General features: G+C 40.4%; 23 protein-coding genes, 3 long non-coding RNA genes and 4 pseudogenes across 41 annotated transcripts; 28 read left to right on the top strand and 2 right to left on the bottom strand.

Annotated features, from left to right (window-relative positions):
* The first annotated feature begins 412 nt into the window (after positions 1-412).
* LOC117487709 (cornifelin homolog A-like) lies at positions 413-3,045 on the top strand. Its single transcript, XM_034136357.1, is given in 5 exon segments — positions 413-532; positions 1,531-1,614; positions 1,617-1,695; positions 1,897-2,051; positions 2,665-3,045. Coding segments are annotated over 4 exon segments (357 nt in total). The 5' UTR covers positions 413-532; positions 1,531-1,584; the 3' UTR covers positions 2,758-3,045.
* Positions 3,046-3,122: 77 nt separating this feature from the next.
* On the top strand, positions 3,123-7,679 carry ugt5g1 (UDP glucuronosyltransferase 5 family, polypeptide G1). The gene is made up of 2 exons (XM_034136347.1): positions 3,123-4,641; positions 5,643-7,679. The coding sequence occupies exon 2, from the start codon at positions 5,646-5,648 to the stop codon at positions 7,227-7,229; it is 1,584 nt and encodes a 527-aa protein (XP_033992238.1). The 5' UTR covers positions 3,123-4,641; positions 5,643-5,645; the 3' UTR covers positions 7,230-7,679.
* Positions 7,680-8,238: 559 nt separating this feature from the next.
* Positions 8,239-12,484, top strand: si:dkey-165a24.9 (G-protein coupled receptor 4). Its single transcript, XM_034136356.1, has 3 exons — positions 8,239-9,099; positions 9,183-9,997; positions 11,072-12,484. The coding sequence occupies exons 2-3, from the start codon at positions 9,417-9,419 to the stop codon at positions 11,493-11,495; spliced, it is 1,005 nt and encodes a 334-aa protein (XP_033992247.1). The 5' UTR covers positions 8,239-9,099; positions 9,183-9,416; the 3' UTR covers positions 11,496-12,484.
* On the bottom strand, positions 11,592-36,860 carry LOC117487704 (prostaglandin D2 receptor 2-like). 5 transcript variants are annotated; one of them, XM_034136349.1, is made up of 3 exons: positions 36,284-36,860; positions 15,068-15,200; positions 11,592-14,460 (listed from the first exon to the last, which is right to left on the bottom strand). In XM_034136349.1, the coding sequence occupies exon 3, from the start codon at positions 14,384-14,386 to the stop codon at positions 13,289-13,291; it is 1,098 nt and encodes a 365-aa protein (XP_033992240.1). In that variant the 5' UTR covers positions 14,387-14,460; positions 15,068-15,200; positions 36,284-36,860; the 3' UTR covers positions 11,592-13,288. The 5 variants fall into 5 exon arrangements, with proteins under 5 accessions (XP_033992240.1, XP_033992241.1, XP_033992242.1 ...); XM_034136350.1 differs by lacking the exon at positions 36,284-36,860 and adding an exon at positions 18,289-18,304; XM_034136351.1 differs by lacking the exon at positions 15,068-15,200.
* On the top strand, positions 27,026-28,949 carry LOC117487707. The gene is made up of 6 exons (XM_034136355.1): positions 27,026-27,109; positions 27,222-27,539; positions 27,627-27,980; positions 28,055-28,186; positions 28,601-28,650; positions 28,765-28,949. The coding sequence occupies exons 1-6, from the start codon at positions 27,067-27,069 to the stop codon at positions 28,891-28,893; spliced, it is 1,026 nt and encodes a 341-aa protein (XP_033992246.1). The 5' UTR covers positions 27,026-27,066; the 3' UTR covers positions 28,894-28,949.
* LOC117487706 lies at positions 34,407-36,290 on the top strand. Its single transcript, XM_034136354.1, has 5 exons — positions 34,407-34,462; positions 34,576-35,274; positions 35,394-35,525; positions 35,608-35,648; positions 35,736-36,290. Exons 1-5 carry the CDS (start codon positions 34,423-34,425, stop codon positions 35,859-35,861), a joined length of 1,038 nt encoding a protein of 345 aa, XP_033992245.1. The 5' UTR covers positions 34,407-34,422; the 3' UTR covers positions 35,862-36,290.
* A 5,079-nt stretch (positions 36,861-41,939) lies between the features above and the next one.
* Positions 41,940-43,945, top strand: LOC117487730. The gene is made up of 5 exons (XM_034136387.1): positions 41,940-42,002; positions 42,116-42,814; positions 42,934-43,065; positions 43,148-43,188; positions 43,276-43,945. Exons 1-5 carry the CDS (start codon positions 41,963-41,965, stop codon positions 43,399-43,401), a joined length of 1,038 nt encoding a protein of 345 aa, XP_033992278.1. The 5' UTR covers positions 41,940-41,962; the 3' UTR covers positions 43,402-43,945.
* A 3,304-nt stretch (positions 43,946-47,249) lies between these two features.
* Positions 47,250-48,683, top strand: LOC117487695 (annotated as a pseudogene).
* A 2,326-nt stretch (positions 48,684-51,009) lies between these two features.
* Positions 51,010-52,813, top strand: LOC117487770. The gene is made up of 5 exons (XM_034136430.1): positions 51,010-51,119; positions 51,247-51,948; positions 52,057-52,176; positions 52,271-52,314; positions 52,408-52,813. Exons 1-5 carry the CDS (start codon positions 51,065-51,067, stop codon positions 52,525-52,527), a joined length of 1,041 nt encoding a protein of 346 aa, XP_033992321.1. The 5' UTR covers positions 51,010-51,064; the 3' UTR covers positions 52,528-52,813.
* Positions 52,814-57,969: 5,156 nt separating this feature from the next.
* LOC117487778 lies at positions 57,970-59,774 on the top strand (annotated as a pseudogene).
* Positions 59,775-66,979: 7,205 nt separating this feature from the next.
* LOC117487768 lies at positions 66,980-68,638 on the top strand. 2 transcript variants are annotated; one of them, XM_034136428.1, is made up of 5 exons: positions 66,980-67,043; positions 67,174-67,878; positions 67,987-68,106; positions 68,201-68,244; positions 68,338-68,638. In XM_034136428.1, exons 1-5 carry the CDS (start codon positions 66,989-66,991, stop codon positions 68,455-68,457), a joined length of 1,044 nt encoding a protein of 347 aa, XP_033992319.1. In that variant the 5' UTR covers positions 66,980-66,988; the 3' UTR covers positions 68,458-68,638. The 2 variants fall into 2 exon arrangements, with proteins under 2 accessions (XP_033992319.1, XP_033992320.1); XM_034136429.1 differs by lacking the exon at positions 67,987-68,106.
* Positions 68,639-71,070: 2,432 nt separating this feature from the next.
* On the top strand, positions 71,071-73,100 carry LOC117487773. Its single transcript, XM_034136433.1, has 5 exons — positions 71,071-71,514; positions 71,654-72,352; positions 72,462-72,581; positions 72,676-72,719; positions 72,813-73,100. Exons 1-5 carry the CDS (start codon positions 71,460-71,462, stop codon positions 72,930-72,932), a joined length of 1,038 nt encoding a protein of 345 aa, XP_033992324.1. The 5' UTR covers positions 71,071-71,459; the 3' UTR covers positions 72,933-73,100.
* Positions 73,101-74,650: 1,550 nt separating this feature from the next.
* On the top strand, positions 74,651-76,498 carry LOC117487772. The gene is made up of 5 exons (XM_034136432.1): positions 74,651-74,738; positions 74,869-75,567; positions 75,686-75,805; positions 75,887-75,930; positions 76,065-76,498. Exons 1-5 carry the CDS (start codon positions 74,684-74,686, stop codon positions 76,182-76,184), a joined length of 1,038 nt encoding a protein of 345 aa, XP_033992323.1. The 5' UTR covers positions 74,651-74,683; the 3' UTR covers positions 76,185-76,498.
* Positions 76,499-81,509: 5,011 nt separating this feature from the next.
* LOC117487776 lies at positions 81,510-83,328 on the top strand. Its single transcript, XM_034136440.1, has 5 exons — positions 81,510-81,570; positions 81,704-82,399; positions 82,518-82,637; positions 82,719-82,762; positions 82,897-83,328. Exons 1-5 carry the CDS (start codon positions 81,516-81,518, stop codon positions 83,014-83,016), a joined length of 1,035 nt encoding a protein of 344 aa, XP_033992331.1. The 5' UTR covers positions 81,510-81,515; the 3' UTR covers positions 83,017-83,328.
* Positions 83,329-85,224: 1,896 nt separating this feature from the next.
* LOC117487775 lies at positions 85,225-140,179 on the top strand. Of its 5 annotated transcripts, none has more exons than XM_034136436.1 (5): positions 85,225-85,285; positions 85,419-86,114; positions 86,223-86,342; positions 86,437-86,480; positions 86,573-87,148. In XM_034136436.1, exons 1-5 carry the CDS (start codon positions 85,231-85,233, stop codon positions 86,690-86,692), a joined length of 1,035 nt encoding a protein of 344 aa, XP_033992327.1. In that variant the 5' UTR covers positions 85,225-85,230; the 3' UTR covers positions 86,693-87,148. The 5 variants fall into 5 exon arrangements, with proteins under 5 accessions (XP_033992327.1, XP_033992330.1, XP_033992328.1 ...); XM_034136439.1 differs by lacking the exons at positions 85,419-86,114; positions 86,223-86,342; positions 86,437-86,480; positions 86,573-87,148 and adding exons at positions 95,260-95,964; positions 96,077-96,196; positions 96,289-96,323; positions 96,412-97,288 and having other exon boundaries at positions 85,226-85,285; XM_034136437.1 differs by lacking the exons at positions 85,225-85,285; positions 85,419-86,114; positions 86,223-86,342; positions 86,437-86,480; positions 86,573-87,148 and adding exons at positions 95,067-95,126; positions 95,260-95,964; positions 96,077-96,196; positions 96,289-96,323; positions 96,412-97,288.
* LOC117487779 lies at positions 100,146-101,300 on the top strand. The gene is made up of 3 exons (XM_034136442.1): positions 100,146-100,153; positions 100,276-100,980; positions 101,079-101,300. The coding sequence occupies exons 1-3, from the start codon at positions 100,150-100,152 to the stop codon at positions 101,234-101,236; spliced, it is 867 nt and encodes a 288-aa protein (XP_033992333.1). The 5' UTR covers positions 100,146-100,149; the 3' UTR covers positions 101,237-101,300.
* LOC117487777 lies at positions 130,776-133,387 on the top strand. Its single transcript, XM_034136441.1, has 5 exons — positions 130,776-130,896; positions 131,024-131,719; positions 132,633-132,752; positions 132,847-132,890; positions 132,984-133,387. Exons 1-5 carry the CDS (start codon positions 130,842-130,844, stop codon positions 133,101-133,103), a joined length of 1,035 nt encoding a protein of 344 aa, XP_033992332.1. The 5' UTR covers positions 130,776-130,841; the 3' UTR covers positions 133,104-133,387.
* LOC117487769 lies at positions 134,883-136,702 on the top strand (annotated as a pseudogene).
* Positions 140,180-144,822: 4,643 nt separating the features above from the next.
* On the top strand, positions 144,823-146,798 carry LOC117487771 (immunoglobulin kappa light chain-like). Its single transcript, XM_034136431.1, has 5 exons — positions 144,823-144,895; positions 145,026-145,727; positions 145,840-145,959; positions 146,054-146,097; positions 146,189-146,798. The coding sequence occupies exons 1-5, from the start codon at positions 144,841-144,843 to the stop codon at positions 146,306-146,308; spliced, it is 1,041 nt and encodes a 346-aa protein (XP_033992322.1). The 5' UTR covers positions 144,823-144,840; the 3' UTR covers positions 146,309-146,798.
* A 3,314-nt stretch (positions 146,799-150,112) lies between these two features.
* Positions 150,113-156,068, top strand: LOC117487780 (annotated as a pseudogene).
* A 1,050-nt stretch (positions 156,069-157,118) lies between these two features.
* Positions 157,119-159,088, top strand: LOC117487781. Its single transcript, XM_034136444.1, has 5 exons — positions 157,119-157,317; positions 157,440-158,144; positions 158,243-158,365; positions 158,449-158,471; positions 158,596-159,088. The coding sequence occupies exons 1-5, from the start codon at positions 157,221-157,223 to the stop codon at positions 158,713-158,715; spliced, it is 1,068 nt and encodes a 355-aa protein (XP_033992335.1). The 5' UTR covers positions 157,119-157,220; the 3' UTR covers positions 158,716-159,088.
* A 2,061-nt stretch (positions 159,089-161,149) lies between these two features.
* On the top strand, positions 161,150-165,745 carry LOC117487696. The gene is made up of 12 exons (XM_034136340.1): positions 161,150-161,227; positions 161,356-162,051; positions 162,130-162,255; positions 162,347-162,390; positions 162,486-162,601; positions 162,779-162,795; positions 163,866-163,943; positions 164,018-164,362; positions 164,445-164,777; positions 164,876-165,001; positions 165,085-165,107; positions 165,248-165,745. Exons 1-12 carry the CDS (start codon positions 161,173-161,175, stop codon positions 165,365-165,367), a joined length of 2,079 nt encoding a protein of 692 aa, XP_033992231.1. The 5' UTR covers positions 161,150-161,172; the 3' UTR covers positions 165,368-165,745.
* A 3,310-nt stretch (positions 165,746-169,055) lies between these two features.
* On the top strand, positions 169,056-171,834 carry LOC117487748. 3 transcript variants are annotated; one of them, XM_034136402.1, is made up of 6 exons: positions 169,056-169,248; positions 169,323-169,667; positions 169,750-170,082; positions 170,708-170,833; positions 170,919-170,950; positions 171,073-171,834. In XM_034136402.1, exons 1-6 carry the CDS (start codon positions 169,206-169,208, stop codon positions 171,202-171,204), a joined length of 1,011 nt encoding a protein of 336 aa, XP_033992293.1. In that variant the 5' UTR covers positions 169,056-169,205; the 3' UTR covers positions 171,205-171,834. The 3 variants fall into 3 exon arrangements, with proteins under 3 accessions (XP_033992293.1, XP_033992294.1, XP_033992295.1); XM_034136403.1 differs by having other exon boundaries at positions 170,919-170,984; positions 171,073-171,156; XM_034136404.1 differs by lacking the exon at positions 170,919-170,950 and having other exon boundaries at positions 171,073-171,151.
* Positions 171,835-174,744: 2,910 nt separating this feature from the next.
* Positions 174,745-184,708, top strand: LOC117487697. The gene is made up of 13 exons (XM_034136341.1): positions 174,745-174,803; positions 174,935-175,627; positions 176,894-177,016; positions 177,100-177,143; positions 177,636-177,757; positions 179,678-179,768; positions 179,856-179,925; positions 182,386-182,517; positions 182,688-183,026; positions 183,176-183,220; positions 183,338-183,448; positions 183,559-183,593; positions 184,473-184,708. Exons 1-13 carry the CDS (start codon positions 174,749-174,751, stop codon positions 184,593-184,595), a joined length of 1,983 nt encoding a protein of 660 aa, XP_033992232.1. The 5' UTR covers positions 174,745-174,748; the 3' UTR covers positions 184,596-184,708.
* On the bottom strand, positions 179,481-181,074 carry LOC117487750 (immunoglobulin kappa light chain-like). The gene is made up of 3 exons (XM_034136405.1): positions 181,043-181,074; positions 180,577-180,942; positions 179,481-180,004 (listed from the first exon to the last, which is right to left on the bottom strand). The coding sequence occupies exons 1-3, from the start codon at positions 181,071-181,073 to the stop codon at positions 179,556-179,558; spliced, it is 846 nt and encodes a 281-aa protein (XP_033992296.1). The 5' UTR covers position 181,074; the 3' UTR covers positions 179,481-179,555.
* Positions 184,709-186,377: 1,669 nt separating the features above from the next.
* On the top strand, positions 186,378-187,315 carry LOC117487752. Its single transcript, XR_004556437.1, has 3 exons — positions 186,378-186,709; positions 187,157-187,191; positions 187,290-187,315. It is a non-coding gene; the product is annotated as an uncharacterized LOC117487752 (long non-coding RNA).
* A 24,246-nt stretch (positions 187,316-211,561) lies between these two features.
* LOC117487751 lies at positions 211,562-230,822 on the top strand. 3 transcript variants are annotated; one of them, XM_034136408.1, is made up of 7 exons: positions 211,562-211,597; positions 212,599-212,721; positions 228,801-229,139; positions 229,289-229,333; positions 229,451-229,561; positions 229,673-229,707; positions 230,587-230,822. In XM_034136408.1, exons 2-7 carry the CDS (start codon positions 212,694-212,696, stop codon positions 230,707-230,709), a joined length of 681 nt encoding a protein of 226 aa, XP_033992299.1. In that variant the 5' UTR covers positions 211,562-211,597; positions 212,599-212,693; the 3' UTR covers positions 230,710-230,822. The 3 variants fall into 3 exon arrangements, with proteins under 3 accessions (XP_033992299.1, XP_033992298.1, XP_033992300.1); XM_034136407.1 differs by lacking the exons at positions 211,562-211,597; positions 212,599-212,721 and adding an exon at positions 228,523-228,630; XM_034136409.1 differs by lacking the exons at positions 211,562-211,597; positions 212,599-212,721; positions 229,289-229,333 and adding an exon at positions 228,523-228,630 and having other exon boundaries at positions 229,520-229,561.
* Positions 230,823-232,489: 1,667 nt separating this feature from the next.
* Positions 232,490-233,428, top strand: LOC117487675. Its single transcript, XR_004556427.1, has 3 exons — positions 232,490-232,822; positions 233,270-233,304; positions 233,403-233,428. It is a non-coding gene; the product is annotated as an uncharacterized LOC117487675 (long non-coding RNA).
* Positions 233,429-247,234: 13,806 nt separating this feature from the next.
* On the top strand, positions 247,235-248,394 carry LOC117487674. Its single transcript, XR_004556426.1, has 3 exons — positions 247,235-247,279; positions 247,388-247,723; positions 248,361-248,394. It is a non-coding gene; the product is annotated as an uncharacterized LOC117487674 (long non-coding RNA).
* Positions 248,395-263,400: 15,006 nt separating this feature from the next.
* On the top strand, positions 263,401-279,613 carry LOC117487733. 3 transcript variants are annotated; one of them, XM_034136391.1, is made up of 7 exons: positions 263,401-263,426; positions 265,580-265,702; positions 277,968-278,306; positions 278,456-278,500; positions 278,618-278,728; positions 278,840-278,874; positions 279,433-279,613. In XM_034136391.1, exons 2-7 carry the CDS (start codon positions 265,675-265,677, stop codon positions 279,553-279,555), a joined length of 681 nt encoding a protein of 226 aa, XP_033992282.1. In that variant the 5' UTR covers positions 263,401-263,426; positions 265,580-265,674; the 3' UTR covers positions 279,556-279,613. The 3 variants fall into 3 exon arrangements, with proteins under 3 accessions (XP_033992282.1, XP_033992283.1, XP_033992281.1); XM_034136392.1 differs by lacking the exons at positions 263,401-263,426; positions 265,580-265,702 and adding an exon at positions 277,655-277,797 and having other exon boundaries at positions 278,821-278,874; positions 279,433-279,493; XM_034136390.1 differs by lacking the exons at positions 263,401-263,426; positions 265,580-265,702 and adding an exon at positions 277,659-277,797.
* The last annotated feature ends 4,480 nt before the right edge of the window (positions 279,614-284,093 follow it).

Below are 284,093 nucleotides of genomic sequence, written 5' to 3' on the forward strand. Positions count from 1 at the left end.
AATACCTGGTGAATACACATACTATACAGATGCTGTATGAGAAACCAATGTGATTTTGGAAAATTGCACAATTTAAATCTATTCTAGTAGACCTCAACAATGGAAATATGATCAGTAAATGGCCATGACATGGGACCTTTAACAAAGAGGGCATAACACATAAACGTACGCTAACTATTCAATAAGTTAGTACTGTTCCGACAAAGGCATTGAGCCAAATCAGGATAAGTACGAGACATTCCCTTCTGTCCTAATCACATACCTGGTCTAAGAACAGAGATGCACACTTTAAATGAGGTAATCTGCATTTTGTGGCACAATGACGTCTGAGGTTTTAAAAGATGCGTGACCGACAGATATCCAGATGTTTGACTTTCAAAGGTGTCGACAAACATTTAGGACTGGACGGACTGGTCGGTGACATGCTGTGCTGCCCTGTCACGTTCACCGTTCTGAGGCCGGTATATAAGATGCCACGCTTAACCGTTAAATCCATCACTTCACTGCCGCCTCTTTATCCCGGGACAATAAGGTAAGACAATCCACTTTAAAGTGATTGTAGTGATGTAGGTATAGAAATAATGCAAATATGCAGCTCAAAACCTATCCCCATCGTTTTAAATGTATATTAAGTCCTATTGTATCCACTGAGAAAAACTGAAACGTTGACTTCAATTAATCTATTATGTCGACAGATTTCATATATCTGAATTAGGTTAGTTAAAAGCAATAATATTACGTTTAAATAAAATATATTTGGTTCAACTAACCTAATACAGTTATGTGAAATGTGTTGACGTAATACATTTAATTTATGTCAATGTTTGAGTTTTTCAGTGTGTGTATTAATTGGGAAACTAAATGACGTGTGAAGTTTGTATTTCATTTATTTGTATTTTATTTAAATGTTATTTTAGAATTGATTGTCATTCAGGTGGAGGGTTGTGTGACTCCCCAAAGATGTTCAGGACATTTTGCAACTTGTTGATTTGGGAAATCTTCCAAAAAAATAAGTAGTTGAACTCTAACCTACAGACATTTTCATGTGCTTATCTTGTTTTGGAATGTTAAAGATATGAAGTGTGTGCGTCATAACAGCAATGTGTCCCTCTTATGACCCGCATGTTCAGTATACTGCATTATACTTGACTGTATGCACTTCCCTTTCCTTGACCACTTTTTCTTTCCTAGAAACTTCAACAGCTTTACATTTTGTGTCATTCCCAGTAATGTAATACTGCACCTGCTTATTGGAATCAAGTTTTGGAAATAAAACTTTGAAATGTACAATTTCACAATCTACCTCACTGTTCTCTCAGATTTAAAAAAAATAAAAAATAAAAATTACGGAATGAACTTCACCAAATATATGATGTCTTAATATGTATTTAATTCCCCATAGGGTGGAAAAAGGTTCTCTAAATAAATAAATCCACAAAACATTAAAGTAGTCAGAACAGAGTTTAACATCTCTAATGAGGACATGAAGTAGTAAGAGGTAAAGGACAGAACATGACAACATGTTTACAGGCACTACATGGATTTCACCACATTGTTATCAATTTCTTACTGGAAGCTGAAATCATGTCTGAAAAGACGGTTGTGACCCAGCCCAGGGCAGGCCCTACATCATGAACAGTAGATCCGGCCAGTGGACCTCTGACATCTGTGACTGCTTGGACGACCTGCCTCAATGTGAGTGCAGTTTGTCAGATAAAATGGGTTAACCTTTTCTTAAACTGCTTTGAAAAACATTCAGACTTGTTCGTGCAACAGTATAAAACATAAAGAAACTTAAATGTTCCAAAAACGTGTTTTTATTTGACCTCAGTGACTAAGAGAAAATCGGAATTTGCAAGTTACACCTTTGAGCATTATGTGATTTCTTTTTTTTAGGTTGTCTGGCCTTTTGGTGTTTACCCTGCTTCGAATGTAAGACAGCACATGAGGCCGGGGAGTGTGTATGTCTACCTCTGCTGGATGGTTTTGGATTGATCCCTCCTATAGGCACCTCCCTCAGAGTGTCAATACGTCAACGATATGTCATTGAGGTACACACGCTATGCTAATCTAGTTTTAATATTCTAACCTTAATGGCATCTGCAATTATAAGCATACTGCAGTGATGTGAGTCACTGCTTATCTGATACCGATCAGTCTTTAACATACTTTGCTATTTGAATGTTTAATTGTGTCAATATAGCTGTGTTATGCAAATCCCATTACAAGTCTAGTCTTGCAAGCTGTTCAGCAAAAATACAGACACTTATAGTACATGCTAATGCACCTGGTTCCCAAAAAAGGCATAGCTGTCAAACTATTAAGCAGTGCGGTGTTTTGATGCCAATAAGCACAAGTGTAATTAAGTCAACAAACCAGCATTTAAAGGGTTAAAATGCCATAAAAATGCATGGATATTCGGAAGTGCAGGGCGAAGTTGGTTTAAGATTGAATGAGAAATTGGAAAATAACAATATATCATTTTATGGCAGATTTGACGTTTTAATACTTTCTTTTTTAAGGGATGCATAAAGGTTAGAGTTAGTATCCGGAAAGATATTTACTGGTAGCTGTAGTGTCCTGTTAATAAATATCGGACCCTTGAATCAATTGTCCCCCCTTCCCCCCTTATCTTCTCGCCCCTAACTGTGTCTGTGTTCACAGGGTACCATCTGCAATGACTGCGTGTACGCCTGCTGCTGCGGGCCCTGCAGCTGGTGTCAAATTGCACAAGAGATCAAAACTCTAACATGCTAACATGCTAAACTGAAAAGGAAAACATGGAAAACATTAGCTGGTTAAAGTCAGCCTTGTGACAGCATTGGCACTGAGCATGTTGATGTTAGCATTTAGTTCAAAGTTCACTTATATTGTAGTTATATTGTAGAATATATTGTAATTTGCAGTTTAAGTTTTCATAGTTATAGCTACTGTAAATGCATTCATAATTCTTTATTACACATGCTTCGTATTTGAATTATGTCAAAGTTTTGCATGATATGTGAGTTTTCTTGAAGCGTGCAATACAACTCTGTTTAAAGTTCAGTTGTGAGTCTGTGTGCTCTATCCAATGCAAACCATGCCTTGGAGTGGTGCCAACATCAGGTAAGTGCATATCAAAATAATATTTAAATAAAACCAATATTGTAACAGAGACCATTGCAAAACAATAGGCCTGTATATGAAGAGGATTATAGATGGAATGCAACCGTAATGATATGTATGCATGAGTTTGCAAGTTGTTTTGATTTATGGTGATGTTAAGCGTGTGAGTAAATGGCATGTCATGAGGATTGAAATGAGCCGTATCATGACGCAGAACAATTGAAGGAAGGAAAGCTTTTGAACCAGCAATCGTTCCAGGAGCTTTGTTCAGATATGTGGGCTTGGGGTCAACCTTGAAAGGTGCAATGAATGTAAAAGGACTCCCGTGAGAAAACAACTTTAGTAATGAGTGTTTTTTATTCTCAGGCCTTCTTATTTTGTAAACACGTGTTGATAGCAACCACTCAATTTCCATGTGAGCTACCAGAGCATATGAGTTCTACAGTTGCGGCCAAAAGCCATTTTATTTTAGGTCACAGTGACCTTGATTGTTGATCTTTTACAACCATTTCAAAACGGTAAACCTTTAGGCACATTATCAAATCTGATTTAATAACTGTCAATCAAGTTTGAGGGTTGTGGGTTGCCCTTTTTCAGTGTGCAATAATAATTCGAACAATTTGAAGTGAAGTGAAGTCTTGTTTTTTGTACGATACGGCCCTCGCTATATGCAATCTTCCCAACTATAAAGGACCTGTTACTGCTTCTCAGATAAGACCAGTTGTAATTATAAACCCATTTGAACCTTTGATATATGCTGTGGGCCAGATGGTGTTTGTCCCGGTTTGCACTATACCTCTATCGCAACAAATTCCAGGTGATATTGACCTGCGGAAAATTTCATTATTGCGGCAAGACGCACATTATTGCTGACTATTTTCCGCAATACGTCTGCTTGTCTTCACCTCTGCTGTTACCTCGAGCAGATTGTTCCCTGGCTCAGGTTTATATAAGTCCACAGAGGCAGAGGAGTGGAAGGCTGCAACTCGCTGATATGACTGTTGAATAGTGACTCGTGCTGTTATTGTAATCACCAGTGCTTACTTTATTTTCCCTCCGCTGCCTGACCTTGCTGCTTCCTCTTTCCCTCGTTCCCTGCCACTCCCGTCTCACACACACTTTTTTCCCTTTTTTCTCCCAAAGTTGCCTCAACAATCAGATTAAAAACGGTGCATTTAACTAACATGTCAGTCTGTTTACCCTTTTAACAGGCTGTCTACATTTTTTATGTGAAGATTAAAACAGGAACCTGAAACATTAGACAAATGTTGGATAACTCAAATTACAAAGTGAAGTTATATGCAATATCCTTCTTGTTTATATAATGCTTTTATGTCATCCACAATGCACAGACCTTTGAGATGAACCCTTAACCCACATTCTGGACTTAGACCTGGTCTTGTATATTCATTATAACACAGGGTAGTGTGTGTTAAAGTGAAGCTGTGTGCAGGTGCAGTTATCACATAGTATCCTGGCTCACTGAGGACCTGGAGCTCATGCCACACTCTTGGATTTTGAGACAACAAAAACCAGGTGAGGCATTAGATTAACTTTACATTTCAACAACTGAACATTTAACTAAACATCTGTTATGCTGTTGGACTGTGGACTATGTTTTTGATACAGGACAATATACTGTTCCAATAGTATGAACAGTGACAAAAACTGTGTAATATGCGTTCTGTAAATCTCACCACAAGTGGGTTCGAAGACTAAAGGCTCACTTTGATCCAAGTTGTGTTCATGCCTAATCTATGCAATATCATAATGCCTATATGTGCTAGTGTTTCAGTTTACTGTGCGTCGTCGGAAAATGCAGAAAATGATATATGTCATTATGACAAGTCCACGTTCAGCTGTAATTAAGACCCAATGCCTGTTTTTTTAATAATAATCAAGGTAGCTTAACACTTGACCGTTTACCAACCAGCTGCTGAGGAGTTAGTGTTAGGGCTACTAAGCTATAGTATTTCAAAGTAGAGGCAAATTGGTATTTACATCTCACGTATCAGTCTGTATAAGGTCCACATTGGTACATAAAGACCCTTGTGAACCTGTATAAGAAAAAACTAAAGATAGCCTACAGCTAGCAAAAGCACTAGACCACATGGTGAGTGGCAGTAAGGAATAAGGGACATACATTGATGGATCCAAAAAGATACAATTTGATCCTTCAGTGATATGTTTGCTGAACTTCTTTGCATTTTCATTGTCAGTTTTATGGTAACTCATTGCAGAGGACATTGAACTCAGTAATGAAGATAACCTTTTGACCCCCCCTTTCTCTTGTGGTGCTGGATATCCCCTGCTCCCCACAATGACTTGGCAAGCATTTAGCTTGCGTTCCAGTAAATCAGAACTTCACATTTAAGCTACATATTTCTGCTACCTTGAACCACTGTTTAATTGTACCACAATTTACAGCACATATAAGACATGCCGTTTTCTTTTGTTTGTCATATTTATGTTTAGATGGACGTGTGCTTCTACTGAGTTTAACAATTATCTTTATTTCTGTCTGTTGTTTCTCCAAGGAAATGTCCAGCATGATTGCTATAATCCTGTCAGGAATCTTCTTCCTGTTGCTCAGTCCCACTTGTAGTGGCAGCAAGATCCTAGTAGTGCCCGTTGATGGCAGCCACTGGATCAACATGGAGGTGATACTCCAAGAACTGCACTCCAGAGGCCACGAAATCACTGTGTTGCGCTCTGCTAAGAGCTGGTTCATCCCTAGCAACTCCCCAATTTTTACTTCTATTAATGTGACCATGCTGCAAGATGAATCAGATTTGGACTACTACAATAAAATGCTACTAAATGTTATGGAACGTCGCAGGTTGCCAACCTTTTTACGCAGCTTCTACCAACAACACTTGATCACATCCATGTTGTCACAAGGCCATGAGATCCTTTCCAGAGCCTCTGCTACAATGTTAGATGACCCTGTTTTTATGAAGAAAATGCAAGATGCCAAGTTTGACTTAATGTTAACAGATCCCGCTCTGACTATAGGGGTTATTCTGGGTAGTTACCTCAAGCTGCCAATGGTTTTCAATGTGCGCTGGATTAATAATGGGGAGGGCCATTTAACCATAGCTCCCTCTCCTGTCTCCTATGTCCCTGTGTCAGGAAGTGAACTTGATGATCAGATGGACTTCCTGGACAGAACCAAGAACATGTTGCATTATATCTATAGTTCAGTAGAACAGCACTTTTTCATCAACCCTTACTACTCAGATCTGTTCCAGAGGCATTTCCCTCCCGGAACCGACTTACTGTCTTTAGAGCTTGCAGCCGATATGTGGCTCATGAGGACTGATTTTGTCTTTGAGTTCCCACGGCCTACCATGCCCAACGTAGTCTACATTGGAGGGTTCCAGTGCAAAAAGCCCCGTCCCCTCTCTGATGAGCTGGAGGGCTTCATGCAGAGCTCTGGGGAGCACGGGGTGGTGGTCATGTCTCTGGGGACGCTGGTGTCAGCACTGCATCGCGAGGCCACAGAGGCCATCGCTGCTGCTTTTGCTCAACTACCTCAGAAGGTGGTGTGGAGGTTTATTGGTGAAAAGCCGTCATCCTTGGGGAACAACACCCTGCTGGTGAATTGGCTGCCTCAGAGAGACCTCCTGGGTCACCCCAAAACTCGTGCCTTTGTAGCCCACGGCGGCACCAACGGCATGTATGAAGCCATTTACCACGGCGTTCCCGTTCTGGGCCTGCCCCTCCTCTTTGACCAGTTTGACAACGTACTCCGGCTGAAGGTACGTGGGGCAGCTAGGTTGTTGGAGGCCAATTCACTCACCAAAGAAGACTTCCTAGAGGCTATAACAGACATTCTAGAGACTCCCTCATACCGTGAGAACATACAGCGTCTCTCACGGCTACACCACGATCAGCCAATGTCACCCATGGACACCGCCATTTTTTGGATTGAGTACGTGATCAGGAATAAAGGAGCCGCCCATTTGCAGTCAGTAGGTTTTAGTCTGCCTTGGTATACCTACTTCAGCCTGGATGTGGCTCTTTTATTAATGGCTCTCATTGCAGCCTTTGTCTGGGCTTCAGTCTCTGTGTGTAAGATGCTCTGCTGTCGAAGGTCCAGGAGGAAGACAAAGGCAGAGTAACTGATTGTAACAGGAAATACATATATATATAATCTGATATAAACTGAGTTTTATATTACATCAAACATATTAATCATATTTATCAAGATTTCACAGACAGATTAGGTGACAGCTTCCATCTGACTACTGTGAGTTTAGCATCAGTTACACCTACTTCCTGTGTGACACAAACTCTTTGCACAAAAAGGAACTTGCTCACATGGACTGCTGAGACATATCTTCAAGAAAAGACACTGGAACACCATATTATGCTTTATTAGAGCAATATCTGTACAGGGCTCCTACCTTGCTGAAGAAATGCATGTTATTACAAACACTCTACAATGTATTTCATGTGCTCATATACCAAATTAGCATCAATATAATATGTGCATTTTGTCATCGTTCTATAAATGTAAAAATGTATGAATGCTATACTGTACATTTAAACATATTGTAATGGCAAACACACTTGAGTCTTATCATGAGATCACTTCCACACACACACCACACACACAAATGTGAGATTGGGGTCTACACAATTGTTTTTGAAACAGCTACTTTTGGAAAAGGAACTAAATACCAGGTCAAGCAATGACCCGAGCACTGAGGAGAAAGAATACTCACTGGTATTCTTTAACTATAGCATACCATATACTTGTCACTAAACTATAGCAGAGATGAAGATGTTTCACCGTAATATAGTCAAAATAATACAAGCCTGTTTGGAAACATTGTTGTTGGGTGATTTGGCTAAATAGGGTTGTTTTTCCGAGAAAAGGTTAGAAAAATCGAAGAGGTGATAACTTTCCATGTATAAAGGGTTGCATAATAACATATAGGTAGAAGGATGAAGCAATAAGGTTGTCAGTTTTCACTGTGGCGTCCTGTTTGATATTCGTTATGATTGGTTATGATTGGTCGTACTTTTTACAGTACTACGGCTTCCACAGATGACATTTTTTTATGGATCTTTTGTCAAAGCACTTAAGATATTCATTGCTATCGGGATGTTAAGAGCATTCCATGGAATATAACAAAAGTGTATCTCGAGCCGGTTTCTCAAACTTACCTACCCCACCTTTAATCAGAACAACAACAGTCCAATGGATTTGATTCTAAGAGTACTGTTTAGTTACAATTTTGTATTATTCAATTAATCAGAGATTGGTGACATTTTAAAGGTAACAAAGTGAGTGATTACACCCTCCTCCCTTTAGAACCACAGGGTAAAAATACTGCCTAGCTCCCATTGTCTCAACATAGCCATTCTTACCCAAAACAATTTCAATTGTGTAGAATTGTTTTTGTTCTAGTTGTGCATGAGCAAAGTTCACCCTGGGTCAATTTTAACCCACTCACTTTCCATAAATTCACCACTCATTCACTTTTACAAGAATAAATGTGTTTGTTCTAGCAGGCTGTTTTTGTGTGCTCTATTTCTGTGGTCTTAATCTCGTCCGTCAATCAACTCTCCTGCAAGATGCACAAGATAAACATGAAAAACTGAACTCTCTATTCAGGAAAATAAATGAAGACAGCATAGCAGAAGAGTTAATGTGTTTGATGGCACATAGTCAGCGAACGACAATCTAAAGGGCATTAGTGGACACCGTACATCAGTTCCTTTCCTCACAGCTTATGTCCACCGTAATCATCCTGTCTGGAATAAAATAACTGAGACATGGAGAAAGAGAGAGTATATGTTTTTGTTCTCGGGCAGAAAGGCGTGCTCCTGCCTCAGGATGTTGCTTTTAAAGCTGAAGAAGTAGGTTTCCTGTGGAGGAAACGATCACAGAATAGACTTGGTCCAGACACCGTGTTCCCAGCATTTCTTGATCAAGGTCACCCAGCTGCAGATCAGGCAGCAAGCTTTTATGGAACTAAAGAGGTGAGTGTAAAGTCTTTGTTGGAATTGCACGGTTTAGCTGCTCATGCTGCTGCTGATTTGAGAATGCTCTCTTCTATCTGCAGGTGTTTTATCCCCTGATGGATCCTGGACGCTTTGGAGAATGATTTACTGATACCACGTAAGCTGACCTTTTCCACAGGAGAATGCGTTCATGAAAAGTATGCAATTGTCACATACCACATGCAACTGAGACTTTAGCTAGAACAAATGAATGGGTATTTCTACACCAACTCATCATCCATGTTTGAGTAAGGTCAACTCCAGTTTCCTATGTCAGGTCCTTGACCAACAAAGACATGTCCAACGACAGCTGCGACCTCCCGTTAAACACGGACACATTTGGCCTGACCTGTATCTACGGCCTGATCTTCTCTTTGGGTCTCCCGAGCAACTTGCTATCTCTATGGGGACTGTACCACCTGGGTCGTTCAGGCGGAGGAGGCTGCCAACTGGTCTACATCCTCAACCTGTTGCTGTCAGACCTCCTGCAGCTGCTCACCCTGCCACTCTGGATCCTTTATCTCCAAGGTGGGCACCAATGGCCCTATGGCCAGCTAACCTGCGAGCTGGTGGGATACGCGTTTTACGTAAACGTCTACGCCAGCGTCATGTTCCTGTGCCTGATAGCGCTGGACCGCTGCCTGGCCATCGTGTACCCGTTGAGCAGCCGCAGGATACGGACTGTTAGGGTGGCAGCGGTGTCCGGTGTGGTGGTTTGGACCCTGACCTTTCTGTACTGTCTGAGCGGGCTGCTCCCGTCAGTGTTTGACTCTGACAAACTGCTGTGTCTGGAGAAGTATCCCGTCAGCCCCAGATACGCCCACTTCAAGATCACCACCATGGCCCTGGGCTTCATGCTGCCATGTGCTATACTTGGGTGAGTAAACCCTATGTTTTGTAATGTTGTGTTTCAAAACCTGTTCACGTAAATGTTTTGTAGTCAAAAGAGTTTACCGTTTCCAAAGCACAATAACTTCTTGGTGTCTGCACAGTTCAAGTGGTCAAATCTGTGCTTCATCAAAAGGGAAGCTAGCTATTTGTCATCTTCAAATTGTATTAATACAATAAAAAGTAGTTTCAACTGAAATGAAAACTGATACAATTAACCCAAACCCTAACTCGTTTTAGGCAATTGGTACGCTACATGTAGTCTACAAAGTATTTTTAAACATCATCCGAGGCGTGTCCCATGTCTCACCTGCACCACCTCTCGGCCTGGGTTTTAAACACTGTAGGGACACTTGGTTGACTTTACTTTAAAATATTTTCCCTCCCCGTGTGCCTACTAACCCGTGTGTATTTTACATTTTACATATTTGTTTTATATGTTACATATTTTATATTTTTTACCTTATATATTATATTTCATAGTTCTATATATTATGTTTTATATATTTTATACTTTATGCTATCTTGGAACATTTGGGTTGATATGATTTTTATTACCAGCACTTGTTTTTAAAGCACTTATTTCACTAAGCACTTTTATGTATTTATTTATCATGAATCTTTTCACACAAATTTTATCTGCATGCCGATTTTAAACAAAGTCAACCTCTGTACTTTTAGCCAGATGTTTTTAACTTACTTACCAGGTCTTTTACCAGATGTTGTGGGACACAACCTCGGACACACCACCGGGGGACACCCCCTCGGGGGGGCAGGAGCACAGGTTTTAACCCCGCCACACACGCTCTGTGCTTCAGCCGCTGGTCTCTTCTATCACTTTTATTGCATTTTCTTTTTTTAACACAGACCAAACAGGGCTTTTATGAAGTTGTATTGGTTTTATTACAGGAGTTTTTAAATAGGTTTTTAAACAAAAATATTTATGGGTTCCCCAAAACCCTAACCCTAACTCGTTTTAGGCAATTGGTACAATGTCCATGGGGAACATAAAATCATTTTGTGAATTCTAAGTCTTTTAATATGCAACTCTGCTTCCCTTTAGCTACACATCAGCCCACATTGGGGTGACACTCCGACGATCTCCTTCCCTGTCTGACCATGAGCGGCACAAAATCGTGGGCATCCTAGTCGTGATCACCATCAACTTCATTGTTGTGTTTGGACCCTATCACCTCGTGGGCGGATACAGATTTGTATCCTTTCTGCTGACAGATGAGCCATGTGGATTTGAGCGTTCCATATTCCTCGTCTATCGTCTGTGCTACGGTCTGACCAGCCTCAACACCCTGCTGGATCCCCTCTTCTACATCTTCCTGTGCCCTGATGCCCGGCTAGAGCTGCAGAGATCCCTGCCCTGTTTGGGAAGGGGGCAAAACTCCCGCAAAAAGATTATCCTCAGTACCAGAGCTCAACCAGACAACAAGATAGAGACTGCAACTGGACATATTAATCTTCTAGGAGTATAGCTTGGATTCAACTATAGAGCTGACTCAAAGCAAGTGTGCCACCCAGTGGAAGAGCATGATCACAGTGATGTTACTTTTTAATTTAGTCTTATTTTATTCAGTTCAGTTAAGAGTTTCAAATCCAGTCTTTTGTGATTTTCCATACCCATTGTCACCTTACATTAAACATATAAGGCCATAATAAATACAGTTTCTGATTAATCTATGAACTACATTTCCTTTCTAGCCAGTGTATGGAAATAGACCAATGCAGTCATTTCACATATTTGTTAATGTCATTTAAACAACGAATAAATATTCATGCTTCGTGACATGTTTACGCTCAGGCCTTTCAAAAAAAGAATTGGTGTGAATCACTACGGAAACACGAGCATGGCTGTGGGTATATCATTACAACATCTGTCTTTTCTCTTTTTTATTTAAGTTTATATGTCAAAGCATTAAAACAAAGGAATTGCATGTGCAGAATGCAATAATGGACAATTAAGATATATTTTCCTTATTATAAACACAATTTGCAAATGTATGAAAACAAGAAGAGCATAGTCTAACTCTAAAATGTTGCTTGTGTCATTTCCTGCTGCTACTGATAACATCTAGCAGGAGACACCTTATGTTTCCGTGACCCATAGTACAAACTGTTTTTACCAAGTGATAAAGTGATACAAATGAACATATTTAGCAAGCATTCAAGTAAAAATAAGAAAATCATTCAGAACCCTGTATGTAAATGTGGAGGTTAAGAAATGCCCTATAATCACAAGTGTACGTATTCAGTACTGACTAGAGTAATGCTTAATAAATCCTTATACTTTCTGTATTATAAAGATGTATTTATCAGTCAGATAAGGCTAAAAGTTTGAACAAATTGTTCACACACTTGAAGTACCATGCATTTGTAGACTAAAAGCCAGTATTCATAAATTGTTAAATATAGCAGTGTATGTTGCCATTGCATACAAATAAATCTACAAAAACTTGGTAGAAAGTATTGAGGACGGATTGAATGATTTACAATGTAAAAGCACATGTTACACTTCTTATAATGTAAATTGCAACATCACTTAATCAGAACAACAACAGTCCAATGGATTTGATTCTACCTTTTGAAAAATAATGATAATTTAATCAGCACTTTCTGCTGATTTTTCTAAATAAAAGCCTGCCAAGAGCAGAAGCATTTATACCAAGTAAGCTTCCAGGTCAATTGGTTAATTACATTTCAATTTAATGATGATCTATTGATATTTATTTGATTTATTATGGGTATTTGTTCATTATTCATTAACTTTTCATTTAATTCCAGCATATTGTCTTGACTTGTGAATAAATGTCAGTATTTGTGGTAAAATAAAACCTGCTTGCTATCCATCTCGACAAGGGTAGCTAAAAAAATTCAGTTTCTAGATTATGTTTTAATTTGAGACATTTGTGCAAAAGAATCGACTGTAGTTTAACCTTGACAAAAAAAAAAACTATCCAAGTGGAAGTTACGTAATTAGGCATCGACTTGAGGTGAAAGGAAACTGTATTACCAGCGGAAGTTTGGTGAGTATAAAGGACTCTTTTGTTGTACTGACGAGAGTGATTCTTTGTAATGAAAATGATTAACAATTAAGAGGTATAAGAAACAGCATCAAAAGGAATTTTAAACTATAGCACACGAAAAACAACAAATAAAAGGTCTGTCTATAGGCCTCATTCAAAAAAGTTAGAAAAATGAGTAGGGCAACTATAAGAACATTTACGGTACACTTTCAGACCGTTCTGGGCAGTTTAGCAGGATTCCTATTCTACTTCGGATCCTCTGCTTTCAGACACAAGGCTGTAAGAGCATTTGGCTTCAACAAAATCTCGGTGGTGCTGATGGAGGTGCGAGCGGTGCTGCGGCGTCGGGCCAGTTCTGCCAGATCCTCAGCCAGAACAGTCTCCATCACTGCGCTCAGAGAGTGTCTAATCTTCTTGCATAGGTCAGGGCAGCTGAACACATACAGGATCGGGTTGAGGACACTGTTAAGGAAGCCGATGGTTGCTGAAATTGGGAGGGCCTTGCCTGCGAATATCTGCGCAGGATGCCCAGTGGGTGCCATCACCTCTACGATGATGAAGATGTGGTACGGAGCCCAGCAGAGGACGAAGCTAACCACCACGGCAATGACCAGCCGAACAAAACGGAAAGGACGTCGGGAGCCTCTGCGCACCAAGCCGATGTTGACGGCAGTATAGCTCAGGATGATGATCAGTAAAGGGATCAGGAAGGACAGAAAGAGCCTCATAAAGGCCAAGGCCTCCTTGCGCTGATTACACAAATGTACAAGATCAAAAGGTTCAGCAGGTAGGAGTCGAGCGAAATTGTAGTAACACAGGACCTTGCCGTTAGGGAGGGCATAGGTGTCACGGAATATGTAGAAGGGAATCGTGAAGAGCACAGCCAAGGCCCAAATCACCCCACAGACCTTCCCCACGAGCTGGACGTTCCTGTAGTTCTGCGCCCAGACCGGTCTCAGCACAACCAGGCAGCGGTCCATAGAAATGGCCGCCAGCAGGAAGCCACTGACAAACATGTTGAGGAAGAACACGGCGGAATGGATGCGGCAGAAGGTCGTGCCCAATGTCCAGGTGTTTCCGCGGGCCATGTAGAGGGTGAAGAAGGGTAGACAGGCGGTGGCCAGCAGGTCGGAGGCTGCCAGGTTCAGGATCCAGATGCTGATGACAGAGCGGCGGACCTGGAAGCCCACTACTGCGAGGATGAGGACGTTCTCTATGATGCCGATGGAAGAGAACAAGCCATGGAGTGAAATGGTGAACATGTTCAAAGAGGTCATTGAGGACGTTTGGTTTGATAGGGTAAGAAGGCTGAGGTTTGCATCCTGGCTGACATGACAGTGCATCTTGAAGGAAAATGTCTTGGTCTTTTGATGAGCTGATGTCCTTTAGCTTGGGCTTTTGACTTCACACTGGTGATCTAAAACAGAGAGAGACATTATGAGACTCAGAGGTTATAGGGAAGTTTGAGCTCTTGGAGACTTAGTTCAAGGTAGTTCTATAAGAATACATTATCAGTTTCATTGAGTTGCGAAATCAGTTGAAGTTGTTCCTGACAAGAGAAGTATGCATTCTCCAACCCAGCAGTTCTTCATGCTTCAACACATTTACATATGCTTCTCTAACACAAGCAGAAGTGAGAGGAACTTGAATGTGTGAAGTTTTGCAGCTGGCTGTTGCATGCAAATGAGGTTTCATTTGAATCGGTTGTGAAACCTATAAAATGAATCCTGTATTTAATCAAAGGTTAATCAACAATCCATTAAGGCTTTATTGATCAGTAATAAGAGTTTAATTAGAAAGGAATTTTTGTTGTTACTTTAAAATCAAAGCTGAGCTTATAGCATTATTACTTGGCTATAGTGCATTAATACATTATTAATTAAATATATATTTATGTTAAATTAATATAACCAAACAAACAGCAAAACAAAATTAAAATATAAAATAAACATGTGCACAAGACAAGTTTTCTTGTAAAACTATAAATTCACTTTTTATGTGTGAATCTTAAGTTGAAGAGATACCTTTTGTTTCCTGTTAAAACCCAGTTGTGTTTGCAGTCTGTGTTGCATCTGTATTTCTTTGCATTCTTATCTTTTCCATTGCCCACATCTAGGGATGGGTATCATCTGAAATTGATCGATTCCGATTCCGATTCTGCTTATCGATTCCGGTTCATATCGATTCCCCGTTTCGATTCCAAAATTGTAAAAGAAAGAGTTCAAATGTTTAGATAACAAAAATATCTTTATTCTTTTAAGCTTTAACTGACATTTTTACAAATAAAAAAAATACATGCAATACAAAAGTAATAGCTGTGCTTTATTTTAACTGAGGTAGCAGCAGGAAACCTACTGACGTAAGTGATATAAGTCCTGTTCGAGAAAAGAAAAAGTGAGTCCGAGCAACAATAGGGGCCAAATGCTTGAACTGAAGTGCATTCAGTGCACAACACCTGGCTATTTTAAAGATGCATCTCAACAGTTCTTGTTAAGAAAAATCAGCATATCAGCCTTTTCTGGTAGTATGCCTAAGTTTTATAACAGTAACTGGTTTTTACAGTACAAGTACCCTACTATTGGCACACTTTTTTTTAACCTTGCATACCTAAATGACGGAGCTTCGACAACCGATAAGGGATGTAGCCCTTTGACAACAAATGCTGTTACCGCTCTGTGACACTCCTCCGTTTTTTCTTTGGTCAGCTTTCCTTTTAATGCCAAAGAGAACGGTGTGTCGCGGCTAGCTGTACCTGGCACTTCTGGACATGCAGGCGGCGGGGTACTAGTGCTGGCTATTGATGCCATACTTGGGCTCGGAGACCACAAGCCATCAAAGACTGTACATTCTTTTATCTCGATGCCATGCTGTCTTAAATGTTTGCTTAAAGGTCCCATGTCATGGCCATTTCTACTGATCATAATTCCATTGTTGAGGTATAATAAAATAGATTTATATTGTGCAATTTTCCAAAATCACATTGTTTTCTCATATAGCATCTCTGTATAGTATGTGTATTCACTCTCTGTCCTAAACGGCTTGTTGGAGCTCCTGCCCCCCCCTCCCTATGAGCCCAGTGAGACACAGCGAAACCCAGCCTGAACACACACACACACCCGCAGCCTGGCTGGGAGTTTGTGTGTGTGCTCACACACCGACTCACAGCCTCGCCGCGTCCCGCCGTCTCAGGGAGGAGAAATCAGCGAAGCTGCAGCTGAGAAAAGATTGAGTGTGTGTGTTTGAGGAAGTCCGCAGATTTATCCATTTGGACCAATCCACGGACTTAACGTAACGGTTCCGCGGACGTAACGGTTCCGCGGACGTAACATAACGGCTCCACGGATTGGTCCATTTGGGTATGGGCACGTCACTGTACCCAGGAAGAAAACAATGGAAAAATTAAAATCTCCAACGAGGCGTTCTGGGGCAGCATGGACAGGTCTTTTCTGTGTTAGAGTTTTACTCGCTACAGGGTGTACTTTGAGGGTTTGTGACTTTTCAGACCGTTTACATGCATAAAAACCTTCATAACACACAAGGGGACGAGTAATAACCGGAAAAGCATGACATGGGACCTTTAAATTAGAAGTGCAACCTGACGTACAAGCTATTAACTTGCCAAAGGCATTGCACTTCTTTTTTAGTGTAGTGGAGCCACACTTTAGAGCGTTTACCGCGATCCATCTTTGGTGTTATGAAGTGACTGAGCCGTGCATGCTGGTATCTAAACAAATAAAATCACACGCTGCTGTTCCGTTGATGCGTGACGTCGTCACGTTACTACAGGTCCTTACAGATAGCTACGTAGCCTTATGGCGCGTTTCCACTTCACGGCCTCGCTCGGCCCCGCTCGGTATGGCTGGGCCTCGTTAGGACTGGCTCACTTTATGGCGCATTTCCATTACAGTTTAGGAACTGGGGCAGTATCTATAGTAACGCAGTGTACTGTAGGCGGAGCCGTGACGTGATCTTCAGAGGACCCCAGAAAAACAACAGAGCCGTTAGCTGTTAGCACTCAGAGCTCACAGCTCCTCATATATGTTCAGAAACTAGACAAAAGTTAAACAAGTACAAACCACAGACTGCCTGTGTCATGGTGAATACAGTCGCTGCTTTATTTATGTCTGTATAGGCCGTTGTTGTGAGTGTGGACGGTCGGAGCATATACTGCGTTAGCTTAGCCAATCTCCATTTAGAAAACAAGCATTTTAAAAGGTTTTTCCCCTGCCGTCTGTCTGCAGACTTGACAAAGCATTAATTCATGGTTTTTACTAACCGGTATCAGTATGTTGTTACTTCGGCATCATTTTGAAACGTGTATTACAATTAAATCACGGTCAAATATGTCCATCTTGTTGTAGTTGTTGCCCCCTTGCCAGCGACGCTCTCTCTAGTTTAGCATACTCAGCCCGACTCAGCCTCGTTGTCTCTGGCCCTGGACCCACGATTTTATGAGGCCAGAAAAACTGTGAATTAGGACCCGCCGGCCGGTACTAGGCCAAGTGGAAACGCAACCAAAGACGGGCCGCTGACGTCACAGCCCTCTTAAACCGGGCTGCGGGCTGTAGTGGAAACGCGCCATTAGCCTACGTCCATGCAGATATGTAGGCTTTCTTTGCAATACTAAAGGGTTAGTTTACCGCGTTTAGGAACCGTTAATCAGAACCGTTAATCAGAACATAATACGAAAATAATGTACTTTTTATGGGTACCCGGTACCCAGCATTTTCTTATCGGTTCTCATCTGGAACCGAATTTCGGTTCCCAACCCTACCCACATCCCCCCCCAGATCCTGTTAAATGTACCTGTTAGTCTTTGTAATCGGATCATACAACCCAACATGCAAAGATTTATGAAATATAAAGCAATACACTCAAACATCATTTCTGATATACTCTTCTTTTAGGTTACTAAGCATGGTCTATATGGAATATCCTGTTAAACACAGCCTTCACATTGGAAAAAAAGTGTAATGGTGAAAACACATTACACTAACTGCCTGGCCCTTAGTGGTTTCTGCTACTGACTCAAACTCTGCAAATGCGAAAAAAAACAAGCATTGCAAAGAGAATTAAAAGCTTGTCATTATATATATATTTTTTTTAATTGTCCTTTGTCTATAAGAAAGAATAATCAAGCTTTTGCAATGTTCATCCATTTGACACATCACTCTTTCGAGACACTAAGGCTTCTCCCTTTCCCCTTGTGTTGAGATTTTCCTGCAATAAATAAATAAATTCTTACCTATTCCTATGTCTCTGGCAGGTCCGATGAGATCTCTTTCATGTTGTGTTACTACATGACACAACACCCAGCACTGGCCTCATGGGCGTACATGTACAGTAATAGGAAGTCACAAACCTCAAAAGGAACCTAAAGTTCTTAGAAGATGAAGTTGAGCTAAGTGTGAAACCAACTTAATTTGACTCAACCTCTAAGAGTTTGTTATAAATAAAGCCCTGTGGTCTCTAAGAAAACTGATGAAGAAAATTATTAATTCATAGTTTTATTTGGTTTATTTGGTTTTCAGCCTCATAAAAGTGTCTCATGGCCTTTAACCTACCGCTACCAAAATCACCTAAATGACATGATGTAAGAACAACAAAGGATTCTACTGTGAACAGAACACACTGACCTGGATATGCTAAAATAACAGGAAAGCAACACAATTGTGATCATACGGCACATATTGAAGATTAAACAATTACCATCTAGTCTATAAATAGTTAGCAATTAACATAGCAAGGTATCAAAAGCGTTAGATAATACTTTTCTTTTCTATTTCTCATTATTTGGGTTCAGGAACGGCATGTAAAATATAGCTTCTATACAGCAACTGTGTAAAGACAAGTCTTAATTTAATTTTGTATAGTTGGGATGTCAACTTCAAGTGTTGGTCAAAGATGAAGAGAGAGCACAGTTTATGACAACAGATGATAATAGAAGCAGGATCTTTTCAGAGTGGTTCATTTTTCTTAAATGTGTTACCTAAATAACACATTTTTAGTTCCATCTTTCAAAGTTGTTTACAATCTTAGATTTAGGTTGTTGCAATATTACTTTAAAGTAAATTCATTTTTTTAACCTTCCCATCATCAAAAACATAATCTTCTTAGCAACGAAATATAGAGAAGTAAAAAGTAGAAGAAAACGGAAATACTCATTCGTTTAAAATGTATACGTGCATGACTTGTCTAAATGTTACTGTCAACCACTGAGGTAAACACACTCACTTTTAAAAGTATCAATCTATTCTAAATAAATCTTGCTATGACGAAGAGTTGACACTTCTGTGAAATTCTAATTAAAGCAGACCGTTTGAAATAAAAATCTGGTCTTGATATTCTCTGTGTGTATAATGAACCTGGATTTTATTTTTGCAAGATATAAGTAATTATAAGATTAACTATATTAGGAGTTGTCTACTACAGTGCTCTTACACACAGTGTTAACATAATGCTCAATACCCAAAGGCAAGCAAAGCAGAAGTTACCAAACATAAGAGCGAGAGAAGCTGTCGCATGATGAAACGCGAGAAAACATGTGCCAATCATTCCTTTACAACGGTACCAACAAATACACCCATCAGGCTTCATTGTGTTGCATTTGAGGTTTACACTGACATCTGCTGACCCACTGGGGTATTGATACAGTTCTCCTTTTTCTAGGCTTCCTCATTGATAAAAGCATCAAAGCTATTACCTATGTGCATTTTCACATCCTCTTGCTCTCTCCTATTCCGTTTCTTTTTTTCTTGTCTCATTTTCTTTCTAAATACGTGATACAGACTTGTTTATATGGTGATTGTGCAAGTTACAAAGCCACATGCACTTCTGCTTTTTGTCCCACTGATGTTTGTTGTTATGTGTCTGTGTGTGTGAGATAAAGGAAAGAGACTTGACATACTACTTAGTCATTGATAGTACAAACAAAAACATCTCTCTGGTGTTTTTGTAATGTGGAAACTTGCAATTTATTAATTCAGTTGATTCCACATGCCACCAAGGGCTTGGCCTTGGCTATAAAGAGCAAAATTATAGAGGGGAAAAATCACATTCCTTAGCAAATTTGGAAAACTAGCAGTGGCGACTGGCAGGCTTGGATTTTCGTCATTTTAGGGGCAAGGCCATTTGGCCTTTGGTGTCACACATTTTTTCAGGGTGCAAAGGCCACATGCCAGGGCACAAAGGCCATTGAGGGAAACATTTGGATTTGGAGCTTACAAATAAATAACTTTCTGATAAGAAAAACACACGAATGACATGGAAAACAAATCACTTTTTTAATATCAATAATGTCAAACATTATATCATCATATAGGCCTATGCCTCCTTAGTATTACCGTATATAAAATGAAATACTCTACTTTGAATAATTAGTGTTTGGTATTTTTTCCATCTACTTCTCCCATTCACAAATCCAAAATCCAAAATCAAATCAAAAAATCTAAAATTCTATTAATATGTAACAAATATATTCCATTTCAGAGCAGAAGAAACAGCCTTCAAGGGTCAAACTCTGCACATACATCATTCAGCAGTGCACAGTGAAGCTCAAACATTCAACTGTACAGTGGCGGTTCTACGGGGTGGCAGCTGCCACCTCAGAAAAATGCCTTGCCACCCTAGTTGCCACCCCAGTTGGCAGCTTTGTTTTGAAAGAAAAGTTGTGGCTCATCGGACATTTATGAGAGAAAGTCTCTAATGTCCGAGTGCAAGTGAATGCAGCACAAGACGCGAGCCTTGTAACTTGTAACCCCTCCCCCGGCCCTGGCGCGAGCGTGAAAATATGATTGGCGGCGATTTCATCTGAACGGGGGGACAGCGCAAAACGAGAAGCATTTCGGATCCAAGCAGACGGAAGGAATGAGGTATTTGCGGTCTGCAATGACAGAGAAGAGACTGTCAAGTTTGGCTGTACTCAGCATTGAATCAAAACGGACTAAAGCTTTGGATGTTAATCAGTTTGTGAGGCGTTTTGCTGAACAAGATGGTAATCGCCGCATTCAGCTGTTATAGGCATGCCAACTTGATGCTCTGCTCACGGATGACTCGATGAGCATACACAACTGTTAAGATGATGACCTTATGTGTGTATATTATTTTTTTCTTTGAGGGGGTCTGCCCCCAAAAAACAGTTTTAAGTCCTGAGAAAGTCAAATAAGACGGTGTGTAAAACTACACTGCCCAGCGAAAAAAAAGTAACCACTTTGATTTAACTAGGCCAGTAGGTAAGGACTTTCCACTGGATAATAACTTACTGCAGCGATGTATATGTTTTAGCTGAATACACGTTTTTTAACCCTAACTGATGCAGTTAGTCACTTCTTTAATGTTTGTTCTTTCTGATGTAAAGTCAAGGTTGTAACTGTTTGCAATGAAGTCGTGGGGCGCTGAACTGTTCCTTTGATTCTTTTGATATATGATAGTAATTACTTGTCTTTCAAATTTGAAGGAGGGTGAGCAGTGGCGGCGCCAGGGTATGGCTGGGGTAGGCTACAGCCATACCAAGAAATGGCTTAGCCCCACCTTAGCCCCACCATGAAAAGTGATGTTAAAGTAAGCAAATTCAATTAAATAATAAGCTAAATGCAAAATGTTGAGAACACGGATTGCGAAAATATACGGGTCGTGTCCACAACACACAAACTGATCCTGCTGTAACAACAAGTGCACGTTACTGATGCAATATGGTTGAGACCATTCGGGCTTATAGAAGAGGGGTGCAAGGAATAGTCTAAGTAGTGGGGGAGTTTTATACACTAAAGGTGTGGAAATTCTCTGGCGTTATAATATCAGCGCGGCCGCGGTCAGATCAAAATGCCTCCGAATGCAATTTGAATAGACCTTCAGCCAATCAGAGCAACGCAACGTTGGATCTGCGTCATGCCTTATTGATTGAGATCAATCGGAACCGCCATTCAGTATCCCTATTGGATCTTCAACATGTACTATCATACGTCCGTTCACAGTGATCCCTTTTTATTTACTATAAGACAAATGTGCCGTTTTATTTCATACAGTTCCATTTTGATTGAGAAAGGGAAATAATCTAAACCTCACGTGTGGCATTTCACTGTTTCACGGGGTGCGATATAGCGTGTATGTAATTAAATTGCAAATACTGACTTGAGCACCACCACTGTATGGGTTAGCCCTACCATAGATTACCCAACAAAAATACCCTGGCGCCGCCACTGAGGGTGAGCAAGCATCTTGAGGAACATTCATCATTAACTCCTCCAAAAAATATAGTTTATTTAATAATTACACTGAATATGTGAATCATAAAAGTGATTGACAGCTGATAGGAATAATATGATTGTTAATAGTATCATATTAATTTAGACAAACATCGACGAGACAGTTAATTAATGTACTTATTGTAGCAGTCTGCATAGATTTGGTACCCCCTTCGGCGTTTTTATATGTACAAAAGTGGTGGGGCACAAAAAACTTAGATGTCTATAAGCTTCTGCAGTGACGTGCAGTGAGGTTCATGTCTGGTGAGGCACTGGCACTGAGTCTTCAGGTTTACAAATTTATATTTTGATCTAAATCAAAATATAATATCATTTTCAAAAGCTTTTTTAGTCTGATGCTTCGATTACTTTTAAACAGACAGTTCAACAAAAGGATACCCAAAAAATGTAATTTTATCATTTAAATATTGAATTGTTCTCTCTCAGTAAGATCCCATTTTCAATAAAATTGCGGTCTTACCTTGACTTGAAGATGAAGTCCATTTGCCTATCCTTCTGGACAAAAATCTCTATTACTTTTTTGTAAAAGTCCTCCTTATCTTCTTGTAGTTTCAAAAGTCTATCATAAATCTAATCGATAGATTTATGATTAGAAAATTATAAAAGTAGGGTAGACATGTAGATATTATCCGGCTGAACAAAATGTGCATTTATCTAACAGGTACGTTTCCCACAGATCTTATTTGGAGCTATTTTCTAAAATCCTATGGAGAAACCTCATTGCTTTTTTGTCGAGGGAAGCCATGCGCAGCTTACTTCCGGGTTTTAGGACGCGTCACTGCACCTCTCTCGTCTCCTCTTCACACACCAGACTTTTCGCGGCACACATACTTACAGCCAATCAGCTCTGAATTATGTGAGATGACGTATGGTGGGGATGGCAGCTCAGTGCCCCTATGGTCATTATTTTTTTGCCACACAAATTAAATTGAAAAATACTCTGAGCATGCGCAGTGTCATTTTTAAAGTCACCATTCACTTAGACAGTGAGAGGGAGGGGCATGATCGGGTTTTGTCCCACATGGCTCAAAATGGCTCAATAGGCACACACTGTAGACACTAATTAGAAGAACACAGACTAAAACAGCAATATACAGACGAATCAGTTTTTTTTGCAGTTTTTTGTAATCATTATTTGTAATACTTTCTGCTGACACTGGTGGGGCTGCCACCTAATGACCAGTCGCCACTGGGTACCCCTGCTGGTCTAAGAGTCAAACTCATTCAGTTATTGTTCAGTTAAAATTCATTCAATTATGTCTGCCACCTTATATATTTATTAGGGCTGTCAAGTTAACGCGTTAATAACGCGTTAACGCAAAAAAAAATTAACGCCACTAATTATTTTAACGCGATTAACGCATGTGTATTTTTTGTCCTCGGCCGCCGTAGTTTCAGAGCGCATCGAGTGTAAAATACCATCTACAAGCTGATGCTGACAGCCTCGCTCCTGCCGCCCGCTTGTGGCAGAGTCAGACCACACTTCCACGCTCACTGGCAGGCCCGGACTGGCCATCGGGAGGACCGGGAGGGTGTGTGTATGTGTGGCGCGACTCGCGCAAGCGAGGCACACCTTACGTGTTGATGTTGTTGTTAGCATCTGGTGCTAGCTAGCTGCGCTAACGGATATAAGGAGCTGTTTCAATGACATTTCGCCGACAACTGCGCCGAGCACTTGACTTTATGCAGGTAGCCAGCCAGTGGGACATTGTACGAAAAGTCAGCACACTCAGCACGGATAGTACGCGCAACATGATTGCAGCGTCCAGGCAGCTCCCATTCGAGCATATATGCCTTGAGCTGCACATAGCTCCAACGATCCATCACAGTGTCTCCACACACACACACACACACACACACACACACACACACACACACACACACACACACACACACACACACACACACACACACACACACACACACACACACACACACACACACACACACACACACACACACACACACACACACACACACACACACACACACACACACACACACACACACAGTATTATTGTATGAGAGAGGTTCCAGGTTGAATTGAGGCGAATATTTGTAATGTTCAGAGGTTGTTGTGTTTAATATTCATGAGAATATTTGTCATTATTCAAATGATAATAAACAAACATATAAAGCATATTTGTCCACTCATATGTTGATAAGAGTATTAAAAACTTGAAAAATATCCCTCTAAGGTACATTTAGAACAGATAAAAAATGTGCGATTAATTTGCGATTAATCGCGATTAACTATGGACAATCATGCGATTAATCGCGATTAAATATTTTAATCGACTGACAGCCCTAATATTTATATGTAAGGCTTTACTGATGTGCCACAATAATGTCACCTATGTTATTCAGTTAAAATATCAATATTGTGGCTTTCCAAGTTAACATTAATTGATATGACTGCGATTAAATCAACATATACTTCTGCCAGGGGATGCCACCCCTGAAATTCTCCTGCCACCCCATGAATATTTTTCTAGATCCGCCCCTGCAACTGAATGAACAAGCAATACTTTGAAATGCAAAAGTGTGTGTATGTGTATGTGTATGTGTGTGTGTGTGTGTGTGTGTGTGTGTGTGTGTGTGTGTCTCTTTAATCAACTCCTCACAGCTCCTCATATCTGTTCAGAAACTAGACAAAAGTTAAACATGTACAAACCACAGACTGTCTGTGTTATGGTGAATACAGTCGCTGCTTTAATTATGTCTTTAGGACGTTGTGAGTTTGGACGGAGTTGATACAGGTTAGTTTCTGATCTGATCGAATGGAGATCGCTCCATTCAGAGAACACGCATTTTAAAAGTTTTTCGCCTGCCGTCTTGTCTGCACACTTGTCAAAGCATGGTTTTTACTAACCGTTATCAGTATTTAGTTACTTCGGCATCATTTTTGAAACGTGTATTACAATTAAATCACGGTAAAATAGGTTAATTTTGTCGTAGTTGGTTTCCACCACAGTATTTACATGGATATAAGCCCCGCCCCCTCTCGAGCGCGTCCCGTTTGAATGACAGGAGTAAACACAGCTGAAAGCCGCGGTGAAACTCCAGCGGTTAGAGCGATGAGAATATTCGCATCGCGTCCGTTGTGAACGCAGCATAATGCAGTTTAGAAACCACTGTTCTGACGCTTTTAAAGCAACTTCGAGATTTTAACAGTATCAGGTGCACACAAGCCATGGTGGCCGTAGGACGTACAATTATTTTCGGGGCTTCACGGCCAGACCTAGGGGCAATGACGGCATGGCCGCCGGTGAAAATCCTACCCTGGCGACTGGTCATTAGTGGCAGGTGCCCCACTTAGTGTCAGCAGAAAGTAATTCAAATAATAATTAAAAAAAAATGCAAATAAATGCAAAAGAAATACATCTTAAAATATATTTTAAGAGCATGTTTAATCATCTGATTCGTCTGTACATTGCTGTTTTAGTCTGTGTTCTTCTAATTAGTGTCTACAGTGTGCCTATTGAGCAGTTTTGAGCGACGTGGGTCAAGCCGTCTAAGTGAATGGGTGCTGTAAAAACGACACTGCGCATGCTCAGAGTATTTTTCTATTCAATGTGTGCAGCAAAAACATAATCACCATAGGGGCACTGTGCTGACATACCTACCAAACGTCATCTCATAATTCAGAGAGATGATTGGCTGTAAGTAAGTGTGCCGCAAAAATAGTAGTTGTTTTTGAAGAGGAGACGAGAGAGATCAGCGTATTGCGATTCAAATCAGTAAAATGGAAAGAAAATGAATGAAGTTGACCATCTACTTCAGCTTTGGTAAGTTCATTTTATGTCATATCTTTTGTTGATCTTTTGGGTTTTGCTTATAGGCTATTGCTCTGCTGGATCGATTTATATTGTGACCCCGGTGATGAGAGTCTGTGTTTTCTTGTTTTTTATACCCCCCCCCCCTCTCTCTCTATCGGAACCATGGATAGCCTACAGCTATTTGTTTACATGTTTAAAAAGGCACCAGAAGCTCAGACACATCTAGGTTGTTTGTGACCCTCCACTTTTGTACATATAAAAACGCCACTGAAAACTGGGGATATGGTACAAAAAAAGAATAATAATAAATGAATCTATCGGTTTCAGATACTCATAACTGACAATGGGTCACAACAAACCTACAACTGAACCACTTTTCAAGCTAGATATCAAAAACAATATGGACATGGGGTCTTTGAATGCAACTTCAAAACCTAATTTCTGTAATTGTAAGGTAGTCAAAATATAGGGAAGAGTGAGTGCATATCCAGGTCACAAAAAAATATTTAAATTCTACTGTATGTTGCCAAATGTTTCCATTTGTGATGCATTTGTTATCTTCAGAACAAATTAAGAATAGGGATGACTACATATTTGGTAATTACAAAAATGACGTGGAGTTCCTCAAGGCTCTGTTCTCGACAGTATGAAGCCTCATTTCATGCACACAACTGGCAAATGAGTGCACCAGCCTGATGCCCCTTATACATCTAAAACACATCAAAACCACTGTGTGACATATTTAGCCGAAAAGGAAAGATGTTCTAAAAAGATTTGCTGTTAGCAAGGGTTAAAGGACCAATACAAATAACAATCTAAACGTTTTCACTTCCGTTAGAAGAAGTATTGACAACCACAATTCTGCAACACCTGGGTCACTCAAACGCGCCTTTTTTCCGCTGACAGCATTACAATTTAACCTCGACACTTTTACTGAAACCTCCATCACACTGGAAGAGTCTGAACAACGGAGCGTAAAGGATGTTCAAGATTTATGTGCTCTTAGTTACTCTCTTCAGAGCCTGTAAGTGTTCTTTTAGTAAATCTTACATAGGCATTTTGAAATTGTGATGCATGAGATTTTAAAATGTGTTTAAAGTGACGCATTCAATGGTAATTAACTGTCTGTATTTCAGATGGCGCTCTGCTCTACGCTGAACCCGGACAAAATGTGACTTTGAAGTGTTTCTATACCTCCATTGACAAAAACCTGTGTTGGTACAAGCAGGTACCAGGGAGGCAACCTAGAATGATGTCCTCTGTCTACATATATTCAAAGAACACCTTTTATAACGAGTTTAAAGACAACCAACGCTTTGCAGTTCACACTGGATTGGGGTTCAACCATCTTAACATTTTTAATGTCCAGGACTCGGATTCAGCTATATACTACTGTGGAAAAACCAGTGGCGCAGTCACTGAATTTGACAATGGAACTTTTTTGGTTTTGAAAGGTATTTTGTTTCTGATTAAGGACAGTAAACAACTTTTTTTCTGTGTCCTCAATTTCATAACCCTTTCTGTCAATTTCTATATTTCAGAGTCCAGTCTCAGGTATTTACTCCAGCAGCCGGAGTCCAACTCTGTGAAGCCTGGAGGCTCTGTTACTCTGAACTGCACGGTGCACACTGGAACCAATGACACAGAACACAGAAGTGTTTACTGGTTCAAAAAGGAGAATTCAACAAACTCCAAAAATGTGGGAACTATGTACATCCACACAAACGGCAGCAGTCAGTGTGTGCAGAGCCTGGGGTCCGAGTTTCCTGCGTGGAGCTGTGTGCACAGTTTATCAAAGCAGAATGTAAGCCTGTCTGACGCTGGGACGTATTACTGTGCTGTGGCTTTATGTGGAGAGATAATCTTCGGGAAAGGAACAAGACTGGAGGTTGGAGGTGAGTGCCATTAAAAAAAAAATATGAATCAAAGCCATTTCTTTTTACACTTTTAATTATTTTATGTTTTACAGAGAAACGGCAAGACATCTTCCCTCTCTTGGTGCATTGTGTGGTTGCAGCTCTGATTGTGTCTGTTATCTTGAACATCATCGTAATCGGTATCCTCTGCAAAGTGTCAAGGAGAGAAAACCTTCATTCTGGAGGTACATTTTATTATTATTCAGTTTTTCATTTTGTCTGTTTTCAGAAAAAAAAGAGGAAAGATTTTTGCTAAATAACTAAAATGACTAAAGTATATTTTCTTAGTTTTATCTAGCCACGCAGATATTTTTGGTGTTTTCCCTGGTTTTGAGGTATCCGTTTTGAGGCACTCTAAGAATTGTATTTGTGTTGTTCATAGCATTTAAAAAATAACGTTTCTCTTTTTCAACTAGTTCAATATTAATACTGTCAATTTGTAGGGGTACAAGAAAATAAAGTTAGTTAAATATATATTTTTCAGAAACAATGTCAAATTGTCATTGGATAATCCACACACCTCATCATTTAGGTCAAGGGTCCAATTAATTACATTGTTTGGAATGTAATGACTATAACATTGGATTTTTTTATTACAGGGGTGTCTCCCCCCCACACTTCGGTCGCAGAATACACTCCTAACATTGAGGTAAGCTCTAAAGATTTTCCAAACATCGATCATATTTTATTATAAACAGCCACATTCCATAACTATAAAGGTATAGTATCTGTTTTCTATAATTGAGTTCCTTATTGTCTACAGAATCAGGAATCTAAAGATTTGGAGTACGAAGCTCTGGATTTCAAAACGATGCGAAGCAAGAGCAAAAGAAAGAGAAGCACAGAGGATGAGACGGTTTACTCTACAGTAAGACTGTCAGACCTAAAGTGACCACACTTTCTACACCAGGGGTGTCAAACTCAATTTCATCACGGGCCACATCAGCATTATGGTTGCACTCAAAGGGCCGGTTGTAACTTTAAGACTATATCATTAATTAATATAACTTCATAATTAACTACGTCTGAAAGCAGAAGTCTAGAGCAAATAATTGCAAGTCTCTTCAGTAAGAATGTCACAATATGATTTTAAAAGAAAAGCCACATTCTGGAAAAACATTGATTGTGACATTTTGAAAAAGAGAAGTGACATTTTGAAAAAAAAATCTATTTATGAGAAAAAGGCTAATTCTAAGAAAAAAGGCATATTTGGACAAAAAAAGTCAAATTCTGAGAAAAAGTCAAATTTGAGATGCATTGTGGGACATGTCGTTTATGGGCAACGTGCTTCTGTAAAGTAGCATGTAACCGTATAATAAACATATTATATTCTTTGCAAGCTCTTGTGGGGCCACATAAAATGAAGTCGCGGGCCGGATTTGGCCCCCGGGCCTTGAGTTTGACACCCCTGTTCTACACCTTTCACCGACTCCTGCCATCATGAATTTTATTACATTTTGTGTTTTAAACATTCTTTAAATCCTGTTTATTCATTACTGTGAAGTTTAAAGTGTCCTCATAACCCTAACCCTATCCCTCTTATGTGTATCAGGAATTGAAATGAAATAAGTGAAAAATAGTAATAGCATAATTTTTATGCAGTGGATTCAATTGTTTTCTATATTTTCTCTTTTTGTAAATAAACGTTTTTATTACCGCTTTACTTGTATGCATTTGATATTGTATAACCATTGATGGAAAAATACTGAATGTACTCTTCTAATATCAGAGTAGCACATGATAACAAAGGCCCTACGTAGCTGTGTACGTAACCGGATGTATGATTAACTAGAAGAGCATCAGGACTGTTTTAGGCATATGATAGCTATGTGATTAACATGATGATTCAGCCTCTATGGAGATAGACATATGACTGACATGTGTATTGCTTACGCAGGCCTTAGCTAATCTGAAATAAGGCTCAGTATACTGCTTTGAACCAGTATACCTCCATCGGGTGACTGTAACACCCTCTTGTATATAAGCATGTGAAGGACACTGTTCTGGGAACTATTTAGTCCCATGCAGCTCTGTGTGTGATGACTACTTCCATTCTTAAGGATAATAAATACATGTATCCTGATATTGAAGACCAAGAAGGTGACGAGTGATATTTTTCTAACAACCATAATAGTTGGTCTTCCATGACTTGAGTTTGTCTTACCCTGTTTAAATCTCTGAATGTGGCTAAAGAGGTATCCAAAAAAATGAAGCATTGCATTTTCATAAAGTAAGGATGCTCAAAAGAGAAAAGAATTACAGTCAATGTGAAACAACAGTCGGAAATACTGAAACTTTAAGACCCAATTGTATTTCTTTCAGAATTTGAAAAGCTCCAGAGTGACAGAAGACATTATCCAACTTTTTCCCCAGATGTTTTTACATTTAAACTAAACTCGGTGGATTCCACGTTTAAATTCAACATTAGGCCTGTTGCTTCATTTCAGTTTGATGTCTGCAGTTAAGCTTTTGGTCTGTAGGGAGCAGCATTCCTCCTACTGTATGATTCTTACACTGTTCCACCATTTTGCTTATCTGGTCAAACAACAGTTACAGATCGGCGTGACCACAAGATAGATAAGATCTGAAAGTTAAGTTATTTAAAGTGCACACACCACAAAGACAGTGCATTTTCAAAGACCCATTGATTTGTGTGTTCCCCCCACAGACTGATATATTTAGAGGTATTGTTGTGGTAACCAGACATACTTTTTGTTTAGACCCAGTGCACCATATTTAACATGACAGCAACACGTTGAGTCACTATGCAATCAGAAATCCTCACTTTGATGGTTTTTAGAGATAAGTTTGGTAAAAATAAACATTTCGTTTTGAATTTTAGCTGCCAAATGTCCTCAAGCTTGAATGATCTAACTATGCATAATTATTATTTATCATATTATAATGACTAAGTTTAGAACTGTTGTAGAAGTTTGCCGTTTTGTCCAACCTTTGACTTTTTTGTCTCAAACACTCATATATTTAGTGATGTGTTTCTAAGTACTGCTACTCACTGAGAAAAAAGAGAAGAAAGGAAAAGAAAGTTCCCGCTCTGGTCTGCTCGCTCACATCGAGTTCAATCTAAGGGGTTTTGTTGCCCTCCCCCCCCGACAAGAAATGTGGTTGTATTCACAATGACGCCTTTACTTCTTACCAAAAGCCAATACTTACAGCCGCAGTTCATACACATAACTAGATACAGATGAAAAGGCGCTGGTACATCTAACTCAAAGGTTAGATGTACCAGGTTGGTCGCCTTTACTTTCTCTTTTCTACAAACACGTGTTCTTTTATTCTAACTAAAGGTTGTCTTGGTGTCTCTACTTTTGATATATGTTTTGATAAATATAAAGAAATATACATGCAATGTGTATATAGTCAAATGCCACTTTTGTTAAACAGTGCAGAAGTACAAAGGAAGTATATCTGTTAACTGACCTGGTTTACTTTTAATGCCAGTATTGAAGTGGTGGAAAAATGAAGTATTGCTACACAATGCTTTGGCTGCCCAATGTGGTGCTTTAGTAACCAGCTCATATTGTTTCTGACCTATTTCAAGAGTTACGACAAACAAACAAATAAATGTAACTCTACTGAATCCTAAATTCCTTCAGCACAAACACACAACAGGACTGAGCACTTAACTCCAAATGACAAAGAAATGCAATGAAGACTGAAGAGTTTGACAAGCTCAACCTGCCAAAACCACATTGAACAATTATTCTCAATAAAGCAGTTCCACCTCGTGTTGCTTGTACTAAATACGTGTTATTAACTTTAAGATGTTTAACAAACACTGTTGCTTCCTCTTTGCATTGTTGCCACATGGTCTGACTCATATTCTCTTGAAATAAGAATGGGAGGATCTATTTTCCATTTCAGCTTTGACTTGTTTGTGAAACATTAGGCCGTCACTTTGCACAACTCAGGAAGCGAGTTGGTCAGTCGGTTTTGTTAAAGCTTGTGCATACAGACCACAAACATCAAAGGACATTTCAGTCACACGCAGAGGGGCTGCTTTGGTAGATCGACTGCAGGAGTTGACAGTGCTGTGAAATCTGCAAGGTAGATTAAGAGGGACCTAAACAAAACTATATTATTTTCTTCAGAGTAACGTACAACAACTATGTTGTCTTTTTTACCTAAGCAGAAAGTCAAGCTCCAAAACCCCTGAACCCATTTCCATTGAGATTTTTAGCCAAGTGTTAAGATTCAAGCACAATTTAAGCAAATCCTCATTTCCTCTAGCCAGCTACTGTCATATAAATTGATAAAGCTAATTGTTGACTTTAGTGAAATGTACATACAATTTTCTGGGAATTGCATGTTGATTTTACCTTACTAAAGTGAAGGGAAACCAACAGCTGTCAACTACAATACATCTGTCAGTCTAAAATGGCAGGAAATGAGTACAACTGTTTATGTTACGCTAGCCAGCACAACACTTTCTAAGTGTAGAATGAACACAGCTATAAGCCAGAGACTCAGATGTACAAAATCTAGTGGGAACCGATGCTAATGTTCCAAAGCTAGGCTAACTAGCTTTGACTTTCCTGCACACTTAAAGACATAATGGCTGCTTCTTTAAAGGGGACCTATCATGCAAAATGCACTTTTGTACGTCTTTTATACATGAATATGTGTCCCCGGTGTGTCAGGGAACTCACCAAGTGTCAGAAAACACAACCCTCTCTATTTTCCTCCATACCCAAATCTCTAAAAACGGGGCTGCAACGGATCTGATAAAAACGGATCCAGATTTGAACACGTTACTGACGTCAGGAACGAGGAGCTCCGCCTATATGGCCAACTCTCCACCTATCAGGGGAATGTGGGGTTGGGCCACGGCCGGCCATTGCCGCTCGAAAGCGCTGGAGACGCTGTAGTACATATGCCAGGCCTGTAAGTGGCGCTGGAGTCTGCCACAAAAGCAGCGAAGAAGACTTCCCGCGCATGGTTGCCATGGTTGCCCTTCTGTTTATTCTCCGCTGTGGCGTTCTTTCTCCCTCCCCGAGGCAAGCGTTTGCTCCCGCTGCTTTAATTCAATGCAATCCCTCCCCGTCGAGGCAAGCACTGTAATTCTCTCCGGTTAGTCCACCAGCAGATGACAAACACCCACCTCTCCGCCTCTTCCAAGGAACGAGGGGACCGTGCGGCAGAGTTTCAGTTAGATTTTTTTTCGCCGGTCAACATGTCCGTTAAAGTTTAAATCTTCCGGACAAAATTAGAAAAATGCCGGTCAAAGGTTTTCTTTGTTATTTATTGAGCTTTAAAACAAATGAATAATGACTCTATATAATCATATACTGTAAGAATAAAACACGGAGGACGGAGATCTCTTTTTCTCCCCCTCTCCTGCAAGGGGGCGTGGTCAGCTGCAGCTCATTTGCATTAAAGCTACGTCACAGAATCAGCCCCCTGCAAAAACAGGGCTGGAAAGAGCAAATAGAGCGAAATGAGGCATGGCTAAAATGCAGGATCTGTTTGGTATTTTGAAAAAAAAACTATATTTATATACTTTATATAGGTATGGCCCAAATATAGCATGATAGGTCCACTTTAAGTAAACCACTGATAGTTGTTTGTTTCAAAAACAAGGAGACAGTCCAATATAAAATAGGTATCATTCCTCAGTTTTACCATGTTCCCATGTGCAGCAGATGCTAATGTAGCATAGGGTGGTACACATATTATTTAAACTTGACTTCCCAATTAACACATCATCATCTTTGAATAACTTAAAAGATTAGAGGGCCAAAATGCAACATTGAATTGAAGTACAAAAACAATGGCTCGGACCATCTTGTTGCAAGTCTTCATGCGTGGTTTCCTCTAAACAAGATTTGAGATAATGGGTACGTAGGCTATTGTCCCATTAATAAAAGTGATTGCCAAATGCCAGATCTGACCAGGCCTCACTGGCATGATGGGTACAACAAAGAAGACCAACCTGTAACCACAGCCATTAACAGTAAGCATTCAACATTAACTTTAAAGTAGCACTAAAATGGGTTAAATCACCTCCCACACACTGCCTTTCAACTTCCTTAACAACACACATCCCCTAAATCTAATCTTGAAAGAAATCATACAAAGCGTAAAAGCACATCTAAATTGAACAAATAGAATGACATGGCTGAAAATTACAGCATATTGCTCTAAATAAAATCAAAACACAGTGCATGTTGTGAAAAGAACACAACACCAACCTCCACACATACATTTGAAAAATAATTATATGCATGTTGTCACATTTACTGTCCTGCAACAACGATTCACACACCTATAGCCACCTGATCGGAACGTTTTGCAAAAGAACAAACCAGTGAGTTCAGCCAATCACAAACAGCCTTCGTCTCCTATAAGAGTAAAGAGAGCGTCCGTCAACACACAAGACACAAACTGCAGAGCTTCAGGGAAGATGCTACTTTGGATTTTTCTTGTGCTTCTTGGTGAAATCTGTGAGTCTTTTACAACCTTTTTGACTTTTTCCGTGTGCATGAATGTAATTTGGAGTGAAAAAAGATAAGGTTTTGGAAGATTAATAATACTTTTATGCATTTCTCTTATGCAGGTCAGGTGCCAGCTGTAGGAAAAAACTCAAGTATAACTCAGGATAGTGGGATCATAACAGCTAACGTTGGGGAGAAAGTGACTTTGAAATGTAATTGCAAGGACGAATCGGTAATTTTCCTTTCCTGGTACCAACAAATCTTGGGAGGTAAACCTGTCATCATATCAACTCGAATGCGGAACTCAGATGCTACCATCTCCCCCGGGTATAAAGAAAGGTTTGACGTCTTTGGAAATCGTAATGAGGGCAACAACGATCTCACAATCAAAGATCTTCACCTGTTGGATTCAGCAACTTATTACTGTGGGGTTTTAGTTTTCAACGCAAATGAATTCGGAAAAGGAGCTTTCCTTCATGTCAAAGCATCGAAGTCCAACATCAACGTGGTCGTCCATCAGCCGGCGTTGGAGCCACTTCGGGCGGGAGACTCTGTGAATTTGAGCTGTTCAGTGTATGCTACAGAATGTGAAGGGGAGCAGAGCCTCTACTGGTTCAGACATGGTGCGGCTCAGCCTGCAATCGTGTATCCCAGTGATGGACAGTGTGAAAATATCCTTAAAGAAGGGACTGGCATGAAAGATTGCACTTTAAAACTGGCTTTAAAGTCTGTGAGCTCTCCGGATGCAGGGATGTATTACTGTGCGCTGGCCTCCTGTGGGGAGATCGTGTTTGGAAATGGAACCAGAGTGGAGATTTTAAGTAAGTGATTCAAGCTTATATTGCATATTTTGCAAAGAATATTGCCATTTTATATTCTATACCAAAATAGATATACAAAAAAAAGGCATATGACATGTTTTCTTCACAATATGTGTTAGGAGATTCTACCAATCAACGATTTCTCCTGGTGTATTGCCTCAGTTTGGCATTGGCTGTTTCCATTATTGTGATCCTCGCCTTGGCTTGCATTATGTACAAGTTGAAAAAAAAGTCATGCACCGTCTGCAAAGGTAGGACTTTCAGAATAAAAGCTCTTAAACATTTTTAGCTGATTTGACCTAGCTTGATCAGTTGTGTATTTTTGATTTTCAGGAACTGTTTCTCATCAGGCGTGTTCAGCTTCTGATACTGTGGTAGGTGAACTTTAAAACTGAAGCCAAACATCTACTTTCTTCTAGGACTATATTTCACACATAATTTGTATTTTTTGTCACTAACAGAGCCAAGATGCAGACATTCTCCATTATGCTGCTCTGAGTCTGAACCGATCCAGAGAACGACCTCACCATGAAGACAACGTGGAAAGTGTTTGTGTCTACTCTAAAGTAAAGAGCAGGAAAGTTTGAAGTACAAAACGATCTATTCTTCCTGTCAATCCATCGCAAGACTACACTTGACTATGTTCAGTATTAAATAATGTTGAATGAATTGAACATGTGAAATATGTTCTAAGATGCCATTTGCCAAGACTATAAATCCCTTTAGAGATATATACAAAGCAAGCTCATAAAAAAAACCTTTAGTCTATTAATATCTTCCTTTGCCAGAAACAGAAGCATTGGTTGCACCTTTCAATCTAAAGCCGCCCCTCTTCGTTTACTTTTCACTCCTGCGGTAAAGGTGGTGTGAACAACAGAGTAGAAGTTTCCATCAGTGGAAACAACAGTTCTAGCAGCGCATGAGCACAGGAAGACTGGCCTTTGTGCAACTAGGGTTAGGGTTAACACCAATGACTTGTCAAAGATTATGTTAAAGAATTGTCACATACCTATAACTCCAACGGTCCAGATATATTTCTTAGCTCATGTGAAGTCTGGTTTGATTGAAGCTTTCAAGTCATTCTATTAAACTTAGTTTTAGTCATCTGTCACAGCTAAGTTTCACAGTTTCATTTCCCCAAAACTCATCTGTCCAAGTTTGACCCCAAGACAAGCTTTTCTAGGAAATTTGTAAAGAATGGAATTTCCAGAACTCTTGTCGTTGATAGAGATACAAAAACATCGGTATTCTCAGATAAAAATACTAAACAACATTTTATTTTTCCCATTTGGCTGGGCAATATGGCTCCAAATACAAAGAGCATATTATGTAATACATTATATGCAAGATATATGATAGTGTCAGTCTGGATACAATGAACAGTATGTGAAATTGCAAACAATAAATAAAGAGCATCATAAATGTAAATAAGAATACTTGAGTAAATGATATCTTTACAGTGTTATTGGCCCATCTTTCAGTCACTTATTCTTTTCAAATGACCTAACTAGCATTTTCCTTGTTTCAATTAAAGCATAGTGTGTCTTTATCTATACCAATGATATGACAAATGTCTGGACAAAATAAATAAGATGTTACTTTCAGCTAAAATCTACGTTTCAGTTTTTGGCTAAAATGTGTCTTTTGGAATATTACTGGTTTTGACTGATGAAAACACGTCTAACACTAGAGAGAACGGTCAAGAACTAACAGGCTAGATGCATCAAACAGTCATGGAAAGTCAAGAGGATGCTGTCTGATCTGAGTCCCTCCTCGTCACAACCTCAAACCACATCCATTTTGCACATTGTCATCTTAAGATAGTCTCCTTATCTATTAAGATTACACTCTTCCTAAATATAGCAAATTCATTTTGTGTCCAATTTCCAAAGATATCTCGGAAAACACGCCAAATGTTTATTAATTAGTTTAGATGTATGATTACCTAGAAGAGCATCAGGACTGTTTTAGGCATATGATAGCTATGTGACAACGATTAACATGATGATTCAGCCTCTATGGAGATAGACATATGTGTATCGCTTACGCAGGCCTTAGCTAATCTGAACTAAGCAAAAACTACTGCTTTGAACCAGTATACCTCCATCGGATGACTGTAACACTCTCTTGTATATAAGCTTGAGTTGGTCTTACCCTGTTTAAAGCTCTGAATGTGGCTAAAGAGGTATCCAAAAAAATGAAGCATTGCATTTTCATAAAGTAAGGATGCTCAAAAGAGAAAAGAATTACAGTCAATGTGAAACAACAGTCGGAAATACTGAAACTTTAAGACCCAATTGTATTTCTTTCAGAATTTGAAAAGCTCCAGAGTGACAGAAGACATTATCCAACTTTTTCCCCAGATGTTTTTACATTTAAACTAAACTCGGTGGATTCCACGTTTAAATTCAACATTAGGCCTGTTGCTTCATTTCAGTTTGATGTCTGCAGTTAAGCTTTTGGTCTGTAGGGAGCAGCATTCCTCCTACTGTATGATTCTTACACTGTTCCACCATTTTGCTTATCTGGTCAAACAACAGTTACAGATCGGCGTGACCACAAGATAGATAAGATCTGAAAGTTAAGTTATTTAAAGTGCACACCACAAAGACAGTGCATTTTCAAAGACACATTGATTTTGTGTGTTCCCCCCACAGACTTAATATATTTAGAGGTATTGTTGTGGTAACCAGACATACTTTTTGTTTAGACCCAGTGCACCATATTTAACATGAAGGCAACACGTTGAGTCACTATGCAATCAGAAATCCTCACTTTGATGGTTTTTAGAAGATAAGTTTGGTCAAAATAAACATTTTGTTTTGAATTTCAGCTGCGAAATGTCCTCAAGCTTTGAATGATCTAACTATGCATAATTATTATTTATCATATTATAATTACTAAGTTTAGAACTGTTGTAGAAGTTTGCCGTTTTGTCCAACCTTTGACTTTTTTGTCTCAAACACTCATATATTTAGTGATGTGTTTCTAAGTACTGCTACTCACTGAGAAAAAAGAGAAGAAAGGAAAAGAAAGTTCCCGCTCTGGTCTGCTCGCTCACATCAAGTTCAATCTAAGGGGTTTTGTTGCCCTCCCCTCCCGACAACAAATGTGGTTGTATTCACAATGACGCCTTTACTTCTTACTAAAAGCCAATACTTACAGCCGCAGTTCATACACATAACTAGATACAGATGAAAAGGCGCTGGTACATCTAACTCAAAGGTTAGATGTACCAGGTTGGTCGCCTTTACTTTCTCTTTTCTACAAACACGTGTTCTTTTATTCTAACTAAAGGTTGTCTTGGTGTCTCTTCTTTTGATATATGTTTTGATAAATATAAATAAATATACATGCAATGTGTATATAGTCAAATGCCACTTTTGTTAAACAATGCAGAAGTACAAAGGAAGTATATCTGTTAACTGACCTGGTTTACTTTTAATGCCAGTATTGAAGTGGTGGAAAAATGAAGTATTGCCACAATGGCTGCCCAATGTGGTGCTTTAGTAACCAGCTCATATTGTTTCTGACCTATTTCAAGAGTTACGACAAACAAACAAATAAATGTAACTCTACTGTTTTTATCGCTTCAACATTTGGTGTAAAACCACAGTCAAAAAATATATATGAAGAGTGAAAACTGTGCTGGTCAGATTAGATCAGTATTGTACTAAACTACTCTATATCTTCTTATAGAATAGAAAGTAGGCTAAATAGAAAGTATGAAAATATATTTGGTTTGAATGTGTTGTAATGAACTACTTGACCAAATGTTCAAGTTGTTCAAAGTTCATCAGGAGGAATCCTAAATTCCTTCAGCACAAACACACAACAGGACTGAGCACTTAACTCCAAATGACAAAGAAATGCAATGAAGACTGAAGAGTTTGACAAGCTCAACCTGCCAAAACCACGTTGAACAATTATTCTCAATAAAGCAGTTCCACCTCGTGTTGTTTGTACTAAATAAGTGTTAACTTTAAGATGTTTAACAAACACTGTTGCTTCCTCTTTGCATTGTTGCCACATGGTCTGACTCATATTCTCTTGAAATAAGAATGGGAGGATCTATTTTCCATTTCAGCTTTGACTTGTTTGTGAAACATTAGGCCGTCACTTTGCACAACTCAGGAAGCGAGTTGGTCAGTCGGTTTTGTTAAAGCTTGTGCATACAGACCACAAACATCAAAGGACATTTCAGTCACACGCAGAGGGGCTGCTTTGGTAGATCGACTGCAGGAGTTGACAGTGCTGTGAAATCTGCAAGGTAGATTAAGAGGGACCTAAACAAAACTATATTATTTTCTTCAGAGTAACGTACAACAACTATGTTGTCTTTTTTACCTAAGCAGAAAGTCAAGCTCCAAAACCCCTGAACCCATTTCCATTGAGATTTTTAGCCAAGTGTTAAGAGTCAAGCACAATTTAAGCAAATCCTCATTTCCTCTAGCCAGCTACTGTCATATAAATTGATAAAGCTAATTGTTGACTTTAGTGAAATGTACATACCATTTTCTGGGAATTGCATGTTGATTTTACCTTACTAAAGTGAAGGGAAACCAACAGCTGTCAACTACAATACATCTGTCAGTCTAAAATGGCAGGAAATGAGTACAACTGTTTATGTTACGCTAGCCAGCACAACACTTTCTAAGTGTAGAATGAACACAGCTATAAGCCAGAGACTCAGATGTACAAAATCTAGTGGGAACCGATGCTAATGTTCCAAAGCTAGGCTAACTAGCTTTGACTTCCCTGCACACTTAAAGACATAATGGCTGCTTCTTTAAAGGGGACCTATCATGCAAAATGCACTTTTGTACGTCTTTTATACATGAATATGTGTCCCCGGTGTTCCAGGGAACTCACCAAGTGTCAGAAAACACAACCCTCTCTCTTTTCCTCCATACCCAAATCTCTAAAAACGGGGCTGCAACGGATCTGATAAAAACTGATACAGATTTGAAAATCCTCTGACGTCAGGAACGAGGAGCTCCGCCTATATGGCCAACTCTCCACCTATCAGGGGAATGAGAGGTTGGGCCACGGCCGGCCATTGCCGCTCGAAAGTGCTGGAGACGCTGTAGTACATATGCCAGGCCTGTAAGTGGCGCTGTAGTCTGCCACAAAAGCAGCGAAGAAGACTTCCCGCGCATGGTTGCCATGGTTGCCATGGTTGCCCTTCTATTTATTCTCCGCTGTGGCTTTTTTTCTCCCTCCCCGAGGCAAGCGTTTGCTCCTGCTGCTTTAATTCAATGCAATCCCTCCCCGTCGAGGCAAGCACTGTAATTCTCTCCGGTTAGTCCACCAGCAGATGACAAACACCCACCTCTCCGCCTCTTCCAAGGAACGAGGGGACCGTGCGGCAGAGTTTCAGTTTCAGTTACTTTCGCCGGTCAAGATGTCCGTTAAAGTTTAAATCTTCCGGACAAAATTTGAAAAGTGCCGGTCAAAGGTCTTCTTTGTTATTTATTGAGCTTTAAAACAAATGAATAATGACTCTATATAATCATATATAAGAATAAAACACGGAGGACGGAGATCTCTTTTTCTCCCCCTCTTCTGACAGCCCAGCAGCTGATCTCAAAGCACGCTCCCCTCTCCTGCAGGGGGGCGTGGTCAGCTGCAGCTCATTTGCATTAAAGCTACGTCACAGAATCAGCCCCTGCAAAAACAGGGCTGGAAAGAGCAAATAGAGCGAAATGAGGCATGGCTAAAATGCATGATCAGTTTGGTATTTTGAAAAAAAAACTAAACAGACATGTTTTATATAGGTATGGCCCTACAATATATTGTTCAAATATAGCATGATAGGTCCACTTTAAGTAAACCACTGATAGTTGTTTGTTTAAAAAATAAGGAGACAGTCCAATATAAAACAGGTATCATTCCTCAGTTTTACCATGTTCCCATGTGCAGCAGATGCTAATGGGAAGCATAGGGTGGTACACATATTATTTAAACTTGACTTCCCAATTAACACATCATCATCTTTGAATAACTTAAAAGATTAGAGGGCCAAAATGCAACATTGAATTGAAGTACAAAAACAATGGCTCGGACCATCTTGTTGCTAGTCTTCATGTGTGGTTTCCTCTAAACAAGATTTGAGATAATGGGTACGTAGGCTATTGTCCCATTAATAAAAGTGATTGCCAAATGCCAGATCTGACCAGGCCTCACTGGCATGATGGGTACAACAAAGAAGACCAACCTGTAACCACAGCCATTAACAGTAAGCATTCAACATTAACTTTAAAGTAGCACTAAAATGGGTTAAATCACCTCCCACACACTGCCTTTCAACTTCCTTAACAACACACATCCCCTAAATCTAATCTTGAAAGAAATCATACAAAGCGTAAAAGCACATCTAAATTGAACAAATAGAATGACATGGCTGAAAATTACAGCATATTGCTCTAAATAAAATCAAAACACAGTGCATGTTGTGAAAAGAACACAACACCAACCTCCACACATACATTTGAAAAATAATTATATGCATGTTGTCACATGTACTGTCCTGCAACAACGATTCACACACCTATAGCCACCTGATCGGAACGTTTTGCAAAAGAACAAACCAGTGAGTGCAGCCAATCACAAACAGCCTTCGTCTCCTATAAGAGTAAAGAGAGCGTCCGTCAACACACAGGACATAAACTGCAGAGCTTCAGGGAAGATGCTACTTTGGATTTTTCTTGTGATTCTTGGTGAAATTTGTGAGTCTTTTACAACCTTTTTGACTTTTTCCGTGTGCATGAATGTAATTTGGAGTGAAAAAAGATAAGGTTTTGGAAGATTAATAATACTTTTATGCATTTCTCTTATGCAGGTCAGGTGCCAGCTGTAGGAAAAAACTCAAGTATAACTCAGGATAGTGGGATCATAACAACTAACGTTGGGGAGAAAGTGACTTTGAAATGTAATTGCGAGGACAAATCGGTAACTTTCCTTTCCTGGTACCAACAAATCTTGGGAGGCAAACCTGTCATCATATCAACTCGAATGCAGAACTCAGATGCTACCATCTCCCCCGGGTATAAAGAAAGGTTTGACGTCTTTGGAAATCATAATGGAGGCAACAACGATCTCACAATCAAAGATCTTCACCTGTTGGATTCAGCAACTTATTACTGTGGGGTTTTAGTTTTCAACGCAATTGAATTCGGAAAAGGAGCTTTCCTTCATGTCAAAGCATCGAAGTCCAACATCAACGCGGTCGTCCATCAGCCAGCGTTGGAGCCACTTCGGGCAGGAGACTCTATGAATTTGAGCTGTTCAGTGTATGCTACAGAATGTGAAGGGGAGCAGAGCCTCTACTGGTTCAGACATGGTGCAGCTCAGCCTGCAATCGTGTATCCCAGTGACGGACAGTGTGAAAATATCCTTAAAGAAGGGACTGGCATGAGAAATTGCACTTTAAAACTGGCTTTAAAGTCTGTGAGCTCTCCGGATGCAGGGATGTATTACTGCGCGCTGGCCTCCTGTGGGGAGATCGTGTTTGGAAATGGAACCAGAGTGGAGATTTTAAGTAAGTGATTCAAGCTTATATTGCATATTTTGCAAAGAATATTGCCATTTTATATTCTATACCAAAATAGATATACAAAAAAAAGGCATATGACATGTTTTCTTCACAATATGTGTTAGGAGATTCTACCAATCAACGATTTCTCCTGGTGTATTGCCTCAGTTTGGCATTGGCTGTTTCCATTATTGTGATCCTCGCCTTGGCTTGCATTATGTACAAGTTGAAAACAAAGTCTTGCACCGTCTGCAAAGGTAGGACTTTCAGAATAAAAGCTCTTAAACATTTTTAGCTGATTTAACCTAGCTTGATCAGTTGTGTATTTTTGATTTTCAGGAACTGTTTCTCATCAGGCGTGTTCAGCTTCTGATACTGTGGTAGGTGAACTTTAAATCAGAAGCCAAACATCTACTTTCTTCTAGGACTATATTTCAAACATAATTTGTATTTTTTGTTACTAACAGAGCCAAGATGCAGACATTCTCCATTATGCTGCTCTGAGTCTGAACCGATCCAGAGAACGACCTCACCATGAAGACAACGTGGAAAGTGTTTGTGTCTACTCTAAAGTAAAAAGCAGGAAAGTTTGAAGTACAAAACGATCTATTCCTGTCAATCCATCGCAAGACAACTACACTTGACTATGTTCAGTAATAAATAATGTTGAATGAATTGAACATGTGAAATATGTTCTAAGATGCCATTTGCCAAGACTATAAATCCCTTTACAGATATATACAAAGCAAGCTCATAAAAAACCCTTTAGTCTATTAATATCTTCCTTTGCCAGAAACAGAAGCATTGGTTGCACCTTTCAATCTAAAGCCGCCCCTCTTCGTTTACTTTTCACTCCTGCGGTAAAGGTGGTGTGAACAACAGAGTAGAAGTTTCCATCAGTGGAAACAACAGTTCTAGCAGTGCATGAGCACAGGAAGACTGGCCTTTGTGCAACTAGGGTTAGGGTTAACAACAATGACTTGTCAAAGATTATGTTAAAGAAGAGTAAATTATATCTTTAGTGTTATTGGCCCATCTTTCAGTCATCTTTTTTTTTCAAATGACCTAACTAGCATTTTTCCTTGTTTCAAGTCAAGCATATTGTGTCTTCATCTATACCAATGATATAACAAATGTCTGGACAAAATAAATAAAGCTAAAATCTAAGTTTCAATTTTTGGCTAAAATGTGTCTTTTGGAATATTACTGGTTTTGACTGATGAAAACACGTCTAACACTAGAGAGAATGGTCAAGAACTAACAGGCTAGATGCATCAAACAGTAATGGAAAGTCAAGAGGATGCTGTCTGATCTGAGTCCCTCCTCTTCACAACCTCAAACCACATCCATTTTGCCCATTGTCATCTTAAGATAGTCTCCTTATCTATTAAGATTACACTCTCCCTAAATATAACAAATTCATTTTGTGTCCAATTTCCAAAGATATCTCGGAAAACACGCCAAATGTTTTCAAATTAGTTTAGATCTTCATAAAAAATCGTTCTCACAGACTACATTAACACTGTAGGGGAAACTGACCATGTGATCATCAAGCGTCATCTCTGGCTATGTTTGGTTAGCCAATCAAATGAATGTAAAGATGTACCTTGCAAACGACCAATTAAAACCGTTCCTTCAGCTACGGTTAAGCCAGGTCCCTTTGAAGTGACTGAGGTGACATATTTCCACTCTCATACACAACCAACATAACTGATGTCTGTAGCGAGTGAGAAACAGAAAGAAGATTTGCACGCCTGTCAAATGGATATTTACCAAAGTTAATGCTAAATCTAAAAACGCCACTGTGAAATGTTCCCCTTTGGTGTTTAGCATGTGGTTACTTTGTAAATCAGAAGCTCATAAAACTCTCTATGTCAAAGTCAATTGGACACAATTGTTACAGCTCCTTCAAGGTGTGGGAGCGAACAGCGGGGTGACCACATGACAACATGTGATTTATAAAAGACACGCTGCATGTGTGCCCACTCTAAGCGTATTCATGATGCCAGTATACTTCCCAGGTTGTTTACTGTAAATGCGCCGATTTCACTGCACATACCAAGACGTGCAAGAATATTTTTTTAGCCTTGTGTGGCCAATCAAACATGAGCTCTCAGTATACCCTGGTCGTGCATTTCTCTAGGACCCTATGCTTGCTTCGTCTTTGTGGTTTCGAACAGGAAGTCTCTGCAGTGTGTTCATGCACAGCATCCGCACTAAAGCCCAGACCCTTTTTCAGAAGATCAGAGGATTGTTTTAGAAATCAAACTAATAAAGTAGTTTGATAAAGTATACCAATACTCTTGACAACTATCCAATTGTCATTTAAATATCAGCCCGGTATGACAGTACACTCAGTATAAGTTACTGTCACCATCATCCTTTTGGGATAAACAATTTATTTTGCTTACTCTTATAACAATTGTTTAAGCCACCTGTTGAATTGCATCAATTATGGGTATAATCAGGGATGCACATAACTGGTACGCAGGTACGCATGCGCGGCAACAATCTGAAATGCGTAACGTCACTTGTGTCACAACGCGCCTTTGCGTACCTGATAGGTCATCAAAACAAAACACATATTTCGCCTACACATGTTTTTTGTCAATACTCAGTGGAGTAAATTATTAGACATGTCCAAAAAAAACAAAGACATTAAGCAGCCACTTTGCCGTTTCGCTCCCTGCTAAAATCTTCAGACTTTCTATGACTGATTGAACTGGGTGCTGGCCGTGCTGCGCAGGACATAACCGACGGACCTGTGAAGCTTCACAGGAGGCAGAGGCTTAGATCACTGGACGACAGAGTTGGTCGCCGTGTGCACAGACGGAGCTGCTGTTAACGTCGGTGTGTACAACAGAATTGTACCAAAACTACGTCAACTGGCTGCGGTGGGAGACTCCCCTGTGCACATTCTGTGCCCCGCGCACACACTGGAGAACTGCGCAAAATCAGCTGATCACAACGTTCACGCTCTGTGGTCAAGCTGCTGCAGTTTTATTTACAACAAAGTGGAGTAAAACACACAGCTGCAAACTTACTCAGGCTGTTAATGGAAGAGTTTGAAATCAGACAGAGGTGGAAGAAGTGTTACTCAAGTAAAATTAGAAAAGTATTATCATCAAAATCTAGTTAAAGTAGCGACAGTAAAAGTAGTCATTTTGCAGATTGGTCCATTTCATAATAATGTATATGATATGTTTTATAATTATTGATCATTAAAGTGTTTAAAAATTAGTTTGAATGACTTTGTATACTGCAGGGTAGCTTGTGGATTTACTCCAGGTGGAACTAAAGTCTGATTTAACACTTGATTATATTTTCACATTATTCATCCACATCTGTAAAGTAACTAAAGGTATTAAATAAATGTAGTGGAAGAAAAGTACATGATTTACCTCTGAACTGTAGTGGAGTAGAAGTACAAAGTAGCATAAAATAGAAATACTCAAGTAAACTACAAGTATCTTAAATTGTACCTAAGTACAGTACTTGAATAAGTGTACTTTGTTACTTCCCACCTCTGAAATCAGATATGACTTCAAGTCATGTGATAATTTCTTAGTATTTGATCCTTCAACTTGGCCTCAGGAAATGCAAGGATTTGCAAGGACAGTTTTGGCAACAAGTTTTGGAGAAAGCAAATCGGAGGCTTACAAAGAGACAGGGAGGTGCATCTTCATCATCTTCATCCTCTAGCATGCAAGAAGTGTAAATAGAGGACAGTGAAGGAGACACTGAGGAGGACAGTGAGGAAGACTGCACTTATTAACACCACGCTTCATGTGGGGTGAGTACCAAACGCTGTCTCCTGGTACTCATCTGAGTAACTCACTAAAAAAGTTATGTGCACACCTGGGTATAATATAAAACCTTAATACTTTATACAGAACCATAGCAATCGATGATAAAAAGTAAAATAATTGCCATTATGGAGATTGATTGCAAGTACGGAATGAAAACTAAAAATCAGATGAGTGGAACATGTCATAAGAAATCATGGGTCTGTCTAAATGCAATGTATTCGGTCAAGCATTGAACATGTGTCCAAATCAGGATTTTAGGCGTCACATCTCGTTAGCCAATCAAACACATAGTCTTCTTTCTGAAGAGAGGAGAGCGTGTTCAGATTAATTCATTCAGTGTAGCATTTTGAATCTCCGTTGTTTGCTTTGTTTCTGACATTCCTGGGAGCCACAGGTGAGTTGTCTGTTGTGCATGCATTTTATATATATTTAATATGATTACCAATTTAGCATGCAGGCATTATGAGGCGTTTATAATTGAATTAAATGTGCTCTTTCTGGATCTTTTTCAGCCTCTTCAGCTCAGATGACTAGTCTTGAATCGTCCATATATGTGCGTCAAGAGTGGTTTTTATTCGGCCACTGTTGGCGACAGCTTGATTTTGCGATGTTTCTATGAAGGTGTTGGAGTGATGTTTTACTGGTACAAGCAAACTCTGGGACAAAGGCCAAAGCTGGTGTCTAAATTCTATAAACATGAACGAAACGCCACCTTTCGCAATGAATTTAAGAACGATCCACGTCTCACACTAGACACAGGCAATGGTAAAAAATCACTGAACAATCTCAGATTTACGCATTTCAGAGTCAGCATCTTACTACTGTACAGGTAGCTATGCAAACCTTTTAGAATTTGTAGATGGTGTTTCTGTCAGTGTGAGGGGTTCAGGCTATATCATCCCAGCTTTGGTCCACCAGTCAGCATCTGAGATCATCCAGCCAGGAGACTGTGAATCTGAACTGTACAGTACACACTGACAGCTGTGATGGAGAACACAGTGTTTACTGGTTCAAAAACTCTAAAGAAAGTCATCCAGGACTCATTTACATCCATGGAGATAACCAGTGTGAGAGGAAACCCAACACACAAACCCACACCTGTGAATACAACCTGCCAATGGAGAACCTGAATCCTTCTCATGCTTTGACCTACTACTGTGCTGTTGCCTCATGTGGACACATACTGTTTGGAGACCAGAAAAAGTTGGATTTAGAACGTAAGTAACATTAAGTAACCACCTTCTCAATATCCTACAGCTTTGTAATCTCTTCTTTTATCTTAAACTACAGATGAACTATACTCTTTTGCCTGGGAAGATTTCTTGATCGGAGCCTTGGTATTCTCAACCATCCTGGTTGCTTTTCTGGTGTATGCAGCGTATAAGATGAACAACAGCAACAGCTGCCAATGTACAGGTGGGCCATCTGTCATTGTGTTCCTTTGATAGAGTGTACTGTATGTATGTAGCCCTATGACTAGTGGAGGGACGACCAGTTACATTTAATTTGAAGAATAAAGTCTACCAAATGAATTCAAGCTATCTACATGTTCTGATAGTGCGCCCCACTTACTAAGGACGCTGGAAACGTTTAAGTGGTCTTGATGTTACAATATGAATTGGCTTTAGCTATGTGTGGTGGTTTATTTTCTTTATGTCTTTTTACAGATTCAGGATGTTCAGCTGCTTTAACCCCAAATGTTCTGGTGAGTATTGTCAAGTATTGCACTACAACAACAATGCATATTTCAGCAACAAGGTAACTTATATTGGCTGAAAATAGCAACACCTTTGCAAATAAAAATGAAAAACATACTGCTTTCAGTAGCTGTTTGGCCTTTTACATTACTGGAACTTATCAACCCATAACCTCGACTTTGGGTCTAAGTTCTTCCTCCAATTTGAACTGTTTTGACTTTTTGGAAAATGTAATACTAAATAACATTTTATCACCAGGATTATCAAGATCCAGACAACCTCCATTACGCAGCTTTGAAGGTCAACAGATCCACAAGACAGAGGGACACCGCACAAAGTGAATGCGTGTACTCCGGTGTAAGGCAGTAAAGCTAATGATATTTCATTTGCACTTTAAAGTGTCTATTATTAAATAATAATAATAATAATAATAGCTTGGATTTATATAGCGCCTTTCATGGGACCCAAGGTCGCTTAACAAAGAAGAATAGGGCAGAAACAAACATAACAAAACAAAAGGCAGTCGGACAACCAGTCAGACAGACAAAACAACAGATAGATTTAGGGGCCAAAGGCCTTAGTAAACAAATGGGTCTTGAGGGCCCTTTTGAAGGCGTCAAGTGTGGGGATGTTGCAGATGTCCGCAGGGAGAGCGTTCCAGAGGGATGCCTTTCTTTGTCAAATTCAACCTTAATATATTTGATGTAAAGTCTAGCCTTGCAATAAACTAATAAAACAAGTGCTCTTAATGGCGAGGTTCAGCTTTATCATTAAGAGTTTGTACATGATAACAGAAAATGACCACGCCCATCTGTTTAACACCCTGTACTGACAAGGGGACACCAAAGTTATATCTAATTTTCAAGGCATCATTTAAGCCTTGACACTAGTACAATGAGCACGATGAGGGGTGAGTTGATGTCATGAGGCAGAAGCAGCACATTGTTTGCTTAGATTTGTTTGTTAAAAAAGATCTGTAAGGTCTTTCTTTGAGCCTCTGTGTGGTTGACACTCAGAAATTATCACTCAATCTACTCTGGTCACGTGCTTCACTAGGACCCTCAGCTCTTTTTTGTATGTGGTTTCAAACAGGAAGTCTCTGCAGTGTTCTCATGCACAGCAGCCGATCAGTATGACTCTTAAGGGCAGACTGTTCATCTGTCTCAAAAGCCTTTGGGGTTTGATACAATCATAAGTACAGAAGCAATATACAAACAACAACTCTTTAACATTTATGTATATGCAGTCAATCGTGAAATAGTTTTTTTCTGTATCTTTTAGCACTGTAACTCTATTGCCAACAACCTTTGAAGGCAGCTTTACGGAGTAGCACTTTGCTGAACGATGTCATAAGCAACGTTACACTGGAAGCAAAACATATCAGTTTTAGCCATGCTAATGACATGGCTCTAGATATGTCCATGTCGATTGGTCAACTGGTCCAACACTTTGATCTATCTCAACAACTATTGGACAGTTTGAAATTAGATGTAGTGCATGCACCCATCATGCCCACACGATGAATCCTACTGACTCTGGTAATAAAGTGATCTTTCCTACAGCACCACCATGACATTGACCTTTTTATTTTATGCAACAACTCAAAAACACTAAAAATGGTTCTTATAAAGTCACATTAAAACGTAGTTGAAATACCATTTAGAGTAGTACAACAAAACAATAGATGGAAAATTGCAAATGGCATTTTGAAACATCAGAAACCAACAATAGTAGTAGTAGTCGAAGTAGTAGTAGTAATCAAGGTAGAAATAAATACAAATATGTCTAAGCTGGTAGGCAGGTAATACAAGTATTTACGTTTTCAGCTAAATTCTCAACAGAACAGAAGGATTTGTTAAAAAATATTATGATGCATGTAAAAGTATATCAGCTTGACATAACATAACGTCAGTTCCTTGCCCTATGTTGAACATAATAGACTTCACTTTACATCATTGCTGGTGAAAGCTGTATGTATCCGTAGTTTATCCTCCCCAATTTCAAATATGATACAAAAAAAGAGCCATTGTGTTCTTCATATACCTTTTTGTTGGGGAATAATTTGCTTAGGTATTTAACCTTTGACATAGTTCATCGTTTTCTCCTCTCACTGTCTCTTTTCCCATGGCATAGGTCTACGGCCTTGGGTATTGCTGCTATCTCTCTTACGGAGGGGCAGCTTGGGTGCATTGTTGTTGCAGTTTATGACCAAGCTGCCATAAGATAGTTTATTGTTCAGGGACATCTAGAGGCCCTTCTTTTCTGGAACGTAGGTTCCCTGGCGCGTTCTTTTCTATGGACGACAGCTTTAGTTGGATTCAGGGTCCATATTTGTTTAGTCTCGCTGATGAGGAATGTTGATTATTACACTCTAAACTAGTTAAAACCTTGATCTGCAGAAGATATCTTTAGAATTGATCTGGCAACCGCAGTGTCACCTCATGGCGACACATTGTCAAATGGCCGTAACTCCATAATAAACCATCAGTGTTTGCCATCAAAGTTCCAGCTCTCCCCGTGTCTCTATGACTTTCGTCTCCATTACTTCAGAAGTTTCCGTCACACCTTTCACGAGTGAATCTTCTAAAGAACCAAATCTGATTCCCTAGATGGCAGTGAACATGTGGTCAGGTTTTTTATAAGTAGGATGTACAATGTCACTTCAGGCTGGCCAATCAAACGCAGTCTTGTGTCTTAAGAGTGGAGAGAGTATCAAGATCATTTTCACTCAATGCAAGAATTCGAACAAGATGACGTCTCCAAAGTTGGTCTTATATCTGACGTGTTTGTTCTTGGGAAAAATCGGTGAGTTGTGCGGATTCAAGTTCTATCTTTTCCCCTTTTTGCAACTCTTAATAGAAATACTTCCAATATTTTTGTATTTAAACATTCTGCAAATCGGAACTAATTGTGTCCATTCATTTAATTTCAGCACAGACTACTGACCCGAAATTACCCTCAAGTGTTCGTCAAGAGAAACATTTTGTATCAGCTAATGCTGGAGAAAATGTGACTTTGCAATGCTTCTATGAAGTTGGTGATACCACTTGGCTTTACTGGTGCAAACACAATCTGGGACCGAAACCAACTCTCCTTTCTTCCATCAATTTGCCTCAAACAAAAAATACTTTTTATGAAAAACTCAAGAACAATTTACGCATCACACTGGATAGTGGAAAAAGTACCTTGACAATTTTGGACTTGCACATTTCAGACTCAGCTACTTACTACTGTGCAACTCTCTCTAACATTGGCTTGACATTTGAGGAGGGCTCTATTATCAGTGTCAAAGGTTCTGGTTTGAACATCCCACTTTCGGTCCATCAGTCAGCATCTGAGATCATCCAGCCAGGAGACTCTGTGACTCTGAACTGTACAGTACACACTGGCAGCTGTGATGGAGAACACAGTGTTTACTGGTTCAAAAACTCTAAGGACTCTCATTTCGAACTCATTTACACCCGTGGAGGCAGTAATGATCAGTGTGAGAGGAAACCCAACACACAGACACACACCTGTGTGTACAACCTTCCAATGGAGAACCTGAATCTTTCTCATACTGGGACCTACTACTGTGCTGTTGCCTCATGTGGACACATACTGTTTGGAGACGGGACCAAGCTGGACTTTGAAGGTAAGCAAATCTCTAAATTATTTAAAGAAAAATAATGTATGTCTAATTTCCGATCACCCACTTTAAACACAAAGCTAACTTTCCGTTTTTGGTGTTTACTCTCTACAGATGGGGTCGACTCTCTTGTGTATTTCTTAAGTGGAGCTTTGGCATTCAACTCCATTCTGGTCGTTTTATTGGCTTTCTTAGTGTACAAGATGAAAAAGAGAAACAACTGTCAATCAATGGGTAACTTGTAATTATTGTATACGTCTGAAAGATTGTTTGCAACCAAAGAAACGTGTTGAGAAATACAAATTCTGTCTTTCCAATGTCTTTCCAGAGTCTGAAGCAAGATTTTCAACTCCCTCTACAGCAAATGCAGAGGTATCATTTATGTAAATAAGTTACATTTTGTAATCAAATACATGTTCACTCCTGTTCAATATCTTTTTCCATTTCTATATATTTTGTTACCAGGGTTACCAGGATGCAGGCAGCCTCCATTATGCTGCTGTAAGTGTCAATGTGCCCAACAGATCAAGACGACAGAGGAACATCCCCAATGATGAATGTGTGTACTCTGGTGTCAAGCTGTAGACAAACCATGTTTCATTACTTTAGTTAAACAGAATTTGATTTAGTAATGTTTTTAAAATGATATAGATTTAGAAGTAGATTTTATAATGTTGTGCTTCAAATGCTTTCTTATGTCCATTGTATTAAAAACTTGCTCAAATATTAAATGGACACTTTGATCTTGAGACAATACATCATGTATATTCACTTCCTCATAGCAATATCTATTTTTTACAATATTCAGACCTCTTTTTAAACATTTTAATCTTGTTCTAAACCACAATAAAGAAATGTGCATTTTACAAGAGTATGTAGCTTTGATGTACCTTCTCTGATCCACACACTTATGGAAATCTAATAGATTTAATATAGCCGTTTGACTACTTAGGACAGGGGTGTCCACACTTTTTTCTGTGAGGGCCACATACAGAAAAAGATACAAAGGGCTGGGCCGCTCACTAGAGGTGAGGCATATTGCCTTATCAGTGAAGTTATAAGTTAGCAAAATCAATCAAATGTAGGTAAATCACGCTTGATACTTGAAAATGCTGTAAGAAACACAACAGCCTACATCACAGCTCTCCATAGGGTTTCATTTATTTTCTTTGCAGCTCATTCCTTAAAACAGAAGCTTCAGATTAGTTATAAAAGGAGGAAATATAAAGGGTAGATTTCAACTTGTTATGTAATTAAGTAATTGGGCTTTTCTTTATCAACTAAGATTTGTTTGAAAATGTTCCCAACTTTAATTGACAGAATTTATTTGAAAAGTGGGCTTATTAAAACATGAATACTGTGTAATATCTTTGTACATATACATTTCAGAAGTAAGATATATGACTAGCACAAGTTTAATTTGTGGGCCATATTTCATTATACTTTTTGAATTAGCTGGGGGACGTTTCAAAATGGGCCGCGGGCCAAACATGGCCGTAGTTTGTACACCCCTGATTTAGGAGTTTAGTTATATTGCATATTGACAGACAAAATGGAGACTGAACAGAAAACCAGTGTTCTGTACTCCAAAGCAGGATTTGGGGTTAGAGAGGTAACTCGAGGGTTAACTCTGGCTTTTCCATCCTACAACACTGGTTCACTTCTTACCAGGGTAGATTGTAAATACGTTTTTTTCTGCTGTAAAGTTGGGCATTTTACCATGGAGGTCAAAGCGGATTCATTTGCTTTTTAAGCCAGCATCAAGAGGCCATTCAATGAACTGCAGTTTTCTTTCTCCCTTGTGTTACCTTAATTTTTCAGCACAAGAAGATGATGCTTGTCTACGACATACAAGACACAAAAAGGATGTGCAATGCATATTCACTGGGTAACAGACAACAGTTTCCATTTGTACTTAGGATTGCTCACACAAAACAAATATATGTGTATATAAACAGGGGTGCACATAACTGGTACGCAGGTACGCATGCGCGGCAACAATCTGAAATGCGTACCGTCACTTGTGTCACAAAGCGCATTTGCGTACCGACGTAAATGTGAAGCTTTTCCTGAAGGCGGTTAGATCACCGGACGACAGAGTCGGTCTCCGTGTGCACAGACAGGGCTGCTGTTAACGTCGGTCTGTACAGCAGCCCTGCGCTAAAACAACTGATCACAACTCTCACACGCTCCGCGGTCACAAAGCGCTGTACTCCACTGTCGCCACCCCACACCCCCCCCGTTGACAATCGCGAAGCGCTGTACTCCACTGTCGCCACCCCACCCCGTTGACAATCGCCAGAAGTTGGAGTACCAAACACTGACTCCAGGAGTGGAGTGCACCAGCTGGGCGTAAAAAAGTAGGTCTTAACTCTAACGTCGGGCTTAGCTACGTCCGACTTAGTGATTAGAATTTACACCGAGTGCACCAAACCTGACTAGTCTCGGTCGTAGCTGCGCCTGGTCTTAAGATGCGCGTCCACGTGAATACACGCGAAACAGTAATTGTTGCCAAGCAACACACGTCTATATAAAACAAACACGACAAACAAACACAAACTCACAGCCTGGAAGTCGATCACTGGTGCGATAAATGACTTGGGTGATGGAGGGATACGGACGGTGGAAGAGTGTAGGAAAAAGTGGAAGGACCTACTATCCAGAGCCAAAAAAGATGCTTCGGTTCTCAAAAACCCTCCGACCGGCGGAGGCCCTGCACCAAAAACCTCTCCATACAGCGATATCATTATAGCTATTTTTGGAGAGGATTCCCCCACTTTCACCGGGTTGAATGGGATTGACAGCTCAGAGCCGTCAACCTCAACATTTGAAGAGGTTGACGCAGACGTGTCAGCTGTCACTAGTGGTAAGTCATTAATAGAGTAACATCACCCTACATTATCTATATAAACATTACCCCCGTGAGACATCACGGCTAGCAAGATAACAATTAGCAATCGCGGCAGTTGATAGCAACTGACAATAACTGACAGTAACTGACAGTAACTTGCCATTTTACAGACTCAGAGGACCGCAGAGAAGAGGGAATTCCCACACCCACAGCGTCAGCGATGACTCAAGAGGAATCCCAAATGGCCACACCCCGAAAGAGAAAGAAGGATTTGTCAGAGCTACAGCGGGAACTGACGGAGAAAGAAATCGTTCGTGTGGAGGTGGAGACCGTAAAATTGAGAGCGGAACACGAGAAAATTGAGCTGGAGAAGGAGAAATTGAGACTCCAAATTATAATCCTTAATAATCAAATAATCACTGAAGAAGACACTGTGTTCACCATTCTGTAATCATATCTGTTGTACTTGTTTTTTATCTCAATTTCATGTTAATAGTTCTCCAAAATGTTGTTATTTAATGTTCTTGTGTGTGTTCTTTGAATAAAATAGACCTAATGAAAATATATGGTCACAATGGGAGCTTATTGAAATGCAATTGCAAAAAAACAGCGTTCATATTCCAAATATATAGGTCTATAGGTTGTTTATTATATGATTGCGGGTAAGTCGTCCACCGATATCTTCACGGATGCCAGCAGGAGCCACAGGGTTCTCATCCGCCTCCAGTACCAATTCTCCTTGCATCGGAAGGGGGATTCTCTTTTTCACACAGATGTTGTGCAGCACCGCAGTGGCAGCAATGATCACGCAGACGCGCTCAGGGTGCATTCGCATTTCACTGTGGAGGCAGTGAAACCTACGAAAAAAAGCAAAAAACTATTTAGCCTATATCTACATTAAAAGGCTGGCCTTTTATATATTATAAAAATGACTTACTAACCTACGTTTGAGCACTCCAATGCAGTGCTCTACAATGTTCCTCGTTTGCGTATGCTTCTCATTATAGCGGCGCTCTTGTGCAGTTCTCTCTGCGATGACAGGTGTCATTAGCCATCGCTTCAGAGGGTATCCACTGTCTCCGAGAAGAAGACCATTAATTCTCCCTGCCTCAAATTCCCGTTGAAGGGCGCTCTCTCTCAGGATGCGAGCATCATGGGTCGACCCAGGCCATCTTGCAACGAGGTTGACAATGCCCATGTCCGAGTTGCAAACAATTTGGACATTTATTGAGTGGTAACCCTTTCTGTTAACATACAAATACTCATGTTCAGAGGGGGCCTGAATGCGAACATGAGTACCGTCGATGCATCCGACAATACCAGGTATACCTGATTTTAACAAAACCTCTTGCCTGGATTTCGCTGATTCTTCTTGTGTGGGTAGGTGAATATAGTTCCTAAGGCGGCGCTGGAGGGCCAATGAAACTTGTCTTATAGCTGTTGTGCGATGAACATTAATCATGTCTCCCACAAGGGCCCGTTCACGTAGAATCTGAGCACTATCAGCACCTGCAAGGTTGGGGAGAGCGCAGCGTTTCGGTTTGATCCGTGCTGGAGTTGAGGGGAGATCTCCTCGATTAAATCAAAAAGGGCTTGTCTGCCGAAACGAAACCTCTCTATCAGTTCACTGTCTGAATAGATGTCCAGTGGGTTTGTTCGATCACGGACGACTCTTTCTCTTCTTAATGCCCTTTCATTGTTAAACCTGTAAACAAGACGCCCTGCCATCGTTAATATCCTTCTTGCCTGTTTTACGTTACTATGGATACTAGTCTGTCTTTCCGATTTACGCCTGCTCCATACTAGGCGTAAAAGTTACACCCGGGCGCAACGCATACAGGGCTTAAGTCTAAGTGGTGCACTAGTCATAACTTTAGTTTGGTCTTAACCTTCGGTTCTACGTCGGACGTAGAGTTACGACCAGCTTACGCCCAGCTGGTGCACTCCACTCCTGGTACTCATCTGAGTACCTCACTGAGAAAGTTGTGTGCACCCCTGTATATAAAGTATAAATGAGAGGCCTGCTAACAGCATTGCTCCATTCTCTTGATTTAATGGGGTGCTTTTAGTGCAGAAAGGTAGACGTAAAGTAGAGGGACTTTTTCTGTTCCATAGGGATGTCACAGAGGGTTGCTCTGGTTCAAAACTCAGCCCTTTCAGACCTTTTTTATGTAGTATCTCTCTTAGTGCAGCAGCCTTTGTGGTTTTAGCAGGATGTAAGTGTTTGCAATTTTACATAGATGCTCCTTCACAGTGGCGGACTGGGACTACAAATCAGCCCGGGACTCCCGACCGGCCCACTTCGTTACCGCCGGCCCACCTCGGTACCGCAAGTAATTACCGCTAGTAAATTATCACCAGCGATGCTAGTGACTTATCCGACCGGCCCACATCAGTACTGGGATTTGTCCAGAACGTCCCGATGGCCAGTCCGCCCCTGCTCCTTCATCCAAAGACCACTTGCAGTGCCATTAAATAACTTGGAACATTCTATTTGTTTGGAATATTGCTGAATAAAATGTATTTAAATGCAATTGAATCCATTGGTTTCATATAAAGGAATGGCTAAAATCAGTTTCTCCTTTTTCACGACTCAATTATCACTAAGACCTTGGCCTATAGTAATAGGCGAATGGTAGATAAAGTTTATTTTTGAACAACTTCACTCATACTTCTGAGCCATGTAGACAAAGGGACAGTGTACTGTATGAGAGAAGATTTGTTAACTTACATATATGCATAAACATATACATGGATTTCTGTGTCACAATCCAATAAGTACCATTCATTTTCAAATAACACCAAACCTGTTGCACTAACTTAGCTTCAGCCGAAGCCTAAACAACAAATGCAACTAACTTGTTACCCTTTCATATTATATTCACAACATTACTGGAGCTACAGGCAAAAGCTGTGTGTGTACCCACAGTTTATTCTCCCTACTTTTAAACATAGCGCAAGATAAAGAGCCATTGTGTTCTTCATTTACCTTTCACCAAGTGATTCTTCTCAAGAACTAAACTTGATACTATAGATGTCAGTGAACATGTGATCAAGTTTTTTTTTAAGTAGGATGTACAAAGTCACTTCAGGCTGGCCAATGAAACGCAGTCTTGCGTCTTAAGAATGGAGAGAGTATCGAGATCATTTTCACTCAACTCAAGAATTCGAACAAGATGACGTCTCCAAAGTTGGTCTTTTATCTGACGTGTTTGTTCTTGGGAACAATCGGTGAGTTGTATTTTTATGCCGCTCACCTTTTTAGCTACTTTTCATTTAAATGCTTTTAATATGTTTTTATTTAAACAATGTGCTGAAATAACCTATTGTAATTATTAAAGTATGTCTTTCACTCTAATTTCAGCTCTGACGACTAATCCGAAAATATCTTTAAGTGTTCGTCAAGAGAAACGTTTTATATCTGCTAATGCTGGAGGAAATGTGACTTTGCCATGCTACATTGAAGATGATGATACAACTTGGCTTTACCTGTTTCAAACAAACTCTGGGACAGAAACCAAAGCTCATCTCTACCACCTATAAGTATAACGGAAAACCCACTTTTTTATCATGAATTCAACAAGTCACGCTTCACACTTGATCACGGAAAAAGTACAAATCACTTGACAATTTTAAATTTGCACATTTCAGACTCAGCTACTTACTACTGTGTATCTGCCGTTAAATATGAGTTGAATTTTGAAGAAGGCACTACAATCAGTGTCAAAGGTTCAGGTTTGAGCATCCCACCTTCGGTCAATCAGTCAGCATCTGAGATCATCCAGTCAGGAGACTCTGTGACTCTGAACTGTACAGTACACACTGGCAGCTGTGATGGAGAACACAGTGTTTACTGGTTCAAAAACTCTGAGGACTCTCCAGGACTCCTTTACACCCGTGGAGGCAGTCAGTGTGAGAGGAAACCCAACACACAAACACACACCTGTGAATACAACCTGCCAATGGAGAACCTGAATATTTCTCATGCTGGGACCTACTACTGTGCTGTTGCCTCATGTGGACATATACTGTTTGGAAATGGGACCAAGCTGGAATTAGAAGGTAAGCAAATCTCTAAAGGATTTATTGAAAAGTAATGAATGTCTAATTTCCGATCACACACTTTAATCACAAAGCTAAGTTTCTGTTTGTGGTGTTTACTCTCTACAGATGAGGTTGACTCTCTTGTGCATTTCTTGAGTGGATCTTTGGCAATCAACGCCATCCTGGTTGTTCTCCTGGCTTTCATAATAAACAAGATGAAGAAAATGAACAGCTGCCAGTCAACAGGTAACTGGTCATGTTTTTATTGTTTAGTTTGATGATAAAGAATATGGCTTTAGAATTAAAACTTATATTTCTGTTTTGCAGAGTCTTCAACAAGATTTCCAGCTCCGTCCACAGCAGATTCAGAGGTGAGTAAAACAAGTTCACTGGAAATAAAATGCTAAATTAACATTCAGAACCTTTTGTTGCACAATAAACTGTTTCCTGGAAATTATTATTGTCAAGATAAAAATAAGGATCAACTGGTATATTGTGTTACCAGGGTTACCAGCGAGCAGAGAAGATCTACTATGGTGCTTTGGTTGTCAACCTGACAAACAGATCAGGACGACAGAGGGAGCCGACCTGGAGTGAATGTGTGTATTACAGCGTAAAGCAGTAGAACATGAAGTAGTACATTTGTATTTTTGAGTCAGACAAGTTGTTCCTTTTTTATTCCTTCTCTGTGTGCAGCCCAAAAAAAAAGAAGATCATTCTGTTCTTTGCTAATGTGTATTTTAAGGATAGTAACCAGAAACCTATCTTTAGAAGCTAAGATTTATTGATGATGCAAAAGTCACTTATATGCTTTTAGGTTTAACCTCATTTGATTATTTTTGATATCCTCCTTGTATTTTAACCAGATCCAACATGTATGTTTGTATTTGGAAGTTATTGCATTTATGATCAATAAAAATCAACATTTGGAGCTATATAGTATGTGTTTACTTGTCCAATCCAACAGCTTTTTTCTTTATTTGCTATTTAAGCTTACCTCAAGAGGCCATTCAATGAACTGCAGTTTTTTTTTCCACTTCTGCATGAGCATACTTCTTCTGAACCGGTAGTTGCTGCTTGGCTATGACATCCAATACAAAAAGGATATGCAATGCAATTCTACTGGGTAACAGCAAACAGCTTCAAATTTCAAAGATTTCAGAGGTTTAATGTCATATGTAAACATATAGTTTCCACTTGTACTTACTCACAAAATCAATCTTAAAGGTCCCATATTATACTATATTTGAACAATATATTATAGGGCCAAATCTATACAAAACATGTCTCTGAAGTGTTTTGCTCAAAATACCAAACAGATCCCCGATTATTGCCATGCCTCTATTTCAGCCGTGTTACAAAAGTGTTGATTCTGGGACTGGCCCTTTAAATGTAACAGAGCTGCTGCTGGCCACGCCCCTTTAGAGCGTCCGCATGCAAGCGGTGAGCTCTGTGAAAAGAAGGCTGTCTACCAGCAGAAACTCAGCTAAACACTGCCGTGATTAAATGCCATATTATGTTCCAAACCACATCAAGCATTATTTCTGAAACAGTATGGAGCTCAAACGCTTTCTCTCTCGCGGGTTTACCACAGGGACATTAACTTTTATATCCGGCTTCTTTACACATATTCTCTCCAGGACAGCGTTAGCTCTGAGTGTTAGCGATGCTTGCTAATGTAAATACAGACCATATTACTTCCAGAACACGTTACGCATTTCCGATATGACGTCAAGTCCGCAGCAAATCTGGATCAGCTCCGTTGTACCCCTGTTTTTAGAGATGTGGGTAAGGAGGAAAAGAGAGAGGGTTGTATTTTCTGACACTTTGTGAGTCTCCTTACACACCGGGGACACATATTTATGTATAAAAGACAGAAAAAAGTGCATTTTGCATAATAGGTGACCTTTAATAAACCTTGCATAATGTATAAATGAGAGGCAGGCTGACATCATTCATCTATTCTCTTGATTTAATGGGGGGCTTTTAGTGCAGACAGGTAAAGGTAAAGCAGAGACACTGTTTCTGCTTCAAAGGGATGTCACAGTCGGTTGCTCTGGTTCAAAAGACACTACTCTCAGACCTTTTTTTGTAGTATCTCTGTTAGTGCAGCAGCTTTTGTGGTTTTTAGCAGGATGTAAGGGTGTTGGCAATCTTATATAGATGCTCCTTAATCCAAAAACCACTTGCAGTGCCATTAAATAAGAAGAATATGTATCAGGTCAGATTTAACAATACTTAAACTACAAATATTTGTGTAGTTCATTTTTTTACTTTTTTATATTGCTGAATAAAAGTATTTAAAAGTGTTTGAATAGTTTAATCTCGGATGTAAAATCAATTCCTACTTTTTCACAGCAAAATTATCCTTAAGACCTTGGCCTTTAGTAATAGGCCTATTGTAGAAACTGTTTTTCTTTTTTGAAACACTTCACTAAACCCGGAATGATTTACATTAGATGATTACACCATTGTTTTATTGACTAGCCAAGGCATATTTTCCACTTACTTCTGACCCATGTAGACACAGGGACAGTATATGAGAATAATTTGGAAACTTGACACTGACATATTCATAAACATTTTATTACAGTATATTCTCCCTACTTTTAAATATAGCACAAGATAAAGAGCCATTGCGTTCTTCATTCAACTTTCACCAAGTGAACCCTCTCAAGAACTAAACTTGATACTATAGATGTCAGTAAACATGTGATCAAGTTTTTTTTAAGTAGGATGTACAAAGTCACTTCAGGCTGGCCAATGAAACGCAGTCTTGTGTCTTAACCTGTTCCACTCTGAGCCTGTTTTTCAGGTCTCAGGCTCGAAAATGACATTCCCAGAACAAATGACCATATCTTGCCTTCTAAAAGGGTTAAATTAATAATCTTTGTTCTCAAAGTAATGATAAACCTGTGAGTTGGATGTAGAAGTGTCAGATTCAATATAAATGTTTTTTATTTTAAAGAAAATTCAGATTTTACATAGTAAAAAACTGTAAATTATAGTGTCCGTCCAAAAATTATTTTTGGCAGATAGTGAAAACTACCCTTGGATGATGGGTTAGTAGACTAAAAGCTTTAGGAATCCAAAGTACAACATATAATAAGTACTCTGTATCAAGATTGATGCAAAACAAGTGAAATTTGACCTTTTTAGAGAGATTTAGCCAAAAACCCCCACTTCTGGGGTAATTTGGGTGGATTTGACCTATCTCTGGCCCCCCTTGGTCGATTTGGTTGGTTGACATACCCTTGTGACCGTTAGAGCCAATAGAATCGAAGGGGGAGGCACACACCCACACACGTTGTAAAGAAAAAATGTGGGCGCTTCGCGTGTGGAAAACGAAAGCAAAGTGGAGGAATGTCTCCTTCTGGAGTTTGGAAACTAAAACGCAGTTGTATTGCTTATGGATTATCAGAAATAATTTCAAAGAAGGCACAGACACATAGGATGAACCTATGGATTAACTGCAGCATCGTTTTTTTATCGTTTTAATGCCATTGAAGACCACTTTTGACCAAGGTAAGCCATGTTTACGTGTTTAGCTACTTAGCTCCACATGTGATGATGTACGCTTTCGTTTATAGCGTCGCGAATGTTTATCAGTGAGTGTTGAGGAGGGCACCGTTAGATTCAGTGTCTCCAGGACACCAAAAAAGAGTGTTTGGTTGTGCATCTAGGATAAGTAATAAGGGAGTTCTGAGTGAGTTTAAGTGCCGCATTACGTTCCATGTTTTCGCTCGTGGCTAATTCAGAGGCTGAGTGCTAGCATTGTGGGTTTTTTTTGAAAAAAAAAATTAAAAAGATCAGTTAGCTGAGTTTCTTCCCGTTACATGGATATAACACATTCATAGTTTTATTCAATATTAAGATTCCTTAGACGTTGTTTCCTGCAAATGACGCGTTTATCCGCCCGGTACCGGGCGGAAGGTGCGTAACAGGTTAAGAGAGGAGAGAGTATCGAGATCATTTTCACTCAACTCAAGAATTCAAACCAGATGACATCTCCAAAGTTGGTCTTTTATCTGACGTGTTTGTTCTTGGGAAAAATCGGTGAGTTGTATTTTGATGCCGCTCACCTTTTTAGCTACTTTTCATTGAAATGCTTTTAATATGTTTTTATTTAAACAATGTGCTGAAATAACCTATTGTAATTATTAAAGTATGTCTTTCACTCTAATTTCAGCTCTGACGACTAATCGGAAAATATCTTTAAGTGTTCAACAAGAGAAACGTTTTATATCTGCTAATGCTGGAGGAAATGTGACTTTGCCATGCTACATTGAAGATGATGATACAACTTGACTTTACCTGTTTCAAACAAACTCTGGGACAGAAACCAAAGCTCATCTCTACCACCTATAAGTATAACGCAAAACCCACTTTTTTATCATGAATTCAACAAGTCACGCTTCACACTTGATCACGGAAAAAGTACAAATCACTTGACAATTTTAAATTTGCACATTTCAGACTCAGCTACTTACTACTGTGTATCTGCCGTTCAATATGAGTTGAATTTTGCAGAAGGCACTACAATCAGTGTCAAAGGTTCTGGTTTGAGCATCCCACCTTCGGTCCATCAGTCAGAATCTGAGATCATCCAGCCAGGAGACTCTGTGACTCTGAACTGTACAGTACACACTGGCAGCTGTGATGGAGAACACAGTGTTTACTGGTTCAACAACTCTGAGGACTCTCCAGGACTCCTTTACACCCGTGGAGGCAGTCAGTGTGAGAGGAAACCCAACACACAGACACACACCTGTGTGTACAACCTGCCAATGGAGAGCCTGAATCTTTCTCATGCTGGGACCTACTACTGTGCTGTTGCCTCATGTGGACACATACTGTTTGGAAACGGGACCAAGCTGGACTTTGAAGGTAAGCAAATCTCTATGTCTTTCTTATGTCCATTGTATTAAAAACTTGCTCAAATATTAAATGGACACGTTGATCTTGAGACAATACATCATGTATATTCACTTCCTCATAGCAATATCTATTTTTTACAATATTCAGATCTCTTTTTAAACATTTTAATCTTGTTCTAAACCACAATAAAGAAATGTGCATTGTACAAGAGTATGTAGCTTTGATGTACCTTCTCTGATCCACACACTTATGGAAATCTAATAGATTTAATATAGCCGTTTGACTACTTAGGACAGGGGTGTCCACACTTTTTTCTGTGAGGGCCACATACAGAAAAAGATACAAAGGGCTGGGCCGCTCACTAGAGGTGAGGCATATTGCCTTATCAGTGAAGTTATAAGTTAGCAAAATCAATCAAATGTAGGTAAATCACGCTTGATACTTGAAAATGCTGTAAGAAACACAACAGCCTACATCACAGCTCTCCATAGGGTTTCATTTATTTTCTTTGCAGCTCATTCCTTAAAACAGAAGCTTCAGATTAGTTATAAAAGGAGGAAATATAAAGGGTAGATTTCAACTTGTTATGTAATTAAGTAATTGGGCTTTTCTTTATCAACTAAGATTTGTTTGAAAATGTTCCCAACTTTAATTGACAGAATTTATTTGAAAAGTGGGCTTATTAAAACATGAATACTGTGTAATATCTTTGTACATATACATTTCAGAAGTAAGATATATGACTAGCACAAGTTTAATTTGTGGGCCATATTTCATTATACTTTTTGAATTAGCTGGGGGCTGTTTCAAAATGTTTGGCCCGCGGGCCGTAGTTTGTACACCCCTGACTTAGGAGTTTAGTTATATTGAATATATTGACAGACAAAATGGAGACTGAACAGAAAACCAGTGTTCTGTACTCCAAAGCAGGATTTGGGGTTAGAGAGGTAACTCGAGGGTTAACTCTGGCTTTTCCATCCTACAACACTGGTTCACTTCTTACCAGGGTAGATTGTAAATACGTTTTTTTCTGCTGTAAAGTTGGGCATTTTACCATGGAGGTCAAAGCGGATTCATTTGCTTTTTAAGCCAGCATCAAGAGGCCATTCAATGAACTGCAGTTTTCTTTCTCCCTTGCGTTACCTTAATTTTTCAGCACAAGAAGATGATGCTTGTCTACGACATACAAGACACAAAAAGGATGTGCAATGCATATTCACTGGGTAACAGACAACAGTTTCCATTTGTACTTAGGATTGCTCACACAAAACAAATATATAGTGTGTATAAAGCAGTGACGTGCGGTGAGGTTCATGGCTGGTGAGGCACTGACTCTTTCAGAGTCAGATTTACAAATATTATATTTTGACCTTAATCGAAATATTCTGTTATTTTCAAAAGCTTTTTTAGTCTGATGCTATGATTAATTTTAAACAGACCGTTCAACAAAAGGATACCCAAAATCTAAATATTGGATTGTTCTTTCTAAGTAAGATCCCATTTTCATTACAGTTGTGGTCTTACCTTGACTTGAAGATGAATAGAAGTCCATGCTATCCTTCTGGACAACAATCTCTATTACTGTTTTGTAAAAGTCCTCCTTATCTTCCTCTAGTTTCAAAAGTCTAGTTTGTTGTTTGCAGATTTACCGTCTCTGCGTAGAATAGTAGCAACAAGAACCTGTGGGCTCACGTGCGCCCCCTTCAGTGCGGCAGAGGTTATGGCTGCCTCTCCTGGTGCTTTTTTCATTGCCGTTGTATGATGAGACCAGCGAGCCTGAATATCATATATACGTGAAATAAGTTATTTAGAGACTATGGATGGCGAGGATAAATGTAATAAAGGGATCTACAAACATTACATTGGTGACCTACAGTGAGATGGTAACAGGTATGCGCTTAGTGCCCGCTTTCCAGCCAGTTTCTGTGGGGTGACGCATTCTGAAGTGAGGCAGAGCTCATCTGTGCCTCACCTTACCCCACAGTAACTGGCTTGAGCGCGCTCACAAAATAAGTGGCCGCGCTAAATTAGTGCCCGCGCTCCAGCAAGTTACTGTGGGCTTACGAGAGGCAGAGCTCGTCCCTGCCTCACTTCTCATCGCTCCCGTAGCGGAGCTCGGCAAATTTGCTGATTTTGACTATAAAAAGCGATTGGAATCATACAGAAATCACATTTACAACACAGATCAGTGGAGACATTTTATTATTATTAGTATTTAGTTTTTCTTTAATTATTTTTCCGTTACATTGGAGTATGACAGGTGAGGCCTCCCCTGACTGCACGTCGCTGGTATAAAGTATAAATGAGAGGCCTGCTAACAGCATTGCTCCATTCTCTTGATTTAATGGGGTGCTTTTAGTGCAGAAAGGTAGACGTAAAGTAGAGGGACTTTTTCTGCTTCGATGGGATGTCACAGAGGGTTGCTCTGGTTCAAAAGTCAGTCCACTCAGACCTTTTTTATGTAGTATCTCTCTTAGTGCAGCAGCCTTTGTGGTTTTAGCAGTATGTAAGGGTTTGCAATTTTACATAGATGCTCCTTCATCCAAAGACCACTTGCAGTCCCATTAAATAACTTGGAACATTCTATTTGTTTGGAATATTGCTGAATAAAATGTATTTAAATGCAATTGAATCCATTGGTTTCATATAAAGGAATGGCTAAAATCAGTTTCTCCTTTTTCACGACTCAATTATCACTAAGACCTTGGCCAATACTAATAGGTGAATGGTAGATAAAGTTTATTTTTGAACAACTTCACTCATACTTCTGAGCCATGTAGACAAAGGGACAGTGTACTGTATGAGAGAAGATTTGTTAACTTACATATATGCATAAACCTATACAGTACATGGATTTATGTGTCACAATCCAATAAGTACCATTCATTTTCAAATAACACCAAACCTGTTGCACTAACTTAGCTTCAGCCGAAGCCTAAACAACAAATGCAACTAACTTGTTACCCTTTCATATTATATTCACAACATTACTGTAGCTACAGGCAAAAGCTGTGTGTGTACCCACAGTTTATTCTCCTTACTTTTAAACATAGCGCAAGATAAAGAGCCATTGTGTTCTTCATTTACCTTTCACCAAGTGATTCTTCTCAAGAACCAAACTTGATACTATAAATGGCAGTGAACATGTGATCAAGTTTTTTTTTAAGTAGGATGTACAAAGTCACTTCAGGCTGGCCAATCAAACGCAGTCTTGTGTCTTAAGAGTGGAGAGAGTATCAAGATCATTTTCACTCAACTCAAGAATTCAACAAGATGACGTCTCCAAAGTTGGTCTTATATTTGACGTGTTTGTTCTTGGGAACAATCGGTGAGTTGTATTTTTATCTAGCTTTTAATTTTCAGCTACTTTTATGGAAATGCTTTCAAATTTTTTTCATTCAAACTTCTCTACTTGCTGAATATAATTAATTGTATATTTCCTTTGACTCTTATTTCAGGTCAGACGACTGATCGGAAAATATCTTCAAGTGTTCGTCAAGAGAAACGTTTTATATCTGCTAATGCTGGAGAAAATGTGACTTTGCCATGCTACATTGAAGATGGTGATAAAGATTGGTTTTACTGGTACAAACAAACTCTGGGACAGAAACCAAAGCTCATCTCTACCGCCTATACGTATAATCCAAGACCCACTTTTTATCATGAGTTTAAGAACAATTCACGCTTCACACTTGATCACGGAAAAAGTAGAAATCACTTGACAATTTTGAACTTGCACATATTGGACTCAGCTACTTACTACTGTGCATTTGCCCCTCGAATTATTTTGAATTTTGAAGAAGGCACTACAATCAGTGTCAAAGCTTCTGGTTTGAGCACCCCACCTTCGGTCCATCAGTCAGCATCTGAGATCATCCAGTCAAGAGACTCTGTGACTCTGAACTGTACAGTACACACTGGCAGCTGTGATGGAGAACACAGTGTTTACTGGTTCAAAAACTCTGAAGACTCTCCAGGACTCCTTTACACCCGTGGAGGCAGTAATGATCAGTGTGAGAGGAAACCCAACACACAAACACACACCTGTGAATACAACCTGCCAATGGAGAACCTGAATATTTCTCATGCTGGGACCTACTACTGTGCTGTTGCCTCATGTGGACATATACTGTTTGGAAATGGGACCAAGCTGGAATTAGAAGGTAAGCAAATCTCTAAATGATTTAATGAAAAGTAATGAATGTCTAATTTCCGATCACACACTTTAATCACAAAGCTAAGTTTCCGTTTTTGGTGTTTACTCTCTACAGATGAGGTCGACTCTCTTGTGTATTTCTTGAGTGGAGCTTTAGCGTTCAACTCCATTCTGGTTGTTTTACTGGCTTTCTTAGTGTACACGATGAAAAAGAGAAACAACTGTCAATCAATGGGTAACTTGTAATTATTGTATACGTCCGAAAGATTGTTTGCAACCAAAGAAACGTGTTGAGAAATACAAATTCTGTCTTTCCAATGTCTTTCCAGAGTCTGAAGCAAGATTATCAACTCCCCCTACAGCAAATGCAGAGGTATCATTTAACTAAATAAGTTACATTTTGTAATCAAAGACATGTTTACTCCTGTTCAATATCTTTTTCCATTTCTATATATTTTGTTACCAGGGTTACCAGGATGCAAGCAGCCTCCATTATGCTGCTGTAAGTGTCAATGTGCCCAACAGATCAAGACGACAGAGGAACATCCCCAACGATGAATGTGTGTACTCTGGTGTCAAGCTGTAGACAAACCATGTTTCATTACTTTTGTTAATCAAAATTGGATTAGTGATGTTTGAAAAGTGATATAGATTTTAAAGTAGATTTTATAATGTTGTGCTTTATATGTTTTCTTATGTCCATTGTATCTCCTCAGTATTCAAAACTGACTCAAATATTAAATGGACACTTTGGTCTTGATACAATACATCGTGTGCATTTGCTCACTTCCTCATAGCAATATCTCTTTTTACAATCTTCAAACCTCTTTTTAATCATTTGAATGTAGTTCTAAACCAATAAAATAAAATGTGTGTATTTTACAAGAGTAGCTCTGATGTTACTTCTCTGATCCACAGTATTGTGGAAATCTAATAGATAGAGTATAGCATATGACTTAGGAGTTTAGTTATATTGCATATTGACAGACTTTTGTCAGAGACTGAAAAGAAAACCAATGGTCTGTACTACGAAGCAGGATTTGGGGTTAGGTAACTCGAGGGTTTTCAGACCTACAACGCTGGTTCACTTCTTACCAGGACAGATTGCAATGATTACTTGCCTAACAACTCACCTTCTGAGAAACCCTGGGTTGACTTAGCAATTTGACAACCAAAGTCGTAGGACAGCTTAGTGAGCCACACACATAAAGGATGTGCAATGCATTTTTACTGGGTAACAGCCAACAGTTTCCTTTTGTACTTAGGCATTCTTGAAAAACAGATCTTAATAAATATTTTATAAAGTATAAATGAGAGGCCTGCTAACAGCATTGCTCCATTGTCCATTCTCTTGATTTAACCTGTTAAGCCATGAGCCTGTTTTTCAGGTCTCAGGCTCGAAAATGACATTCCCTGAACAAATGACCATATCTTCCCTTCTAAAAGGGTTAAATTAATAATCTTTTTTCTCAAAGTAATGATAAACCTGTGAGTTGGATGTAGAAGAGTCAGAATCAATATAGATGTTTTTTATTTTAAAGAAAATTCAGATTTTACATAGTAAAAAACTGTAAATAATAGTGTCCGTCCAAATATTCTTTTTTACTTATAGTGAAAACCACCCTTGGATGATGGGTTAGTAGACTAAAAGCTTTACGAATCCAAAGTACAACATATAATAAGTACCCTGTATCAAGATTGATGCAAAACAAGTGACATTTGACCTTTTTAGAGAGGTTTAGCCAAAACCACACCACCTCTGAGGTGATTTGGGTGAAAATGTTTTTTTTTCCATATCTCTGGCCCCCCTTGGTCGATTTTGATGGTTGACACCTCTTTCTGACCCTTAGAGCCAATAGAATCGAAGGGGGAGGCCCCCCCACACACACGTTGTGAAGAGAAAAAAGGTGGGGGCTGCGCGCATGTACATTTGCAGCAGAGTGGACCTAGCTCTGGCATTTGGAAACGAAAAAGCAGTTTTATTGCTTATGGATTATCAGAAATAATTTCAAAGAGGACACAGACACATTGGATTAACCTATGGATTAACTGCAGCATCGTTTTTTTATCGTTTTAATGCCATTGAAGACCAGTTTTGACCAAGGTAAGCCATGTTAGCGTTTCTAGCTACCTAGCTCCACATGTTATGATGTACACTTTCGTTTATAGCGTCGCAAATGTTTCTCACTGAGTGTTGAGGTGGGCACCCCCAGATTCTGTGTCTCCAGGAGACCCAAAACGAGGGTTTGGCTGTGCATCTAGGATAAGTAATAACGGAGTTAGAGTGAGTTTAGGTGCAGAGATAGGTTAAATTTTTTCGCTCGTGGCTAATTCAGAGGCTGAGTGTTAGCATTGTGGGGTTTTTTTGGAGAAAAAAAATTAAAAAGATCAGTTAGCGGAGTTTCTTCCCGTTACATGGATATAAAACATTCATAGTTTATTAAATATTAAGATTCCTTAGACGTTGTTTCCTGCAAATGACACGTTTATCCGCCCGGTACCGGGGGGGCCGTGCGTAACAGGTTAAATTAACATGCCCTCAGACACTATTTCCTGCAAGATGTTGCGGCAGTACCCCGGTACCGGGGTCTCTCGGGCTTAACAGGTTAATGGGGGGACTTTTGGCACAGAAAGGTAAAGGTAAAGCAGAGGGACTTTTTCTGCTTCATATGGATGTCACAGTGGGCCCACTGGTTCAAAAAACAGTCCTCTCAGACCTTTTTTGTAGTATCTATTTTAGTGCAGCAGCCTTTGTGGTTTTAGCAGGATGTAAGGGTGTTGCAATCTTATATAGATGCTCCTTAATCCAAGGATTAAGCACTTGCAGTGCCATTAAATTAGAAGAATATTTATCAGGTCACATTTAACAATAATACAACTTGAAATAATCTTGTAGTTACAAAAATGTGTTTGGAATAGTGTTGAATATAGGTATTTAAAAGCAATTTAATCCATTAGTTTCATATAAAGGCATGGCTACAATCAATTTCTCATTTTTCCAGCTCAATTATCACTAAGACCTTTTTGAACAACATCACTAATCCCAAAGTGATTAATGTTAGATTGTTATACAATTGTTTTCTTTATTAGCTAATGCATTGTTTCCAAAGTAAAATAGAGTAATTTGGTAATTTACATATATGTGTAAACATAGATTAGGGCAGCATGGATTTCTGTGTCACAATCCAGTAAGTACCATTAATTTTCAAATAACACCAAACCTGTTGCACTAATTTAGCTTCAGTCGAAGCCGAAAGAACATATGCAACTAACTTGTTACCCTTTCATATTATATTCACAGCATTACTGTGGCTACAGGCAAAGCTGTGTGTGTACCCACAGTTTATTCTCCCTACTTTTAAACATAGCACAAGATAAAGAGCCATTGTGTTCTTCATTTACCTTTCACCAAGTGAATCTTCTCAAGAACCAAACTTGAAACTGTAGATGGCTGTACATGTGTTCAAGTTTTTTTTTTAAGTAGGATGTACAATGTCACTTCAGGCTGGCCAATGAAACGCAGTCTTGTGTCTTAAGAGTGGAGAGAGTATCAAGATCATTTTCACTCAACTCAAGAATTCGAACAAGATGACGTCTCCAAAGTTGGTCTTTTATCTGACGTGTTTGTTCTTAGGAACAATCGGTGAGTTGTATTTTTATCCTGCTTTTCCTTTTCAGCTACTTTCATGGAAATGCTTTCAATATTTTTCCATTCAAACTTCTGTACTTGCTGAATATATCCAATGTAATTAATTGTATATTTCCTTTGACTCTTATTTCAGCTCAGACGACTGATCGGAAACTATCCTCAAGTGTTCGCCAAGAGAAACGTTATATATCTGCTATTGTTGGAGTAAATGTGACTTTGCCATGCTACAAAGAAGATGATGATACAAATCGGCTTTACTGGTTCAAACAAACTCTGGGACAGAAACCAAGGCTCATCTCATCCGTCACTCCTTATGATGCAAGACCCACTTTTTATGATGAATTCAACAACAAGTTACGCTTCACACTTGATCACGGAAAAAGTACAAATCACCTGACGATTTTAAATGTGCACATTTCAGACTCAGCCATTTACTACTGTGCATTTACCAATCGATATGTGGTGAATTTTGCCGAAGGCACTACTATCAGTGTCAAGGGTTCTGGTTTGAACCCCCCACCTTCGGTCCATCAGTCAGCATCTGAGATCATCCAGCCAGGAGACTCTGTGACTCTGAACTGTACAGTACACACTGGCAGCTGTGATGGAGAACACAGTGTTTACTGGTTCAAAAACTCTGAGGACTCTCCAGGACTCCTTTACACCCGTGGAGGCAGTCAGTGTGAGAGGAAACCCAACACACAAACACACACCTGTGTGTACAACCTGCCAATGGAGAGCCTGAATCTTTCTCATGCTGGGACCTACTACTGTGCTGTTGCCTCATGTGGACACATACTGTTTGGAAATGGGACCAAGCTGGAATTAGAAGGTAAACAAATCTCTAAATGATTTATTGAAAAGTAATGAATGTCTAATTTCCGATCACACACTTTAATCACAAAGCTAAGTTTCTGTTTTTTGGTGTTTACTGTCTACAGATGAGGTCGACTCTCTTGTGTATTTCTTGAGTGGAGCTTTAGCGTTCAACTCCATTCTGGTCGTTTTACTGGCTTTCTTATTGTACAAGATGAAAAAGAGAAACATCTGTCAATCAATGGGTAACTTGTAATTATTGTATACGTCCGAAAGATTGTTTACAACCAAAGAAACGTGTTGAGAAATACAAATTCTGTCTTTCCAATGTCTTTCCAGAGTCTGAAGCAAGATTATCAACTCCCTCTCCAGCAAATGCAGAGGTATCATTTAAGTAAATAAGTTAAATGTTTTAATCAGATACATTTTTACTTCTGTTCAATATCTTTATCCATTTCTATATATTTTGTTACCAGGGTTACCAGGATGCAGGCAGCCTCCATTATGCTGCTGTAAGTGTCAATGTGCCCAACAGATCAAGACGACAGAGGAACATCCCCAACGATGAATGTGTGTACTCTGGTGTCAAGCTGTAGACAAACCATGTTTCATTACTTTAGTTAATCAAAATTGGATTAGTGATGTTTGAAATGTGATATAGATTTTAAAGTAGATTTTAGAATGTTGTGCTTTATATGTTTTCTTATGTCCATTGTATCTCCTCAGTATTCAAAACTGACTCAAATATTAAATGGACACTTTGGTCTTGATACAATACATTGTGTGCATGTGTTCACTTCCTCATAGCAATATCTCTTTTTACAATCTTCAGACCTCTTTTTAATCATTTTAATGTAGTTCTAAACCAATAAAATAAAATGTGTGCATTTTACAAGAGTAGCTCAGATGTTACTTCTCTGATCCACAGTATTGTGGAAATCTAATAGATAGAGTATAGCATATTACTTAGGAGTTTAGTTATATTGCATATTGACAGACAAAACAGAGACTGAAAAGAAAACCAATGGTCTGTACTACGAAGCAGGATTTGGGGTTAGGTAACTCGAGGGTTTTCAGTCCTACAACGCTGGTTCACTTCTTACCAGGACAGATTGCAATGATTACTTGCCTAACAACTCACCTTCTGAGAAACCCTGGGTTGACTTGGCAATTTGACAACCAAAGTCGTAGGACAGCTTAGTGAGACACACACATAAAGGATGTGCAATGCATTTTTACTGGGTAACAGCCAACAGTTTCCTTTTGTACTTAGGCATTCTTGAAAAACAGATCTTAATAATTATTTTATAAAGTATAAATGAGAGGCCTGCTAACAGCATTGCTCCATTGTCCATTCTCTTGATTTAATGGGGGGACTTTTGGCACAGAAAGGTAAAGGTAAAGCAGAGGGACTTTTTCTGCTTCATATGGATGTCACAGTGGGCCCACTGGTTCAAAAAACAGTCTTCTCAGACCTTTTCTTATAGTATCTATTTTAGTGCGGCAGCCTTTGTGGTTTTAGCAGGATGTAAGGGTGTTGCAATCTTATATAGATGCTCCTTAATCCAAGGATGAAGCACTTGCAGTGCCATTAAATTAGAAGAATATGTATCAGGTCACATTTAACAATAATACAACTTGAAATAATCTTGTAGTTAAAAAAATGTGTTTGTTATAGTGTTGAATATAGGTATTTAAAAGCAATTTAATCCATTAGTTTCATATAAAGGCATGGCTACAATCAATTTCAAATTTTTCCAGCTCAATTATCACTAAGACCTTTTTGAACAACATCACTAATCCCAAAGTGATTAACGTTAGATTGTTATACAATTGTTTTCTTTATTAGCTAATGCATTGTTTCCAAAGTAAAATAGAGTAATTTGGTAATTTACATATATGCGTTAACATAGATTGGGGCAGCATGGATTTCTGTGTCACAATCCAGTAAGTACCATTAATTTTCAAATAACACCAAACCTGTTGCACTAACTTAGCTTCAGCCGAAGCCTAAACAACAAATACAACTAACTTGTTACCCTTTCATATTATATTCACAGCATTACTGTGGCTACAGGCAAAGCTGTGTGTGTACCCACAGTTTATTCTCCCTACTTTTAAACATAGCACAAGATAAAGAGCCATTGTGTTCTTCATTTACCTTTCACCAAGTGAATCTTCTCAAGAACCAAACTTGAAACTGTAGATGGCTGTACATGTGTTCAAGTTTTTTTTTTAAGTAGGATGTACAATGTCACTTCAGGCTGGCCAATGAAACGCAGTCTTGTGTCTTAAGAGTGGAGAGAGTATCGAGATCATTTTCACTCAACTCAAGAATTCGAACAAGATGACGTCTCCAAAGTTGGTCTTTTATCTGACGTGTTTGTTCTTAGGAACAATCGGTGAGTTGTATTTTTATCCTGTTTTTACTTTTCAGCTACTTTCATGGAAATGCTTTCAATATTATTTCATTCGAACTTCTGTACTTGCTGAATATAATTAATTGTATATTTCCTTTGACTCTTATTTCAGCTCAGACGACTGATCGGAAACTATCCTCAAGTGTTCGCCAAGAGAAACGTTATATATCTGCTAATGTTGGAGTAAATGTGACTTTGCCATGCTCCAATGAAGACGATGATACAAATCGGCTTTACTGGTTCAAACAAACTCTGGGACAGAAACCAAGGCTCATCTCATCCGTCACTCCTTATGATGCAAGACCCACTTTTTATGATGAATTCAACAACAAGTCACGCTTCACACTTGATCACGGAAAAAGTACAAATCACCTGACGATTTTAAATGTGCACATTTCAGACTCAGCCACTTACTACTGTGCATTTACCAATCGATATGTGGTGAATTTTGCCGAAGGCACTACTATCAGTGTCACAGGTTCAGGTTTGAACCCCCCACCTTCGGTCCATCAGTCAGCATCTGAGATCATCCAGTCAGGAGACTCTGTGACTCTGAACTGTACAGTACACACTGGCAGCTGTGATGGAGAACACAGTGTTTACTGGTTCAAAAACTCTGAGGACTCTCCAGGACTCCTTTACACCCGTGGAGGCAGTCAGTGTGAGAGGAAACCCAACACACAAACACACACCTGTGTGTACAACCTGCCAATGGAGAGCCTGAATCTTTCTCATGCTGGGACCTACTACTGTGCTGTTGCCTCATGTGGACACATACTGTTTGGAGACGGGACCAAGCTGGACTTCGAAGGTAAGTAATTTACTAGATTATTTAATGAAGAGTAAATGATGGCTAATTCCAAATCAAAGTTAACATCAAAACAAAGACAAAAGCTGAATGCTCTGTTTGTGGTGTTTACTCTCTACAGATGAGGTTGACTCTCTTGTGTATTTCTTGAGTGGATCTTTGGCAATCAACGCCATCCTGGTTGTTCTACTGGCTTTCATAATAAACAAGATGAAGAAAATGAACAGCTGCCAGTCAACAGGTAACTGGTCATGTGTTTATTGTTTAGTTTGATGATAAAGAATATGGCTTTAGAATTAAAACTTATATTTCTGTTTTGCAGAGTCTTCAACAAGATTTCCAGCTCCGTCCACAGCAGATTCAGAGGTGAGTAAAACAAGTTCACTGGAAATAAAATGCTAAATTAACATTCAGAACCTTTTGTTGCACAATAAATTGTTTCCTGGAAATTATTATTGTCAAGATAAAAATAAGGATCAACTGGTATATTGTGTTACCAGGGTTACCAGCGAGCAGAGAAGATCTACTATGGTGCTTTGGGTGTCAACCTGACAAACAGATCAGGAAGACAGAAGGAGCCGACCTGGAGTGAATGTGTGTATTACAGCGTAAAGCAGTAGAACAGGAAGTAGTACATTTGTACTTTTGAGTCAGACAAGTTGTTCCTTTTTTATTCCTTCTCTGTGTGCAGCCCAAAAAAAAAGAAGAGATCATTCTGTTCTTTGCTAATGTGTATTTTAAGGATAGTAACCAGAAGCCTATCTTTAGAAGCTAAGATTTATTGATGATGCAAAAGTCACTTATATGCTTTTAGGTTTAACCTCATTTGATTATTTTTGATATCCTCCTTGTATTTTAACCAGATCCAACATGTATGTTTGTATTTGGAATTTATTGCATTTATGATCAATAAAAATCAACATTTGGAGCTATATAGTATGTGTTTACTTGACAATCCAACAGCTTTTTTCTTTATTTGCTATTTAAGCTTACCTCAAGAGGCCATTCAATGAACTGCGTTTTTTTTTTTCACTTCTGCATTAGCATACTTCTTCTGAACCGGTAGTTGCTGCTTGGCTATGACATCCAATACAAAAAGGATGTGCAATGCAATTCTACTGGGTAACAGCAAACAGCTTCAAATTTAAAAGATTTCAGAGGTTTAATGTCATATGTAAACATATAGTTTCCACTTGTACTTACTCACAATATCAATCTTAAAGGTCCCATATTATACTATATTTGAACAATATATTATAGGGCCAAATCTATACAAAACATGTCTCTGAAGTGTTTTGCTCAAAATACCAAACAGATCCCCGATTATTGCCATGCCTCTATTTCAGCCGTGTTACAAAAGTGTTGATTCTGGGTCTGGCCCTTTAAATGTAACAGAGCTGCTGCTGGCCACGCCCCTTTAGAGCATCCGCATGCAAGCAGTGAGCTCTGTGAAGAGAAGGCTGTCTATCAGCAGAAACTCAGCTAAACGCTGCCGTGATTAAACGCCATATTATGTTCCAAACCACATCAAGCATTATTTCTGAAACAGTATGGAGCTCAAACGCTTTCTCTCTCGCGGGTTTACCACAGGGACATTAACTTTTATATCCGGCTTCTTTACACATATTCTCTCCAGGACAGCGTTAGCTCTGAGTGTTAGCGATGCTTGCCAATGTAAATACAGACCATATTACTTCCAGAACACGTTACGCATTTCCGATATGACGTCAAGTCCGCAGCAAATCTGGATCAGCTCCGATGTACCCCGGTTTTTAGAGATGTGAGTAAGGAGGAAAAGAGAGAGGGTTGCATTTTCTGACACTTTGTGAGTCTCCTTACACACCGGGGACACATATTTATGTATAAAAGACATAAAAAAGTGCATTTTGCATAATAGGTGACCTTTAATAAAGCTTGTATAATGTATAAATTAGAGGCCTGCTCACATGATTAATCTATTCTCTTGATTTAATGGGGGGCTTTTAGTGCAGACAGGTAAAGGTAAAGCAGAGACACTTTTTCTGCTTCAAAGGGATGTCACAGTCAGTTGCTCTGGTTCAAAAGACACTACTCTCAGACCTTTTTTAGTAGTATTTCTGTTAGTGCAGCAGCTTTTGTGGTTTTTAGCAGGATGTAAGGGTGTTGGCAATCTTATATAGATGCTCCTTAATCCAAAAACCACTTGCAGTGCCATTAAATAAGAAGAATATGTATCAGGTCAGATTTAACAATACTTAAACTACAAATATTTGTGTAGGCAAGGCAAGGCAAGGCAAGTTTATTTATATAGCACCTTTCAACACAAGGTAATTCAAAGTGCTTTACAAAAATGGAAGACATTTTAAAAATGGCATTTAAAATCAGTCATTAAAAAGGAAAGATAATAAAATAAACATTAAAAGAAAAAATACATGGATAAAAGTTAAAAGTTACAGTGCAGTTTAAGATGTGAATAGTTCAATTAAAAGCAGCGGCAAAAAGAAAAGTCTTCAGCCTGGATTTAAAAGTAGTAAGAGTTGCAGCGGACCTGCAGGTTTCTGGGAGTTTGTTCCAGATATTCGGAGCATAATAACTGAATGCTGCTTTACCATGTTTAGTTCTGACTCTGGGGACAGAAAGCTGACCAGTCCCTGAAGACCTGAGGGTTCTGGATGGTTCATAATTTAGCAGTAGGTCAGACATGTATTTTGGGCCTAAACCATTCAAAGCTTTATAAACCAGCAACAATGTTTTGAAATCTATTCTTTGACACACAGGAAGCCAGTGTAAAGACTTCAGAACAGGAGTGATGTGATCCACTTTCTTAGTGTTAGTGAGGACTCGAGCAGCGGCGTTCTGAATTAGCTGCAGCTTTCTAATAGATTTTTTAGTGAGGCCTGTAAAGACACCATTGCAGTAGTCGAGTCTACTGAAGATAAAAGCATGGACAAGTTTTTCCAAATCCTGCTGTGACATTAGTCCTTTAATCCTAGATATGTTCTTTAGGTGATAGTAGGCTGATTTAGTAACTGTTTTAATGTGACTGTTGAAACTCAGGTCAGAGTCCATGACTACACCTAGATTTCTGGCTTTATCTGTTGTTTTGAACATTGCAGACTGAAGCTCAGCGCTAACTTTTATACGTTCTGCCTTGGCTCCAAAAACCATTACCTCAGTTTTATCTTTGTTTAATTGGAGAAAGTTCTGACACATCCAGTCATTGATTTGTTCAATGCACTTACTCAGTGTTTGAATTGGAGCATAATCTCCTGGTGAAATTGTTACGTAAATGTGTGTGTCATCCGCATAGCTATGGTAACTTATTTTGTTGTTTTTCATTATCTGAGCCAGTGGTAGCATGTAGATGTTAAAGAGAAGAGGCCCCAAGATGGAGCCTTGAGGTACCCCACATGTCATATTTGTCAACTCAGATGTGTATTTACCTATAGAAATAAAGTTTTTTCTGTCCTTTAAGTAGGACTCAAACCAATTTAGAACTGTTGCCGAAAGTCCCACCCAGTTTTCTAGTCGGTCTAGTAATATGTTGTGGTCAACAGTGTCAAATGCAGCACTGAGATCTAATAATACTAACACTGAAGTTCTGCCACTGTCTGTGTTTAAGTGGATGTCATTGAAGACCTTTACAAGAGCAGTCTCAGTGCTGTGGTTTGGACGAAATCCTGACTGGAACACATCCAAACAGTTATTTAAATGCAAGAAGTTACTCAACTGTTGAAATACTACTTTTTCAATGATTTTACCTAGAAATGGCAGGTTTGATATTGGCCTGTAATTGTTCATTACTGAGGCATCTAGATTATTCTTTTTTAAGAGCGGTTTAATGACTGCAGTTTTCAGGGCCTCTGGAAAAATACCTGAGTGAAGAGATGTGTTTACTATATGAAGTAGATCTGAGGCCATGCAAGGAAAAACATCTTTGAAAAATCCTGTTGGAATAATATCAAGGCAGCAGGAGGAGGATTTCAGAAGTTGAATAATGTCCTCTAAGTTTTTACCATTAATCTGATGGAATTGTGTCATGGTGTTTGAATTGATATTAGGTGGACATAGGGACAAAACATTTGCTGTACCTGATGTAGAGGCACTGACTGCTTGTCTAATTTTCTGAATTTTGTCAGTGAAGAAGGAGGCAAAATCATTGCACGCCCTGGTGGATAGAAATTCAGAGGCTACTGACACTGGGGGGTTAGTTAGTCTGTCTACGGTAGCAAACAAGGCACGTGCGTTGTTTTTGTTTTTGGTAATGATGTCAGAGAAGAAAGACTGTCGTGCGTTTTTCAATTCCAAATTATAAAGGCCAAGTCTCTCTTTATAGATTTCAAAGTGAACCTGGAGATTTGTTTTTCGCCACCTACGTTCAGCTTTTCGACACTCTCTTTTTTCTGTTCTCACGGTCATGGCCTTTCTCCATGGAGATATTTTCTTGCTAATCACTTCCTTTACCTTAGTTGGAGCAATGGTATCTATAACATTTTTAATTTTTGAATTAAAATGATCTACTAGCTCATTTACTGAGATGTTAGCAGGGGCAAGTGTGGATGAGAAATTATGAGTAAACATTTCCCTAGTATTTTCAGTTAAATATCGCTTTGTGGTTACCTCTTTCTGAACATTTTTGTGAACAGAAATAGAGCTCTCAAAGAAAACACAGGAATGATCAGAGAGTGCAACATCAGTCACCACAACCTTTGAGATATTCAGACCCTTTGAGATAATTAAGTCCAGAGTGTGCCCCTTATTGTGCGTGGGCTCCGCCACATGCTGAGTCAGTCCATAGTTATCAAGAACACAAAACAGTTCTTTAGCCCCTCTGTCCTGGGGGTTGTCAACATGGATGTTAAAATCACCAACAATGACTAAACGGTCAAAGTCAATACACACTATAGACAGCAGTTCAGTAAAATCATCAAAAAAGCTTGCACAGTATTTGGGTGGTCTATAGATATTTAGGAACAGAGCTCGAGAGGAGCATTTCAGCTGAAGGGCCACATATTCAAAAGAAGCAAAGTCCCCATAAGATGTCTTCCTGCATTGAATGGAATCATTGAACAAAATAGCAACTCCACCCCCTTTCTTATGCATTCTTTCCTGACTCATAAAACTAAAGTTGGGAGGTGTTGATTCGATAAGAACAGCTGCACTGTTGTTTTGTTCAATCCAAGTTTCCGTTAAAAACATAAAATCGAGATTGTGCTCAGTGATAAAATCATTGATTAAAAATGTTTTTCCTGCCAAAGACCTGACATTTAATAAAGCTAGTTTAAGTTTGTTAAATACACTATCAGTAAAACATTTTGTGACAAGCTGTGGCTGACATGGAATCACTGCTAAATTTGATAACCTCACACAAACGTTTGAGCACTTCCTGTGTAGTTCATTTTTTTACTTTTTTATATTGCTGAATAAAGGTATTTAAAAGTGTTTGAATCCTTTAATCTCGGATGTAAAATCAATTCCTACTTTTTCACAGCAAAATTATCCTTAAGACCATGGCCTTTAGTAATAGGCCTATTGTAGAAACTGTTTTTCTTTTTTGAAACACTTCACTAAACCCGGAATGATTTACATTAGATTATTACAACATTGTTTTATTGACTAGCCAAGGCATATTTTCCACATACTTCTGACCCATGTAGACACAGGGACAGTATATGAGAATAATTTGGAAACTTGACACTGACATATTCATAAACATTTTATTACAGTTTATTCTCCCTACTTTTAAATATAGCACAAGATAAAGAGCCATTGCGTTCTTCATTCAACTTTCACCAAGTAAACCCTCTCAAGAACTAAACTTGATACTATAGATGGTAGTGAACATGTGATCAAGTTTTTTTAAAGCAGGATGTACAATGTCACTTCAGGCTGGCCAATGAAACGCAGTCTTGTGTCTTAAGAGAGGAGAGAGTATCGAGATCATTTTCACTCAACTCAAGAATTCGAACAAGATGACGTCTCCAAAGTTGGTCTTTTATCTGACGTGTTTGTTCTTGGGAAAAATCGGTGAGTTGTATTTTTATGCCGCTCACTTTTTTAGCTACTTTTCATTTAAATGCTTTTAATATGTTTTTATTTAAACAATGTGCTGAAATAACCTATTGTAATTATTAAAGTATATCTTTCACTCTAATTTCAGCTCTGACGACTAATCGGAAAATATCTTCAAGTGTTCGTCAAGAGAAACGTTATATATCAGCTAATGCTGGAGGAAATGTGACTTTGAGATGCTACATTGAAGATGATGATACAAATTGGCTTTACTGGTTCAAACAAACTCTGGGACAGAAACCAAAGCTCATCTCTACCACCTATAAGTATAACGCAAAACCCACTTTTTATCATGAATTCAACAAGTCACGCTTCACACTTGATCACGGAAAAAGTACAAATCACTTGACCATTTTAAATTTGCACATTTCAGACTCAGCTACTTACTACTGTGTATCTGCCGTTCAATATGAGTTGAATTTTGCAGAAGGCACTACAATCAGTGTCAAAGGTTCAGGTTTGAGCATCCCGGTTTCAGTCCATCAGTCAGAATCTGAGATAATCCAGTCAGGAGACTCTGTGACTCTGAACTGTACAGTACACACTGGCAGCTGTGATGGAGAACACAGTGTTTACTGGTTCAAAAACTCTGAGGACTCTCCAGGACTCCTTTACACCCGTGGAGGCAGTCAGTGTGAGAGGAAACCCAACACACAAACACACACCTGTGTGTACAACCTGCCAATGGAGAGCCTGAATCTTTCTCATGCTGGGACCTACTACTGTGCTGTTGCCTCATGTGGACACATACTGTTTGGAGACGGGACCAAGCTGGACTTTGAAGGTAAGTAATTTACCAGATTATTTAATGAAGAGTAAATGATGGCTAATTCCAAATCAAAGTTAACATCAAAACAAAGACAAAAGCTGAATGCTCTGTTTGTGGTGTTTACTCTCTACAGATGAGGTTGACTCTCTTGTGTATTTCTTGAGTGGATCTTTGGCAATCAACGCCATCCTGGTTGTTCTACTGGCTTTCATAATAAACAAGATGAAGAAAATGAACAGCTGCCAGTTAACAGGTAACTGGTCATGTTGTTATTGTTTAGTTTGATGATAAAGAATATGGCTTTAGAATTAAAACTTATATTTCTGTTTTGCAGAGTCTTCAACAAGATTTCCAGCTCCGTCCACAGCAGATTCAGAGGTGAGTAAAACAAGTTCACTGGAAATAAAATGCTAAATTAACATTCAGAACCTTTTGTTGCACAATAAATTGTTTCCTGGAAATTATTATTGTCAAGATAAAAATAAGGATCAACTGGTATATTGTGTTACCAGGGTTACCAGCGAGCAGAGAAGATCTACTATTGTGCTTTGGGTGTCAACCTGACAAACAGATCAGGAAGACAGAGGGAGCCGACCTGGAGTGAATGTGTGTATTACAGCGTAAAGCAGTAGAACAGGAAGTAGTACATTTGTACTTTTGAGTCAGACAAGTTTTTCCTTTTTTATTCCTTCTCTGTGTGCAGCCCAAAAAAAAAAGAGATCATTCTGTTCTTTGCTAATGTGTATTTTAAGGATAGTAACCAGAAGCCTATCTTTAGAAGCTAAGATTTATCTATGATGTAAAAGTCACTTATATGCTTTTAGGTTTAACCTAATTTGATTATTTTTGATATCCTCCTTGTATTTTAACCAGATCCAACATGTATGTTTGTATTTGGAAGTTATTGCATTTATGATCAATAAAAATCAACATTTGGAGCTATATAGTATGTGTTTACTTGAAAATCCAACAGCTTTTTTCTTTATTTGCTATTTAAGCTTACCTCAAGAGGCCATTCAATGAACTGCAGTTTTTTTTTTCACTTCTGCATAAGCATACTTCTTCTGAACCGGTTGTTGCTGCTTGGCTATGACATACAATACAAAAAGGATATGCAATGCAATTCTACTGGGTAACAGCAAACAGCTTCAAATTTCAAAGATTTCAGAGGTTTAATGTCATATGTAAACATATAGTTTCCACTTGTACTTACTCACAAAATCAATCTTAAAGGTCCCATATTATATTATATTTGAACAATATATTATAGGGCCAAATCTATACAAAACATGTCTCTGAAGTGTTTTGCTCAAAATACCAAACAGATCCCCGATTATTGCCATGCCCCTATTTCAGCCCTGTTACAAAAGTGTTGATTCTGGGTCTGGCCCTTTAAATGTAACAGAGCTGCTGCTGGCCACGCCCCTTTAGAGCGTCCGCATGCAAGCGGTGAGCTCTGTGAAAAGAAGGCTGTCTACCAGCAGAAACTCAGCTAAACACTGCCGTGATTAAACGCCATATTATGTTCCAAACCACATCAAGCATTATTTCTGAAACAGTATGGAGCTCAAACGCTTTCTCTCTCGCGGGTTTACCACAGGGACATTAACTTTTATATCCGGCTTCTTTACACATATTCTCTCCAGGACAGCGTTAGCTCTGAGTGTTAGCGATGCTTGCCAATGTAAATACAGACCATATTACTTCCAGAACACGTTACGCATTTCCGATATGACGTCAAGTCTGCAGCAAAACTGGATCAGCTCCGTTGTACCCCTGTTTTTAGAGATGTGGGTAAGGAGGAAAAGAGAGAGGGTTGTATTTTCTGACACTTTGTGAGTCTCCTTACACACCGGGGACACATATTTATGTATAAAAGACATAAAAAAGTGCATTTTGCATAATAGGTGACCTTCAATAAAGCTTGTATAATGTATAAATGAGAGGCCTGCTCACATCATTCATCTATTCTCTTGATTTAATGGGGGGCTTTTAGTGCAGACAGGTAAAGGTAAAGCAGAGACACTTTTTCTGCTTCAAAGGGATGTCACAGTTGGTTGCTCTGGTTCAAAAGACACTACTCTCAGACCTTTTTTTGTAGTATCTCTGTTAGTGCAGCAGCTTTTGTGGTTTTTAGCAGGATGTAAGGGTGTTGGCAATCTTATATCGATGCTCCTTAATCCAAAAACCACTTGCAGTGCCATTAAATAAGAAGAATATGTATCAGGTCAGATTTAACAATACTTAAACTACAAATATTTGTGTAGTTCATTTTTGTACTTTTTTATATTGCTGAATAAAGGTATTTAAAAGTGTTTGAATCCTTTAATCTCGGATGTAAAATAAATTCCTACTTTTTCACAGCAAAATTATCCTTAAGACCTTGGCCTTTAGTAATAGGCCTATTGTAGAAACAGTTTTTCTTTTTTGAAACACTTCACTAAACCCGGAATGATTTACATTAGATTATTACAACATTGTTTTATTGACTAGCCAAGGCATATTTTCCACTTACTTCTGACCCATGTAGACACAGGGACAGTATATGAGAATAATTTGGAAACTTGACACTGACATATTCATAAACATTTTATTACAGTATATTCTCCCTACTTTTAAATATAGCACAAGATAAAGAGCCATTGCGTTCTTCTTTCAACTTTCACCAAGTGAACCCTCTCAAGAACTAAACTTGATACTATAGATGGCAGTGAACATGTGATCAAGTTTTTTTTAAGTAGGATGTACCAATGTCACTTCAGGCTGGCCAATGAAACGCAGTCTTGTGTCTTAAGAGAGGAGAGAGTATCGAGATCATTTTCACTCAACTCAAGAATTCGAACAAGATGACGTCTCCAAAGTTGGTCTTTTATCTGACGTGTTTGTTCTTGGGAAAAATCGGTGAGTTGTATTTTTATGCCGCTCACCTTTTTAGCTACTTTTCATTTAAATGCTTTTAATATGTTTTTATTTAAACAATGTGCTGAAATAATCTATTGTAATTATTAAAGTATGTCTTTCACTCTAATTTCAGCTCTGACGACTAATCGGAAAATATCTTCAAGTGTTCGTCAAGAGAAACGTTATATATCAGCTAATGCTGGAGGAAATGTGACTTTGCCATGCTACATTGAAGATGATAATACAAATTGGCTTTACTGGTTCAAACAAACTTTGGGACAGAAACCAAGGCTCATCTCTAACGCCTATAAGTATAACGCAAAACCCACTTTTTATCATGAATTCAACAAGTCACGCTTCACACTTGATCACGGAAAAAGTACAAATCACTTGACAATTTTAAATTTGCACATTTCAGACTCAGCTACTTACTACTGTGTATCTGCCGTTCAATATGTGTTGAATTTTGCAGAAGGCACTACAATCAGTGTCAAAGGTTCAGGTTTGAACCCCCCACCTTCGGTCAATCAGTCAGCATCTGAGATAATCCAGCCAGGAGACTCTGTGACTCTGAACTGTACAGTACACACTGGCAGCTGTGATGGAGAACACAGTGTTTACTGGTTCAAAAACTCTGAGGACTCTCCAGGACTCCTTTACACCCATGGAGGCAGTCAGTGTGAGAGGAAACCCAACACACAAACACACACCTGTGTGTACAACCTGCCAATGGAGAGCCTGAATCTTTCTCATGCTGGGACCTACTACTGTGCTGTTGCCTCATGTGGACACATACTGTTTGGAGACGGGACCAAGCTGGACTTTGAAGGTAAGCAAATCACTCAATTATTTAATGAAAAGTAATGTATGTCTAATTCCCAAGCACACACTTTAAACACAAAGATAACACTCAGCTTTTGGTGTTTACTCTCTACAGATGAGGTCGACTCTCTTGTGTATTTCCTAAGTGGAGCTTTAGCATTCAACTCCATTCTGGTCGTTTTACTGGCTTTCTTAGTGTACAAGATGAAAAAGAGAAACATCTGCCAATCAACAGGTAACTTGTACCTATTGTATGTGTCTGAAAGCTTGTTTGCATCCAATGAAACTTTTGGAGAAATACAAATTCTGTCTTTCAAATGTCTTTCCAGAGTCTGAAGCAAGATTATCAACTCCCCCTACAGCAAATGCAGAGGTGAAAATTATCCCAATAAATAAAAAATGTTATCGATTACATTTTTACTTCTATTCAATATCTTTATCCATTTATATTTATTTTGTCACCAGGGTTACCGCGATGCAAACAGCCTCCATTATGCTGCTTTAAGTGTCAATGTGCCCAACAGATCAAGACGACAGAGGAACATCAACAACGATGAATGTGTGTACTCTGGTGTCCAGCTGTAGACCTACTACACATTACTTGTGTTGATTTAAAATAAGATTCAGTCATCTTCCAAATGTAAAATAGAATTATAAGTAGATTAAGAGATAAATGTATTTTCCTAGTGGTCTATATTACAAAATTGCAGCCATATATTCCTAATTGTTTTCAAATTTGGTACCAATTTGTAGATGATGTTAGACTTTTTTTTTAAGTTTCCTTAACCTTAGCCAAAAGAACTTGTCATAACATATCTTGTAGAAAACTAAAATGTTGTGCTTTATATGCTTTTTTCTGTCCATTGTATGTCATGTCATGATCAAAAAGGGCTAATTTATTAAATGGACTCTTTCATCTTGAGACAATATGTTATATGCATATGTGTTCACTTCCTCATATGGCGATATCTCTGTTTTTGACAATCTTCAGACCTCTTTTTATATATTTTTAGCTTGTTCAATACTATGACAAAATAAAAAAGGGTGTGCTTTTCACAAAAGTGTTGAGATCTGATTTTCCTTTACTGATCTATACTCCTATGGACATTTAAGATAGAGTATGGCATTAAGACTAAATAGTTTGGTTCTGCAGCAGATTGACCGACGAAGCATAGTATGAACTAAAGAAAAGGACTTAATACAATCCAACACACTCTCACTCCATAAACGTCCAGGAGCGATGCTTGGTCAGGGTCCCGAGGCGTGCAGTTGGGATGCGCCGAGGCTCCTTCAGCTTCATAAACAGACGCAAATAGCTTTCAACTGATTGCAATGTATTCCCATCTGCGGCGGGATTTGACGCTTAGGGAAGCACGGCATTCGTTTGTATCGGCGGCTGTTAAAGGCAATGTGATCGTCCATTCCCATTGGATAACGGAGAATTGTACACCCGGAAGTAAGTATTCCCCTTACTGTCGATTGATTTGACAGTGATATCTCCAGTCGGTCGCCGACAACAACACGGCACTCGATCAGCTGTTTGGGATTATTGATAAAACCGAGACTTCACGGCCAGATGCGGCGTTCGTTGTGGCCGGAGATTTCAACACCGCCAACATGAAGAAGGTCTTGCCAAAATCACATCAGCTGCCCGACGCGCGGGGGAAACATACTGGACCATGTTTATTCCCCTTTTCGAAATGGATATAAGGCTCTCCCTCGCCCTCCCTTCGGCAAATCAGACCACATCTCACTGCTGCTGCTGCCTGCTTACAAGCAGAAACTTAAAAGGGACAGACCGGTAACAAGGACAGTACAGCGATGGAGCGAGGAGTCAGATGCAGCACTGCAGGATTGCTTTGCATCTAAGGATTGGAGTGTGTTTGAGGACAATAACATCAACACACACACGGACACTGTCATCTGCTACGTTGGGAAATGCATCGATGACGTGGTACCGAAGGTTTGTGTACGAACATTCCCAAATCAAAAGCCCTGGATAAACTGCGAGGTGCGCGGCAAGCTGAAAGCGCGCACTATCGCGCACAGAGCTGGAGATTTGAAGGAGTACAGGAAATCTAGGTACGATCTCCGGAGAGCAATTAACAATGCAAAGAGACAGTACAAAGAGAAGGTGAAATCTGACTTCAAAGGCTGTAACACCAGGAATATGTGGGCGGGACTAAGAACAATGACAGACTACAAAGGAGCAGCGGGGGGTGCTGCGGGAGTGTCTGCGTGCGCATCTCTCCCAGATGAGCTGAACAGTTTTTTTGCACGCTTTGAGAGCAGCCAGGCTGTGGAGGTACAGATGGACCAGGAGCCAGAGCCCTGCCCTTTTGTTTTAAACAGGGCAGATGTGTGTAAATCCTTTAAAAGGGTTAACCCACACAAGGCTCCTGGACCTGATGGCATCCCTGGCCGTGTTCTCAGGGTGTGTGCAGTTCAGCTGGCAGAGGTGTTCACAGACATCTTCAACAGGTCCCTGCTGCAGTCTGTAGTCCCCACATGCTTCAAACACTCCACTATCGTTCCTGTCCCGAAAAAGACAATAATCACCTGCCCCAACGACTACCGCCCAGTAGCACTCACCTCCATCATAATGAAGTGCTTTGAGCGGTTAGTCAAATCATTCATCACCTCCTCCCTCCCTGACTCTCTGGACCCCCTGCAGTTTGCCTACAGAGCAAACAGGTCCACAGACGACGCCATAGCCCTCACCATCCACACTGCCCTCTCACACCTGGACCCGAAGAACAGGAACACATATGTGAGAATGCTGTTCATTGACTACAGTTCAGCATTCAATACCATTGTGCCCTCCAAGCTGGCCATCAAGCTCAGAGATCTCAGCGCCCTCTGTGACTGGATCCTGAGCTTCTTGACGGGCAGACCCCAGGCATTGCGGGTGGGAAACATCACATCCTCCACCCTGATTCTCAACACTGGTGCCCCTCAAGGCTGCGTGCTCAGCCCTCTCCTCTACTCCCTGTTCACTCACGACTGTGTGGCCACACACAGCTCCAACACCATCGTGAAGTTTGCTGATAACACGACCGTCATCGGCCAGATCACAGACGATGACGAGACGGCGTACAGAGAGGAGGTCGAAAACCTGACATCTTGGTGTCAGGATAACAACCTCCATCTCAACATCAGCAAAACAAAGGAGCTGATTGTGGATTACAGGAAGCAGCAAGGAGAGGGACACGCCCCCATCGCCATCAATGGGACTATGGTGGAGAGAGTCAGCAGCTTCAGGTTCCTTGGGGTCCACATCACTGAGGACCTGACATGGACTCATCACACCACCACCATCACCAAGAAAGCTTGACAGCGGCTCTTCTTCCTCCGCAGGCTGAGGAGGTTCAAAATGGATTCCAGGATACTCTGCAACTTCTACAGGTGCACGATAGAGAGTATCCTGACTGGCAGCATCACGGCCTGGTACGGCAGCTACACCGACCTCAATCGTAAGGCTTTACAGAGGGTGGTGAAAACTGCACAGCACATCACCAGGACGGAGCTGCCATCCATGGAGGACCTTTACTCCCAGCGGCTCAGGAAGAAATCACTACGGATTATCAAAGACCCCCATCACCCCAGCCACAAACTGTTCTTTCTGTTGCCGTCTGGCAGACGTTACCGCAGCATCCTGGCAAAGACAAGAAGATTCGGAGACAGTTGCTTCCCGCGGGCAGTGAGACTGTTAAACAATTGAACTGCTGAAACAACTTCAAAACATTCATCTGCTACTCAGTAATATGTATCTAATATCTAATATATATCATTCCAATAACTTGTATATAGACTCGTACTGCACTATTCCACATGCTCACTTTATTTTATAACTATTTTTCTTTTTGTATTGCTCTTGCTATCTGTATTGTTATTATGTTGCATTGTTGGAGAAGCCTGTGACATAAGATTTTCAACAACATAATTACTCTGTAGCTATGTCAGTTTGACAATAAAGAACCTTGAACTACTCATCAACTCAAAAACACCAGATTATCCTTGTTAATTAAACGACATTGATAGGTTTTAGTGTACAATGCTTTTGTCACGTTTTCCCCTTCAATTCTGAGAAACAAGTCGTTTTCTATGAGTTTTGGATGGCCGAAGACATTACATTACCCACAATCCTCTGTAGCAACCATAGACTGTGGGTGTTTCTCAATCGCGAGTAAAGCTGCTGCAGAGCCACTATTTCAAGCATACTACGTCATCGACTGCCGCTGAAGTACTGTTCCAATCTCCAGCATACTTGGAAATCTACCGAGCCCGGCGTACTCCGTTTGGAGAAATATCGAGGCTGCACATGAGTAGACTCCGCGGTCCACTTAAAATCCCCACAATGCTTTGCGCACGGACCAATTTCCCCAAATCTGTGGCGGAAGATGTAAGGCGGGGCCTCTCATATGACGCACACCTGCACACTTGCTAGCCTGTTCCACTCTTTGTTTTCCGAATGGCAGGAAGTATTCTTGCCTCGCTTCTGAAGCAAGATGCTCGGCAGACATGTGCTACCAAGCAAGCGTACTCGCGATTGAGAAACACCCTGTATATTGCAACAGGCAACAGCTTCGGTTCATGTTAATTTGCAAACTCTTCAACTACAACCGTAGTTATATTTAAAAACATGTTAGAAGGCCTCACGAAATACTTTAATGTAAATTTAAATTTAAATGTGAAGGAATGTGTGTATATTAACTGTGGGTTTTTCTCTGGAAGTTTTTCCTTGTACGATGTGAGGGTCAAAGGACAGAGGATGACGTTTTTCTCATACTGATATTCCGCTATGCACGCTGGGATTTGGTGTTTATGCGATGTGAAATCCGAAAACATTTAAAAAAAATTAAATAATACATTATTCCGAGTGTGCTTGCCTTTCTCTTTGAAAGTCATCACATAACGGAATTGTAATACACGTTTCGGCTGCATTAAATATGACATATCTGCCGTAGTTGTCTATTTATAGAGCCCTGATGAGAAGACTTCTAGACAAACAGGAACAACTGCCGCCAAAACTGAAAACTTGACGTGGATCTTAAATATATAAGCAATTAAACAACATCTTACATTTCTTTTCACACAATACGTTTCCTTGCAGTATCAACACTAATTCGGCTGACTTTTATATTTGATCCAATTGGTAGATAGGCTGTATTTAAGCCATAACGGTGCACAGCTGAGAGAAAGGGACACCTACTGGTTAAAGCACGTTATTGCATTTTATAATTTTATTATTAGATATTAATAGGATCCCTATAAAGTATATTCTTTACTCGTCGTTATTCTCTACTAATAGTTAATTAAAGACTGTATATAATGACTATTTTGCACATCCCTTTCAAGATTTCAAGATTTTCTAAGGTTTATTGACATATATTATACACAACTACGGTGTAGTTATGCAATGAATGAAAAACTTGGGTCGCAGGTTCCTCAACAGTGCATTACAAGACATCTATCAATATGTGTGTATACCTCCACCATTACATTGTCATATTCTGCACATTTCTTATACTATCTACATATATCTTATAAGTGTATAATACATATGTATAATATCAGTTAAAATAAGTGCTTAAACATAGTTAACATTGCAGGAAAGCAATATATTAGACGTTAAGTACTTTGTCAGGCTTAATATTTATATGTGTGCAATCATAATAGGAATGTGTATACAGCGTTTCGTGAATATCGGAAAAACTATATGCGAGCAGTTTGGAGCAATTTGCGACATGTAAATCGTCAAAAATGGTGTATTCGCTGTTAGCTTACGACCTCCACAAGTGATTTTTCAAAAATGTGCTCCGCAATTAAGTATCATATTGGATAGGGGCTGAACTTGTCCTGGATTGGAATTGTTTCGATCATTCCCCTAGGAGGAGTTCGCAAGAATGTGCTTAAAATGCATGAAAAACGCACATTTTTGAAAATGGCCGACTTCGTGGGGGGCGGGGCTAATAGAAGCTATATACAAATATGTATGCAATTCCATGAGGAATGTCTGTGCCAAAATTCGTGAAGTTATGAGAAACTATATGTGACTACCACACAATAGGGGGTGCTCGTGAGCAGTTTTTTTGAAAAATTACGTTGATTTTTTAGATTCTCGAAAAGGTCGTGGGCTCTGATGTGTGTCCCAAGTTTTGCGTCATTTTATGCTATCGCAATCTAAAAAAAATTGTATAGGCCACGCCCACATTCTGCATTTGTTGCGATACTTTAAATCTGAGTTCGTAGTCACCCCCAGAGTATGTTTAAAACATTTTTTTTTAAATTCGTCCATACATTCTTGAGTTATAAATTGGTGGTGTTTTTGGTGCCCCCTATAGTCCTTAATGAAAATTCTTTGGTGTGCCTATTCCCCAAGAAAGACTGAACCTATCCACCAAAATCTGTGATGTTTGTATACATTGTTGATGAGTTATGAGCATTTCTTTCTAAGCCCTGCCTTTTTGCGAGTACGTTTTGATTCATGGTGGCAATATCTATCGTCTGAACATGCTAATTTTGTACGGTAATGTGTCTGACCCTCCACCGATGCTGTATACGAAGTTTGGTGTTGAAAAACTGAAAATTGAAATTTAAGTGAATATTTAACTGTTTATGTAAGTTATGCTAATTAAAAAAACTAAAATGTAGGCGGAGCTTAGGGTTCCATGAGGATTATTTGTAGAGCAGGTCCACCCGGATATGTGTGCAAAATTTCAGCTCATTCGGAGTTACGGTGCGACTTTGTAAATTTATTCCGAAATGGGATTTTGATAGGTGGCGCTAGCGAGCAGGTTGGAATATTTAACCCATTGACTCCAGAATATAAAAATGTTCACCGGTCCTGGCGTACGTGCAAAATTATACAACTTTTGAAGCATCCTAAAGACCTCAAAAACAGGAAACAGTAGCAGAAAAATAACGAAGAATAATTCCACGAAGAACAATAGGTTCCTCGCACTTCGTGCTAGGACGCCGTTGGGTCCTAGCGCTCCATGCTCGGGCCCTAAATATTAAAGCATTTCAATCCATAGAAAGGTCTGTGCCACGCAATTTCAGTAGAAACAGGAACACTTTATTGCCCTTTTGTTTTGTTGAAATACTATTTCATAATAATTGTAGAGTATTTATTTAATTAATTCTGGCACCTTTGGTATTCCATAGTTGTTACACATCACAGTTTTAAATCTTTCCACACTCTACAAATGACAAAATAAAATAGAAATAACACACATGAATAAATATGTATTGGATTACATCCAAAATGACACCGTCATTTTCCACATAGCTGACACTAGCCCGCCAAACCCTGGCAAGCAACTGAAACCAGCTAGCCCACAGCTAGTTAGCTACTATTCCTGAAAAGTTCGGTTTTAACATCAGAACTACAAGTTACTTACACAAAGAAGCTAAACCGGAGGGTTCATTAACATTACCATTACGAAATAAAATAATATAGATTACTTTAGGGCTAACTAGAAAAGATACCAGAACTGATGGAGGGCAAATTAAAACATGACTGACCTGCTTGGAGCATCAAGCTAACTGAAGCTGGACTCAGACGTGCGACAGCGAAATACACCCCCGGGTACAAAATAAAGGTATGCATAAACAAACAAGGCGGAACCAATTTACATATGAAAAGAATATATCATTTTGGTGAAGTTCACAATAACAGAACATAAAGATTTTCAAGTATACAAATAGCCAAAATAAAAAAGTCATAGAATAGCAATTTTATTTTAATTAAAAAATTAAAATGTTTTTGCTATTTATTGGGGGGGACATTTTGAGTATATATGAATATTGGGGGGGATGTGTCCCCCCCAATGTATATGGTGAATTCGGCCCTGGTATAAAGTATAAATGTGAAGCCTGCTAACAGCATTCACTCATTCTCTTGATTTAATGGGGGGCTTATAGTGCAGACAGGTCAAAGTAAAGCAGAGGGACTTTTTCTGCTTCATAGGGATGTCACAGTGGGGTGCTCTGGTTCAAAAGTAGGTACTCTTAGACCTTTTTGTGAAGTATCTATCTTAGTGCAGCAGCCTTTGTGGTTTTAGGATGTAACTCTGTTTGCAATCTTACATAGATGCTCCTTAAAAGGCCACTTGCAGTGCAATTACATTAATAGGAAGAATATTTATCAGGTCACATTTAACAGTATTAAAACTACAAATAATTGTGTAATTAATTCTATTTTGTTTGGAATATTGCTGATTATAGGTATTAACAAGTATTTTAAGCAATTAGTTTCATATAAAAGGCATGGCTACAATAAAAAAAATGTTGATGTCTCAATCATTAATAAGACCTTGGCCTACAGAAATAAGCCCATGGTAGAAAGAGTTTATTTTCGAACAACTTCAATAATCCCTAATAGATTTACATTAGATTATTGTACAATTGTTTTATTGCCAATTTATATTTTCCACATACGTCTGACCCATGTAAACACAGGAACAGTATATGTGAATAATTTGGTAACTTGACACTTTTGTCCAATATGCATTACATTTCTCACATAAACATATATTGGGGCAACATGAATGTCTGTGTCTCAATCCAAGTAAATGCCATTCAATTTAAAGTAACAACAAACCTGTTGTATGAATTTAGCTAAGCCGAAGCCTAAAGCACATCTGCAACTAACTTGTTACCCTTTCCTATTATATTCACAGCACTACTATGGTGAAAACTATGTGTACACGCAGTTTATTCTCCCTGATTTTAAATATGAGACTAAGATAAAGAGCCATTGTGTTCTTCATTCACCTTTCACCAAGTGAATCTTCTCAAGAACCAAACTTGAAACTATAGATGGCAGTGAACATGTGATCAAGTTTTTTAAAAGTAGGATGTACAATGTCACTTCAGGCTGGCCAATCAAACGCAGTCTTGTTTCTTAAGAGTGAAGAAGGTTTCAAGATCATTTTCACTCAACTCAAGAATTCGAACAAGATGACGTCTCCAAAGTTGGTCTTATATCTGACGTGTTTGTTCTTAGGAACAATCGGTGAGTTGTATTTTAATGCAGCTTTTTCTTTTCAGCAGCTTTTCATGGAAATGCTTTCAATAGTTTTCATGTACAGTACTTGCTGAATTCATCCAATCTTATTAATTGTTTATTTCTTTCACTCTTATTTCAGCTCAGACGACTGATCTGAAACTATCTTCAAGTGTTCGTCAAGATAAACGTTTTATATCAGCTAAGGTTGGAGAAAATGTGACTTTGCGATGCTTCTATAAAGCTGGTGATACAAGTTGGATTTACTGGTACAAACAAACTCTGGGACAGAAACTGAGGCTCATCTCTTCCGCTTATCTGTATGATGCAAGTCCCACTTTTTATGATGAATTCAACAACAAGTCACGCTTTACACAGGATAGAGGAAATAGTACAAATCAGTTGACAATTTCAAATGTGCACATTGCCGACTCAGCTACCTACTACTGTGCAATTTTCTCAAAATTTGTCTTCGATTTTGCGGAAGGCTCTTTTATCGATGTTCAGGGTTCAGGTTTGAACATCACAGCTTCAGTCCATCAGTCAGAATCTGAGATCATCCAGTCAGGAGACTCTGTGACTCTGAACTGTACAGTACACACTGGCAGCTGTGATGGAGAACACAGTGTTTACTGGTTCAAAAACTCTGAGCACTCTCCAGGACTCATTTACACCCGTGAAGGCAGGAATGATCAGTGTGAGAGGAAACCCAACACACAGACACACACCTGTGTGTACAACCTGCCAATGGAGAGCCTGAATCCTTCTCATGCTGGGACCTACTACTGTGCTGTTGCCTCGTGTGGACATATACTGTTTGGAAATGGGACCAAGCTGGACTTTGAAGGTAAGCTATTTACTAGATTATTTAATGAAGAGTAAATTATGGCCAAGTGAGATTTAAAATGAACAACAAGATAAAAGCTGACCGTTCCATTTTTGGTGTGTACTCTCTACAGATGAGGTTGACTCTCTTGTGTATTTCTTGAGTGGAGCTTTGGCGTTCAACTCCATTCTGGTCGTTTTACTGGCTTTCTTAGTGTACAAGATGAAAAAGAGAAACAACTGTCAATCAACAGGTAACTTCTACCTATTGTTTTTTTCTTCCGGAAGCTTGCATTCACTCAATACAACTCTTTACTGAATAATTGTTCTCCATGTTGCCAATCAGAGTCTGAAGCAAGATTATCTACAGCAAATACAGAGGTGAAAATGATCTCATAAATTAAAAATGTTATCGCAGAATTTTCTTTTATTCAATATCCTGATCCATTTCTTCATATTTTGTTGACAGGGTCCCCGGAACGCAGACAGCCTCCATTATTCTGCTTTAAGGGTCAATGTGCCCAACAGAATAAGACGACAGAGGAACATCCCCAATGATGAATGTGTGTACTCTGGTGTCAAGCTGTAGACAAACCATGTTTCATTACTTATGTTTAACAAAATTGGATTTAGTCATGTTTTAAAAGTAACACGGTAATGTATAAGTAATGAAGAGATACATTTGTGTATATCTTATTGGTTTGCAGTGTAAAAGATGCAGCAAAGAACGTATTTACACCTCATGAATTATCCCCCGTGCCAAAAGTCCTGATGCCCCTCATGTAGTATGCTGGATTGACAAGACCGCTTTTCACATCTTGGCGATGTAGTTAATATTGGACGGTTTTTGATGATACAAACAAGTTTTCCTTAACCCCTTAAAAACGTTGCCAAATGCTGAACATATGATTTTTTATACTAATCATACCTTAGTTTCATTCATACATATTTTGGACAACGCAATAATTGTGTGCATTCTTATGTCCTTTGTATGTCATGTCATGTCATGATCACAAGGGGCTAATTTATTAAATGGACTGTTTGATCTTGAGACAAATATATAATGAGCATGTGTGTTCACTTCCTCAAAGGCCATATCTCAGTTTTAAACAATCTTCAGACCAATTTTTATACATTTTTAGATTGTTCTAAACCCCAAAAAACTAATTGTGTATATTTCAAAAGAGTGCGGGCGGAACTTTGACGTTCATTCTCAGAACCATACCTCAATGAAAATCTAAAAGCTATAGTATGGAATTAAAACAAAGGAGTTCAGTTATATATGAGATTGATCGACAAAACAGAGTCTGAACAGAAAAGAAGAACTTAAATACAAACTAATCAGATGAGGGGGTGAAGTGCAGGTGGACTGTGGGTGTTTCTCAATCGCGAGTAAAGCTGCTTCAGAGCCACTATTTCAAGCATACTACGTCATCGAGTGCCGCCGAAGTACTGTTCCAATCTCCAGTATACTTGGAAATCTACCGAGCCCGGCGTACTCCGTTTGGAGACATATCGAGTCTGCACATGAGTAGACTTCGCGGTCTTAAAATCCCCACAATGCTTTGCGCACGGACCAATTTCCCCAAATCTGTGGCGGAAGATGTAAGGCGGGGCCTCTCATATGACGCACACCTGCACACTTGCTAGCGTGTTCCACACTTCGTTTTCCGAATGCCAGGAAGTATTCTTGACTCACTTCTGAAGCAAGATGCTCGGCAGACATGTGCTACCAAGCAAGCGTACTCGCGATTGAGAAACACCCAGAAACTCAGGTTTCTGCAGGGTTAATATGGGACAGGTGAAACTAATAAGGCCAATCAAAACAGCTTTGGAAACGGAGAAGAAGCTGATTGGCTGGAAAGACTAATAAGGCTGATTCAGAGCAGGTGTGAAGATGGGCAAAGGCAGCACAGGAACACCAACGGAAAAACACAAGACAGGAAGTCAAACCAGGAATTAATTTTTTTCTAAATAAAATAGGAAAAAACGAAGAAAAACAAGGATCATTACAGTTCTAATACTGAAAGCAAGTTTGATTCGCTTGATATAAAACTAAAAAATACATTAAATTATGCAATTTACCATCTATACTGAATTATGAAGATAATCTACACCGGATCACACAATAGTTTAGCTTTCCTTTAATCAATAAAACTGTCTTAAAGTAACGGTATACACACATTGGCACTACATAAATCCAATGTATAGATAGTTAACTCAGTTGGTGCTTTGAAGATTTGTTTGAACTACTACACAATTAGCATTATTTGATAGAAATTAAGTGTCTATTCCTCTTAGACCTGTTCCCGCCCATACTTTTTGCATTGTATCTCTTTCAGTGTGTTTTTTTACATTTTGTGGTTTTCAGCAGGATGTAACAGTGTCTGCACTCGGTACATCTTAAGCCTAAGACCACTCTAGCAAAGGTCCTTGATCGAAAAATCCACTGTGTTGTTACATAATTATATTTCAAATTAAAATCATTACATCCAATGCCAAGAAATTCTCCCACCATGTCAATGTTTTAAAAATACATATTTTTTACTACAGTTTATGTAGCAGTGAACTGGCCCGACCCATTAAGCGACATAAGCGGCCGCTTAGGGCCCCGCAGCCACTAAGGGCCCCCTTGCAAAAAAAAAAAAAAAAAAAAGTTTTATTTTTTTTATCTCAGTACACCGTTTTTTATCTCAGTACACCGTCGCCGTGATAAGTATGTTTAATTAATGTTGTTAATATGCCTAGATTGCCTACTCTCAAAGTCATGTATTATATGATTGAGTCAATCATATAATACATTAACCGTGCTTTACCTGAACCTCATCATGACACTAGAGAGGACGGCAGGATTGTAATTTCCCGTGTTCAGTGAATGCAACAGAGGCAAGGCACCAGACCAACCAGAGAGAAATGGAATGGAAATAAACATCTGTCTTATTGGCTGACAGGTACCTATCCTGTGAGCTGTGACAATGTTTAAAATAAACTGTCAGTCTCAGACTCAGAGTTTTTGAAGATGGACATAAGAACATTTGTTCTTAAAAAAGATGACAATTCTCAAGTGGTGGTTCACACAACAACCCCAGAGCCAGCACTTGAGCCAGGAGAAAGTTACTTTGAATCGCGGGGGTAAGCTAAACCGTTAGCAAGTAGCTATAGCTAGCCAGATATATTAAATGAACACTTTGTCATACAATCTAAATGTAATGTTTTTTAGCGTTACCTGGTGATTTCAAAGAAAGCTCTCTGGGAAATGTTGACTTACTGTTCGACATGAAGCTAGAAGCTACCTTACAGTACACAGTTGATCCTGAGTCCTGTCAGTTAAAGTGTTTCATAGTTAGCTTAGCTAAGCATCAACCTAGCACTGAAATATATGGATGTTATGTGACAGTATTTCTGAGAAAAAGTCAGCTGAAATGGTGGCATAGTTGCCACTGCTTTACGTGTCGACAGCATGATTGAACGTATTTGCAGCAGTAAATGTGGCTGTTTGGCCACTGACGTTGCCATCACAACACCTGAATTTAAATGTGCAACCTCTTTTTGTGACAGATTTTTGCATGAAATTATAATTCTTCTGAATGATATTCCTATTGACAGCTAGTTTTTATGTGAACATTATGAGATGGACAGCCAGAGAGAATCAATGAAAAACAGTTATGAAATACTATATGACAAAACAAGAATACAGTTTAAAAGGGGAGTGATTTGTAAAATATCCTATAAAGAAAAATCTGTTTACAGTTCTGTTTCATATGGGTGTTGAGAGATGTATCCATAGATCTCTAAATTTTGCTCTCAAAGTGCACCAGATTGATGCTTTTAACTTCAATATTTAAAAAAAAATCTTGTTGTTAGGTCCACGGTGTTTACATGCTTATTTATACAATATGTGTACTTATGCTAACATCATAAGACAAAAGTTGGTTCCGTGTTGTGTGAAGTGAGAACGCGCTAGAGTGAGGGGGGCCCCCAAGCCAAAGCTCGCTTAGGGCCCCCAAAAGTATAGGGCCGGCCCTGAGTGAACACGTGATCACATTTCCTAAGTAGGACATGGTCACTTCAGATTGGCCAACCAAACCTAGTTTCGTCTTTTAAGAGGAGAGGCATGATCAACATTCTTTTCATTTCACACATGAAATTGAACATGATGACATTTCCGTTGTTTGCTCTCTTTTGCACCCGTCCGTGCTTGGGGATAATGGGTGAGTTGTATTTATTTCTACTCAAACGTGCTCTCTTACAAATATTCATCATTTTAGAAAATGAAGTGATTATGCTAAAGATTCTCACATTAAATTATTACATTTGTCTTGTTTCATTTCAGCCGAGACGACTAACCGGACATTGTCCACATCTGTTCGTGAAGACAGAGGTTTTGTATCAGCTAAAACAGGGGAGAACTTGACTTTGCCATGTTTCTATGAAGGCATTGTTGCTGCAAGGCTTTACTGGTATAAGCAAACTGTTGGGCAGAAACCAAATCTCATCTCTACATTCTATATGTATAACAAAAACATAGATTTCTATGGTGAATTCAATAACAATTCACGCTTCACACTGAATGCTGAAAAAGGGAAAGGTAAAAACCACTTGACCATCACAGACTTACGCGTATCAGACTCCGGTACTTATTTCTGCATAAATTGCTATCTATACACGTTAGAAATTTCCCAGAGCACTCTAGTCGACGTTAAGGGTTCAGATCTGACAGCTTTAGTCCATCAGTCAGCATGTGAGACTGTCCAGTCAGGAGGCTTTGTGACTCTGAACTGTACAGTTCTCAATGGGAGCTGTGATGGAGAACACAGTGTTTACTGGTTCAAAAACTCTGAGGACTCTCCAGGACTCATTTACACCCATGGAGGCAGGAATGATCAGTGTGAGAGGAAACCCAACACACAAACACAAACCTGTGAATACAACCTGCCAATGGAGAGCCTGAATCCTTCTCATGCTGGGACCTACTACTGTGCTGTTGCCTCATGTGGACACAAACAGTTTGGAAACGGGACCAAGCTGGACTTTGAGGGTAAGTAACTTTCTAGCAGAGGTTGTTGCAGTTCTCATTGGTACTGTCTTACCAAACTTTGGATAAAAACCTACTGAAAGCTCTGCTTCTCTCTACAGGTGGCGTGGACTCTGGTTTCTTGGTGCATTTCTCGAGTATAGCTTTGACATTCACCACCATCCTGAGTGTTTTACTGGCTTTCTTAGTGTGCATGATGAACAAGAAAAACAGCTGCCAATCAACAGGTAACTTGTACGGTTTGTATCTTATGGCTTGATTTTGCAGAATTTGGCCTTTGATTAACCTGTTAAGCACCAAGCCTGTTTTTCATGTTTCAGGCTCGAAAATGACATGCCCAAAACAAATGACTACAACTTAACTTCTAAAAGGGTTATATGAATAATTTCTTTTATCAAAGCAAGGTTACATCTGTAAGTTGGATGTAGAAGTGTCAGAATCAATATAGATGTTTTTTATTTTAAAGAAAATTCAGATTTTACATAGTAAAAAACTGTAAATTATAGTGTCCGTCCAAATATTCTTTTTTACTTATAGTGAAAACTACCCTTGGATGATGGGTTAGTAGACTAAAAGCTTTAGGAATCCAAAGTACAACATATAATAAGTACTCTGTATCAAGATTGATGCAAAACAAGTGACATTTGACCTTTTTAGAGAGGTTTAGCCAAAACCACCCCACCTCTGAGGTGATTTGGGTGAAAATGTTTTTTTTTCCATATCTCTGGCCCCCCTTGGTCGATTTGATGGTTGACACCTCTTTCTGACCGTTAGAGCCAATAGAATCGAAGGGGGAGGCCCCCACACACACACGTTGTGAAGAGAAAAGGTGGGGGCTGCGCGCATGTAATTTTGCAGCAGAGTGGACCGATCTCTCGCTCTGACATTTGGAAACGAAAAAGCAGTTTTATTGCTTATGGATTATCAGAAATCATTTCAAAGAGGACACAGACACATTGGATTAACCTATGGATTAACTGCAGCATAGTTTTTTTATCGTTTTAATGCCATTGAAGACCAGTTTTGACCAAGGTAAGCCATGTTAGCGTTTCTAGCTACCTAGCTCCACATGTTATGATGTACGCTTTCGTTTATAGCGTTGCAAGGGCACCCCCAGATTCTGTGTCTCCAGGAGATGCAAAACGAGGGGTTGGCTGTGCATCTAGGATAAGTAATAAGGGAGTTATGAGTGAGTTTAGGTGCAGTTTTAGGTTACATTTTTTCGCTCGTGGCTAATTCAGAGGCTGAGTGTTAGCATTGTGGGTTTTTTTTTGGAAAAAAAAAATTAAAAAGATCAGTTAGCTGAGTTTCTTCCCGTTACATGGATATAAAACATTCATAGTTTATTAAATATTAAGATTCCTTAGACGTTGTTTCCTGCAAATGACGCGTTTATCCGCCCGGTACCGGGGGGGGCGGTGCGTAACAGGTTAAAAAGAACCATTTAAGTTTTTTCCAGTTCCGTCCACAGCAGAAGCCGAAGTGAGTAAAATCAGTTGACCATAAATAACTGCTAAATTACCATTTAAACACCCTATTCCTTCCAAATAATTTTCCTAGAAATAGTTTTTATATTTTGCAGGATCACAATAATGATCTACTTATAGGCCTATATATTGTGTTCAAATCAAATCAAATCAAATCAAGATTTATTTATATAGCACATTTTTAAAAGATTTTTGGTCGAGCCAAAGTGCTGTACATATTATAAAAATACCCTACAGTAAAGACACTTTACAGCAAATACAACAGCACAGTTTGTTCAGAATATCAGTATGAGAAAAAACGACACCCTCTGTCCTTAGACCCTCACATCGTACAAGGAAAAACTTCCAGAGAAAAACCCACATTTCAAAGGGAAAAATGGGAGAAACCTCGGGGAGAGCAACAGAGGAGGGATCCCTCTCCCAGGACGGACAGACGTGCAATAGATGCCGTGTGTAAGAGATAATACATTTTACAGCGTAGGTAGACCGAATGTTTGGAAATGCATGTGTCTATAATAAGAAAATGAATCCACGAAGATGTCAACAACAATCCTGTGGGAGCCATCAGGGAAGCAGCATGACGAGACACAGGCAGGACCGCAGAGACAGGCGACCCGAAGTCCACGACTTAATCCAGAACTCAGGATAGAGGATCCAGGGCACAGGACCACAGCAAGAGGATCAGCCTCGACTCCGGATCCCGGCGTAGATATAGACACAAAAAGAAAAATTTGGCTGGGTTAATCGGAACATGAGAATACATAGACACAGACAGACAGAAGGAAGAACAAGCACTCCCTTAGGATAGGTTAATGGAAAAGGGTAGCAAGTAAGAGAGTAAGAAACAGAGGTGGAGAGGCACACGCAGGGAACAAAGGCCCCACTGGAGCCTTAGTTGGAATTTAGCAGAGGTAGGGGTAGGGAGGAAGCTGTGAATACGGTCATAACACAGTGCAGGAGTACCAACATGGAGAAAAGATCTACTATGCTGCTTTAGGTGTCAACCTGAAAAACAGATCAAGAAGACAGAGGGATCCAACCTGGAGTGAATGTGTGTATTACAGCGTAAAGCAGTAGAACCTGACATGGTGCAATTTGTACTTTTGAGTAAAACATGTGTTTTTGTTTTCTCTTCCTTGTGGTCCGTAGCAAAAAAAGAAAATCTATTCTTCGTTGATGTACATTTTAGCATAGTATTTTTCCACTTTGTGGTCGAAGCAGGATATGTCCGCAACGTTCTTTCAAATAAACCATCTATCTAAAGATATATGCTTTTTTTAGTACTTGTGAATACATGTATGACTTAACCAGTAGCCTATATTTAGAAGTTAAGATGCTGTAAAAGTCACTTCAATACTTTTAAATTTAGGATCATCTTATTATTTTTATTATCATTGTTTTTTACCAAATCAAATGTGTAATTTTGTTTGTGCAATTTCTGTCATTAATCCAATAAACATCAAAATTCGGAACAATACTGTGTGTGTCTTCTTGTTAAATCCAACAGCTTTTCTTCGCACTAGTAGCACCGTTTTTATTTGAAAACGTGGGTTCCCTAACCCAGGGGTTCCCAAAGTGGGGGGGTCGCGAGATGATTAAAAATAAAAAAATATTATTATTATTATTATTATCCAGTGTTTCCCACATAATTTGATTCTACTTGTAGGGGCACCGCACCCCCCCGCCCATGCAAATGAGCCATAATCTTATTAAATATGTGCATATTTAAATACTTTCAGGAACACAATTCTGAACTTGGATAAAGTCAGGTTCGAAATTCTTGTTTCATTTTGTAGTCATAATACAATCTAAAGTTTTTACAGAAGGGATTCTGGATATCTCTTTTTATAACTCCATAAATCTAAAAATACTGTTAACAGCCCTAAAATATCAATTTTCCCCATGTTTTTAGGTATACAATGTTATATAATTCAGGCTATGAATTATATATAAACAAACCCTTTCGGAAAAACCTTCAGAATATTGATAGGAATATAACTGGAAGGTTTGGTGTATGTACGTGCTACTGAAGTGAACATTTCTCACTCAGAAGAGGAGAAAAAACTCATTTTGAGAAAACGACCTTTAAAGATTGCTGTGAGGCACTACCTAAACCCTGCTGTTCTTTGGATGACAGCTTGCGCATCGACGCACTCCGTGAAGGTATTTCGTGTTTCGGGATCATTCGTTTTTTGTCTAACATTGCTTCGTGCAAGTGACAATTGTTGTTGTCTTCTCTATGAACGTTTTTATCAATGTTCTTTTGTCATTTTGAGGTTTAAATTTCCAGCGAAAGCTAAACCAAGAAGTGTTTTAGCACACCACGTGATGCATCTGAACTAATCACGTTGTCAGAAATTGGCACCAGCCAATGAGATTTAGTTTTTTGGTTTAACCTGTTAAGCACCAAGCCTGTTTTTCATGTTTCAGGCTCGAAAATGACATGCCCAAAACAAATGACTACAACCTAACTTCTAAAAGGGTTATATGAATAATTTCTTTTATCAAAGCAAGGTTACATCTGTGAGTTGGATGTAGAAGTATCAGAATCAATATAAATGTTTTTTATTTTAAAGAAAATTCAGATTTTACATAGTAAAAAACTGTAAATTATAGTGTCCGTCCAAAAATTATTTTTTACAGATAGTGAAAACTACCCTTGGATGATGGGTTAGTAGACTAAAAGCTTTAGGAATCCAAAGTACAACATATAATAAGTACCCTGTATCAAGATTGATGCAAAACAAGTGACATTTGACCTTTTTAGAGAGGTTTAGCCAAAACCACCCCACCTCTGAGGTGATTTGGGTGAAAATGTTTTTTTTTTCATATCTCTGGCCCCCCTTGCTCAATTTTGATGGTTGACACCTCTTTCTGACCGTTAGAGCCAATAGAATCGAAGGGGGAGGCTCCCACACACAGACGTTGTGAAGAGAAAAGGTGGGGGCTGCGCGCATGTAAATGTGCAGCAGAGTGGAGGGACATTCTAGCTCTGGCATTTGGAAACTAAAAAGCAGTTTTATTGCTTATGGATTATCAGAAATAATTTCAAAGAGGGCACAGATACATTGGATGAACCTATGGATTAACAGCAGCATCGTTTTTTTATCGTTTTAATGCCATTGAAGACCAGTTTTGACCAAGGTAAGCCATGTTAGCGTTTCTAGCTACTTAGCTCCACATGTTATGATGTACGCTTTCGTTTATAGCGTCGCAAATGTTTATCACTGAGTGTTGAGGTTTTTTACACAGATTCAGTGTCTCCAGGACACCAAAAACGAGTGGTTGGCTGTGCATCTAGGATAAGTAATAAGGGAGTTATTGTGAGTTTAAGTGCCGTTTTAGGTTACATTTTTTCGCTCGTGGATAATTCAGAGGCTGAGTGCTAGCATTGTGGGGTTTTTTTTGGAAAAAAAAATTAAAAAGATCAGTTAGCTGAGTTTCTTCCCGTTACATGGATATAAAACATTCATAGTTTATTAAATATTAAGATTCCTTAGACGTTGTTTCCTGCAAATGACGCGTTTATCCGCCCGGTACCGGGGGGGGCCGTGCGTAACAGGTTAAGACCCCTTTGTACTTTCACGATTGGTTGCTGATACAAAGGAAATGACCATATTTGGATCCGATGAGATTGTGCAGGAGAGACGGAGCTTTCCAACGATACCTCTGATTATATGGTGCAAACAGCGGTCACGGTCAGGGACGTGCACAGACATTTTGGGGGGCTGGTCCTCAAATGAGAAAAAGGGCACATCCCATAATCATTTATAACAAAGTGTTTTAAAACAAAAAGTTAAATATAGTTGCACACCTCTGACTTACTGACCAATTTATTTGAATACCCTCACACTCACGCAATTGTTTAATACTCAACAGAATTCTACAAAATAATCAGCTAACACAGAGACAATGGTCTTCTTTAGTATTCACTACGCACAAGAGCAGACAACAAACTAGTAAAATGAATAGTTATTAAATGAGCAGCCAACTATCAAAATTATGAAGTTACTGTTTAAGGACATTACAGGCAAAAAGATCGTTTTTTCATGTACTTGTTATTTTGGTCTATTTTGCTTCCATGTTTTCTTTCACTCTAATGGAAATAAAACTTGCAAGAAACACATATAAATGGTGTTCGTTTTACCACCATGTCTGAATTCATCTATAGATTTAAAGCTAATCTGCATTTTGTAGAGCCGATGAAAGGGAGTCAGAGGCGGTGTGTTCAGTATGGAACTCCACACTTTATTATCCATTAATCAAGACAAGGTAAGTACATGTGCTGCTCTGCATGTCAAGCTAGCATGAATGACACCAAACCCTGGTACCCTCACTAACGGGTCCGGGTTGCAACACAATAATCCCAATGGTGAATTATGTCCCATAACGTGCCACCACACAAGCCCCCCCATAATTCACCCATAAACAAAGTCAGCGTGGCGGGGCGGAACGACAGGTCGACCCCCAGAGGAAAAACGACCTCTGCATGTGCGGCCTCCGGAAGAGGCGAGACCGGAACAACGGGTCTCAATTCAGTGACAGGAATCAAGGCCGGGGGGCGCCCCCGTCGCGGAGGTCGTGCCAGCACCACCGGCTGGCCCAAATCCAAATGGGCCGCCTTCACCCGGTCCACAGAGACGTGCTCGGCCTTACCACCCAGGTCGACCACAAGGTGTTTGTCCCCGTGCCCCAAAACTCGGAAAGGTCCATCGTAAGGAGGCCGTAGAGGACCCCTGTGCGCATCGTGCCGGATGAAGACATGGTACTCAGGACACCTGAGTACCATGTTGAGCCCATCCTCGGTGCATCACGCAGGGTTGGAGTAGCTGGAGCTTCATCCGTGGACTCTGAGATAGGTGTGCGTGATGTCCTTCCTATCGTCTTCCTGCGGAGGAAGTTGTGCAACACACAGGTGGCCTTCACACACAACTCTGTTACCTCCGGGCTGGTGGTGATCAGGGCCGTATCCAGGATTTCATAAATACCGAGGTCCAAACATGATAAGGCGGTTCGAGGGTATACCCCCCCTGAGATTTTTGGGATTTTCCTGATCTAGTTAGGTGCTTTTTAAGTCCTGTGGGGGGTCACAAATTGGATAATATATTGATTTCAAACCATGTCAGTGGGCTGCAGCATAAATTATTTTTGAAAGTGTAATGCATAAGAATCAGTTGATTGTTACTATTAATGATCTGGACATGCAGAAGAGGCTAAAATGATCACACAACATTGTCAACATTCATTTTCCATGTCTCTCTCCTTTCCATAACCTGCACCCTCTCTTCCATCTTCTTTAGTCTCTCTGTCTTCTTCCTGTTCATTACTCTCTCTGTCCTCTACTCTTTGTTCAATCTCTCCCTTGTTGTTCACTTTTTGCTCCTTCTCACTTGTCGCTCCTGCCAGTGAATTAAAAGCAATTCAGCAATTTAGTTCATTTCACTTGTTTGTTTGCATTATTTTTTTTATTTAAATCTGTTTTGTTGAGAACAAAGATGTAAGCAAATTGTGTGGTTTTATACAATTGTATGTTATTATGACATCATAACTGCAATAGATATATGTTGTTTTAAAATTATGCCTATTGTCTATAGTGTAAATGAAGACTATTGTTATAGATAGATAGATAGATAGATAGATAGATAGATGGATAGATAGATATTTAGATAGATAGATAGATAGATAGATAGATAGATAGATAGATAGATAGATAGATAGATAGATGGGGTTATTAAGCCTACATTCTTTTGTGTGACTGTACCTGCAGTTCCTCCCTGACTTCCATCACTTTCTCTCTTTCTCTTTCTCTGCCTGTCCTGTCTCTTCCTTACCAAAGCTGAGCTTCGACTGGCGTAGTCTTTTCATTATATCTGAGTCAGTGTAAAAAGAAAACAATACAATGTTATATGTTCAAATGTTTTACTCAAATTGAAATGAAAGAAAAGCATTACAACGTTTGTTAAAAGGTAATCCTTCTGACATTGGATGAATGTAATTAACTTTAGCTCTCTAGCTAGTTTATTCACGCAATTTAAACCAAAGTATAGCCTATAGCTGCAATATAAGTTAGTGTGCATGTTGTCGGACGTCCACTGACTAACGTAGAGCGTTCACACAGGATCTGCTGGTCATATGATGTCCTGAGGAACAGAAACACAAGCAGCCCACTGGACTCAGATCTCTAGATACCTCATCACTCCTCCGCTGCTCCGATACAAGTCCGGGCTGCGGTGGTTTGTTGATGCATGTCGTCTTCTTCTGTTTGCTTTAATCGAGGCTACGTAGTTATGCAGCGCCCCCATCGGCAGTAAATGGAAGTACGAACCCCGTTTAGTGCAGTTATTTCACACGTTTTGTTATATACACAGCTCGGAAATTATTACCGAGGTCCGGACCTCGGTGACCTCAATGGTGGATACGGCCCTGGTGGTGATGACACGCTTGAACATTCTCCACTGAGATGAGAGGATGCCAAACGTACATTCAACCACCAACCTGGCCCGGCTGAGGCGGTAATTGAACATCCTCCTTTCACGTGTGAGGTGACTACCAGGTAATGGACGCAGCAGGTTGTCCAGCAGCGGAAAAGCCTCATCTCCAACAAACACATGGGGAAGAAGGCCCAGCCGCTCTGCTCCTGGGATGACGGTGTCAGGTGGTAGCTGCAGACTGCCATCTCTGAGGCTCTCTCCAAAAGCGGAATTCCGCAGGCTCCCACTGTCGCTGCTCCTTCCAAAGCCTCCAACATCCACTACCCTGAAGAGGTACTGGGCATCCACGACAGCCAGTAGTACCAAGGAGTGGGTGGACTTATAATTGAAGTACAGGGACCCAGAATTTGCTGGAGCCTGGATCACCACGTGCTTCCCATCAATGGCACCAACGCAATTCGGAAAGTTCCAGCGCTCCTGGAACCCAGCAGCGATGGCTCTCCAGTCCTCCGTCTGTGGTACCGGCATGGTCTCCTCAACCAGGGCGGTCCAGATGGCACCCGCAACCTCCTTGACGATGACAGCAACTGTTGCATGCCCGACCCGATAGCTGAATGCTATGGTCCTGTATGAGTCACCGGTTGCCAGGTACCTTAGAAAAAAGTAATATACATGATTACAAATATATATATGTCAGACCCCACACAGTAGGGCTGCATGATATTTTTTCCCCCTGCGATATATATTGCGTTTTTTTTAACTATATTTAACCGGATGAAGGATTTTAGTCACGGACGTCTGGATCTTAACTGATTGACTCATCATACCTTAAGTCATGATCTAACATGTCATGATAATGCATGTTGCTTACCCTTAAATAAGGGGGTTCATCTGTGAATGAAGAAGAGTGGTGTCTAGAAGGGATCCAAGAGATTAAACGTATTACATTAAACTATAGGAAGTTTCATTATCACATTAGGGAATTAACATACGTGACAAAATAGGTAATTTAACTTTTTATTCCACAATTAAAACCTTTTTTATGCAAATAGCAGCAAAGTAGTGGACATCTTTTAAACAACATTATAAAAATAAAATTAAGAACAGCTATACACCAGCTCCCCGAGTGGTTTACAAAATTACAACTTAAAATAAATATAATAATTAATTAATTAAGCAGATCTTTATTTGTTTAGGCTAGCCATGATGACCAAGAACACTTTGTTTTACTTTGCACTGACTGTTGCTAAGACATTTTGATTTAAAAAAAGGTTTGTGAAACAAAATGGTTCACAAGTTGATATTGTTATGTAGTAGTTCAATTTTTATTACAAGTTATTTGTTTTATGACAAATTATATTATTATTATAATTGTATTTGCAGCATTGTCTGTTGTTATACAGACTTGACGTGTTTCATCCAGGCCCCAAGCAGCCACCGCTTCTCTCAGCCCCGCTGCGATGTTCTCACTTGTGTGATTTTCTGGGAAAAATGCCGTTTGCAAACAGCGACTTTTCAGTTCGAAGTCCTCATCAATAAAGTGCACCGTCAGGCTTATGTCCGGCTGGACCACAAGTCTGTTGTGACAGCATAGTATTCCACTTTTGACAGCTCTGTTTCAACTTTGCCCTGCATTTCTCGTACAGGTCGGGGGTGGCGACTTGAGAAAAATAGGTGCGTGACGGTATTACGTACCGCTTATCAAGTGACCGGATCATTTTCTTAAAACCCTCTTTGATAACGGTGTAAATTGGTACCATGTCTTTTGCCAGGTGAAATGTTATGGCATCTGTGATGTCTTTATGCCGTTTTGAACCTTTCTCAAATGGTGTAACACCGGCAAAGGCATCTGAAATAGTTTTTTGCTTTGGCTGTGGATGGCATTCAGATCTGACTCTGCACTCGTCATACAGAGATTTGTGGTGTCTATTCAAATGGGCGAGTAAATTCGACGTGTTGCCTCGGGTTGCCGAAACAACTGCATGGCACTGTCTACAAAGTACCTTAGTTTGGTCAACATCAACCTTTTTGTATCCAAAATAGTTCCAGATGGCAGATGTTGCTTTTCTTTTTGGAAGTAAATCTTCATTCTCGCCGGTATTGTCCTCCTGTGCCTCGCTAATTTTTTACCGGTGTTTTGATGGTCTGCAAACTAGCGCGGCGGGGCCTGCTGTGATCTGATCAAGAATGATTGTGATTGGTGGTTTGCTGTGCATGCAGAGCCTGCATGTCACTCACTCAAGTACCCCTGACATGAGAGCTGCGCAAGTTTTCCTTTTGTAGCAAGCAGCAAAATAATTGTAACATGACGTGTTTGAAAAAAAACAATGACAACAATTATATTAATAAAAATAATTAATAAAATCGCACGTCCCTGCGATGTGAATATCGCGCATGCGCATATCGCGGTTATCGCCATGACACGATATATCGTTCAGCCGTACCACACACACACACACAGATCCCCCCCCCACACAGACCCCACACACACAGACCACAGACACACACACACACACAGAGACCACAGACACACACACAGACCCCCCCCCACACACAGACACACACAGACCACATACACAGACCCCCCCCGACACACACACACACATACCACAGACACACACACAGACCACACACACACACACATACACACACACACACACACACACACACACACACACACACACACACACACACGCCATGTACAGAGGGGAGCAATACTGTGTTTACCTAGCTATCTTAATTAATGTCATCCATCTGAACTCAATCACAGACTTCATTCATCCATGGCATGCATTCTCTCTCTTTCTATACAGAGTCATATTAAAGAAGTAGAAATACACAAAACGTACCGTAGGCAGATGGCGAGTCGCTCGGCGGGTCCGATTGACAAACGCATAATAGTGTCCGCCTTTGTAATCAGTGGACCCACTTTTCCGAGCAACTCGTCAAACACGTCTTTGCTCATCCTGAAGTACTGCTGAAACAGGTGGTCATCCAGACAGAGCTCTTGGACCAGAACGTGGTATTCCCCCCGTTGCAGACGTTTTCTGAGTATCGGATGTACCCAACAGCGACGCACACTACATGGCCTCCTGCGAGACATTGCATATACTAAAGCCACCCTTGCTACTACACTTGCTACCCTTGCTACAAAAAACCTGCATCCATTTTGGCAATAGTGGAGAAGAACCGGGCTTTTTTGCTTTGTATGTCAGGGGCGGGAGATTAATGTGATTGGTTGTTGGTCGCGTTGCTCGCGAGAACTCCCCAAGCTTCAGACACGCCCACCGCCAAGCTTCATCGCACGCCGCTGTGTGGACGGGCCGTTACTGTCAGACCTAAAGTGACCACACTTTCTACACCTTTCACCAACTCCTGCCATCATGAATTGTATTACATTTTATAAGATCAACTTTTGTGTTTTAAACATTCTTTAAATCCTGTTTATTCAATAGTGTGAAGTCTAAAGTGTCCTTATAACCCCAACCTTAACCCTCGTATCAGGAATGGCAATAATAAGTGAAATAATTTTAACATTTCATTATTTCTTTTTTAAATGCAGTGGATTCAATATTTTTCTTTATTTTCTTTTTTTGTATATTAAACTTTTGTATTACCACTTTACTTGTATGCATTTGATATTGTATAACCATAATAGTTGGTCTGCCATGACTTGAGTTGGTCTTACCCTGTTTAAATCTCTGAATGTGGCTAAAGAGGTAAATCCAAAACATTTTATAAAGTTAGGGTGCTCACCATAGACTGTATATATAAATGGACGTAGGGTCCATGACGTCACCCATAGGATTCTGCAGAGTTGCCGAGAAGCCTAAAGTAGGCGGTGTCGGCCAATAACGTCTCGACAGTGATGTCAGAGTCTAACTCCTGTTACCGAGCTGGAAGTTCCAGAGCTAGCTGAGGCTACCAAGCTAAGCTAAGCTAACATGCTCCCCATCTGCACACTGCCGTCACATTTTACGTTTCTAAGGTAAGCTGACATGAAACTATTCAGCAAAACTGAATAATCTAAGTTATTGAGTTTTTAGCATAATACTTCAGAATCTTAAAATCCCTTAACGTTTGTATGCAATTAAATTCAACACTGGAATCAAGCAAATATTAATATGTTGCATGACATTATTTATTTATATTTTGCTATAACTTAATTATACGTTTAATACATTTAAGTCAAGCTAAGGTACATGTGATGGTAGCTAGTTAGTGCTCTTACCTGTGAGGCCTCCTCCAAACAGCATAATAACCAGACTGTATCATTAAAACTAAGTACCAGTTCTAGATCCTTGACTTTAGACAAACAATTCAAAAGACAAAATCAACTAAATGTATTTAAAGACCAATCTTTATTTGAATGTGCCTCTTAACCTGAGATATTAGTTATACAGTAATAGTATTGAGAATCTAAAGAAAACTGAGCAACTCAACGGTTAACTTTTATATTTCTTATTGTCTAAAGCATTTATTATTTTCATTTTTCCCCTCTCATATTCAGTGTGGATGGATTGAGACAGCGTGTTGTCCAGAGAGCTGCAAAGACTTCAGGGAGAAACCTCTGTGTGATGGACGTCCTGTCTCTTGGTTTGGCCGGAGAGGACTGAGGGTCTTTCCTCTGCGAGGAGGACCAGGCCTGATGCTGGGCATAGCCGATACCAACTGCACAGGCCTAGTCTGTCACTTTATTTGACTAAATGTGTTTACTTATACATTTAATAGGTTTACACCTTCTGTCCATATGTGCTTTTTATTTAAAACATTTTTGATTAACTTTTGGTTCACATTTCAATAAATTGTATTTGTATTTGCACTCCTTTTGTCCATTATTCTTACTGAAAATGTTAGATTACACATCTAAAGTGATGAGCTTCACATCACTTGTGCCTTGTACCACAGAGTTTGCAACGTCACAAACAAATGGGGCCAATCTTCAGTCAGATGTGAATATCTGACTGAAGATTGGCCCTATTTGTTTGTGACGTTGCAAACTGTCACACACACACACACACACAAAACATTTTTGATTAACTTTTGGGTTTTGTGTACTTTCGGGTTAATAATGTGGCCTTTTTGGCAGATTAACTAAAGGTGCGGCTGCTGTGGTGGGGAAAGGTGAGGCTGAATTTACAATGGGTTTTAATGGAGACATGTTGAAAGTTGTGGTCACTTCATGCCCTCAAGAGGCATTTTGTTTAATTATTTTGCTTAATCTTTTTATATCTTTCAAGCTACGAGATGTTTTCCTACGTTTGTCATGAAAGATTATGTCTCAGGATTGTAGGGTTTGGGAATTATGGCAGGTTTAAAAGAAAATATGAAGGCAAAATTAAATCTGTCCTCCACTCTAGCTGTGACATCACACACTCTAAAATCTGAAGAAGGCCTCTTTACCAAGGTCTGAACAATGTTTAATATCTCTAGAACTAAGAATCAGATTTAAAAGTTGTGTTACACGAATAATGTCAGAAAGATGTGTAACATTTTAAAGTTGGAATGAGGTTTCTGAGTGAAAGTATGAAGGAGCAGTTAGCAGTTGAAGAAGGAGCAGTTAGCAGTTGAAGTTGCATGAAGATTGTTGAAGTCTGAAGAGTTTCTCCATTGACTTCCATGTTAAAAATGTGATGTATTATGGGATGTATCTCTGGAATTATGAAAGTTATGAATGATAAAAGTAATAGCCATTGATTCCCGACCGAGATGAACGTTTTGATGTTTGAACGGAGTTTCTGCGATGTTCAATGTGGGAGGAGAAGTGGCGCAAAATAACCCGGCAGAATAATAAAGAATTTCGTGCGTAGCATAACAGATAGTTGGATTGCTGTGTCAGCATTCCCACTAAATTAACCTTAGCGATGCATAGTTACCTACATAATACAATATCTCTCTAACTTACAAGGATGACCTTATTTTACCAACCTCAAACAGAAGCCGTTTGTTTTACAGCATTATCCCACTTAACGCTTAACACTTCTCTATTTCGTTTTAACTTGGAGGCTACGATTAGCATCGTTAGCACAGATGTAGCTAGCTACCATTGCCTTACACGCTAACCGAAGCCTTAACATTCATTACGTAGCTGATTAAAATCCAAAACACATAAATAAAGTACTCGAATTTCACTTACCGCAGAACCGCATTCATGCACCGTCTGTTTTAACCGCAGAGCGAGTCACAATAGTCCAATATAAGCATGAAGAACAAACAAACACGGCCGGGTTCAAGTTGTGTCCCCCGGTTGAACTGACCAGGCAGAGTGCCTGTAGCATCACGGAGCTGCTAGCAGAGAGACAAGAAGCTTACAGCAGCAGACACTTGACAGAGCTGTCACTCAATGTGCCCACGCCCTAATTTATGCATAACTTTAAGACTGAATATTAATTAAACAGATGAGTTGAGAAAAGATTCACCCCCCAATCCATAGTCACGAAGGGGGAATCTAACTATACAGAGAATATGGTTTTTTGAACCACGATGTAAACATGTTTATTTCTGCTGTAAAGTTGGGCATTTTAACATGGGGGTGGAAATTGCTCCCTTCTGCAGACTGCTCCTACTGGCCACTAGATGAACTGCAGTTTGAGGCACTTCCTTATTGTCCTCCCTGCTCTGCCCCAGAGTTTGCCGCTTGGTGCTCACACGAGACAGAAATTACGGTCAAATGTAAAACAACAGTCGGAAATACTGAAACTTTAAGACCCCATTGTATTTCTTTCAGATTTTGAAAAGCTCCAGAGTGACAGAAGACATTATCCAACTTTTTTCCAATTTTTTTTTACATTTAAACTAAACTCGGTGGATTCAACATTAGGCCTGTTGCTTCATTTCAGTTTGATGTATGCAGTTAAGCTTTTGGTCGGTAGCAGTGGTGTAGTGGGCGTTGGACGCGGGGGTACGCCGTACCCCCACTTATTTGGAGCATGATCTTTTATTTAATAGTCTAATAAATATAAAATCATTGCCAGTGTTATCAGTTGCAAGAGTGTATTTGTTGTAATAATGACAACAACATAATACATTTCACAGTAATTCTAATAAAAAATAAAAACGATTGCCTTAAAAAATTATGATTCGTCATCACGCTCGTGACCCCGCGGCGAGTCAGTGACACACTAGGCCTAATCAGACACACCCACGGCGAGCCAGCTCGCCCCGACGATTTTGCGGCAGCTCTTTCCCTCAAGAACGCGAACGAAAAAGCTCTATAATGGCAGGCAACATTTTTTACTTGACTTATTTTCTAAAAAGAATATAATTCACAAGAAGAAGCAGCACCGAAGCTACAAGTGAAGCTGCTACTAGTACTACATCATCAGAGGAGCCGCCTAAAGACGTGGATAATGCTAGCACTAACGTTAACGTTAGCTGCGCTAGCAACGTTCCCCTGGCTAGCTCAAGCTCACCTTTCCCAGAGGTATGGACGGAGGAGATGCGGCGGAGGAAATACCCGTGGATAGACTGCAAAGTCTGGGAAACTGGGCCTGCAAAATTTGTTCATGAGAGAAGTCTCAATCAGGTGAGTGTGAGTTGAGTGGCCGTGACTGACAGGGAACAATAGAACATTAAGAAAAAAATGTTTAAGTAACCAATGTGATATCTTTTCATGGGGCCCAAAATCCCTGGCGCCCCTGTGTGTGTGTGAGAGAGAGAAAGACGAGAGAAGCGGGATGAAGAGAGAGATAGAAGGAGAGACTAGAGAAGAGAGAGAGAGGAGAGGAGAGCGTGAGAAGAGATATAGAGAGAGAGAGAGACGAGATTTGAGAGAGACGAAGAAGGATGTCCGAGTAGAATTATTTTACTGTATTTATCATTTACGCCTATACTTGTTATATTAATTTATGTACCAGTGTGTCCATGGTTTTGAGTCTGTGTGTGTGTTGAGCGCAGCGCCGTCTGCATTTTGTAGTACAGTAACTAAAGTAGGACTAAGCATACCGGTAGTTTCTGTGGACCTGTCTGCCCGTTTTGTGAGTGCGCGCGTGTGCACTTGTGTGGCATTGTTTGGGATGACCTAATTAAAATAGCGTCCCCCCAGTAAAAAAATCCCCACTACACCACTGGTCGGTAGGGAGCAGCATTCCTCCTACTGTATGATTTAAACTGTTCCATCATTTTGCTTATCTGGTCAAACAACAGTTACAGATCGGCGTGACCACAAGTTAGATAAGATCTGAAAGTTATTTAAAGTGCACGCATTTTCAAAGACACATTGATTTTGTGTGTTCCCCCCACAGATTGATATATTTAGAGGTATTGTTGTGGTAACCAGACATACGTTTTGTTCAGACCCAGTGCACCATATTTAACATGAAGGCAACACGTTGAATCACTATGCAATCAGAAATCCTCACTTTGATGGTTTTTAGAAGATAAGTTTGGTCAAAATAAACATTTCGTTTTGAATTTCAGCTGCCAAATGTCCTCAAGCTTTTAATTATCTAACTATGCGTAATGATTACTAATTATATTATAATTACTAAGTTTAGAACTTCAATAGAAGTTTGCCAACCTTTGACTTTTTTGTCTCAAACACCCATGCATTTAGTGATGTATTTCTAAGTACTGCAGCTCACAAGAAAGTTCCCGCTTTGGTCAGCTCGCTCACATCAAGTTCAATCTATGGGGTTTTGTTGCCCTGCCCTCTTGACAGGAAATGTGGTTGTATTCGTGAGCCTGTTTGTTTGGTCAAGTCGCTTCACAATGACGCCTTTGCTTCTTACTTCTCATGTACTAAAAGCAATACATACAGCCGCATACAAATAAATAGATATAGATGAAACGGCACTGATACATCTAACTTAAAGGGGACCTATCATGCAAAATGCACACATGAATATGTGTCCCCGGTGTTCCAGGGAACTCACCAAGTGTCAGAAAACACAACCCTCTTTATTTTCCTCCATACCCAAATCTCTAAAAAAAGGGGCTGCAACGGATCTGATAAAAACTGAACCAGATTTGAACACTATCCTGACGTCAGGACAGTGGCGCTACGGCTATTGGGCCAACTCCACCAATCAGGAGGAGACAGCCACGGCCATTGCTGTTCGAAAGCACTGGAGACGCTGTAGTACATATGCCAGGCCTGTAGATGGTGCTGTTCTCACAGAATCTGCCCTTGCTAAAACAGAGCTAAAAAATGTCAAATTGAGCAAAATGAGGCATGGCTAAAATGCATGATCTGTTTGGTATTTTGAAAAAAAAAAAGTATAAATATGCCTTATGGTCCTATACTATATTATTCAAATATAGCATGATAGGTCCACTTTAAAGGTCATGGCGAAGAAGAAGAGGTTATTGTCGGTCGCCTTTACTTTCTCTTTTCTACAAACACGTGTTCTTTTATTCTAACTAAAGGTTGTCTTGATGTCTCTGCTTTTGATATACATTTGGATAAATATAAAGAAAGATACATGCAATGTGTATATATATATCCGGTACCGAGTTGGGCCGGTCGAGTTTCCCGGGCTGATTTTTAGTCCCAGTCCGCCCCTGGCTCGGAGCATCTTGGTTTCCTCTAAATAACATTTGAGATAATGGGTACGTAGGCTATTGTCCCATTAATAAAAGTTATTGCCAAATCTGACCAGGCCTCACTGGCATGATGGATACAACAGAAAATATCAACCTATAACCACAGCCATTAACTGTAAGCATTCAATATTAACTTTAAAGTAGCACTAAAATGGGTTAAATCACCTCCCACACACTCCCTTTCAACTTCCTTAACAACACACATCTCCTAAATCTAATCTTGAAAGAAATCATACAAAGCGTAAAAGCACATCTAAATTGAACAAATAGAATGACATGGCTGAAAATTACAGCATATTGCTCCAAATAACCTCAAAACACAGTGCATGTTGTGAAAAGAACACAACACCAACCTCCACACATACATTTGAAAAAAAATGATATGCATGTTGTCACATTTACTGTCCTGCAACAACGATTCACACACCTATAGCCACCTGATCGGAACGTTTTGCAAAAGAACAAACCAGTGAGTTCAGCCAATCACAAACAGCCTTTGTCTCCTATAAGAGTAAAGAGAGCGTCCGTCAACACACAAGACACAAACTGCAGAGCTTCAGGGAAGATGCTACTTTGGATTTTCTTGTGCTTCTTGGTGAAATTTGTGAGTCTTTTACAACCTTTTTGACTTTTTCCGTGTGCATGAATTTAATTTGGATTGAAAAAGGACAGATTAATAATACTTTTATGCATTTCTCTTATGCAGGTCAGGTGCCAGCTGTAGGAACAAACTCAAGTATAACTCAGGATAGTGGGATCATAACAACTAACGTTGGGGAGAAAGTGACTTTGAAATGTAATTGCGAGGACGAATCTGTAACTTTCCTTTCCTGGTACCAACAAATCTTGGGAGGTAAACCTGTCATCATATCAACTCGAATGCGGAACTCAGATGCTACCATCTCCCCCGGGTATAAAGAAAGGTTTGAAGTCTTTGGAAATCATAATGGAGGTAACAACAATCTCACAATCAAAGATCCTCACCTGTTGGATTCAGCAACTTATTACTGTGGGGTTTTAGTATTCAACACAATTGAATTCGGAAAAGGAGCTTTCCTTCATGTCAAAGCATCGAAGTCCAACATCAACGCGGTCGTCCATCAGCCAGCGTTGGAGACTCTGTGAATTTGAGCTGTTCAGTGTATGCTACAGAATGTGAAGGGGAGCAGAGCCTCTACTGGTTCAGACATGGTGCGGCTCAGCCTGCAATCGTGTATCCCAGTGACGGACAGTGTGAAAATATCCTTAAAGAAGGGACTGGCATGAAAGATTGCACTTTAAAACTGGCTTTAAAGTCTGTGAGCTCTCCGGATGCAGGGATGTATTCCTGTGCGCTGGCCTCCTGTGGGGAGATCGTGTTTGGAAATGGAACCACAGTGGAGATTTTAAGTAAGTGATTCAAGCTTATATTGCATATTTTGCAAAGAATATTGCCATTTTATATTCTATACCAAAATAGATATACAAAAAAAAGGCATATGACATGTTTTCTTCACAATATGTGTTAGGAGATTCTACCAATCAACGATTTCTCCTGGTGTATTGCCTCAGTTTGGCATTGGCTGTTTCCATTATTGTGATCCTCGCCTTGGCTTGCATTATGTACAAGTTGAAAAATAAGTCTTGCACCGTCTGCAAAGGTAGGACTTTCAGAATAAAAGCTCTTAAACATTTTTAGTTGATTTAACCAAGCTTGATCAGTTGTGTATTTTTGATTTTCAGGAACTGTTTCTCATCAGGCGTGTTCAGCTTCTGATACTGTGGTAGGTGAACTTTAAAACTGAAGCCAAACATCTACTTTCTTCTAGGACTATATTTCACACATAATTTGTATTTTTTGTCACTAACAGAGCCAAGATGCAGACATTCTCCATTATGCTGCTCTGAGTCTGAACCGATCCAGAGAACGACCTCACCATGAAGACAACGTGGAAAGTGTTTGTGTCTACTCTAAAGTAAAGAGCAGGAAAGTTTGAAGTACAAAACGATCTATTCTTCCTGTCAATCCATCGCAAGACAACTACACTTGAATATGTTCAGTATTAAATAATGTTGAATTAATTGAACATGTGAAATATGTTCTAAGATGCCATTTGCCAAGACTATAAATCCCTTTACAGATATATACAAAGCAAGCTCATAAAAAAAACCTTTAGTCTATTAATATCTTCCTTTGCCAGAAACAGAAGCATTGGTTGCACCTTTCAATCTAAAGCCGCCCCTCTTCGTTTACTTTTCACTCCTGCGGTAAAGGTGGTGTGAACAACAGAGTAGAAGTTTCCATCAGTGGAAACAACAGTTCTAGCAGCGCATGAGCACAAGAAGACTGGCCTTTGTGCAACTAGGGTTAGGGTTAACACCAATGACTTGTCAAAGATTATGTTAAAGAATTGTCACATACCTATAACTCCAACGGTCCAGATATATTTCTTAGCTCATGTGAAGTCTGGTTTGATTGAAGCTTTCAAGTCATTCTATTAAACTTAGTTTTAGTCATCTGTCACAGCTAAGTTTCACAGTTTCATTTCCCCAAAACTCATCTGCCCAAGTTTGACCCCAAGACAAGCTTTTCTAGGAAATTAGTATTCTCAGATAAAAATATAAAATAACAACATTTTCTTTTTCCCATTTGGCTGGGCAATATGGCTCCAAATACAAAGAGCATATTATGTAATACATTATATGCAAGATATATGATAATGTCAGTCTGGATACAATGAACAGTATGTGAAATTGCAAACAATAAATAAAGAGCATCATAAATGAAAATAAGAATACTTGAGTAAATTATATCTTTACAGTGTTATTGGCCCATCTTTCAGTCACTTATTCTTTTCAAATGACCTAACTAGCATTGTCCTTGTTTCAATTAAAGCATAGTGTGTCTTTATCTATACCAATGATATAACAAATGTCTGGACAAAATAAATAAGATGTTACTTTCAGCTAAAATCTACGTTTAAGTTTTTGGCTAAAATGTGTCTTTTGGAATATTACTGGTTTTGACTGATGAAAACACGTCTAACACTAGAGAGAACGGTCAAGAACTAACAGGCTAGATGCATCAAACAGTCATGGAAAGTCAAGAGGATGCTGTCTGATCTGAGTCCCTCCTCGTCACAACCTCAAACCACATCCATTTTGCACATTGTCATCTTAAGATAGTCTACTTAAGATTACACTCTTCCTAAATATAACAAATTCATTTTGTGTCCAATTTCCAAAGATATCTCGGAAAACACGCCAAATGTTTTCAAATTAGTTTAGATCTTCATGAAAAATCGTTCTCACAGACTACATTAACACTGTAGGGGAAACTGACCATGTGATCATCAAGCGTCATCTCTGGCTATGTTTGGTTAGCCAATCAAATGAATGTAAAGATGTACCTTGCAAACGACCAATTAAAACCGTTCCTTCAGCTACGGTTAAGCCAGGTCCCTTTGAAGTGACTGAGGTGACATATTTCCACTCTCATACACAACCAACATAACTGATGTCTGTAGCGAGTGAGAAACAGAAAGAAGATTTGCACGCCTGTCAAATGGATATTTACCAAAGTTAATGCTAAATCTAAAAACGCCACTGTGAAATGTTCCCCTTTGCTGTTTAGCATTTGGTTACTTTGTAAATCAGAAGCTCATAAAACTCTCAGTAACACTATGTCAAAGTCAATTGGACACAATTGTTACAGCTCCTTCAAGGTGTGGGAGCGAACAGCGGGGTGACCACATGACAACATGTGATTTATAAAAGACACGCTGCATGTGTGCCCACTCTAAGTGTATTCATGATGCCAGTATACTTCCCAGGTTGTTTACTGTAAATGCGCCGATTTCACCGCACATACCAAGACGTGCAAGAATCTTTTTTTAGCCTTGTGTGTTCACCAATCAAACATGAGCTCTCAGTATACCCTGGTCGTGCATTTCTCTAGGACCCTATGCTTGCTTCGTCTTTGTGGTTTCGAACAGGAAGTCTCTGCAGTGTGTTCATGCACAGCATCCGCACTAAAGCCCAGACCCTTTTTCAGAAGATCAGAGGATTGTTTTAGAAATCAAACTAATAAAGTAGTTTGATAAAGTATACCAATACTCTTGACAACTGTCCAATTGTCATTTAAAAATCAGCCCGGTATGACAGTACACTCAGTATAAGTTACTGTCACCATCATCCTTTTGGAATAAACAATTTATTTAGCTTACTCTTGTTATAACAATTGTTTAAGCCACCTGTTGAATTGCATCAATTATGGGTATAATATAAAACCTTAATACTTTATACAGAACCATAGCAATCGATGATAAAAAGTAAAATAATTGCCATTATGGAGATTGATTGCAAGTACGGAATGAAAACTAAAAATCAGATGAGTGGAACATGTCATAAGAAATCATGGATCTGTCTAAATGCAATGTATTCGGTCAAGCATTGAACATGTGTCCAAATCAGGATTTTAGGCGTCACATCTCGTTAGCCAATCAAACACATAGTCTTCTTTCTGAAGAGAGGAGAGCGTGTTCAGATTAATTCATTCAGTGTAGCATTTTGAACACGATGACATCTCCGTTGTTTGCTTTGTTTCTGACATTCCTGGGAGCCACAGGTGAGTTGTCTGTCGTGCATGCATTTTATATATATTTAATATGATTACCAATTTAGCATGCAGGTATTATGAGCCTTTTATAATTGAATTAAATGTGCTCTTTCTGGATCTTTTTCAGCCTCTTCAGCTCAGATGACTAGTCTTGAATCGTCCATATATGTGCGTCAAGAGTGGTTTTTATTCGGCCACTGTTGGCGACAGCTTGATTTTGCGATGTTTCTACGAAGGTGTTGGAGTGATGTTTTACTGGTACAAGCAAACTCTGGGACAAAGGCCAAAGCTGGTGTCTAAATTCTATAAACATGAACGAAACGCCACCTTTCGCAATGAATTTAAGAACGATCCACGTCTCACACTAGACACAGGCAATGGTAAAAAACACTTAACAATCTCAGATTTACGCATTTCAGAGTCAGCATCTTACTACTGTACAGGTAGCTATGCAAACCTTTTAGAATTTGTAGATGGTGTTACTGTCAGTGTGAGGGGTTCAGGCTATATCATCCCAGCTTTGGTCCACCAGTCAGCATCTGAGATCATCCAGCCAGGAGACTCTGTGCCTCTGAACTGTACACACTGGCAGCTGTGATGGAGAAAACAGTGTTTCCTGCTGGTTCAAAAACTCTAGAGAAAGTCATCCAGGACTCATTTACACCAGTGGCGAACCGTGTCTACCAAAACTGGACCTTCTGTAGACACACACACCCCCCGCCGCCCCCCCTCCGCGGCATTATAATGTCCGTCTTTTCACTGAATTGTCGTCTTGAAAAGGGTACTCACAACAATTCCGCAACAACTTCATCTTCACCTGTTGCACTTGTCATTTCAACGTTAAAAACAATAAAACTGCATGAATTGCTTCGTCACATTCATCTAGATCCTCTGTCTCGAGCCAGTTAACTAGCGGGCCTTCTAGAGTACCCTGGAACCGAGGGAAACTCTGAAAGAATACGCCCATTGGCTACAAATCAATATATGATTGGTTGATCAAACTGTCAGTCCAAACGTACGCTCTCATTCAGTGCAACGGCCAGGGCATTCTATCAAGGATGTAGAATACCTTGGTTGAAGGATATTCTACCCAGAACAAGATCTGATTGGATGCTTTCTTTTCTAACAGAAAACCACTGAAATGCGTAGAGCATGGTCCGAGAAGGACAAACAAATCAACGTAACACTGTAATATTACAAATCAACAACACAGATACGATTCTCATTTATTACATTTAATTTATATAATTAAATTGATTTGTTTGTTTTATCTGAGTGTTCCAGGGTATTCTCTGAATACCTTGAAGGCCCTGACGGTTCGCCACTGATTTACCCCCATGGAGATAATCAGTGTGAGAGGAAACCCAACACACAAACCCACACCTGTGTGTACAACCTGCCAATGGAGAACCTGAATCCTTCTCATCCTTTGACGTACTACTGTGCTGTTGCCTCATGTGGACACATACTGTTTGGAGACCAGAAAAAGTTGGACTTAGAACGTAAGTAACATTAGGTAACCACCTTCTCAATATCCTACAGCTTTGTAATCTCTTCTTTTATCTTAAACTACAGATGAACTATACTCTTTTGCCTGGGAAGATTTCTTGATCGGAGCCTTGGTATTCTCAACCATCCTGGTTGCTTTTCTGGTGTATGCAGCGTATAAGATGAACAACAGCAACAGCTGCCAATGTACAGGTGGGCCATCTGTCATTTTGTTCATTTGATAGAGTGTACTGTATGTATGTAGCCCTATGTGTTACGGTTTTGTATTTATGTTTTCATTTTCCACCTTTGTTTTGAAATGTTTTCCTCCTTGTGTCTTCTCTGTTCCTTCTTCCTGTGTTTGCCTTCCTGTCGTTAGTTTCCCTGGTGTGTCTGATTGTCTGATTGTGTTCACCTGTTGCCCTTGTGTTTCTGCCTCCCTCACCCCAGCTGTGTCTTGTCTTGTGATTACCCCTCTCTGTATTTAGTCTTGTCTTCCCCTGTGTGGCTTGTCAGTTCATTGTTGGTTTTTCCTGTCTCCCTCCATGTCAGTCACGGTCAGTTTTGTTTGTATTCGCTACCTTGTGCTATCTATGTTTTTTCATGCCTTGTTTTTGTGCTCATCGGCTTTGGAATAAAGCTCGCCTTTTGTTTATAGACCCTTTTCCTTTTTGAAGTCTGCATTTGGGTCCTACCTTTGCCCAACCCTAACACTATGACTAGTGGAGGGACGACCAGTTACATTTAATTTGAAGAATAAAGTCTACCAAATGAATTCAAGCTATCTACATGATAGTGCGCCCCACTTACTAAGGACGCTGGAAACGTTTAAGTGGTCTTGATGTTACAATATGAATTGGCTTTAGCTATGTGTGGTGGTTTATTTTCTTTGTCTTTTTACAGATTCAGGATGTTCAGCTGCTTTAACCCCAAATGTTCTGGTGAGTATTGTCAAGTATTGCACTACAACGCATATTTCAGCAACAAGGTAACTTATATTGGCTGAAAATAGCAACACCTTTGCAAATAAAAATGAAAAACATACTGCTTTCAGTAGCTGTTTGGCCTTTTACATTACTGGAACTTATCAACCCATAACCTCGACTTTGGGTCTAAGTTCTTCCTCCAATTTGAACTCTTTTGACTTTTTGGAAAATGTAATACTAAATAACATTTTATCACCTGGATTATCAAGATCCAGACAACCTCCATTACGCAGCTTTGAAGGTCAACAGATCCACAAGACAGAGGGACACCGCACAAAGTGAATGCGTGTACTCTGGTGTAAGGCAGTAAAGCTAATGATATTTCATTTGTACTTTAAAGTGTCTATCAAGCTATTAAATGTCTTTCTTTGTCAAATTCAACCTTAATATATTTGATGTAAAGTCTAGCCTTGCAATAAACTAATAAAACAAGTGCTCTCAATGGCGAGGTTCAGCTTTATCATTAAGAGTTTGTACATGATAACAGAAAATGACCACGCCCATGTTATATCTAATTTTCAAGGCATCATTTAAGCCTTGACACTAGTACAATGAGCACGATGAGGGGCGAGTTGATGTCATGAGGCAGTCAACCCGGTATCACGGCAAGACGTGAACATGTGACGATTTACCATGCTGGGAGACGTGAAGATGTCACGATTTCGTCCCTTCAAACGTGACAGTTACACGGTATTGTTAACATGGCCCAACCAGTGGAGAAATACCCGGAAATGCCAAGCAAATGCCCCAGCTGGTCGACACCTCTTTTAGCAGAAACAAAGGCTACATTAATGTATTAAATCAGGCAAGGCAACATCTTGGGTTCATGGTAATTTACAAACTCTTCAACTAGAACCGTAGTTATATTTAAAAACATTTTAGAAGGCCTCACAAAATACTTTAATGTAAATTTAAATTTAAATGTGAAGGAATGTGTGTATAACAAAATACATCCGTCAAAAACAATACCGGAAACAGACGTAGGCAAGATCCTCAGCTCGGTGATTGGATGGTTTAGCCGCAATGCACGTTGGGATATGGTGTTTATGCGATGTGAAATCCGAAAACATTTTTTAAAAATAAAATACTTTATGCTTGCTTTTCTCTTTGAAAGTCATCACATAACGACATTGTAATACACGGTTCGGCTGCATTAAAGTCTTCTGATGAGAAGACTTCTAGACAAACAGGAAGAACTGCTGCCAAAACTGAAAATGTAACGTGGATCTTAAATATATAAGCAATTAAACAACATCTTACATTTATTTTCACACAATACGTCTCCTTGCAGTATCAACACTAATTCGGCTGACTTTTATATTTGATCCAATTGGTAGATAGGCTGTATTTACACCATAACGGTGCACAGCTGATAGAAAGGGACACCTAGTGGTTAAAGCACGTTATTGAATTGTATTATTAGATATTAAAGGTGGGGTAGGTAATTTTGGAGAAACCGGCTCGAGATCGCTAGAATTTGAAAATACACAACAGGAAAAAATCTGCCACTTCCTTACAGAGCCCCTCCTCCAACACACACGAACACGCACATGACCAATGAGGGCACGAGATAAGTTTGTGCACAGATGGAAGGCTGACAGGCAGGTAGGCCATCCAGTTATTTTAGCCGGGCCGGCTAAAATGATTGGTTGATTGCTTTTTCCACAGATGACAATTTTTGTCAAAACACTTAAGATATTCATTGCTATCGGGATGTTAAGAGCATTCCATGGAATATAACAAAAAGTGTATCTCGAGCCGGTTTCTCAAACTTACCTTCCCCACCTTTAATAGAAGGATGTGCAAAACAGATAAACTAATGAGGCTTTATTTAAACATTAAAGTGGACCTATCATGCTATATTTGAATAATATAGTATAGGACCATACCTATATAAGGCATATTTATACTTTTTTTTTTTTCAAAATACCAAACAGATCATGCATTTTAGCCATGCCTCATTTTGCTCAATTTGACATTTTTTAGCTCTGTTTTTGCAAGGGCAGATTCTGTGAGAACAGCACCATCTACAGGCCTGGCATATGTACTACAGCGTCTCCAGTGCTTTCGAACGGCAATGGCCGTGGCTGTCTCCTCCTGATTGGTGGAGTTGGCCCAATAGCCGTAGCGCCACTGTCCTGACGTCAGGACAGTGTTCAAATCTGGATCAGTTTTTATCAGCTCCGTTGCAGCCCCTTTTTTAGAGATTTGGGTATGGAGGAAAATAGAGAGGGTTGTGTTTTCTGACACTTGGTGAGTTCCCTGGAACACCGGGGACACATATTCATGTATAAAAGACGTACAAAAGTACATTTTGCATGATAGGTCCCCTTTAAAGAATACTTTAGGTTAAGGTCTTCTTTTGAATAAGAAAAAAGCTTTGGGGGTATCTACAGATAAATATTAAGCCTGACAAAGTACTTATATATTGCTTTCCTGCAATGTTAACTATGTTGAAGCACTTATTTTAACTGATATTATACATATGTATTATACTCTTATAAGATGTATGTAGATAGTATAAGAAATGTGCAGAAGATGACAGTTTAATGGTGGAGGTATACACACATATTGATAGATGTCTTGTAATGCACTGTTGAGGAACCTGCGAAGTTTTTCATTCATTGCATAACTACACCGTAGTTGTGTATAATATATGTCAATAAACCTTTGAAAATCTTGACATCTTGAAAGGGATGTGCAAAATAGTCATTATATACAGTCTTTAATTAACTATTAGTAGAGAATAACGAATAATGAATATACTTTATAGGGATCCTATTAATATCTAATAATAAAAATAATAAAATTCAATAACGTGCTTTAACCACTAGGTGTCCCTTTCTATCAGCTGTGCACCGTTATGGTGTAAATACAGCCTATCTACCAATTGGATCAAATATAAAAGTCAGCCGAATTAGTGTTGATACTGCAAGGAGACGTATTGTGTGAAAATAAATCTAAGATGTTGTTTAATTGCTGATATATTTATGATCCACGTCACTTTTTCAGTTTTGGCGGCAGTTCTTCCTGTTTGTCTAGAAGTCTTCTCATCAGAAGACTTTAATGCAGCCGAACCATGTATTACAATGCCGTTATGTGATGACTTTCAAAGAGAAAAGCAAGCACACTCGGAATAAAGTATTATTATTTTTTCTTTTTAATGTTTTCGGATTTCACATCGCATAAACACCATATCCCAACGTGCATTGCGGCTAAACCATCGAATCACCGAGCGGAGGATCTTGCCTACGTCTGTTTCCGGTATTGTTTATGACGGATGTATTTTGTTATACACACATTCCTTCACATTTAAATTTTAATTGACATTAAAGTATTTTGTGAGGCCTTCTAAAATGTTTTTAAATATAACTACGGTTCTAGTTGAAGAGTTTGTAAATTAACATGAACCCAAGATGTTGCCTGGCAACGCAATCGCACAACGTCACGTCCGTTAATTCCACACACATGGATTAACATCGATTTAATACATTAATGTAGCCTTTGTTTCTGCTAAAAGAGGTGTCGACCAGCTGGGGCAACAAGAAAATCGGCAAAATCGAGTGTGACTATTAAAAAAGTAAATAATTATTATATGAATATTGACAATAACAACCGACCGTCGTGGTAGAGCATTTGCTTGGCATTTCCGGGTATTTCTCCACTGGTTGGGCCATGTTAACAATACAGTGTAACTGTCACGTTTGAAGGGACGAAATCGTGACATCTTCACGTCTCCCAGCATGGTAAATCGTCACATGTTCACGTCTTGCCGTGATACCGGGTTGGAGGCAGTAGCAGGACATTGTTTGCTTAGATTTGTTTGTTAAAAAAGATCTGTAAGGTCTTTCTTTGAGCCTCTGTGTGGTTGACACTCAGAAATTATCACTCAATCTACTCTGGTCACGTGCTTCACTAGGACCCTCAGCTTGTGTGGTTTCAAACAGGAAGTCTCTGCAGTGTTCTCATGCACAGCAGCCGATCAGTATGACTCTTAAGGGCAGACTGTTTTAGTAGTACTTAAATTAATCTGTCTCAAAAGCCTTTGGGGTTTGATACAATCATAAGTACAGAAGCAATATACAAACAACTCTTTACCATTTATGTATATGCAGTCAATCGTGAAATAGTTTTTTTCTGTATCTGTTAGCACTGTAACTCTATTGCCAACAACCTTTGAAGGCAGCTTTACGGAGTAGCACTTTGCTGAACGATGTCATAAGCAACATTACACTGCAAGCAAAAAATATCAGTTTTAGCCATGCTAATGACATGGCTCTAGATATGTCCATGTCGATTGGTCAACTGGTCCAACACTTTGATCTATCTCAACAACTATTGGACAGTTTGAAATTAGATGTAGTGCATGCACCCATCATGCCCACACGATGAATCCTACTGACTCTGGTAATAAAGTGATCTTTCCTACAGCACCACCATGACATTGACCTTTTTATTTCATGCAACTCGAAAACACTGAAAAGGGTTCTTATTAAGTCACATTTAGTCAAACTAAAACGTAGTTGAAATACTATTCAGAGTAGTACAACAAAACAATAGATGGAAAATTGCAAATGGCATTTTGAAACATCAGAAACCAACACTAGTTGTAGTAGTCTAAGTAGTAGCAGTAATCAAGGTAGTAGTAGTAATCAAGGTAGTAGTAGAGATAAATACAAATATGTCTACATTTTCAGCAAAATATTCTCAACAGACACAGGGTATTGCTGCTATTTAAGGAGGGGCAGCTTGGGTGCATTGTTGTTGCAGTTTATGACCAAGCTCAAGCTGCCATTAGATGTATTGTTCAGGGACATCTAGTGGCCCTTCTTTTCTGGAAAGTAGGTTCCCTGGTGCACATTATTTTCTATGGACGAGAGCTCTAGTTGGATTCAGGGTCCATATTTGTTTAGTCTCGCTGATGAAGAATGTTGATTATTACTCTCTGAACTAGTTAAAACCTCTATCTGCAGAAGAGATCTTCAGAATTGATTGGGCAACCGCAGTGTCACCTCATGGCGGCAGCACATGTCTTGTCAAATGTCCGTAACTCCGTAATAAACCATCAGTGTTTGCCATCAAAGTTCCAGCTCTCCCCGTGTCTCTATGAGTTTCGTCTCCATTACTTCAGAAGTTTCCATCACACCTTTCAACGAGTGAATCTTCTAAAGAACCAAATCTGATTCCCTAGATGGCAGTGAACATGTGGTCAGGTTTTTTATAAGTATGATCTACAATGTCACTTCAGGCTGGCCAATCAAACGCAGTCTTGTGTCTTAAGAGTGGAGAGAGTATCGAGATCATTTTCACTCAATGCAAGAATTCAAACAAGATGACGTCTCCGAAGTTGGTCTTTTATCTGACGTGTTTGTTCTTGGGAAAAATCGGTGAGTTGTGCGGATTCAAGTTCTATCTTTTCCCCTTTTTGCAACTCTTAATAGAAATGCTTCCAATATTTTTGTATTTAAACATTCTGCAAATCGGAACTAATTGTGTGCATTCATTTAATTTCAGCACAGACTACTGACCCGAAATTACCCTCAAGTGTTCGTCAAGAGAAACATTTTGTATCAGCTAATGCTGGAGAAAATGTGACTTTGCAATGCTTCTATGAAGTTGGTGATACCACTTGGCTTTACTGGTGCAAACACAATCTGGGACCGAAACCAACTCTCCTTTCTTCCATCAATTTGTCTCAAACTAAAAATATTTTGTATGAAGAACTCAATTTACGCATCACACTGGATAGTGGAAAAAGTACCTTGACAATTTTGGACTTGCACATTTCAGATTCAGCTACTTACTACTGTGCAACTCTCTCTAACAATGGCTTGACATTTGAGGAGGGCTCTATTATCAGTGTCAAAGGTTCTGGTTTGAACATCCCACTTTCGGTCCATCAGTCAGCATCTGAGATCATCCAGCCAGGAGACTCTGTGACTCTGAACTGTACACTACACACTGGCAGCTGTGATGGAGAACACAGTGTTTACTGGTTCAAAAACTCTAAGGACTCTCATTTAGAACTCATTTACACCCATGGAGGCAGTAATGATCAGTGTGAGAGGAAACCCAACACACAGACACACACCTGTGTGTACAACCTTCCAATGGAGAACCTGAATCTTTCTCATACTGGGACCTACTACTGTGCTGTTGCCTCATGTGGACACATACTGTTTGGAGACGGGACCAAGCTGGACTTTGAAGGTAAGCAAATCTCTAAATTATTTAAGTAAGGGATAATGTGCAGCGACGCGGTCATTATGGGGAAAAGAACACCGACAGGCTGATCAGGAGCCCGACGCGAAGCGGAGGGATCTAGATCGGCATGAAGGTGTTATTTTCCCCATAATGACCAAGTCGCTGCACATTATCCCGCTTATTACATGGCCACATTCTCAACAAAGTATGGGATATGACTCCCAATATTAATTGAAATGCTTTTATGGATTTAGAAAATGATTTTATTGATTTAGAAAATAGTTGTATGTATTGATTTAAATTGACATGCATCCGCTAAGCAAAATAGTCCGTTGTTACTGTTTGAACTAACGTAGCAACGGCAGGAACTGCTTCGATAGCGTTTTTGAGGAGCTTTTTGATTACAGATTTGAAAACATCGTTGCTTGCTTTAAAAGTAGCACAATTCATTATGTCAAACCTTGGAAAGTATCTAGATATCCCTGCCCCAATGCCAAAGTAACTGGCAACTGAATATGTGTCGCCGTTTGATGTCTATCTCTGGACCGCTGCATAAAAAGGAGGGTTTCTGCCCCGTTACTTCTCCGCTGTTTTCTTGTCGCTCTTGTCAGTTAGAACCTTCTTTCTTAGAACAAAGAAGTCAGTTCGATTTAACTGTATACAGTTTGGCCGAAAAGCATACAGTTAAATCGAACAGACTTCTTTGTGCAGATGTGAGCGTCCTTAACAACGGTCAATAAATCCTTGACAGCGGTCTGTCTGTTCTGGATTAACAACGTGTCACATGTTCTGAATTGACCAATCAGAATCGAGTATTCAACTAAGCCATGTAATAAAGAAAAATAATGTATGTCTAATTTCCGATCACCCACTTTAAACACAAAGCTAACTTTCCGTTTTTGGTGTTTACTCTCTACAGATGAGGTCGACTCTCTTGTGTATTTCTTGAGTGGAGCTTTGGCATTCAACTCCATTCTGGTCGTTTTACTGGCTTTCTTAGTGTACATGATGAAAAAGAGAAACAACTGTCAATCAACGGGTAACTTGTAATTATTGTATATGTCCGAAAGATTGTTTGCAACCAAAGAAACGTGTTGAGAAATACAAATTCTGTCTTTCCAATATCTTTCCAGAGTCTGAAGCAAGATTTTCAACTCCCTCTACAGCAAATGCAGAGGTATAATTTAAGTAAATAAGTTACATTTTGTAATCAAATACATTTTTACTCCTGTTCAATATCTTTTTCCATTTCTATATATTTTGTTACCAGGGTAACCAGGATGCAGGCAGCCTCCATTATGCTGCTGTAAGTGTCCATGTGCCCAACAGATCAAGACGACAGAGGAACATCCCCAATGATGAATGTGTGTACTCTGGTGTCAAGCTGTAGACAAACCATGTTTCATTACTTTAGTTAAACAGAATTTGATTTAGTAATGTTTTAAAAGTGATATAGATTTAAAAGTATATTGTATAATTTTGTGCTTCATATGCTTTCTTACAGTATGTCCATTGTATCTCCTCAGTATTCAACACTGGCTAAAATATTAAATGGACACTTTGATCTTGAGACAATATATCCTGTGCATGTTTGTTCACTTCCTCATAGCAATATCTATTTTTTTACAATCTTCAAACCTCTTTGTAAACCTTTTAATCTTGTTCTAAACCACAATAAAACATGTGTGCATTTTACAAGAGTGTGTAGCTTTGTTTCTGATCCACACACTTGTGGAAATCTAATAGATTTAATATAGCAGTTTGACTACTTAGAGTTTAGTTATATTGCATATTGGCAGACAAAACAGAGACTGGACAGAAAACCAGTGTTCTGTACTCCAAAGCAGGATTCGGTGTTAGAGAGGTAACTCGAGGGTTAACTCTGGCTTTTCCATCCTACAACACTGGTTCACTTCTTACCAGGGTAGATTGAACAAGTTGTTTTCTGCTGTGAAGGTGGCATTTTACCATGGAGGTCAAAGCGAATTCATTTGCTTTTTAAGCCAGCATCAAGAGGCCATTCAATGAACTGCGGTTTTCTTTCTCCCTTGCGTTACCTTAATTTTTTCAGCACAAGAAGATGATCCTTGTCTACGACATACAAGACACAAAAAGGATGTGCAATGCATATTTACTCGGTAACAGACAACAGTTTCCATTTGTACTCAGGATTGCTCACACAAAACAAATATATAGTGTGTATAAAGTATAAATGAGAGTCCTGCTAACAGCATTGCTCCATTCTCTTGATTTAATGGGGTGCTTTTAGTGCAGAAAGGTAGACGTAAAGTAGAGGGACTTTTTCTGCTTCAAAGGGATGTCACAGAGGGTTGCTCTGGTTCAAAAGTCAGTCCACTCAGACCTTTTTTATGTAGTATCTCTCTTAGTGCAGCAGCCTTTGTGGTTTTAGCAGTATGTAAGGGTTTGCAATTTTACATAGATGCTCCTTCAACCAAAGACCACTTGCAGTGCCATTAAATAACTTGGAACATTTTATTTGTTTGGAATATTACTGAATAAAAATGTATTTGAATGCAATTGAATCCATTGGTTTCATATAAAGGAATGGCTAAAATAAATTTCTCCTTTTTCACGACTCAATTATCACTAAGACCTTGGCCTATAGTAATAGATGAATGGTAGATAAAGTTTATTTTTGAACAACTTCACTCATACTTCTGAGCCATGTAGACAAAGGGACAGTGTACTGTATGAGAGAAGATTTGTTAACTTACATATATGCATAAACCTATACATGGATTTCTGTGTCACAATCCAGTAAGTACCATTCATTTTCAAATAACACCAAACCTGTTGCACTAACTTAGCTTCAGCCGAAGCCTAAACAACAAATGCAACTAACTTGTTACCCTTTCATATTATATTCACAGCATTGCTGTAGCTACAGGCAAAAGCTGTGTGTGTACCCACAGTTTATTCTCCCTACTTTTAAACATAGTCACGATAAAGAGCCATTATGTTCTTCATGTACCTTTCACCAAGTGAATCTTCTCAAGAACGAAACTTGATACTATAAATGGCAGTGAACATGTGATCAAGTTTTTTTTAAGTAGGAGGTACAAAGTCACTTCAGGCTGGCCAATCAAACGCAGTCTTGTGTCTTAAGAATGGAGAGTATCGAGATCATTTTCACTCAACTCAAGAATTCGAACAAGATGATGTCTCCAAAGTTGGTCTTATATCTGACGTGTTTGTTCTTGGGAAAAATCGGTGAGTTATATTTTTGGACAGCTTTGGTTTAATAATTGAACTTGATGAAACTCTACCGAAAATAACACATTTTGCTAAATTAATCCAATTTAATTATTTGTGTGTTATCTTTCACTCTTATTTCAGCTCAGACGACTGATCGGAAACTATCAAGTGTTCGCCAAGATAAAACATTTATTTCCGCCAAGGCTGGAGAAAATGTGACTTTGAGATGCTTTAGTGAAGATGGTGATAAAGATTGGTTTTACTGGTTTAAACAAACTTTGGGACAGAAACCAAGGCTCATCTCATCCGTCCATAAGTATAATGCAAGACCCACTTTTTATCATGAATTCAAAAACAATTCACGCTTCACAATTGATCACGGAAAAAGTAGAAGTCATCTGACGATTTTAAATTTGCACATTTCAGACTCAGCCACTTACTACTGTGCATTTACCAATCAATATGTGGTGAATTTTGCCGAAGGTACTACAATCAGTGTTAAAGGTTCTGGTGTGAACATCCCACCTTCGGTCGATCAGTCAGCATCTGAGATCATCCAGTCAGGAGACTCTGTGACTCTGAACTGTACAGTATACACTGGTAGCTGTGATGGAGAACACAGTGTTTACTGGTTCAAAAAACTCTGAGGACTCTCCAGGACTCCTTTACACCCGTGGAGGCAAGAATGATCAGTGTGAGAGGAAACCCAACACACAGACACACACCTGTGTGTACAACCTTCCAATGGAGAACCTGAATCTTTCTCATGCTGGGATCTACTACTGTGCTGTTGCCTCATGTGGACACATACTGTTTGGAAATGGGACCAAGCTGGACTTTGAAGGTAAGTAATTTACTAGATTATTTAATGAAGAGTAAATGATGGCTAATTGCAAATCAAAGTTAACATAAAATCAAAGACAAAAGCTGAATGCTCTGTTTGTGGTGTTTACTCTCTACAGATGAGGTTGACTCTCTTGTGCATTTCTTGAGTGGATCTTTGGCAATCAACGCCATCCTGGTTGTTCTACTGGCTTTCATAATAAACAAGATGAAGAAAATGAACAGCTGCCAGTCAACAGGTAACTGGTCATGTTTTTATTGTTTAGTTTTGATGATAAAGAATATGGCTTTAGAATTAAAACTTATATTTCTGTTTTGCAGAGTCTTCAACAAGATTTCCAGCTCCGTCCACAGCAGATTCAGAGGTGAGTAAAACAAGTTCACTGGAAATAAAATGCTAAATTAACATTCAGAACCTTTTGTTGCACAATAAATTGTTTCCTGGAAATTATTATTGTCAAGATAAAAATAAGGATCAACTGGTATATATATTGTGTTACCAGGGTTACCAGCGAGCAGAGAAGATCTACTATGGTGCTTTGGGTGTCAACCTGACAAACAGATCAGGAAGACAGAAGGAGCCGACCTGGAGTGAATGTGTGTATTACAGCGTAAAGCAGTAGAACAGGAAGTAGTACATTTGTACTTTTGAGTCAGACAAGTTTTTCCTTTTTTATTCCTTCTCTGTGTGCAGCCCAAAAAAAAAAGAGATCATTCTGTTCTTTGCTAATGTGTATTTTAAGGATAGTAACCAGAAGCCTATCTTTAGAAGCTAAGATTTATTGATGATGTAAAAGTCACTTATATGCTTTTAGGTTTAAGATAATTGTATTCTTTTTGATATCCTCCTTGTATTTTAACCAGATCCAACATGTATTTTTGTATTTGGAAGTTATTGCACTTATGATCAATAAAAATCAACATTTGGAGCTATATAGTATGTGTTTACTTGACAATCCAACAGCTTTTTTCTTTATTTGCTATTTAAGCTTACCTCAAGAGGCCATTCAATGAACTGCAGTTTTTTTCCCCACTTCATCATTAGCATACTTCTCCTGAACCGGTAGTTGCTGCTTGGCTATGGCATACAATACAAAAAGGATGTGCAATGCAATTCTACTGGGTAACAGCAAACAGCTTCAAATTTCAAAGATTTCAGAGGTTTAATGTCATATGTAAACATATAGTTTCCATTTGTACTTACTCACAAAATCAATCTTAAAGGTCCCATATTATACTATATTTGAACAATATATTATAGGGCCAAATCTATACAAAACATGTCTCTGAAGTGTTTTGCTCAAAATACCAAACAGATCACCCATTGTAGCATGCCTCATACCCCTCTATTTCAGCCCTGTTACAAAAGTGCTGATTCTGGGTCTGGCCCTTTAAATGTAACCGAGCTGCTGCTGACCATGCCCCTTTGGAGCTGCTGCTGGCCACGCCCCTTTGGAGCATCCGCATGCAAGCAGTGAGCTCTGTGAAGAGAAGGCTGTCTACCAGCAGAAACTCAGCTAAACGCTGCCGTGATTAAATGCCATATTATGTTCCAAACCACATCAAGCATTACTTCTGAAACAGTATGGAGCTCAAACGCTTTCTCTCTCGTGGGTTTACCACAGGGACAGTACCTTTTATATCCGGCTTCTTTACACATATTCTCTCCAGCACAGTGTTAGTTCTGAGTGTTAGCGATGCTTGCTAATGTAAACACAGACCATATTACTTCCAGAACACGTTACGCATTTCTGATATGATGTCAAGTCCGCGGCAAATCTGGATCAGCTCCATAACCCCCATTTTTAGAGATGTGGGCAAGGACGAAAAGGGAGAGGGTTATATTTTCTGACACTTTGTGAGTCTCCTTACACACCGAGGGACACATATTTATGTATAAAAGACATCAAAAAGTGAATTTTTCATATTATGTGATTATAAAAAAGCAAGTAAAAGTAAAGCAGAGACACTTTTTCTGCTTCAAAGGGATGTCACAGTCGGTTGCTCTGGTTCAAAAGTCACGACTCGCAGACCTTTTTTTGTAGTAGCTATCTTAGTGCAGCAGCCTTTGTGGTTTTAGCAGGATGTAAGGGTGTTGGCAATCTTACATAGATGCTCCTTAATCCAAATACCACTTGCAGTGCCATTAAATGAGAAGAATATTTATCAGGTCAGATATAACAATACATAAACTACAAATATTTTTGTACTTAATTTTTTTTAGTTTGGAATATTGCTGAATATAGGTATTTAAAAGTGTTTGAATCCTTTAATGTCGGATAAAGGCATGGTAAAATCAATTCCTACTTTTTCACAGCAAAATTATCCTTAAGACCTTGGCCTTTAGTAATAGGCCTATTGTAGAAACTGTTTTTCTTTTTTGAACAACTGCCCTAATCCCGAAATGATTTACATTAGATTATTACAACATTGTTTTATTGACTAGCCAAAGCATATTTTCCACATACTTATGACCCATGTAGACACAGGGACAGTATATGAGAATAATTTGGCATCTTGACACTGACATATGCATAAACATTTTATTACAGTTTATTCTCCCTACTTTTAAATATAGCACAAGATAAAGAGCCATTATGTTCTTCATTTAACTTTCACCAAGTGAACCCTCTCAAGAACTAAACTTGATACTATAAATGGCAGTGAACATGTGATCAAGTTTTTTTAAAGCAGGATGTACAATGTCACTTCAGGCTGGCCAATCAAACGCAGTCTTGTGTCTTAAGAGTGGAGAGAGTATCGAGATCATTTTCACTGAACTCAAGAATTCGAACAAGATGACGTCTCCAAAGTTGGTCTTTTATCTGACGTGTTTGTTCTTGGGAAAAATCAGTGAGTTGTATTTTTATCCTGCTTTTCCTTTTCAGCTACTTTCATGGAAATGCTTTCAATATTTTTCCATTCAAACTTCTGTACTTGCTGAATATATCCAATGTAATTAATTGTATATTTCCTTTGACTCTTATTTCAGCTCAGACGACTGATCGGAAACTATCCTTAAGTGTTCGCCAAGAGAAACGTTATATATCTGCTAATGTTGGAGTAAATGTGACTTTGCCATGCTACAATGAAGATGATGATACAAATCGGCTTTACTGGATCAAACAAACTCTGGGACAGAAACCAAGGCTCATCTCATCCGTCTATCCTTATGATGCAAGACCCACTTTTTATGATGAATTCAACAACAAGTCACGCTTCACACTTGATCACGGAAAAAGTACAAATCACCTGACGATTTTCAATTTGCACATTTCAGACTCAGCAACTTACTACTGTGCATTTACCAATCGATATGTGGTGAATTTTGCCGAAGGCACTACAATCAGTGTCACAGGTTCAGGTTTGAACATCCCAGCTTCGGTCCATCAGTCAGCATCTGAGATCATCCAGCCAGGAGACTCTGTGACTCTGAACTGTACAGTACACACTGGCAGCTGTGATGGAAAACACAGTGTTTACTGGTTCAAAAACTCTGAGGACTCTCCAGGACTCATTTACACCCATGGAGGCAGTCAGTGTGAGAGGAAACCCAACACACAAACACACACCTGTGTGTACAACCTGCCAATGGAGAGCCTGAATCGTTCTCATGCTGGGACCTACTACTGTGCTGTTGCCTCATGTGGACACATACTGTTTGGAAATGGGACCAAGCTGGACTTTGAAGGTAAGCAAATCTCTAAATTATTTAATGAAAAGTAATTAATGTATAATTCCCAATCACACACTTTAAACACAAAGATAACGCTCCGTTTTTGGTGTTTACTCTCTACAGATAAGGTCGACTCTCTTGTGTATTTCTTGAGTGGAGCTTTGGCATTCAACTCCATTCTGGTCGTTTTACTGGCTTTCTTAGTGTACACGATGAAAAAGAGAAACATCTACCAATCAATGGGTAACTTGTAATTATTGTATACGTCCGAAAGATTGTTTGCAACCAAAGAAACGTGTTGAGAAATACAAATTCTGTCTTTCCAATATCTTTCCAGAGTCTGAAGCAAGATTTTCAACTCCCTCTACAGCAAATACAGAGGTATCATTTATCTAAAGAAGTTAAATGTTTTAATCAGATGCATTTTTACTCCTGTTCAATATCTTTATCCATTTCTATATATTTTGTTACCAGGGTTACCAGGATGCAGGCAGCATCCATTATGCTGCTGTAAGTGTCAATGTGCCCAACAGATCAAGACGACAGAGGAACATCCCCAACGATGAATGTGTGTACTCTGGTGTCAAGCTGTAGACAAACCATGTTTCATTACTTATGTTAAACAACATTGGATTAGTGATGTTTGAAATGTGATATAGATTTGAAAGTAGATTTTAGAATGTTGTGCTTTATATGTTTTCTTATGTCCATTGTATCTCCTCAGTATTCAAAACTGGCTAAAATATTAAATAGACACTTTGGTCTTGATACAATACATCGTGTGCATGTGTTCACTTCCTCATAGTAATATCTCTTTTTACAATCTTCAGACCTCTTTTTAATCATTTTAATGTAGCTCTAAACCAATAAAAATAACATTTGTGCATTTTACAAGAGTAGGTCAGATGTTACTTCTCTGATCCACACTCTTGTGGATATCTAATAGATAGAGTATAGCATATGACTTAGGAGTTTAGTTATATTGCATATTGACATCCAAAACAGAGACTGAAAAGAAAACCAATGGTCTGTACTACGAAGCAGGATTTGGGGTTAGGTAACTCAAGGGTTTTCAGTCCTACAACGCTGGTTCACTTCTTACCAGGACGGATTGCAATGATTACTTGCCTAACAACTCACCTTCTGAGAAACCCTGGGTTGACTTGGCAATTTGACAACCAAAGTTGTATGACAGCTTAGTGAGACACACACATAAAGGATGTGCAATGCATTTTTACTGGGTAACAGCCAACAGTTTCCATTTGTACTTAGGCCTTCTTGAAAAACAGATCTTAATAAATCTTGTATAAATGAGAGGCCTGCTAACAGCATTGATCCATTATCCATTCTCTCTATTTAATGGGGGGCTTATAGTGCAGACAGGTAAAAGTAAAGCAGAGACACTTTTTCTGCTTCAAAGGGATGTCACAGTGGGGTGCTCTGGTTCAAAAGTAGGTACTCTTAGACCTTTTTGTGAAGTATCTATCTTATGGCGCGTTTCCACTACACGGCCTCGCTCGGCCTCGCTCGGCCTCGCTTGGCCGCGCTTGGCCTCGTTAGGACCAGCTCACTTTATGGCGCGTTTCCATTACAGTTTAGGAACTGGGGTAGTATCTATAGTAACGGAGTGTAGGCGGAGCGACGCTGCTTAAAACTGCCGTGACGTCATCTTCAATGCGACACAACACACAACAATTGACTGAATTGAGGATGTGGAAGCGATCGTTTGCTTGTTTCTTGCTGTGTGGTTTATTATCACAAGAAATAGGCAAGAGTTGTTTAGAAAGAGGCGACTTATAGCAAGACGAGGTATAGAAGAAGCTGACGCGAGAGTTCGGGCAGTCCTACGCCGCAGAGACTACAGGACGACTCGAATCACTACTTCTTCTAGACTACAATGCTACTTGGTAAGCTAACGTTCGCTAACTAGCAATGTGTTTAGGCTCACGCTCCCTGTACGACCAAAGTATTTCAAGTATTTAATTAATTGTAGCTACCACTTTTACGTATTAAAATATGTATGCTTGTGTATTTCAGAAGTTACGTGTATTTCAGAAGTGCAGAGGAGGAGGGCAGGGACATACGAGAGGGTCTGATGCGATACCTGAATACATAGAATGTATAATCTAATACCTAAATATTCATTGTATTGTATTGAACATAAATACATATTTTATTTTCACATACATGTGTTTGTCAAATTATTTAAACCAAAAAAATGTTATCAGAATTGACTATTTAGTAAACATTTGAATTTCAAGCACCAGTACTTACTGCCCCATTATAATCTAATAAATTAAGCAAATATCAAAGCAAACTATAAACATAAATACAAAAGTGTAAAACACAGCAGAACTATATTCATAAATGCAAGTGTAAAAAATTGTTAACATGGATGGAGGCTAAAGTATCCACAGCATAAAATAATATGATTATGATGGTTTGTCTGAAAGACACAGCCTCAAGGTTCAAGGTTTTTTATTTTGTCATACGAACATAGCTACAGTGTAGTTATGACAATGACAATCTTAGGTCACAGGCTCCTCCAACAGTGCAACACAATAACCCAGATAAACAGAAATATAGTGCAAGTAAATATTAAGCGCTGTGCACCGCTCTCTGTATAGGTGTTTTCTTTTGTTCTCTTCTCTTTGAAATATAAGCAATGTGTTTGAGTCTAGCACAACGAGGGTATTACAATTGAGTCATTTTTACTACATGTATTATTTATCATGTATTCTTAATACCATTACAAAATATGTAATGTTATGTTTTAGAGGACGACCTCAAGCTAGCAAACTCAATTTCAAACAGTATGCAGAGTTGTCCTGCTAAAGACTTAAAATGTATTATTTAACCAAGTATTTATTCTCTTATTTGTTTTAATTGCAACAGATGATAAAGGTTTCACTGTGATAAGTATTCTCTTAAATCCATAAACCCCTGTACAGTGCTTTGTGGACGATGATGGTGTTTATGATATTTCTGACTGCAGAGGGACGCCTAGATGATGCCATCTTTCTGTGTGATCGCTGTTGGGTGCAATTATTTATCAACAAGCAATAAGATAAGTCAAAGAAGTACTTTATTTAACACAATTTGGGAAGTGTTTTCTTGCAGCAGCATAAAAAAGGCATGGCAGGTTCTGCTCCTGGTGTTCCTTCTGCTGGGCCAGTTGCCGTTCCTGCAGGGCCAGATCCTCTCCTCCTCGGTTCCTCTTGCCTGGGTGACAAGATAATTATAGCAATAAGAATTAGCAATAAGAATGAAAAAACACAGGACAGGTACAGGTCACAAAAGGATATAAGAATAAAATGTATAAACAGTAAGGATGAATTAAAGAAAGTTCTGGCCCTAGATACTAGCTGCTTACTAGCTAGTTACTTTACTTGTAACAGAGCATTCCCACACAGTGGTACAGCTTATTTTACTTACTGACGATGGATGGTCTAAAGTTTTTTTTTTAAAAGTCACAATTCCAGCCTATTTCTTACCTAGAACCACACGCAGCGGTGTCGAGCTGGCACTCGGCGTTGGTGTCTGTGCTCGTGTTGGTGTCTGTGCTCATGTTGGTGTCTGTGTTGGTGTCTGTGGTCAAGCTGGAGTTTGTGCTGTTGATGTGGAGGATGTCGATGCAGAGGACGTTGTTGGGAACTGTTCCTCCTCGCTAGTCCCAATGTAATCATCTAAAACAGAAACATGACTTGTAAATTCCACAAACTACTGCAGCACAATACTATAAATAGCAACAACAACTATAGAAAAGACAAACTGAACGTAAACAATGGCACACATGGTGTTAGCAAACAATAGCTCTAGCTAATGCTATCTGCCTTAGCTAGCTAGCTAGCCTTCGGGGCTCCATAAATGCATGGGTTGTCGAACATAAATGTAAGGATAAAATAGACTTATTTGTTAGAAGTGAGCTTTAGAACAGATAGGGACACAAAGCTTTCAAGCAAATAACAGAGCGTTAGCAAAAACGTACCATGCAGACTCCAGTAACGCCGTTGCAGAGTCCAGTGTCTGTGTAGAGACCTCCTGAAAGACTTTGATATTGCGAGTTGTCCCGTCGAGCTCCCGCTGGACCTTATCATCTGCAATATAATGGAGGAACGTCGTCACTTCCTCGACCGACCATGGCGTGCTTTTCTTTGCCATTGTTGTAGCTCCTCTGTTAACAAAAATGCTGCAAGCTTCGCTATATATATATGCAACGCTAGGGATTATGTCGCGCGCCGATTGTGACGATTCTCTCCGACCAATCAGCAGTCGAGAGTGTTGACGTCACACACTCAGCCTGGTTGTTCCTGGCCGTAGAACCACGATTTTATGAGGCCAGAAAAACTGTGAATTAGGACCCGCTAGCCGGTACTAGGCCAACTGGAAACGCAACCAAAAACGGGCCGCTGACGTCACAGCCCTCTTAAACCGTGCTCCGCGCTGTAGTGGAAACGCGCCTTTAGTGCAGCAGCCTTTGTGGTTTTAGGAGGATGTAACTCTGTTTGCAATCTTACATAGATGCTCCTTAAAAGGCCACTTGCAGTGCAATTACATTAATAGGAAGAATATTTATCAGGTCACATTTAACAGTATTAAAACTACAAATAATGTTGTAGTTAATTCTATTTTGTTTGGAATATTGCTGATTATAGGTATTAACAAGTATTTGAAGCAATTCGTTTCATATAAAAGGCATGGCTACAATAAAAAAAATGTTTTGATGTCTCAATTATTAATAAGACCTTGGCCTACAGAAATAAGACAATGGTAGAAAGAGTTTCTTTTCGAACAACTTCAATAATCCCTAATAGATTTAGATTAGATTATTATCCAATTGTTTTATTGCCAATTTATATTTTCCACATACGTCTGACCCATATAAACACAGGAACAGTATATGTGAATAATTTGGTAACTTGACACTTTTGTCCAATATGCATTACATTTCTCAAATAAACATATATTGGGGCAACATGAATGTCTGTGTCTCAATCCAAGTAAATGCCATTCAATTTAAAGTAACACCAAACCTGTTGTATGAATTTAGCTAAGCCGAAGCCTAAAGCACATCTGCAACTAACTTGTTAACCTTTCCTATTATATTCACAGCACTACTATGGTGAAAACTATGTGTACACGCAGTTTATTCTCCCTGATTTTAAATATGAGACTAAGAGAAAGAGCCATTTAGTTCTTCATTCACCTTTCACCAAGTGAATCTTCTCAAGAACCAAACTTGAAACTATAGATGGCAGTGAACATGTGATCAAGTTTTTTTAAAGTAGGATGTACAATGTCACTTCAGGCTGGCCAATCAAACGCAGTCTTCTTTCTTAAGAGTGAAAAAGGTTTCAAGATGATTTTCACTCAACTCAAGAATTCGAACAAGATGACGTCTCCAAAGTTGGTCTTATATCTGATGTGTTTGTTATTGGGAAAAATCGGTGAGTTGTATTTTAATGCAGCTTTTTCTTTTCAGCAACTTTTCATGAAAATGATTTTAATACGGTTTATGTAAACAATGTGCTGAAATAAACAAATTGAATTATTAAAGAATTTATTTCACTCTTTCAGCTCAGACGACTGATCAGAAACTATACTCAAGTGTTCGCCAAGAGAAAAGTTTTATATCTGCTAATGTTGGAGAAAATGTGACTTTGAGATGCTACAATGAAGATGATGATACAGATTGGCTTTACTGGTTCAAACAAACTTTGGGACAGAAACCGAGGCTCATCTCTACCTTCCATAAGTATACTGCAAGACCCACTTTTTATCATGAATTCAACAAGTCACGCTTCACACTTGATCACGGAGAAAGTACAAATCACTTGACAATTTTAAATGTACACATTTCAGACTCAGCTACTTACTACTGTGCAACTTACTCTAACATTGTGGTGAATTTTGCGGAAGGCTCTATTATTAGTGTCAAAGGTTCTGGTTTAAACCCCCCACCTTCGGTCCATCAGTCAGCATCTGAGATCATCCAGCCAGGAGACTCTGTGACTCTGAACTGTACAGTACACACTGGCAGCTGTGATGGAGAACACAGTGTTTACTGGTTCAAAAACTCTGAGCACTCTCCAGGACTAATTCACACCCGTGGAGGCAGGAATGATCAGTGTGAGAGGAAACCCAACACACAAACACACACCTGTGATTACAACCTGCCAATGGAGAACCTGAATCTTTCTCATGCTGGGACCTACTACTGTGCTGTTGCCTCATGTGGACACATACTGTTTGGAAATGGGACCAAGCTCGATTTTGAAGGTAAGCAATTTACTGGATTATTTAATGAAGAGTAAATTATGGCCAAGTGAGATTTAAAATGAACAACAAGATAAAAGCTGACCGTTCTGTTTTTGGTGTTTACTGTCTACAGATGAGGTCGACTCTCTTGTGTATTTCTTAAGTGGAGCTTTGGCGTTCAACTCCATTCTGGTCGTTTTACTGGCTTTCTTAGTGTACAAGATGAAAAAGAGAAACATCTGCCAATCAACAGGTAACTTGTACCTATTGTTTGTGTCTGAAAGCTTGTTTGCATCCAATGAAACTTTTGGAAAAATGCAAATTCTGTCTTTCAAATGTCTTTCCAGAGTCTGAAGCAAGATTATCAACTCCCTCTACAGCAAATGCAGAGGTGAAATTTATCTCAATAAGTTCAATTTTTATCGATTACATTTTTACTTCTATTCAATATCTTTATCCATTTATATTTATTTTGTCACCAGGGTTACCGCGATGCAAACAGCCTCCATTATGCTGCTTTAAGTGTCAATGTGCCCAACAGATCAAGACGACAGAGGAACATCAACAACGATGAATGTGTGTACTCTGGTGTCAAGCTGTAGACCTACTACACATTACTTGTGTTGATTTAAAATAAGATTCAGTCATCTTCCAAATGTAAAATAGAATTAGAAGTAGATTAAGAGATAAATGTATTTTCCTAGGGGTCTATATTACAAAATTGCAGCCACATATTCCTAATTTACTTCAAATTTGGTACCAATTTGTAGATAATGTTAGACTTTTTTTTAAGTTTCCTTAACCTTAGCCAAAATAACTTGTCATAACATATCTTTTTTAAATTATCACTTAGTTTCATGTATTCATATTTTGTAGAAAACTAAAATGTTGTGCTTTATATGCTTTTTTCTGTCCATTGTATGTCATGTCATGATCAAAAAGGGCTAATTGATTAAATGGACTCTTTCATCTTGAGACAATATGTTATATGCATATGTGTTCACTTCCTCATATGGCGATATCTCTGTTTTTGACAATCTTCAGACCTCTTTTTATATATTTTTAGCTTGTTCAATACTATGACAAAATAAAAAAGGGTGTGCTTTTCACAAAAGTGTGGAGATCTGATTTTCCTTTACTGATCTATACTCCTTTGGACATTTAAGATAGAGTATGGCATTAAGACTAAATAGTTTGGTTCTGCAGCAGATTGACCGACGAAGCATAGTATGAACTAAAGAAAAGGACTTAAATACAATCTAATCAAACGCGGGGATCGGGGACACTTAGAGAGAAAGTCCGGTTGCTGCAGGGTTAATGGGGGATGGGCAAACTAATAAGGCCAATCAAAACAGGCGGGAAAACTCTTGGAACAGGAAAGCAGCTGATAGGTTTAATTTAGTACAAAAATAATCCATGCTTTTGTATGACTTAACCAGTGGCCTATGTTTAGAAGTTCAGATTCATTGATATTGTAAAAGTAAAGAAAATGCTTTTAGGCCTAAGATCATATATTTCTTTATCCTCATTGTTTGGGTTTTTACAATTGTATTATTTTTGCATGTTGAATTTATGTTATTTATAATAAGATAAACAAGAAAATTGGGATAAATGTAGTATGGTGGCACCTGGTTGCACGTGGTTGAAATCACCCACCTTGATGATAAGAGATGAATCTCAACTGTTATGGTTTAATGGCAGAAAAAAAGTGATAAACAATCATGCCTTACTTCAAGTTTCAAATTAATTATTTTTTATAACGAAAACTGTCCTCACCATATTCCTCCCTGAACGGAGAACAGCAACTCTGAGCCTTAATATGATTTAAATAGCTGAGTTATTTGATCATTTGCCCCTGTACGGTTGGCAATAAGAGGGATATGAACTATAGTGACCAAATAGTGTTTTCTACCAGGCTGTAAACAAGTTGTGTTCTGCTGTAAAGTTGGGCATTTTAACATGGAGGTCAAAGGGGATTCATTTGGTATTGGAGCTAGCCTCAAGTGGCCATTCAATTAACTGCAGTTAGTTTTTCCACTTCCGCGTTATCTTCATTTTTCAGCACAAGAAGATGCTGTTTGGCTACGACTTACAAGACACGCAAAGTATGTGCAATGCATATTTACTGGTCAAAAGTTTCAATGTACTAAGGATTACTCACACAAATAATACAGTGTGTATAAAGTATAAATGAGAGGCCTGCTAACAGCATTCACTCATTCTCTTGATTTAATGGGGGGCTTATAGTGCAGACAGGTCAAAGTAAAGCAGAGGGACTTTTTCTGCTTCATAGGGATGTCACAGTGGGGTGCTCTGGTTCAAAAGTAGGTACTCTTAGACTTCTTTGTGAAGTATCTTAGTGCAGCAGCCTTTGTGGTTTTAGCGGGATGTAACTCTGTTTGCAATCTTACATAGAAGCTCATTAAAAGACCACTTGCAGTGCAGGGGCAATAGGAAGAATATTTATCAGGTCACAACCTGTTAAGCCCGAGAGACCCCGGTACCGGGGCACTGCCGCAACATCTTGCAGGAAACAGTGTCTGAGGGCATGTTCATTTAATAAAACTATGAATGTTTTATATCCATGTAACGGGAAGAAACTCATCTAACTGATCATTTTTTAATTTATTTTTCAAAAGAAATCCCACAATGCTAACACTGAGCCTCTGAATTAGCAACGAGCGAAAAATGCTAACACCTTACTGCTCCGAAAATCACTCACAAAACCTTATTATTTATCTTTTCACCACATCCAACACATCGATTCACATCGTGAGGTGACACAGAATCTATTGACACCGACATTACCACTGAATTATACGTATTTGCGAAGTTATAAGCAAAAACGGACATCAAAACAGGTGACGCTAGGTAGCTAAAAATGCTAACATTTTTACCTTGGCTCTGTAGTCTCTCCAAAGTGGTCTTCAATGGCATTAAAACGATAAAAACGCTGCTGAAGTTAATCCATAGGTTAATCTAATGTGTCTGTGTCCCTTTGAAATTATTTCTGATAATCCATAAGCTTTAAAACTGCTTTTCCGTTTCCAGATGTCAAAGCTAGAGATAGGTTCACTCTGATTGAAAAGTACATGCGCGAAGCCCCCACCTTTTCTCTTCACAACGTGTGTGTGTGGGGGACTCCCCCTTCGATTCTATTGGCTCTAACGGTCAGAAAGAGGTGTCAACCATCAAAATTGAGCAAGGGGGGCCAGAAATATGGAAAATCCACCCAAATGACCCCAGAAGTGGTTTATTTTTGCAAAATCTCTCTAAAAATGTCAAATGTAACTTGTTTTGCATCAATCTTGATACAGGGTACTTATTATATGTTGTACTTTGGATTCCTAAAGCTTTTAGTCTACTAACCCATCATCCAAGGGTGGTTTTCACTATAAGTAAGAATTTTTGGACAGACACTATAATTTACAGTTTTTTACAATGTAAAATCTGAATTTTCTTTAAAATAAAAAACATCTATATTGATTCTGACTTTTCTACATCCAACTCACAGGTTTATCATTACTTTGAGAACAAAGATTATTAATTTAACCCTTTTAGAAGGAAAGATATGGTCATTTGTTCTGGGAATGTCATTTTCGAGCCTGAGACCTGAAAAACAGGCTCAGGGCTTAACAGGTTAAAACTACAAATAATTGTGTAATTAATTCTATTTTGTTTGGAATATTGCTGATTATAGGTATTAACAAGTATTTTAAGCAATTAGTTTCATATAAAAGGCATGGCTAAAAAAATGTTGATGTCTCAATTATTAATAAGACCTTGGCCTACAGAAATAAACCTATATGGTAGAAAGAGTTTCTTCAATAATCCCTAATAGATTTACATTAGATTATTGTACAATTGTTTTATTGCCAATTTATATTTTCCACATACGTCTGACCCATGTAAACACAGGAACAGTATATGTGAATAATTTGGTAACTTGACACTTTTGTCCAATATGCATTACATTTCTCAAATCTTGGGGCACCATGAGTTTCTGTGTCTCAATCCAAGTAAATGCCATTCAATTTAAAGTAAAACCAAACCTGTTGTATGAATTTAGCTAAGCCGAAGCCTAAAGCACATCTGCAACTAACTTGTTAACCTTTCCTATTATATTCACAGCACTACTATGGTGAAAACTATGTGTACACAGAGTTTATTCTCCCTGATTTTAAATATGATACTAAGATAAAGAGCCATTGTGTTCTTCATTCACCTTTCACCAAGTGAATCTTCTCAAGAACCAAACTTGAAACTATAGATGGCAGTGAACATGTGATCAAGTTTTTTAAAAGTAGGATGTACAATGTCACTTCAGGCTGGCCAATCAAACACAGTCTTGTTTCTTAAGAGTGAAGAAGGTTTCAAGATCATTTTCACTCAACTCAAGAATTCGAACAAGATGACGTCTCCCAAGTTGGTCTTATATCTGACGTGTTTGTTCTTGGGAACAATCGGTGAGTTGTATATTAATGCAGCTTTTTCTTTTCAGCAGCTTTTCATGGAAATGCTTTCAATAGTTTTCATGTAAACTACAGTACTTGCTGAATTCATCCAATCTTATTAATTGTTTATTTCTTTCACTCTTATTTCAGCTCAGACGACTGATCTGAAACTATCTTCAAGTGTTCGTCAAGATAAACGTTTTATATCAGCTAAGGTTGGAGAAAATGTGACTTTGCGATGCTTCTATAAAGCTGGTGATACAAGTTGGATTTACTGGTACAAACAAACTCTGGGACAGAAACCGAGGCTCATCTCTTCCGCCTATCTGTATGATGCAAGACCCACTTTTTATGATGAATTCAACAACAAGTCACGCTTTACACAGGATAGAGGAAATAGTACAAATCAGTTGACAATTTCAAATGTGCACATTTCCGACTCAGCTACCTACTACTGCGCAATTTTCTCAAAATGTCTTCGATTTTGCGGAAGGCTCTTTTATCGATGTTCAGGGTTCAGGTTTGAACATCACAGCTTCAGTCCATCAGTCAGAATCTGAGATCATCCAGTCAGGAGACTCTGTGACTCTGAACTGTACAGTACACACTGGCAGCTGTGATGGAGAACACAGTGTTTATTGGTTCAAAAACTCTGAGCACTCTCCAGGACTCATTTACACCCGTGAAGGCAGGAATGATCAGTGTGAGAGGAAACCCAACACACAAACAAACACCTGTGTGTACAACCTGCCAATGGAGAGCCTGAATCTGTCACGATCTGTCTGTGTTGTGTTTTGTCTTGTCTTTTTCTGTCTTTGGTTTCCTGTTTTGTTTTGAAAGGTGTTCACCCCTGTCTTGCCTGTTGCTTCCTGTCTCTGTGTTCTTCCTGTGTCTGTGTTCCCTCCTGCCTGATTGCCCGATTGTGTTCACCTGGTGCCCCTGTGTTTTCTCCTCCCTCCTCACCTGTGTCTTGTTTGTGTGATTGGTCTTGTGTGTATTTTAGTTCTGGTTTTTCTGTCTGTCATTGTTGGTTCATTGTTTGTATTTGACTGTGTGTCACAGGGTAGTGTTCTGTGTTCTACTTCGTACCTTGGATTAAAGGAATATACTTGGAAATCTGCATTTGGGTCCTGCCTGCTTACTCAACCCTGACAGAATGAACCAACCAGAAATGGGCCCAGCAGGTCCATTTGAGGTGGATTTACAAAATGTTACCTTTTCTTTGGCTTGCTGCTATGGAAGGTGGAGGGGAGCGTCCAGTGTTCAGCAGAGAGAGGCTGCTCTGGCAGAAGCTCACCAGGTGGCAACAGTGGATCAACCTTTAGTTAAGTTCTTACCTGATTGGATTTTGGATTTCCTTTCGACGTGTGATTCCCGGCCTGCTAGCCCCAGGCATGCTAGCCCCCTGCCTCCCAACTCCCAACCTGACACCATACATCTCGGTGTGTTCCGTCTGGAGTCAACCCCTGCTTCTTCCCCATTTCCTGCTCCTGTCCAGGAGCCGTTCTCGGGCACTCGTCTGGCTTTTGGAGGTCCACGGAGCCTCCAAAAGGCTCCTAAGAGAAGGAGTCGCAAGCCCAGGCTAGCAGCCCGAGCCCCAGAAGCCATGCTTTGGGCTCCAGAACCGGCCCCAGCAGCCATGGTTCCAGCCTCAGTTCTGGCCCCAGCAGCCATGGTTCCAGCCTCAGTTCTGGCCCCAGCAGCCATGGTTCCGGCTCCAGAACCGGCCCATACAGCCATGGTTCCAGCCCCAGTTCTGGCCCCAGCAGCCATGGTTCCGGCCTCTGTTCCGGTCCAGCACGCCATATCTCTTCAGGGAAATCTTCTGGGCCAACATGAGCAGATGATGCGAGCCTTAGCTGAAAGCAATCAGTCCTTGGCTCTACACATGTCAAACCTTGCTGCTCAGGTCTCAACTTGGACGTCTTCTGCTGCATTTCCTGCCTCCGCCAATTCACCTGTGGATTCCACTCCAGCCCCTCGTGTCCTGTCGGTGGTCCGGCCGACTCCAGCACCTCGTCTCCTGTTGGCTCTACGGCCGACGCCAACCCCCCGTGTCCTGTTGGCTCTACGGCCGACGCCTACCCCATGTCCTGTACCGTTGGAGGTCCCGCCGACTACTCTTCTGCCGGGGGTCCTGCCAACCCTATGTCCTGTGATGTTGGAGGTCCCGCCGACTACTCTCCTGCCGGGGGTCTTGCCAACTCCATGTCCTGTCCCATTGGGGATCCCGCCGACTACTCTTCTGCCGGGGGTCCTGCCAACCCTATGTCCTGTGCCGTTGGAGGTCCCGCAGACTACTCTTCTGCCGGGGGTCTTGCCAACTCCATGTCCTGTCCCATTGGGGGTCCCGCCGACTACTCTTCTGCCGGGGGTCCTGCCAACCCTATGTCCTGTGCCGTTGGAGGTCCCGCCGACTACTCCTCTGCCGGGGGTCCTGCCAACCCTATGTCCTGTGCCGTTGGAGGTCCCGCCGACTACTCTTCTGCCGGGGGTCTTGCCAATCATATGGCCTGTTCCGTTGGAGGTCCCGCCGACTACTCTTCTGCCGGGGGTCCTGCCAACCCTATGTCCTGTGCCGTTGGAGGTCCCGCCGACTACTCTCCTGCCGGGGGTCTTGCCAACTCCATGTCCTGTCCCGTTGGGGGTCCCGCCGACTGCTCTTCTGCCGGGGGCCCTGCCGGCCCTGTGTCCGGTGCCGTTGGAGGTCCCGCCGACTACTCTTCTGCCGGGGGTCTTGCCAACCCTATGTCCAGTGCTGTTTATCCTGTTGGCTCTCCTGCCAATCCTATGTCCTGTGCCGTTGGAGGTCCCGCAGACTACTCTTCTGCCGGGGGTCTTGCCAACTCCATGTCCTGTCCCATTGGGGGTCCCGCCGACTACTCTTCTGCCGGGGGTCCTGCCAACCCTATGTCCTGTGTCGTTGGAGGTCCCGCCGACTACTCCTCTGCCGGGGGTCTTGCCAATCCTATGTCCTGTTCCGTTGGGGGTCCCGCCGACTACTCTCCTGCCGGGGGTCTTGCCAACTCCATGTCCTGTCCCATTGGGGGTCCCGCCGACTACTCTTCTGCCGGGGGTCTTGCCAACTCCATGTCCTGTTTCGTTGGGGGTTCCGCCGACTACTCTTCTGCCGGGGGTCTTGCCAATCCTATGTCCTGTTCCGTTGGGGGTCCCGCCGACAACTCTCCTGCCGGGGGTCTTGCCAACTCCATGTCCTGTCCCGTTGGGGGTCCCGCCGACAACTCTCCTGCCGAGGGTCCTGCCAACTCCACGTCCAGTATCGTTGGAGGTCCTGCCGACACCTGTTCCGCTGTGGGTCCTGCCAACCCCTTGTCCTGTCCCGTTGGGGGTCCCGCCGACAACTGCTCCGCCGGGTTTCCTGCCAACACCAGATCCTGTCCTGTTAGGGGTCCCGCCGACACCGGTTCCACCGGGGGTCCTGCCAACTCTGTGTCCTGTTCCGTTGGGGGTCCAGTCGACACCAGCCCTTGCTCCATCCGGGGTCCCATTGACACCAGTCCATGTCATGTCCAGGATCCCGTCTGCGCCTGTCCGGTCGGCTCCGGTTCTTGTCCGGCCGATACTGGGTCCTGCCCGTCCTCCGGAGCTGTCCCGTCGGCGCCTTTCTGTCCGGCCTCCAGAGCTGTCCCGTCAGCGCCTTCCTGCCCGTCCTCCGGAGCTGTCCCGTCGGCGCCTTCCTGCCCGTCCTCCGGAGTTGTCCCGTCGGCGCCTTCCTGCCCGGCCTCCGGAGCTGTCCCGTCGGCGCCTCCCTGCCCGGCCTCCGGAGCTGTCCCGTCGGCGCCTTCCTGCCCGGCCTCCGGAGCTGTCCCGTCGGCGCCTCCCTGCCCGGCCTCCGGAGCTGTCCCGTCAACACCTTCCTGCCCGGCCTCCGGAGCTGTCCCATCAGGGCCTTCCTGCCCGTCCTCCGGAGTTGTCCCGTCAGCACCTTCCTGCCCGGCCTCCGGAGCTGTCCCGTCGGCGCCTTCCTGCCCGGCCTCCGGAGCTGTCCCGTCGCCGCCTTCTTGTTCGCCCTCGAGCCCGGCTCCCTGAGTGCCGCGGTCTTCGCCCTCAAGCCCGGTCTCCTGAGTTCCCCAGCCGTGGTCTTCGCCCTCGAGCCCGGCCTCCTGACTCTCCCAACCACTGCCTTCGCTCTCATGCCCGGGTCCCTGAGTTCGCCCGCTGTGGCCTTCGCCCCTTTTTGGACTCTGCCTTGCCCCCGGGCCGTCCGCCCGGGACCCCTTCCGGGCCCGTCCTCCGGACCCCCTCCACCCACCCTGCTGGAATGTTTTGGACGTTTTGGACTTTTTGGGACTTTTTGGGACGTCTGGGATCCGTCCCTTGAGGGGGGGGGTACTGTCACGATCTGTCTGTGTTGTGTTTTGTCTTGTCTTTTTCTGTCTTTGGTTTCCTGTTTTGTTTTGAAAGGTGTTCACCCCTGTCTTGCCTGTTGCTTCCTGTCTCTGTGTTCTTCCTGTGTCTGTGTTCCCTCCTGCCTGATTGCCCGATTGTGTTCACCTGGTGCCCCTGTGTTTTCTCCTCCCTCCTCACCTGTGTCTTGTTTGTGTGATTGGTCTTGTGTGTATTTTAGTTCTGGTTTTTCTGTCTGTCATTGTTGGTTCATTGTTTGTATTTGACTGTGTGTCACAGGGTAGTGTTCTGTGTTCTACTTCGTACCTTGGATTAAAGGAATATACTTGGAAATCTGCATTTGGGTCCTGCCTGCTTACTCAACCCTGACAGAATCCTTCTCATGCTGGGACCTACTACTGTGCTGTTGCCTCGTGTGGGCAAATACTGTTTGGAAATGGGACCAAGCTGGACTTTGAAGGTAAGCTATTTACTAGATTATTTAATGAAGAGTAAATTATGGCCAAGTGAGATTTAAAATGAACAACAAGATAAAAGCTGACCGTTCCATTTTTGGTGTTTACTCTCTACAGATGAGGTCGACTCTCTTGTGTATTTCTTGAGTGGAGCTTTGGCATTCAACTCCATTCTGGTCGTTTTACTGGCTTTCTTAGTGTACAAGATGAAAAAGAGAAACGACTGTCAATCAACAGGTAACTTCTACCTATTGTTTTTTTCTTCCGGAAGCTTGCATTCACTCAATACAACTCTTTACTGAATAATTTTTCTCCATGTTGCCAATCAGAGTCTGAAGCAAGATTATCTACAGCAAATACAGAGGTGAAAATGATCTCATAAATTAAAAATGTTATCGCAGAATTTTCTTTTATTCAATATCCTGATCCATTTCTTCATATTTTGTTGACAGGGTCCCCGGAATGCAGACAGCCTCCATTATTCTGCTTTAAGTGTCAATGTGCCCAACAGAATAAGACGACAGAGGAACATCCCCAATGATGAATGGGTGTACTCTGGTGTCAAGCTGTAGACAAACCATGTTTCATTACTTATGTTTAACAAAATTGGATTTAGTCATGTTTTAAAAGTAACACAGTAATGTATAAGTAATGAAGAGATACATTTGTGTACATCTTATTGGTTTGCAGTGTAAAAGATGCAGCAAAGAACGTATTTACACCTCATGAATTATCCCCTGTGCCAAAAGTCCTGATGCCCCTCATGTAGTATGCTGGATTGACAAGACCGCTTTTCACATCTTGGCGATGTAGTTAATATTGGACGGTTTTTGATGATACAAACAAGTTTTCCTTAACCCCTTAAAAACGTTGCCAAATGCTGAACATATGATTTTTTTATACTAATCATACCTTAGTTTCATTCATACATATTTTGGACAACGCAATAATTGTGTGCATTCTTATGTCCTTTGTATGTCATGTCATGTCATGATCACAAGGGGCTAATTTATTAAATGGACTGTTTGATCTTGAGACAAATATATAATGAGCATGTGTGTTCACTTCCTCAAAGGCCATATCTCAGTTTTAAACAATCTTCAGACCAATTTTTATACATTTTTAGATTGTTCTAAACCCCAAAAAACCAATTGTGTATATTTCAAAAGAGTGCGGGCGGAACTTTGACGTTCATTCTCAGAACCATACCTCAATGAAAATCTAAAAGCTATAGTATGGAATTAAAACAAAGGAGTTCAGTTATATATGAGATTGATCGACAAAACAGAGTCTGAACAGAAAAGAAGAACTTAAATACAAACTAATCAGATGAGGGGGTGAAGTGCAGGTGGACAGAAAGTCAGGTTTCTGCAGGGTTAATATGGGACAGGTGAAACTAATAAGGCCAATCAAAACAGCTTTGGAAACAGGGAAGAAGCTGATTGGCTGGAAAGACTAATAAGGCTGATTCAGAGCAGGTGTGAAGATGGGCAAAGGCAGCACAGGAACACCAACGGAAAAACACAAGACAGGAAGTCAAACCAGGAATTTATTTTTTTCAAAATAAAATAGGAAAAAACGAAAAACAAGGATCATTACAGTTCTAATACTGAAAGCAAGTTTGATTCGCTTGATATAAAACTAAAAAATACATTAAATTATGCAATTTACCATCTATACTGAATTATGAAGATAATCTACACCGGATCACACAATAGTTTAGCTTTCCTTTAATCAATAAAACTGTCTTAAAGTAACGGCATACGCACATTGGCAATACATAAATCCAATGGAAATATAGTTAACTCAGTTGGTGCTTTGAAGATTTGTTTGAACTACTACACAATTAGCATTATTTGATAGAAATTAATTGTCTATTCCTCTTAGACCTGTTCCCGCCCATACTTTTTGCATTGTATCTCTTTCAGTGTGTTTTTTTACATTTTGTGGTTTTCAGCAGGATGTAACAGTGTCTGCACTCAGTACATCTTAAGCCTAAGACCACTCTAGCAAAGGTCCTTGATCGAAAAATCCACTGTGTTGTTACATAATTATATTTCAAATGAAAATCATTACATCTAATGCCAAGAAATTCTCCCACCATGTCAATGTTTTAAAAATACATATTTTTTACTACAGTTTATGTAGCAGTGAACACGTGATCACATTTCCTAAGTAGGACACAGTCACTTCAGATTGGCCAACCAAACCTAGTTTCGTCTTTTAAGAGGAGAGGCATGATCAACATTCTTTTCATTTCACACATGAATTTGAACATGATGACATTTCCGTTGTTTGCTCTCTTTTGCACCCGTCTGTGCTTGGGGATAATGGGTGAGTTGTATTTATTTCTACTCAAACGTGCTCTCTTAGAAATATTCATCATTTTAGAAAATGAAGTGATTATGCTAAAGATTCTCACATTAAATTACTACATTTGTCTTGTTTCATTTCAGCCGAGACGACTAACCGGACATTGTCCACATCTGTTCGTGAAGACAGAGGTTTTGTATCAGCTAAAACAGGGGAGAACTTGACTTTGCCATGTTTCTATGAAGGCATTGTTGCTGCAAGGCTTTACTGGTATAAGCAAACTGTTGGGCAGAAACCAAATCTCATCTCTACATTCTATATGTATAACAAAAACATAGATTTCTATGGTGAATTCAATAACAATTCACGCTTCACACTGAATGCTGAAAAGGGGAAAGGTAAAAACCACTTGACCATCACAGACTTGCGCGTATCAGACTCCGGTACTTATTTCTGCATAAATTGCTATCTATACACGTTAGAAATTTCACAGAGCACTCTAGTCGACGTTAAGGGTTCAGATCTGACAGCTTTAGTCCATCAGTCAGCATCTGAGACTGTCCAGTCAGGAGGCTTTGTGACTCTGAACTGTACAGTTCTCACTGGGAGTTGTGATGGAGAACACAGTGTTTACTGGTTCAAAAACTCTGAGGACTCTCCAGGACTCATTTACACCCATGGAGGCAGGAATGATCAGTGTGAGAGGAAACCCAACACACAAACACAAACCTGTGAATACAACCTGCCAATGGAGAGCCTGAATCCTTCTCATGCTGGGACCTACTACTGTGCTGTTGCCTCATGTGGACACATACTGTTTGGAAACGGGACCAAGCTGGACTTTGAGGGTAAGTAACTTTCTAGCAGAGGTTGTTGCAGTTCTCATTGGTACTGTCTTACCAAACTTTGGATAAAAACCTACTGAAAGCTCTGCTTCTCTCTACAGGTGGCGTGGACTCTGGTTTCTTGGTGCATTTCTCCAGTATAGCTTTGACATTCACCACCATCCTGAGTGTTTTACTGGCTTTCTTAGTGTGCATGATGAACAAGAACAGCTGCCAATCAACAGGTAACTTGTACGGTTTGTATCTTATGGCTTGATTTTGCAGAATTTGGCCTTTGATTAAAAAGAACCATTTCTATTTTTTCCAGTTCCGTCCACAGCAGAAGCCGAAGTGAGTAAAATCAGTTGACCATAAATAACTGCTAAATTACCATTTAAACACCCTATTCCTTCCAAATAATTTTTATATTTTGCAGGATCACAATAATGATCTACTTATATATATTGTGTTGCAGGAGTACCAACGTGGAGAAAAGGTCTACTATGCTGCTTTAGGTGTGAACCTGAAAAACAGATCAAGAAGACAGAGGGATCCAACCTGGAGTGACTGTGTGTATTACAGCGTAAAGCAGTAGAACCTGACAAGTTGCAATTTGTACTTTTGAGTGAAACATGTGTTTTTGTTTTCTCTTCCTTGTGGTCCGTAGCAAAAAAAAAAAATCTATTCTTCGTAGATGTACATTTTAGCATAGTATTTTTCCACTTTGTGGTCGAAGCAGGATATGTCCGCAACGTTCTTTCAAATAAACCATCTATCTAAAGATATATGCTTTTTTTAGTACTTGTGAATACATGTATGACTTAACCTGTAGCCTATATTTAGAAGCTAAGATGCTGTAAAAGTCACTTCAATACTTTTAAGTTTAGGATCATCTTATTATTTTTATTATCATTGTTTTTTACCAAATCAAATGTGTAATTTTGTTTGTGCAATTTCTGTCATTTATCCAATAAACATCAAAATTCGGAACAATACTGTGTGTGTCTTCTTAAATCCAACAGCTTTTCTTTGCACTAGTAGCACCGTTTTTTTTAGAAAACTTGGGTTCCCTAACCCACCCCAATATGTGACAAAACTCAAGTCATACAGGTGAATTATTTGAACATTTACCCCTATACAGTTGCCATATAGTGGAAAACTAGCTATATGGACCAAACCCTTTTAAACTAGGCTGGAAACAAATTTCTCTTGGTTGTAATGTTGAGCATTTTAACATGAAGGTCATTGGGGATTGACTTGCTTTTGAAGCCTGCTTAAAGTGGCCATTCAATGAACTGCAGATTTGTTACACTTCTGTGTTAGCTTTATTTCTCAGCAACCCAGGTTTCGCTTGGCTACGACTTACAGAACTTGCAAAGAACTGGCACAGTCAGCTAGATCATTCAGTCAATTACATACTCATCATTAGCTGTTTTGGAAAGCTAAACACTTGCTAACTTCTTAAATATATCAAAGTGGTAGAGAATGTGATATCTCCCTATAACAAAAAATCATGGAAATGCGAACATATACAAATGAGTGAAAGAGTGAATGCATATTTTAAGCCAACAGTTTTTAATCTGGCCATTTGGCTAACTCTTCAAAGTATTATAAAACTCAATAGGGCTCATATAATGTAAAATGAGAGGCCAGCTAATAGCATTGTTTTTTTCGCTTCAGTTAAGGGGGGGGGGGGGGGCTTTGGGCGCACAAAGGTTAGTAACAAGAAGTGTTCTGCTTTAATGCGTCACAGTGGTCCGTTCTGGTGCAGACACAAAACATAGACGAATAAACTCAACAGTCAGTAGCTTTTTTTGTGTTGTATCTCTTAGTGCAGCAGCGTTTGTGGTTTTGAGCAGGATGTAAGGGTGTTTGCTTTCTCACATAGATGATACTTCATTGAGAGACCACTTGCAGTCCTATTTCAAAAGTAGAATACTTGTTAAGTCACATTTAACAATACGGAAGCTACTAATACTTAGAGGTCCGGTTAAAAGTCCTTTTGGTTTGAATATATTGGTGATACATACTGTATATAAACACGAATGAATCCATTAGTCTCATATGGATGCATTGAATTAAATCAATGTCTCCCTTTGTATGGCTCCATTATCACTGAGACATGTGCCCATATCAATAGGCCTATGGGAGGAACAGTGTTTCTTTTTGACTTGCTTCAATAATCACCTTTTGTTAATAATAATGTTTTAACTAACAAAACCCATCATGGAGCCAATAAAGATTTACATCATGCCATTGTTTTATTGACCTTCCACTGTATATGTTCCACATACCTCTGGCCCAGTATAGTATTTTAGAGTCATTTGTATCCAATATTCCTTTGATATTCTCATAAACTTACAAGAGGGGTAATATGGATTTCTGGGTCTTAAAATACCATCCATTTTGATGATTAATGGCAAACCCGTCGTACTAACCAAGCTATAGCAAAAGCCTCAATATATATATATATGTATATATGTCATCCAAAAATGCAGTTGGGGTAATTTCTTTCCCATTTTGGAAAATTATTGTGCCAGCTTCCTGTAAAATTGTCCAAGAAGAATTTTCTATTGACTTTTAGAATTGGTAATCAATGTGAAAACAGAAAAGTGCAGTCCATATCATGTACATGTAACGTGCACTGAAACAACTGCAATTCTGCAATTTATAAAACATATCCTTTTTTAAATTCAAGAAATGTAAGTCCATGAGATAAGGTTCTACAAAATGACTTGAAAGATCATATTCTCTTTGGAGAGAGACTTAAAAAGACATAGTCAATCCATTAATATTATAGGTAATTATACTGTAGATAGAGATAGTTTATATGTAATGCCAACATGAGAATATCTTTTATATACTTTCTCAAATTTGATCATATTCAAACAACAAATTGACTCTGTAGGTGGCAGTAAACCTGTGACCATGTTTCCTTTATGGGACATAGTTTAAAGTGTCACCTCTGATTGGCCAAACAGATTCAGTGTTGTTTCTTAAGAGTGGAGAGAGCATCGAGATGTGCATCATTCAACGCGGCAGTTTGAACACGATGACATCTCATGTGATCATGTTATATTTCGGATTTCTAATCTTGTGGAATACTGGTGAGTTGTATTTTTGTGGTACAAAATGTTATCTTTTATATCCCCATGATATTGGTCCAAATCATTTTTGTGTGTCGAGTTTATTTTTCTATACTTCTGCATTTGATTTATCTCTCCTATCTCTTCAGCTCAGGTGACGGAGCTGAAATTATCGTCATCTGTTCATCAAGAGAGTGGTATTCTATCATTTAAAACTGGGGACGAGCTTACTTTGAAATGTTTCCATGGGAGTAATGTTGACACAAGATTTTACTGGTACAAGCAAACTGTGGGACAGAAACCAAGGCTTATCTCAACCTACTACAAGTACGAACCAAATGGAACATTTCACGATGAATTCAAGAATCCACGTTTCGCATTGGATACGGGAAAAGGACAAAATCACCTGAAGATAACAGATGTGCAAATTTCAGACTCAGCCACTTACTACTGCGCAAATAGCCATTCTTACCAGTTTGAATTCAGGGAGGGAATTACAGTCGATGTAAAAGGTTCAGATTTGAGCATCTCGTTTTTAGTCCATCAGTCAGCATCTGAGATCATCCAGCCAGGAGACTCTGTGACTCTGAACTGTACTGTACACACTGGCAGCTGTGATGGAGAACACAGTGTTTACTGGTTCAAAAACTCTGAAGACACTCTTCCAGGACTCATTTACACCCGTGGAGGCAGTCAGTGTGAGAGCAAACCCAACACACAAACACACACCTGTGATTACAACCTGCCAAAAAGCGTGAATCTTTCTCATGCTGGGACCTACTACTGTCCTGTTGCCTCATGTGGACACATACTGTTTGGAAACGGGACCAAGCTGAACTTTGAAGGTAAGTCACTCAATTGGAGGGTTTTTCCTTGAAGTCCTTAAAGCTTTGTAATGTGTCCTGATGTCTGACTCTCTACAGATAAGGTGGATTTTCTTATCTTGGTGTATTCCTTGAGTGGAGCTTTGGCATTCACTCTCATTGTGATTGTCTTACTGGTTTTCTTACTGTGCATGATGAGCAAGAGAAACAGCTGCAAATGTACAGGTACTGTAACTAATCTTTTTTTAGACTGCGCTTATAATGTGTACCCATTTAACACAACATTAGAGTGAAATATATTTTTTATTATTTTCAGAGTCTCATGCAAGAGTTCCAGCTCCCTCCACAACAAATGCAGAGGTATCTTGTGTTTGATAAACTTTTACCATTGAAACGTTTTTATGAACACAGTCTTTGTTTTAAGTATAATTGTGTGGTTTATGTTTTGTTATTAGGGTGACCAAAATGAAGTGACCATCCATTACTCAACTGTAAGGGAACATAAGGTCAACCGATCCAGGAGACAAAGGAACAGCACCAAGACTGAATGCGTGTACTCAAGTATTAAGTAGTCCAACTGTACATGTTTTATATTTGTTCCTGTTTAAAAAGACAAATAAAGGCTAAGGGTTTCTAAGCAAGCCCAAAAATTGGACTGGATTAACTTCTTTTTTAATCTAAAATTAGAGGAGGGACATACCATTTTAAATAAACGCATCAACCCAATGGTGCCCCAACTTGTGGACAGCCACAATACCAACATTGGTTTGTCTGGACATGTTTATCTACCAGAAAGACACCTCCAAATTCAACAATTATCTTGCATGGACGTTCCGGTTTTCCATGACTGTCATACGCAGTAGGTGATGGGTCTGTGTCTCAGTACTTAAGAGTATCTTCAAAAGTTTACAATATTTGCTTCACCACCATGCGAGATAGAACTGTATGAATTCCCACTGTTACAGGAAATGAGAAAACAGAAGGTAAGACGGCTAAACATTATAGTAGAGAAATAGCAGGTATAGTTCTACATTCCAAAGTGGAAATATGACTTTCATCCCATATGTAACTTAAATCCTGAATGTTTAGTCAAGCCGAAGCAAGCCTTGATATTGTCGCAATCTTCAAGACAGTCACACTTCTGAATAAAAAAATGTAAACTGAACTGATCTTGGTACATTTAAAGTTTTCAAAGTAAACATTCACTGGCTTGGGTCCAAACAAATCTCAAAGTACACAGGCTTCATCATTTTTAGATCAGTTTACAATGAGTCATGGGATCATAGTTAATGGACTTGTTTTTTACTATTTTGCCAGACTACTCAATAAGATATGTTTCACACACACACACACACTCTCAATTGTTTTGTTTTCACACACACACACACACACACACACACACACACACACACACACACACACACACACACACACACACACACACACACACACACACACACACACACACACACACACACACACACACACACACACACACAGTGGCCCATTGTTCTGGAAAGTTTGCATATATACTGAAGTTTCCATTTAGCCAACCTCATTGTGGTTTACCTGTGAGTTGCCATGTATTATTATTTACAGTATGTCTTGACTCATTGGCTCTGTACAGAGAGCAAATATAGTAAACACATTTTCAAAACCATTTTTTGCTGACACTTTGTCCAAAAGCAGGTCATAGGGAAGGTTTTTCTTGCTTCAATGTGAAACAGCCAATCATGTTTAACAAGGTAAATATGGTGAACCAATCAGACCTGACGGATGTGCCCCAAATGTAGGACAAGTTGTAAATGAGTTAAGTCTGAACTGCTGCTGAGCAGAGGCCGGACCAGTGAATGCAGATAAAGAAGACAAGATGATCCCGAACTTTGTGAATGTCTTCCTGCTCTGGCCTTTGTGTAAGTAACAATGATCCACTTGTGGAATCTTTTCATCATCAAACTAAAAGCTAATCTCTGTCTTTATGTTTCAGGTGTGGCACAGACAGATGACATTTCTCAGCCGGTTCCTTTCCAAATGGTGAAGATTGGAGACTCGGCTACTATTGAATGTCACATAAAAAGTATCATACAAAAGCGAGTCTGGTACAAATACACGTTAGGGAAGAGACTGCAGCTTGTGGCAGCATTTAATGACAAATATAATTGGAGTGAAATTTCAGAGGAATTTCCTAACCGTTATTCAGCCAAATTTAACGGAACCAAAATCCACCTGAGCATATCTGCAACAACATGGGTAGACGTTGGAACATACTTCTGTGGAGTCGTGCAATTAAACGACATCCAATTTGGATCGGGAACCTTTTTGATGCTGAAAGGTATTTTGTAGGTTGTTATCAAAGCACCCAAGGTAATTTTAACGTAATGCTAATGATGTAATTCTTTGATTTGCATCCCAAGGTGCAAACATGATCAGTGAGTCTGTCATCCAGCAGCCAGAGTCAAAATCAGTCCAGCCAGGAGACTCTGTGACCGTCAGCTGCTCACACACAGGCCACTGTGCAGCAGAACACACTATTGTCACGTGGCTGAAGAACTCTCAGCATTCTGCTCCACAAATTATTTACTTCTCTGGAAATGGGACCTGCCAGAGGAAAGAGAGTGGAAAAACAACCTGCGTGTACAGCCTTCTCCTGAGGGACCTCAGCTCCGATGATGCTGCAACCTACTACTGTGTCGTAACTTCCTGTGGACAGACACTGGTTGGAGACGGGACCAAGCTGGACTTTGAGGGTAAGTAACTTTCTAGCAGAGGTTGTTGCAGTTCTCATTGGTACTTTCTTAACAAACTTTGGATAAAAACCTACTGAAAGCTCTGTTTCTCTCTACAGGTGGCGTGGACTCTGGTTTCTTGGTGCATTTCTCGAGTATAGCTTTGACATTCACCACCATCCTGAGTGTTTTACTGGCTTTCTTAGTGTGCATGATGAACAAGAAAAACAGCTGCCAATCAACAGGTAACTTGTACAGTTTGTATCTTATGGCTTGATTTAGCAGAATTTGGTCTTTGATTAAAAATAACCATTTCTGTTTTTTCCAGTTCCGTCCACAGCAGAAGCCGAAGTGAGTAAAATCAGTTGACAATAAATAACTGCTAAATTACCATTTAAACACCCTATTCCTTCCAAATAATTTTCCTGGAAATCAGTTTTTATATTTTGCAGGATCACAATAATGATCTACTTATATATATTGTGTTGCAGGAGTACCAACGTGGAGAAAATATCTACTATGCTGCTTTAGGTGTGAATCTGAAAAACAGATCAAGAAGACAGAGGGATCCAACCTGGAGTGAATGTGTGTATTACAGCGTAAAGCAGTAGAACCTGACATGGTGCAATTTGTACTTTTGAGTTGGAGTTTTTTTCTTCTTTGTGGACTGCAGCAAAAAAAAATCAATCTATTCTTCATTAATGTTCATTTTAGCATAGTCTTTTTCACTGTGTGGTCGAAGCAGGATATGTCCGCAACGTTCTTTCAAATAAACCATGTGTCTAAAGTTTTTTTAGTACCTATGAATACATGTTTTTGTATGAGTTAACCTGTAGCCTATATTTAGAAGCTTAGATGCTGTAAAATTCACTTGAATACTTTTAAGTTTAGGATCATCTTATCAATTTTATTGTCATTTTTTTTAACAAAATAAAATGTGTAATTTTGTCTGTGCAATTTATGTCGTTAATAATGAAATAAACGTCAAAACTCGGAACAATATTGCGTGTGTCTTCTTGTTAATCCAACAGCTTTTATTCGCACTAGTGACACTATTTTTATTAGAAAACTCAGCGCACAAAGGTTAGTAACAGGAAGTGTTCTGCTTTAAGACGTTACAGTGGTCCGTTCTGGTTCAAACACAATACATAGACAAATAAACTCAACAGTCAGTATTTTTTTGTTGTGTTGTATCTCTTAGTGCAGCAGCGTTTGTGGTTTTGAGCAGGATGTAAGGGTGTTTGCTTTCTCACATAGATGATACTTAATTGAAAGACCACTTGCAGTCCTATTTCAAAAGTAGAATACTTGTTAGGTCACATTTAACAATACGGAAACTACTAATACTTAGAGGTCCGGTTAAAAGTCCTTTTGGTTTGAATATATTGGTGATGCATATATAAGCATGAATATATTAGTCTCATATGGATGCATTGAATTAAATCAATGTCTCCTTTTTATGGCTCCATTATCACTGAGACATGTGCCCATATCAATATAACTATGGGAGGAACAGTGTTTCTTTTTTACTTGCTTCAATAATCACCTTTTGTTATAATAATAATGTTTTAACTAACAAAACCCATCATGGAGCCAATAAAGATTTACATCATGCCATTGTTTTATTGACTTTCCACTGTATATGTTCCACATACCTCTGGCCCAGTATAGTATTTTAGAGTCATTTGTATCCAATATTCCTTTGATATTCTCATAAACTTACAAGAGGGGTAATATGGATTTGTGGATCTTAAAATACCATCCATTTTGATGATTAATGGCAAACCTGTCGTACTAACCAAGCTATAGCAAAAGCCTCAAAGAACAAATATTTCATCCACAAATGCAGTTGGGGTCATTTCTTTCCCATTTTGGAAAATGATTGTGCCAGCTTCCTGTGCTATTTAGGTTAAAATTGCCAAGAATAATTTTCTATGGACTCATAGAATTGGTAATCAATGTCAGAATAGAAAGGTGCAGTCCATATCATGTACATCATGTATCAGCTCACTACAATGAGTCATGGGATCATAGTTAATGGACTGGTTTTTTACTTTTTTGCCAAACTACTCAACAAGATAATGACACACACACACACACACACACACACACACACACACACACACACACACACACACACACACACACACACACACACACACACACACACACACACACACAACACACACACACACACACACACACACACACACACACACACACACACACACACACACACACACACACACACACACACACACACATTGTTGTGTTTTATGTTTAACTGAATATCCACCACTTTAACCTCAGAGAACTCTTGTACATTTACCCCACTTTTTCTCTTTTTTTTTCACCTACTGTATAATGGCTTATATGCTGTTGCACTACACAAATCGTCTGTACTTATGGAAGAAACATTGCAATCTTTAAGAACACAGTGTTTGATCCAACAATAAAGTGAGTTTAGAAAAACAACATGGGAATTTACAGCTATTTAAAACAGCTGATGGAAGGACCACTGAAACGATGAGCACCTTTAACCTCTTAAGCACGGCGGTCCCCCCATTGGACCCCTCCCACCGTTTTGTTTTCGAGATAATGTCTCAGGGCTTCTTAACATTTATGAAACTATTAATGTGTAGCACCAGATTAACGGGAAGAATCTCAGCTAACTGAAGATATGAACCATTTTTACCAAAACAAAACACAAGTCTCATAAGAAGCGTCTAAATGACCCCTGAGCGAAAAAATTCTAACGCACTGCGGCACACAATTCAAGATAAAAATACCCTTATTACTTATCGTAGCTGCACATACAATATAGCCGATTAAAGCTGAGACTCCACTGATTATTTAGGTATAGTATCATCACTGAGCGATCCGAACTTGCGACAGGGGAAGCAAACACAGACATCACAACACGTACCTTTACGGAGCTTTTACGGCAGATCGTCTCACCGTAGCTGTCAATTAGGTCAAAAGACGTGTTCAATGGCATTAAAACGAAAAATTATTTATAATCCATAATTCCATTTTTTATGTAAAAATCGGAGCGGAAAAGTTAGCTGCTAATGGTAGCCACCAGAGTGTATGCAGCTTCCGGTTTTGGTAACGCGTCACTCTCACTCCTTATTTGTTAACGTGTTGGTGTGTATATAACTTTCCCTCGATTCCATTGGCTCTAGCGGTTATAAAGAGATTTCATTCATCAAAATCGAGCAAGGGGGGCCAGAGATAGGCCAAATCCACCCAAATGACCCCAGAAGTGGGTTTTTTTGGCTAAATCTCTCTAAAAAGGTCAAATTTCACTTGTTTTGCATCAATCTTGATACAGGGTACTTATTATATGTTGTACTTTGGATTCCTAAAGCTTTTAGTCTACTAACCCATCATCCAAGGGTAGTTTTCACTATAAGTAAAAAATAATTTTTGGACGGACACTATCATTTACAGTTTTTTACTATGTAAAATCTGAATTTGCTTTAAAATAAAAAACATCTATATTGATTCTGACTTTTCTACATCCAACTCACAGGTTTATCATTACTTTGAGAAAAAAGATTATTAATTTAACCCTTTTAGAAGGGAAGATATGGTCATTTGTTCTGGGAATGTCATTTTCGAGCCTGAGACCTGAAAAACAGGCTCAGGGCTTAAGAGGTTAAGCTCACAATCAGTTCAAAAAGATTACAAAAAGCTCCTTGTTTACCTCTCATGGTATCTAGCACATACATGTTTTTGTCCCAGATATTCAAATATTCTCTATATCTGCCTCTGCCCCTAAACAATAATGGAGTGGGACTATTTTATACTGAAGAAATAGTCCCTCTGAAACCTGCCATCACTGTTTCTTCAAAAAGCCTCACGCTATTCATTGTTTTTTTTAAACGTTCTAGTTTGCCAGTTGGCTTACCTCATTCAGGTCAGTGTAACCAAGTGCTATGGTACAGCTGCAGTTATGTTGAATTATTTCTTATATACATACATACATACATTATAATAGCCTTTTGCATGTAGACACACTTTCAGTTTGAGAACTCATGACATCTTTGCAAAAGTCTTAATAAGTCTATAAAATGTGTGTGGCCCATTGTTCTGGAAAGTTTGCATATATACTGAAGTTTCCATTTTGCCAACCTCATTGTGGTTTACCTGTGAGTTGTCATGTATTATCATTTACAGCATGTCTTGACTCATTGGCTCTGTACAGAGAGCAAGCATAGTAAACACATTTTCAAAAGCAGGTCATAGGGAAGGTTTTTCTTGCTTCAATGTGAAACAGCCAATCATGTCTAACAAGGTAAATATGGTGAACCAATCGGACCTGACGGATGTGCTCAAATGTAGGACAAGTTGTAAATTAGTTAAGTCTGCTGTTGCCTACAGTAAGTAAGTCTGAACTGCTGCTGAGCAGAGGCCGGACCAGTGAACGCAGATAAAGAAGAAAAGATGATCCTGAACTTTGTGATTGTCTTCCTGCTCTGGCCTTTGTGTAAGTAACAACGATCCACTTGTGGAATCTTTTCATCATCAAACTAAAAGCTAATCTTTGTCTGTCCGTTTCAGGTGTGGCACAAACAAATGACATCTCTCAGCCGGTTCCTTTCCAAACGGTGAAGATTGGAGACTTGGCTACTATTGAATGTCACATAAAAAGTATCATTAAAAAGAGAGTCTGGTACAAATACACGTTGGGGAAGAGACTGCAGCTTGTGGCAGCATTTAATGACAAATATAATTGGAGTGAAATTTCAGAGGAATTTCCTAACCGTTATTCAGCCAAATTTCACGAAACCAAAATCCACCTGAGCATATCTGCAACAACATGGGAAGACGTTGGAACATACTTCTGTGGAGTTGTGCGATTAAAAAACATCCAATTTGGATCGGGAACCTTTTTGATGCTGAAAGGTATTTTGTAGGTTGTTATCAAAGCACCCAAGGTAATTTTAACGTAATGCTAATGATGTAATTCTTTGATTTGCATCCCAAGGTGCAAACATGATCAGTGAGTCTGTCATCCAGCAGCCAGAGTCAAAATCAGTCCAGCCAGGAGACTGTGTGACCGTCAGCTGCTCACACACAGGCCACTGTGCAGCAGAACACACTATTGTCACGTGGCTGAAGAACTCTCAGCATTCTGCTCCACAAATTATTTACTTCTCTGGAAATGGGACCTGCCAGAGGAAAGAGAGTGGAAAAACAACCTGCGTGTACAGCCTTCTCCTGAGGGACCTCAGCTCCGATGATGCTACAACCTACTACTGTGTCGTGACTTCCTGTGGACAGACACTGGTTGGAAATGGGACCAGAATTTATATTCACAGTAAGAAAGAAACTATATTTATAAAAGTGTTCAAAGTTCTTCTTATTCGTAGCCAATTTTGAAAATAATAAACGCAGATATCGTGTATTTATGTACCCAACCGTTCGAAAAAGCCCAGAGTAAGTCCAAGCTTAATCAAGCTGATTAATCAAGAAAAGAATCAGCAGATTGGTCAACTATAACAAATCATTGTTATTTGGAACTATTAGGTGAGGATACTTTGGTTAAAATAGTTATGGTTGATGCATTATAAGGGTTTTGCAGCAGGTCTAGGATTAATGGTAATTTAATGTTTTTATTTTAGAATTTCTAGAAAACTAGTCTGTTGTATTGGATTGTGATAGAGTTGCTATAAAAACTAAAACTATTTGCATGGATATATTATATTGCATATAAATACGATATGTACGAGGGTCTGGGTTGGGATTGGAGTGTTGTATTCTGTGTGATCTGACCCTTTAATATGTATTACTGCCTTAAACTGTCAACAGTAAGTGGCGGAAATGTGAGCGTATTTAGTCCAGAGAATACATTAAAGTTTTTTAAATGAATGACATTACACTGCTAGGTATTTGTATCAAAGATCGAGACGTATTAAGCACTGTTTGTTTATTTTCTTCTGCAGACAATGCTTTCGAATCACAACTAAATCCAACCATTATTGCTCTGATGCTGTCCAATATCGCTCTTGGGATTATGACAGTCATCCTCATATCCACTCTTTGCAAGAGCCGGAGGAGAGACTCCACAGGTATTACACCATGTGTTGTAACGGTCAGCTTTAGATCTGCAGCAGAATCAGAACTGGAATTGAGTTATATTTTTTGTTTCTTCAGCGTCAACTGATGGATCTTCAGAAGATCATCAAGTATGAGTTTGTCTCAGCACCAACAATTTCCTTTGTATGCCGCATATGACCTTTACCGTTTGATTTTTAATCTGCCTTTTGATTTCCTGCTTCTGAATTATTTGAATTTCCATTCCTCACAGACTGGTGATGCAGTTACCTATACAGACCCCAGAAGCCTGCCCCGCAGACAAGCTGCAGTGAGATACTGTGAAGGTTCTGTCCTATATTCAGACGTCAGACACTGTCAACCGAACCGAGAAGATTCATCTTAAGAAGGCGGACAACAAGGAAGAATGAAGACTGATGGAGCATGAATGGATTATTGTATATATCCTATCAGAGCCGGCAGCAGACCTAAATACATGGGTGGGCATTTGATTTATGGGGTCGGGCCCAAGGTAAAAAAATCTGTTTATTGATCGTGCTGATTCATTACCAGCATATCTCCCTATCTATACGTCAAATTATGTGCATCTTGAATTTCACTGACCTGAAAACAACATGGTTAAAGTATATTCCTATTTAAGTATTGAAAACACAAATTAACCGGGGCATTGGCGATATCGGCCCAGCAGAATGATAAAGTAGGAACAACTGAAATATTCAAGCTACCTGGAACCTCTGTAGGTTCAACATTTTGATTAAAAAAAGCAATTTTTCTATGTGTTCCGTCTACTCATTTACATGCAAAGATCACGTCGGATCATTGAAAAGTGTACATTTGTAAAGTGACTGCTAACACGCTTGTATATTTTGAAGATTAAATATTAATGTGATGTGAAAATATTCAAGCTTTGCCATATCTGCCTGTGGCGCTCAGGGCTGACTATTCTGTGGATTGATGTAACATGTTATACTGTATAATGTACTGCCAGTGCAATATAACACATACTAATGGAACATGGAAATAATAAACTTATATATCAGTGAACAGTGGTGCTTTATTGACGGAAAAAAACATATTCGGACAAATGTTATTGTTTAAGTGAATAAGAGAGGACATAATTCAGTGAACAAGGAGTAGTATTCTACACTTTCCTTAATGACCGAAAGACAGAAGCTTCACAACAGACAATAAGACCAACCAGTACAGTACATTTAAATGAAGTTAGGTTGATTTAGTGTCTGCAGTCTAAGTCAACAGAGTAAAATGTGCTGAAAGATCAAATATATACAGCATTGACAACCATGGTAAAAAAAAAATCCCCTCTGGTCTATTTATATCATCTTCTATCTAAAAGCGTAAGCAGACGGTAAAACATCTCTGCTTTTCGCTCTTGTTTTGACTCCTGTGGTGAATATGGTCTGAGCTACCGTGAGCAGGTTTCCGCTGGTGGAAACTAAAGGCCTTGTATAAAGACAGGAAGACTGGCCTGGGGTCTACAGGCAAAAACGTTCAGCAACTCAGACAAAATCAAGAGCAAACAAGAATGTTAAAAAGGGGCTGCAGCGCTATATAAGGCTCATGTCTTAAAGGGCCCATGTCATGGCCATTTCCACTGATCATAATTCCATTGTTGAGGTCTACTAGAATAGATTTATATTGTGCAATTTTCCAAACTCACATTGGTTTCTCATACAGCATCTCTGTAAACTACGTGTATTCACTGAATTTCACTCTCTGCCTTTAACGGCTCGTTGTAGCTCCAATAGCTCCAGCCCCCACCCTCCCTGTGAGCACAGTGTGCTCTGATTGGTCGGGACGTTGTGAATCGCGCTGAGCTCCGTGGAGGAGTTGTTTCCTTGTTAGCGATACACAGCCAAACACAGCCAAACTCATCCTGAGCATACACAAAGTCACAGCCGAAGTAAAAACAATAAGTGTGGCTTGATATTGAGTAAGAAAAAGGTTGATAGTGGATAGTGGAGCCTCGCAGATAGGGGTGCTGCAGACCCCTCAGCACCCCCCCCCTTCCCGCGTCCATTCGCGATGTCTCGCTGTCTCACAGACCCCACGCAGCAACCAGGTAATTAAACCAGCTCACACTGTCCGCTCCTCACAGCAGCGAACCGCGCAACGTCCCACTAACACGGCACCCAGACCCCACGCAGTATTCTCATCTGTTTGTCATTACTGGTGTCATTTTCTGGTTGCAAACGCCATTGTAACACATCATCACTGATGTTCCGCTGTAACGGTGGTGGACTCATCAGAACAGAGTGGGCGAGCTGACCAATTAGAGCACACTGGGCTCACGGGGGGGGGGGGGCAGGAGCTCCAACAAGCCGTTTAGGACAGAGAGTGAATACACATACTATACAGAGATGCTGTATGAGAAACCAATGTGAGTTTGGAAAATTGCACAATGTAAATCTATTCTAGTAGACCTCAACAATGGAATTATGATCAGTAGAAATGGCCATGACATGGGACCTTTAAATGCAGATAACATGCTGTGTACACAAAGTGAAAATGCAATCTCACCAGCAAAAGACAGAATGACTACTGCTGAAATAATGCAGTAGGAGGTGTATTAACCTACTTTTTTAAAGAGTGCCTGGTATGTGTTAACTCAATAATAGTTGTGCTTCCGGGCTCTGAATGACTGATTTATGTGACATAGAAACATGTTTAATTTATTTATTTTATTGGTATTACCAAGGAAGCTTTGCTAACAATTTTGGATGAACCTCCAAGAAGATTTTTGAGTTTACACTTGATCCTAAATTTGGCAAATCTTTCGAATTAATAGGACGAATGAACGCAAGAAAGTGAACTGAAGAATGGGAAAGAGACAAAGGTGAATATATTGCAACAAAAGTTCCACGAGGCTAAAATCAAACACAACACATTGTGGTTGTATAGCAATTTTGTTAGTATTTAGACCAAGGCGCACCATGTTCTTCTGAATGTATAGGCCATGAAGCAATGAAAGGGTCACGTTTAAAAGAAAAATAAATACAAGGTTTTCATCTAGATCAATGTCCTTCTGGGTCAGTTAAGCAAAAAGGAAACAACCACAACAATGTAGTACAAATAGGCATTGGAAAGGTTAATTTTATATCATTTGAGATTGGCCTAGAAATAAGACACGTGACAAATTAGGGTTAGGGTTTCCAATGGGGATAATGCGTGGCAGCTCCGGAGATCGACATTTGGTTAGAGTTTGTAGGGAGGTTAGGGTTAGGGTTACAGCAGCAAAAATAACTTTCCTGATCCTGGGGGGGCGGGGGGGGGGCTGTGTTGGTCCGGTATCAATCTACCATCTTCCTGACAAAGCACTTGCATTTGTGGCCAATACAAATAGGAAAGTAAAAAAAGTTCAGTAGCGCAAATTGCCTTCATCTAAACTGCTATATATCTTTCATTGGGAAAGCATTTGTTGTTTAATTGCTAAAATTCCCTTCTAACTATAGACAGGTGTTTATCTCTGTGAAAGCACTTTCACAACCTTTCAAAACCTGCATGCTGTAGTAGACTCCAAATAATATGACCTATTACTGTTAATTTTAGTGATATAAAACCAAGCTTTATAATTTGTTTTTAATTAATTAATGTCCTTAACCGTGGATCAGACACAAGGACAACACTTAAAATGGGGTTATATGTTTTTTAATAAGTTATCTGGAAAAGCATTCCTTCCACCTGTATGCCAACCATTATATGGAAAACTGTTACAAAATAAACAATGTTGAGCAGTTTCAACTATGTAGTATTTCTGATGAGACCAAAAATGTCAAGTAGGGCACTAAACATGTGTTCACTATTTCTAAAATAGGACGTCTAATCTGATTGGCCGATCAAACCCAGTGTTCTCTGTGAAGGGTGGAGAACCAACAGAGATGCAATTCATTCAACATAGCGTCTGAAGCACGATGACACCTCCAAACATTGCTTTGCATGTCCTATGTCTGCTCTTGGCAAATGTTGGTAAGTTGTGTTTTCTATGGTATTTTTTTAACTCTAAACTTTGACTATGCTTGTAACTTGTTTCCATGCATTTTAACACACCAGCATTACATTAATTATCTGTTTTCTTTGTCTCTTTATTTTCTCCTCAGCTTATACAACAACTTTGAAATCATCATTACATTATCATTCATATGCTGGAGAAAGTGTGACTTTGCCTTGTGCCTTCGATGACTTTAATGTTAATACAGTGATGCTTTACTGGTATAGGCAAACTCTTGGACAGAAACCAGAGCTGGTGTCTACATTCTATCGGCATAATGATAAAAAAGACAGCTCTAATGATGGATTAAACAAACTTTCACGTTTCTCACTGGATACAAAAGAAGGTACAAACAACTTGAAGATAACACATCTGCAAATATCAGACTCGGCTACATACTTCTGTGTGGGGAGCGATTTATATAGCTTTAAATTTGGTGATGGAATTACTGTCAATGTCAAAGGTTCAGGTTTGAACATCCCAGCTTTGGTCCATCAGTCAGCATCTGAGATCATCCAGTCAGGAGACTCTGTGACTCTGAACTGTACTGTACACACTGGCAGCTGTGATGGAGAACACAGTGTTTACTGGTTCAAAAACTCTGAGGACTCTCCAGGACTCCTTTACACCCGCGGAGGCAGGAATGATCAGTGTGAGAGGATACCCAACACACAAACACACACCTGTGTGTACAACCTGCCAATGGAGAGCCCGAATATTTCTCAAGCTGGGACCTACTACTGTGCTGTTGCCTCATGTGGACACATACTGTTTGGAGACGGGACCAAGCTGGACTTTGAGGGTAAGTAACTTTACGGAAGAGGTGGTCTCATTTAGTGATGTTAACAAACTTGAACGATGGATTTGCATTTTCTAAGTCTTTATTAATACTGGCCAGAGACTGCACGGCATTTTTTCATTTGTCCCACACATTTAGCCGATGTCCCGCATTTGATTGACAGTCGCCCGTCTAAAACGTGCCTTTTATCCAAAGGTGTTTGGAAAACAAGAAAGGGCTATCACCATTAGCTGTGTCAGATGTCAATCAATCAGCAGAGACATTTTTATTTACTTATGGGTGTAGCCGATGGAGGTCGATTACCAGGGAGTTTTTGTGAGATTTCTTGTGAGATTTTTTTCAATTGCGCATGGAGGTGAATACGTTTTGTAGCGCCGCTTATCCGAAACTCACCAGAAATGCCTGACCCATAAAGAAAATATTGATCTATGGATATATTCCTCCTGAAACCAAAAGAGGATTACCAAACAGATATGGTACTGTACCAGCAGCTGATTTAATAAAAGTTTACCACACTGTGCGGCTCTCCCACAGGTCAGCAGTCTGTTAGCTAGCTCTTGTCATTTTTCCAGACTCGGAGATCACAAAATAATTAAATAATATTTATGTGGGTTGTTGGCAGCTGGTCACCCTAACTGGCCATCATTATTTCCTAGCGCAACTCCTCCACATAATTACAAAGTTTAGCCAAATCGAATAAAAGGATATTGTTGTTTAGGCAGGTTTGTGTTGGAATTTTGCTGGTGTTAAATCCTGGAAACATACATTATTTCCTCTATTCCTCTATGAAGTATTTATTTGCTGCAGCTCAGACACTAAACAATTTATATAGAAACACAAGAGATCTTTGTACTCAAAAGACTGATATTGGAAGATAAAAAGGGGATTTTGTCTCATATGTTTTAGAGTAGTTGTGCTAGCTAACACTAACCCCATAAACCTATGAACAATTTATTTTGTTTGGCATGTCGCTTCTTAGTATTTGAAAGATACATTTTGTTTAACTAAGACTGCTAAAGCCTCAAATAAGCTTAACCTAGAATTTGAATTTGATCACATATAACTTACAATAAACTCCCTTGGGAAAATATCTTGTTGTGGCTTGTAGGATTTAAAATGACCAATAACCTTTAAATGTACAACTAGGCCTGTAAGTATTGTGTTTTTAAAGATATACAGTTGAACAAAAATCCAATGCTATCATTTAACCAACATTGAAGAAAACATCTCAAAGCTCTGTAATTTCTCCTGGGGTTCGCCTCTTTACAGATGAAGTTCTCTCTCTTGCCTTGGTGTATTTCTTGAGTGGAGCTTTGACTGTCACCATCATCCTGATAGTTTTACTGGCTATCTCAGTGTACAAGATGAACCAAAGGAACTGCCAACATTCAGGTAACAATATTTATTTGAAGCTGGAAACAAGTATTGAGTGCATATTGCATTAAAATAACATTACTTAATTTTGTCTCAAACAGAGTGCAATGCCACATTTTCAACGTCTTCTACTCTGCATACAGAAGTGAGTATCATCTTTCCATTGAAAGATAAACTATGTTTGCTGTTTCTAGAACTCATGTGCGCTATACAATCGTCAAGTTAACAATATAACTTATACTTGAAAAAAGGGGTGTTGACGATATACAGCAATACTTAAAATAAAAAATATGTATTTCATTTTTAAAATACACATATGACAATAAAGTAAAAAATGCAATGCCTTTCAATCATTGCGGTGTTTTTCTGTTTCTCACTTAGCTTTCTATTTGCCAAATAAATTGATAAAACACCTATTTAATTCAAAGATGAATTTGACTGAAAGCATAACCTTTTTTTCTACAATTGTTCTATAAATGTCGTCATCATTAATAATTTTGTCCTTGATAATCTTATAGTGAAAATCTCAGGACAACCCTTTTCGACAAATGAGCCTGAATATATTTTTTTTTTTCTCAGTACATGCCTGTGTTTTTCTTTGTCTACCACAATATCAATACATTTTATGTTTCTTTAGCAGTCCGGTCAAGGCGCAGAGAACCTTCATTATGCTGCTTTAAGGCAACACAACGGCAACAGATCAAGAAGAGAGGGGGAAAACACCCAGTCCGAATGTGTGTACTCCATTGTAAGGCAGTAATGCTGCAATTGTTTCTGTACTATGTTTCTGTATACAAATATATTTGTTAAAAGAATCATTTAAATTTCACCAAATTCAATAAATATAAAAGCTTGCCTTGCAATAAAACGTTCTCACATACAAAAAATACCACTTGGTAGCCTTTTTCTTTAAAGGTCACGTATTATACGATATTTCAACAATATATTATAGGTCTCAGATATATACAAAGAAAATTAGAATTTTCGCAGCCTGAAACAGCACAGCGTCTAGTCTTCTTAAAAATCCTGCTGAAACCGGAGGCCAGAAATACACAGACACACAGAAGTGCTGTGGCAGGGGATTCAGGTAAGAGGGTGGGCGGGGGGGTTACCGTGGTCGGTTTGTTGCTAATGCCATAAAAGCCACAAAATACAAGATGACGTCAACACATAGATACATTTTTGGATCTCATCTGTAGATCCTATGCAAATCTTTACTGATGTTTTAAAGGGTTATGGACAGGAAATAAGACTTACCTTGACTTGACTAGGTCCAACACAGGGAACCGTTAAATACATCACTGTTTTTTGTTGTTATTTTTTAGGAAAGATGTCCAAATTCTGTAAGTGATCTCTGCCTTTAACCACTCTTAATCCTACTTCTGCGAGTCCATGGTCTTTTGTTTGTTTTCCCCCTTCAATCAGCTCCCAGGTGTGTCCCATGTATCCCCTTCCCCAACTCCATTTCCTGTTTAGGTTGAAAATGGCTATTTCCTGATTTTTTCTTACACACATCTGCACAGGCCGCATGAAGGATGACATTGTACTTGTGCATTACACAAACAATTCCAAAGAAAATAGATTTCTTTAATTTAGGATTTTTTATTTGTGTGTGTTTTGGGGTTCTTTGATGTATTGTGCTGTCAACGTAGTTATCTGAAATGTTGAAGCATTCGTATTGACTGTTATTTTTTCTCTTCTTTCCTTTCTTAATTTATTTATTTTTGTCAAATGAGTGTAATTACCGTTATTTTATTTTAGTATTGTTTTATTGTACTTTACTTTTTTGTGAGATGGGAATGTCATCTCCCCTCCATTGTTGTTGTCTCATGGTTTGTGTCTCCTGCGTGTACTAAATAAATAAATCTAAAATAATAATTGAATTAAAAAGTGCCTATAAATGCCAATAATTAAAATGTGTTGTGTGTTATTATGTACATTCCCGGAAAAATAAATATAATTAATCATGTTTTTGTGAATATCATTTGTGTTGTGTTCCATCTTTGATTCATCACAGAAAACAGGCCACACTTTTTGTCCCTTTCTATAATAGATCTTATGGTTGTCAGTACCTTCCTATACATGTATATTATATTCTGTTTTGCGCATTGTGGTGCCTATTTACGATCATGTGCTCACTCTGTGTGGGGGGCCTTAAGCAGGATGTCCTCATTTTGTTTCAAGGAACTTACCAAGACTTACACTCTGTGGATGACAGGAACCTATTTCTGTGATCACACTATTGTGTTCAGAAGCAGAAGTTCATTGCGTATTGTGTGGGTGTATTTATTTTTAAACACACAAATCAGAGCTTAGGTAATGGTGTGGTTAGGAAAACCTGAACAAAGTTTATGGGTCAATTAGAAAATACAGTCACACTTTTCTCACACTCCTTTGATAGTTTGATTTTTTATTGATGTTAAAAAAGTTGCTTTTCTTAATAAAAGAATAATACAACCAACACAAAACACACATTCTTTTGGTACGATTTCTTAACTGTTACAGAGATTCGGAGCAAAGTCAACTCTGCATTAAAGTCGAATCAGCATTAAAGACTTCACCCAAGCTCACTGATATAAACTAAGAAACAAATAGTTACAAAGAAGAAGATTAAACCAATTCTGATGATGGAAAGCCAGACTAAGATTCTCATCTGTTCCATATGGTCTTCGACATCAGCTTGGACGAGAACTTTGCTTCCATTTCCGAACAGCACCTCCCCACAGGAAGCCACAGCACAGTAGTAGGTTCCAGCATCACTGGAGCTCAGGTTGGTCTTCTGCAAATGGTACACGCAGCCCTGTGAAGGAGACCCCGCTGTGCGGACGTGGTTACTCTTGTTCTCATGCACGTAAAGAATACCTTGGCCAGTTTCTTGTCTGAACCAGTTAACACTGTGTTCTTCTTCACACGACCCAGTGTGTACGGTACAGTTGAGAGTCACAGAGCCTCCTGGCTTGATGGTCTCAGATACTGGCCCCTGGACGACTTTCTTGTGGTTGGTTCCTAAAATCAGCAGACAACAAGTATTTCATTTTTGGAAGGTATACAATTTACGTAGGACAAAACCTTATTTTTATGAATACATTTCTTTTTCTGTGATAATATATGAAAACTGATTTGCCGTTTGTAGAACATAAGTCAAATTGACGGGTGTTCGAATGGCTGCCTAATCTACTACAAATATTTGTCTCCATTGAAACGCATTGTCAATTATGCTTCGAGGGAAAATCATCTCCTACATTTTTTTTGTTGACATATGGCATAGGTTTCCTCGGAGAAATTGTACTTTATTTCTAAATGACATCAGAACATCAATAATGAAAAAAACATTCTTAACTAAACTAAACCTAACCAAGCGCCTTTGCTTTGTTTTGTTTCCATTTACAACGTTAACATTAACCATGTGTTTAAAACCACAACCGTATTCAGGGAGAAGATATGTTTCCCCTGAAAATGTAATTGAAAATGTAATTTAGTTCTACGTTTTTTTCAGGTAATTTGTACAAAAACTGCACATATCCAGCAAATTCTGCTTTCATGTTAGGTAAAAGCTAATATAACAACAGGCACAATACCTTTAACACTTAGAAAGACCCCCACTCCAAATTCCACTATGTTGGAGTGCGAGCTTCCGCAGAAGTATGTAGCTGAATCTGAGAATTGGGCGTCAGCGATGTGTAAATTATTCATCCCTTCCTCCCTTTTCACAGAGAAACGAAGGTTCTTCTCCATCCAGGGGAAGACTTTGGATTGTTTTTCATGCTTGTAAACACTAGACAGGAGCTCAGGTCTGCCTCCTAAGGTTTGTTGGTACCAGGAGAAGTGCATGGCCACTTGGCTGTTGTAGAAGCAATGTAAAGTCACACTGTCCCCAACATTGACGGAGATAACCCCGATGTCCTGTGTGACTGCTGCCGACTGGATCACTGCCGACAGATGAACTAGGTCAAAAACAGATAATGGTATACAACATAAGCTCATGTTCAATTAAACCATTTAAATTAGAATCACAGATAAAATACATTTCATAAAGGGACTTACACACTCCACAGAGGACCACATACAGGTTCATCGTCTCAGAGGTCTCAATAACTGAACGTTTTCGAGCAAAAGCGCAGACACAAGCCAAAAAAGGAGGTTACATTTGATTGGTTGGGAATAGGGTCAAACTTTGTAACACCTCAAACATCCGTTTTGGCCCGAATAACACAAAAAGTACATTGCATTAACCGTCAAGTTTGGCAATCACAGTATTTGTTATACACATTTAGCAGTAAATAATTCATATCTCTTTTTCTGCAATGTGGAATTGTGGCTTTCTCATGAACGCGGAACATTTAAACCATAAACAATGGACATTACGCGTGCTTGACAGTTCATACGAGATAAAACAAAATTATTGCTCTGTCACATTTAGTTTGGCCTGTAACTACTTTTGAAGCCATATTTAATGATATTGAGAGCAATGTAGGTCATTTAAAAAAAAATTAAAATTATTGCTTGAACTTGCTCTGCAGGTTTATTTAAGAATTCACAGTTATTACCCACGTTTTTTATACATTTCTCAAGAACATTTGGACATTTAACATCACTTCACATAGAAATAGCCCTTTTTTAGAAGATGAATTTGAATACAACCTCTATCGTCAAACTCTGACAAGACATCTTACTGAGAAAACACATTTTTGAATAGAAGGGGACTTAAAATGACCCCATGACCAGGGTTAATGGAAAAGAAAATGTGGTACATCATGCGAGGTTCATACTCAATCAGTGGGATAGAAAGTGTTTTACTGAAGGCAACTCTGTAAGCCAGAGATCTGTAGTGCCTCCTTGAGGAGACAAGATGAATCTAAGTTGTTTGCAGGAGTCAACTTGTTGCTCATTAAGGGGGGGAGAATGGCAGTGCTTGCACAGTAGGTCCTCTGGTTTGAAAAAGATAAGCTGTGGGTGCTGTCTGTGGCTGTTTTTTTTACGAATGTGGTCAGCATCTCACTCTGTTGAATCCAAAACCAAGTGACAGATACAACACAGAGTTTGGACCCCCAGGTCTATATGCTGCTATTCACACTTTTAAAGTTTGTTATTGGCACACTTGTGGTACTGACGGGAAAAGATGGGCCATTGACTGCAGGATGGGTCGGATTACTTTGTGTTCTGAGCACCTAAACTGCATAGTTTATTAAGAACATCAAACTTGCATGTGACCTATGCATGTCTGACCGTCTGAGCTGCCAGATAAGATTGTGACATATAAAGTGAGGATATCTTTCATAAAGGCTCTATAAAACGTACATATTTACTTACGCCGTCTGAAATCATTTGAGGGATGCTGTGTCTGAAATTGCATCTGGTAAAGATATCAGAGAGGTGAAAGATTTGAGCTTCCTTGCATGAACCTTTTATTCCCCCACCCCCTTTACAGTACGTAAATATAGAGTGCCCATGCAGTGATACGGTCATACGCACAATGGAAAGCTTCACCTTAATAGCAGCTGTGCTTCTTTGCAGTCTCAGTAAGTATTGAAATGTAATTAATGTCAACTTAATGGCTAGTTTTATAATTGTACATCCAACACGTAATGTGTTTCCGTATCAATTACGTAACTTTTATTAAGAGGTATTGTAAACCTTCATGTGGTTTTATAACAACTATATATTTTGTTGTGTCTGCTCTGTGTTTCAGGCTGGATCTCTGCCTCGGTTAGTCAGACTGTGGAGGTCCAGCCTGGTGAAGAAGTCACTCTGCTCTGCCCCAACGTATCCATCCATCCAACTCAGTCCGACTGGTTCAGAGTGTTCAACAGAGCCAAGCCAAGCTGTGTCTCCTCTATCTACGGGGCTGGTGGCGAAGCTTCATACTGTGATGGATATCAACATGGAAAATTTGAAATGAGTTCCAACCTGACCACTGTCTTTCTTAAAATCAATCAAGTGGATATATCTGACTCTGGACTGTACTTCTGTGGATTGTACATAGGCAAAAGTACAGTCATTTCCAGTGCAATCCAGCTAAACGTTGAAGGTAAGATTGTGATTAACTCCCACCTCTTTAAGAAATAAATTGTTCTTATAGTATTTACATTATATCTCAAATGTATTGGAAAACAGCAATAAGACAAATAAGAAACAAATATGTGTACAAAAAGATTCATGTCCATTTCTTCTTAAAAGGTAACGGTGAATCTGATGATGATGAATATGATTTCGAGACCAAAAGTAAGGTTCTCCTCTTTTATTTGCAATTTCCAAACAGCCAGTAATTACAATTTATTTTAACCATATCGTAAGCAACAGGATTAAATTACAGAGTTTAATTATATTCTTTTCTTATAGAGGAGCCTGATGAAATGGCATACCTGATGAGTTTAATTCTGGGATGCTTGGCTTTTTTGCTCACTATAGTCGTCATTGTTCTGGCTGTTAAAATAAGGAAGCTTCAGAGAGGTACAGTGGATTTAATTTTGTTGCACAGCACATTATGGAAAAAGTATATGATTAGTTTCAATTAACTAAAACACACTGACTTAACACACTTGTTTCTTTTTTTTATTTAGATGCAAATGAAGAATCTCAGCCCAAAAGACCCCAGGTAAACCCAATATTAATGTATACTCTGTGTTATGGTTTTAAAATGCATTTTAACAATTTTAATAATCTGGTATTTGTTTGGTCATGTTATCCCATGCTGCAGCTTGCATCAAACGTATTCAAGCAGGCATAAAGGGAGTCATAATAGTCTTCTTAAACAGAAAATGTATTCTAGTTCAGGCTCAGTACCTTGAAGGTATCTGCATTTTCTTTAGCAAAATTTGTGATTTTGCCAACAGTGATATATTTATTTCCCTATGAAACATTGAAATGCTTAATAAACTCAACCACAATATATGTTTTGTAAGGACAGAGATGTGTATGAAATGTATACACTGCGTACATTTACAACAGTTACAGAATTGTTTTCAAATTATCAAAAACACTGTTATCACTGTCATTGTAAGGTGGAGCGATATATGTCCTGTTAATGAATTAGCTTTTTTCCTCCGATGTGGCCTATTGTACAACCTTGGTTTCAATCATAAAACTGAGAAATTATTTTTTATTTAAGTTCAGTCAGACAACTCACGTGTTTCTTTGGTATGTTTATTAGAAGCAGCATATAGTTTGAGTTTGGCGTCTAGGCTCGGGCCTCATCACTCCACAGATTTACATTGAGTGATGATTATACTATCCCCCTCGAGCCTACAGTTGGATGCTGGGATGGTGGTGGGTCAGGCGAGCAACAATCGAGATGACTGCCCGAACTTTATTCTGTGCAGCACAACTCCGATTCTTTTAAAAGTCGTACTTTTTGTTAAATAAATTATGGTTGTCACTCATTTTAGTTTGGATTATTCCTTTGTGGGACAACCAGCAAAACGCCACATTTTACGGATTTTGCAAACAGCAGGTGACTGAATACTTTATTTTACAGAATATGTGCTCTGATGAACTGAACTACGCGGCTCTGAGTTTCCAGGCGAAGCCAAAAATAAGCCGCAGGCCTGCATCTGAGCGAGAGCTGGAGCCAAATGTAGTCTATGCTGCCACCAGATAGACGAAGGAAACGAGTGGAAATGCAGCTCAGAGTGGAAATAATGCTTTGTCATGGTACACTTCTCTTGTAGCTTCATGTGTGGGAGAATTCACTGGCAAAAAAATAAATGTTGAATATTGTTTCCCTATTTTCCCACTCAGGTTTCTTGTCTACCTTTTTTTTCTTCATCTAAGGCCACAAAGAGCGTGTTAATGTTTGATGGAGGGAGAGGCGTAGAACTGTCAGACCAACTTATATGGAAAGTGAAATGTTCTGCGGAGGGAGGAGGGAGTGACGTACACATCACTTGTTGGCAGGAAGAGACAGCACAATGGGGTCTGACAACAACTGAGGTGAACATTGTCGGGTCAAAGCAAAAGGAAGTGTTGAAAAGCAGCTTACTTGTTTATGGCAAACTTAGCGAGCTGCTGTATTTAGACTTTTTTTAGGAAATGAGGAGAAAAATGCTTTTTTTCACAGAACATGTAGATAAATCTCTTCTGACATTGTAAAATCTCTCCACTCCCCGTGACTAAAGTGTATTTACTATAGAGCAGGGAAGTAAGCTAATTAAGTAGCTTTAACTCAATCAAAAGCATCAAAAGGAGAGTGTTGATATTCAACAAGACTTCAGTCGTGAAGCCATGCTAGCAGCTCTGCATCAGCATGCTAAGATATTTAACGTATCAGTCGTAGGGGACATTTCATCTCACTCATGATGAACCACAAAAGTCAATCTCAATGTAGTGTTGGATCTAGCAGGATTCATCCTCTGGGGACCATGAATATCTGTATAAAATACCATAGCAAATCCTTTAAAAATCAATCACCAATTGATTTTCCATTGGAATGTAGCTCTTTTCATTCAAAATTGAAAATAAACGATAATTTCTGTATTATGTGATTATTAGGTGTTGGTAGCATGGAGATAAATACTTGTTGATGCAAACAATTATTTCAGACAGGTTTTTAAATTGCAATAAAACGTGTCTAATGTACGTCTTTCCAGAGATGACAAGAGGTGATTGCAACCAACTGAACACCCCTCTGCTGTCCCCTGTCTTGCAAAGCGTGTTGGAGACCTACAGTGGTTGGTAAAAAATGTGTAAGCCCTCTCTAAAGCAAGTGTTTAGTTTACCCGTTATATGCTACTGTCGAAACATGGTGGTGAAACATACTGTTTTGCGTGGTAGAGGAACCGCTCCTTGTGTAGATACTCAATTTAGGGCTCATTCTAGGAGAATGCAAACAAACAACATGAAAACTCCAAAAAGTTCCTGAGTTTTCAATTATAATGCAGTGATGGTAGATCATCATAGGACACATGATACAACTCCAAATGAAAATGATAAATAAAGCAAAAAACTGCATTCACAGATAAAAAAACAGATAAACACAATAAATCCTGTGCTTTGTTTTCTTATCATATTCCATATCAATTAGACTGTTATGGATAAGGTTAGGATGTTTTCAATGACGACTGCAGGAGAGAACTTGTATTAAGGCGTGTCAGAGCATTGGCAGGTCAGTGTGAACAAAAGACACCCCGCCTCTCTTTACCCCTTTATATAGTAGGGTGGTGAATACTCTTTCACTGACAATGACAATGAGGAGCTTCGCCTTCATAACAGCTTTTCTTCTCTGCAGCTTCAGTAAGTACTAGCACTTTATTATTCTCAGCGTCAAATTATGTAACCTACAATTTAAACATGCAACAATAGAACTGAACTGATTGTTGTTGTTGCTTTATTACTGTTGGCTTATTGCGGTAAATGCCGCTGTCTCTACTGTTTCAGTCTGGATCTCTGCCTCTGTTAGTCAGACTGTGGAGGTCCAGCCTGGTGAAGAAGTCACTCTGCTCTGCCCCAACGTATCCATCCATTCAACTCAGTCCGACTGGTTCAGAGTGATTAACATAACCAAGCCAAGCTGTGTCTCTTCTATCTACGGGGCTGCAGGCGAAGCTTCATACTGTGATGGGTTTCAACATGGAACATTGGAAATGAGTTCCAACTTGACCACCGTATTTCTTAAAATCAAGCAAGTGGATATATCTGACTCTGGACTGTACTTCTGTGGATTTGACATAGGCACAAGTACAGTCATTTCCAGTGCAATCCAGCTAAATGTTGAAGGTAAGATTGTAATTGAGTCATACCGCTTTCAGAGATGTATTTTTCTCATTTTAATTATAGTATCATTGAAATGTATTATATGAAAATAAAAACCATAAAAGTAAATAACGCAGAAATACAATGTGATTTGGAGACTAAAAGAAGGTTTTTTTTTTATGGTCGTATAATCTATTGAGTTTTTTGATATAGTATAACTTGAATTGTACGCAGTGGTGTGAAAGAAGCATAACAAACATGGATTCATTTATCCCCATTTTGTATAGATTATTTTGATTCCTATGATTCCAGGATTATTAGAGTAAGACTCTTCTAAAAAATGTTAACTATGTAAACTTGTTACAATTACAACCCATTTACACTTGTTATATTAACACTGTTAAAAGCAACTTTTTGAAGCCAAGCTGAGATGATTGGCTGACATGAAATAATTGTATCCCCATTTTATAGGTTATGTTGAGATGAAGTGCTCTTCGAGACTAACAGTAAGACTCTTCTCAAAAATGTTAACTGTTCAAGTTTTTTACAATTAGAACACATTTACACTTGTAATATTAACAATGTTAAATGCAATTGTATTTAGGAGACAGTGAAGGATTTGGAAAATACATGCCTTGGATGACTGTGAACCTGGGCACTCTGACTGTTTTCTTCATTGTTTTGGCTGTTAAAATCAGGAAACTCCAGAAAGGTAAGGCTGACAAACAGTTTGTTAAATGTTCTGTCATTTAAAGTTATAACAGACTAATCTTAATCAATGTATTTGTTTAAATCTAACTAATCAGGCTTATGTTTTGTCACATAGCTGCTATTGAAGAACTGCATCCTGAAAGAAACAAGGTATTTGTATAGTTTTTTCTTGATATGTTTTAATGGTGGTACTAAATAGGAACAAGTATTGAACTCCGGGCAATACAGAAGATTAAATGTCATTTGTTAGATGATGTGCTGGCTTGTTAGAACTGTAGTTACAGTGTGTGAAATACAGTGTGTGACCCTAAATATTGATTCACAGAATGTGGGCTCTGATTAGGTATCTGACCCCCCCCCCCCCCCCCCCCGGACATAATGCACTTATGTTTTCCCATGCTCCTTAAGGACCCGGGGAACATGGTGCGCAGTAAGCCCCCTGCAGGGCTGGAGGACTCTCTATTTTCCATGCACACTCTTCACGAGGTAAGCGTGTCTGAGTGTGCTCTACCCAGCCAAGTAAGCTGCGGCCCGACTTCTCCACGGTCACAACCGGAGGAGAAGAAGTTGCGGTGCAGTGGCTGTTAACCAAAAGCCGGTCAGGGGCAGTGTGATGCGTCGATGTTGTTGGACGACAGGGCGTTTATCCATCAGGGCTCCACCCACTGTACCCATAGAGTCCAGTAGAGTGCGGAGCCTGTGTAAGATATAACGGGGGGTTGCGTATTGTAACCCTAGTTATATAAGCACAGGCGGAGCCCTCTACCTGTCCTATGCCGCTCGCTGAAGAGGGTGTAGGATGACAGTCAGGAGGTGTCGCCGCTTTATATACTGTGGGCTTGCGCGCGCATTCAGGTAGGCCCGCCCCGAGGGGCCGGCTACGTTTATAGATATCTCAGTAGGTGAACGCTCGCATAGCATGATTGAGGATAGTACCCATATAGTCCAGTAGAGGGCTCCGCCTGTGCTTATATAACTAGGGTTACAATACGTAACACCCCGTTTTGAGCACATAATATCAGGTCTTGTTTTTGAATGGAAACAAATAAAGACAAGGAATTAGATAATAAAATCAAAAGCAATCTAGGGTGAAACACACAGGAAGCACTCGGCCATGACCACAAACATCAAATGACTCGTTGTTTTCACAGACTAACAGCAATGCAATAAGAAACCGGCCAGCCCGGACAACGTGGAACCTTTCTTTTTAAAGATAGCTGCAGAGTTTATTGCTCCACCTCTCACTACTCTTTTTAACCTCTCCCTCAGCACAAACACAATTCCAAAACTGTGGAAGTCAGCGTATGTCCTGCCTTTGCTGAAAGGAGGGGAGGCAACTGTTTTAAATAATTATAGGCCAATCTCTAAATTATCAGTTCTGGCTAAGGTTCTTGAACGCCTAGTGAGTGAGCAGGTAAAGGTGTTTTTATGTACAAATGACATCCTGTCTAAACATCAGTCAGGCTTCAGAAAGCAACATAGCACCATCACTGCCACAATGAAAGTGGTGAATGATGTGGCGAGTATTTTAGATAATAAGCAGAGCTGTGCAGCTCTATTTATTGACCTTTCCAAAGCGTTTGATACCGTCGATCATCGCATCTTAAAGCAGAGGCTACTCAGTATTGGCATATCCAGTCATGCAGTGGGGTGGTTTGTGAACTACCTCTCTGAAAGGTCCCAATGTGTTCATTTTGATGGGCTGTCTTCAGAGTGGTTAAACATTACTAATGGTGTTCCTCAAGGTTCTGTTTTAGGTCCACTTTTATTCTCCATCTACATCAATAGTTTAGGTGAAAATGTCAATGGAGCAACCTTACATTTTTATGCGGACGATACCGTTATGTACTGTGCAGGTCCCTCCATTAAGGAGGCTGTTGTTGAATTGCAAGCTGCTTTTAACATTATTCAGACACAGCTCTCTGAACTAAAGCTTCTTTTAAATGTTGATAAAACTAAGGTAATGCTCTTTTCAAAAGCCAAAAAGACACCAGAGCCTGTTTTAGATATTTTAACTACGCAAGGAATAAAACTTGAAGTGGTTGCCTGTTACAAATACCTTGGTATCTGGCTTGATGATTGTCTCACTTTTAAACGTCATGTCAATAACCTGCTTAAAAAACTGAGGGTTAGACTAGGTTTCTTCTACAGGAACAAGTCCTGTTTCTCGCTCGAGGCCAGAAAAAGGCTAGTCACTGTGACCTTTTTACCTGTGCTGGACTATGGTGATCTGATTTATATGAATGCACCTGCCAATTGCCTGGTCAAGTTAGATGCTGCGTATCACAGTGCACTGAGATTTGTGACAAACTGTAAAGCATTAACTCATCACTGTACCCTGTATGCAAGGGCTGGTCTGCCTTCACTAACTGTACGGAGGCTCAGTCACTGGTACATTTTTATATATAAAGCCATGTTAGGGAAACTTCCATCCTACATCTGCTCCCTGATCTCACGGCGAATTGTAAGTGGCTACTGCCTGAGATCGCATGCTGTAGTTTTATTAAATGTGCCAACTGCTAGGACTGTCTTAGGGAAAATAGCATTTAGATGCGCAGCTCCACTGTCCTGGAATAGTCTGCAATTAAAATGGAAACTGAGCAATCTGGTGCCACTAAATGTTTTTAAAGCTCGGTTGGATGCTACTGAATCGGAAGCTGTTGGTACCTGTGCATGTGGATAGTATGTAAATTGTAATCCCTGTAATGCTACTGTATGATGTCCTTTTGTTGTTCTGTTTATGTTTTTAATGTTTCATGTGGAACCTACTTGAGCAGGTCTCCCTTGAAAAAGAGATCAATGATCTCAATGGGATACAACCTGGATAAATAAAGGTGTGAAATGAAATGAAATGAAATGCTCCTGAAACTGCCATCACTCTATCGTCCATTTCTATAGAATGCTGTTGCTTTTCTTTAGCCGATGCATTCTATGTTAGTCTAAGTTTTTCTGCACAAGATCTCAAAAATGTAATTGGAAAATGAAAGTAAAACAGAGTCAGTTTTATGGTCAAGGCTTATTATGGTCCTGTTATTGTTTCAATTTTCGATGAGGGGATACGTTTTGGCATTTCACAAGTAATGTCTTGACAGGTCAATTAACATGATCTACAGCAGGGGTGTCCAAACTACGGCCCGGTGGCCAACTGCGGCCCTTTATCCACTTTGAATTGGCCCTCAGCAAATTCAAAAAGTATAATGGAGTATGGCCCATAACTGAAACTTGTGCTTTTCTTATATTGTACTTCTTCAATATATATGTAAACATATATTATACAGTAGTATTCATGTGTTAATCAGCTCACTTTTCAAATAAATTCAGTCAGTTAAAGTTGAAAACATTTTCTAACCAATTTTAGTTGCTAAAAAAAAGCCTAATAACTTATTTGTATAACAAGCTTGAATACACCCTTCCTATTTCCCCTTATTATAAGCAATCTGAGGCTTCTGTTCTAAGGAATGACCTGCAAATACTTTTTGCAACACAATAAACAAAACCCTATGGAAAGTTCAAAGCTATGATGTAGGCTGTTTGTTTCTTTAAGCAGATTCAAGTATCGAGTGTAATTTACCTACGATAGATTGATATTGATAACTTATAACTTGACTTATGAGGCAATATACCTCACTGCTAGTGAGTGGCCCCGCCCTCCCTGTTTTTCTGTATGTCGCCCTCAGTGAAAAAGTTTGGACACCAGTGGCGAGCCGTCAGGGCCCTCTAGGCCCTCTGTGAGGGCCTAAGATATTCCAAAAAATTATATTTAAAAACATAAAAAAAAATATTTTTTTAATATTATTTTTGTTATATTTTTCATTAGTTTTACCGAAAAAAAACTTGATTTAAGTGCCTGTTCAGTCTCTGTTTGAATGTGAAGGGTTACATGAAAGAAGCTCGTCTGGCTCTCTCTGCGATTCACAGAGGGCCCGCTATAGTAACTGAAGGAGAGAGTAATGTCAAATGACAGTACAATTGACCAATCATATCTTCCCTCTAAATGGGTGGGTTTTATTATCGCGGACTTTATGACAAGTTCCGCCCGCTGTGAAACTGTTCTTGTTTCCATAGCAACAACAACTTCCTGTCAACAGCGTGAACTCGCCTTCAAAATAAAACCATGCCAAATTACACTTAAGACATACAACTGCAACGAAAGTAACAAACACAATGCAATATCATTTTCAATGTCAAAGAACACAAATTGGGTTCACAGGTGTTGTTTTGTGTGGTAGAGGGTCGCTGTCATTGATGCGTTTTGCACCCTGGGCCGTTGTTTTGATATTCCGCTGAAGTATACGCTGTGACGTAATAACTATTTTTTTTTCTTTTTTTCGAGGGAAGGGGTGGGGGTCAGAGGGCCTAGGTATAAAGCTCACGGCTCGCCACTGTTGGACACCCCTGATCTACAGTATAACTTTAATTTGATGTCTTTTATACATAAATATGTGTCCCCGGTGTGTAAGGAGACTCAAAATGTGTCAGAAAATACGACCCTCTCTCTTTTCCTCCTTACCCACATCTCTAAAAATGCGGGTATAACGGAGCTGATCCAGATATGCTGCAGTCATGACGACATTACTCAAATGTGGGCTGGCTTTACGTTGAACTCCTGACAACCTTCCGCCCACGGCCCAAGCTATCGTCCCCTATCAGAAATGTTGCTGTATCAGAAACAATGGTCTGTGTTTACATTAGCAAGCATCGCTAACACTCAGAGCTAACGCTGTACTGGAGAAAATATGTGTAAAAAAGCCAGATATAAAAAGGTACTTACCTTGTGGTAAACCTGCAAGAGAGAAAGCATTTGAGCTCCATACTGTTTCAGAAGTAATGCTTGATGTGGTTTAGAACATAATATTGCGTTTAATCGCGGTAGCGTTTAGCTGATTTCTGCCGGTAGACAGCCTTCTCTTCACAGAGCTCACCGCCTGCATGGGGATGCTCCAAAGGGGCGTGGCCAGCAGCAGCTTCAAAGGGGCGTGGCCAGCAGCAGCTCTGTTACATGTAAAGGGCCAGACCCAGAATCAGCACTTTAGTAACAGGGCTGAAATAGAGGGGTATGAGGCATGGCAATAATGGGTGATCTGTTTGGTATTTTGAGCAAAACACTTCAGAGACATGTTTTGTATAGATATGGCCCTATAATATATTGTTCAAATATAGCATACTAGGTGAGCTTTAACCTCTTAAGCCCTGAGCCTGTTTTTCAGGTCTCAGGCTCGAAAATGACATTCCCAGAACAAATGACCATATCTTCCCTTCTAAAAGGGTTAAATTAATAATCTTTATTCTCAAAGTAATGATAAACCTGTGAGTTGGATGTAGAAAAGTCAGAATCAATATAGATGTTTTTTATTTTAAAGAAAATTCAGATTTTACAAAAATTATTTTTTACTTATAGTGAAAACTACCCTTGGATGATGGGTTAGTAGACTAAAAGCTTTAGGAATCTAAAGTACAACATATAATAAGTACCCTGTATCAAGATTGATGCAAAACAAGTGAAATTTGACAAGAGAGATTTAGCCAAAAACCCCCACTTCTGGGGTCATTTGGGTGGATTTGACCTATCTCTGGCCCCCCTTGCTCGATTTTGATGAATGAAATCTCTTTATAACCGCTAGAGCCAATGGAATCGAGGGAAAGTTATATACACACCAAAACGTTAACAAATAAGGACTGAGAGTGATGCGTTACCAAAACCGGAAGCTGCATACACTCTGGTGGCTACCATTAGCAGCTAACTTTTCCGCTCCGATTTTTACATAAAAAATGGAATTATGGATTATAAATAATTTCTTCAAAGGCACAGGTACATTATTAACCTATGGATCAACAGTTGTAGCATTTTTTTTTTCGTTTTAATGCCATTGAACACGTCTTTTGACCTAATTGACAGCTACGGTGAGACGATCTGCCGTAAAAGCTCCGTAAAGGTACGTGTTGTGATGTCTGTGTTTGCTTCCCCTGTCGCAAGTTCGGATCGCTCAGTGATGATACTATACCTAAATAATCAGTGGAGTCTCAGATTTAATCCGCTATATTGTATGTGCAGCTACGATAAGTAATAAGGGTATTTTTATCTTGAATTGTGTGCCGCAGTGCGTTAGAATTTTTTCGCTCAGGGGTCATTTAGACGCTTCTTATGAGACTTGTGTTTTGTTTTGGTAAAAATGGTTCATATCTTCAGTTAGCTGAGATTCTTCCCGTTAATCTGGTGCTACACATTAATAGTTTCATAAATGTTAAGAAGCCCTGAGACATTATCTCGAAAAAAAAACGGTGGGAGGGGTCCAATGGGGGGACCGCCGTGCTTAAGAGGTTAAGGCTAGCAGTCTGCTTTAACACTTTTTTTCTTTTTCTTGAAGCACTAACATTTCCCCTCCTCTCTTTTTGTTGAGAGCCCCCTCACTGGAGCACAGTTCAGTCGCGGACTTTGGCAGAGCTTCAGTCACACCCAGCATGAAGACCTCTACCTTGATAACAGCTTTAAGTCTCTGCAGCTTCTGTGAGTACTGCCCTTGAATTACTCTCAATGGCATGTATGTCTTTGGTGATTTTGTTTAAATCCAAATTTAATTTTTAATTGAAAGTAAATATATATTTTTCTTCGCAGTTTCAGGCTCGACTTCTGTCCCGGTTTCTGTGTAGGTCCAGCCTGGTGAAAATGCCACATTGACGTGCGCCAACATTTCCAAATATGACACCATGACATACTGGTTCAGACTGGTGAACAGAACTGAGGTCAGCTGTGTTGCCGTGTTGATCAATTCTTACAGCAAGGTTTTCTACTGTGATGGAGTTCAAAAATCTAAATTTGAGATGACATCCAACACCTCCAACCTCTTTCTCGAAATCAAACAAGTGGATGTATCTGACTCTGGACTTTACTTCTGTGGGTTTTACATAGCTGGGATTCCATATTTCAGCACGGCACGTTTGAGCATTACAGGTAGGATTATTGTAAAAGTATTCTCTGTGGTTATCCTTCTTAAAACAATCTATATGTAAAAGTAACATTCTGATAAAAAATTCTAATAATGTTAACATTATTTGTTTAAAGGAAAACAGTTTAGCTGAGTGCATTTTGTTCGGCTTAATTTAACCTGTTAAGCCCGAGAGACCCCGGTATCGGGGCACTGCCGCAACATATTGCAGGAAACAGTGTCTGAGGGCATGTTCATTTAAAGGGCCCATGTCATGGCCATTTCCACTGATCATAATTACATTGTTGAGGTATACTAAAATAGATTTATACTGTGCAATTTTCCAAACTCACATTGGTTTCGCATACAGCATCTCTGTAAAGTATGTGTATTCAGCAGTATTCACTCTCTCCACTAAACGACTCGTTGGAGCTCTTGCCCCTCCCTCCCTGTGAGCCAAGTGTGCTCCGATTGGTCAGCTCGGCCACTCTGTTCTGATTAGTCAACCACCAGAGAGGCTCCGCCCATGTCTAACAGTGCTTTTTTCGGCTCGCTCTCGGAACATCAGTCTTATAATGGCGTCGGTACAGCCGTATATTTAATACACTAACTAACCGAACTGTACCTACAACTGTTGTTATAGAAGAGTGTGACGGCCCCAGGGCCTTTGTGCAGGTGTGTTGCAGGTCTTACGATGGGGTGGAGCTGAAGAGGCTAATCAGCGCGATCACGGACACCTGACCGGAGCCGAGGTGCTATTAAGCCCAGCTGCCCGGAGTCACACGGCGGCCCCTGTCTCTCTCCAAAGCGGCTGCAGAAGGACGAACTCGGCGATCCTCTCCCCTCGACCACCTATCTCTGCATTTACCACAATAAATGTGCCGTGGTTTTGTAAACTTGTGTATGTCTCCTTGTCTTTCCGTTGTGGCCTACGAGCCGGTCATAACAAAGAGTAAGTTATTTTTACCTGTAATAAACTACTACTGTTTGATGAGAAATCAAATCATGGTTTGCTATATATGAATGATATGTTATAGGAGCAAATAATTCAGGGAAGAAAGGATAGGCCCACGAAGTATTTCCATCAAACTTTATTTTTAGAAATGTACAAAATGAACATAAATATACATACACGGTATATCATCAATTCCTCCCCGTTGTCGGCATCTTGCCTATCGCAGGCAGCCGGGGCTTTTTAGGACGATGCATCAGTGTGGTAGTCCCGTCATGTATTGTCCGGCAGGATCTGGCTGGACGAAATCAAATGCAAATCACAAAATATTAGAGAAACTTAGTTGTTTTACATTTGTTAGTAGTAGTTGTGGTAGGAGTGTGTATCTATCTAATCCATCTATCTAATGAACACAGTAAGCTTGCCAGCTAATATACTAACCTAGCTTTGTTTACTTTGGTAGCTAACACGATATGAACGCTAGCTCGGAGGAACGGCAACTATAATGTAGTGTAATAAAACTACTATGAACAAAAGCTAGTGGTTCATATTAGGCTAGCAATAACGTGTTTATAATTGCAATCTTATACGGGTAGTCTGCTACATTCGGTCATTCATTGTAACTGGCATGAATACATTGTTTTGCGCTAGCATGTATAGCTAGCCTCGTTAGCTATACATGCAGTATGTACATGTACCGTCACAATGTACGGTAAATCACCCGGAGTATACTGTTTGAGTATTCCGTGTGTGACTGCAGACATTCTCCTGCCATGACAAACATGTAAGGCCATCTGCTGACATTGTAGTTGATATATTTAAACACTAGCAACGTCGTTAGCCCAGTAAGCTGGGCTTGTTTAGTGTAATAAAACCACTATGAACAAAAGCTAGTGATTCATATTAGGCTAGCAAGAACGTGTTTACAATTGCAATCTTATACGGGTATTCTGCTACATTCATTGTAGCTGGCATAACAAAAATGTGTTCTCGAGCAAACCCATGTCTAGCTCCGTTGGTTAGCTCGGTAGCATACACGCTACGCCAGCTATAATGTAATTACGTTTCGCGACTGACCGTACGGCAAATCACCCGGAGTATACCGTCTATGAGTATTTCGTGTGTGAATGCAGACATTCTCCTGCTATGAGATACATGTATGCAAGGCCATCTGCTGATATTAGAGTTGATATATGGAAACGCTAGCAACTTAGTTAGCACAGTTAGCACTGTGTCAATGGCTTAGCAGTCCGAAACATGTTTACACATTTAAACAGTCGTGGTAGATACCTTGTTTGATAAATACACAAATAACAATGCAAACTTACAGGTTGTGTACCCGAATCTTCCCCTGCTCCAAACGGTCCAAACAAACTAGGAATAGCATCGTCCTTCAGTTTCAAATGCTGTGCATATCCGGCCTAAAACTGGGCAATGTTTTGGAAGCTTTCGTCTGTGAAATGCCGCGCACACAGTAACGTTCTTCGAACCTCTGAAGGAACAGTGTTAAAAATACATTTCAACCACTGACTTCGTCGTGGTTCTTCCGTCGGTAGGACAAACAGCTCAGATTTCTCCTCACATTTCAGGAAACGGGTCCTTGGCATTGGCATGACTGGATCGATTGTGAACTGAACCAGAGCTTCCAACAGTAAATGTTAGGCTGGCAGAGGGTGCGGCCAGCGCCGCTGGGTGTGGCCATAGCTCTTCGGGATTGGTCCATTTCGTTCCGGGTACCGCATGACATCATGCCGTACCCGGAACTAAATGGAAGACTCAAATGGGCAGTGACGTATCTCCAACGAGGCGTTTTGGGGAGGTATTTTCTGTATTAGAGTTTTATTCGCTACAGGGTGTACTTTGAGGGTTTTGACTCTGCACACCGTTTACATGCATAAAAACCTTCATAACACACAAGGGGACGGGTAATAACTGGAAAAGCATGACATGGGAGCTTTAATAAACTATGAATGTTTTATATCCATGTAACGGGAAGAAACTCATCTAACTGATCATTTTTATTTATTTTTCAAAAGAAATCCCACAATGCTAACACTGAGCCTCTGAATTAGCAACGAGCGAAAAATGCTAACAGATTACTGCACCGAAAATCACTCACAAAACCTTATTATTTATCTCTTCTCCACATCCATGACATCGATTCACATCGTGAGGTGACACAGAATCGATGGGTACCCTCATTATCACTGAATTATACGAATTTGCGACGTTATAAACAAAAACATACATCAAAACAGGTGACGCTAGGTAGCTAAGAATGCTAACATTTTTACCTTGGCTCTGTAGTCTCTCCAAAGTGGTCTTCAATGGCATTAAAACGATAAAAACGCTGCTGAAGTTAATTCATAGGTTAATCCAATGTGTCTGTGTCCCTTTGAAATGATTTCTGATAATCCATGAGCAAACAGACGGATAACCCATGCTTTTACGTTTCTAGATGTCAGAGCTCGAGTGTAGCTTCACTCTAATGCAGGGGTCACCAACCTTTTTTAGGGTGAGGGCTACTTTAAAAAAATAAAACAAGTCGGGGGCTACTTTTACTTTTCTTTTCTTTTTTTGCGGTGTATATATTTAGCACATTTTAACATTATGATATGCTGACCTTTAACCTTTGTTTGCTGTTTGGGTCTGTGGGACCCATTTGCAGTGTTTATTAAAAGAACATGTATGCAATCTAATTATTTTAACCTGCTTTATTTGGGGGTGGACAGGCCTCACCTCCTCCAGGGGGTCCTCACCTCCTCTAGGGGGGTCGGGGGGCATGCACCCCCAGGAAGATTATTTTTTAATGTTGAAGTGAAATGCATCAATCTGGAGCACTTTGAGCACAACATGAATTGATGGATACAGCTCTCAACACTCAGATGAAAGAGAGCTGTATACTTTTCAATAATCCAAACATCTTTAGAATATGATCACAACCAATAACAAATCATTTAAACTGGTTTATTCTTATCTTATGTTACCTAGTTAGCATTTTTTCTTTTTATGTATGCTTATTTTACTCCCCTTTCAAACTGTTTTTTGATTTTTTTTACTGTCCTATAGTACACATTGGAATGATTTCTTACTTTATCTATATTAAATAGATAAAGGTATGCTCTCCCTAGCTCTCTCTCTCTCTCTCTCCCTCCCTCCCTCCCTCCCTCCCCCCCCCCCAGCTCTCTCGCTCTCTCTCCCCCCCTCTCTCTCCCCCTCTCCCTCCCCCTCCCTCCCTAGCTCTCTCGCTCGCTCGCTCTGTCTCGCTCGCTCACAGAGGCTGTGAGCTCCTCCGTGGCGATCGACGGCTTGCGTTAAAAAAAAAAAAAAAACATATTTTTAAAGTGGGGGGACACAAACGGGATTTCGAAAAGTGGTGGGGACATTTCCCCCCTGTCCCAGGTGGAAATTACGCCATGCGTGTGTGTGCGTCAAGTGCAATAAAGATATGCAAGTTGAAACACACAGAGTAAAACTCTGCCCCCCATGTGTTGTATAGGCTGCATGATAGGCTGTTCAATGGGGCTGATGTGTTGTGTAGATTCTGCCAGAAGGAAAATCAGCGGGGAGGTGCCACATTGCTTTTCTTCCAGACTGCAACGCTGGTCCCGCAAATCAAGCAAGAACGTGATTGGTAGATATTAATTTTGGGGGTGGGGGGAGGAGGGGTGTTAGATAGATATAGAGTTGTAGTAAGTAGATAGAGTTCGCTATGATTTAGGTTTCGTTTATGCATAGGGTAGATTATTTTAATTACATTTCCTTTTTTGTTTTGTGTATTTTATACATTTTGGATTTGCTTGGCGAGCTATTTTTAGAACATGCCCCGCGGGCGACTCACGTTGCCTCTGCGGGCGACCAAGTGCCCGCGGGCACCGTGTTGGCTACCCCTGCTCTAATGCAAAATTACATGCGCAAAGCCCCCACCTTTTTTTTTCACAATAGAGAGGCGAAGTCCCTCCCCTTCCGGTTGAGCTCCATGGGACCTTATTTCGGAAAAGTTATGCATTGAAGTCAATGGAGAGAGAAAGATTATCTTTCGATCCTGTTTGAATTGTGCCACGAATTACACATATGATGTTTGTCAATTTAAAAGATAATTTTACAAGTCAAAAAAATAAAAATGTGTCGCAAAACTGTGAAGTAACACTTTTTTTTGTGTGAACCGCTCAATGACCTACATCACCCGTCTCGCACCACACACCAAGACGGCCGTCACGTTGGCACATTTCACTTCTTTCTTTCAGAATGAGGCGAAAAGTATTAAAAGAGGTGAAAATCACTACTCTGGGCATGTTGAGAGCTGTACATACACAAAAGGGGAGTTAGTCGGTTCTGTAAGAGCCAGGATGCGGGACCGGGATTCTGGGATTTGTAGTCTTTCTAGTTGCGTATTTTTCATAGTCTTATATTTCAACAGTTTTACGACAAACTGTGACTTTTTTGACATGGAAATTCATTTTTAAGATTGACAAACATCATATGTGTAATTCGTGGCACAATTCAAACGGGATCGAAAGATAATCTTTCTCTCCCCATTGACTTCAATGCATAATTTTTCCGAAATAAGGTCCCATGGGTCGGAAGTAGATGGGCGGGACTACGCCTCTCTATGAGTGTGTGTGGGGGACTCCCCCTTCGATTCTATTGGCTCTAACAGTCAGAAAGAGGTGTCAACCATCAAAATCGAGCAAGGGGGGCCAGGGATATGGAAAATCCACCCAAATGACCCCAGAAGTGGTTTCTTTTTGCTAAATCTCTCTAAAAAGGTCAAATGTCACTTGTTTTGCATCAATCTTGATACAGGGTACTTATTATATGTTGGATTCCTAAAGCTTTTAGTCTACCTTACCATCATCCAAGGGTAGTTTTCACTATAAGTAAAAAATAATGTTTGGACGGACACTATAATTTACAGTTTTTTACTATGTAAAATCTGAATTTTCTTTAAAATAAAAAACATCTATATTGATTCTGACTTTTCTACATCCAACTCACAGGTTTATCATTACTTTGAGAAAAAAGATTATTAATTTAACCCTTTTAGAAGGGAAGATATGGTCATTTGTTCTGGGAATGTCATTTTCGAGCCTGAGACCTGAAAAACAGGCTCAGGGCTTAACAAGTTAATACTTTAAGAGTGAAATAGGTACGTTTATGGTCATGTAATATCTTCAAAGTTTAGCTGTTCTAATAGTATTACACTATGGTGTGTTCATGGTCTCTTGATTGACCGACATTTTATCTCCATTTTTTCTCCATTAAAGGTAGGGTAGGTAAGTTTGAGAAACTGGCTCGAGATACACTTTTTGTTATATTCCATGGAATGCTCTTAACATCCCGATAGCAATGAATATCTTAAATGCTTTGACAAAAAATCCATAGCAAAATGTCATCTGTGGAAGCCGTAATACTGTAAAAAGTACGACCAATCATTTTAGCAACTTACCTACCCTACCTTTAAGTTGAATCCTATGATAAAGTGCTCTTCGAGATTAACAGTAAAACTCTTCTCAAAAATGTTAACTGTTCAAGTTTTTTTAAATTAGAACACCTTTAATATTAACAATGTTAAATGCCGTTTTTTTTAGGAGGCGGTGAAGAAATTGGAAAATACATGCCTTGGATGACTGTGACCCTGGGCACTCTGACTGTTTTCTTCATGGTGGCCATCATTGTTTTGGTTGTTAAAATAAGGAAACTCCAGAAAGGTAAGGCTGACACAGTTTGTTGAAAAATCATTCATTTAAAGTTGTAAAAGACAAATTCAAATCAATGTATTCATTTAAACCTCACTAATCAGGCTTATCTTTGTCACAAAGCTGCAATTGAAGAACTGCATCATGAAAGAAACAAGGTATTAGTATCAGTTTTTCTTGATATTCTTTAATGGTTGTACTAAATATGAACACCTTTTGACCTTGGGTCAGTACAAATTACGTGCTGACTTTTGAGAACTTACAATACAGTGTGTGACCCTAAATATTGATTCACAGAATGTGTGCTCTGATGACCTGAACCGTACAGAGTGGAGGTTCCTTCCAAAGACAATAAGGAGCAGGAGGTCTGCAATGGAGAACAAATTGGAGACTCATGTTGTGTATGCTGCCACCAGATAGACTCATAGTCCCTGTAACTGTCTGCAAACTGGGGCTTTATCATATACATTTGATTCACTCTGTTTTCTTTTTAAATAAACTTCAAATAATCTAAGTCAGTTTGTCTTGTGTTTTCTTCTGTCTCACAGAAAAAAGTCTGGTTTGCCTCTGATCGTTATCTGAGAGGAAATACTATATATATTGTTTGATGGGGAGGAGCCAACAAAGGGCATTGATGATAACAAAGTCAAAATTACTCAAATGGAGAGTGAAACGGTGCTAAAGGGTAGGGAGGAGGGAGTGACATCACTTCACAGGAAGAGACAGCACAGTGTGATCTGAGCACAACTAAAATGAGAGTCATGAGGCCTCTAAAGTCTATGCTTTGCAGCAAAGTAAATAATGAAAATTCTTGGTTTTGAGTATATTATAGCAGGTCCTGTGTTTGTAGAATAGAAAAAGATAGACAATAGATACAAAAATCAACATCAATCTAGGATGACAAACACACAGGAAGCACTCGGCCATGACCACAAACTTGTTGTTTCACAGACCAACAGTAATGCTACTGAAACTGCCATCCGTTTTAACCTGTTTGAAGCCATGTTACAAAGTATCACAGCAGCAAGTGCAAACATTTAGTCAGGGATTAAGTTGAGGGTTGGACCTAAAGACAAAACAAACAGAAGGCAGGTATAAATAGAAAAAAAGCGTACTTAATTAACATGAAGCTGGTACAAAAACAGCTAAAGACTAAACTGGGGGAGCAGGCTAAAGTAATACAGAGAACAATGGGGAAAACAGGCATATATACACATACATAATCACATCAACAAGCCACAGCTTGCCAAACACAAGTGCAGCAGGGGGATTATACATAGGTGGATCCGATCAGGGCGTGGCAAACAACCACAAAAAGGCGGGGCATCAGGAACCAGACATGGAAATAGGAGGGTAAAATGTAATTAAATGTAAATAATATACAATTTCCTTCCTACTACTGAGTTTTTAATTCTGTTTGACTTGATAGTAATCTTAAGCGTCTGCAAAGAGGCAGTGTTATACTGTATTTTTCTATATGTGACTAGCTATTCTACCTTTTTAAATCATGTGTCTATATCATATGTTGACATGGTTACTGTCTTTGTAAGAAATACAAAGTTGTGGCTTTCTGCCTTGGCATACATGTGTGGGCAACAACAAGTCCTGTGGCCCCTCCCCTTGTATATTTCCACTGCGGTGGTGAAAACACTGTGTATCAACGTATCAGCTTGAGCGAAAGCCACAGGAAGAGTAGCCTTCAGCTCTCTGCAATAAAACCACATCAAACAAAAGCTGTGCAACATTCACACATGAGATTAACTGCTAAATGTGAAGATATTTGTGTTGTATTACATAGAATTCTGTCAACAGTATTTCCATATTTTTTTTACTTCTTTGCCAACGACACTGACCAATATCTTCACATTCGTTTGAACTCTTTTAACCTTTACACAACTGCACCCTGATGGCAGAAATGCCTTGTTCAGCCGCATGAGGATGTCAGAAAGATCACCTTTTGCATTCATTCATTCTCAATTCTCACTCCTCAGCCACCTCTAACCAGATATGTTAGTTAACCAACAACATGTTGCCATGATCTCCAACAGCCAATCATCGTGCTGCTGTCAAACTTTAAATATGTTCTCCCTCCTGCCGTCAGCTGTTATTTCAGGCGTTATGACGACGGCCTTCCTTTGCTCCTCTACTCAAAGCACCTCCCCCTTAAGACATGTGACATCACAATGGGGTCTAATTGCCAACAAAATTCAAATTTCTACCATTTTGTGAAAAGATAAGTTATTGTTACTGCAAGAAGGTTAAATGTATGAATGTAACCTTCTTGCTTATACAAAATAAACATTTGTATATTATTAATTGGGTCAAAGACAAACTGTGACAACATGGAGGCAGGATAAAATGTTCCTAAACAGTAAAAGTAGTTCAATAAAAAATATGCTATTTTACAACATTGTTTAAAGGGCCCATGTCATGGCCATTTCCACTGATCATAATTACATTGTTGAGGTATACTAAAATAGATTTATACTGTGCAATTTTCCAAACTCACATTGGTTTCGCATACAGCATCTCTGTAAAGTATGTGTATTCAGCAGTATTCACTCTCTCCACTAAACGACTCGTTGGAGCTCTTGCCCCTCCCTCCCTGTGAGCCAAGTGTGCTCCGATTGGTCAGCTCGGCCACTCTGTTCTGATTAGTCAACCACCAGAGAGCCTCCGCCCATGTCTAACAGTGCTTTTTTCGGCTCGCTCTCAGAACATCAGTCTTATAATGGCGTCGGTATAGCCGTATATTTTATACGCTAACTAACCGAACTGTACCTACAACTGTTGTTATAGAAGAGTAAGTTATTTTTACCTGTAATAAACTACTACTGTTTGATGAGAAATCAAATCATGGTTTGCTATATATGAATGATACGTTATAGGAGCAAATAATTCAGGGAAGAAAGGATAGGCCTACTAAGTATTTCCATCAAACTTTATTTTTAGAAATGTACAAAATGAACATAAATATACATATATACACGGTATATCATCCATTCCTCCCCGTTGTCGGCATCTTGCCTGGGCGCAGCCTGGGCGCAGCCGGGGCTTTTTAGGACGAGGCCTCAGTGTGGTAGTCCCGTCCCCGTGATGTATTTTCCGCCAGGATCTGGCTGGACGAAATCAAATGCAAATCACAAAATATTAGAGAAACTTAGTTGTTTTAGATTCGTTAGTAGTAGTTGTGGTAGGAGTGTGGATCTATCTAATCCATCTATATAATCAACACAGTAAGCTTGCCAGCTAATATGCTAACCTAGCTTTCTTGTTTACCTTAGCAAATACGATATGAACGTTAGCTCGGAGGAACGGCAACTATAATGGAGTGTAATAAAACTACTATGAACAAAAGCTAGTGGTTCATATTAGGCTAGCAATAACGTGTTTATAATTGCAATCTTATACGGGTAGTCTGCTACGTTCGGTCATACAATGTTTCTATATAATCAACACAGTAAGCTTGCCAGCTAATATGCTAACTTAGCTTTCTTGTTTACCTTAGCAAACACGATATGAACGTTAGCTCGGAGGAACGGCAACTATAATGGAGTGTAATAAAACTACTATGAACAAAAGCTAGTGGTTCATATTAGGCTAGCAATAACGTGTTTATAATTGCAATCTTATACGGGTAGTCTGCTACGTTCGGTCATACAATGTTTCCCGCTAGCATGTATAGCTAGCCTCGTTAGCTATACATGCTATCAGCATTGGAGGAAAGCTAACTGTAATGTACCGTCCTTTGGGGGTCTGTGAGCGGGCAAAGAGAGGGGATTTCCCCGTTGTCTCTGCTGGAAGTGTGAAATAAACTTAGTTGTTTGATGTTCGTCAGCTTGCCAGCTGGATTACAATGCTAATCTACGTTTGCTAGTTGTTCAGTTGTTCAATATGCTATACTATACAATGAACAACAGATAGTGGTTCATATTAGGCTATCAAGCACATGTTTACAATTGCAATCTTATATGGGTAGTCTGCTACATTCATTGTAGCTGTCATAAAAAAAATGTTTTTCCGAGCAAACTCATGTCTAGCTCTTAGTAGCCTTGTTGTTTAGCTCGGTAGCATACACGCTATGCCAGCTATAATGTAATTACGTTTCGCGACTGACCGTACGGCAAATCACCCGGAGTATACTGTCTATGAGTATTTCGTGTGTGAATTGAAGTAAGAAGATATGATTCTACACTGTATTGAAGTAAACATGTATTGTTTGAACGGGTTTTGATAATCACTTAGAAAAAGAATGTTATTCTCACTTTTAAACTCACTGATCCAGAGATTCTGTGTTTCACACACCAACATTGGCTGTTATCACCACTAAGAGCCAGATGCTGTTTCTAAGTCGTTAAAGACATCGTAAAATAGGAAAATATCCCCTAGAGAGGAATGTAGAGTAAAGATAAGGTAAAGATAAACATTGACTTTTGACCTAGTGTGGTTTGGGGTCTCACTCTGTTCGAAACTCTGATTGACCTCGGCCAGAAGCGAATCCAGCCAATCAGGACACTTGGAGGAGGTGGTCAGTTTAAACAGCCCCTCCCCAGGGGTTCTCTAATTCGCTTGGGAGAAAAGTGGGAAGGAAGAGATGACCCATCTCCGCCCCAAAAATGGATAGAAATACTGATGATTTTGAGTGTAAAATGCTTCTGGTCTGTTGAAAGCTGGTGCTAGAAGACGGTAAACCGCATCACAAACCTGGAGTCCATACTTCTCGTTTTCTGAAAGCTGGTCTGTCTACCTGTAAAACCGCATCATCAGGCCTGAAGCCCGGAGTGCTCGAGTACTCTGTATAACTTGTATATGTGTTTGGTTTCCTACTAGAAGTAAACTCAGATAATTTGTTATAACTTTGATTCCGGTGTTTTCAATTCCTTTCTTAATTTAATAGAGATCCAGCCTCATCCAACGAACGGCGCGTAGCAGAGGTGTTCTGCTCCAACAGAATGCAGACATTCTCCTGCTATGAGATACATGTATGTAAGGCCATCTGCTGATATTAGAGTTGATATGGAAACGCTAGCAACTTAGTTAGCACAGTTAGCACTGGCTTAGCAGTCCGGAACATGTTTACACATTTAAACAGTCGTGGTAGATACCTTGTTTGATAAATACACAAATAACAATGCAAACTTACAGGTTGTGTACCCGAATCTTCCCCTGCTCCAAACGGTCCGAACAAACTAGGAATAGCATCGTCCTTCAGTTTCAAATGCTGTGCATATCCGGCCTCAAACTGGGCAATGTTTTGGAAGCTTTCGTCTGTGAAATGCCGGTTCTTCGAACCTCTGAAGGAACAGTGTTAAAAAGAAATTTCAACCACTGACTTCGTCGTGGTTCTTCCGTCGGTAGGACAAACAGCTCAGATTTCTCCTCACATTTCAGGAAACAGGTCCTTGGCATTGGCATGACTGGATCGATTGTGAACTGAACCAGAGCTTCCAACAGTAAATGTTAGGCTGGCAGAGGGTGCGGCCAGCGCTGCTGGGTGTGGCCATAGCTCTTCGGGATTGGTCCATTTCGTTCCGGGTACCGCATGACATCATACCGTACCCGGAACTAAATGGAAGACTCAAATGGGCAGTGACGTATCTCCAACGATGCGTTTTGGGGAGGTATTTTCTGTGTTAGAGTTTTACTCGCTACAGGGTGTACTTTGAGGGTTTTGACTCTGCACACCGTTTACATGTATAAAAACCTTCATAACACACAAGGGGACGGGTAATAACCGGAAAAGCATGACATGGGAGCTTTAACCTGTTAAGCCCTGAGCCTGTTTTTCAGCTTTCAGGCTCGAAAATGCCACTTATGGCGCGTTTCCACTACAGTGCGCAGCCCGGTTTAAGAGGGCTGTGACGTCAGCGGCCCGTCTTTGGTTGCGTTTCCACTTGGCCTAGTACCGGCCGGCGGGTCCTAATTCACAGTTTTTCTGGCCTCATAAAATCGTGGGTCCAGGGCCAGAGACAACGAGGCTGAGTCGGGCTGAGTATGCTAAACTAGAGAGAGCGTCGCTGGCAAGGGGGATACAACTACAACAAGATGGACATATTTGACCGTGATTTAATTGTAATACACGTTTCAAAATGATGCCGAAGTAACAACATACTGATACCGGTTAGTAAAAACCATGAATTAATGCTTTGTCAAGTCTGCAGACAGACGGCAGGGGAAAAACCTTTTAAAATGCTTGTTTTCTAAATGGAGATTGGCTAGGCTAACGCAGTATATGCTCCGACCGTCCACACTCACAACAACGGCCTATACAGACATAAATAAAGCAGCGACTGTATTCACCATGACACAGGCAGTCTGTGGTTTGTACTTGTTTAACTTTTGTCTAGTTTCTGAACATATATGAGGAGCTGTGAGCTCTGAGTGCTAACAGCTAACGGCTGTGTTGTTTTTCTGGGGTCCTCTGAAGATCACATCACGGCTCCGCCTACACTGCGTTACTATAGATACTGCCCCAGTTCCTAAACTGTAATGGAAATGCGCCATAAAGTGAGCCAGTCCTAACGAGGCCCAGCCATACCGAGCGGGGCCGAGCGAGGCCGTGTAGTGGAAACGCGCCATTACACAACAAAGACTATATCTTCACTTCTAAAAGGGGGAAATTAATAATCTTTTTTCTCAAAGCAAGGTTACATCTGTGAGTTGGATGAAGAAGTGTCAGAAATCAATATAGATGTTTTTATTTTAAAATAAATTCATATGGAACATAGTAAAAACATGTAAATTCTATCTCCGCCTAAAAAAAACCCATTACAGATAGTGAAAACCACCCTTGGATGATGGGTTAGTAGACTAAAAGCTTTAGGAATCCAAAGTACAAAATATAATAAGTACCCTGTATCAAGATTGATGCAAAACAAGATAAATTTGACCTTTTTAGAGAGATTTAGAAAAATAAAGTCCAGGCGGACTCACCTCTGGGTAATTTGGGAACCATCAGTTCCATTTGACCTTTTTCACTGTAAAAATCATTTTATTACTTTGAATTATCACTATAGGTATTCATTCCATCCAAATACAACTGTTGTAAAAAAAAAAAAATATATACAAAATGAAGTTTGACTCCAACTGGAGCAGATTTATTTAAAACTTTACAATTTAGCATGCCATTCCTCGTAACAATTTTTTTTGGAAGTGAAGCACAGAGGGACCTCACACTTCCTGCAGTACACAGCTGTCTTCACCTTCTTTTTGCCAGCATCATGGCAGTTCCTGCAGTTCTTCCTGATCCGGACATCTTTCCCATAAAACTTGGGCCCGCATGCGAGTGGTGGTGGGGGTGGTGGGGGGGGTGGAGGTGTTCCAAATTCCAACATTTCTGCAGCAAGCTGCTCCCTGAAAGTCTTCTGTGTGTGTGGCTTTGTCCTGCTGGGGTCACTCGTCATCTTGTGCAGCTCCTTGTGGAATCACCTGGGAAATTGAAGTTATATGGCCATTTCTTCCTCCAGTAGTCCGATCGGTTGGGAACGGTGACGAGGCCTGAGAAAATTATAATGGACAGGAAAACATAGAAATCCCTCACAGTCAGCATTTTCCAAACATGCTTCTTTCCAGCCTGCAGTCTTTTCAGGGCGTTGGCGTTCGTGTTGGAAATGATTGTATGAACCACTGAAGCGCTAAAAAAAAGTCTGAAAATGGAGAGGGGAGACCATGCTACAGTGGGGTCGAGCGCTGGGCCTGGGACCCTGGCTGGTGTGAAATTCAGTGGCTCTGGTGTTTGGTCATTCTCCTCTCTGTTGTGCCACCCGAGTTCTTCTTCTGTCATTCTGGAAGAGGAATAACCTTGGCCACGCTTCCTGCGTTTTACACATTTATCTGATGCTTTTCCTTTTCCTGGCTGAGGAGCGGGAGCCCCACCTCGGCCACGCTTCCTTTGGTTTACAGATGCATCTGACGCTGCAGAAAGCTGGTAGAAACCAGACGATGGTAAGTGAGTGCTTTTTGGATGCAGGCTGAGTGGCCAATAGTGGTGCAGATCTCTTTCTGGAGGAATGTGATGGTGAGGCAGGTGTGGTCTGGGTGAAAGTAGGCAGTGGTGAAGCCATTGCATCCTCATCTCCATCACTATGAAAAGAAATGTGGAAAAACAAAGAGATTAGATTAATTCCTGTTTCCTTGGCAGTAAACATGCCATTTTGAGTGTGTGAATGAAACACATTTAGTGACTATAGAGCCATTTCATCCCCATCACTTTGAAAAGAAACACTTTTTTTTTTTTAGATAATGTCTCAGGGCTTCTTAAATTTATGAAACTATTAATGTGTAGCACCAGATTAACGGTAATAATCTCAGCTAACTGAAGATATGAACCATTTTTAGCTAAAAGAAACACAAGAGTAATACCAAGCCTTAGAATTAGCATTTTGCGAAAAAATGCTAACTAATGCTAACGGAGTTTTGCACAGCACTCACTCTCAAAATGCCCTTATTACTTATCGTAACTGCACAAACAAGATATCCGATTAAATCTGAGACTCCACATATTCCATACATGTAGTGTCATCACTGTACGACCCCGAATTTGCGGAGCTTTCAGCCAGAAAAGAGAAAGTAAACAACATCCGGTTTCAAAAATATTACAATAATTACATCTTACCTTTTTTGATTTGTGATCAAAAGTTGTGTTCAACGGAATAAAAACGCTGCTCAAGGTTAATCCAATGTGTCTGTGTCACGTAGAATTTTTTACTGATAATACATCATATTTATGGCAATAAACTGGGTATAAAGTTTTGCAGTCAAGGCTTGTACTTTCAGATGTGCTTCGTTTGTTTCTCTATTACCTCTTAATTATTTATTAACTATATGAATAATCGTACACCAAATAACTAAGTAATAGATAAAAACAGAGAGATTACATACCTTTCCCGTGGTGGAATTTCATCATCAGAGTCACAACGCTCCGGTTCCGTTCTGGCTGCAGGAGATCCTCGTCGTCTGACTCAGAATCAACAGGTAACATGTCTGCATCGCTGTCAGCATTAGTCACCATTTCCATTGCCTGTAAAGTCGTAAGCATCTCTTTCCTGCAAGCCATTATTACAAGTATAGCAAGTATAGCAAAAGTCCTAAACGCCAATCTTGTAGTCTGCTCCGTTATCTGCTGTCCGCTCTGCGCTCTGGGTCCTGCTGCAATTCCTCTTGTTTACGTACTAAACACTGCGTAGAGTGTGGTGCGTAGTGTGTGTGCCGCTGGCATTCACAATTTATACTTTACGCAGGACCATATCTATGGAACCCATTGGTCGATTTGAGTGATTTACACCTTTTTCTTAACCATTAGATCCAATAGAATCCGATGGGCAGTTCCAAAATCTACGTAAACATTACCATTGCGGAGGTAATAGAGAAACAAACGAAGCACATCTGAAAGTACAAGCCTTGACTGCAAAACTTTATACCCAGTTTATTGCCATAAATATGATGATGTATTATCAGTAAAAAAATGTACGTGACACAGACACATTGGATTAACCTTGAGCGGCGTTTTTATTCCGTTGAACACAACTTTTGATCACAAATCAAAAAAGGTAAGATGTAATTATTGTAATATTTTTGAAACCGGATGTTGTTTACTTTCTCTTTTCTGGCTGAAAGCTCCGCAAATTCGGGGTCGTACAGTGATGACACTACATGTATGGAATATGTGGAGTCTCAGCTTTAATCGGATATCTTGTTTGTGCAGTTACGATAAGTAATAAGGGCATTTTGAGAGTGAGTGCTGTGCAAAACTCCGTTAGCATTAGTTAGCATTTTTTCGCAAAATGCTAATTCTAAGGCTTGGTATTACTCTTGTGTTTCTTTTAGCTAAAAATGGTTCATATCTTCAGTTAGCTGAGATTATTACCGTTAATCTGGTGTTACACATTAAGAGTTTCATAAATTTAAGAAGCCCTGAGACATTATCTAAAAAAAAAAAAGTGGGAGGGGTCCAATGGGGGGATCGCCGGGCTTAAGAGGTTAAGATGATAATAAATAATAATTTTTAGTGTGATGCTCAGAGTCATTGTCATTGGTGTCAAAATGTGGCAAGTGTGTAATGTAGCTTTTTCTGCATGTAAACGGTCTGCAAGTCACAAACCCTTAAAGTACACCCTGTAGCAGGAGCTCCAACAAGCCGTTTAGGACAGAGAGTGAATACACATACTATACAGAGATGCTGTATGAGAAACCAATGTGAGTTTGGAAAATTGCACAATATAAATCTATTCTAGTATACCTCAACAATGGAATTATGATCAGTAGAAATGGTCATGACATGGGACCTTTAAATGCAGATAACATGCTGTGTACACAAAGTGAAAATGCAATCTCACCAGCAAAAGACGGAATGACTACTGCTGAAATAATGCAGTAGGAGGTGTATTAACCTACTTTTTTTAAAGAGTGCCTGGTATGTGTTAACTCAATAATAGTTGTGCTTCCGGGCTCTGAATGACTGATTTCTGTGACATAGAAACATGTTTAATTATTTATTTTATTTGTATTACCAAGGAACCTTTGCAAACAATCTTTGAGTTTACACTTGATCCTAAATTTGGCAAATCTTTCGAATTAATAGGACGAATGAACACAAGCAAGTGAACTGAAGAATGGGAAAGAGACAAAGGTGAATATATTGCAACAAAAGTTCCACGAGGCTAAAATCGAACGCAACACATTGTGGTTATATTGCAATTTTGTTAGTATTTAGACCAAGGTGCACCATGTTCTTCTGAATGTATAGGCCATGAAGCAATGAAAGGGGTCACGTTTACAAGAAAAGAAAAAAAAAAGGTTTTCATCTAGATCAATGTCCTTCTGGGTCAGTTAAGCAAAAAAGAAACAACCACAACAATGTAGTACAAATAGCCATTGGAAAGGTTAATTTTATATAATTTGAGATTGGCCTAAAAATAAGACACATGACAAATTAGGGTTTTCCATGGGGATAATGTGTGGCAGCTCCGGATATCGACATTTGGTTAGAGTTTCTAGGGACTCTAACGGCAGCAAAAGAACCGCAAATTGCCTTTATCTAAACTGCTATATATCTTTCATTGGGAAAGCATTTGTTGTTCAATTGCTAAAATTCCCTTCTGACCATAGACAGGTGTTTATCTCTATGAACGCACTTTCACAACCTTTCAAAACCTGCATGCTGTAGTAGACTCCAAATAATATGACCTATTACTGTTAATTTTAGTGATATAAAACCAAGCTTTTTAATTTGTTTTAACTTTCTTGGTGATTGGACTATAGAAAAAGCAAATAATGTCCTTAACCGTGGATCAGACACAAGAACAACACTTAAAATGGGGGTATATGTGTTTTAATAAGTTATCTGGAAAAGCATTCCTTCCACCGCTGTATGCCAACAATTATGTTGAAAAATAACCGTATTTAAGATACGTTCATAACAAACGTAACGTGGGAGAAAATATGTTTCTAGAAGATATGTAGAAAATAAACGTATTTGAGATACGTTCATAACAAACGTAATGTAACGCTCCTGTGGGTCGTATTATGGGTCGGAACAATCGGCCTATTTGGTCGTATTAGTTGGAGGACTTGTTGTGAAGAAAACATCTCAAAGCTCTGTAATTTTTCCTGGGGTTCGCCTCTTTACAGATGAAGTTCTCTCTCTTGCCTTGGTGTATTTCTTGAGTGGAGCTTTGGCTGTCACCATCATCCTGATAGTTTTACTGGCTATCTCAGTGTACAAGATGAACCAAAGAAACTGCCAACATTCAGGTAACAATATTTATTTGAAGCTGGAAACAAGTATTGAGTGCATATTGCATTAAAATAACATTACTTAATTTAGTCTCAAACAGAGTGCAATGCCACATTTTCAACGTCTTCTACTCTGCATACAGAAGTGAGTATCATTTTTCCATTGAAAGATAAACTATGTTTGCTGTTTCTAGAACTCATGTGCACTATACAATCGTCAAGTTAACAATATAACTTATACTTGAAAAAAGGGGTGTTGACGATATACAGCAATACTTAAAATAAAAAATATTAAATATGGATCCCTGTGACAGGGGTCTGGTGTCTGTATTATATGACATTCAGAGGGTCGCCGCTCCGTCGCTTAATCACTTAATGAGGCAATGGGAGGAAGAGCTGGGAATAACTATATCAGATTCAATTCAATTACATTCAAAACCTTTATTTATCCAGGTGAAATCCCATTGAGATCATTGATCTCTTTTTCAAGGGAGACCTGCAGCAGTACCACATGAAGACATAAAAACATAAACAACAGAACAACAAAAGGACATCATACAGCAAAAATTACAGGGATTACAATTTACATATCTATCCACATGTACAGGTACAGGCATCTGATTGTGTAGCATCCAACCGAGCTTTAAAAACATGTAGTGGTACCAGATTGGTCATTTTCCATTCTTTTTGCAGACTGTTCCAAGTTAGTGGAGCTGCACATCTAAAAGCTTTCTTCCCTAAGACAGTCCTAGCACATTTAATAAAACCACAGCATGCGATCTCAGGCAATAACTACTTTCAATTCGCCGAGAGATCAGGGAGCAGATATAAGATGGTAGTTTATCCAACATGGCTTTGTAAATGAAAATGTACCAGTGACTGAGCCTCCGTACAGTAAGTGATGGCAAAACCGCCTTGGTATACAGTGTACAGTGATGCGTAAGTGTACGCATCTGGCCAGATACTATTTGGCAGGCAGCAATTCAATTTGTCCACTCATCCTCAATGTGCATTAGACATGGGCTGCTACAATTTAAAGTGGACCTATCATGCTATATTTAAATGATATATTGTAGGGCCATACCTATATAAGGTATATTTATACGTTTCTGTTTTCAAAATACCAAACAGATCATGCATTTTAGCCATGCCTCATTTCGCTCTATGTGCTGTTTGCTGTCTACGGGTCTGATTCTGCTGACCACGCCCCCCTGCAGGAGAGGTGAGCCGTGCTCTGATCAGCTGCTGGGCTGTCAGAAGAGGGGGAGAAAAAGAGATCTCCGTCCTCCGTGTTTTATTATATAGAGTCGTTATTCATTTGTTTTAAAGCTCAATAAATAACAAAGAAGACCTTTGACCGGCACTTTTCTAATTTTGTCCGGAAGATTTAAACTTTAACGGACATCTTGACCGGCGAAAGTAACTGAAACTGAAACTCTGCCGCACGCTCCCCTCGTTCCTTGGAAGAGGCGGAGAGGTGGGTGTTTGTCATCTGCTGGTGGACTAACCGGAGAGAATTACAGTGCTTGCATCGACGGGGAGGGATTGCATTGAGCAATCTCTCCCCGCAAGCGTTTGCAGCGGGAGCAAACGCTTGCCTCGGGGAGGGAGAAAAAAAGCCACAGCGGAGAATAAACAGAAGGGTAACCATGGTAACTATGGGCGGGAAGTCTTCTTCGCTGCTTTTGTGGCAGACTACAGCGCCACTTACAGGCCTGGCATATGTACTACAGCGTCTCCAGTGCTTTCGAGCGGCAATGGCCGGTGTCAGTACCATATGTGTTCGCCCTACCATATGTGTTCGGGGTCCGTCGCTTACCAATGACGTCACCCATTGTGATTGGCTGTACGGAATCGTAGTAATCAGCAGCGAACCGCTTCAACACGTGTATTTCAGTGTATTCACGGCATTCATTTTGTTATTCTACAGTATTATTGTTTTATAGTTATTTGTTAATGTAACCCAATTTGTGTTCTTTGAAATTGAAAAGGATATCGCATTGTGTTTGTTACATTCGTTGCAGTTGTATAGGCTATGTGTTAAGTGTAATTTGGCATGTCCTATTTATGGACATGCTTTTATTTTGAAGGACAGTTAGCGCAGTTGACAGGAAGTTGTTGTTGCTTTGGAAACAACATGACAGAGATTAACGGAGAAAAGTAATATCTACATATAAAGACGGAGAAAGTAAACGATAACGTTTATGGTTAAGTGTTAGCACCCCCCGAAGAGGCACAAGCTCTTACGTTGATATTGGAGATTTCAATAAATTCAATTTGAAAAAAAAACGGGGAAAAAAAACAAAAACGAATATCTGAATAACGAAATTGAAACCCGAATAGTACTCCAACGAACGAATATTCGGATATTTTGGTACAGTAGGGCTGTACCCGAATAATATAATAAAGTTATAGTAAATAATAACAAATTCCAGTGTTAGAATTCCATAATTCCATATTCATAAATAAAATGATATGCAAATAACATTTTCTTGGCTGTGGACTTGTACTCTACATAATTATGTTGAGCTCATGGTAATCTAATTCAATAAACAATAACTGCAATGAACAGATAGCATTTTCTGACTCGTAAAATGATTGGATATGGTGTAATTTGGCAAATGATTCTGTGTTGAAAAATGTATATCTTTAAAAACTGCGTTGGTGTATTAGGGCGGGCCATACTAATTTTTCTTGTAAATCGATCGAGAGGGGTGTTCAAATAACGTATTTTGGTGTGTAGAACACAAATCTATTTAGATGCTTTTATTTTGAAGTTGTTGCTATGGAAACAACATGACGGAGAAAAAAGTAATATCTTCTACATATAATAACGGACAAAGTAAAGAATGAAGTGTATGTTTAAATGTTAGCACCCCCCGAAGAGGCTCAAGCTCTTACGTTGAGTCTGGAGTTTCAATACATTCGGAATTTGACCGTAAAATGTCCTCTTGGGTTACCGTACAGCCAATGCGTGACGTCATTGGTAAGCGTAACGGACCCCGAACACATCTGGTAGGCCGAACACATATGGTACCTACACCGGCCGTGGCCCAACCCCACATTCCCCTGATAGGTGGAGAGTTGGCCCAATAGCCGTAGCACCACCGTCCTGACGTCAGGACAGTGTTCAAATCTGGATCAGTTTTTATCAGATCCGTTGCAGCCCCTTTTTTAGAGATTTGGGTATGGAGGAAAATAGAGAGGGTTGTGTTATATCTCTCACAGGCTCCGCCCTCTACTGGACTCTATGGGTACTACCTTATCCCGTGTGCATTCTCCCACTGAGACTTCTATAGACGTAGCCGGCCCAGGGCGGGCCTACCTGAATGCGCGCGCATCACACCGTATAAAAGGAGGCCTCGCCTCCTGAATATCATCCTTTTTTTCTTCAGCAGCGGAAGTGATTCCACGAGCTTGAGACGTTAGAAAAAGGGGAAAGTGTGAGAGCATGGAGTCAGTAAAACTTGACCTCAGGACCTGCCAGAAATGCCCGAATCTCATCGCAGGGGCTGATCCGCACCCCTTCTGCTTTACGTGTTTGGGGCCTGACCACGCGGTGGATAATATGGGCCCGACGCCGGCATGCCCAGGTTGCCAGATGATCCCGCGGTTCATACGGGAGCATCGTGTGGCACTCCCTGGCGGGGGCTACCCCGCAGGAGTCGGAGGATCGGGAGCTTGACGTCGTGAACGTGGGCGATTCGGGGAGCGAGGGGACGTCGTTCCGGTCCTCTCTTCCATGGGACCAGGCGGGCTCGGTTCCGATGGAGGACGAGGAGGACGCCTCGCTGACCGGAGGTCCAGCTCTCAGGTCTGCGCGGAGGGATTTCCCGGCGGTGATGACTCTGGCGGTGGAGCGTGTAGGCTTACCGCTCCCCTCACCGCTGCCACCGAGGCCTGAGAGCGGGGGTTTATGGCCCGGTGCATCCGGCGCAGCCGACCTTCGTTTCGCCCCAGCTGCCAGAGGTATGGCGGTGTGTGGAGGCGACATGGCAGCAGCCATTAAAAACGAAGGCCCCAGTAGCTGCCATGGCGGATATCATTAAGGTGGTGGATCGCTTGGACACGACATGTCCAGGTGTGCTCCCCCTCGATGTGAGCCTGGCGGCCAATCTGCTTCCGCGGGCGGCTGGTTGGGCGGAGGGCATACGTCCTCTGCCCCCGCTGCCCCGGGACCGAGATACCTTGGAATATCTGGATAAGATGTTCAAGCTCGGTACGCAGATGGCGGGTGATTTCCCTAGCCACAGTGGCGTCTCGTCACGTGTGGCTAGGACTCACTGCCCTATCTAAAAAGGACCGAGAGGATCTCCTCGGAGCCCCAGTGTCCATGGAGGGGCTCTTTGGGTCGGTCTCCTCGGTCACCAAGCGCTTCAGCCGCCTCGAGGAGGAGAGAGTCCAGCTTAGCCACGTGCTACCACCGGCTCCTCCTCAGGGCCCGCTACGTGCCCCCCCTAGCTTTGCCATGCAGGGGAGGGAGAGTAGTGCGACAGTGAAGTGAAGGGAGAGGCGCCTGCACAGGGCGATGGTGTTGATCTGTATCCATGTCTGAGTGTCCTTTGTTTCCACAATACACTTGCACATGTTGATGACTGTACAAATTCCCCACTCGCCGCCCCAGCTATAGCTCCCGTTAGGGAGGAAGCTAGTGGGAGTGCGCAGATGAGAGTGATAAACCGGAGAACAGAACAGGTCGGGGGCGGCCCCCTGCCAGGCGAGTGCTTCACCCGGAGGTGGTGAAGCAGATCTGGGCCCAGTTCGGGAGAGCAGAAGTGGACCTGTTCGCCAGCCGGCGCAACAGCCACTGTGCCCTGTGGTTCTCCATGGCCCTGAGCGACGACCCGCCCTTGGGGGTGGACGCGTTTGCACACGAGCCATGGCCAAGGAAGCTGCTACACGCCTTTCCACTGCTGCGTCTCATTCTCCCTCTCCTGGGGAGATTGAGGCGAGAACGTCTGGCAGTCATTCTGGTAGCACCGAATCCCGTCGGGGCTCCGTGTTACTCAGAAATGACACAGATGAAGGTGGGCCAGCCCTGGGCGATCCCCCAGTTCTGGGGGCGATGTCTCAAGGGGCAGGTGTAATCGGGGCGTTACCCACTCTCGGCCGTCCTCTGCAGGCTTGGCTCCTGAGAGGGACAGGCTGAGACAGGGTGGATTGTCTGACAGCGTTATCCAGGCAGCTAGAGCAGAATCCACCACAGCCTGTTACAGGCCAAAGTGGCTGAGATTCCAGCATTGGTGTGAGGAGCGGGGAATAGAGCCCCTATCTTGTGAGTTGGGCTCTATTTTATCCTTCTTACACTTACTGGTGGACAGAGGGCTGGCGCATTTCACAGTGAAAGTGTATGCAGCAGCCATCTCGTCCTGTCATGAGGGATTTTGGTGGCAGGTCAGCCTTTAATCAACCACTGATGTCGCGGTTTTTACTGGGGGTTAGGAGACTGCGCCCTGTAGTGCACGTCTCCACCCCGCAGTGGGACCTGCCCCTAGTGCTCGAGGCTCTGGCCTCGGGACCATTGAGCCTCTGGAGCTCTCCCCTCTGAAAGCATTGTCGTGGAAAACAGCTTTGCTTCTTGCCTTAACGTCAGCCAAAAGAGTGTCCGAGTTAACTGCTCTGTCGGTGCACCCGAGTTGTTTACTAGTTCGGGGTGGCCGGAGCGGCGCAACACTTAGACCGAACCCCTCCTTTGTGCCTAAAGACCTAAGGAGTGCGTTCAGGTCGAGGGCTATTCAGTTAGGGGGTTTTAGTCTCCCCCCCCATGGGGGGCCAGGGAGGCTAAACTGCACCTCCTCTGCCCGGTGCGTGCGCTAGCATGTTATGTGGAGCACACGGCTACCCTTAGACGCACCGAACAGCTGTTCGTGTGCTTCGGGGGCGGGGTGATCGGGAAAGCTCTGTCCAAGAAACGCCTGGCAGGTTGGCTCTGCGAGTGCATTGCACATGCCTACCGACACAACCCTGTCTCCTAGAAATTACGTTCCCACAAAACTAAACTGCATTCTCAAATACGTTTTGCAAGAAACGTATTTCCTTCCACGTTACGTTTGTTATGAACATATCTTAAATACGTTTATTTTCTACATATCTTCTAGAAACCTATTTTCTCTCATATGACGTTTGTTATGAACGTATCTTAAATACGTTTGCTTTCTACCTATATTTGCCATTTCTTTTCTAGCTTATAATAATGATAATAGTCATTTATTAATATCATTTTAGAGCAAACTTATTTTCGCGCTGGCTGGCGGCTGACTTTTCAGTTGACCAAATCCGTTATTATGCTGGTTAATGCTTAATAATCACAATATTGTTTGTAGTCGTTTCATACAGCATTCTCAATTACGTTTAACAAGAAACGTCTTTTGTCCCACGTTATGTTTGTTCTGAACATATCTTAAATACGTTTGCTTTCTACCTATCTTTGACATTTCTTTTCTAGCTTATAATAATGATAATAGTCATTTATAAATATCATTTCAGAGCACACATTTGAAATCGACGATCTGGCTTGATATCCTATGGTTAAATTAAAATCAGTAGGCGAGGCTGTAATTTCGCCAGCTGCGAGGCAGAAAATAATAGTTTTAACATGCCAAAAAGCTGCTGTGTCGTTTATTGCACCTCAAACATTAAAACAAATCCAGAGTTACGTGTTTCTGTACTTCCTCTAAGAAGAAAGGACAGTATACAACAGAAGAGCTCTGTGGCTTCAGGCTGATCGCCGTTCAAATGACAGCTGGTTTCCCCAAAAGTGGGCAGGGCTGTAAAGTGACGTAGGAAAGATCCTCAGCTCGCTGATTGGATGTTTTAGCCGCAATGCACGTCGGGATATGGTGTTAATGCGATATGAAATCCGAAAAAAAATCAGAATTTAGGATGGCCGAAGACACTACACTACCCATAATCCCCAGCTATCGTTTGGGACTACAGTCCCGTTGACAAACCCCGTGATTAATCTTCAAGCTCTGGGATTGGATGTTGGAGTGGCAGTGCGCCAAGGTTACGCCGAGCGCCAAACAGCTCTTTGAAATGGAACGAAACCACGGCAGACTTTCCAAAACTGGACTCGAACGCCCCCCCAGAACTACAGATGCTGGCTATTGTGTTTTGCAACATGTTCTATGGCACGTCTCTACTGGGAATTGTAGTTTTAAAAGACGTTTTCGTTTTTCCCAAAATTAGAAGTTGATTGTATTAAACTGTGTACAGCCCTGGAGGTTTAGGGGATAGGAAACAAATTGGTGTGTACAAATGTAAAACATGTAATTAATAAATGGGTGAAAATCGCTTGTGTCCATAATGGGAAGCATTAATATATACCCACATGCCAGCTCATTGTTACTTTGTAATTCTACTCCACTACAATTCAGAGGTTAACCTGGTATTTTTACTCCACTACATTTATTTTAGTTACTTTGCAGATTCTGATTAATGATGTGAAATATAAACAACCCTTAAAGCAGACTTTAGTTACACCTGAGTAAAATTCAGGGAAAGGTGATTGTCAAGTGCCAACAATCAGGAGAGATATTAGTTGGTGCTTGAGAAGACTAAACATTTATCTGCAGATCTCTATAAAGTATATTCATTACTCGTTATTCTCTACTAATAGTTAATTAAAGACTGTATATAATAGCTATTTTGCACATCCCTTTCAAGATTTTCTAAGGTTTATTGACATATCATATACACAACTATGTTGAAGTTATGCAATTAATGAAAAACTTGGGTCACAGGTTCCTCAACAGTGCATTACAAGACATCTATCAATATGTGTGTATTCCTCCACCATTAAACTCAAATTCTGCACATGTCTTATACTATCTACATACATAAGAGTATAATTAATATATATATAATATCAGTTAAAATAAGTGCTTCAACACAGTTAACATTGCAGGAAAGCAATATATTAGACGTTAAGTACTTTGTCAGGCTTAATATTTATCTGTAGATAGATACCCCCAAAGCTTTTTTCTTATTTGAAAGAAAACCTAAAGTGTTCTTTAATGTGTTAATAAAGGTTAATTAGTTTGTCTGTTTTGCACATCCTCATATTAATATCAGGCACTAAACTGTTTTATTGTAGAGATCACTTACAGTATCTTCTTGATTTTTTATATTCTATATTTCTATCATTGACCTTCTACTTTCCCCCTATGAAAGTATGTACTCTTAATATTTTATTCATCAAATAACATTATTCAACAAAAATAACATTATTCAACAAAAATAATTAAATAACGTGCTTTAACCACTAGGCGGTGCACACAAGGTACACACAGCATACTAATAATAACTTTGTTAGTGTAGGACACTTATGTATGTATAACATCTGAAGATGTGTAGTTTTATTCATGTTTTTACATAATTGTACAGGATATTGCTATATTATTTCTCATGTTTTACTTCTACACATTAATATCTGATTTGTAAAACATCACAGACAGAAAGGTATATCCGTCATTTAATGGTAAGCTATTGAAATTCTGAATCCATAGATGTGTCTCCCATCACCCAAATCCCCTGACTATTCTCTCAACTCAGTATTTACATTCTTATATTCAAAGAAAATCAGTAATATCTTTAAAAACTACAAGTCCTTTTCTATCAGCTGTGCACCGTTATGGTGTAAATATAACCTATCTACCAATTGGATCAAATATAAAAGTCAGCCGTATTAGTATTGATACTGCAAGGAGACGTATTTTGTGAAAAGAAATGTAAGATGTTGTTTAATTGTTGATATATTTATGATCCACGTCACGTATTCAGTTTCGGCGGCAGTTCTTCCTGTTTGTCCAGAAGTCTTCTCATCAGGGCTCTATAAATAAAGAACTATGGCAGATGTGTAATATTTAATGCAGCCGAACCGTGTATTACAATGCCGTTATGTGATGACTTTCAAAGAGAAAAGCAAGAACACTCGGAATAAAGTATTATTATTATTTTTTTTAATGTTTTCGGATTTCACATCGCATAAACACCATATCCCAACGTGCATTGCGGCTAAAACATCCAATCAGCGAGCTGAGGATCTTTCCTACGTCTGTTTCCGGTATTGTTCCTGTAATGAAAGTTCACATTTATGCTACATTGAAGGGTGGAATTGACTACACATCTTCAGAAACATAATTTGCTTCAGATATATACTGTAACTCATAGCAATGTTGTAACCATTAAGAAAAGCCAACTGCATTAAAAACCCAGTTAACAAACACAAGGTAAAGTATTTTTCCTTCAGTAATGAAGATGTAATTCCAATGTAGACACACCTGGGGTCGCTGTTCAGTCTGTTACGCTGAGCCATGCATTGTCTGGAACGTAAAAGGGACGAAGAAGACAAAGTGAAGTGACGTACTTCCGGTTCAATGTGAAAACATTCCCAGTTAAACCATAGATATATATAAAAACATATGTTTATATATATCTATGAGTTAAATAACATAAACAAATCGCTTAATAAAAAGATAAAACACTGGCATGTAATTTACGTTTGGATTAAATAGAAGGGTTTTGAATAATAGATGAGAGTAAAATCTACGTCACAGCCCCACCCACTTTTGGGGAAACCAACGCTGTCATTTGAACGGTGATCAAGCCTGAAGCCACAGAGCTCTTCTGCTGTCCTTAGAGGAAGTTTGAGGTGTTTGAGGTGCAATAAACGACACAGCAGCTTTTTGGCATGTTAAAACTCTGCCTCGCAGCTGGCGAAATTACAGCCTCGCCTACTGATTTTAATTTAACCATAGGATATCAAGCCCGATCGTCGATTTCAAATGTGTGCTCTAAAATGATATTAATAAATGACTATTATCATTATTATAAGCTAGAAAAGAAATGTCAAAGATAGGTAGAAAGCAAACGTATTTAAGATATGTTCAGAACAAACGTAACGTGGGACAAAAGACGTTTCTTGTTAAACGTAATTGAGAATGCTGTATGAAACGACTACAAACAATATTGTGATTATTAAGCATTAACCAGCATAATAACGGATTTGGTCAACTGAAAAGTCAGCCGCCAGCCAGCGCGAAAATAAGTTTGCTCTAAAATGATATTAATAAATGACTATTATCATTATTATAAGCTAGAAAAGAAATGGCAAATATAGGTAGAAAGCAAACGTATTTAAGATACGTTCATAACAAACGTCATATGAGAGAAAATAGGTTTCTAGAAGATATGTAGAAAATAAACGTATTTAAGATATGTTCATAACAAACGTAACGTGGAAGGAAATACGTTTCTTGCGAAACGTATTTGAGAATGCAGTTTAGTTTTGTGGGAACGTAATTTCTAGGAGACAGGGTTGACCGACAGGCAGGGAGAGCCTGCCCCACGGGGATTCGTGCGCACTCCACACGGGCTGTAGCTGTATCAACAGCCTTATTCAACAGTGTGGAGGATTTAGGCACAGCGCCTTCATAAGGTTTTATCTCTTGGACATGTCTGGCTCTTTCTCCTCGTCTGTGCTTGCTGAGGCAAGACAGGATTTGTAGGGGGAGGGGGGGGTTGTGGGTCAGTTGGCATCTGACCCCCTCCCCGGACGTAATGCGCCTTCGCCTTTCCTGGGCCCTCTGAGGGTCCCGGGATAGGCAAGGGGCGCGCTGGCCCGTCACGGGCGGAGGGGCTGCCCCCCTCCTGCCGAGAGGCAGAGGGGGGATAGCCCCCCCACATTTTTAGTCCTCTCACACTCTGCACGGGGTCAGTGCTTGAGTGTGAGGCATGGGCGCTGGCGCTCTCCCTGTTATCCTTAGGGATTCAGGAAGGCAGGTGCGTAGTAAGCCCATACGGGGCCGAGGGGGCTCTCCCCACCCGTCTATGGGCGGGGGGTGGGGGGGGTCCCCCGGCACTGTTTTTTGAGCACACTTTCTGCGAGGTAAGCGCAGCAGGGTGTGCTTTGTCAGCTGCAGCCCAGATTTCTCCTCGGTCACAACCGGGTTAAGGGAGAGTGTGGGGCAGCAGCTGCTGACCAGAAAAGCCGGTCAGGGGCAGTAGGGTGGAATGGTGTTGGACGACAGTGCGTGTATACATCAGGGCTCCACCCACTGTACCCATAGAGTCCAGTAGAGGGCGGAGCCTGTGAGAGATATAACGGGGGGTTACGTATTGTAACCCTAGTTATATAAGCACAGGCGGAGCCCTCTACTCAGGGCACTGTCTGTTCTATTCCGCTCGCTGAAGAGAGGTATAGGATGATAGTCAGGAGGCGAGGCCTCCTTTTATACAGTGTGATGCGCGCGCATTCAGGTAGGCCCGCCCTGGGCCGGCTACGTCTATAGAAGTCTCAGTGGGAGAATGCACGCGGGATAAGGTAGTACCCATAGAGTCCAGTAGAGTGCTCCGCCTGTGCTTATATAACTAGGGTTACAATACGTAACCCCCCGTTTTCTGACACTTGGTGAGTTCCCTGGAACACCGGGGACACATATTCATATATAAAAGACGTACAAAAGTGCATTTTGCATGATAGGTCCCCTTTAAGGTTTTGCATAGGTTACATCTATCTGCAAGTAAACTGGCCAGATTTTACCCAGGTTTAGACCCAACCTGCATCAGGTGCAGTAGGGACCCGGCCAGCCTAAGTCACATGTTTTGGCTCTATCCAAAACTGGCCCCTTTTTGGACTGGTATATTGAAAACCTTTTCGTACATGTGTAACACGGCTGTGGATGCAAACCCATTGACTGCATTATTTGGCGTGGTCACACAGGAGACATGAATAACAACTGATCAGGCTGAGGCTGTGGCATTCTCTACCCTACTTGCTAGCAGGGGCGGACTGGCAATCTGGAGAACCACAGAACGGCCGGTCGTCAAGGGCCGTTGACGGCCGGCCGGCCCTTTACATTTTTTTTTTAAAAGTCATCATTTAAGTTGCGCTTATGGCCGACAGAGGGCGACAGCGGCCGCTAATGCAGTTGTGTGGTTCTTATCTGTCAAATAATCACACACGAAGAAGAAAAAAGACCGGCCACACGAAGGCCCTCGCGCGGAGGGTCCACCACATTAAGTGCTGTTCCAAACCAACGAGTGTGGAGCGGTGGGGAGTGGGTTATCAAGCCCTCAAACAGCGAGTCTGCAGCGGTGCTGACTGGAGACCGGTCTCTACCTGACCGGAGTCACGCTGTGTGTGTCCGTCAGGTTACACGCTGTTTACAAGCAGTTCCAGCAAACATCCACTGATAAACTCGCAGGTGATGCATATAAATGATGCATATAAATGTCGCAAATTGACAGACCTTTTTGGCAGCAGCGCTGCTACAAGCACTATCAGCAGCAGCTTAGAACAAGTGCAAGATGATGAAGAGAATGATGAGGGCGCGAGTTCAGATATACAGCCAGCCTCCTGCGTTCATGATGATGGACAGAGTTGAGCTGGTGGAAGAACCAGCTCAACTGGCACATACAAGTGCAGGGCAAGAGCAAGAGGTGGGTGAGAAGTATCCCTTGAACTCAGTGGCGTTTTCTCCTGGAGGCCAAGGGAAGCCAGGCTTCCCCTGTTTTTTTGGATTGTAGTTATAATTTTAATAAATAAATAAAAACACTTCGTTTAGTTTCGGTAAATATTCTGCCGGCCCATCTCTCCCCCATTCTCATTGAGTATTTTACAAAGAGTGAAACAGCGCCCCTCTAGATGTTATGGTGAAACAGTAGATTGCACTCTTTTGCGAGAGGAGGCTAGCCGAAATTGGCTTCCCTTGGTGAAAAGAAATTGAGGGATTGACCAATCAGATGAGGCTCACATCATGCCTCACAATCCAACCAAATCGCATCAACTTCAGTTCGTACTGTAACTGTCATCACCGCCCTTAAAAAGTAGCAAGCAACTGAAGCAAGTGCAATTATGGAGGGTGGAGATTTGGATTATTTCATAAAAAATAATTTTACTAAACTTCCACTACTACAGCAGCAACTCAAAATGAAATCTGATGACAGGCCAATGCCCAAACTGGAGCTGTGTACAGAGAGGAAAAAAGGAGCGAATCGGACGTAAAACTTTAAATAATAAACAGCGGATTTCTAACATTTGACATTTCATGTGGCCGGACTGGGTCAGTTTCCAGGGCTGAATTTGAGTCCCAGTCCGCCCCTGCTTGCTAGACATCTGATACTCTTTAGTTGGAAGAAGGCTGCACCGCCGTCTCATAAGCGCTGGGTAGAGGAAGTAAAGTCCCATCTTAAACTTGAGCAGCTAAAGCACACTACCCGGGGCTCTATCGCAAAGCACTATAAGGTCTGGCAACCATTTCTGTCCTACTTTGAGAACGAATTCTTTAACATTAAAATAATTTTTCATCATTTTTACTTTTGGTTATTTAACCATGTAGTTTTTAATTTAATAATTTATGTTTATGTTTATTTTCTATATACATATTTTGTATCTCTTCTGGATGTCAAATTATATTTTGTTTACTTTCTGTGTGTGCTGTATTTTTGAATGTTGAGTGCTGCTGTTTGTTATATGTGGATAATCAATACAAATATTTGAATAATAATAATAAAATAAAAAATATGTATTTCATTTTTAAAATACACATATGACAATAAAGTAAAAAATGCAATGCCTTTAAATCATTTCGGTGTTTTTCTGTTTCTCACTTAGCTTTCTATTTGCCAAATAAATTGATAAAACACCTATTTAATTCAAAGATGAATTTGACTGAAAGCATAACCTTTTTTTTCTACAATTGTTCTATAAATATCGTCATCATTAATAATTTTGTCCTTGATAATCTTATAGTGAAAATCTCAGGACAAAAGTCAGGACAACCCTTTTCGACAAATGAGCCTGAATATATATATATTTTTCTCAGTACATGCCTGTGTTTTTCTTTGTCTACCACAATATCAATACATTTTATGTTTCTTTAGCAGTCCGGTCAAGACGCAGAGAACCTTCATTATGCTGCTTTAAGGCAACACAACGGCAACAGATCAAGAAGAGAGGGGGAAAACACCCAGTCCGAATGTGTGTACTCCAGTGTAAGGCAGTAATGCTGCAATTGTTTCTGTACTATGTTTCTGTATACAAATATATTTGTTAAAAGAATCATTTAAATTTCACCAAATTCAATAAATATAAAAGCTTGCCTTGCAATACAACGTTCTCACATACAAAAAATACCACTTGGTAGCCTTTTTCTTTAACCTGTTAAGGCCCTGACACACCAGGCAGTCACCAGAGAACTCGCCGACACCGACACCGAGAGTTCCATCGACGAGTTCTCCTGCGTCTTGGCCATGTGTCGCACTGGAACACACCGCAAAGACTTCAGCCGAGCACGTACGAACTGCGCATGCGTGAGTGGCAATAACTCTCCTTACCAGCAGGCGGCGGTAGTGTGTATTCGTCATTGAAAATAGGCAACAACCGGAAGACAGAGAAGAAGAACAGACTGATATAAACAAACAAATAGCGTGTGCGTTCCATTTTCACTCTCGTCCATCGAAAACATGTTTTAGAATATAAAAATACATGAATGATGAAATGAGCACATAAAGTGCAGACATACTATAAAATCACAGTTAATAGACCTGCATCTGATGATCGCAGTGTTCTGGCAGGTGTGTAGTTTATTGAGTCAGCAATGTAGTAATGTATGTAATGTAATAATGGCCACTTCTTGCTAAATTTACATTTCCATGTGATGCTTTTATCCGAGGCGACTCACAATAGGTACATGAACAGCAGTAGACAGTATCTCATTTACTGCACTGTACTTAAGGACAATGTTGAGGTACTTGAGACTAATCCTGCAACTTTATACTGACAAATAAACCAATGAGATGAAAAACCGGACTTGACCAAACAAATCACGGAGCTCTCAGCAGAGGACAGCCGGGGACGCTCCCGCCGATATCAGAGATGTCCCTGCTATGTGTGGGAGGTAAGAGAGGACATTTAAGGGCTATGTTTGATGTCTTTTAAGTATCACCTGCTGGGGTTTAGCTGCTGTCCTGTGCCTTTTTAAATCGTTTGTTTACGTCTCTCATTTGCTAGCTGAACAGCTGATCAGAGTGGTTTCTTGGCCCGATAGCTTGTGTCCGTATTTTGGCCGATTCAACATGTTGAAAACACATTTTTGAATAGAAGGGGACTTAAAATGACCCCATGACCAGGGTTAATGGGAAAAAAAATGTGGTACATCATGCGAGGTTCATACTCAATCAGTGGGATAGAAAGTGTTTTACTGAAGGCAACACTGTAAGCCAGAGATCTGTAGTGCCTCCTTGAGGAGACAAGATGAATCTAAGTTGTTTGCAGGAGTCAACTTGTTGCTCATTAAGGGGGGGAGAATGGCAGTGCTTGCACAGTAGGTCCTCTGGTTTGAAAAAGATAAGCTGTGGGTGCTGTCTGTGGCTGTTTTTTTTACGAATGTGGTCAGCATCTCACTCTGTTGAATCCAAAACCAAGTGACGGATACAACACAGAGTTTGGACCCCCAGGTCTATATGCTGCTATTCACACTTTTAAAGTTTGTTATTGGCACACTTGTGGTACTGACGGGAAAAGATGGGCCATTGACTGCAGGATGGGTCGGATTACTTTGTGATCTGAGCACCTAAACTGCATAGTTTATTAAGAACATCAAACTTGCATGTGACCTATGCATGTCTGACCGTCTGAGCTGCCATGTGAGATTGTGACATATAAAGTGAGGATATCTTTTATAAAGGCTCTATAAAAACGTACATATTTACTTACGCCGTCTGAAATCATTTGAGGGATGCTGTGTCTGAAATTGCATCTGGTAAAGATATCAGAGAGGTGAAAGATTTGAGCTTCCTTGCATGAACCTTTTATTCCCCCACCCCCTTTACAGTACGTAAATATAGAGTGCCCATGCAGTGATACGGTCATACGCACAATGGAAAGCTTCACCTTAATAGCAGCTGTGCTTCTTTGCAGTCTCAGTAAGTATTGAAATGTAATTAATGTCAACTTAATGGCTAGTTTTATAATTGTACATCCAACACGTAATGTGTTTCCGTATCAATTACGTAACTTTTATTAAGAGGTATTGTAAACCTTCATGTGGTTTTATAACAACTATATATTTTGTTGTGTCTGCTCTGTGTTTCAGGCTGGATCTCTGCCTCGGTTAGTCAGACTGTGGAGGTCCAGCCTGGTGAAGAAGTCACTCTGCTCTGCCCCAACGTATCCATCCATCCAACTCAGTCCGACTGGTTCAGAGTGTTCAACAGAGCCAAGCCAAGCTGTGTCTCCTCTATCTACGGGGCTGGTGGCGAAGCTTCATACTGTGATGGATATCAACATGGAAAATTTGAAATGAGTTCCAACTTGACCACTGTCTTTCTTAAAATCAATCAAGTGGATATATCTGACTCTGGACTGTACTTCTGTGGATTGTACATAGGCACAAGTACAGTCATTTCCAGTGCAATCCAGCTAAACGTTGAAGGTAAGATTGTGATTAACTCCCACCTCTTTAAGAAATAAATTGTTCTTATAGTATTTACATTATATCTCAAATGTATTGGAAAACAGCAATAAGACAAATAAGAAACAAATATGTGTACAAAAAGATTCATGTCCATTTCTTCTTAAAAGGTAACGGTGAATCTGATGATGATGAATATGATTTCGAGACCAAAAGTAAGGTTCTCCTCTTTTATTTGCAATTTCCAAACAGCCAGTAATTACAATTTATTTTAACCATATCGTAAGCAACAGGATTAAATTACAGAGTTTAATTATATTCTTTTCTTATAGAGGAGCCTGATGAAATGGCATACCTGATGAGTTTAATTCTGGGATGCTTGGCTTTTTTGCTCACTATAGTCGTCATTGTTCTGGCTGTTAAAATAAGGAAGCTTCAGAGAGGTACAGTGGATTTAATTTTGTTGCACAGCACATTATGGAAAAAAGTATATGATTAGTTTCAATTAACTAAAACACACTGACTTAACACACTTGTTTCTTTTTTTTATTTAGATGCAAATGAAGAATCTCAGCCCAAAAGACCCCAGGTAAACCCAATATTAATGTATACTCTGTGTTATGGTTTTAAAATGCATTTTAACAATTTTAATAATCTGGTATTTGTTTGGTCATGTTATCCCATGCTGCAGCTTGCATCAAACGTATTCAAGCAGGCATAAAGGGAGTCATAATAGTCTTCTTAAACAGAAAATGTATTCTAGTTCAGGCTCAGTACCTTGAAGGTATCTGCATTTTCTTTAGCAAAATTTGTGATTTTGCCAACAGTGATATATTTATTTCCCTATGAAACATTGAAATGCTTAATAAACTCAACCACAATATATGTTTTGTAAGGACAGAGATGTGTATGAAATGTATACACTGCGTACATTTACAACAGTTACAGAATTGTTTTCAAATTATCAAAAACACTGTTATCACTGTCATTGTAAGGTGGAGCGATATATGTCCTGTTAATGAATTAGCTTTTTTCCTCCGATGTGGCCTATTGTACAACCTTGGTTTCAATCATAAAACTGAGAAATTATTTTTTATTTAAGTTCAGTCAGACAACTCACGTGTTTCTTTGGTATGTTTATTAGAAGCAGCATATAGTTTGAGTTTGGCGTCTAGGCTCGGGCCTCATCACTCCACAGATTTACATTGAGTGATGATTATACTATCCCCCTCGAGCCTACAGTTGGATGCTGGGATGGTGGTGGGTCAGGCGAGCAACAATCGAGATGACTGCCCGAACTTTATTCTGTGCAGCACAACTCAGATTCTTTTAAAAGTCGTACTTTTTGTTAAATAAATTATGGTTGTCACTCATTTTAGTTTGGATTATTCCTTTGTGGGACAACCAGCAAAACGCCACATTTTACGGATTTTGCAAACAGCAGGTGACTGAATACTTTATTTTACAGAATATGTGCTCTGATGAACTGAACTACGCGGCTCTGAGTTTCCAGGCGAAGCCAAAAATAAGCCGCAGGCCTGCATCTGAGCGAGAGCTGGAGCCAAATGTAGTGTATGCTGCCACCAGATAGACGAAGGAAACGAGTGGAAATGCAGCTCAGAGTGGAAATAATGCTTTGTCATGGTACACTTCTCTTGTAGCTTCATGTGTGGGAGAATTCACTGGCAAAAAAATAAATGTTGAATATTGTTTCCCTATTTTCCCACTCAGGTTTCTTGTCTACCTTTTTTTTCTTCATCTAAGGCCACAAAGAGCGTGTTAATGTTTGATGGAGGGAGAGGCGTAGAACTGTCAGACCAACTTATATGGAAAGTGAAATGTTCTGCGGAGGGAGGAGGGAGTGACGTACACATCACTTGTTGGCAGGAAGAGACAGCACAATGGGGTCTGACAACAACTGAGGTGAACATTGTCGGGTCAAAGCAAAAGGAAGTGTTGAAAGCAGCTTACTTGTTTATGGCAAACTTAGCGAGCTGCTGTATTTAGACTTTTTTTAGGAAATGAGGAGAAAAATGCTTTTTTTCACAGAACATGTAGATAAATCTCTTCTGACATTGTAAAATCTCTCCACTCCCCGTGACTAAAGTGTATTTACTATAGAGCAGGGAAGTAAGCTAATTAAGTAGCTTTAACTCAATCAAAAGCATCAAAAGGAGAGTGTTGATATTCAACAAGACTTCAGTCGTGAAGCCATGCTAGCAGCTCTGCATCAGCATGCTAAGATATTTAACGTATCAGTCGTAGGGGACATTTCATCTCACTCATGATGAACCACAAAAGTCAATCTCAATGTAGTGTTGGATCTAGCAGGATTCATCCTCTGGGGACCATGAATATCTGTATAAAATACCATAGCAAATCCTTTAAAAATCAATCACCAATTGATTTTCCATTGGAATGTAGCTCTTTTCATTCAAAATTGAAAATAAACGATAATTTCTGTATTATGTGATTATTAGGTGTTGGTAGCATGGAGATAAATACTTGTTGATGCAAACAATTATTTCAGACAGGTTTTTAAATTGCAATAAAACGTGTCTAATGTACGTCTTTCCAGAGATGACAAGAGGTGATTGCAACCAACTGAACACCCCTCTGCTGTCCCCTGTCTTGCAAAGCGTGTTGGAGACCTACAGTGGTTGGTAAAAAATGTGTAAGCCCTCTCTAAAGCAAGTGTTTAGTTTACCCGTTATATGCTACTGTCGAAACATGGTGGTGAAACATACTGTTTTGCGTGGTAGAGGAACCGCTCCTTGTGTAGATACTCAATTTAGGGCTCATTCTAGGAGAATGCAAACAAACAACATGAAAACTCCAAAAAGTTCCTGAGTTTTCAATTATAATGCAGTGATGGTAGATCATCATAGGACACATGATACAACTCCAAATGAAAATGATAAATAAAGCAAAAAACTGCATTCACAGATAAAAAAACAGATAAACACAATAAATCCTGTGCTTTGTTTTCTTATCATATTCCATATCAATTAGACTGTTATGGATAAGGTTAGGATGTTTTCAATGACGACTGCAGGAGAGAACTTGTATTAAGGCGTGTCAGAGCATTGGCAGGTCAGTGTGAACAAAAGACACCCCGCCTCTCTTTACCCCTTTATATAGTAGGGTGGTGAATACTCTTTCACTGACAATGACAATGAGGAGCTTCGCCTTCATAACAGCTTTTCTTCTCTGCAGCTTCAGTAAGTACTAGCACTTTATTATTCTCAGCGTCAAATTATGTAACCTACAATTTAAACATGCAACAATAGAACTGAACTGATTGTTGTTGTTGCTTTATTACTGTTGGCTTATTGCGGTAAATGCCGCTGTCTCTACTGTTTCAGTCTGGATCTCTGCCTCTGTTAGTCAGACTGTGGAGGTCCAGCCTGGTGAAGAAGTCACTCTGCTCTGCCCCAACGTATCCATCCATTCAACTCAGTCCGACTGGTTCAGAGTGATTAACATAACCAAGCCAAGCTGTGTCTCTTCTATCTACGGGGCTGCAGGCGAAGCTTCATACTGTGATGGGTTTCAACATGGAACATTGGAAATGAGTTCCAACTTGACCACCGTATTTCTTAAAATCAAGCAAGTGGATATATCTGACTCTGGACTGTACTTCTGTGGATTTGACATAGGCACAAGTACAGTCATTTCCAGTGCAATCCAGCTAAATGTTGAAGGTAAGATTGTAATTGAGTCATACCGCTTTCAGAGATGTATTTTTCTCATTTTAATTATAGTATCATTGAAATGTATTATATGAAAATAAAAACCATAAAAGTAAATAACGCAGAAATACAATGTGATTTGGAGACTAAAAGAAGGTTTTTTTTTTATGGTCGTATAATCTATTGAGTTTTTTGATATAGTATAACTTGAATTGTACGCAGTGGTGTGAAAGAAGCATAACAAACATGGATTCATTTATCCCCATTTTGTATAGATTATTTTGATTCCTATGATTCCAGGATTATTAGAGTAAGACTCTTCTAAAAAATGTTAACTATGTAAACTTGTTACAATTACAACCCATTTACACTTGTTATATTAACACTGTTAAAAGCAACTTTTTGAAGCCAAGCTGAGATGATTGGCTGACATGAAATAATTGTATCCCCATTTTATAGGTTATGTTGAGATGAAGTGCTCTTCGAGACTAACAGTAAGACTCTTCTCAAAAATGTTAACTGTTCAAGTTTTTTACAATTAGAACACATTTACACTTGTAATATTAACAATGTTAAATGCAATTGTATTTAGGAGACAGTGAAGGATTTGGAAAATACATGCCTTGGATGACTGTGAACCTGGGCACTCTGACTGTTTTCTTCATTGTTTTGGCTGTTAAAATCAGGAAACTCCAGAAAGGTAAGGCTGACAAACAGTTTGTTAAATGTTCTGTCATTTAAAGTTATAACAGACTAATCTTAATCAATGTATTTGTTTAAATCTAACTAATCAGGCTTATGTTTTGTCACATAGCTGCTATTGAAGAACTGCATCCTGAAAGAAACAAGGTATTTGTATAGTTTTTTCTTGATATGTTTTAATGGTGGTACTAAATAGGAACAAGTATTGAACTCCGGGCAATACAGAAGATTAAATGTCATTTGTTAGATGATGTGCTGGCTTGTTAGAACTGTAGTTACAGTGTGTGAAATACAGTGTGTGACCCTAAATATTGATTCACAGAATGTGGGCTCTGATTAGGTATCTGACCCCCCCCCCCCCCCCCCCGGACATAATGCACTTATGTTTTCCCATGCTCCTTAAGGACCCGGGGAACATGGTGCGCAGTAAGCCCCCTGCAGGGCTGGAGGACTCTCTATTTTCCATGCACACTCTTCACGAGGTAAGCGTGTCTGAGTGTGCTCTACCCAGCCAAGTAAGCTGCGGCCCGACTTCTCCACGGTCACAACCGGAGGAGAAGAAGTTGCGGTGCAGTGGCTGTTAACCAAAAGCCGGTCAGGGGCAGTGTGATGCGTCGATGTTGTTGGACGACAGGGCGTTTATCCATCAGGGCTCCACCCACTGTACCCATAGAGTCCAGTAGAGTGCGGAGCCTGTGTAAGATATAACGGGGGGTTGCGTATTGTAACCCTAGTTATATAAGCACAGGCGGAGCCCTCTACCTGTCCTATGCCGCTCGCTGAAGAGGGTGTAGGATGACAGTCAGGAGGTGTCGCCGCTTTATATACTGTGGGCTTGCGCGCGCATTCAGGTAGGCCCGCCCCGAGGGGCCGGCTACGTTTATAGATATCTCAGTAGGTGAACGCTCGCATAGCATGATTGAGGATAGTACCCATATAGTCCAGTAGAGGGCTCCGCCTGTGCTTATATAACTAGGGTTACAATACGTAACACCCCGTTTTGAGCACATAATATCAGGTCTTGTTTTTGAATGGAAACAAATAAAGACAAGGAATTAGATAATAAAATCAAAAGCAATCTAGGGTGAAACACACAGGAAGCACTCGGCCATGACCACAAACATCAAATGACTCGTTGTTTTCACAGACTAACAGCAATGCAATAAGAAACCGGCCAGCCCGGACAACGTGGAACCTTTCTTTTTAAAGATAGCTGCAGAGTTTATTGCTCCACCTCTCACTACTCTTTTTAACCTCTCCCTCAGCACAAACACAATTCCAAAACTGTGGAAGTCAGCGTATGTCCTGCCTTTGCTGAAAGGAGGGGAGGCAACTGTTTTAAATAATTATAGGCCAATCTCTAAATGATCAGTTCTGGCTAAGGTTCTTGAACGCCTAGTGAGTGAGCAGGTAAAGGTGTTTTTATGTACAAATGACATCCTGTCTAAACATCAGTCAGGCTTCAGAAAGCAACATAGCACCATCACTGCCACAATGAAAGTGGTGAATGATGTGGCGAGTATTTTAGATAATAAGCAGAGCTGTGCAGCTCTATTTATTGACCTTTCCAAAGCGTTTGATACCGTCGATCATCGCATCTTAAAGCAGAGGCTACTCAGTATTGGCATATCCAGTCATGCAGTGGGGTGGTTTGTGAACTACCTCTCTGAAAGGTCCCAATGTGTTCATTTTGATGGGCTGTCTTCAGAGTGGTTAAACATTACTAATGGTGTTCCTCAAGGTTCTGTTTTAGGTCCACTTTTATTCTCCATCTACATCAATAGTTTAGGTGAAAATGTCAATGGAGCAACCTTACATTTTTATGCGGACGATACCGTTATGTACTGTGCATGTCCCTCCATTAAGGAGGCTGTTGTTGAATTGCAAGCTGCTTTTAACATTATTCAGACACAGCTCTCTGAACTAAAGCTTCTTTTAAATGTTGATAAAACTAAGGTAATGCTCTTTTCAAAAGCCAAAAAGACACCAGAGCCTGTTTTAGATATTTTAACTACGCAAGGAATAAAACTTGAAGTGGTTGCCTGTTACAAATACCTTGGTATCTGGCTTGATGATTGTCTCACTTTTAAACGTCATGTCAATAACCTGCTTAAAAACTGAGGGTTAGACTAGGTTTCTTCTACAGGAACAAGTCCTGTTTCTCGCTCGAGGCCAGAAAAAGGCTAGTCACTGTGACCTTTTTACCTGTGCTGGACTATGGTGATCTGATTTATATGAATGCACCTGCCAATTGCCTGGTCAAGTTAGATGCTGCGTATCACAGTGCACTGAGATTTGTGACAAACTGTAAAGCATTAACTCATCACTGTACCCTGTATGCAAGGGCTGGTCTGCCTTCACTAACTGTACGGAGGCTCAGTCACTGGTACATTTTTATATATAAAGCCATGTTAGGGAAACTTCCATCCTACATCTGCTCCCTGATCTCACGGCGAATTGTAAGTGGCTACTGCCTGAGATCGCATGCTGTAGTTTTATTAAATGTGCCAACTGCTAGGACTGTCTTAGGGAAAATAGCATTTAGATGCGCAGCTCCACTGTCCTGGAATAGTCTGCAATTAAAATGGAAACTGAGCAATCTGGTGCCACTAAATGTTTTTAAAGCTCGGTTGGATGCTACTGAATCGGAAGCTGTTGGTACCTGTGCATGTGGATAGTATGTAAATTGTAATCCCTGTAATGCTACTGTATGATGTCCTTTTGTTGTTCTGTTTATGTTTTTAATGTTTCATGTGGAACCTACTTGAGCAGGTCTCCCTTGAAAAAGAGATCAATGATCTCAATGGGATACAACCTGGATAAATAAAGGTGTGAAATGAAATGAAATGAAATGCTCCTGAAACTGCCATCACTCTATCGTCCATTTCTATAGAATGCTGTTGCTTTTCTTTAGCCGATGCATTCTATGTTAGTCTAAGTTTTTCTGCACAAGATCTCAAAAATGTAATTGGAAAATGAAAGTAAAACAGAGTCAGTTTTATGGTCAAGGCTTATTATGGTCCTGTTATTGTTTCAATTTTCGATGAGGGGATACGTTTTGGCATTTCACAAGTAATGTCTTGACAGGTCAATTAACATGATCTACAGCAGGGGTGTCCAAACTACGGCCCGGTGGCCAACTGCGGCCCTTTATCCACTTTGAATTGGCCCTCAGCAAATTCAAAAAGTATAATGGAGTATGGCCCATAACTGAAACTTGTGCTTTTCTTATATTGTACTTCTTCAATATATATGTAAACATATATTATACAGTAGTATTCATGTGTTAATCAGCTCACTTTTCAAATAAATTCAGTCAGTTAAAGTTGAAAACATTTTCTAACCAATTTTAGTTGCTAAAAAAAAGCCTAATAACTTATTTGTATAACAAGCTTGAATACACCCTTCCTATTTCCCCTTATTATAAGCAATCTGAGGCTTCTGTTCTAAGGAATGACCTGCAAATACTTTTTGCAACACAATAAACAAAACCCTATGGAAAGTTCAAAGCTATGATGTAGGCTGTTTGTTTCTTTAAGCAGATTCAAGTATCGAGTGTAATTTACCTACGATAGATTGATATTGATAACTTATAACTTGACTTATGAGGCAATATACCTCACTGCTAGTGAGTGGCCCCGCCCTCCCTGTTTTTCTGTATGTCGCCCTCAGTGAAAAAGTTTGGACACCAGTGGCGAGCCGTCAGGGCCCTCTAGGCCCTCTGTGAGGGCCTAAGATATTCCAAAAAATTATATTTAAAAACATAAAAAAAAAATATTTTTTTAATATTATTTTTGTTATATTTTTCATTAGTTTTACCGAAAAAAAACTTGATTTAAGTGCCTGTTCAGTCTCTGTTTGAATGTGAAGGGTTACATGAAAGAAGCTCGTCTGGCTCTCTCTGCGATTCACAGAGGGCCCGCTATAGTAACTGAAGGAGAGAGTAATGTCAAATGACAGTACAATTGACCAATCATATCTTCCCTCTAAATGGGTGGGTTTTATTATCGCGGACTTTATGACAAGTTCCGCCCGCTGTGAAACTGTTCTTGTTTCCATAGCAACAACAACTTCCTGTCAACAGCGTGAACTCGCCTTCAAAATAAAAGCATGCCAAATTACACTTAAGACATACAACTGCAACGAAAGTAACAAACACAATGCAATATCATTTTCAATGTCAAAGAACACAAATTGGGTTCACAGGTGTTGTTTTGTGTGGTAGAGGGTCGCTGTCATTGATGCGTTTTGCACCCTGGGCCGTTGTTTTGATATTCCGCTGAAGTATACGCTGTGACGTAATAACTCTTTTTTTTTCTTTTTTTCGAGGGAAGGGGTGGGGGTCAGAGGGCCTAGGTATAAAGCTCACGGCTCGCCACTGTTGGACACCCCTGATCTACAGTATAACTTTAATTTGATGTCTTTTATACATAAATATGTGTCCCCGGTGTGTAAGGAGACTCAAAATGTGTCAGAAAATACGACCCTCTCTCTTTTCCTCCTTACCCACATCTCTAAAAATGCGGGTATAACGGAGCTGATCCAGATATGCTGCAGTCATGACGACATTACTCAAATGTGGGCTGGCTTTACGTTGAACTCCTGACAACCTTCCGCCCACGGCCCAAGCTATCGTCCCCTATCAGAAATGTTGCTGTATCAGAAACAATGGTCTGTGTTTACATTAGCAAGCATCGCTAACACTCAGAGCTAACGCTGTACTGGAGAAAATATGTGTAAAAAAGCCAGATATAAAAAGGTACTTACCTTGTGGTAAACCTGCAAGAGAGAAAGCATTTGAGCACCATACTGTTTCAGACGTAATGCTTGATGTGGTTTAGAACATAATATTGCGTTTAATCGGTACACTTCAGAGACATGTTTTGTATAGATATGGCCCTATAATATATTGTTCAAATATAGCATACTAGGTGAGCTTTAACCTCTTAAGCCCTGAGCCTGTTTTTCAGGTCTCAGGCTCGAAAATGACATTCCCAGAACAAATGACCATATCTTCCCTTCTAAAAGGGTTAAATTAATAATCTTTATTCTCAAAGTAATGATAAACCTGTGAGTTGGATGTAGAAAAGTCAGAATCAATATAGATGTTTTTTATTTTAAAGAAAATTCAGATTTTACAAAAATTATTTTTTACTTATAGTGAAAACTACCCTTGGATGATGGGTTAGTAGACTAAAAGCTTTAGGAATCTAAAGTACAACATATAATAAGTACCCTGTATCAAGATTGATGCAAAACAAGTGAAATTTGACAAGAGAGATTTAGCCAAAAACCCCCACTTCTGGGGTCATTTGGGTGGATTTGACCTATCTCTGGCCCCCCTTGCTCGATTTTGATGAATGAAATCTCTTTATAACCGCTAGAGCCAATGGAATCGAGGGAAAGTTATATACACACCAAAACGTTAACAAATAAGGAGTGAGAGTGACGCGTTACCAAAACCGGAAGCTGCATACACTCTGGTGGCTACCATTAGCAGCTAACTTTTCCGCTCCGATTTTTACATAAAAAATGGAATTATGGATTATAAATAATTTCTTCAAAGGCACAGGTACATTATCAACCTATGGATCAACAGTTGTAACATTTTGTTTTTCGTTTTAATGCCATTGAACACGTCTTTTGACCTAATTGACAGCTACGGTGAGACGATCTGCCGTAAAAGCTCCGTAAAGGTACGTGTTGTGATGTCTGTGTTTGCTTCCCCTGTCGCAAGTTCGGATCGCTCAGTGATGATACTATACCTAAATAATCAGTGGAGTCTCAGCTTTAATCCGCTATATTGTATGTGCAGCTACGATAAGTAATAAGGGTATTTTTATCTTGAATTGTGTGCCGCAGTGCGTTAGAATTTTTTCGCTCAGGGGTCATTTAGACGCTTCTTATGAGACTTGTGTTTTGTTTTGGTAAAAATGGTTCATATCTTCAGTTAGCTGAGATTCTTCCCGTTAATCTGGTGCTACACATTAATAGTTTCATAAATGTTAAGAAGCCCTGAGACATTATCTCGAAAAAAAAAACGGTGGGAGGGGTCCAATGGGGGGACCGCCGTGCTTAAGAGGTTAAACCTCCCATGTCATGCTTTTCCGGTTATTACCCGTCCACTTGTGTGTTATGAAGGTTTTTATGCATGTAAACGGTGTGCAGAGTCAAAACCCTCAAAGTACACCCTGTAGCGAGTAAAACTCTAACACAGAAAATACCTCCCCAAAACGCCTCGTTGGAGATACGTCACTGCCCATTTGATTCTTCCGGGTACCGCCTGATGTCATGCGGTACCCGGAACGAAATGGACCAATCCCGAAGAGCTATGGCCACACCAGCAGCGGCGTGTTCCTCCTCCAGAGGTTCGAAGAACCGGCATTTCACAGACGAAAGCTTCCAAAACATTGCCCAGTTTGAGGCCGGATATGCACAGCTTGTTTGGACCGTTTGGAGCAGGGGAAGATCTGGGTATACAACCTGTAAGTTTGCATTGTTATTTGTGTATTTATCAAACAAGACTGTTTAAATGTGTAAACTGTGTTGGACTGCTAAGCCATTGACACAGTGCTAACTGTGCTAACTAAGTTGCTAGAGTTTCCATATATCAACTCTAATATCAGCAGATGGCCTTGCATACATGTATCTCATAGCAGGAGAATGTCTGCATTCACACACAAAATACCTATTGACAGTATACTCCGGGTGATTTGCCGTGCGGTCAGTCGCGAAACGTAATTACATTATAGCTGGCGTAGCGTGTATGCAACCGATCTAACACACGGAGCTAGAGCTAGTTTTGGTCGGAAAAACATTTTTGTGATGCTACGTTGCTAGCGTTTAAATATATCAACTACAATGTCAGCAGATGGCCTTACATGTTTGTCATGGCAGGAGAATGTCTGCAGTCACACACACGGAATACTCATACAGTATACTCCGGGTGATTTACCGTACATTGTGACAGTACATATACTGCATGTAGCTAACGAGGCTAGCTGTATGCTAGCGCAAAACAATGTATTCATGCAAGTTACATTGTATGGTAGCAGAATACCCGTATACGATTGCAATTATAAACACGTTATTGCTAGCCTAATATGAACCACTAGCTTTTGTTCATAGTAGTTTTATTACACTGCATTATAGTTGCCTTTCCTCCAAGCTAACGTTCATATCGTGTTAGCTACCAAGGTAAACAAAGCTAGGTTAGCATATTAGCAGGCAAGCTGTTCATTACACAACTACTACTAACGAATTTAAAACAACTAAGTTTCTCTAATATTTTGTGATTTGCATTTGATTTCGTCCAGCCAGATCCTGGCGGACAATCCATGACGGGGACGGGACTTCTACTACTACTGAGGCCTCGTGCTAAAAGGCACCGCACCGGCTGTGCGCAGGCAAGATGCGAGGAGGAATGGATGATATACCGTGTGTATATATGTATATTTATGTTCATTTTGTACATTTCTAAAAATAAAGTTTAATGGAAATACTTAGTAGGCCTATCCTTTCTTCCCTGAATTCATATAGCAAACCATGATTTGATTTCTCATCAAACAGTAGTAGTTTATAACGGGTAAAAATAACTTACTCTTTGTTATGAGAGGCTCGTAGGCCACAACGGAAAGACAAGGAGACATACACGAGTTTACAAAACCACGGCACATTTATTGTGGTAAATGCAGAGATAGGTGGTTGAGAGGATCGCAGAGTTAGTCTTCCTGCAGCCGCTTTGGAGAGAGACAGGGGCCGTCGTGTGACTCCGGGCAGCTGGGCTTAATAGCACCTCGGCTCCGGAGGTGTCCGTGATCATGCTGATTAGCCTCTTCAGCTCCACCCCATCGTAAGACAAAGGCCCTGGGGCCGTCACACTCTTCTATAACAACAGTTAAAAATATATATGTATATAAAATATACGGCTGTACCGACGTCATGATAAGACTGATGTTCCGCTGAGAGCAGCCGGGAAAAGCACTGTTAGACATGGGCGCAGCCTCTCTGGTGGTTGACTAATCAGAACAGAGTGGCCGAGCTGACCAATCGGAGCACACTAGGCTCACAGGGAGGGGGGGGCAAGAGCTCCAACGAGTCGTTTAGTGGAGAAAGTGAATACTGCTGAATACACATGCTTGACAGAGATGCTGTATGCGAAACCAATGTGAGTTTGGAAAATTGCACAGTATAAATCTATTTTAGTATACCTCAACAATGTAATTATGATCAGTGGAAATGGCCATGACATGGGCCCTTTAAGGCTAGCAGTCTGCTTTAACACTTGTTTTTTTTTCTTGAAGCACTAACATTTCCCCTCCTCTCTTTTCGTTGAGAGCCCCCTCACTGGAGCACAGTTCAGTCGCGGACTTTGGCAGAGCTTCAATCTGTGGTGGCTCTACTCTTCAGCCACCTCCCTTGTGAGTGTGTGTTCCCTTTCCCTGTCTGTGTGGGCGTGGTGGCTGTCACTCCTGGCTCCCGGCTCAATCTCCACCTGCTGCAAATCTCCACCTGCTGCAATCAGCTTACACACCTGATTCCCATTCAGCCATTTACTAATGGTATATCAGCGGAGGCTCCACAACATGTCAGCGCCAGATCGTTGTTTAAACCCCAGTGGTAACTCTCAGCCTTCTTAGCCGATTTAAGCTATTTCTCTGTACATGGAATACGTTTCTCACCTGTTTCTCTTATGCTCCAGGATCACTCTCCAGCCGCCTAGTTACCATCACCTGCAGCCACCAGTCATCATTCCAACCGGATTACTCTCCACGCTCCTCCACCTCACAATAAACCTTTTTCCAACACTCTGCCGTGTCCTGCGTTTGGGTCCTATCGGATATCGTAACAGAACGATCTGGCCAGTATGGACTCAGCGGACACAGGCCACCAGTCCAAGACTACGGACAAACTCAGCCAAGCCCTGGCCAATCAAGGTGCTCTTGTGGGGCATCACGACGTGGTTCTCCGTGAGGTTGTGGAGACTCTCCGGAACCTCTCCGCTAACGTGCAAAGGATCGGCACACAAGTGGAACTGCTCACCTCACAGTTTTCTCCCCCGCAGCCCGCTGCACAGCCGACAGCTCCTCCCCCCGCTCCTGCCGCACCTCTCCATCAGCTACGAGAGGCTGTTATTCCTACACCGGAGCGATACGCTGGAGATTTGGGTATTTGTAGAGCCTTTTTGTTCCAGTGTTCGTTAGTTTTTGAGCAGCAGCCTAGTACTTATCATACAGATGGGGCTAGGGTAGCATATGTCATGAGTCTGTTGAGGGGGAGTGCTCTAGATTGGGCTACAGCCGTTAGGGAGAGCCAGCCACACATTTGCTTATCATTTGATACTTTCATTTCCGAAATGAAAAAAGTTTTTGATCACCCGGTACGGGGGAGGGACGCTTCTAGGCGCCTTCTTTCTCTCCGGCAGGGCTCCCGTAGTGTAGCCGAATTTTCAGTTGAGTTTAGAACAGTTGCTGCTGACTCAGGCTGGAATAACGAGTCATTGCAAGATGTTTTTCTTCAAGGGCTGAACGAAGCAATTAAAGACGAGCTAGCTGCTAGGGATGATCCAGTTAGCTTGGATAATTTAATTGCCACAGCTATCAAGATTGATAATCGCCTCAGAGAGAGACGCAGGGATAGGAATAGCCGTCACCCCAATCCCAGCTACTCCTCACTTGATCCCCGAATTGGCACTGCCACTGCCCCAATCTCCAGATCCTTTCCGACTCCTTTCTCGGTTTCACCCCCCGAAGATGAGCCCATGCAAGTGGGAAGGGCCCGCCTCTCACCATCTGAGCGGGCTAGAAGGATCCAGGCTGGGGAATGTGTTTATTGCAGCCAAACCAGTCATCTAGTTTCCTCCTGTCCTAATCTGCCAAAAGGTCAGGCTCGTCAGTAGCTGTGGGGATTCTGGCGAGCCCTTCCTCCTCTCTCAACCCCCGACCCAGAACGCAGCTAGAAGCCGTTCTTTGCTGCAACCAACAGTCACTACCCCTGCTCGCCTTAGTGGACTCAGGGGCGGACGAGAATTTTTTGGACATTGACATTGCAGCTCAGGCAGGAATTCCCTGCGAAGTGTTAGATTCACCTCTTAATGCCAATGCTCTAAATGGACAATTCCTGGCCCAAGTCACTCACCGCACCAAGCCAGTAAACCTCATTCTGTCTGGAAACCATCGTGAGTTTATTCAGTTTCACCTTATTTCCTCACCTCATGCTCCCATAGTGTTGGGTCATCCCTGGTTAAGAACACACAACCCCCAGATTGATTGGATAACTGGCAAAATCATTAGTTGGAGTTGTTTTTGTTTATCCTCATGCCTGCAGTCTGCCCTGCCGCCAGCAGAGGCCGCCGCTCCACCACCCAAGATCGAGCCGCCTGACCTGTTATCTGTCCCCATGGAATATCATAGCCTAGGAGAGGTGTTCAGTAAACAGCGAGCTCTTTCTCTTCCTCCTCATCGACCCTACGACTGTCCCATTGACCTCCTTCCCGGGGCCCCTCTGCCTTCCTCACGTCTGTTCAACCTGTCTCGCCCTGAGAGAAAATCCATGGAGAGTTACATCCATGACTCCCTGGCTGCTGGTGTCATCCGCCCATCCTCCTCCCCGGTCGGTGCTGGGTTCTTCTTCGTGTCCAAGAAGGACCGCTCACTGCGGCCCTGCATTGATTACAGGGGTCTCAATGCCATCACTATAAAAAACAAATATCCATTACCCCTCATTAACTCCGCCTTTGAACCCCTCCAGGAAGCCACCATCTTTTCCAAACTGGACCTCCGCAATGCCTACCACCTCGTCAGAATCCGTGAAGGGGACGAGTGGAAGACTGCCTTTAATACACCACTCGGTCACTTTGAGTATCTGGTGATGCCTTTTGGACTGACGAATGCCCCAGCAGTTTTTCAGTCAATGGTGAACGATGTGCTCCGTGACCTCCTCAACCGGTCAGTCTTTGTCTACTTGGATGACATTCTCATTTTCTCCCGTAACAAGGAGGAGCACATTATCCATGTCAGGCAGGTGCTGCAGAGACTCCTTGAAAACAGACTCTTTGTGAAGGCGGAGAAATGTGAATTTCATGTCAACACAGTCTCATTCCTGGGCTACATCGTTGAGGAAGGAAAGATTAGGACCGACCCTGAGAAGATCCAAGCGGTGGCGGGGTGGCCCAAACCAACCTCAGTTAAACTGCTTCAACAGTTTCTTGGTTTCGCCAATTTTTATCGGCGCTTCATCAGAGACTACAGCAGAGTGGCGGGCCCTTTAACCAGACTCACTTCCCCTACAACTGGTTTTTTCTGGACCCCAGAGTGCGATGCAGCCTTCTCGGAGCTAAAGAGACTTTTCACCACTGCCCCTGTGCTCATCCACCCTGATTCCTCTCGCCAGTTTGTGGTGGAGGTCGATGCCTCCAACACCGGGGTAGGGGCAGTTCTTTCCCAGCGCTCGGAACGAGACCAAAAATTACATCCTTGTGCATTTTTCTCTCGCCGCCTCACTCCAGCTGAGAAGAACTATGACGTGGGTAACAGAGAGCTGCTGGCTGTCAAACTTGCCCTAGAGGAGTGGAGGCACTGGCTGGAGGGAGCCGAGCTCCCTTTTATTGTATGGACAGACCACAAAAACTTGGCGTACATCCAATCTGCCAAGCGCCTTAACTCTCGTCAGGCTCGATGGGCCCTGTATTTCGGCCGCTTCTCATTCACCCTTACCTACCGTCCAGGGTCACGGAACCTCAAGCCGGACGCTCTCTCTCGCCAGTTCGCTTCCGAAGGACCAGCTGCCAATCCAGACACTATCCTGCCTGCCTCCTGCGTGGTGGCGGCTGTTACCTGGGAGATTGAGTCATTGGTTAAGGAGGCTCAGCGGGCGCAACCTAACCCAGGTAACTGCCCAGCTAATAGTCTTTTTGTGCCTACCCCTGTTCGCTCCAAGGTCCTGCAGTGGGCACACACCTCCCGTCTCTCCTGTCATCCTGGTGTCCATCGCACACTGTTTATTCTAAAACAACGGTTCTGGTGGCCTTCCATGGCTCAAGACACCAGGGCCTTTGTTGCTGCCTGTACAGTATGTGCCCGCGCCAAGTCCTCCCACCAATCTCCCTCTGGCCTGCTTCGCCCGCTGCCGGTACCTAGGCGTCCTTGGTCGCATGTGGCCTTGGATTTTGTCACTGGACTTCCACTGTCACAAGGAAATACCATCATCCTAACTATTGTGGACAGATTTTCCAAGATGGTACACTTTGTTGCTCTTCCCAAGCTTCCCACAGCCCGAGAGACTGCAGATCTTCTGGTCAATCATGTTGTTCGACTCCATGGGATTCCCACCGACATCGTCTCTGACCGGGGTCCCCAGTTCATTTCCCACGTTTGGAAAGCCTTCTGTCAGGCTCTGGGAGCATCAGTGAGCCTGTCATCTGGATATCATCCTCAGACGAATGGGCAAACGGAACGGGCCAACCAGGATCTGGGGGCGGCTCTTCGCTGTGTGGCTTTCAGGAACCCTTCGTCATGGTGCCCACATCTGCCATGGATCGAATATGCCCACAACTCCCTGTCAAATGCAGCCACAGGTATTTCACCCTTTCATTGTGCCATGGGTTTCCAACCACCCCTGTTTCCATCCCAGGAAGAGGAGGTTGCTGTTCCTTCCGTTCAGACCCACCTTCGTCGCTGTCATAAGGTGTGGAGGGACACCCGAGCCGCCCTGCTCCGCTCCGCTGCCCGCAACTGCCTCATCGCAGACCGCCACAGGACCCCGGCTCCCAACTACTTACCAGGTCAGAGTGTTTGGCTTTCCTCCAAAGATCTCCCACTCAAGACAGAGTCGAAGAAACTCACGCCACGTTATGTCGGCCCCTTCATCATCGACTCAGTTATCAACCCATCTGCAGTAAAACTCAAGCTTCCCCCACACATGAAGGTTCATCCGACATTTCATGTTTCTCTGTTGAAACCTGTTGCCAGCAGCCCCTTGTCTCCTCCAGTGAGTGTTCCCCCACCCCCCCCGCATCATCAATGATCACCCAACCTACACCGTCAGGCGATTGTTGGACGTTCGTCGCCGTGGAAGGGGATTCCAATATTTTGTGGATTGGGAGGGCTATGGTCCAGAGGAGAGGTCTTGGGTTCCCCGGCGAAACATCGTGGGCGCGTCCCTGGTTCGGGACTTCCACCGTGATAACCCTGGTAGACCTGGTAGACCTGGTAGACCGCCTGGAGGCGTCCCTTAAGGGGGGGGTACTGTGGTGGCTCTACTCTTCAGCCACCTCCCTTGTGAGTGTGTGTTCCCTTTCCCTGTCTGTGTGGGCGTGGTGGCTGTCACTCCTGGCTCCCGGCTCAATCTCCACCTGCTGCAAATCTCCACCTGCTGCAATCAGCTTACACACCTGATTCCCATTCAGCCATTTACTAATGGTATATCAGCGGAGGCTCCACAACATGTCAGCGCCAGATCGTTGTTTAAACCCCAGTGGTAACTCTCAGCCTTCTTAGCCGATTTAAGCTATTTCTCTGTACATGGAATACGTTTCTCACCTGTTTCTCTTATGCTCCAGGATCACTCTCCAGCCGCCTAGTTACCATCACCTGCAGCCACCAGTCATCATTCCAACCGGATTACTCTCCACGCTCCTCCACCTCACAATAAACCTTTTTCCAACACTCTGCCGTGTCCTGCGTTTGGGTCCTATCGGATATCGTAACACAATCACACCCAGCATGAAGACCTCTACCTTGATAACAGCTTTAAGTCTCTGCAGCTTCTGTGAGTACTGCCCTTGAATTACTCTCAATGGCATGTATGTCTTTGGTGATTTTGTTTAAATCCAAATTTAATTTTTAATTGAAAGTAAATATATATTTTTCTTCGCAGTTTCAGGCTCGACTTCTGTCCCGGTTTCTGTGTAGGTCCAGCCTGGTGAAAATGCCACATTGACGTGCGCCAACATTTCCAAATATGACACCATGACATACTGGTTCAGACTGGTGAACAGAACTGAGGTCAGCTGTGTTGCCGTGTTGATCAATTCTTACAGCAAGGTTTTCTACTGTGATGGAGTTCAAAAATCTAAATTTGAGATGACATCCAACACCTCCAACCTCTTTCTCGAAATCAAACAAGTGGATGTATCTGACTCTGGACTTTACTTCTGTGGGTTTTACATAGCTGGGATTCCATATTTCAGCACGGCACGTTTGAGCATTACAGGTAGGATTATTGTAAAAGTATTCTCTGTGGTTATCCTTCTTAAAACAATCTATATGTAAAAGTAACATTCTGATAAAAAAATTCTAATAATGTTAACATTATTTGTTTAAAGGAAAACAGTTTAGCTGAGTGCATTTTGTTCGGCTTCATTTAACCTGTTAAGCCCGAGAGACCCCGGTATCGGGGCACTGCCGCAACATATTGCAGGAAACAGTGTCTGAGGGCATGTTCATTTAAAGGGCCCATGTCATGGCCATTTCCACTGATCATAATTACATTGTTGAGGTATACTAAAATAGATTTATACTGTGCAATTTTCCAAACTCACATTGGTTTCGCATACAGCATCTCTGTAAAGTATGTGTATTCAGCAGTATTCACTCTCTCCACTAAATGACTCGTTGGAGCTCTTGCCCCTCCCTCCCTGTGAGCCAAGTGTGCTCCGATTGGTCAGCTCGGCCACTCTGTTCTGATTAGTCAACCACCAGAGAGGCTCCGCCCATGTCTAACAGTGCTTTTTTCGGCTCGCTCTCGGAACATCAGTCTTATAATGGCGTCGGTACAGCCGTATATTTAATACGCTAACTAACCGAACTGTACCTACAACTGTTGTAATAGAAGAGTGTGACGGCCCCAGGGCCTTTGTGCAGGTGTGTTGCAGGTCTTACGATGGGGTGGAGCTGAAGAGGCTAATCAGCGCGATCACGGACACCTGACCGGAGCCGAGGTGCTATTAAGCCCAGCTGCCCGGAGTCACACGGCGGCCCCTGTCTCTCTCCAAAGCGGCTGCAGAAGGACAAACTCGGCGATCCTCTCCCCTCGACCACCTATCTCTGCATTTACCACAATAAATGTGCCGTGGTTTTGTAAACTCGTGTATGTCTCCTTGTCTTTCCGTTGTGGCCTACGAGCCGGTCATAACAAAGAGTAAGTTATTTTTACCTGTAATAAACTACTACTGTTTGATGAGAAATCAAATCATGGTTTGCTATATATGAATGATATGTTATAGGAGCAAATAATTCAGGGAAGAAAGGATAGGCCCACGAAGTATTTCCTTCAAACTTTATTTTTAGAAATGTACAAAATGAACATAAATATACATACACGGTATATCATCAATTCCTCCCCGTTGTCGGCATCTTGCCTATCGCAGGCAGCCGGGGCTTTTTAGGACGATGCATCAGTGTGGTAGTCCCGTCATGTATTGTCCGGCAGGATCTGGCTGGACGAAATCAAATGCAAATCACAAAATATTAGAGAAACTTAGTTGTTTTAGATTTGTTAGTAGTAGTTGTGGTAGGAGTGTGTATCTATCTAATCCATCTATCTAATGAACACAGTAAGCTTGCCAGCTAATATACTAACCTAGCTTTGTTTACTTTGGTAGCTAACACGATATGAACGGCAACTATAATGTAGTGTAATAAAACTACTATGAACAAAAGCTAGTGGTTCATATTAGGCTAGCAATAACGTGTTTATAATTGCAATCTTATACGGGTAGTCTGCTACATTCAGTCATTCATTGTAACTGGCATGAATACATTGTTTTGCGCTAGCATGTATAGCTAGCCTCGTTAGCTATACATGCAGTATGTACATGTACCGTCACAATGTACGGTAAATCACCCGGAGTATACTGTTTGAGTATTCCGTGTGTGACTGCAGACATTCTCCTGCCATGACAAACATGTAAGGCCATCTGCTGACATTGTAGTTGATATATTTAAACACTAGCAACGTCGTTAGCCCAGTAAGCTGGGCTTGTTTAGTGTAATAAAACCACTATGAACAAAAGCTAGTGATTCATATTAGGCTAGCAAGAACGTGTTTACAATTGCAATCTTATACGGGTAGTCTGCTACATTCATTGTAGCTGGCATAACAAAAATGTGTTCTCGAGCAAACCCATGTCTAGCTCCGTTGGTTAGCTCGGTAGCATACACGCTACGCCAGCTATAATGTAATTACGTTTCGCGACTGACCGTACGGCAAATCACCCGGAGTATACTGTCTATGAGTATTTCGTGTGTGAATGCAGACATTCTCCTGCTATGAGATACATGTATGCAAGGCCATCTGCTGATATTAGAGTTGATATATGGAAACGCTAGCAACTTAGTTAGCACAGTTAGCACTGTGTCAATGGCTTAGCAGTCCAACACAGTTTACAAGTTTAAACAGTCTTGTTTGATAAATACACAAATAACAATGCAAACTTACAGGTTGTGTACCCGAATCTTCCCCTGCTCCAAACGGTCCAAACAAACTAGGAATAGCATCGTCCTTCAGTTTCAAATGCTGTGCATATCCGGCCTAAAACTGGGCAATGTTTTGGAAGCTTTCGTCTGTGAAATGCCGCGCACACAGTAACGTTCTTCGAACCTCTGAAGGAACAGTGTTAAAAATACATTTCAACCACTGACTTCGTCGTGGTTCTTCCGTCGGTAGGACAAACAGCTCAGATTTCTCCTCACATTTCAGGAAACAGGTCCTTGGCATTGGCATGACTGGATCGATTGTGAACTGAACCAGAGCTTCCAACAGTAAATGTTAGGCTGGCAGAGGGTGCGGCCAGCGCCGCTGGGTGTGGCCATAGCTCTTCGGGATTGGTCCATTTCGTTCCGGGTACCGCATGACATCATGCCGTACCCGGAACTAAATGGAAGACTCAAATGGGCAGTGACGTATCTCCAACGAGGCGTTTTGGGGAGGTATTTTCTGTGTTAGAGTTTTACTCGCTACAGGGTGTACTTTGAGGGTTTTGACTCTGCACACCGTTTACATGCATAAAAACCTTCATAACACACAAGGGGACGGGTAATAACTGGAAAAGCATGACATGGGAGCTTTAATAAACTATGAATGTTTTATATCCATGTAACGGGAAGAAACTCATCTAACTGATCATTTTTATTTATTTTTCAAAAGAAATCCCACAATGCTAACATTGAGCCTCTGAATTAGCAACGAGCGAAAAATGCTAACAGATTACTGCACCAAAAATCACTCACAAAACCTTATTATTTATCTCTTCTCCACATCCATGACATCGATTCACATCGTGAGGTGACACAGAATCGATGGGTACCCTCATTATCACTGAATTATACGAATTTGCGATGTTATAAACAAAAACAGACATCAAAACAGGTGACGCTAGGTAGCTAAGAATGCTAACATTTTTACCTTGGCTCTGTAGTCTCTCCAAAGTGGTCTTCAATGGCATTAAAACGATAAAAACGCTGCTGAAGTTAATTCATAGGTTAATCCAATGTGTCTGTGTCCCTTTGAAATGATTTCTGATAATCCATGAGCAAACAGACGGATAATCCATGCTTTTACGTTTCTAGATGTCAGAGCTCGAGTGTAGCTTCACTCTAATGCAAAATTACATGCGCAAAGCCCCCACCTTTTTTTTTCACAATAGAGAGGCGAAGTCCCTCCCCTTCCGGTTGCGCTCCATGGGACCTTATTTCGGAAAAGTTATGCATTGAAGTCAATGGAGAGAGAAAGATTATCTTTCGATCCTGTTTGAATTGTGCCACGAATTACACATATGATGTTTGTCAATTTAAAAGATAATTTTACAAGTCAAAAAAATAAAAATGTGTCGCAAAACTGTGAAGTAACACTTTTTTTTTGTGTGAACCGCTCAATGACCTACATCACCCGTCTCGCACCACACACCAAGACGGCCGTCACGTTGGCACATTTCACTTCTTTCTTTCAGAATGAGGCGAAAAGTATTAAAAGAGGTGAAAATCACTACTCTGGGCATGTCGAGAGCTGTACATACACAAAAGGGGAGTTAGTCGGTTCTGTAAGAGCCAGGATGCGGGACCGGGATTCTGAGATTTGTAGTCTTTCTAGTTGCGTATTTTTCATAGTCTTATATTTCAACAGTTTTACGACAAACTGTGACTTTTTTGACATGGAAATTCATTTTTAAGATTGACAAACATCATATGTGTAATTCGTGGCACAATTCAAACGGGATCAAAAGATAATCTTTCTCTCCCCATTGACTTCAATGCATAATTTTTCCGAAATAAGGTCCCATGGGTCGGAAGTAGATGGGCGGGACTACGCCTCTCTATGAGTGTGTGTGGGGGACTCCCCCTTCGATTCTATTGGCTCTAACAGTCAGAAAGAGGTGTCAACCATCAAAATCGAGCAAGGAGGGCCAGGGATATGGAAAATCCACCCAAATGACCCCAGAAGTGGTTTCTTTTTGCTAAATCTCTCTAAAAAGGTCAAATGTCACTTGTTTTGCATCAATCTTGATACAGGGTACTTATTATATGTTGGATTCCTAAAGCTTTTAGTCTACCTTACCATCATCCAAGGGTAGTTTTCACTATAAGTAAAAAATAATGTTTGGACGGACACTATAATTTACAGTTTTTTACTATGTAAAATCTGAATTTTCTTTAAAATAAAAAACATCTATATTGATTCTGACTTTTCTACATTCAACTCACAGGTTTATCATTACTTTGAGAAAAAAGATTATTAATTTAACCCTTTTAGAAGGGAAGATATGGTCATTTGTTCTGGGAATGTCATTTTCGAGCCTGAGACCTGAAAAACAGGCTCAGGGCTTAACAAGTTAATACTTTAAGAGTGAAATAGGTACGTTTATGGTCATGTAATATCTTCAAAGTGTAGCTGTTCTAATAGTATTACACTATGGTGTGTTCATGGTCTCTTGATTGACCGACATTTTATCTCCATTTTTTCTCCATTAAAGGTAGGGTAGGTAAGTTTGAGAAACTGGCTCGAGATACACTTTTTGTTATATTCCATGGAATGCTCTTAACATCCCGATAGCAATGAATATCTTAAATGCTTTGACAAAAAATCCATAGCAAAATGTCATCTGTGGAAGCCGTAATACTGTAAAAAGTACGACCAATCATTTTAGCAACTTACCTACCCTATCTTTAAGTTGAATCCTATGATAAAGTGCTCTTCGAGATTAACAGTAAAACTCTTCTCAAAAGTTTTTTTAAATTAGAACACCTTTAATATTAACAATGTTAAATGCCGCTTTTTTTTAGGAGGCGGTGAAGAAATTGGAAAATACATGCCTTGGATGACTGTGACCCTGGGCACTCTGACTGTTTTCTTCATGGTGGCCATCATTGTTTTGGTTGTTAAAATAAGGAAACTCCAGAAAGGTAAGGCTGACACAGTTTGTTGAAAAATCATTCATTTAAAGTTGTAAAAGACAAATTCAAATCAATGTATTCATTTAAACCTCACTAATCAGGCTTATCTTTGTCACAAAGCTGCAATTGAAGAACTGCATCATGAAAGAACCAAGGTATTAGTATCAGTTTTTCTTGATATTCTTTAATGGTTGTACTAAATATGAACACCTTTTGACCTTGGGTCAGTACAAATTACGTGCTGACTTTTGAGAACTTACAATACAGTGTGTGACCCTAAATATTGATTCACAGAATGTGTGCTCTGATGACCTGAACCGTACAGAGTGGAGGTTCCTTCCAAAGACAATAAGGAGCAGGAGGTCTGCAATGGAGAACAAATTGGAGACTCATGTTGTGTATGCTGCCACCAGATAGACTCATAGTCCCTGTAACTGTCTGCAAACTGGGGCTTTATCATATACATTTGATTCACTCTGTTTTCTTTTTAAATAAACTTCAAATAATCTAAGTCAGTTTGTCTTGTGTTTTCTTCTGTCTCACAGAAAAAAGTCTGGTTTGCCTCTGATCGTTATCTGAGAGGAAATACTATATATATTGTTTGATGGGGAGGAGCCAACAAAGGGCATTGATGATAACAAAGTCAAAATTACTCAACTGGAGAGTGAAACGGTGCTAAAGGGTAGGGAGGAGGGAGTGACATCACTTCACAGGAAGAGACAGCACAGTGTGATCTGAGCACAACTAAAATGAGAGTCATGAGGCCTCTAAAGTCTATGCTTTGCAGCAAAGTAAATAATGAAAATTCTTGGTTTTGAGTATATTATAGCAGGTCCTGTGTTTGTAGAATAGAAAAAGATAGACAATAGATACAAAAATCAACATCAATCTAGGATGACAAAGACACAGGAAGCACTCGGCCATGACCACAAACTTGTTGTTTCACAGACCAACAGTAATGCTACTGAAACTGCCATCCGTTTTAACCTGTTTGAAGCCATGTTACAAAGTATCACAGCAGCAAGTGCAAACATTTAGTCAGGGATTAAGTTGAGGGTTGGACCTAAAGACAAAACAAACAGAAGGCCGGTATAAATAGAAAAAAAGCGTACTTAATTAACATGAAGCTGGTACAAAAACAGCTAAAGACTAAACTGGGGGAGCAGGCTAAAGTAATACAGAGAACAATGGGGAAAACAGGCATATATACACATACATAATCACATCAACAAGCCACAGCTTGCCAAACACAAGTGCAGCAGGGGGATTATACATAGGTGGATCCGATCAGGGCGTGGCAAACAACCACAAAAAGGCGGGGCATCAGGAACCAGACATGGAAATAGGAGGGTAAAATGTAATTAAACGTAAATAATATACAATTTCCTTCCTACTACTGAGTTTTTAATTCTGTTTGACTTGATAGTAATCTTAAGCGTCTGCAAAGAGGCAGTGTTATACTGTATTTTTCTATATGTGACTAGCTATTCTACCTTTTTAAATCATGTGTCTATATCATATGTTGACATGGTTACTGTCTTTGTAAGAAATACAAAGTTGTGGCTTTCTGCCTTGGCATACATGTGTGGGCAACAACAAGTCCTGTGGCCCCTCCCCTTGTATATTTCCACTGCGGTGGTGAAAACACTGTGTATCAACGTATCAGCTTGAGCGAAAGCCACAGGAAGAGTAGCCTTCAGCTCTCTGCAATAAAACCACATCAAACAAAAGCTGTGCAACATTCACACATGAGATTAACTGCTAAATGTGAAGATATTTGTGTTGTATTACATAGAATTCTGTCAACAGTATTTCCATATTTTTTTTACTTCTTTGCCAACAACACTGACCAATATCTTCACATTCGTTTGAACTCTTTTAACCTTTACACAACTGCACCCTGATGGCAGAAATGCCTTGTTCAGCCGCATGAGGATGTCAGAAAGATCACCTTTTGCATTCATTCATTCTCAATTCTCACTCCTCAGCCACCTCTAACCAGATATGTTAGTTAACCAACAACATGTTGCCATGATCTCCAACAGCCAATCATCGTGCTGCTGTCAAACTTTAAATATGTTCTCCCTCCTGCCGTCAGCTGTTATTTCAGGCGTTATGACGACGGCCTTCCTTTGCTCCTCTACTCAAAGCACCTCCCCCTTAAGACATGTGACATCACAATGGGGTCTAATTGCCAACAAAATTCAAATTTCTACCATTTTGTGAAAAGATAAGTTATTGTTACTGCAAGAAGGTTAAATGTATGAATGTAACCTTCTTGCTTATACAAAATAAACATTTGTATATTATTAATTGGGTCAAAGACAAACTGTGACAACATGGAGGCAGGATAAAATGTTCCTAAACAGTAAAAGTAGTTCAATAAAAAATATGCTATTTTACAACATTGTTTAAAGGGCCCATGTCATGGCCATTTCCACTGATCATAATTACATTGTTGAGGTATACTAAAATAGATTTATACTGTGCAATTTTCCAAACTCACATTGGTTTCGCATACAGCATCTCTGTAAAGTATGTGTATTCAGCAGTATTCACTCTCTCCACTAAACGACTCGTTGGAGCTCTTGCCCCTCCCTCCCTGTGAGCCAAGTGTGCTCCGATTGGTCAGCTCGGCCACTCTGTTCTGATTAGTCAACCACCAGAGAGCCTCCGCCCATGTCTAACAGTGCTTTTTTTGGCTCGCTCTCAGAACATCAGTCTTATAATGGCGTCGGTATAGCCGTATATTTTATACGCTAACTAACCGAACTGTACCTACAACTGTTGTTATAGAAGAGTAAGTTATTTTTACCTGTAATAAACTACTACTGTTTGATGAGAAATCAAATCATGGTTTGCTATATATGAATGATACGTTATAGGAGCAAATAATTCAGGGAAGAAAGGATAGGCCTACTAAGTATTTCCATCAAACTTTATTTTTAGAAATGTACAAAATGAACATAAATATACATATATACACGGTATATCATCCATTCCTCCCCGTTGTCGGCATCTTGCCTGGGCGCAGCCGGGGCTTTTTAGGACGAGGCCTCAGTGTGGTAGTCCCGTCCCCGTGATGTATTTTCCGCCAGGATCTGGCTGGACGAAATCAAATGCAAATCACAAAATATTAGAGAAACTTAGTTGTTTTAGATTCGTTAGTAGTAGTTGTGGTAGGAGTGTGGATCTATCTAATCCATCTATATAATCAACACAGTAAGCTTGCCAGCTAATATGCTAACCTAGCTTTCTTGTTTACCTTAGCAAATACGATATGAACGTTAGCTCGGAGGAACGGCAACTATAATGGAGTGTAATAAAACTACTATGAACAAAAGCTAGTGGTTCATATTAGGCTAGCAATAACGTGTTTATAATTGCAATCTTATACGGGTAGTCTGCTACGTTCGGTCATACAATGTTTCTATATAATCAACACAGTAAGCTTGCCAGCTAATATGCTAACTTAGCTTTCTTGTTTACCTTAGCAAACACGATATGAACGTTAGCTCGGAGGAACGGCAACTATAATGGAGTGTAATAAAACTACTATGAACAAAAGCTAGTGGTTCATATTAGGCTAGCAATAACGTGTTTATAATTGCAATCTTATGCGGGTAGTCTGCTACGTTCGGTCATACAATGTTTCCCGCTAGCATGTATAGCTAGCCTCGTTAGCTATACATGCTATCAGCATTGGAGGAAAGCTAACTGTAATGTACCGTCCTTTGGGGGTCTGTGAGCGGGCAAAGAGAGGGGATTTCCCCGTTGTCTCTGCTGGAAGTGTGAAATAAATGTAGTTGTTTGATGTTCGTCAGCTTGCCAGCTGGATTACAATGCTAATCTACGTTTGCTAGTTGTTCAGTTGTTCAATATGCTATACTATACAATGAACAACAGATAGTGGTTCATATTAGGCTATCAAGCACATGTTTACAATTGCAATCTTATATGGGTAGTCTGCTACATTCATTGTAGCTGTCATAAAAAAAATGTTTTTCCGAGCAAACTCATGTCTAGCTCTTAGTAGCCTTGTTGTTTAGCTCGGTAGCATACACGCTACGCCAGCTATAATGTAATTACGTTTCGCGACTGACCGTACGGCAAATCACCCGGAGTATACTGTCTATGAGTATTTCGTGTGTGAATGCAGACATTCTCCTGCTATGAGATACATGTATGTAAGGCCATCTGCTGATATTAGAGTTGATATGGAAACGCTAGCAACTTAGTTAGCACAGTTAGCACTGGCTTAGCAGTCCGGAACATGTTTACACATTTAAACAGTCGTGGTAGATACCTTGTTTGATAAATACACAAATAACAATGCAAACTTACAGGTTGTGTACCCGAATCTTCCCCTGCTCCAAACGGTCCGAACAAACTAGGAATAGCATCGTCCTTCAGTTTCAAATGCTGTGCATATCCGGCCTCAAACTGGGCAATGTTTTGGAAGCTTTCGTCTGTGAAATGCCGGTTCTTCGAACCTCTGAAGGAACAGTGTTAAAAAGAAATTTCAACCACTGACTTCGTCGTGGTTCTTCCGTCGGTAGGACAAACAGCTCAGATTTCTCCTCACATTTCAGGAAACAGGTCCTTGGCATTGGCATGACTGGATCGATTGTGAACTGAACCAGAGCTTCCAACAGTAAATGTTAGGCTGGCAGAGGGTGCGGCCAGCGCCGCTGGGTGTGGCCATAGCTCTCGGGATTGGTCCATTTCGTTCCGGGTACCGCATGACATCATACCGTACCCGGAACTAAATGGAAGACTCAAATGGGCAGTGACGTATCTCCAACGATGCGTTTTGGGGAGGTATTTTCTGTGTTAGAGTTTTACTCGCTACAGGGTGTACTTTGAGGGTTTTGACTCTGCACACCGTTTACATGCATAAAAACCTTCATAACACACAAGGGGACGGGTAATAACTGGAAAAGCATGACATGGGAGCTTTAACCTGTTAAGCCCTGAGCCTGTTTTTCAGCTTTCAGGCTCGAAAATGCCACTTATGGCGCGTTTCCACTACAGCGCGCAGCCCGGTTTAAGAGGGCTGTGACGTCAGCGGCCCGTCTTTGGTTGCGTTTCCACTTGGCCTAGTACCGGCCGGCGGGTCCTAATTCAGTTTTTCTGGCCTCATAAAATCGTGGGTCCAGGGCCAGAGACAACGAGGCTGAGTCGGGCTGAGTATGCTAAACTAGAGAGAGAATCGCTGGCAAGGGGGATACAACTACAACAAGATGGACATATTTGACCGTGATTTAATTGTAATACACGTTTCAAAATGATGCCGAAGTAACAACATACTGATACCGGTTAGTAAAAACCATGAATTAATGCTTTGTCAAGTCTGCAGACAGACGGCAGGGGAAAAACCTTTTAAAATGCTTGTTTTCTAAATGGAGATTGGCTAGGCTAACGCAGTATATGCTCCGACCGTCCACACTCACAACAACGGCCTATACAGACATAAATAAAGCAGCGACTGTATTCACCATGACACAGGCAGTCTGTGGTTTGTACTTGTTTAACTTTTGTCTAGTTTCTGAACATATATGAGGAGCTGTGAGCTCTGAGTGCTAACAGCTAACGGCTGTGTTGTTTTTCTGGGGTCCTCTGAAGATCACATCACGGCTCCGCCTACACTGCGTTACTATAGATACTGCCCCAGTTCCTAAACTGTAATGGAAATGCGCAGTGGCGGCCGGTCCATAGGGGCGCTAGGGGCGCCGCCCCACCTCTTCCCATATTGAAAAAAAATAATAATAATAATAATTAAAATTAAAATAAAAAAAAAAAAATATGTTTAAAAAAATATATATGTTTTTATTTTTATTTTTAATGAACAAGGTAAATATTATATAATTGGTATCAGTAAAATGTATAATCTACAATAAAATCTCGTTTAAAATTGTGTTACGATGTCTAAAGTTACTGATAAGTCACATGTTTCCTGCCTGGCCTTGCCCATGCACCTTCTCTCGTCTGGGCGCTAAGAGAGGAGCCTTCAACCAGTGCAGCAGCAGCCACCAGCAGCTGACTGTTGCTATCTGTAACGTGTAAACTATGCCGCGAAAATATAATTTCAGCCAATCAGCGTCGTCAAAGATGACGGTCACCAGGCGCCAATGTCAGCGCCCAGTGCAGTCTGTGAGTAGTTTGGACAGTGACTCGTATCCGGTTGACGCAGTAGTTGATGAGGATGGCTTCGTGTGCAGGTGGAGTCTCCGGACCTCGGTCCCCGGCTAATTCTGTTCAAGAGCTAATCTCCAATCCTTTCGAAAGGAGAAGTTTGGCAGATAAATTGTTGCTTAAAGACCTTGCACCGGACCAACCCGATTTGAATATATCGCAGCAATCTCGTGAAAAAGACAACATTTATACACGAGGCTTCACAAGTAGCTGGTACACAAGAAAGGCTTGGCTAGCTGGATGCAAACAGGTAAATGCTGTCTTTTGTTTCCCATGCTTGGATATCACTTTATATGTAGAGAGGAGGTTTCCCATGGTTGTTAGAAGTTTATTAATAAGTGGGCATTTATCACAGAAGTGATTGTTCTGTCTCCACGTTTGTTGCATTGTCTGTGATGTATTTTCCAACGGTTATAGCTCCTGTTCTGTCCCAGCAACACTACACGGTTTGCAGCTCCACCACATTTTTGGTTTATCTTCGGTGTCGCTTAAAATCTGCTTCCCATCGGACTAAAACCTCCACGTAATCTGAAAACAGATACTTGAAGTTATTTAAACCTTTTGCAAACTTTATGTTCTTTCTTGCTCTAGCCTTGCCAGTTACATTGTACATAACACATATATTATCATTATGCTAAGTGGTTGTTCGTGTTAGACGATGTAGCTTTTTCATTTCTGAGTTATTGCTATATGTAAATAAGCCTGTTTGTAAATAATCCTCAGAGAAACAAAGAAAAAACACAATTTATGACATTTTGTGCTGTGGTTATTTTTTTTAAATTGCATTTATTCACAGTTCAGTTTGAAATGCTGTAGTGACTTGTATTGAACCACTTAAATATTTATAATTAATGCTACTGAAAAGATGCTATTAATTTTATATCTCACATGCAGTTCACTGTAAAGCTACTTGGTGAAGGTGTTGGTTCATAAAACATGAACAGTTTTAAGAAAGAAAAAAACAGACCAGTTCTGAGAACACAAATTCCTGGTAAAGTAGTAGATGTTCAGGTTGATAAATAATATTTTCCACACTGAAGATTATGGAGGTATTGATCAGTCTTCTCATATTTTTAAGCCTCGATTTCTCCTTTCCCCCCCCCCTCTAACATCACCAGAAGTCATCATTTAAGGGGTCATTTCTCGAAAAAAGTTTCCGGGGGGAAACCCCCCGGACCCCCCGGGTAGGTCACTTACGGTACGTCAAGAGCCCCACCAAAAAAAAAGACCACCGGCCGCCACTGGAAATGCGCCATAAAGTGAGCCAGTCCTAACGAGGCCCAGCCATACCGAGCGGGGCCGAGCGAGGCCGTGTAGTGGAAACGCGCCATTACACAACAAAGACTATATCTTCACTTCTAAAAGGGGGAAATTAATAATCTTTTTTCTCAAAGCAAGGTTACATCTGTGAGTTGGATGAAGAAGTGTCAGAAATCAATATAGATGTTTTTATTTTAAAATAAATTCATATGGAACATAGTAAAAACATGTAAATTCTATCTCCGCCTAAAAAAAAACCCATTACAGATAGTGAAAACCACCCTTGGATGATGGGTTAGTAGACTAAAAGCTTTAGGAATCCAAAGTACAAAATATAATAAGTACCCTGTATCAAGATTGATGCAAAACAAGATAAATTTGACCTTTTTAGAGAGATTTAGAAAAATAAAGTCCAGGCGGACTCACCTCTGGGTAATTTGGGAACCATCAGTTCCATTTGACCTTTTTCACTGTAAAAATCATTTTATTACTTTGAATTATCACTATAGGTATTCATTCCATCCAAATACAACTGTTGTAAAAAAAAATATATATATACAAAATGAAGTTTGACTCCAACTGGAGCAGATTTATTTAAAACTTTACAATTTAGCATGCCATTCCTCGTAACAATTTTTTTTGGAAGTGAAGCACAGAGGGACCTCACACTTCCTGCAGTACACAGCTGTCTTCACCTTCTTTTTGCCAGCATCATGGCAGTTCCTGCAGTTCTTCCTGATCCGGACATCTTTCCCATAAAACTTGGGCCCGCATGCGAGTGGTGGTGGGGGTGGTGGGGGTGGTGGGGGGGTGGTGGGGGTGGTGGGGGGGGGGTGGAGGTGTTCCAAATTCCAACATTTCTGCAGCAAGCTGCTCCCTGAAAGTCTTCTGTGTGTGTGGCGTTGTCCTGCTGGGGTCACTCGTCATCTTGTGCAGCTCCTTGTGGAATCACCTGGGAAATTGAATTTATATGGCCATTTCTTCCTCCAGTAGTCCGATCGGTTAGGAACGGTGACGAGGCCTGAAAAAATTATAATGGACAGGAAAACATAGAAATCCCTCAGTCAGCATTTTCCAAACATGCTTCTTTCCAGCCTGCAGTCTTTTCAGGGCGTTGGCGTTCGTGTTGGAAATGATTGTATGAACCACTGAAGCGCTAAAAAAAAAGTCTGAAAATGGAGAGGGGAGACCATGCTACAGTGGGGTCGAGCGCTGGGCCTGGGACCCTGGCTGGTGTGAAATTCAGTGGCTCTGGTGTTTGGTCATTCTCCTCTCTGTTGTGCCACCCGAGTTCTTCTTCTGTCATTCTGGAAGAGGAAGAACCTTGGCCACGCTTCCTGCGTTTTACACATTTATCTGATGCTTTTCATTTTCCTGGCTGAGGAGCGGGAGCCCCACCTCGGCCACGCTTCCTTTGGTTTACAGATGCATCTGACGCTGCAGAAAGCTGGTAGAAACCAGACGATGGTAAGTGAGTGCTTTTTGGATGCAGGCTGAGTGGCCAATACTGGTGCAGATCTCTTTCTGGAGGAATGTGATGGTGAGGCAGGTGTGGTCTGGGTGAAAGTAGGCAGTGGTGAAGCCATTGCATCCTCATCTCCATCACTATGAAAAGAAATGTGGAAAAACAAAGAGATTAGATTAATTCCTGTTTCCTTGGCAGTAAACATGCCATTTTGAGTGTGTGAATGAAACACATTTAGTGACTATAGAGCCATTTCATCCCCATCACTTTGAAAAGAAACACTTTTTGTTTTTTAGATAATGTCTCAGGGCTTCTTAAATTTATGAAACTATTAATGTGTAGCACCAGATTAACGGTAATAATCTCAGCTAACTGAAGATATGAACCATTTTTAGCTAAAAGAAACACAAGAGTAATACCAAGCCTTAGAATTAGCATTTTGCGAAAAAATGCTAACTAATGCTAACGGAGTTTTGCACAGCACTCACTCTCAAAATGCCCTTATTACTTATCGTAACTGCACAAACAAGATATCCGATTAAATCTGAGACTCCACATATTCCATACATGTAGTGTCATCACTGTACGACCCCGAATTTGCGGAGCTTTCAGCCAGAAAAGAGAAAGTAAACAACATCCGGTTTCAAAAATATTACAATAATTACATCTTACCTTTTTTGATTTGTGATCAAAAGTTGTGTTCAACGGAATAAAAACGCTGCTCAAGGTTAATCCAATGTGTCTGTGTCACGTAGAATTTTTTACTGATAATACATCATATTTATGGCAATAAACTGGGTATAAAGTTTTGCAGTCAAGGCTTGTACTTTCAGATGTGCTTCGTTTGTTTCTCTATTACCTCTTAATTATTTATTAACTATATGAATAATCGTACACCAAATAACTAAGTAATAGATAAAAACAGAGAGATTACATACCTTTCCCGTGGTGGAATTTCATCATCAGAGTCACAACGCTCCGGTTCCGTTCTGGCTGCAGGAGATCCTCGTCGTCTGACTCAGAATCAACAGGTAACATGTCTGCATCGCTGTCAGCATTAGTCACCATTTCCATTGCCTGTAAAGTCGTAAGCATCTCTTTCCTGCAAGCCATTATTACAAGTATAGCAAGTATAGCAAAAGTCCTAAACGCCAATCTTGTAGTCTGCTCCGTTATCTGCTGTCCGCTCTGCGCTCTGGGTCCTGCTGCAATTCCTCTTGTTTACGTACTAAACACTGCGTAGAGTGTGGTGCGTAGTGTGTGTGCCGCTGGCATTCACAATTTATACTTTACGCAGGACCATATCTATGGAACCCATTGGTCGATTTGAGTGATTTACACCTTTTTCTTAACCATTAGATCCAATAGAATCCGATGGGCAGTTCCAAAATCTACGTAAACATTACCATTGCGGAGGTAATAGAGAAACAAACAAAGCACATCTGAAAGTACAAGCCTTGACTGCAAAACTTTATACCCAGTTTATTGCCATAAATATGATGATGTATTATCAGTAAAAAATTCTACGTGACACAGACACATTGGATTAACCTTGAGCGGCGTTTTTATTCCGTTGAACACAACTTTTGATCACAAATCAAAAAAGGTAAGATGTAATTATTGTAATATTTTTGAAACCGGATGTTGTTTACTTTCTCTTTTCTGGCTGAAAGCTCCGCAAATTCGGGGTCGTACAGTGATGACACTACATGTATGGAATATGTGGAGTCTCAGCTTTAATCGGATATCTTGTTTGTGCAGTTACGATAAGTCATAAGGGCATTTTGAGAGTGAGTGCTGTGCAAAACTCCGTTAGCATTAGTTAGCATTTTTTCGCAAAATGCTAATTCTAAGACTTGGTATTACTCTTGTGTTTCTTTTAGCTAAAAATGGTTCATATCTTCAGTTAGCTGAGATTATTACCGTTAATCTGGTGCTACACATTATTATAAATTTAAGAAGCCCTGAGACATTATCTAAAAAAAAAAAAGTGGGAGGGGTCCAATGGGGGGATCGCCGGGCTTAAGAGGTTAAGATGATAATAAATAATAATTTTTAGTGTGATGCTCAGAGTCATTGTCATTGGTGTCAAAATGTGGCAAATGTGCCTGGAATTCATGTAAATGAGACCACTTTTTAAAGGTCCCATCATATAGTCTTCTGGTTATTACCCGTCCCCTTGTGTGTAATGTAGCTTTTTCTGCATGTAAACGGTCTGCAAGTCACAAACCCTTAAAGTACACCCTGTAGCAGGAGCTCCAACAAGCCGTTTAGGACAGAGAGTGAATACACATACTATACAGAGATGCTGTATGAGAAACCAATGTGAGTTTGGAAAATTGCACAATATAAATCTATTCTAGTATACCTCAACAATGGAATTATGATCAGTAGAAATGGTCATGACATGGGACCTTTAAATGCAGATAACATGCTGTGTACACAAAGTGAAAATGCAATCTCACCAGCAAAAGACGGAATGACTACTGCTGAAATAATGCAGTAGGAGGTGTATTAACCTACTTTTTTTAAAGAGTGCCTGGTATGTGTTAACTCAATAATAGTTGTGCTTCCGGGCTCTGAATGACTGATTTCTGTGACATAGAAACATGTTTAATTATTTATTTTATTTGTATTACCAAGGAACCTTTGCAAACAATCTTTGAGTTTACACTTGATCCTAAATTTGGCAAATCTTTCGAATTAATAGGACGAATGAACACAAGCAAGTGAACTGAAGAATGGGAAAGAGACAAAGGTGAATATATTGCAACAAAAGTTCCACGAGGCTAAAATCGAACGCAACACATTGTGGTTATATTGCAATTTTGTTAGTATTTAGACCAAGGTGCACCATGTTCTTCTGAATGTATAGGCCATGAAGCAATGAAAGGGGTCACGTTTACAAGAAAAGAAAAAAAAAAGGTTTTCATCTAGATCAATGTCCTTCTGGGTCAGTTAAGCAAAAAAGAAACAACCACAACAATGTAGTACAAATAGCCATTGGAAAGGTTAATTTTATATAATTTGAGATTGGCCTAAAAATAAGACACATGACAAATTAGGGTTTTCCATGGGGATAATGTGTGGCAGCTCCGGATTTCGACATTTGGTTAGAGTTTCTAGGGACTCAAACGGCAGCAAAAGAACCGCAAATTGCCTTTATCTAAACTGCTATATATCTTTCATTGGGAAAGCATTTGTTGTTCAATTGCTAAAATTCCCTTCTGACCATAGACAGGTGTTTATCTCTATGAACGCACTTTCACAACCTTTCAAAACCTGCATGCTGTAGTAGACTCCAAATAATATGACCTATTACTGTTAATTTTAGTGATATAAAACCAAGCTTTTTAATTTGTTTTAACTTTCTTGGTGATTGGACTATAGAAAAAGCAAATAATGTCCTTAACCGTGGATCAGACACAAGAACAACACTTAAAATGGGGGTATATGTGTTTTAATAAGTTATCTGGAAAAGCATTCCTTCCACCGCTGTATGCCAACAATTATGTTGAAAAATAACCGTATTTAAGATACGTTCATAACAAACGTAACGTGGGAGAAAATATGTTTCTAGAAGATATGTAGAAAATAAACGTATTTGAGATACGTTCATAACAAACGTAATGTAACGCTCCTATGGGTCGTATTATGGGTCGGAACAATCGGCCTATTTGGTCGTATTAGTTGGAGGACTTGTTGTGAAGAAAACATCTCAAAGCTCTGTAATTTCTCCTGGGGTTCGCCTCTTTACAGATGAAGTTCTCTCTCTTGCCTTGGTGTATTTCTTGAGTGGAGCTTTGACTGTCACCATCATCCTGATAGTTTTACTGGCTATCTCAGTGTACAAGATGAACCAAAGAAACTGCCAACATTCAGGTAACAATATTTATTTGAAGCTGGAAACAAGTATTGAGTGCATATTGCATTAAAATAACATTACTTAATTTAGTCTCAAACAGAGTGCAATGCCACATTTTCAACGTCTTCTACTCTGCATACAGAAGTGAGTATCATCTTTCCATTGAAAGATAAACTATGTTTGCTGTTTCTAGAACTCATGTGCGCTATACAATCGTCAAGTTAACAATATAACTTATACTTGAAAAAAGGGGTGTTGACGATATACAGCAATACTTAAAATAAAAAATATTAAATATGGATCCCTGTGACAGGGGTCTGGTGTCTGTATTATATGACAATATTCAGAGGGTCGCCGCTCCGTCGCTTAATCACTTAATGAGGCAATGGGAGGAAGAGCTGGGAATAACTATATCAGATTCAATTCAATTACATTCAAAACCTTTATTTATCCAGGTGAAATCCCATTGAGATCATTGATCTCTTTTTCAAGGGAGACCTGCAGCAGTACCACATGAAGACATAAAAACATAAACAACAGAACAACAAAAGGACATCATACAGCAAAAATTACAGGGATTACAATTTACATATCTATCCACATGTACAGGTACAGGCATCTGATTGTGTAGCATCCAACCGAGCTTTAAAAACATGTAGTGGTACCAGATTGGTCATTTTCCATTCTTTTTGCAGACTGTTCCAAGTTAGTGGAGCTGCACATCTAAAAGCTTTCTTCCCTAAGACAGTCCTAGCACATTTAATAAAACCACAGCATGCGATCTCAGGCAATAACTACTTTCAATTCGCCGAGAGATCAGGGAGCAGATATAAGATGGTAGTTTATCCAACATGGCTTTGTAAATGAAAATGTACCAGTGACTGAGCCTCCGTACAGTAAGTGATGGCAAAACCGCCTTGGTATACAGTGTACAGTGATGCGTAAGTGTACGCATCTGGCCAGATACTATTTGGCAGGCAGCAATTCAATTTGTCCACTCATCCTCAATGTGCATTAGACATGGGCTGCTACAATTTAAAGTGGACCTATCATGCTATATTTAAATGATATATTGTAGGGCCATACCTATATAAGGTATATTTATACGTTTCTGTTTTCAAAATACCAAACAGATCATGCATTTTAGCCATGCCTCATTTCGCTCTATGTGCTGTTTGCTGTCTACGGGTCTGATTCTGCTGACCACGCCCCCCTGCAGGAGAGGTGAGCCGTGCTCTGATCAGCTGCTGGGCTGTCAGAAGAGGGGGAGAAAAAGAGATCTCCGTCCTCCGTGTTTTATTATATAGAGTCGTTATTCATTTGTTTTAAAGCTCAATAAATAACAAAGAAGACCTTTGACCGGCACTTTTCTAATTTTGTCCGGAAGATTTAAACTTTAACGGACATCTTGACCGGCGAAAGTAACTGAAACTGAAACTCTGCCGCACGCTCCCCTCGTTCCTTGGAAGAGGCGGAGAGGTGGGTGTTTGTCATCTGCTGGTGGACTAACCGGAGAGAATTACAGTGCTTGCCTCGACGGGGAGGGATTGCATTGAGCAATCTCTCCCCGCAAGCGTTTGCAGCGGGAGCAAACGCTTGCCTCGGGGAGGGAGAAAAAAAGCCACAGCGGAGAATAAACAGAAGGGTAACCATGGTAACTATGGGCGGGAAGTCTTCTTCGCTGCTTTTGTGGCAGACTACAGCGCCACTTACAGGCCTGGCATATGTACTACAGCGTCTCCAGTGCTTTCGAGCGGCAATGGCCGGTGTCAGTACCATATGTGTTCGCCCTACCATATGTGTTCGGGGTCCGTCGCTTACCAATGACGTCACCCATTGTGATTGGCTGTACGGAATCGTAGTAATCAGCAGCGAACCGCTTCAACACGTGTATTTCAGTGTATTCACGGCATTCATTTTGTTATTCTACAGTATTATTGTTTTATAGTTATTTGTTAATGTAACCCAATTTGTGTTCTTTGAAATTGAAAAGGATATCGCATTGTGTTTGTTACATTCGTTGCAGTTGTATAGGCTATGTGTTAAGTGTAATTTGGCATGTCCTATTTATGGACATGCTTTTATTTTGAAGGACAGTTAGCGCAGTTGACAGGAAGTTGTTGTTGCTTTGGAAACAACGTGACAGAGATTAACGGAGAAAAGTAATATCTACATATAAAGACGGAGAAAGTAAACGATAACGTTTATGGTTAAGTGTTAGCACCCCCCGAAGAGGCACAAGCTCTTACGTTGATATTGGAGATTTCAATAAATTCAATTTGAAAAAAAAACGGGGAAAAAAAAACAAAAACGAATATCTGAATAACGAAATTGAAACCCGAATAGTACTCCAACGAACGAATATTCGGATATTTTGGTACAGTAGGGCTGTACCCGAATAATATAATAAAGTTATAGTAAATAATAACAAATTCCAGTGTTAGAATTCCATAATTCCATATTCATAAATAAAATGATATGCAAATAACATTTTCTTGGCTGTGGACTTGTACTCTACATAATTATGTTGAGCTCATGGTAATCTAATTCAATAAACAATAACTGCAATGAACAGATAGCATTTTCTGACTCGTAAAATGATTGGATATGGTGTAATTTGGCAAATGATTCTGTGTTGAAAAATGTATATCTTTAAAAACTGCGTTGGTGTATTAGGGCAGGCCATACTAATTTTTCTTGTAAATCGATCGAGAGGGGTGTTCAAATAACGTATTTTGGTGTGTAGAACACAAATCTATTTAGATGCTTTTATTTTGAAGTTGTTGCTATGGAAACAACATGACGGAGAAAAAAGTAATATCTTCTACATATAATAACGGACAAAGTAAAGAATGAAGTGTATGTTTAAATGTTAGCACCCCCCGAAGAGGCTCAAGCTCTTACGTTGAGTCTGGAGTTTCAATACATTCGGAATTTGACCGTGTAAAATGTCCTCTTGGGTTACCGTACAGCCAATGCGTGACGTCATTGGTAAGCGCAGTGGCGACTGGTCATTAGGGGCAGGTGGGGCACAGCCCCACCTAGTGTCAGCAGAAAGTATTACAAATAATGATTACAAAAATGCAAAAAAAAAAATAAAAAAATATATAAAATATATTTTAAGATCATATTTAATCATCTGATTCGTCTGTACATTGCTGTTTTAGTCTGTGTTCTTCTAATTAGTGTGTCTACAGTCACAGTGTGTGCCTATTGAGCTGTTTAGAGCCATGTGGGACAAAACCTGATTATGCCCCTTCCTCTCGCTGTGAAGTCAACGGTGACTGTAAAAACTTCACTGCGCATGCTCAGAGTATTTTGTAATGTAATGTGTGTGGCAAAAAAATAATGACCAGAGGGGCACGGAGTTACCATCCCCACCATACGTCATCTCAAATCATTCAGAGCTGATTGGCTGTAAGTACGTGTGCCGCGAAAAGTGTGGTGCTTGAAGAGGAGACGAGAGAGCTGCAGTGGCGCGTCCTAAAACCAGGAAGTAAGCACAAAAAAGCAATGAGGTTTCTCCAGAGGATTTTAGAAAATAGCTCGAAATAAGATCTGTGGGAAACGTACCTGTTAGATAAATGCACGTTTTGATTAGCCGGATAACATCCACATGTCTACCCTACTTTTATAATTTTTTTATCATAAATCTATGGATTAGATTTATGATAGACTTTTGAAACTACAAGAACATAAGGAGGACTTTTACAAAAAAGTAATAGAAATGTTTGTCCAGAAGGATAGGCAAATGGACTTCATCTTCAAGTCAAGGTAAGACCGCCATTTTATTGAAAATGGGATCTTACTAAGAGAGAACAACTCAATATTTAAATGATAAAATTACATTTTTTGGATATCCTTTTGTTGAACTGTCTGTTTAAAATTAATCGAAGCATCAGACAAAAAAAGCTTTTGAAAATAATATTATATTTTGGTTTAGGTCAAAATATAATATTTATAAACCTGAAGAGTCAGTGCCAGTGCCTCACCAGCCATGAACCTCACTGCACGTCACTGCAGAAGCTTATATATAGACATCTAAGTTTTTTGTGCCCCACCACTTTTGTACATATAAAAACGCCACTGGGTAAGCGTAACGGACCCGGAACACATCTGGTAGGCCGAACACATATGGTACCTACACCGGCCGTGGCCCAACCCCACATTCCCCTGATAGGTGGAGAGTTGGCCCAATAGCCGTAGCACCACCGTCCTGACGTCAGGACAGTGTTCAAATCTGGATCAGTTTTTATCAGATCCGTTGCAGCCCCTTTTTTAGAGATTTGGGTATGGAGAAAAATAGAGAGGGTTGTGTTATATCTCTCACAGGCTCCGCCCTCTACTGGACTCTATGGGTACTACCTTATCCCGTGTGCATTCTCCCACTGAGACTTCTATAGACGTAGCCGGCCCAGGGCGGGCCTACCTGAATGCGCGCGCATCACACCGTATAAAAGGAGGCCTCGCCTCCTGAATATCATCCTTTTTTTCTTCAGCAGCGGAAGTGATTCCACGAGCTTGAGACGTTAGAAAAAGGGGAAAGTGTGAGAGCATGGAGTCAGTAAAACTTGACCTCAGGACCTGCCAGAAATGCCCGAATCTCATCGCAGGGGCTGATCCGCACCCCTTCTGCTTTACGTGTTTGGGGCCTGACCACGCGGTGGATAATATGGGCCCGACGCCGGCATGCCCAGGTTGCCAGATGATCCCGCGGTTCATACGGGAGCATCGTGTGGCACTCCCTGGCGGGGGCTACCCCGCAGGAGTCGGAGGATCGGGAGCTTGACGTCGTGAACGTGGGCGATTCAGGGAGCGAGGGGACGTCGTTCCGGTCCTCTCTTCCATGGGACCAGGCGGGCTCGGTTCCGATGGAGGACGAGGAGGACGCCTCGCTGACCGGAGGTCCAGCTCTCAGGTCTGCGCGGAGGGATTTCCCGGCGGTGATGACTCTGGCGGTGGAGCGTGTAGGCTTACCGCTCCCCTCACCGCTGCCACCGAGGCCTGTAAACCGCCTGAGAGCGGGGGTTTATGGCCCGGTGCATCCGGCGCAGCCGACCTTCGTTTCGCCCCAGCTGCCAGAGGTATGGCGGTGTGTGGAGGCGACATGGCAGCAGCCATTAAAAACGAAGGCCCCAGTAGCTGCCATGGCGGATATCATTAAGGTGGTGGATCGCTTGGACACGACATGTCCAGGTGTGCCCCCCCTCGATGTGAGCCTGGCGGCCAATCTGCTTCCGCGGGCGGCTGGTTGGGCGGAGGGCATACGTCCTCTGCCCCCGCTGCCCCGGGACCGAGATACCTTGGAATATCTGGATAAGATGTTCAAGCTCGGTACGCAGATGGCGGGTGATTTCCCTAGCCACAGTGGCGTCTCGTCACGTGTGGCTAGGACTCACTGCCCTATCTAAAAAGGACCGAGAGGATCTCCTCGGAGCCCCCGTGTCCATGGAGGGGCTCTTTGGGTCGGTCTCCTCGGTCACCAAGCGCTTCAGCCGCCTCGAGGAGGAGAGAGTCCAGCTTAGCCACGTGCTACCACCGGCTCCTCCTCAGGGCCCGCTACGTGCCCCCCCTAGCTTTGCCATGCAGGGGAGGGAGAGTAGTGCGACAGTGAAGTGAAGGGAGAGGCGCCTGCACAGGGCGATGGTGTTGATCTGTATCCATGTCTGAGTGTCCTTTGTTTCCACAATACACTTGCACATGTTGATGACTGTACAAATTCCCCACTCGCCGCCCCAGCTATAGCTCCCGTTAGGGAGGAAGCTAGTGGGAGTGCGCAGATGAGAGTGATAAACCGGAGAACAGAACAGGTCGGGGGCGGCCCCCTGCCAGGCGAGTTGGGCTCTATTTTATCCTTCTTACACTTACTGGTGGACAGAGGGCTGGCGCATTTCACAGTGAAAGTGTATGCAGCAGCCATCTCGTCCTGTCATGAGGGATTTTGGTGGCAGGTCAGCCTTTAATCAACCACTGATGTCGCGGTTTTTACTGGGGGTTAGGAGACTGCGCCCTGTAGTGCACGTCTCCACCCCGCAGTGGGACCTGCCCCTAGTGCTCGAGGCTCTGGCCTCGGGACCATTGAGCCTCTGGAGCTCTCCCCTCTGAAAGCATTGTCGTGGAAAACAGCTTTGCTTCTTGCCTTAACGTCAGCCAAAAGAGTGTCCGAGTTAACTGCTCTGTCGGTGCACCCGAGTTGTTTACTAGTTCGGGGTGGCCGGAGCGGCGCAACACTTAGACCGAACCCCTCCTTTGTGCCTAAAGACCTAAGGAGTGCGTTCAGGTCGAGGGCTATTCAGTTAGGGGGTTTGTCTCCCCCCCCATGGGGGGCCAGGGAGGCTAAACTGCACCTCCTCTGCCCGGTGCGTGCGCTAGCATGTTATGTGGAGCACACGGCTACCCTTAGACGCACCGAACAGCTGTTCGTGTGCTTCGGGGGCGGGGTGATCGGGAAAGCTCTGTCCAAGAAACGCCTGGCAGGTTGGCTCTGCGAGTGCATTGCACATGCCTACCGACAGGCAGGGAGAGCCTGCCCCACGGGGATTCGTGCGCACTCCACACGGGCTGTAGCTGTATCAACAGCCTTATTCAACAGTGTGGAGGATTTAGGCACAGCGCCTTCATAAGGTTTTATCTCTTGGACATGTCTGGCTCTTTCTCCTCGTCTGTGCTTGCTGAGACAAGACAGGATTTGTAGGGGGAGGGGGGGGTTGTGGGTCAGTTGGCATCTGACCCCCTCCCCGGACGTAATGCGCCTTCGCCTTTCCTGGGCCCTCTGAGGGTCCCGGGATAGGCAAGGGGCGCGCTGGCCCGTCACGGGCGGAGGGGCTGCCCCCCTCCTGCCGAGAGGCAGAGGGGGGATAGCCCCCCCACATTTTTAGTCCTCTCACACTCTGCACGGGGTCAGTGCTTGAGTGTGAGGCATGGGCGCTGGCGCTCTCCCTGTTATCCTTAGGGATTCAGGAAGGCAGGTGCGTAGTAAGCCCATACGGGGCCGAGGGGGCTCTCCCCACCCGTCTATGGGCGGGGGGTGGGGGGGGTCCCCCGGCACTGTTTTTTGAGCACACTTTCTGCGAGGTAAGCGCAGCAGGGTGTGCTTTGTCAGCTGCAGCCCAGATTTCTCCTCGGTCACAACCGGGTTAAGGGAGAGTGTGGGGCAGCAGCTGCTGACCAGAAAAGCCGGTCAGGGGCAGTAGGGTGGAATGGTGTTGGACGACAGTGCGTGTATACATCAGGGCTCCACCCACTGTACCCATAGAGTCCAGTAGAGGGCGGAGCCTGTGAGAGATATAACGGGGGGTTACGTATTGTAACCCTAGTTATATAAGCACAGGCGGAGCCCTCTACTCAGGGCACTGTCTGTTCTATTCCGCTTGCTGAAGAGAGGTATAGGATGATAGTCAGGAGGCGAGGCCTCCTTTTATACGGTGTGATGCGCGCGCATTCAGGTAGGCCCGCCCTGGGCCGGCTACGTCTATAGAAGTCTCAGTGGGAGAATGCACGCGGGATAAGGTAGTACCCATAGAGTCCAGTAGAGTGCTCCGCCTGTGCTTATATAACTAGGGTTACAATACGTAACCCCCCGTTTTCTGACACTTGGTGAGTTCCCTGGAACACCGGGGACACATATTCATATATAAAAGACGTACAAAAGTGCATTTTGCATGATAGGTCCCCTTTAAGGTTTTGCATAGGTTACATCTATCTGCAAGTAAACTGGCCAGATTTTACCCAGGTTTAGACCCAACCTGCATCAGGTGCAGTAGGGACCCGGCCAGCCTAAGTCACATGTTTTGGCTCTATCCAAAACTGGCCCCTTTTTGGACTGGTATATTGAAAACCTTTTCGTACATGTGTAACACGGCTGTGGATGCAAACCCATTGACTGCATTATTTGGCGTGGTCACACAGGAGACATGAATAACAACTGATCAGGCTGAGGCTGTGGCATTCTCTACCCTACTTGCTAGCAGGGGCGGACTGGCCATCTGTAGAATCTGGAGAACCACAGAACGGCCGGTCGTCAAGGGCTGTTGACGGCCGGCCGGCCCTTTACATTTTTTTTTTTTAAAGTCATCATTTAAGTTGCGCTTATGGCCGACAGAGGGCGACAGCGGCCGCTAATGCAGTTGTGTGGTTCTTATCTGTCAAATAATCACACACGAAGAAGAAAAAAGACCGGCCACACGAAGGCCCTCGCGCGGAGGGTCCACCACATTAAGTGCTGTTCCAAACCAACGAGTGTGGAGCGGTGGGGAGTGGGTTATCAAGCCCTCAAACAGCGAGTCTGCAGCGGTGCTGACTGGAGACCGGTCTCTACCTGACCGGAGTCACGCTGTGTGTGTCCGTCAGGTTACACGCTGTTTACAAGCAGTTCCAGCAAACATCCACTGATAAACTCGCAGGTGATGCATATAAATGATGCATATAAATGTCGCAAATTGACAGACCTTTTTGGCAGCAGCGCTGCTACAAGCACTATCAGCAGCAGCTTAGAACAAGTGCAAGATGATGAAGAGAATGATGAGGGCGCGAGTTCAGATATACAGCCAGCCTCCTGCGTTCATGATGATGGACAGAGTTGAGCTGGTGGAAGAACCAGCTCAACTGGCACATACAAGTGCAGGGCAAGAGCAAGAGGTGGGTGAGAAGTATCCCTTGAACTCAGTGGCGTTTTCTCCTGGAGGCCAAGGGAAGCCAGGCTTCCCCTGTTTTTTTGGATTGTAGTTATAATTTTAATAAATAAATAAAAACACTTCGTTTAGTTTCGGTAAATATTCTGCCGGCCCATCTCTCCCCCATTCTCATTGAGTATTTTACAAAGAGTGAAACAGCGCCCCTCTAGATGTTATGGTGAAACAGTAGATTGCACTCTTTTGCGAGAGGAGGCTAGCCGAAATTGGCTTCCCTTGGTGAAAAGAAATTGAGGGATTGACCAATCAGATGAGGCTCACATCATGCCTCACAATCCAACCAAATCGCATCAACTTCAGTTCGTACTGTAACTGTCATCACCGCCCTTAAAAAGTAGCAAGCAACTGAAGCAAGTGCAATTATGGAGGGTGGAGATTTGGATTATTTCATAAAAAATAATTTTACTAAACTTCCACTACTACAGCAGCAACTCAAAATGAAATCTGATGACAGGCCAATGCCCAAACTGGAGCTGTGTACAGAGAGGAAAAAAGGAGCGAATCGGACGTAAAACTTTAAATAATAAACAGCGGATTTCTAACATTTGACATTTCATGTGGCCGGACTGGGTCAGTTTCCAGGGCTGAATTTGAGTCCCAGTCCGCCCCTGCTTGCTAGACGTCTGATACTCTTTAGTTGGAAGAAGGCTGCACCGCCGTCTCATAAGCGCTGGGTAGAGGAAGTAAAGTCCCATCTTAAACTTGAGCAGCTAAAGCACACTACCCGGGGCTCTATCGCAAAGCACTATAAGGTCTGGCAACCATTTCTGTCCTACTTTGAGAACGAATTCTTTAACATTAAAATAATTTTTCATCATTTTTACTTTTGGTTATTTAACCATGTAGTTTTTAATTTAATAATTTATGTTTATTTTCTATATACATATTTTGTATCTCTTCTGGATGTCAAATTATATTTTGTTTACTTTCTGTGTGTGCTGTATTTTTTAATGTTGAGTGCTGCTGTTTGTTATATGTGGATAATCAATACAAATATTTGAATAATAATAATAAAATAAAAAATATGTATTTCATTTTTAAAATACACATATGACAATAAAGTAAAAAATGCAATGCCTTTAAATCATTTCGGTGTTTTTCTGTTTCTCACTTAGCTTTCTATTTGCCAAATAAATTGATAAAACACCTATTTAATTCAAAGATGAATTTGACTGAAAGCATAACCTTTTTTTTCTACAATTGTTCTATAAATATCGTCATCATTAATAATTTTGTCCTTGATAATCTTATAGTGAAAATCTCAGGACAAAAGTCAGGACAACCCTTTTCGACAAATGAGCCTGAATATATATATTTTTTTCTCAGTACATGCCTGTGTTTTTCTTTGTCTACCACAATATCAATACATTTTATGTTTCTTTAGCAGTCCGGTCAAGACGCAGAGAACCTTCATTATGCTGCTTTAAGGCAACACAACGGCAACAGATCAAGAAGAGAGGGGGAAAACACCCAGTCCGAATGTGTGTACTCCAGTGTAAGGCAGTAATGCTGCAATTGTTTCTGTACTATGTTTCTGTATACAAATATATTTGTTAAAAGAATCATTCAAATTTCACCAAATTCAATAAATATAAAAGCTTGCCTTGCAATACAACGTTCTCACATACAAAAAATACCACTTGGTAGCCTTTTTCTTTAACCTGTTAAGGCCCTGACACACCAGGCAGTCACCAGAGAACTCGCCGACACCGACACCGAGAGTTCCATCGACGAGTTCTCCTGCGTCTTGGCCATGTGTCGCACTGGAACACACCGCAAAGACTTCAGCCGAGCACGTACGAACTGCGCATGCGTGAGTGGCAATAACTCTCCTTACCAGCAGGCGGCGGTAGTGTGTATTCGTCATTGAAAATAGGCAACAACCGGAAGACAGAGAAGAAGAACAGACTGATATAAACAAACAAATAGCGTGTGCGTTCCATTTTCACTCTCGTCCATCGAAAACATGTTTTAGAATATAAAAATACATGAATGATGAAATGAGCACATAAAGTGCAGACATACTATAAAATCACAGTTAATAGACCTGCATCTGATGATCGCAGTGTTCTGGTGGGTGTGTAGTTTATTGAGTCAGCAATGTAGTAATGTATGTAATGTAATAATGGCCACTTCTTGCTAAATTTACATTTCCATGTGATGCTTTTATCCGAGGCGACTCACAATAGGTACATGAACAGCAGTAGACAGTATCTCATTTACTGCACTGTACTTAAGGACAATGTTGAGGTACTTGAGACTAATCCTGCAACTTTATACTGACAAATAAACCAATGAGATGAAAAACCGGACTTGACCAAACAAATCACGGAGCTCTCAGCAGAGGACAGCCGGGGACGCTCCCGCCGATATCAGAGATGTCCCTGCTATGTGTGGGAGGTAAGAGAGGACATTTAAGGGCTATGTTTGATGTCTTTTAAGTATCACCTGCTGGGGTTTAGCTGCTGTCCTGTGCCTTTTTAAATCGTTTGTTTACGTCTCATTTGCTAGCTGAACAGCTGATCAGAGTGGTTTCTTGGCCCGATAGCTTGTGTCCGTATTTTGGCCGATTCAACATGTTGAAAACACATTTTTGAATAGAAGGGGACTTAAAATGACCCCATGACCAGGGTTAATGGGGAAAAAAATGTGGTACATCATGCGAGGTTCATATTCAATCAGTGGGATAGAAAGTGTTTTACTGAAGGCAACTCTGTAAGCCAGAGATCTGTAGTGCCTCCTTGAGGAGACAAGATGAATCTAAGTTGTTTGCAGGAGTCAACTTGTCGCTCATTAAGGGGGGGAGAATGGCAGTGCTTGCACAGTAGGTCCTCTGGTTTGAAAAAGATAAGCTGTGGGTGCTGTCTGTGGCTGTTTTTTTTACTAATGTGGTCAGCATCTCACTCTGTTGAATCCAAAACCAAGTGACAGATACAACACAGAGTTTGGACCCCCAGGTCTATATGCTGCTATTCACACTTTTAAAGTTTGTTATTGGCACACTTGTGGTACTGACGGGAAAAGATGGGCCATTGACTGCAGGATGGGTCGGATTACTTTGTGTTCTGAGCACCTAAACTGCATAGTTTATTAAGAACATCAAACTTGCATGTGACCTATGCATGTCTGACCGTCTGAGCTGCCAGATAAGATTGTGACATATAAAGTGAGGATATCTTTCATAAAGGCTCTATAAAATGTACATATTTACTTACGCCGTCTGAAATCATGAGGGATGCTGTGTCTGAAATTGCATCTGGTAAAGATATCAGAGAGGTGAAAGATTTGAGCTTCCTTGCATGAACCTTTTATTCCCCCACCCCCTTTACAGTACGTAAATATAGAGTGCCCATGCAGTGATACGGTCATACGCACAATGGAAAGCTTCACCTTAATAGCAGCTGTGCTTCTTTGCAGTCTCAGTAAGTATTGAAATGTAATTAATGTCAACTTAATGGCTAGTTTTATAATTGTACATCCAACACGTAATGTGTTTCCGTATCAATTACGTAACTTTTATTAAGAGGTATTGTAAACCTTCATGTGGTTTTATAACAACTATATATTTTGTTGTGTCTGCTCTGTGTTTCAGGCTGGATCTCTGCCTCGGTTAGTCAGACTGTGGAGGTCCAGCCTGGTGAAGAAGTCACTCTGCTCTGCCCCAACGTATCCATCCATCCAACTCAGTCCGACTGGTTCAGAGTGTTCAACAGAGCCAAGCCAAGCTGTGTCTCCTCTATCTACGGGGCTGGTGGCGAAGCTTCATACTGTGATGGATATCAACATGGAACATTTGAAATGAGTTCCAACTTGACCACTGTCTTTCTTAAAATCAAGCAAGTGGATATATCTGACTCTGGACTGTACTTCTGTGGATTTTACATAGGCACAAGTACAGTCATTTCCAGTGCAATCCAGCTAAACGTTGAAGGTAAGATTGTGATTAACTCCCACCTCTTTAAGAAATAAATTGTTCTTATAGTATTTACATTATATCTCAAATGTATTGGAAAACAGCAATAAGACAAATAAGAAACAAATATGTGTACAAAAAGATTCATGTCCATTTCTTCTTAAAAGGTAACGGTGAATCTGATGATGATGAATATGATTTCGAGACCGGAAGTAAGGTTCTCCTCTTTTATTTGCAATTTCCAAACAGCCAGTAATTACAATTTATTTTAACCATATCGTAAGAAACAGGATTAAATTACAGAGTTTAATTATATTCTTTTCTTATAGAGGAGCCTGATGACATGACATACCTGATGAGTTTAATTCTGGGATGCTTGGCTTTTTTGCTCACTATAGTCGTCATTGTTCTAGCTGTTAAAATAAGGAAACTCCAGAAAGGTAAGGCTGACACAGTTTGTTGAAAAATCATTAATTTAAAGTTGTAAAAGACAAATTCAAATCAATGTATTCATTTAAACCTCACTAATCAGGTTTATCTTTGTCACAAAGCTGCAATTGAAGGACTGCATCATGAAAGAAACAAGGTGTTAGTATCAGTTTTTCTTGATATTCTTTAATGGTTGTACTAAATATGAACATATGTGTTTGTATGAATTTGTGTATGCACATATGTATATATATAAATATATAGAGACCATTGTCCTAACTTGCCTGTATATATTATATGAATGATTATATAAATTATTCAAGATTATAAGTATACATTTATATTGTATGTTAACATATATTAAGATGTAAAAAAAAAAAGGGAGAAGGGGTCGGATTAAATAAGTGTAAACTTCTTCCGACCCCTTTTCGGACATATAATTAGATAAAGCTTTGTTGATTATTGATATCAGACAATGATACTACAGATTATTCAATTATTAATTAAATGTTTCGTTTTGTTATTGCATTCATTTGTATAGTACTGTATCATGTCTGTATCACCTTTTGTTTCATTTGTATTTTCTTTGGTTTTACACGCTCGAAAAAAATAAATAAACTAAACTAAACACCTTTTGACCTTGGGTCAGTACAAATTATGTGCTGACTTTTGAGAACTTACAATACAGTGTGTGACCCTAAATATTGATTCACAGAATGTGTGCTCTGATGACCTGAACCGTACAGAGTGGAGGTTCCTTCCAAAGACAATAAGGAGCAGGAGGTCTGCAATGGAGAACGAAGTGGAGACTCATGTTGTGTATGCTGCCACCAGATAGACTCATAGTCCCTGTAACTGTCTGCAAACTGGGGCTTTATCATATACATTTTATTCACTCTCAGTTTTCTTTTTAAATAAACTTCAAATAATCTAAGTCAGTTTGTCTTGTGTTTTCTTCTGTCTCACAGAAAAAAGTCTGGTTTGCCTCTGATCTTTATCTGTGAGGGAAAAAAAGGGCATTGATGATAACAAAGTCAAAATTACTCATATGGAGAGTGAAACGGTGCTAAAGGGTAGGGAGGAGGGAGCACAGTGTGATCTGAGCACAACTAAAATGAGAGTCATGAGGCCTCTAAAGTCTATGCTTTGCAGCAAAGTAAATAATGAAAATTCTTGGTTTTGAGTACATTATAGCAGGTCCTGTGTTTGTAGAATAGAAAAAGATAGACAATAGATACAAAAATCAACAGCAATCTAGGATGACAAACACACAGGAAGCACTCGGCCATGACCACAAACTTGTTGTTTCACAGGCCAACAGTAATGCTACTGAAACTGCTATCCGTTTTAACCTGTTTGAAGCCATGATACAAAGTATCACAGCAGCAAGTGCAAACATTTAGTCAGGGATTAAGTTGAGGGTTGGACCTAAAGACAAAACAAACAGAAGGCAGGTATAAATACAAAAAAAGCGTACTTAATTAACGTGAAGCTGGTACAAAAACAGCTAAAACTGGGGGAGCAGGCTAAAGTAATACAGAGAACAATGAGGAAAACAGGCATATACACATACATAATCACATCAACAAGCCACAGCTGGAGAGGGCAGGCCAAACACAAGTGCAGCAGGGGGATTATACACAGGTGGATCCAATCAGGGCATGGCAAACAACTACAAAAAGGCGGGGCATCAGGAACCAGACATGGAAATAGGAGGGTAAAATGTAATTTGCTAGAATAATTCAACGTAAAAAATATACAATTTCCTTCCTGCTACTGAGTTTTTAATTCTGTTTCACTTGATAGTAATCTTAAGCGTCTGCAAAGAGGCAGTGTTATACTGTATTTTTCTATATGTGACTAGCTATTCTACCTTTTTAAATCATGTGTCTATATCATATGTTGACATGGTTACTGTCTTTATAAGAAATACAAAGTTGTGGCTTTCTGCCTTGGCATACATGTGTGGGCAACAATAAGTCCTGTGGCTCCTCCCCTTGTATTTTTCCACTGCGGTGGTGAAAACACTGTGTATCAACGTATCAGCTTGAGCGAAAGCCACAGGAAGAGTAGCCTTCAGCTCTCTGCAATAAAACCACATCAAATAAAAGCTGTGCAACATTCACACATGAGATTAACTGCTAAATGTGAAGATATTTGTGTCGTATTACATAGAATTCTGTCAACAGTATTTCCATATTTGTTTTACTTCTTTGCCGACAACACTGACCAATATCTCAATATCTTCACATTCGTTTGAACTCTTTTAACCTTTACACAACTGCACCCTGATGGCAGAAATGCCTTGTTCAGCCGCATGAGGAAGTCAGAAAGATCAGCTTTTGCATTCATTCATTCATTCATTCTCAATTCTCACTCCTCAGCCGCCTCTAACCAGGGCCCTTTCTCATTTCACTAATTCCCCTCCTCGATTCCCCTCCTCGATTCCCCTCCTCGACTCCTATCCTCGAGACTTAGTCCCGCCCACAGGAGATGCGAGCGGAGGAGCCGAGGAGGGGAGCCGAGGAGAGAGGAGGGGAAGCAGCAGGCGGTTAGAGAAATGAGAACTCCTCTCCTCTGAGGGGTCATTTTAAAGAGACGTCCATTAATGATGACAGGAGGCACAGCAGCCCTCTGTCTGATGGACAGATGTGTTCATGACCACTTATATATTTACTTTGATTAATTGACAGTGCGGTATACACACACACACACACACACACACACACACACACACACACACACACACACACACACACACACACACACACACACACACACACACACACACACACACACACACACACACACACACACACACACACACACACACACACACACACACACACACACATATATATATTTATATAAATATATACAATTACAGAATCAAACAGAGCACTCTCATAATAACGTAACACAATCAGAGACTGGATATACCCCCCCCCTCTCTGGTCGCTACAATGAGGAAAATAAATAATTTGGCCCGTAAACTTTTACGGGCCAAAAGTTTTAAGTATTACAATTGTAAGCAGAGGACACCAAACCAACTGAGACCTGTCTGTCCGCTGCATCTACGCACACACTGTACCACACACACCTACACCACACACACGCACCTACAGCTCCTAAAGCATATCATTAGGCTACAGCCGTTGTGTATTTTATTATGTGAAGCACTAAATGGTTTTACAAAAATATCGACTCTTTGTTTGTAGATATCTACTAAACTAAAGTAGACTAAAATTCATTTCCGGGTCACTACCGGAGGACCGAGGAGTCGAGGGCTGCATCTCAGGTCGATTAAATGGAATCCTTGCGTCCCTCACTTGCGTCGTTTCCCTGCGTTTAGTCCCTCCCACCAGGGAAGCATGGAGAGACGCAAGGAAACCACGAGAAGCAGGGAGAAGCAATGGGACGTCCTTTCCTCCGGAGTGTCACGTGAAGCGACGTCCGTTTGTGATGACGCCGCACAGCTGTTCGTCTGACAGCAGCTCTGTCCCCGTTATTTTCACAAACACCCCCGCCTCTGTTAGTACACATTTACTGACACAAACATTTGTATCATCTGTTGTAGACCCAAATACATTAAATAAAATAAGAACTCATTCTCAAAAAAGAAGTTGTGTGAGACTGTCTCGCACCCCGTAGACTAGATAAAAAGCCAGTCATTTCCACTCACCAAGTCACCTAAACTTTCAAAATAGAAAATGGCAAAGAGACGCATCGATATGGGTTTAATCTGCGAGACGCCTGTGACAACTTACCGCCATCCGTCGGGAGTGCCAGTCAAGAAACGGATGCAGTATCTGTGCCAGGTTCAGACCCCTCCGTCTGAGGGTCTTCATGAAAAATGGAGTCTGGAAAATGGAGATGTTTGGGGTTATGTGTTCAGCTATATGGCGAATGAACTACATTTCTACAATCTGAAGAATGGAGAAACTTATGGACCCCGCAGTGTTAAAGCGACGTTGACCTCAACAGATTGGGCTGTGTTAACTCTGGTGTCTTCCAGAGATCTCCACGCAACCGTTGTATCAGAAAAAGCAGTGCATCAAGAAACCATCATGGATGCATTGTGGAGTCGTTCAGGCATCGTACGTGCAATGTCAATGAAACCTGCAGCAAAAAGCAAAGAAACGCAAACTGTGGTCTGGATGTGTGAGACTGTCTCCCCTCACACCCCTCCTACCCCTCCCCTCCCCCTGCCTGTCACCTCCTGATTTTGCTATCAGCCATTAATTCTCACTCACTAAGTCACCTAAAAAATTAGATTTGTTTTTAATATGATTTGGGTTAACTATGGATGTTCTCTTAAGTTGTATGGCTTGTGAACTAATGTTTAATTACTTTATTAACTACAACGAAGTCCTCTGGTGCGAACCAATAACACAGATTCCGCCTGAGCTTCAGGTCGATTTTGTACTTTTCAGCGCAGAGCCGCTCTGGGGTGAAGCCGTCACAGACACACTCCTGACACGTCAGACAGACACACCCCCCTGCAACGCCTCCCTTCAACAGGTCTGGAGCGACCCCCCAAAACAACTTCCGTCTGAGAGTCAGGCATATTTTGAACTTTTCAGCGCAACCATAGAGCCGGTCTGGGGTGAACCCGTCACAGACACATTCATAACGAGTTATCATACCGGTAAATGACTTTTATGGTTATTTTTATAAGATGATCGCTAAATGAATTGTTATTAAATGTAATATTTCAGTGTTTCAAATACTTATCCCCTCTTTTTTTATCTCTCTGTCTTTTTTTCTGTATAGATCTGCCCTACGATTACATTGCTGTTACCGTCAACTTTATGGTTACACCAACTGAATAAGCTGGAGGCCTCTGATGTAAATTGCTATTGATGTATCGAGCGGTATGTTGACTTTATGTCCATAAATGTAAAAAAGCAGTGTGGTTTTCTTCTGCTGCGACAAATGTATTTTTGATTTCCTTTTTTTTTTTTTTTGCTGGGGTGATTTCATAAACGGTCAAACATGGATGATTTAGCAGATAGAGAAACGTCATTTCTTCAATGCTTAAATGATATAAATTACCTAAGCGAAGATGAATACACATATAGTGAAATGTCATTTCCTCAGTGTTCAGACAATATTAATGAGTTAAATGACGAAGAACTAGTTGTAAACGAACCTTCCACCCCCTCAGAAACAAACTCAAGCTATCCAACAACATTAGATAGCGCGTTGGAATGGGTCTTGTGCTTTTAAATCAGCTCGCAGACGAAGTACTTCAACTCAATGAGTCAAATAATGTTAGCGAAGCTTCCGTCAATGTTGAATCACCAGTTTCCTCCGTGCAAAATGATGGATACGTTGATCAAAATGACATCCTGAATGCTTCAGAATCACCAGGCC

The sequence above is a fragment of the Trematomus bernacchii genome, unplaced genomic scaffold (assembly GCF_902827165.1).
Source record: "Trematomus bernacchii unplaced genomic scaffold, fTreBer1.1, whole genome shotgun sequence".
Taxonomy (NCBI): domain Eukaryota; kingdom Metazoa; phylum Chordata; class Actinopteri; order Perciformes; family Nototheniidae; genus Trematomus; species Trematomus bernacchii.

Excerpts from the sequence above, each read along its gene's own strand:
- ugt5g1 (XM_034136347.1), top strand. The coding sequence starts at position 5,646 with ATGTCCAGCATGATTGCTATAATCCTGTCAGGAATCTTCTTCCTGTTG.
- si:dkey-165a24.9 (XM_034136356.1), top strand. The coding sequence starts at position 9,417 with ATGTCCAACGACAGCTGCGACCTCCCGTTAAACACGGACACATTTGGC. Across the intron at positions 9,998-11,071 it reads CTGCCATGTGCTATACTTGG|CTACACATCAGCCCACATTG; the intron begins GTGAGTAAACCC and ends GCTTCCCTTTAG.
- LOC117487704 (XM_034136351.1), bottom strand. The coding sequence starts at position 14,386 with ATGCACTGTCATGTCAGCCAGGATGCAAACCTCAGCCTTCTTACCCTA.
- LOC117487707 (XM_034136355.1), top strand. The coding sequence starts at position 27,067 with ATGTTCAAGATTTATGTGCTCTTAGTTACTCTCTTCAGAGCCT. Across the intron at positions 27,110-27,221 it reads AGTTACTCTCTTCAGAGCCT|ATGGCGCTCTGCTCTACGCT; the intron begins GTAAGTGTTCTT and ends TCTGTATTTCAG. Across the intron at positions 28,187-28,600 it reads AGAAAACCTTCATTCTGGAG|GGGTGTCTCCCCCCCACACT; the intron begins GTACATTTTATT and ends TTTTTATTACAG.
- LOC117487706 (XM_034136354.1), top strand. The coding sequence starts at position 34,423 with ATGCTACTTTGGATTTTTCTTGTGCTTCTTGGTGAAATCT. Across the intron at positions 35,275-35,393 it reads AACCAGAGTGGAGATTTTAA|GAGATTCTACCAATCAACGA; the intron begins GTAAGTGATTCA and ends AATATGTGTTAG. Across the intron at positions 35,649-35,735 it reads GTTCAGCTTCTGATACTGTG|AGCCAAGATGCAGACATTCT; the intron begins GTAGGTGAACTT and ends TGTCACTAACAG.
- LOC117487730 (XM_034136387.1), top strand. The coding sequence starts at position 41,963 with ATGCTACTTTGGATTTTTCTTGTGATTCTTGGTGAAATTT. Across the intron at positions 43,066-43,147 it reads GTCTTGCACCGTCTGCAAAG|GAACTGTTTCTCATCAGGCG; the intron begins GTAGGACTTTCA and ends TTTGATTTTCAG. Across the intron at positions 43,189-43,275 it reads GTTCAGCTTCTGATACTGTG|AGCCAAGATGCAGACATTCT; the intron begins GTAGGTGAACTT and ends TGTTACTAACAG.
- LOC117487770 (XM_034136430.1), top strand. The coding sequence starts at position 51,065 with ATGACGTCTCCAAAGTTGGTCTTATATCTGACGTGTTTGTTCTTGGGA. Across the intron at positions 51,120-51,246 it reads TTTGTTCTTGGGAAAAATCG|CACAGACTACTGACCCGAAA; the intron begins GTGAGTTGTGCG and ends ATTTAATTTCAG. Across the intron at positions 52,177-52,270 it reads AAACAACTGTCAATCAATGG|AGTCTGAAGCAAGATTTTCA; the intron begins GTAACTTGTAAT and ends ATGTCTTTCCAG.
- LOC117487768 (XM_034136428.1), top strand. The coding sequence starts at position 66,989 with ATGACGTCTCCAAAGTTGGTCTTATATTTGACGTGTTTGTTCTTGGGA. Across the intron at positions 67,879-67,986 it reads GACCAAGCTGGAATTAGAAG|ATGAGGTCGACTCTCTTGTG; the intron begins GTAAGCAAATCT and ends TACTCTCTACAG. Across the intron at positions 68,245-68,337 it reads CCCCTACAGCAAATGCAGAG|GGTTACCAGGATGCAAGCAG; the intron begins GTATCATTTAAC and ends TTTTGTTACCAG.
- LOC117487773 (XM_034136433.1), top strand. The coding sequence starts at position 71,460 with ATGACGTCTCCAAAGTTGGTCTTTTATCTGACGTGTTTGTTCTTAGGA. Across the intron at positions 71,515-71,653 it reads TTTGTTCTTAGGAACAATCG|CTCAGACGACTGATCGGAAA; the intron begins GTGAGTTGTATT and ends CTCTTATTTCAG. Across the intron at positions 72,582-72,675 it reads AAACATCTGTCAATCAATGG|AGTCTGAAGCAAGATTATCA; the intron begins GTAACTTGTAAT and ends ATGTCTTTCCAG.
- LOC117487772 (XM_034136432.1), top strand. The coding sequence starts at position 74,684 with ATGACGTCTCCAAAGTTGGTCTTTTATCTGACGTGTTTGTTCTTAGGA. Across the intron at positions 74,739-74,868 it reads TTTGTTCTTAGGAACAATCG|CTCAGACGACTGATCGGAAA; the intron begins GTGAGTTGTATT and ends CTCTTATTTCAG. Across the intron at positions 75,806-75,886 it reads GAACAGCTGCCAGTCAACAG|AGTCTTCAACAAGATTTCCA; the intron begins GTAACTGGTCAT and ends TCTGTTTTGCAG.
- LOC117487776 (XM_034136440.1), top strand. The coding sequence starts at position 81,516 with ATGACGTCTCCAAAGTTGGTCTTTTATCTGACGTGTTTGTTCTTGGGA. Across the intron at positions 82,400-82,517 it reads GACCAAGCTGGACTTTGAAG|ATGAGGTTGACTCTCTTGTG; the intron begins GTAAGTAATTTA and ends TACTCTCTACAG. Across the intron at positions 82,638-82,718 it reads GAACAGCTGCCAGTTAACAG|AGTCTTCAACAAGATTTCCA; the intron begins GTAACTGGTCAT and ends TCTGTTTTGCAG.
- LOC117487775 (XM_034136435.1), top strand. The coding sequence starts at position 95,072 with ATGACGTCTCCAAAGTTGGTCTTATATCTGACGTGTTTGTTCTTAGGA. Across the intron at positions 139,464-139,571 it reads GACCAAGCTGGACTTTGAAG|ATAAGGTCGACTCTCTTGTG; the intron begins GTAAGCAAATCT and ends TACTCTCTACAG. Across the intron at positions 139,692-139,785 it reads AAACATCTACCAATCAATGG|AGTCTGAAGCAAGATTTTCA; the intron begins GTAACTTGTAAT and ends ATATCTTTCCAG.
- LOC117487779 (XM_034136442.1), top strand. Across the intron at positions 100,981-101,078 it reads GACCAAGCTGGACTTTGAGG|GTGGCGTGGACTCTGGTTTC; the intron begins GTAAGTAACTTT and ends TTCTCTCTACAG.
- LOC117487777 (XM_034136441.1), top strand. The coding sequence starts at position 130,842 with ATGACGTCTCCGAAGTTGGTCTTTTATCTGACGTGTTTGTTCTTGGGA. Across the intron at positions 130,897-131,023 it reads TTTGTTCTTGGGAAAAATCG|CACAGACTACTGACCCGAAA; the intron begins GTGAGTTGTGCG and ends ATTTAATTTCAG. Across the intron at positions 132,891-132,983 it reads CCTCTACAGCAAATGCAGAG|GGTAACCAGGATGCAGGCAG; the intron begins GTATAATTTAAG and ends TTTTGTTACCAG.
- LOC117487771 (XM_034136431.1), top strand. The coding sequence starts at position 144,841 with ATGACGTCTCCAAAGTTGGTCTTATATCTGATGTGTTTGTTATTGGGA. Across the intron at positions 144,896-145,025 it reads TTTGTTATTGGGAAAAATCG|CTCAGACGACTGATCAGAAA; the intron begins GTGAGTTGTATT and ends TCACTCTTTCAG. Across the intron at positions 145,960-146,053 it reads AAACATCTGCCAATCAACAG|AGTCTGAAGCAAGATTATCA; the intron begins GTAACTTGTACC and ends ATGTCTTTCCAG.
- LOC117487781 (XM_034136444.1), top strand. The coding sequence starts at position 157,221 with ATGATCAACATTCTTTTCATTTCACACATGAATTTGAACATGATGACA. Across the intron at positions 158,366-158,448 it reads GAACAGCTGCCAATCAACAG|TTCCGTCCACAGCAGAAGCC; the intron begins GTAACTTGTACG and ends TATTTTTTCCAG. Across the intron at positions 158,472-158,595 it reads CGTCCACAGCAGAAGCCGAA|GAGTACCAACGTGGAGAAAA; the intron begins GTGAGTAAAATC and ends ATTGTGTTGCAG.
- LOC117487696 (XM_034136340.1), top strand. The coding sequence starts at position 161,173 with ATGACATCTCATGTGATCATGTTATATTTCGGATTTCTAATCTTGTGG. Across the intron at positions 163,944-164,017 it reads CTTCCTGCTCTGGCCTTTGT|GTGTGGCACAGACAGATGAC; the intron begins GTAAGTAACAAT and ends TTTATGTTTCAG. Across the intron at positions 165,108-165,247 it reads CGTCCACAGCAGAAGCCGAA|GAGTACCAACGTGGAGAAAA; the intron begins GTGAGTAAAATC and ends ATTGTGTTGCAG.
- LOC117487748 (XM_034136402.1), top strand. The coding sequence starts at position 169,206 with ATGATCCTGAACTTTGTGATTGTCTTCCTGCTCTGGCCTTTGT. Across the intron at positions 169,249-169,322 it reads CTTCCTGCTCTGGCCTTTGT|GTGTGGCACAAACAAATGAC; the intron begins GTAAGTAACAAC and ends TGTCCGTTTCAG. Across the intron at positions 170,951-171,072 it reads GATCTTCAGAAGATCATCAA|ACTGGTGATGCAGTTACCTA; the intron begins GTATGAGTTTGT and ends CATTCCTCACAG.
- LOC117487697 (XM_034136341.1), top strand. The coding sequence starts at position 174,749 with ATGACACCTCCAAACATTGCTTTGCATGTCCTATGTCTGCTCTTGGCA. Across the intron at positions 183,221-183,337 it reads ATATGATTTCGAGACCAAAA|AGGAGCCTGATGAAATGGCA; the intron begins GTAAGGTTCTCC and ends CTTTTCTTATAG. Across the intron at positions 183,449-183,558 it reads AATAAGGAAGCTTCAGAGAG|ATGCAAATGAAGAATCTCAG; the intron begins GTACAGTGGATT and ends TTTTTTATTTAG.
- LOC117487750 (XM_034136405.1), bottom strand. The coding sequence starts at position 181,073 with ATGAACCTGTATGTGGTCCTCTGTGGAGTGT. Across the intron at positions 180,943-181,042 it reads TGTGGTCCTCTGTGGAGTGT|TTCATCTGTCGGCAGTGATC; the intron begins GTAAGTCCCTTT and ends TTTTTGACCTAG. Across the intron at positions 180,005-180,576 it reads GGTCTTTCTAAGTGTTAAAG|GAACCAACCACAAGAAAGTC; the intron begins GTATTGTGCCTG and ends TGCTGATTTTAG.
- LOC117487751 (XM_034136407.1), top strand. The coding sequence starts at position 228,585 with ATGGAAAGCTTCACCTTAATAGCAGCTGTGCTTCTTTGCAGTCTCA. Across the intron at positions 229,140-229,288 it reads AATCCAGCTAAACGTTGAAG|GTAACGGTGAATCTGATGAT; the intron begins GTAAGATTGTGA and ends TCTTCTTAAAAG. Across the intron at positions 229,562-229,672 it reads AATAAGGAAGCTTCAGAGAG|ATGCAAATGAAGAATCTCAG; the intron begins GTACAGTGGATT and ends TTTTTTATTTAG.
- LOC117487733 (XM_034136390.1), top strand. The coding sequence starts at position 277,752 with ATGGAAAGCTTCACCTTAATAGCAGCTGTGCTTCTTTGCAGTCTCA. Across the intron at positions 277,798-277,967 it reads TGTGCTTCTTTGCAGTCTCA|GCTGGATCTCTGCCTCGGTT; the intron begins GTAAGTATTGAA and ends TCTGTGTTTCAG. Across the intron at positions 278,729-278,839 it reads AATAAGGAAACTCCAGAAAG|CTGCAATTGAAGGACTGCAT; the intron begins GTAAGGCTGACA and ends TTTGTCACAAAG.